Source organism: Xiphophorus hellerii, chromosome 14, assembly GCF_003331165.1.
Source record: "Xiphophorus hellerii strain 12219 chromosome 14, Xiphophorus_hellerii-4.1, whole genome shotgun sequence".
In the NCBI taxonomy this organism is placed as follows: Eukaryota; Metazoa; Chordata; class Actinopteri; order Cyprinodontiformes; family Poeciliidae; genus Xiphophorus; species Xiphophorus hellerii.
In genome coordinates, this window is record NC_045685.1 from 19469781 (window position 1) to 19720552 (window position 250772).

The following is a 250772-nucleotide window of genomic DNA, read 5'->3' on the forward strand; positions in this document are numbered from 1 at the left end:
GTAGCAAACACACTTGTTTTCATTTTCTAATCAAAACAATGAAAATGAATTGTCAGTGAGACAATGAGTGTAAAAAATATGTAAACTCCAAAATCTGTTGTTCTATTTGGACATTTATTGTTTCAAATGTGAAAAAGACCCAGCGGTTGTTGCGGCTCAGCGAACACCAGCTCATCGCTCCTTCCAGTAAATATTGGAAAAGCATTTGAAGGCAGGATTTTGGTGCTTCTCCATGACGTCACAATCACGCTTGTTGGTAACGCTGTTCATCTTTTTGGATGTGGGCTCTTTGTTAATTACCCACCTTTTAAAACCAGGTCAACTGGTTGCATTCCAGCTGCAGTCCTGCTGCAGTTTTTATAAATTTTCCTTGAGAACCAACTTTTTTTTTTTTTTTTTTTAGAAGCCTTGACTGTTTGTTGCTTGATACGTTTCAATGTGGAATTTTCTAATGCCTGGCGGGGTTGAGATCTTCAGTTTCGATCGTTCCGGTCTTGAATTTAAGATGTTTATGGTTTGTAGTCCGAGTCTCCAGCAGTATAACACTCTGACCAACAGGTGGTAATCCCTTGTTAAGCTACAGCCGATGACGGACGTAATCCATTCTATAGGTGGTGTTGCTTTCAAAAGGTATTTGCTTTTCTCTTATTGCAAAGGTTCTATTTCTGAGTGAATTTATTAACCTCTGGTCAAAGGTTGAGTTCGTTTTAAACCTTTCCGGCGCCTCTTGCCTCCAATCTCGGTAATCCCCTGTTGGACATAAGTGTGATACTAATTAAGTTGGAATAATTAGCTGTATTGCATGTGTGAGAATGAGCATTAACCAGTTGCTTACTTTTATACACACTTGTGTAATCCCCCACAGACCAACCCCGAGGCTCTGGGCTGCTTGCAAACGTCCGTACAGTGATAATGTTTTTTGATGAGACAGGCACCCTTTGTATCTTTGGTTGAGTGCTTTTTTGTGGTATGGCTACAAACTTGCTCCTGGAAGACAAATCACAGAACTCAAGAGTTTTAATTTTGTTACAGGGTCACAGACAGAGTGACAGTGTTTAATATGATTCATCAACAGTGAGAGAAATAAACTTCAACCACGTTTGAGGGTTTTTAAGCATAAACATTCTGTTTACAATCTTAACATGTTGACAAAATTGAAATATTGTAAATGTTCTGTGCCAAACATGGGAGCTTGGATTTGTACTCCGAGTTTGCTTGATTGTGCAACGTTACTAGTGATCTTATTAGTTGGGGGCTTATCATCTTTTCATTATCCCAAAACCCATGAGGGTACAGACTAAAAGATCTTGAACATCAACACCAACCCGTATCACATTCCCAACATGCATTTTGATGATGGTCTTTCATTTTGTCCTAGCTGTCCTTTGACAGTTTTTTGGTCCAGGGGGTGGCGAGGTTACGATAGAAACAATTGATGTTGCAGACAGGTGTTATTTTATACTTGAGTTGAGATGTTTAAGCAATCGACTGATCTTCACGCTGCATAAACACGCAACCAATCTGTGGAAGCTAAAACTGTGACTTGTCTGGGGCCAAACATATTTCTACCAATTGAGTTTCTGCTCATCTCTGACTATTAGAATAAATATAGACCTCATCAGTAAGGCTGAGTTTAAGACATTCCAACACATATAACATGTTTGAAACTTTGATAAGAAGTCTATACCTGACCGTAGCTACGTCGTAGGGTGTGCCCTTTAGTTGATGGTAGGGGTTCTTCTCTTTTGAAGTGAAGCACATGGCGGTGTACCTTCTGGGATCAACGAAGGTGGTCTGGTACACCGTTTTTGGAGGGGCCCCAATATTGCCTCTATAAAAACTGCACATCAAGGCACAACACAAAGCAACAACTTGGAATTATTTTTGGAGATATCAAGAGATTATTTTAAACACAATAAAATTATATATTTGGTAGATTTCTTTTACATTTTTTTTTTTTTGGGGGGTGGGGACTATTTTCTGGGGGGAAGAAAAGGGCAAGTCGGGAGAATTATGCACATAAACAGCTAGATTTTCAATGTCCTAGATAAAATTTTATATCTTTTTCATGTAAGAAAAAAAAAACAGACGCATGAACTCACCTCATCTTTAGCTGACAGATTCAGGACGGTTCCGGTCCTTTCTCTTCAGCTGTGAAAATGATCTGCAAACATGAATTATTGCAGATTGGGGGGTATGTGGGCTGAACGACGGTAGAAGATGAGCTTCTAAAAATAAACACCGTTGGATCCTGCGTGATGCGGCGGGCCGCTGCCCGTGGTGATGCGCTTTTTAGACTCTCTAAGAAGATTCCAAACTCCCGCTGTAGGTTCGATGTAGCAACTTTTGAAATAAATAACCAAATAAGCTCGGGCATTGACGTCACTCTCGATTTGGGTCGTGCACCGGACGACGTGACTGTTCCACCAGGACTCCATCTGTCACTTTTAACTCAGGAGAAAATCCTTTCCCACACATCTTTTTAGAGTAAAACTATTTGCTCAGCCTAAAATAATGTTTTCAAAGTTGAATAAAAGCCACTTTATTCAGGTAGGTAGAACGCTTAATATCGTTACTGTTGATGATGAAAGCGATTCTTTCTTTAGTCCACTAGATGGCGACAAAACACAGGAGAGAAAAAAACAGTATCAAAACTGAGCATGGTTGCAACATTGATCATTTCAAAGTTCGTCAATCAGTAAATTACAAATCATTTCAGTGGACTAAAATTTCATTTACTTTTAGAAAGTGAAAATCCTATACATTAAATGGTATATAATTTGTATACCTGCAAGAAAAACTTTGGCAAAAGGCATCATAAGGAAGAAGCAACCCATCATACAAAAGAGAAGTGAGGAAAAACAAAAAGTGAACACCATAAAAAAAAGCGAATACGGTGCAGTATTCTTGGACAATTGTTTGTGAAGAAGTTTTAAAAGTGGAGAAAATGAACTGAGCTTTGGGGTCTGTTGAGGATAACCTCAGTGACATCCAGCTGAAAATTACCTGTTTGTTTCTATTAATTTTGTTGATTAGAGCAGAAAACGTAAAACAAAGGATACCGGTTCTCACAATATTGAGATTATTACATAACAATAACTCCATCACTTTTTATATTAGGATTAAGCCCAGCTTTTTAATTACATAAATTCCAGCCGTCTGAAAAGCACATCCAGGCAGAGTGCGAACTTCTTGTTTGGGATTTTAGATTTTCTGTCAAAATACGTATTTTCTAAAGATGTGACGGTCGTAACAAAGGCGGGTTGTTAAGTCAAGAGCTTTGCTTATTGACTCAGCTCTTAACAGTTGAAGACAAGTGTCATTCCTGCATTACTGCAGACAAGGTCCCCCAATCCATCTCTCATAAAAAAGTAACTAAGACAGAGAAAACAGGCCACCAGAGTAGGAGGAGCTGATGCTCAATCACGCATAGCTGCACAACACTCCTCTAAATGATAAAGGTGATGCCTTCATGACACAAAACATCATCTGCAAAGACCAAAAAATGAGACCCCGAGGTTCCACACCAGATATCCTCTTAACCCTGATTGTTACTTTTATGAAATAGACTATTTTTGTCTATTGACACCACAAACTTGATCCAGATCCACATACATGTGGATAGGATAAACTCCCACAAGCCCTTCAGCAATCAGTGAGGGCACCGAGACCCAGAAGAGAAAAACCTTAGAATACCTAAAAAAAAAAACCCCAAAAACCTTTACAATTAAAGTGTAACTAACCCTGTCAATGGCAAAGTGTAAGAAATTCAACCATGGTTTTGTATCGGTAGATTTCACTGGTCGTCGATGTCCACACTCGTGTTCCGGTAGATGGCAGTAAATGCACTTTAAGTTGGTTTGCCAACAAAACCTTAAAGAAGAAGAAGAGACAGCGCCAAGAGGCGATAAGCAGGATTGCGATCAAAAAAGTAGATATTATAACCAGGATAAGATTTGGACATAAGGGATTAAAAAGTACTCCTAAATTAATTAATAAACATAATACAGGTTGTAATTATTGTGAACAGATAGAAACAGTACCACATATATATTTTTTAGAATTTTTAGTATGTTCATGAATAGAGGTGTTAATTAGAAATTTAAATAGGAATAAAGGTATATTAGATATAAGGGAATTGTTTCAGAAATCATTGGGGATGTAGTTTTTAACAGTATTTTTAGTTTTTTTTTTCTTTTTTTTTTTAAAGAAAAAAAAATGTTTTGGGGAGATTGTAGTAGTAAAAGCATCTCATTTATACTCCAACCTGGAAAGTGGTGGCAATGCACCTAAAAGTTGTTTGCCAACCGACTTTAAAACAGAGAAGAAGAGGAAGAATGGGTAGAATATAAAGTTATATATAAGTATGTATGCGTGTGTGTATGAGTATAGACAGGTATAAATATTTATATGTATAGGTAGGATATATTTATTTATTATTATTATTAGTAGTAGTAGTAATAGTAATAGGAGTTTATATATATATAAATAGATAGACCATTACGAACCACACTCCATACCAGTAAGTGGCGGTATACCGTCCCCCAGTAGTCGGAGCAGAGGAGTCCCATTCCACTTTATGTCCACATTACAAACGATCCACACAGTTTGCAAACTGAGCAGAGCTGTCTGGCAATGCTCGCTGCGGTCGCTGGTCCAACTGACTCGCCACCGGGCGGGGTTTTGTGTCTGAGCAAGATGGGTTTGTACACGAACCGGGATGGGAAGAAGTTGCACCAAGCTGTAGCAACCAGGAAGATTCAACTGCAACTTTCAACTGAAGGAGACAGTTTAGGTAAAGTATTGCCGAAATGAACAAATTTGCTCAAAAATGTTAAAATTCGTACAGAAACGTAAAAATTCACCCCTAAATAACCGAGACAGTTCATCAGCAAACAAGTTGATTTGGAATTTAGTTACACTTCAAAGGTTATTTATTTGTATATTGTGAGTTAAATATTGTATCATAAAGCTGTACACACAATGTATTGAAGTCTGAAATACAAATATTTTTTTCTTAACTGACTGGCTTTGTTATCATTGCCTTGAAACAACACAGAAATTAGACAGAGCAAGAAAATACATGTGAATGTTACTGAAAAGTGTATTGATTACAATGTTTCAGTTAAATAAGCAAAACAATATAGATGACACACAGACTGATGTGTTGAAGCCGGTTCCCACATCTGTGCATTACTGTTCTCTTACAGTATCAAACCTTCTTAGCAGAATAGTTTATTTCTACTTTTGACACTTTTCAATCACCTACAAAAGCAAAAAATGTGATTGATTGTTATGTACCCAAACATAGAGAAATGGAGCCAAGCAAGATGCGGATGATCAAAAACCAGAGACGTTACAGAATGGTTAATTATACAACCGCCAACTAACTGCAAGATATTACGCAGTGTCCATGGACACAGAGCAATGAAGAGTTTTCAGTGTAAAACACAAGCATTTAATAAAAATAAAGAAAATGGAAGTCTTTTAGTACCAAGGACATCAAGACAGTTGTGTAAAGGCACCGGAACAGCTTTTTTCCCACAGCTGTCACGCTTTTGAATGCCTCCTGACATAAAACATAAACTATAAGGACTGTACTCCCCTATCCTCTCATACAGCAATAACCCATGGACTATCCTCACACACACACACATCACAGACTGTTTTCTTCACACACACATACAACCTGTAAATTTTATCTGCCATTATTTATCTATAATCCATTCCCTAACATTCTTGTATATTCTGTATAATCTGTATAATCTGTGCATATACTGTAGCTCCCATATTTATATTTATACACAATATCTATATCTCTTGCTATAACCCCTTATAGTCCATACATACATAGTCTTGTAGATCTGTAAATAAATATTTATATATCGTAGAGCACTTCTGGATAGATGCAAACTACATCTCGTTGCTTGTACTTGTGACAGTGCAATGACAATAAAGTTGAATTCTAATCTATTCTATTCTATTCTAAATGGACAGAGTGCAGTGCTTTGCAAAACAGTTTTAGATGTTATTGCATAATATCAATTTTTGTTGTGTCGTTTATATATTTATTTTTGACAAACACAACATACCTCTGTTTCTTTTCTCCTCAGATAATGCACACGGTGTCATCTCCAACTCATTTAGTTAGAACCAGAATACCTCTTACCCTCACAGAATGAAGACCTTGGGCTGTTCCGAGCAGAAAGCCAAAGATTTTCTGTGCTTATGAGAAATTTAGAGGGTTTAAATTTGTGGTTGTAGCTTTCATTATTCGTAATGATTGAGTCACATATTTTAATGAACGCTGTTCTTTAATTATATGGACATGTTCATTGAATGCTTTTGAATTGCTGTTCTTGACCCTAGGTTCTTTGTACTTCTCTGGCTTTGTGTGTTCTCTTCTATTTAAAGAAAAACTGGACTGGTTGCAGTTCAGACACATTCTCTCCTACTTAACATTTCCTGCTGTTGCTGATTGGATTGGTGCTTTTTAAACCCTTTTTCTTTTCTCAGCTATTATTCTGACACTCTGTCCCGGCTAGATCCAAACACATCCATGCATCAGAGTCTATGTCAGATTGTCTTATTGTTTCTCTCTCCTTCCTCAGCGTGACCCAAGCCTAGTTCTAATGGCTCCTTCAACAGACAGAGGTAGAAAGAGTTTTATGCTGAGTTATTACTTAAAAGCGAGTAAGGAGTGAGTGACAGACGTCTCCAGTCGACCCAGGTGGCAGAAAACTCATCTCATGGGCTGCTGCGAAAGTGAACAAATTCAGTCAGTATGAAGAATGACCTGAATCCCCTTTTTCAAAGAGTTTCATTCCTCCTTTAAGATTGACAGAAATGAAATGAAAGTAACTTTCTCACAGCATGGTTTCTGAGAGCCTGTTGAGCTCCAATAAACAGAATTAAATTGTTAAATGCTTAATGTGTATTTTGGGCATTTATCCTTCGGTTCTAATCAGCAAAGGCAGTTCGTCATTTGTTTGGTGGCAGGGAGTGAGAGGTCCACTTTTTACCAAGGCAATCACCCTGTTACATGTCCTAGTCAAAGTCAAAAACCAATTCATAATCTTTGGTAAAGCTTGAAAGTTGATGTTCACCACCATTCTCAATTCAATACAAAAGACTAAGCATTTTTGGCAAAGTGAAAAAGGGCAAAAATGTTCTTTATAGATGTGAAAAACTGGAAGCAAAAGACTTGCAGTTGTGATTACACAGAGAAGTATTGCCTCTGGGAAGTTAAAAACAACCATATGCCACATATTTAGATGTATTCGTTTAAACTTTCTGAAAGTGTTTCTTCCCTTCTACTTTCCTAATGTGCATCACTGAGACTTTTCAGATACAATTCATTTTGATCAAATACAATGACGTTTGTGGTTGTAATGTGACAAAATGTGAAAAAGCACAAGAGTGAAGTGTTGCGTATTTTTTTTTCCCAGGGTATATAAGTCATATGAGGCATGCAGCCTTCATTATGTGAGCTAGATTCACTAGCTCATTTCACAAGTGAGATAGAACTCGTATTGGCCGAGTGGTGGCGCCAAAGAGCAGTAGGTCTGTAACTGTCAGACATGGTGTTCAGAAGTAAGATAAAGTCAGTGGATGGGAAAACTGCAAGAGTTTAGAGTAGATTCTAATTTGATCACTGTTATGATAATAATTAGCATTGTGCATATAGCAGATGTGGGTAATGTGTTAATTTATTTGTGGACTATAAGATGATGAAGTCTTGAAACTTTAATTTAATCCCAATTTACAAAATCAGTAGATAAACGAAACAAAAACCAGACACATAGTGCAGTTAATTTACAGTTTTCTGTGTTAAATCAAAACAGTTCTTTTTATACCATAGTTTCCATCCCATCTAATCCCCCCTAAATATGTCATTTGATATTATTTTGCGCTTTTACGCAAAGATACTGCAGCTTCCATTTTTCTCTCTCAAAACAAGTAGTTATTTTTAGAGTCCTTATTGTGAATCATATTTTGCAGGAAGCAGCTTTTTAATCCCTTAAAAGCATTCTTACGCAGCGCTCTAAACCGCTCCACAAGTGGTGGATCTGACAGGGAAAACAAGCAGCATAACTGCGCTTCCCATCAAGTAATGGCAACTGTGACCGCCCCATCCCAGATTGGAGCACCCAAAAAAAAGGGGGTTGGGGGGATTCAATAAATTATGCTAATCAGTCATGGCAGATTGGAGGCGGGTTATTGCCTTAATGAGAGTGGGAGCTGTCGCCACAACATGCGCACTGCCTCCCATTACCCTCTTCCCCCCCCTCAGCTCGTGTCTCCTTCTACGTTTCCGTGCGTAACAGCAGCTTCCTTCTGCAGCAGGCTACTGTGCAACAAGTTTGCAGGAGCACTACTCATCTATCCGTGACTGTCACCATAAAGTACGCGAACGCATCGTTGCAGTCTCTCTCTCTCAGACGCGCGCGCGCACACACACACACACACACACACCACCACACACACACACCCACACTCGGAGCAGCAGGAGCAGCAGCAGCGTGCCATCCCTTTCGTGACTCCGCACCAGATGCGGTTTACTCCCGGCGGCGCGCAGTTGAATGCGGGGGATCGAGAAAACAAGAGGAGCGTTTAGTGTGTGGAAAGACATTTAAAGAGAGTGGCGAAATGGAGAAAGAAGTGAAGCGACACTATCGCACGGCAGCGCTGAACATCATCTCGTCTTTATGTTCAGTGGCGTCCATCGCGTTCTGCGTCCATCTGAGCATCAGCGCGGCAGACATCAGGAGCCGAGTTGTGGGTTTGGAGAGCGGGACGTCGGAGCGCACCTTCATCCAGGTCCGCGGATACTCCATGGAGGATTTCAATTCTCTGGTGCAGCAGAGAGTGGACGAGTTGCTTTCCCAGGTAAACCATGACTTCCACTTTTTGTTTTTTTTTAGCTGCCTTCTTATGATCCAGTCTCACTTTTCCGTGCAGATGAATTAAAGTGACGTTAATTTGCAATTTTCAGCGCTCTTATGAGAATTTCGCCAAGATCAGGACGGCAAGACAAGCCTCAGCTGACTGTAACTGCCCCCCAGGTAAGGGCAAATGCACTTTTACTAGTCCTAGATACACACTAACTTTATGGCTGATTAGGGCCCCAAGAGAACTTGGTTGCGCACATACAGGTGCAACTTAATAGATTGTTGAAAAGTTCACTCCGCTTCCTCAGTTTCAATAGTGATACTTCACAGACTAATCTCTTCCATGTGTTTATTTCTGTTCATTTTGATAATTATGACTTACAGCTAATGAAAACCCTTTCTTCAGTTTCTCAATTAAAAATCGATTCTATATACAGAAATGTTATAGCCAACACAATCATGAAGAAGACCGACTTGACAGTTGTCTAGCAGACAGTGACACCTTACCTGACACACCTGGCTGTTGAGATTGCATAATCTTATATGAAAGTAGAGTGGAAGGAAAATGTTTGGCAGAAGAAATAAATCCACAAGCAACAGCCATAAAATAATTAATAAGCAAAGCCCATTCGAGAGTTTAAAACACAGGACATGGACTGCAGCTGGAGCCAGGGCTCCAAGAGAAACCACACAGACTTATCCGCTGCTGCCTCATTCTGAGTGTTAAGCCTCTCTTCAACCAGAGACATGAATGCCTCTTATCTGTTCTTGAGAATAATGGAATGGACTGTGTCTCGGTGGTACAAAGTGTTCTGTACAGGAGAAAGTACATTTTGAACTTCATTTGGAAATGAAGTTTCCAAATGAAGATTTTTGGACTGACCAGCAAACACACCTGACCTCAACCTCACAGAGGATATACGGCAGGAGTGCTCAAGTCCAGCAGTGGAGAGCTACTAGTCTGCAGCTTTTGTTATGCAACTCTATCTTCTCCAACACACTTGAATCAAATGCCTGACTTACCTCATCAACAACCCATCCGTCTGAATCGGGTGCGCCTCCTTGTCATGCTGCATTGATGCAGTGATTTACGCAGGAATCCTGACCAAGTATTGCGTGCATTAGAGTTGGGCAATATAATTTTAAAATATTATAATTTTATCACAATATTCTGTGGTGCTTTTGTGATAACAGTGATGATAAGAACCATTTGTTAGATGTTTTTAGTTAACTGTATGACTGTGACTGGGTGTCACAGCAATTATAGCCACGCAAAAACAAATAATGCTTTTGAAAAACATTCCCATTTGTAATGTGTTTCTTTAGGAAAGAAGTGTGATTTGTATCACTAAATTGCACACGGTAACTTTATTTTAAAAATAAAAGATAGTACAACTAACAATACCAACAGTAAGAAAATTTTTTTTTAACTTTAAATGGAATTTATTGCGATAACAACAAATCAACATTCTTAAGTGCCCACCTCTGGGGGCACTCATCGTCTCAGCAAGCTTATTTTCCTGTAATAAAAACGTAAAAATTTATCTGTCTTAAATATTCCCTGAGAAACATAATTTTGGGTTTTCATTGTAGCTGTAAGCAATAACAGTCACAATCAGAAAAGAAACTTTGAGTGTAAAATTGCTACACTCTGTGTGTAAGTAAGCTATACGAGTTTAATTTTTTAAAATTAAATGGTAAAATGAAGTTTTTAATTATGTTTTCTTTTATTGAGATTCAACTTTAAAACTATGAAACTTGCGTAGTTTTAAAGCTATATTAAGAGTCATACCTTGAAGATAATTAACTGAGAACTGTACATTGACTGTTGTTCCTTTAGTAATAAATGTGAAGTGACTGCTGTAATGGTCAAACATACTGCATCATGTCGTCATGTTGACTCACTTGTGTTACTGCAAATACCAAAACTGACCCAGCTTTGAAAGCACCAAAAGGAAAAGTCAGGGGTGTTGTAGTGGCTGGTGGGCCAATTTGATGGCGGGCCCCTCAAATGCCAGCCGTGGGCCCCATGCAGGCTTGGGCCGGCCCTGTTTATCTAAGGGAGGGTGGAGCAGTTAAACGTGGAGGAATGAGTAGGAATCTGTCAACACAGGACGGTTTGGGGGGTCTGATTGTGTAACAGCTGAGCGGAAAAGCCCAAAGGCGAAGCGCTCGGTGCTGAGCTGTGGCTCTGAGTGACTGTTTGACTTATGATGCTGCATGCTTTTGTCCATTTGACACAATAGGCAACAAACACAACTTGAAATTCACATTATCCACCAGTAGATGGAAACATTTATTCCTGCAGTGCTGGCCAGGTTTCTAGCAATTTTAGGAGGATGCAGTGAAGGTCTTGTGAGGGTTTAGCAGTGCTCCTCACTTTGTAGTTGTTGCATGTTTGTGCAACCACCCAGAGAAAATGGCTCCTTCTTTTAATGAAGTTAAATATCTAACAGCGCTAAATGTAGTCTTAAATAATGTGGCATTTCAGCTAAATTAAATTGCTGTAGTTCTTCCTTTGATAGCTAAAGCGTTTAGCACTTCAATAAGATGATTTTGAGGACTTTTGAGGACTATTTTCATGACCGATCAGCCCAGAAACAACGCTTTGCTAATCGCTGTAATTTCAGTAATGAACCAGAGAATTATATGTGATGTGAAAGCAATTAAATTCACCTTGTTTGAACCCAACTAATGGTATAAAAAAGTGGAAAGCACTGCTGCATGCAGCCAGCATTTTGAATGTCTTTGGCGCTTACATGGGAGCAAAACAGAATAGAAATAGCCTTTATGGTCCCGCAGAGGGGATATTAAGCATGTTACTTCTGAAGAAAAAGCATAGACTTGCACAGTTTTTGCAGGCACAATAAAACATTTGTCTTTAAAAGATACTTTGTTTCATTAGATTCGAATGAAAAAGGTCGAGGTGGTCAGAAAAAAAGTGTCCACCAAGCCTTTGTAAAGCTGTGTCCACTCCACAGAGCTGTGCTGATGTGCTTTCCAGGAACTTTATGCTCTTTCCTGGCAGTCTGCTGAACTACTTAGTGGCTGTTTACTAGACTTGATGCCTCAGGTAGTTTTCAAAGTTTCACAACTTTTTAAAATTTTGATCATGGGCCATCAGTCTCTGCGTCATAAACTCAGGGGGTGTTACCCTGAAAGCATTCACACCCCTAGATCTCTTTGACATTTTGTCAGAGTGCAAAACTAAACGGCCCAACACAAAGCAGTGGATAAATCTAAAATCGATAAAAAGGAGGAGATGGCTCCCCTCTCTTTTTTTTTCTACAAATACAAATCTGAAAAATAGTGTGTTATGCCTTTCTAGTCAGTCCCTTTTACTCTGAAAATACTCCATCTCAACAAACACATTGTGGAATTTGTATAATTTAATCTTAGTACATACTTTGAAGATCTTAAAGGCTTGTTAGGTAAACAAAGGACATCGTGAAAACTTTGGAGGAGCTGCAGAGCTCCACAACCCAGGTGGGAAAATCTGTTGACAGTTCAACTGTTAACCATGCACTCTATAAATCTGGCTATTATGGAAAAGTTTTAGGAAGAAAGCCAAACAAAAGTGTGGATAAAAGTCACTGTGGTCAGATGAGATCAAAATGTAACTTTTTGACACACTTAAACATTCAGAGCTATGATAGAAGGGTTTATGTCAACACACACATGTTACCGTGGCTCAGTCCCAAACCAAAATCATACCAGACTTAACATCGAAAGGTTTTAAAACTTTTTCTAAGAACAATACTTATGGGTTGGTAATGAGATACAGAGTTGATTGGATTTTGTTCCTATAGCTCAGCAGCTGCCATCAGTGCTACAAGACTTTGTCCTCCAATTAGAAGTTGGACTCACACACAGTCTGTCCTCTATTTTTGGAATAAGCTCAAACATTCATCCTATCAGACATATTTGTTGTATTCAGTCTTGGCTAAGTTAAAAAAACATAACTCGACAAGGCGATAATCCTGAATGAATGCGTTCCCCTTCTTCACCCCGTGTTTTTATCGACTGCGAATGAGTCATCTGCTGAGTGGGCATGCCTGAATTAACGAACCAAAATTACTGTAAGGATTAACATTAATGAGACCCATCACAGTCACGCAACTCTCTGCACTTCATCATACATCTGGTCTTTATTTTCCTCCACTCACATCTCTGCATAGGGCAGAAATTAAACCATGAAAGCCAATCAGATTCAAATGAAGTGTGACAGGGATAAACCAGGGGCAGTCAACAGCTGATGACATGCCACGCATCATTCTGCAACCTCTACCAGGTAGTTTCCTGGAGCTATCATACAGAAATTTATAGTGGGAAACAGCCCTGGTAGGCATCTATTACACAAGTTTGTCTAAATCTTCCGGATGGAAATTTGTAAAAGCTGACTGAATAACCAGTTTTAAACTCCTTTATGGTCTTTACTTTGAATTCATTTGAACTGTACTAGGTTTAAGATATGATCAGAAGTTATAGCTTTTGATCCCAGTCAGAGATCCTATCCATCTCTCCTTTGCCAAAAATGTGACTGAATGCAGATGTGTGGAATCTGGGGTGACTTTACATAAGCTATGCAAGATAATCACTGTGATGGAATCATCAGTCATAGTTTTAGTCCTGAAAATCACATTTTTTAACCTTTGCAGGGGGATCATTTTCTTTTCTCTTCAAACTTTGCCTAATATCTATCACAGAGACAGCTTTTCATTAAGTTTAGGCCATTTTTAATAATGTCAAAGAATGCAACTGTTACATAAGAGTTAATGGGAGATTAAAGGTTCAGGGTAACATTTTGGAAACATACCTTTATTCAAGTTTTTGTTTATGCATATTTTTTGGTTAGCTTTTAGACTCTCCTGCTGTGATTGTTTTGTACCTTGAAACATACTCTTTGCAAGCTGAGAGCTTTATATATATATATATATATATATATATATATATATATATATATATATATATATATATATATATATATATATATATATATATATATATACCTGTATATATATATATATGGTTTTTTTTTGTGTTTTTTTTCAAGCAAATAACTTTACACTCTATGACTTCTGAATAGGTTCACTCAGTATCCATCTTCTCCCCTGTCTAAGAGACAGCCTATGGCTCAGATGTGGCTCTTTTTCTCAGTTTGAGGACAATAATGTGCTTTTCACAGTCCTCACTTTATTACTGTCATTGAAGATGGAGTGCTTGTATAGGCAGTGCAATGGGCCATAGCTTGGGGGTATTTTGTGCTTCTGAATAAGAGGAAATTTCAATAGTTTTTTTTTTTCTCAGAAAATCAGTCTTGAACTTTAGCTCATTTTCCTACACGTTGACATGATTCTATGTAAAAATCTAAAAAGTAGCTTTTATCTTGCTGTCATTTCATCTGTAGCAGTGACAAGCACTGTTTAGTTTTCAGCTTCAAAGTGACTAAAAGCATTTTTGCATTTCAGTTTGCAGATGCGAATGCTGCGTGCTGTTCTCATCCTGAGTGCTTTTACCTCTACCTGCACAGCCTATTACACTTTTTTGGGTCCGGCCTTTCTTTCATGTTTTATAGCTACATGGAAAATTACAGCTCCCAAATGCAGCACAAAGGGGAATTATTTTCATCCTAAGCGAATACTGCTCATGAGGTCTTACTTAAAGTCAAGTCTACATCAAATCTACATCAATTCCCACCTAGTGATGGTTTTAAGGTCAAATAAATTAAATAATTAACATGTCTTTTTGGCAAACTGGATTATTGTACAGCCCCCCAACCTTTCAAATTGGTTTAATGTTAGAAAATGTTAACAGATGGATTAATTTGACTAATATCTAGCTTTTAGAGAAATTTTGAGGGTCTTGCTTTTGAAACATGTACAGACCAATAATTTTCTTTCTTTGATTTAAATTACAGAGAATTTGTTGAAAAGAAGACACTGCCTTATGTCTAAACAACTTATAGTCAATGTTGGAAAGTGAAAGTTGAAACATGTCAACATAAATACCTCTATCATGTGTAAACCTGTTTAGCTCCCTGCCTGTGGTGGCGCTGCACCAAGAACCAATGGAGAAAATGACACAATAACCTCAGAGGAAGACATGGGCTCGACTTCCTTCTTCACAAAATGTAAACAAATACAGGGTGGCATTAGATTTAACATTTGTAGGATTTTTCTTAAGAGATCACAAGCCATTTCTCCTGCTAGCATAAGACAGATTGGTTTTGGGTGTATTTACTCAAAATGAAACCCTGGTAGTTTGGGTTGATCAAATGGGCTCACCAAATCTAACTCAGTTGAAATAATGTTTCTTTTTTAATATAAACAACATGTAGAAAATAATGTTTCCTTTCAAGTAAGTTTTTACATTTCAGTACTTTCTTTGCCTTTTTTAAACACCCCAATGATACTGAAAATAGTTTTCTTTGACTCTTCCCTCAGTAATAACTTCCATACCAATGAGCATTGTTCTTATAGAAACCTAACAGTGCTAAGGTATGGTGCATTCACTGACTAGAATAATATTGGATTTTTATGATGTAAGACTTTGTGGCGTATCTAAAAACTTTTCAGACCTGAAAAATAAACAATGCCTGCCACAACCTTTGCCACTGCTGTGAAATTGTGTGGAAAAACTTTGAAATAAGTAATTATGGAAACTTGCTGACCTCAGCAATGCCGATTTGTACTGCAGTTCTCAAATGGTGCGAATTGTTTATGAATTTCTTGTCGCGGTCCTCAGTCGGTGTGGTGGTCATTGTCCTGCCTACATATCATAGTACTGGTTGTGATAAACTAGGCAGGACAGTTCCATGTTTGAATAATTGCTCTAGTAACTTTTTAAACTTTTCGGATGGAAATATGCTACTGCAATAAAAAAACCTAATTTATTTTAGGGCTTTTTTACATAATTGTGGAAGATGGTATGGTTTTAAAAGTATTTCTTGGCATTAGCAGGCTGTTTGCTTTTTCATATTTTATTTACGCTGTCCTTTTTCCTGGCTCTGCTTTCAGTGCAGAACTTGATGTTTAATGGGACCATCATAAAATGTGGAGTCAGCAAATGTAGGTCCTTATATGCTTAAATCTCAACCCCCTTCTCAGGCACCAACCTTTCCCTCCAATCTCCCTTGAAGCATTTGTAGAAGTTAACGCTTCAAAGGTCTTGGCAGCTAAACATCGGTCAAAATCCTCTTGAGAATACTGCAACGTACAGCTTGCAGTTTGCAGGAATTTGTTTTTTCCTTACTACACACACAGAAAACTGGCTGTCAAGTGCAACAGACGGGGGCAGCGAGGGCTTAGATCAGCTGGATGTTGTGACCTCATCGTACAAAATATAATTGTAAGCAGACGCAGCAGCGTTTAGGGTAGCTTGTCAACTCTAAACCAAATTTGACATCCAAAAGTAAAGCTGCACACACAAATGCACGCGCTGGGATCACAGGCCTTTAGGGTGAAGAACTTTTTTTTTAAGCTTCTTGTAGACAAACCTGTTTACAGTTCTCCTTTCCACTACACAAAACAATGTAGTCCACGTGGGGTTATACAGTTACAGTTCAGCAAAGCCACCTCTGATATCTTCACCTTAGTAACCTGTAATTAATCACTGACAGCTTCTGAATTAAGCCCTCTGTGCGGTTTGGAGCCAGGAGGTGCGCTAATAGTTGTGTAATTACCAAGTGCTAGGTAAAGCAGAGCAGACTTCCAGGTAGCTGCCGAGGCCAGCTGCTTCTGGTTAGGTGAGTCAGGTTTGGCTCTCTTTGTTACTAACTGAGGCCGGAGATGATGGCAAAGGAGCGTGGGAGGCTTCACCTGCGTCCAGCGCTGAAGAGCCAATTATGAGTGTGTTGCTTCCTGCTCAAAAGCTTCTAACTTTAGCTACTTACAAACCTGGAGCTAATTGCACTTCACATTTACAGTCTAGCAAGGGTTCTCCTACTATTCAACCACAACCTTAAGTGTGTTTTATTAAAAGGCTTTTATGTGATAAGCCAACATGGCGTTGAAGAAAATCCCAGTGAAATAGCTTGTGGCTCCAACATGGCAGAATGTGGAGAAATTTAAAGTGAATAGTTTTGCGAATCTTTATAGAAAAACTTGTTGCAATGAGCTCAGATTTGACATCAGTCTAAAGAAAGGAGAATAAATGTTACATTTGCCCTGACTTCAAGGCTGATTATTAGGAGAAGAATGTTGCATAAAGCACAGATGGCCTCTTTCTACTCTTGACAGCTGTTTTTATGAGGTATGGCAAAGAACGCCAGCTGACAAAAGATGGAAATGAGCTTAAAGCCGGGCAGAGTGGCACACTTTTCCCTTTTTTACTCAACGTTAACCTGAGGGCGGCATGTTGAATGGAGAGCAGATTACATGATTTTATATGACGGAGGTCAGCACAGCTCTTTGCTGCAGATTTCAGCACCGCAGGCTTTGAGGACGAGGGCCAAAAACAGAATGGAGGAGAGTCAGAACGCCCCAGCTCTAATGGTTGTCTCGTGTGTCCTTGAACATTTCCTGGCGGTGATTCGCAGTCGTCATTTTTACTCCTTTTTTTTTTTTGTGCGGAATAAAGCAGGAAGCTCAGAGATCCTGTCTTGGCTTCTCACAAGCTTACTTCTTGGAGGTAAATGAAAAGGTTTCCATCATTGCGACTTAGCGACACACCCAAAATATGGGTAAAACATATTTATTTTTTGTATTATTCCTTTTAAAGCTGTGCTTCTGCTACATCTGAACTTGATATTGCCATATTTCAACAGTCATCATGTCTGTACCTTTCTTTACCTTTTGACCTCTAGTGTAAAATCACCGCTGTAGGTCCACTACATCCAGCAGAAAGCCTTCAGAGAACAGTGACTCATTGCAGTAAAAGATGACTTACAAACGTGCTCATAACGCCGGGTGCAAAGTTTCAGTCACAGGAGTCTCCTTTGTGATTGCTTAGTTTCCCTTCCCATTTACTCATCCCTGCACCACAACTTTCCAATTAATTTAAATTAACTTCTTATGTGTGACACCCTCCCTGAACAGCATGTCTTCTGTTTAAGGAATTGTTCATTCTGTGTGACAACGCAGTACTTTTGACGTTGCTTTACCCTCTTAGAGAAACTTACAACATACCCCAGGATACATAGAAAACTTTTATTTACAGTGAAAATGACTTTTCAGAATTATCATAGTCATAGTCTATGATAATAGTCCTCAATCCCTTTACAGCTGAACAGAGTAATTTGTGAAGAAGCAGTTGTACTTTGGTCCTTTCGTACACAATGAAGTCGTCTTGCCAACCTTGCATCAATTTGTGGCCACCAGAAGCTGGCGGCTTCATCTCTCTACAAGAGGGATGACCATCACGCTGCTAGTATTTAAACACATAATGTCACCTTATACCATATTGCATGCCGATATGGGAGTTTTACTGACCTTGTTAAACTCCTCGAATAGTGTTTCTATTCACTAGACTTATCTGCAGCCGTTCGCTTTTTTCTTTTTTCTGCCTTGTAAGCCGACACTTTTGCCTTTTAGACTACAGAGAATCACAATAGCTCTTTTGCAGATTTTGGGTTTGGACACATTGATCACAATTAAAATGGTGGTTTTACAAGCAGCTGTAAAAATGTCTGTTGAAAACAGAAAACCTCTGGCTATTTGCGACGCAATCCTGCTCAAACAATCGTAGGCCTAGTGTGTGGCAAGTTTTCTGTATCTTATAACCTTCACTCACTGTTTTGACTAAAAAAAAAGGACTGCTCAACTTGTCATGTCATCACTTGTGGTCTCTGGAGGCTGTTGTATTTGTATCACCTCTTTTGAGTTTGAATTGGTTAAATCCCCATCGCTCAATCACGTGTGCACCACATTAAATTGAACTGCTTGTTCTGGGTGCTTATTGTTGCCTGGGAGTGTAGTTTCAGAACATAGCATATTAGTCCTAAAATGTCCAAACATTTAGGAGAAGTAAAAAAAAAAATCACCTAGAGAAACAGCTGAGTAGAATGGGAATTTAATTGTTTAAGTTGAAACCAAGACAAGTTGGTGTTCACCCAATGTAGCACTGGCAGTAATCCTTTTGAGAACCATTTATTTACAATTGATGCAAACATTTATGAGAGCTTTTCAAGTTTTGAACCAACTCGGCAGAGCAAAAACAAGCAGCTTGTCCTCAGGCCATTGGAAGACAGCAGGGATTCAAACTGTTTTTCACAGTGGAAAAAGTGATGGAGAAAAGCAGGATTTGCCCAGCAGCTTGCCAGATGATGTATGCTCCCAGAGTCCCTGAGGGCGCCACCAAGAGTTTAAACTCAAAAGAAAGTCATACTGTCCAAACGGAGCTCCTATTGGTGTTCGGTGTCCAGTGGACCGTGAACTGGATGTCCAGGGTGTTTGTCAATGAAAGGAACTCTGCTTGAGATCTTGTTGGCATGTTCGCCGCCCCCCTCCTCACCGCCGCTCACCGGGGGAGAACTTGCACTTTGCCAGGCGGCTCTTCCCTCTCAAAGCTTTGCTAAATGTGACATGAAATGTGATTCCGGCTGTGGATCCAAAAGGGCAATAAACACACAGTGCAAATATTTGAACCCATGTGCACCAGCTAACATAGTGATGCACACCTGTGGACTAAGTTGGATGCATGGATATACATGTATAGACCGCAGTACCACAAAAGCATGCAGCAGTTTGAGTTGCCCTTCAATGAAGAGCAACAAGGTTTTCAAGTCATTGCGGCTTGTTAATTTAATTTTCCGAATTGGGACAGGCAGAAGGAAAGACATAGTTTGAAGGAATTTGTTCCTTCTTCTCTTAATCTGTGATGTTGAGATGTGTTGCTTCAGTATTTACTGATGCTTTTTGATTTGCATGCAATCAATTTGAAATGTGCAAAAGTTTCTTCAAACACTCCAGTGCCTTGAATGACAACTTGGCAAATCTAAAATACATGGAAAAGCTCATTAAGCGTCGTCAGTGAAAATGAATTTATATTGAGCAAGAGGGTTTGGTCACAGCTCAGTAAGCTTTGCTTTCACAGACTCTTCTTGTAGATGGTGTCAGCTCTTTGAGATGCAGCTCAAGGAAAGCTCAAGGAAAATCAGAAAAACGAGATACGCTTCAGTCAGAGTTAAAAACTATTCATTTGTGTTAACATAAAAAAATTGCACAAGAATCATAGGAAGCAGTGCCGGACACAGTGGTTGACTTCATATCACAACCTGCTACAATTATAAATGAAATCATTTAAACCTGTGTTTGAGAATGAGGTGAACTGAAAATCTTAATCATTCAGTTTCTTTGTTTTTTACTTTTACGCTTTGTAGATTTCTAATGCCTCAACCCCACTGGGTTGAAATGTTATTTTCCTTGTGAATTAGAGGATCTTATGGAGAGCTTATGCAGCTGATATGTAGACATTAAAACACTATTTCAGAGCCAGTGGATATTCCACACACAAAAATATTAATTTATCAGCCTTTTATGTCCTTTTCAAAATATAAAATACAAATAATTTATGGATTTAGAGCAGATATTTATTTCCGTTGAGTATTATGGAAAACTTGCCTACATTTTGGACTGATTTCGGCCGAGAAACAATGTGTGGTTAAGCTGCCGTCTCTCTCTGGTGCTCAAATGTCCCGCAGGAGCAAATGCACCACCATGGAAAGGTGCATGCGGCCTTGATTACGCTGATTAGTTTCACCTGTCGGTGTGGTGTAAAACAAGGACAGAAAATTGAGAAAACCACAGAAAGGATACACAGCTGTGAGTTTTTGCAAGAAAACATCTCGCAGCCAGGAAAAAAAAAAAAGCAACTTTAAACAAAACTGGGCTGAAAACCTTTCACTGGGCCGTCTGCCCAGTAAGGGACTGGATGGAGCTGGTCGGGCCACCAGATGAGAAGCTGCTTTCGGAGGGCTTAGTAAAATGGAGGTCCAGGTGAGCAAACCATTCCATTGTTCTCTCATGCCTGTCACTTCCAGGCATTTTCCCACACAGAACTTAATTGTATTGTTCAAGTTTTTTGGCATCACTCTGCTTTCCAGTAGTCCATAACAATGCTTCCACTGTGGAAATGAGAAAACCCTACAGACAGATGGAAAGAAAGCATTATTGCTTCAGATTAAAGGCTGATGGAAAAAGACAAACAAGGAAGGACACACGAAAGAAGACAGGATGCAAGGAGACAAAAGCAGAGGAACACAAGTAATAAGTTAATTAAGGAAGGAAGGACACTGGAAAAGGAGGATTGGAAGAAAGACGAGAAGGAACAAAGAGAGTAAAGAAAGTTAAAGAAGAGGGACATATGGAATTGCGACAAGTCAATTGTAACCAGTGCACAGGAAATAAAAGAACAAGAGATGGAAATAAAGGACGCAGTCTTAACTTTTCAGAGTTTTAAAATAAAACAAACTTAAGTTTATGAATGAAGGATGGAAAGATGTTGAGGAAGAAGGTCAGAAAAGTGTAGTCGAATTGGAAGTAGGTGAAAAAGAGAAACGAGAACAAGGATGAAGGTCAGAAAGGAGAAAAAAAGACCAGAAAGAAGGAAGCAGGTAAGGATGCAAAAAAGGAAGGAAACAAGCATAGAAGGCTGGAAGGATGGACCTTTAGACACATTTGTCCTCACTTTCTTTCTCATACTTTTCTAGAGATGTAAAAATGCAAATATATAATTCACATGTGTCTAGACTGCATAAAAACGCCTCGCTATAGATTTTAACGAGACACAACCACTTCTAAAAATAACATCGGGTTAGACATTATATTCCTTTATGTCGACCCCTCTTTCTTTTACCAATCAACATGGCGCCCTGCGTAGCTTTGTTGGAATCCAGGTTAATGAGCCACTTCCCCCGAGTCCTGCTGCTATCTCAAGCAGCTTCCTGTCTCATGAGGTCCTGGTTCTGCAATCCAAACTCGACTCCTCAGTCGGAGTCCTGATATGCATGTTGGCTAGAACTGAAGTGCCATTTGAAACACATTTACCTCCTGCTGTTGCATATGCAGGGTGACTCAGGTAAAACATTCAAAAGAGAAGGAAATTCTGAGCATATATGCTATAAATAGAGCTGAAGTGTTCAATGTTGTATTTAAAAACATGCTGCCTGCTAAGGAGGGACATCTTGTGACTTGCCTAATTGGTACCATTTCTGCTCACTAATTTTAATAGCATGCTTTCAATCTTTATTGTCTTGCAAGTACACCCATGTGTTTGCAATGTTTTCTCAAACTTTAGTTTTATGACTTAAAATGCTTATTATAATTTAACGGCAGAGCAGCACAAGACGGTCAAATCAAGCATAATTAATAGACGAGCTCAAATCAAATCCCAACAGGGTTATAACTCAGCTAAGCAAAGTGTGTGGTCAAGGTTACAGCAACAATACAAGCATCTTTTTTTCCTTCAACAATATACTGGGTGTCAGGCTGACTGATTTGATGTGCTTACAATCTTTCTCAGTGCAGAAAGACTTGAGAAATTACCTTCCTCTTGCTGTCCTTCTCTACTTGGGCTGCCGCAGTTGAGCATTAATGGTCTGATAGCCAGTTGACAGATTAGAGAGGAGGAACTGGACCTGGCGCTCCCGAATGAAAGCGACATGGCTTCCCAGTAAGTTTTGGCGTATTTGTTACCCAGAATGCGAAGGTAACCAGATTAGTTTATCCTTTCCGTCTGGTGCAAAATGCATGTGTAAAATCAATTTCAAGAAACGGAGAGCGTTTCATAAACGTGCTGACGCCCAAATTGACTATTGTATTTCATTTTCAGCATGCGTTTGCTGTCAGCTGCAGCAGACCCCCTCTTTCACTTTCATGTAACATAATAAACGATGGGGAAAGTCTTACACATGTGTGGCTTCCAAGTCAGAAACCCCTGAGTAACACGACTAGATTATGAACTTGTAGTTCTGAAAAGCGGTTATTCATTACGATTCATTACCGTTGGCTTTCCCTCCTCGGAGCTGGTAGTTACTTTTTTTTTTTTTTTTTTTTTTTTTAAAGATGGAGGTCAGTTGCAGGAGCAGACAAAGTATCTGCGTTTCTGCAAATGTCATGGCCCAATAACATGAGAGTGTAAGTTTCGTCTGAGACATGGGTGGGGGGGTAGCACAACATAACAGAGTGGAATTCAGGATTTAAACCAAAGAAACATTGAGTCTCGAAGGAGTTCAGGCACGCTTGCCTGTGAATGTCATAGCCATAAATCTACATTTTGCCAGGCCCAGATTCAGTTGCAGTTTGAGAAAACGTTGCTGAGTTGAAAGACGTTGGTCAGAGTTTAAGCTACCCTCTGGTGATGTGTGTAATTACAATTACTCTTCGGCTGCATCTTCTTAGCTTTTTCGGTTTTTATTAGAGAGAACTTACAAAAGGATGAGCATGAACTGATCTAAAGCCTGGAGGTTCTGCAGTGCCTTGCAAAAGTATTTATACCCTTTGAACTTTTGAACCTCTTCACGTATTGCAAATTGCAACTCCAAACTTCTATTTATTTTGGGAGGATTTTATGTGATATGTAACGAGAAAGGTACGAACTAGAATTTTTTTTGTTACAAATGAAATCTCAAAGTGTTGCATGGATTTTTATGAAGTTTCCTTTTTCTTATACCCCCAACATAAAATACAGTGTTTGCCTTGGAAAGGCACCTAACCAGTACAGTCCACCTGCGTGTAACTTAATCTGCCCTATAAATGTCGTTGTCATGACTAACCTGACCAGTAGTTAGAGTCCACATATAAATGTCGTTGTCCAGTGAAGGTATCCGAGGTTTGTTAAAGAACATTAGTGAATAAACAGCATCACGAACATTTGGAAACACAGTAGACGGGTAAGTGAGAGACTTGTGGAAACCTTTCATGTGTAGTTGCGTTCCTGTTGAAGGTTTTTGACTGTGTGGCATCGGCCATTTTCTATGGCATAATATGTTGGAGCAGCAGCTTATCAACAGCTGAGAGGAAGTGGTTAGATAAACTAATCAGGAAGTGTGTGCTAGTATGCCCCCTGAACTCAGTGTGGGTGGTGGGAGACAGAAGAACTCTGGCTAAAATAACAACACTGTTGGAAAATGTCTTTTACCCCAAGGAGCAATCTGTTGCTGAACAGGAGAGCTTCTTGGGGGGGACAGACTACTGCATCTTTGGTGCTCAAAGCAGCGTTATTGTAGTTCCTTCCTTCCTTCCTTCCTTCCTTCCACCAGCTACTCTGTAACCATTAATGCTCTCAACAAACTCAATAAGCGTTTACATTCCTGCTGTTTTTTGTAGTTTTTCTCACTACTTGTAAATAATCAGTTGTTTTAACCCTATATAGATGTGCATTTTCTACATTTTTAAATTATCCTACTCTGCACATTTGTTTCAGTCATATGCTATTTTAATATGTGCACAGTGTTTTGTAAATAAACTGTACAGTAGGTTATACTTATTTTTTTTTTTAAAACATAGTTTTGCCTTTTGTAAATCTACTTGCTTGTCACTTTGCTTCTGGCACACCTGAATTGTACCACTGAGACATTAAAAGGTATTTATATTCTAGGTAATAAAACATTTGCACTATTTGATCAGTCATCAAAAACAGCAAAGACTATGACATCTAAAAACATTGCTATCCACCTAAAGTGGGAGCATTGATCAGAAAGATAGCCAAGATGCTCCATAAATCGAGTCTCTTTGGAAAAGTGGCAATAACAAAATTGTAGAAGGAGAAAAGAGCTAATGTTTAAAGTTTACCAGTCATGTAGGGGACGCAGCAGTCATGTGGAAAACTATGGTCAGATTAGACCAAACCTGAACTTTTTAGCCTGCATGAAAGCACCTCACATCTAGAGAAATTAACACTTCACATATCCTTGTGAAAGCAATCCCCACTGTGAAGCATGTTGATTGCAGCATCATGGTAAAAGATGGCCAAAGTTTATGGAAATGGATGGAGCTAAATGTTGGAGAATATTGGCTGAAAACCTGAAAGAGGCTGTAGAAGAATTGAAACTGAGGCAGACATTCACCATCCTGCATCAATCAGTGTGTTGGAATGGACCAGACACAAATCAAAATGAGGATCTGTGGCAAAGCTTAAAAATCGTCATACAGTTCAGTAGAGCTTGAGTGGTGTTGCAAAGAACAGGCAAAAAATTGAATTATTTAGATGTGCATCTCTGGGAGAGACGTACATGAAGAGTTTCAGATGTAATTGCAGCAAACGGTGGCTCTGTAAAATTTGGACTCCGAGGCTGAATGAGAATGTGGCATTGGCCATTTTCTATGGCGTAATATGTTGGAGCATATTACATTCCAACATATTATGCCATAGAAATATGTTGAAAACTTTTCAAAGTTTTCAGATTTAAAACTTTGAAAACTGCGACGCATTTTTCCCTTCTCTTCTCAATTATACACTACTTTGTTCTAGACCACAATATATTGAAGTCGGGGGATGGGATGTGACCAAATGTAAAAGCTAAAGCGGTATCTGTACTTTTATATAGCACTTTCTATAGAAATAAGGTATTGAGATTGCTATAGGCTGTGTTTATGTGAAGGTGGCTAAGCAAAGCAAATCATAATGCAGGATGAAGCCTTTTTAAGAGGTCTGGCTTGGTGAATATGCATTTTTGAAGGTCAACATTTTAGTCTGCAAATTTCTTTACTGCAGTGGGGATAATATTATGGTAGCTGGCTGTGCTGAATAAATAAGTTCTGATGAACTCTGCACAACCTGAGCCACTGGGTAAATTTTATATACAGTGAATAAAGTTATCATTTGTGGTTGTACGCTGGCTTGTAAGAACAGCATACCGAGTGAAGAGCATGGGGTAAGAGGCTAAGATGTTTTCTGAGCTCAAGGGGGTAACGCTGAGAATTTGCAGGAAAGGAAAAAAAACTCATGTCATACCGTTCTCTCAGTTTTCTGACACTCTATCCCAGGTAAACTGGTCCCCTCTGGCTGGTTCTCAGATTAGTGACCGCTAGCCAAAATCAACAAGACTGGCAGAGGCGAAACGGCTTCTCTCATTTGCACCAAAGTTGCTAATGTCTCACAAGACCCACAGACTGGCAGCTCGTTTTTGCAAATAAAAGGTATGTTCAAACAAATGTCAGTTTGAAAAATATGACCTAAGATGTATTAATTTCTTTGTGGGAGATCGACTGGCAAAAGTCCATCATGACCTTTTGGATTCGTGTAGCAAGGGTTGCTTTAAAAGAAACTATTTTCTCTCCATACTGTGAATGTTTTTTTTGGTATTTTGATGCAGTATATGAAATATGTATTTTTCAGGCATATAGTGCCATTTTACAGCAAAAACAAGTAACTTCTACTTTCAGTTGTTATAAAAGTGTGATGTGTATCAAAAACAACTTAAAAGAATTTGACTTTGCATTATTTCCAACACTTTCGTCTCAACAATGCTTCCTCCTTATGCCATTTACAATCGTTCTTAGGAGCATTATACAGAGAGGTAGTTTGTAGGATAAGCTCACAAGACTTGCAGTTTTGTTTGCTAATTGCTCCTGCCGCTAGTCTGGAGGAGTTGAGTGGCTCATTGTATGAGCAGGCATTTCGACAAGAATGAATGGCTGCAATGGGAGATTTGAGGGTTTCTCAGAAATAAATTGAAGTAAAGCTCCTTGAATGTTTTTAATGAAGGAATAACATTATAAAATAATATAAAACAACAACAAAAGAATTTGGCATAATACTTCCACCAAAAAATTTACTTTTAGGTGAACTTTTGAACTTACAACTCATAACCTGTAGGCTTTTTCAAGCTAACTGCTGATAAGGAAGTCAGGAGTAGCCAACTGAAGGTCGGCATGTTTTATAAGTGTCCTTGCTTCACCACACCTGAGCCAAATTATTAAATTGTATCTCAGCTTGCCGTAGCAGCATGCCGATTATGTATTATGTAGTTATTCAAATTGGGTGTTTGCAATTGAAATTATAACTGTTTCAGCTTATCATGCAGCTACTGTATAGCATTAGATATGAAATGCTCACATATCTGTTCTTAGGCTAAAAGCTCATTTATAGTTGAGATACTACTTTTCAAGGAATATTTAGGTATCAATAGAGATGTATGTTTATATCTGAGCCTGCATGTGTAATTTTGTCCCTATGTGAATTGGAAAACATACACAATAAATTAAAACTGTAACCTGGTGATCTCACATGAAGTCACATGAAGCCTCTTTCCAATCCACAAATGTTTAATTTCCTATCCCAAAAGAATTACCCGTGAGCACCCGAACCAGTCGAGTCTGGTGTGCAGTGGTGCCATAGAACAACATAAACCTTCATGACAGCTTTTATCTAATTTATTTCCCCCTCTGTGCAACTGTCAACAATTTAAATAAACGGCTGATCTAATTAATCCAGTGGCAAAACTGAGCTGTTTTTTTCTTTATCCTGAGTCAACAACTGTTGACTCAGGATAGACAATTTTTCCCACAAGGAGCATCTTTTCTTTTATTCCCCTGTGTCTCAGCAGTTTTTAATGATGGAAGCAAACGGTTGTAAACATTTCATTGGATTTATTGAGTGCAGAAAAACACACAAACAGGAAGTTGGTGGACAAAATGCATGCCTTATTTTGACTCTGAGCAGTCTGTGTGTGCACTGCTGATACGGTTCCCTCATGAGAAGCTTTACGTCACAAAATCCATCCTCAAACAAGCTGCAGAATAAGGATTTATTGTTTTTAACCTCAAAGTTTGAGAGGAAATAACGGAGAACTAACAGAGCTTTTCTGCATTCTCCTTCTAAAGAAAAAAAGAGTGCTTCTGTGATGTTTCAAAATGATAAATTGTATAAATATCTCCAGGGGATGCATTAAACGGTTCATAGAAACAACAAACCCTTCGAGTGACAACTTGGCCTTCTCTATATGGCACGCTTTCATGTTGGTAATTATTACTCTTTGACGAAATGTCGGAGGCCTCGTACTGTTTTGATTCAGATATAAACTCTCCAGTGATTATAACGGTTCACAACGGTGTGGCTTCTAAGTCAGTGGAGACATTGGTATTATCACAGCTAGATGGGATTTTACTGGCTCTCAATAATTTTGTTAAAATCCTAAAACATGTTTCATAAGGTCAGGTTTCCCCCGTTATGGATGTTTTCAAATATCTAATATGTCACTTGGGTCTTGTCCTGTTTAACTGTTTCATGTGTAAGTAAATACATGCTTAGCAAGTCAGGCTCATGTTAGGCAGACTTTAAGAATGGACACCCTGTCAGACTCCCCAAAAAATGTCAGACTGGAGATGAAACATGGAGGAATGTGGACTGGTGTGTATGTCTGTGTATTTGCATCTCTGGCTTTACTGTGGCCCCATATGGGCATTTCCAACTGGCTCTGGTGTAAATAAAGTCTTCAGCCACGGCAGGTGTGGGGAGCAGGGCCAGGAGCAGGGGAGGTCTGAGTTTCTTCAGTCCCGTGGGCTGCAGTGAAACCGTCCTGGAGAAATCAATATTTACCATGTGTATCAAAGCAGGTTCTGTTTTAGTATCAAAAACCAGGCTGTTTAGGGCACAACTTGTCCACAGTCGAGCAGCGGTAGCACCTTGACTGCTGCTGCAATGCTTCCCATTGTTAGTGGAATAAGTTTGCATTTTCCGTGGATTTAAGTTTTTTTTTCTTTTCTTTGAATCGATGGGAACAAGCTTATGCATCATATTTCTGTTAATTATGGGTTGAAACAATATTAAAAGTACAACTAGAACAGACTTTGAAGTTTTAATTGTATCAAAATGCAAAGCTGATCTATTTTTTTTCTAATTAAAAGATTGTGCGACTCTCAAGGTCACACAATATGTTGACCTTTGAGAAAAAATACATACAAATTAGGTATTTGGACAAAAATACACTGTATGACATGATTGCTTTCTAAACAAAGGCAAAAACTATTCAATTAAACTTTTACAATATATGATGGATGGATGCAACATTTAGACCGCTGGACAGGGAATGAACTCTGGAAATGTGAATGTTTTCCTCCCTCTTGTTTTTCATGCTTATCCAGATCTGGAAAATACTTGGATCAAATTCCAAACTTTTCCAAACTGCTTAAAAGCCCTGGACACATTTATTTTTCTTCCAGTAAGACAAACATTTTTCTTTTTACAGTTGGCATACACACACCCTCCATTTTAATTCCAATTTTTAGATATTTATGGAGATCTTAATTCGAAAAATCTCATGAGGGACCAGACTGGGTCTTTGTCTCAGTCTGTCCCTTCCTGTCTGTTGAAAGCGTGTGGAAAAACACTTACATGTCTTCGCTTTGATTTGCAGTGTGTACAGAGGGGTTTCCGTTGGAGACTCTCATGTGGTCCTGGGTTCTCGGCTCCTGTCTGCACACTGAAACTGTCTCACCATGGGGCTTCATGACAAGACAGTGCCTTGAGTTTATCAAAGGGATTTCTTTCCCCCAAGGTTGCACACCCAAATGTTCCAGTGAGGGGAAAGTCTGTTAATGTAGTAAAAGAGGTACAAATTGACTCGTAATGCACCTTTATCAAAGAGCCACTGTTAGGGAAGCATTACGCACCAATCAGGGAAAATACTACTGTTGGAAAGCAAAACAGCACGTAGACAAAGTAGTGTGAGTAAACAGACTCTAAAAGCTAATTATGCAATTGTATGCAAGATTAGATGAGTCATGAAAAGGCAAGTAATTTTTAGCACATGTTGGGATGGCGTTTACCTCATTTTACCAGACCCTACAGAAGTATTCATACCCTTGAACTTTTCTGCTTTTGTCACATTGCAACCACCAACATTTAGTGTCCTTTTAAAAATTTTTATGTGATAGACACAAAGTGGTGCAGAACTGTGAAGTGGAAGACAAGTAATTCCTGTTTTTCAACCTTTTCTGAAAGTGAGATTTGTATTGGCCCCGTTTCCCCAACTTATTAACTTTAAAGACCACCTTTGGCTGCCTTTAGAGCTGCATTTACCTTGGGGTATGCCTCTATCAGCTCTGCCAGTATAGCAACTGAATTTTTTTACTTTTTGCAAAACACCCCAAATTTTGGGGTATTTTTACCATCCACTTGAAAAGGTTCATTTTCAAGTCTCAGCACAGATCCTTAAAAAGATTTGGGTCTAGACTTTGACTGGGACATTCTAACACACAAATATTCCAAAAGATCGAGTATTTTATTGGCATACCAGGTGTGCACCAGCCGTACCAATGCCTGTCTGTATGCAGCGTCATCTTCGGTCCTTGATCAGACCCATAAAACAGTGGCATCGTCTGCAAACCTCATGAGTTTCACAGACAGGTCCACTCAGGTGCAGTTATTTGTCTAGAGAGAGAAGGAGGAGTTGAAAGAAAAGCCACCTTTGGGATGAATTGGTGCTCCTTGAAATATAGTAGAAAAACAATTCTTCCATTTTAAATAATTCTTTGCTGTATAGACTTTTTTTATACCTGATATTATTATGATAAAGCCACAATATATTATGCAGTTGTGGATTGCAGTTCTGCCCAGCTCTTTCTGTTTTTAAATTATTAATTTGTTGGAACATGGTCATATTTTTAAATATATTGTTTTCCAGCTTAATCACGCTTTAAACGTCTCAACAACTTCATGATGCTGTTTGTTCTTTAATAAACCTCTGGGGCTTTCTCAGGACAGCTGGAATTATACTTAGATGAAATTAGACCATTTGCACATTAGGTAACTTATGAAGGCAATTAGCTGTATTTACTTTATAGGACTAAATACAAATACGCAACACACTTCAGATGCATGGTTTGACAAAGAAAAGTGGAAACTTTGCATAATTTCCCTTCCAATTAGCAATTATTCTTCATTAATCTTTTAGGCAAACTGACAATAAAATGCATGAAAGGTTGAAAAGTAAGTAAGTGAACGTGTTAAAACGGCATTAATATTTCTTTTAAGGAAACTACATTTCAAACATTCTCTGGTACAAGACGCAAATAAAACCGTGATTAGTGTTCGGTAATGGCAGGACCCAAACAAAGCAATTCTTCCGTCTCCTGAAGTATCTTTTTATAGCCGCTTTCCTTCCTCCCCACACTCTCGTCTTCCGAGAGGCCTTGCTGTCACGCCGGGGAGTGAGGAAGTCGGCGTGCTTCATTAAGTGAATGTGGCACACCATACAATGTCACTGAAAATAACAGAGCCTCTGTTTAGGAGCGAAATGACACTTGGAAATAATAGTGAGCCAGAAGCAGGCCCTTTAGGCACTACTGATGGATACAAGACCTCCTGCTGTGGTCATTAGATTTTTTTGATTTTTTTACAAGTGAGCTGGATGTGTTGGAGTAGGTGAGAATTTTTCATTACACCACTTTGGTAACTGCAACTTTAAAGCATCGCTTTACCTCCTTGGCTGTAATATATCTGTAGTTTCGTAATCTTACCGTGACACGAAGCATATTTATTCTTTATTTATTCAGTGCTCCAACCCAAGTTTTCTAATGGCTGTTGAATATATAATTTCCTGAATTAGGTTGTCAGACACTCAAATTTGATTACCTAATAGGCATTTAGTTAATTTATGTGGAGTCTCATTTAAAGACGGTGTCTTAGGTTAAGCATGGGCTAATATTTAAACAAGGATTTGAGAGCTCCCAGAGGAAAAAGTCAAACTAGTGTATAACATGTCTAGTACGGCTGCCAAAATGGGGGAATTTGCGCCTTTCTGTTAAATTATTTGCTGGTACAGATGGATTTCCAGTGTCAATGAGCCAGACTCTGTATATGGGTAAGAATATCCTCATCCTTTGTGTAATGAAAACAAACCACATGGATAAAAATTTCAAGAGATTTATCAAATATGTTATTATTGCAAATTAAATCTTTTAGGGTTTTAAAATATTGATGGAGTGAATCTTGGACTTTAAAGATGTGAGGTTCCTTTTTTGTTGCCCAAGATTTACAGTGCACTCACTTTTATGTGTTTGAACATTTACTGAAAAATTACAAGGTATGGAAGGGATGATAATGAGATTCTCATGGCATGGTAACCTTACCTAAAAATAGTAACACTAAATTTAAAAGCTTAAATATGTAACATGATCTAAAACCCTTTAATGTAAAACAGAAAAATATTCCTACTGCTACTAATATAAGATTATATTTATTATTAAAGTTAGATTATATCCAATAATACCGTTAGTAATTCTCCATACTATATAAACCTGGCTATTGGGAAGAATATGAACACCCATTTTCTGTGCTGCTCTTCATAAAGTAACACAAGTGTGTAAATTAGTTGGACCATCTGTCAGCATGCAGCCAGCTGCTTAACAGATACGCTGCTTGTAGCTTATTGTCCAACATTGTTACTTTAACGATTTGAATAAGTGGCCCTGCTTTAATATCCATACGAATATTTCAAGTCTTGTTATCAAAGACTTGAAGTATTTCCAAACACTCAGATCCATCCGTCTTCTAAGGCAGGTGAAGTGTCGGTGGTTTATTTCAGCCAGCTGACCAGCAGCAATGAAAGGAAGCCAGCTTTTCTTTAAAAAACTATACAATTAAAAAGATATAAAACAGCATTAAAAATATAATTTTAAAATATTATTATAACCCTCCTGCTGAGAGTGGCCATTTATTTATTTATTTTTTAGAACTACGTTGAAGTTACACTGTAAAATGAAGCCTAGGCGTAAATTCAATCTGGAAGACTCTTTTAGCCCCACCTGCATCATCCAACCGGATCTTCTGGCTCATCACCGTTGATTGATCAATGCTGGTCCAAGACTCGTCACGTCCAATCACCGTCCAAGCCCCAGCTGATAAGGACCACCATCCATGGCGTCTTGCGCTTTCCAGCAGAGCTCAACCCACCTCCACCCCTCCACCCCTTCACCTCCACTCGCTCGGCTATCCGGCCGCATCCTTTATCACCTCCACCACCAGTGCCGGGTCCCGGGGAATGACGTTCCTAACAGCATATGGAATGCTCATCCGAGCCCATCGCAAAGTTTGCGATAATCAATGTCCTCAGCCGGGGCCCGAGCACCAAAGATTTAATTCATTAAACTTTTCTAATTATTTCCCGTTTCTCCGTCTAAGTCTCTCCAGATTGAAATGGTGTTTTACTATTTAAAAAGGACAAAGCAATAGAGAATTTTTTTTCAAAAGGCTGAATCCAGAACAACCAATTGAGTTTGAAAGTTCAAAATAATAAAACAGAGCACTTCTCTTTTACACGGTTTATATAAACTACAGAGCTGTATCTCCACATTGTGAAAAAAACAAAAAAACTTTTTAAAATAGCTTATTTCTTCTCCATGCTTTCTCACTGAAACACTTCACCAACATTCAAAATTGCTAACCTTGGGGCCCCCCTTCCGCAAGTCATATTCTCCACATGTTCTGTTACATAAACCTGGTAGAGCTCAAACATTTTTTCAGATCAAAAAAAAAAGATTGGATTTGTGAGTTTTCAGAAGGTCATCGGTCAGTCCTGCTTGAGCTGAATTTCACCGGATTCCTCAGTCATCAGCAGATTTTTCCTGTGTAGCTTTAGGAAGGACTCGAAACCGTGGGAATGTAATGTTCTTACAGATAAAGAAATCTTAACTGGTGAAAAGCTAAGCGTGCCTTTATACCACAGAGAAACAAGTCACATTCATACTGGCCAGAATTACTATATCTGTCTTGTGAAACTACTATGTCAGCAGGACTGTTTATGCTCAGTGATCTTTGCGGATACACATTTTGGGGTCTGGTGTAACATGCGGATAAGTCTTTATGAATCCCTACAGACAGGTGGATGTCTACTGCACCTCCGGGTTGCTGTGGTAGGGGGGTGGATTATAGAAGGTGATAGTGGTGGGAGCAGTGCCACAAGGCCAGTCCCGGCTGCTGCTGTGCAGCCAAGCCAGCGCCTGAGAAACAGAAAACAGATGACAGAAGGAGGGGAGCCAGGGAGGCTGAACGGCCGACTCGTGCTCTCCTTCTGTTCTGCGTCTGTGTTTACCCTTGAGGAGTGTCAATAGGATATGGCTACCATATTGCACATGATATAAGCCATACTGCAGCGTGGCATGGTGCCTCTATTTGCCCCGTTTTTGCTGGTCTTTGTATCTTTGGTGTACATGCTGTAAAATCCAATAATGACTCATCCCTCTGTTGGTGTCAGAACTCCCTTTGCAGCTCCAGGCTGCCCAAATCGACATTAAATTTGTGGTGGTCATATTAGTTTGGTTCTTTATTTTTTCCTATCAGCTGCTCAGAAACGACACAGAAAAGCTTGTAAAATTCTCCAAAAGCAATTTTTTTTGCCTGTCTTGTGTCAAAAATGAGACTGTTCTCTAATTTAACAATAATTACTGTGTTTTGCTCAGTCACTTTTAACGTTGCATATGTAAAGAGCTTCAGGACGCATGTTTGTTGTACACAAGAATCATCATTACTCATATGAACTGGTGATCCACTTAGAAACGGTGAACCTTTATGTTTCTAATCCGGTCTTCTTAAACCTCTCAATTTTTAAGCACAAATCAAGTTACTCTAATGTGGCTGAATCATATAATGCTCTCTGTGTTTTCTGAAAGTTTTGTCATTTTTGTGGCTTGAACGTCTACCCCCTTAGCTCCACATCCTTCAAGGTTCTACCCCACTGGCTACAAGAACCATGCAGGGATGTATTTCTTTCACCAACTTGAAACAGCATGAGGATATTAATGCCCAGGTTTCTAAATTTTTTTTGAGATCTTTGGCTGCTGGTGTGGGGTCTGAAACGAAGAAGGTACTGCTCCGTTACGTATGCTGGATGTTCTACCTTGCAGTGTGTAATCCACTGTTAATCATACAAAACCTTATTAATAATATGGGCATTTACTTGGAAATATGTTGAAGATCACAATGTGTGAGTTCTTGCATGGTATGCAAATTGAATGGATTTTTTTAAGCAATGCAAGAGATTCAAGACTGAAGGATCTGTGGTCTTATGGCTTAGCCTTGGGTGCAGCTGACCTTTAAGTCATCATGCTCTTGTGGGTAACGCTGTGACATAGCAGCAGTCTCTCAGTGCTGTGTGCAATGTGCCACATCCTGGACATTGCAGGCGGGGTGACTGGGCAGACAGACCGACTCTACTGTCTGGCACAGACGGGACTCTGAGAGGGGCAGCTGAGTCCGTGTTTGATGTCTCCCTGAGCTCATCTATCAATCGGCACCTTTCTGGGCGTTCAAGGCTGCTTGGAGATGCCACAGATACCACACTCTGACGTCAGCATTGGCAAACAGAAAGAGGGGAGGAAAATGGGAAATGGGTACTTGCTTGTTTATGGTCTACTGCCTTCAGAGTGGACACGGCTTCTGACCTGAGAGAGCTTTCATCAGAGCGGTGAAGGCAGGCAGGGGAACAACAACTTGAGACCGAAATAGTCGGTGGAGAGAAACCTGAGATTTCCAGCCATCTGTTGTGATGTTTAAATCCCAAAGATATGGCGCTGAAAGAACTCTTAACAATACTATTTTGAGTATCTGCATTGTAATTCACATGAAAGACGATGCGTCTGGTGTAATTAATCAGCCCATTGAGCTTGGATCCTTCAGTCACTAGCAGCGAATGATGAATAAATAGAGAATGAGCTCTGCACGCTGGGTGATTTCTATAAACACCCGTGTCAAATTTGTACCTCTACAACTCTGCTGATTGACCCGACTGTTCTGGTACACACACATATAATTTCTCCAAACGACTTTCAATAAACAAACTTGTACAAAATGTCTAGGTTATGACCTGCCAAGAGACAGAATTGTCGGTGCATATTTAGAAGATGAAGTATTATTTAAACCTTTTTGCCCAAAACCAAAATAAAGTGTTCCTCTTCTTTGAGCATATTTTTCTTTTGTGTATGTGGTAAAGCTCTGGCCAACAGCTCATTTTGTAAATCTTGCGGCACCAGTTCATGCATTGAGCTTCGGAGCTGACACAGATTCTCTTCCTTGTCAACAGTCCAGCATTTTTTCCTTTCCTTGCTCTTCAGTTACCAGTGCCATCAGGCCAAGACCCGCTCTTCCACTGCACCATGGGGACTGATGGGTGCCAGTGGCTATCCGTTCTTCTGGGAAACATTTTCTTGAATGAAGGCTTGTGGTGAAATGTTTACAATGTGGGAACTATTAGCAGCCTTCAAGGAGAAACAGCCCAATGCGGTGTAATCAATTCTCCTTTTGTTTGTTGAACCCACACTCCTAAACCCCAGGATCTTTGGTGTCCCGGCTGAATGGCTCGTGGTGTATTTCTTAGACGGGCAGCTGCGTTTTGAATCTATGTGAGGTGTAATGGTTGAGATTTTAGGAACATGTAAATGTGTTTTCTGATGAGGCCTTGCTTAGCAGTGTAGACATGATTCACTGGAATGCACAAATCAGGTTCTTGTTACTAGCACTAACTCTGACGTCCAACACGAAAGACATATTGAAACATGTCAGGTGTTTCCATTTTGATTTCTGCTCCAAATAATCAAACAAAAATCCCATTAATGGCAAAATGCAGATTTTTATGAAAGTCCATATTCCACTTCCAATATGACTTGAGATTTAGAAAATTCAGATGGAGAACTCTCACGTTTAATGCATTTCCTCTGAAAATTAGATGTTGTCTAACAATAGATGGGTTTCCCTTGAGAAATATAAGAGTTTTTTGTTTTTTTTAAATCTATGCATTGTTTGTAACAAAAGAACATTAACACAGAGACTCTATTGGGCATGCAGGATCTGGTCTGCCTGTAGTCTCTTTATTATGTAACTTAATCTAATGAATCCAGGGTTTCTGTGGCAAACCCACAGGTCTTTATTTAAAAGACTTGACATCTTTTAAATAAAGGTTAAAATGGATCTGTTCTTAGTTTAATTTGTGAACTTTTCTGTGGAATCTAATTCCAAATTATTCCATATTTTCTGCAGAGCATATCTGAAATATTCAAAAGAAAATGAGGTTGGGGAAGCTGAAGTATCAAGGCTCTATGATACTTGCTAAGGTTTGCAAAAGCAGCCAATCCAGGAGTTCCATTTATTTTGCTTGGCGCTGATTGGCTGCACCTCCGAGAGTGGCGATAAGGAAGACTGTAGATTTTAGTTTCTGTTGTAGTGCTTTGATGTTTGAACTGTTAAAATAGGCATCTATAAGCATTTTTAGAAGGGACCTTAAGTCTTTGGCAATTTGAGCTATTTGTGTGTGACAGTGGTCCCTAAACTTCGCAAACACTTGGGGCCCACTGTAAAATAATCGCCTTTCTAAAAAGATAACTGGATTGACCTATGAAGGATTTGACAGCAAAATACATTTAATGCCTGGATGTGTGATTTCAGAAATCTATTTTACACAACTATTATTCACCCTGTAGTTTGTCATATCACGAACCATGACAGAGATACTGCTAAGTGCTAAGTAGAATAAAACTGCACAACTAGTTTTTTCTGAAAAAGGTGGAGACAAATCAGAGGTGTTCTTATAGTTACTGCAGCTACCAGTCTGTCTGAAGAATCCACTGTAGAATAAATGTATTGGAATTTGGTGACTATTTGACTAACAAACAAATCTTTGCATTACTATTTATGATGAAAGAATATTGATAGAGATGACTGTATTGGTCGCTACAGTTTCCAACCTGTCTGACATAGAAATCTACAATTAAAATTTAAAACATAGATGTAATGAGACAAATTCTGAGTTTTTTTCAGCCCATTCATCAACATTCACAATGAAGGTTTCCAGTGTGATAGCTGAAGAAATCAATCAGAAAAAGGTTGTGTGAGTTGTGTCTGCTTTGTTACCCTATATAAAGCATTGGTATTTCTGTAGCTATCCCTCTACACAACAGCTGTACCTGTTTACAACATGCTCATTTCCGTGCTGAGACGTATGCATGCAAGTCATGTAACGAAGATCCACAAAAACCCCAAGATGCAATCAGGGAACAGGCTGATTCTGCAGCACCTGCTTTTGGAATCTGAGGATCAACACTAACCGGAGCAGCTGATTCCTCTTTTTTCTCCTTCTCAAATCCCAAAAGAGCTGAGATGATTGACGAGTTGGACAAATGCATCGTAGCTGGTTATGTCAGACACCCTCTCACACTTCCTTCAGAATCAGTCTCCTTAGTACCTTTGTTGTATTTCGTCTGAAGCTTGCTGTCATCCACAGTAAAATTTGGCATGCACCTGTTCCTGCTTTGGCTTACTACAAAATCCACACCGCTCACGCTTAATAATGCAATTTTTTTTATTGCTGAACTGAGATTAGTAGGCACCATATGTATAGTTGGAACATTATAGCCCACAACATAGTTTTATCTTTTTTTTTTTATCGATGTTTCTGTGGCAGGATCAAATTCCACTTTTATGCGGCACTATATTTCAGCTTCTTAAATGGACAAAACAGACTGTTTTGCAAGCTGCTGCTAAGTTTCCTCCTTAAGGCACCTGGGAATGCGGTGAGATCTCAGGGAAGGAGGGGGTAGTTGTATGTTGAAGTCTGGCAAGTAGGCACACATCAACATGCAACGGTATGTAAACTGAAGGAATGTTTAATATGCATATTTGCTTACATAGCACAGGCTTCTCTTGCTTATTGGTCAAAATCTTAACTGGATTAAGCCAAGGAAGCCGATATACTTGCAGCCCTAGCAAAGTAATGTGCAATTAACTCCTTTTCATGGTTTGGCATTTGCGGATTCACCCACAAGAAAAATGTAACTAATAAAACCATTTTATTAGATCTATACCTAACATACCACTTTTAATTAGCAGCACTTTTAGTTAAGCTTTTATGTCCTTGGAATTGAAATATGATAGACCACATTGTTCTTTTTCTCTGTAAACCATGCCATCGGAGTAAAGCAGATTGGTTTTTATTTTCAACCATATCTATAGTCAAAGTATTTGCTGAAAAGGCTAAAACTAGAACGGTGTTACCAAAACAGCAGATTCCTGCTTCACTTGCTACCATAAACATCGAGTAGGATAGTAGGAAAGGCAAAAGTGTCTCTAAAGAGGGTCACCAGGCTAATTTTTATCTAATCCCTTTTTCCACGAAATTGTATAATTCACTTGTTTTATTTTACTCAATAGTGCTGCTCTTTCTCTGCAATGGTTTGTGTATTTATGTGCATCACTGATAATAGGTCGCACAGCAGCCGTCCTGCTCTCTGTCATTTTATTTTTTGCCTGGTTGGCTTGCAGGTTTAGGAACTGTGACTTAACAGAGTATTGCATATCAAAAGGTAGCATTCTCTATACATATAATACCAAAACACACAAGAAATCGTGTTTGGTGAACCACCAAAAATACATCCTTAATGATGTCCATTTCAAATGTTGCTGTGAAATCCTTGCACTGCACATTTTAGTGTTGTTCAAATGTTTATATTGCTGTAATGGATTTAAAGATTTATCCTAAATAGATGCTTAGAAAATTGTCAACACAGATGAATTAGGCAAGTTAGATATCAACACATTTGTTATTATGGCATAAGATGGACGCCAGGAGTCTAAATCAGTCCTGTCTGTAAAAATCGCTGGGCTGAGTCTGGATGAAGCTACATTTTGACTCCTTCACCAACTCAGTGTTGTGCTTGGATATGAAGGTATATACAAAAGGCAACTGTTGGTACACTGATGACCACCTCCACCCATCCCAAGAACACTACCTCATACTGTACAGGGCTGCCAACTAGGGCTGGTCCTCTGCTGTACATGCAGCCTTCTGGTTTCTTTATCTGCCCAAAATGCTGACATACAAATTGCAAATTCCTTTTTAGACATTTTCCCATGAAACATAAAGCTACAGCTGGGAATTGGTTACCATGCCTTGAAAAAAATTATAATAAAAAAACCCCGACCTCAGTAGAAACATGTTTATTTGTCAGTAATAAATGTTTTTCTCGTAAGGCATCTGGAATCTCAATTCAGATCACAAGACTAATTGAATTGCCAGGCTTCAAACTAAATAAGTACTGTTTTTTATTTGTATTGCACATTTTAAAAGCAAAGTTGTGAAATGGCTTATAGAAAATGAAAGAACCTAAAGATACACACAAGCAACTATACAAAAAATACTAAAAAGAAACGATAAAGAATAGCTGTTCAGTGAGGTTCCTGAAGCAGGTGAGTCAAACAAAAAACATTTTGAAAAGAGGGAGGTCTTCCGCTGTGATTCAAAGCACTCAAGAGAGCTTTCCATCCTGACTTTGAAAGGAAGACTGCTCCACAATCTGGGATCCTACACAGCAATTTTGCAGACCCTTAAGTTTTTTTTTTTGTTTTTTGTCTTTAGTCCACAGCAAGGAGGAGAGGGATGTGAAGGGAGTTAAAGGTTTACTGATGTAGGAGTTTTATTGTTCATATTTTTAGAATTTTTTTTTGTTGGAATCCTTAATGTCATGGGAAGAAGGTGTAGGAACATTAAAACTCTGCTGAAATTTAAGTAAAACTGGGCTTCTGGTTGGCAGTCTTGCAGCAGGAGTTTATATCGAGTGAAGACTAAGAAAATTAGCATGCTACAAGCAAAACACTGCAAAAACAAAAAAAAATAACATTTCTAACTGCTGGTAAGATAAAAGGAATACTTGAATAATACTTGAGCATCTTGGATCAGGTGCACTGATCCAAGATTTTGAAAACCTCTTGCCAGATTTTTTTTTCTCCCTGAGAACTATAAATAAAAATACTTCCTTTATAGTTTCTGAATAAAACAAAATGGAACTGTCTTAAAGCAATGTTTACTATAAAATAAAACAAGGCTTTTCAAAAACAGCCACAAGTTACAGCTAAGAGATTCCTTTCTCAACATCCCAGAAAATCTACAGAATAAAGAAATAACTTGGTTACTTAACAGAGGTTTCTAAACCCCTCCTAAAAATACAACTTCCACACGGAGGAGTGTTGTTGCCCCAACTTGGTGGTTATTGGCATGGTGTGATCAGAAAAAAAAAAATTGGATTGTTTTTATTTTAAACTGGCCAATCAACTGTAAGGGCCTGTTTAAAAGTCAATTTCACCAGCTGTTTTGTCTGTGAATCTCCATTTTTTCAAGACAAAAATCTGCACTCAACTATCTGCTAAAATCTTCTTCAAGCCAAACAGCTATTGGAGACTTGTTTTGGGGCAAATATTAAAAGATTGGATATATTTACATTAAGTTGGTAAAAAAATTTGAAGATTTTGAGTTAAATGTTACACCAGTAGCTGTAATGAACATACTGTATATATTTACGAGATCACCTGTTTCTGGGAATGATCTTACGGCTCAATACCTAAAACTTAAATCATGATGGATAAGTAGATGTAACAACAGCCAGCAAAGAGCTCCATAAATGAATGGGTGGATCTCCATAGGGGAATGTATTGTGCTGAAATGGTTTCTGATATATTGCTGAACAGTATGACAAAAGATTTCGCAGTCAAAAGGACGGACTTTTAAAATCTCCCTCTGGATGAAAAATCCTCCTTTGGAGAAGCTCATATTACGGTATTTATTGTTGGTGATGATCCAGTGCCAATAATTCAGAAACTGTTGGCAGACTTGTAACAGATGTCAGCTTACAATATTATTTTTATGCTTCTTAAAGAAAAAGGCCAGAAATGTATCAGACAATTCTTAGAGTGTCAAAAAAATAATAAGAATTGAGAAATGCATCCACGTTGTAGTTATTTTTATGTATGTTCAGAAGAAAGGGCTATAATACCAAAAAAAAATTACAAAGAACATAATTAGAAGGGTTGTTTTATAAGTAAGAAAAGCCTTCATAGTATAATTGCAAACATGTTTCATACCTTCCCTCATCCAGCGCTGCCTCTAAAATGTCTCTATTTGGAGGAACACACAGCACCACCTTTTCACACTTCTGAAGCATCTCACAAAACATTAAGAGGAAACCACCGCCCACCTGATGTGAACATGCAAATAAGGCAACAGAGTGAGGGGAGGGCAGAGTTATGATTTGGTCTAAAATATTCATTAGGGAAAAAAGCAACAAAATCAGAAACTGTCTTATGTTTTATTTCAGAAACTGAATCACAACGTTACTTGTGTGTTTTCTGCACCTGAAAGGGAATGAATGAAAAGTCTGGTAATGACTAAAACACTAGCTGGAACAGCTATGGCCCAGCACTCACCAAGCCTCAATAGAAAATCCAGCATAAGTAGGCAAAGTTACATCACATGAGATTGATGGTGAGAGTAACATGTCTGTCTTAATAAAACATCTTAAGTATTTGCAAGCCTGTTGTGGGGAGACAAAGCTAATGCTGCGGAGAAATGTCAGGGACACACTTGACTTAACCCGATGTCACGATGAGTGTCTGCTTTAGCAACTCTGTAGGATTTAATTTCTTAACTTGTAAGTGTTTTGGCATGTTTGAACACCAAAAACGAGGATGTAATTATTATTATTTTTTTTTTACAACTTTGCTTTATAGTTTTGTGTGGCGGTTAAAGACAGCCAGGGTGCAGCCGGGCACAAGGCTGTAGGGGTAGAAAAAGTACTCCAGGGACAGCACCGAGTTAGAACTTGGCGATGAGCTGATGGAGCTCAGGTTACTACCAGCTGCCCACCCAGATTCGCTGGCAGGTTAAAGTGTCCAAAACCCAATCCCTGCCAACAGTGAGCTCAAACTCCAGGCCCTGCGGAGAGTACTGTGTCTTTGGCACAGCCCGATGTTCAGTCGCAGCAAGAGCCATGTGGAGAGGAGCTGAACACCGATACTTAGGAAAACCGCTAATCAAAGGTGCTCCACCCGCACGGAAAGGGATGCTCCATAAATGCTGGAAAATATATGTATCCAAAGTTAATGTGAACCATGAATTACTTGGATACATCACTGAAGACAGGCAGTAAATGTTGGTAACATCTGAGAGTCTTCGCTTCTTGCTTTACAGTCTCGTGCAAAAATATTCAGACTGGTTAAACTTTTTCACATTTGTCATGTTATAACAGCAAATATAAATCAATTTTATTCTCAACTTTTATTAATGGCTTACTCAGGTTTAAGACCACCTGTGAGGCTCTCTGCAGTAATTTATTAAAATGTTGGAGCTGTCTCACTCAAATATATTGACACTTTTTTTAAATTATGCTTTTATTTTAGCCTATTTATCATATTTTCTTTGTGTTTGGCTCCACGGATTGATTAACTTTTAACAACCAGAACAAAGTTGACCAAATTATAAAGCAATCCACTCCCTAATGGGAGAGTTGCTGACACGTACGGCAAATAGCCAGCCACAAAAATAAACTATTGCAAGAAGCATTTTATCCCATCTGCAACTGTCTATTAAAATGAACCCAAAACTTTCAACATAACTGCTGACATTTTAAAATATTTCTAGAGAGGTTAGAAATTTTCTAGCCAGGTGTAGGTAGTTTGTCTTTTTGTTTTTGACTTCGGTCACTTGCATCTGTAAACCAAGACAACCTCATGAACTTATAGGGTTTTCCAAATGGGTTAAGTATTTCTAATTTGGTCTCATCTGACCAGAGTGCCTTCTCCTACTTGAGCTGTTGCACTCTGCAGCTCCTCTAGAGTAGTCATGGGCTGGCCTCTTAGCTGATTCTCAGATTATTTCTGGTCTTACCTGTTAGTTCAGGTGTGTTTGGGTGTGTTTGCAGTTTTAGTAAGTAAAAGACTTCAAAAGCAAATTGGTTGCACTGGATTTTATCACGGAGTATCAGAGTAAAGAGGGTTAAATACAAATGCATGCCACACCTTAGAGGTTTTTAATTTTAAAACCATTCAAAGGTCATGCATCATTTTTGTTCCACTTCACACTTATGCATTACCGTTTGTTTTCACATGAAGCCCATTAAAGTAGCAAAGTGACACAATCTGAAAAGTTCAGTGGGGTGTGAGTACTTTGCTAGACACTGCAGATGGTGATGTATTGGTCCTCTTGTGCAGCGTCTTCACCAAACATGTGTAGCAGTAGCGCAACGGGCTGAAAGCTTTATTGTTCATGGAGAGTAATGGAGTTTCACAGCAAACACTGTGATGTGTTAACCTTGCCTTCATGAAAACTAATAACCTACTGGAAAATAAGGTTGATGGACCAAGACATAAACCTTTTGTGGTTCTGGAACTGCTGTTTGTGTCTTCTATTATCCTGTAGTTAATAGAGCTTGAAATTAAACAGCAAAACTTCCAGCAAATTCTTTCAATGATTTTTTTTTTTTTTTTAAAGATTTTTTCTTGAAGCAGAGATAACCATTTACCTCCAATCTCCAAACCTAATCAGATCTAATCAAGCAAGTTTGTACATTGTTTCGAAAGCTGCTGATCTTTTGATGGCACTGTCCATCGCTCAGTTTGTTTATTTTTAGTCATGGGAATGCATTGAGGCTCGGGGTCCGGCGGGGGCTCTGCAGTGGGTGGACTTTTGAAGAACCCCATGCCCGTCCCGTGAATGGCCAACATTGTCAGCATCCCAAAGATCCCCTTTGTTTGTGGATGTGTTTGATGGGGTCCTTGTCATCTTCATGAGACAGCATGTTTGACTCACGATAGGAGGCCTTTCAATACAAACGGCTCTTTGCTCCGATGCCAGCTCTTCTTCCCTCCATGTCATCCTACTGAAACCACATTTTCAGATACTGTTGGCAGAAAAGATTAAAATATTTGTTCAGCTCCAAATAAATACCAGAAATTGCTCATTAGATTCCTGCAAGATGTGCTCTTGCTTGTCTCCAAACCTTTATTTTACTATTTCCTTTTTGCTTTGTGGCTCCTTTGCATTATGGCATTTTTTTCCCGGTTGTTGCTACACAACCCAATTATTCAGATTTTTAAAACAAAGCAGCCTGTGCAAACTTTCAATTGTCACATCACATCAACACTTCAGCACAACCGGTGGCACAAGGCCAATTGTTAACTGGGCAGCAGAGGTCCATCATGAACAACAAGGGGTTCAGCAGCTGAAAAACACAAAGTATCATGTGGCACTACAGGTCCTTTTATAGATGGGAGAATGTGTGGAGATTAATTGAAGGGTTTTTTAAAGAAGACAGTGGGTGACCTTGCAACCAGATACAACAGATGTATATTTTTACCCAGCTTATGGGACTTATCAAAGGGTAGACATAATTCTCTGGTTCTGAAATGCTTCCGGTAATTTATAAAGGAAACAGCAAAGCCTTTTGAGATCTAATACATCCATACCCACTTGAGTTAGATGTACAGTATATGGCATTCAGATGGTGTTTATTTTGGTAACACATTTGAATTTAGTTTTAGCTTAACTGCTTTGCCTAAAATGTGATTTGCTCTCTTGATGATATACAAGCAATAAACCCAAATGTGGTTCCAGGTAATCTTGCATGGCCACGATTACCTGAACATCATAATGTATAACATCTACCATCTAAGCTATGCAGTTTTGTCCACAGCGACTGCTTCGTATATTTGTGCACAGCATGCATTGAGACGAAGCTGGAAAAGCAAAGTATTCTCTTAAATTGCCCTATTACGCAAAATTCAAATTTTGCTGGTTTCCATTTGGGTCTCAACTGCTTCTAAAAAAACAAGTGCTTAAATAAACCACCCAGGTGTTTTTTGGCAACAAGTTAATGTTTTTGGTGTCTGTAAGATAAGCTAGTTCAAAAACCTCCCGATTGTGAAGTCGCATTTGATGGGCAATGCACTGGTACATAGCAACCCCAGCCAAGACTCAGCCCCATTAATTGGTTGCTAGGTAAAAGACAGTGTGATGATGGAAAAGACTAGTATTGCTGACTAGCCATTCAGAAACCACTTGCTGCATCCTTGTTGGTTGTGCAGGAGACTCTATTTCTGCTTTTCAAAAATGAATGGTTGCATAATTGTGGATTTGTTTGCAGCCACTTTCATGTGCAAATGTAAATATTGAGTTGGGGGTTGTTGCCAGCAGAAGCTTATTTAGATTTACTGTGACAAGAAGCCATAAAACGGCTCATTCTGAAAGGAACTCAAAAAACCGACCAGACCAAAATCTCATTATCTAAGAATGATTAGGCAAAATAAATGTTTTGTATACCCCATAGGCCTATCCTAATCTGTTCAAGGAAGCATAATACAATGCTGTTCACCTTCAATGTGAACAGCATTATAAAACACTTTCACTGCAAAGAGAACCTAGATTTGTTTAGTTGACAAATTAATGTACACAGTCTGGAATGCAATTTTGTAAACATTGCGCGGAAAATATACCATAATTTCTAGTTCTAAGGAGGCAGTGTTCTGTGTTTTAGATGTGTCCATGATTTAATACAGCTGAATCAAATGGTTGAATTCGCCAAGGCTGTTAATGAGCCATTAACTTAAATGATCTGTGCTGGAGCTGTAACACATCTAATACAACCTGGACCCCGGCTTTTGAGGACTTGATTTGAAGTCATCCAGTATGTAACATCTGGGCTTCTCGAAGACATAAGTCATTTAAATACTTAATCAAAAATATCAAACAAATTGCTTTACAACTGTTGTAGCTTAGTACTTTGTCCTGTTTATCTACAGTTAAACAAAATCAAGATGCAATGACATCCAGATAAGGCTAAATTTAAATCACAAATTACTGGCTATGATGACATATTGTCAGACTGTAAGGGGATTTAAAGCTTTACAACCTTTATAGGGACATTATAGTCTGAAAACCTGTCATCTGGAGCTGCTGTGAGCTAACAAGTGGCCACTGTGGAAGAAAGGGTCCGCAGGAATCCCTTTAAAACTTTCAGAGAGTTATTTGTGTCTGTCCTGATCCACTTCATTTGTAGAGGATCGAGTGTTGTGTGTGTAAGGGGTGGATTTAATAGGGAAGCTGAGATTTGGTGCATGTCTCTGCTGAGGGAGTTACTGCTGAAGTATGAGAGCAGCTGGTAACTCCATGCTCTGTTTGAAATGTCTGGCTCTTAAACCTCGAGTCCAGAGTCCAGCCATTCATTTCCAGGGAGAGCGAACTGGGCCAGATCTGGCTGTGCCATCGTGGCCACTACACTCTTCTAGATCACTGCTTATTAGGGAGGGAGGTTCAGGATGTCTGACTTGGCAGTGCAGCATTCTGTGTTGAGCCCAAGTCTGCTCAGGGAATGACTTGTGGGCCAAAATTGGCCCACAACTTGAGTTTTTATTGGCACACAAAAAAGTTTTTTAAAAGAATGATCTTTGTATGGTCTACTTAAATGTAATTTAGCAATATCTGAGGTGTGTTTTGATTTTCACTGACACATTAACAAGCATTCTTGTAGCACAAGAAATACATTATTACTAACTTTTACATTTCGTGATGATCAGTGAGTGGCTAATTTCTAGAAATTGTAGGGGTTGTATATAGTACTTAGCAAAAGTATTCATACCCCTTCAAGTTCTTAATATTCAATAACATCACAACTGTTTGTAACATCAATGGTACATGTGTCGATTAGAAACAATAGCATAGATTTTATTTAGAGGTGCACTGATTGCAGTTTTCTGGCTCTTCATGGATCTGATCTGACAATTCCAATTTTGTCCTATGCCATTTTTTTAAAAACACAACTGACATTGTCAGATGTTATTAGGTCACAATACACCTTCAATTTTCCAATCGTATTTTATTAAAAAATATCGAGCACTACCAGTGAAACAATGCAAACTTGTTTTGGTTGCAGATGGGGTAGTGTTCTCAAATATAAATGAAGAGTTTAGAGTGTTGCTGTGAAAGCTACTAAACTATGTAAACTGAAAAAAATAACTTCTTAATTTTTTTTGCATTTTAAAGACAACCAAAACTTGCACAACAGACTAGACACACTGCAGATGTAGTTTGAGCTTCTTACAAAAATAAAGGGCAGGGCAGTATTTTGTAAAATCACAGTTTGTAGTCAGTTGAGAAGAAATTAACGTTCGGGTGTTGTTGCCGAATCTCTACCTCTAGTCTCTAACAGAAAAAAAGTCACTAAAAGTCGGTAGAGATCAGAAAAGTCACAAAAAATAGTAACAAAGTTGCTAATTTGGCAACAGTGGGGTAACTATTGTCAACGTGCAGATGTGATTGTTGCACCCTAATTTTGATGGTGCATGCTTTTTAAAAAATTCTGCAAATAAAAATCTGAAACGTTTGATGCACATTAGTCCTACTGAGCTAATATGTAAAGCCAGCTTTGAACATCTAGTGACAGATTTTATGTCTTATTGGCTTTGTAAAATAGTTCTGAGTCAGAATAATAGTTGAGCATCATTTTTAAAGTTCTACCACCCTTCTCAATTGGACTTAGGTCTGGACATTTGCTGGCACTACTGAAGAAAGCATTGTCACATCATGTTGCTACAGTAATATAGATAGAGAATGTGTAGTCAAGGTGATAAGCACTGTTAACTTTCAGAAGCATACAACATCTGGTCTAAACCTTAGACATAAAGTTTGATTTTAAAGTACGTTTAGATATAAAGCTGTTGGAGAATGAGTATTTTTATAGTTCAGCTTGAAATGCATCTGCAGAACTCTTGGGATACATAGGCAGTCACGCAAATGTTCATGATCTGTAGGAATCTTCCCATCTGTCTGTGCTGAGCTCCTATGTGACTGAGCCCTCAAAAAACAAATTCACGGCTGCAAAGAAGGCTTTGAACTGTGTCGCACTGTAAATGTGGCAACATATTTGAAATCTACCGAAACGGAACTGTTTTTCTTTGCTGTACTTTTCTCAACACTCTCTTTGACACAGACTGTGCAGATCATTAGCTGAGGTGATGTTCAGTACAGTGTTTGAACATGTGGAGCTACTCCTCTTGATGAATTTTTTTTTTTTTTTTTTTACGACGCTCATTGTTGAAAGATCTGGTCAGGGCACTCCTAGTGCCACAGGTCAGTGCTCAGGTTTGACATTTAAATTATTTTCTCAATTTACATAGCTCCCCAACAGAGATTGAAATGAAGTTCACTATAGTGAACTTCTTTTCTTTAGTGACACAATGCTCAGTACTGGGAAACTTCAGTGATGCATGAGTTTCTCTAACCTAAACAACTTATTGGTCCACTTACAACCACACAGCCTTCTCCAGGGAAGAGTTGTGGGCAAGCTTAACACAATGTTATGCAAAATAAACACAAGTATATATATGACCAACCAGCAGAGGCGTTTTTGCATGTGCGATCTGTTAGCATTCTGTATGTTAGGAAACTGCTCTGAATGCAGACTGGTAGGACTTCTTTATGAGAACTGGACCTCTGTCTGAGGGTAGAAGCCCGTGACATAACTGTTCGTTGAGAAGAATACGAACGATACATGCTTCAGTTTCAAAGTCTCCGTTCACTCCAGACAAAGTCACTGAATGGGTCTGAAGTCACTAAAAACAGTTCCGAAGTTGCAATGGTGACGAGACTGTGTTCAAAGAATTTCTACAGAGTTAAGCTGCTATGTGCTTTACCATTGTAATGGGGCGAACTTTCAAAAGAAGAGAAACAAAGGAGTACGAGTCCTATTTTGCACAAAAGTGTTTTTTGGAATTCTTTTTCTACTTCTTTAACTTCAGATTTTGTTGGCTTCCATATATCATCCACAGAGCAAGATGCTGTCATCTGATACTGAAGTCTGTCAAAGTGAAACGCCAAAGGCTCCTCATATGTCCGTATGAGTACAAGACTTTGGAGTGAGTCGTTTTATGTTGTAAAACGGCCTTCCGACAGGCAAAGAAAACCCTGACATCCTTTGTTCAGCGAGTGTATTCAGGGGAAAATGGGTAATTTTGAAAAGAAAATACACCAACAAGACTTCCACCACTTCCCGTCATCGCCCCCTGGGCCAAGCAGGAGGCTGACTGACAAGGTTTTCAGTTTCAAACCCCTCAAAGCTGTCAACGTTAGACCTCAACTGCCAGTTGCTTACCACATTTTCTGACCCCCTTTTGTTGCCCAAACCACTCCTCATATGGGTCTCAGGGGGGCTCAGCCCACAATGCGCTTAGTTTGACACAGTGGAAGAAGTTTTAGAGGATCCAGGCAAATGTACCGAAAACACAAACAAGAGCCATCTTCCTCTGCATATGTAGCAGTTACGGAAAATGTGCAGGACAGGACCGTAGTGCACAAAAGTCACAACCAGGCCCGGGCCACAAATGTGTCAAGTGAACACGACATTCAGTCCGGCATCAGGACACCAGAGCTCCTGAAGTTTTTCATCACTGCCACTGCTGACACTAACGACTGCATGTCCTCAGAAGAACACCGTGTTTGATTTATGAAGGAGTGATTGTGTTACATAGACTATGTTTGCAGCATGTATTTACTCTTCAAGTGCTGTTGCTGGAGCTACATCAGAGGGTACAGCATGGGAATAGATAGGGGAGGATGCTTCAGAGGCTGAGTCAGCCAGTATTTACACCTGTTATTTAGTGCCATGTTAGATTCTTGTTCCTGTGGACCAGCACTGAAAAACATACTGAAGTAAATCTGTAAATAGTTTGCCGGTCCTCTTGCCTGAAGGACACGTACAGCTTTGAAATAAAAAAAAAAAGCTACATACAGATTGTATGTGATTTTTTTTTTTTTTTTACAAAAATCCAGCCATGCCTTTTCAGATTAAATCTTTAATCTTCAGGCGCAAATATATTTCCGTTTTGAAACAAAAGTGTGTGGACGGAAGGTGTGCAGTGACATGTAGAAGACAAATGGTGATGGTGGTCAAGGCTCTGATGTCAGTGAGAGACAAGAGGATGCCGTATATTTTCTTTTTATAGTATCTCTCATGTTGGAAACAACAGCTGACCAAGCCCTCTTGTTTTCATGAAGGGGGTGAGCGTAATGTCTGCTGCGTACAGAATACCTGGTAAAAGTACTCAATAGTATGAATGCTTTTTGTATTGGATCAGTCTTATTAGAATACACTTGGTTTCATTTTCTGTCTGTGATGATCAGTTTTCACTGATGCAACCTTTTGTTTTTTGATAGTTTTTGGTGGATTACTCTCTCACCTAACTACATGCGAAAATAATTTGAGACCTGAAAATTTTGAATTTAAAAATATCCAATTCAGAAATGAATTGGATATTGGTCTCTACAGACAGGAAGCATTTCCAGAACAGCCCAGCATGACCTGATGTTTCTGTTTTTGCATCTCAGATGTGTTTAATTTATTTATTCCTTTTGAAAACTAATTTGGCAATGCCGAGTCCAAAGATGCCGCGTGTTCCTTTGCACCTAAGGAGCGTAAATAACTCATTAGGTCTGTGACGATTTCCTCTTCAATTGCATTTATTCCTTGCCCACTGCCTGCCATCCGCGCAGCTTAACAACGATGAAGTCGATTTCAGCGGATGTTGCCCTTTATAGAGTGCATAATGTACCTGGCTTTATTACTCTTCCTCCTGAATTCCTGCTTATTTCCAGTGTCTTGGCAGAATGTTACAGCATGTCTCTTTTCCACTGTTTTAAAGCAATGTTTTATGCGATGCTCTTTATTCATTTAAAGTCAAAGAAAATAGTCTGAAGTCAGAGTCTGCAGAGTGTGTCCTTGAATGCCCCATTCTCACAGTTTTCCACAAGCCTAGGTTGCAGCTTGCCTCCTCTCATTAACGATGATGATTTGACGTTACCAGCTAACCGTCCAAGTGAAATAAAATGGATGCTCTTATTAAGGTTCATGGAAGAGAGGGGATAATCTATAAATACTGTAAAGGCATATTTGTATTTTGCCGCATTTGAGGGAGCTAATGTGAAAGAGAAGGACAGTTTCAACGCTATTGTATACAGAAGTTTTTTTTTTCCAGATATTAGATGTATCAGATCATCAAACAAATGGTAATTTCAGACAACATTAACTGGAGTAAATACAAAAAGTAGGATTTCATATCTGACACTTTTACTGACCCATATTTAAAACATGAATTGTGCAACAACTTGCATTGCATAATTTGTGTTGCTTTAGATCTAAAAATACAGATAGATTAGATTACTGGGTATGACCGTCGAAGTATACACACCGATAAACAGACTCATAAAAAAAAAAATCAGTAAAATGAAATAGTTATCTGAAAAAAAAGTCATTACCTGACCACCTGTCCATCCATTATGAAATGATCTTTTATTTAAAAAAAAACAAAACACAGATGGTAAATAATTTACATTTTACATTCAAAATGATGAATGAGCCTCCTGGAGACTGATCTGGATGTCCATGTCAACATTTCCAAAACATAAACATTTTGAACACTCAACAGAAGATATGCTTCTAAAATGCCACAAAATTGCGGAGGGGAAATGTGAATAAAATGTAATTCTTACTGAAACAGACGTCATTCATTTGAAACACATTCACTTTTTTAACGAGAGCTAATTTGTGAGCTAATAGGTAGAAGTGAAAGACTTCCTTGCTTGCAACAAGGTTTAAAACATCATTCTGCAGCGTTCTATTCTGAAGATTACAGTTCCATCATATCAAGGTTATATTTCAGGCATTTGTTCAGATTGACAAAATCAGAAGGCACTAAGGCTTTTAGCAGCGGATTCAGAAGCATTTTAAAGTGGAAAAATACGTCACTTTGTTTTGAAAAGTTGCAAAACTCTTTGTTGTGCAAGAGTCATTAATGGATCCATTTTCAACATTTGCTGTGTGAAAAAAAACATTTCAAAGGCAGCAAGGGAAATTTATTTCTCTTAAATTCGCACACCTCCCATCATTTGTTCCAATTATCTGTCACATTGTGTCTTGGCAAAAGAGTATTTCTGTTTTGTGCTTTAGCTTGGCAACAAGTCCGGAGGACAGGATGTGCTATGATTCATCCTCAAAGACAAAATATATATCGTATGGCTTTTCTTCTTCTCTTTAAATTCATAATACCAGCCAGAAATTAGATGGGCTCGGTTTCCTGGGGACGAATGTGGTTTTTTGTGTGAAATACAGAACGAAAGCACAGTGAAATGAGTCGTGTGACATGGGGTGAAAGGCCAATCAAAGAAGAGGAGGCCATTATTCAGAAGGCACCATAAGAAGCCAGATTCCAGTTTGTAAATGCATACAAGGAAACTGACCTTAAATTTGAGAGTCATCAAGCCACAAAAATGATGTGTTTGGAAATAATGACTGTTTTTACAGTTGCAGGACAAAGGGAAAAGCTTGTAAACCTGAGCTGCCACTCCCAGCTGTGAAGTATGGGAGTGGCAGCACCATGTTGTCTTGGTGTTTGCTACAGGAAGAATTGGTGGACTTCACAAAATAAATAACATCATGAGGAAAGCACATAATGTGGGAATATTAAAGCATTTTAAGACAGGAAGTAAAAACCTGGACTCAAATTGGTCTTTCAAATGACAAAGAAGACAAGTGTTGAAGGTAAAAGGAAGAAAAAAATCCTAAAGTTCCCAAAAGTGATGCTTCTTGAACTAATTTTCTATCATATTTTCCAGAATGTCCTGACCCGACTCACATTGATTGGTTCAGTCCAAGTCGTTTCTCTACTGATCTTTAGTCTCCTCTCTATGCACACAGTTTGAGTTGTAAAATATGTTTATGCCTATTCTCTGTGCACTCATTACATCTCCTGTACGCACTTCCTGGGGTTTCTTGCTCATCAGAGATGCATGGGGCCTTTGTGCGCGCCATGCAGATGAAAGGTCTGCGGTAAAGTAGCGAACCTCACAGAAACAAAGGAATTCTTTCTCCTGCATGCACTCGCACATTGGAGCAATCTCAAAGACAGCTGTTCTGCTCCCGGGTGTCCCAAAGCCTCTGACTTGATCTTTATCCCTCCTTCTATCCAATCCATCTTTCTTGGTATCGATTCATGAAAATATCAAAAGGGTAAACGACAGGGGCCCACCGGCGTGGTACAGAGAGTCGAAGACATGTTTGACACTGCCCATTATCCTGTTTATGCTGCCCTTAAATACTCAAATACTCGTCTGTCACAAGTTCCACGACTGATTAAGCAAGATGACTTTTCAGTGGCCGCAAAACGTAGAGAGGGTCTGTCCATAATTAAGGGATGTAAATGTAAAGCTCTGTAGCGGCAGCTTTCAGTTTGTGCTTAAAAGCAGAAGGTTTTCCAATCATCTGCTTAGTCACTAAAGCACAATGAAACTCCTGGCAAGCAGAGCCAGTTAATCAACGATGGGACTCATGCCATTTAAATCTCGTTTTATAATATGTTCAAGAAGAGGACTGGTACTGGGAGAGTTAAATATAGATTTTTATGTAGATCTTTCTTTTCTTTTTTTAAATTTATTTCCACCTCAGGAGGCCTGCGGATAAAAACACTGCTGACAGCCATGATCAAATCCAACTCAGACCCAACTGGCACTCATCAAATCAGACTTAGGTTGTTTGTGCTCATCACCTCCTTACAAACATGGAAAAATTGCTCGTTCATGTATATTGAGGTCCCTTTTAAGTGATGCCCTCAAATTAAATCCAGACCATCCTCCAGAAGTCAGTAATAAATTTAGTTTACCTCTGTATAATTCCATCCTAGTACAGTGAACTGCTGCCAGATTTAACTATTTATGTATCTTTGTGTCTGTGGAATGCAACTCCGAGTTATTTGTGGAAAACCCACCTACTTGTAGAATCTTTTTAAGGAGGATGTCTCAAATATTTTAAGAAAATGAGGCTTGAAAAGCTGAAATACTTGACATGCTACGAAAGCCGATTGGCTGTAGCTGTAAGAGCAGTGAAAGGAAAGTCTGTAGATGTTAGGTCCCCCCGTGTGTATAAATGCATTTTAAGGTATATTTGGTGTTTGAACTATTAAACTAGGCAGTTATAAGCATTTTTAGAGGGGCTCTCAAGTATTTGCAAACTTAAGCTATTCACAGGTGATTGTGGTTCCTAAACTCAGCAAATATCTGAGAGTCCACTGTATAAATCCAGCTATTCTGCGAAGGTCGTAGGATTTTTAGAGAACAGGAGGGAAAGGGCTAAGCATTTTGAATTGCTTATCTTGACCAGTCAGAAAAGGTGAACTTTAACCAGAGAATAAGTCACGAGTACCACGCTAACATGAAGAGCTGCATGCGTTAATGGGAAATCCTTGCTGAAGACTCTCCATCCTAGCACAGGTTGGTTGCTCCTAGCAGTACACCTCGATCAGGAGATTGTAAGCAGCAGTGTAGTGGCAGTGGATCGTGCAAACCCCTCACAGAAGGTAAAGGAATGTTTCTTTTTTTTTTTTTCTGGTCGTTCAGCTGATTTCTGATCCTCCTTTTCAAAACAGTCTCAAAACTACAAACATCTGGGTTTCCAAAACACTGGCACAACATCAGCACCACAGTAGCTGCTGAGTTAACTATGAGAGAAATGAGATGGGGAGGGTCATCTGGAAAATTTGAAAGGTGCTTCAAATGCAAATTGAACAGACCCTTAATCGGTTTAAAGAGTTGCAAATGGCCGTTTTTGTAAGGTTAGAAGTCTGATAATAAGAGGTTAGAACCACAGAAAAGAGCTGCGCTTGGAGCTAAACTGGCTGAACTGGGAAACACTGGGCTCCCTCAACATTTATGCCTGGCACTCATCAAATCAGATTGTTGGGTTGTTTGTAAATGGTCAATATCCCATGTATTTACATGTGCTGTCAGCAGCACAGCCGCAAGGGTTTTGCCAGCAAGTGAGAAAAAAAAAAGTGTCAACAAATCCATCTGGATAGTTTTTTCCGTCAGGTAATATATCCTGAATTTGACACCCTCTCCGCATTCTCCTCATCTCCCCGGACTGTTTGCATATGTAAACAGCCGCCATGATTGGACCAGATATTTAACTTGGATGACCCGGGGCCTTCATGTGTTATGACAGCGTTTAGAAAATGTCAGAGATGTGATAAACTGAAGGAAAACAAAGAAACAAGAGCACACAATTGGTCAAAGATGAGGCCATGTTTTTCTCATTAGCGTTGGAAATGCATCTGAGGCCATGCAGCTCCAGCATCTTTAGACCAGCCTTCAGATATCATTCAGTGGGAGACCAATGAGTTCCGGCTGAAATATTGTGTATGTGTGCAGATAATGATTAGAAGGGGGGGTTGCATTAAATGGATATCAGAGTTGCTTTACCATAAAATAAAAGTGTGTACAGGCTTGTGAAAAGTGCTAACACGGCTCTTTTTTTCTCCCTTTTTCTCTCCCTATCTGTGCTGGAAAATCCACTGCTTGCTCGGATTGCCATCAATAACTTCAGGTATGTCCAATCACTTTGTTATCTCCCTCCTTTCATCAACATTTTTACAAGAAATCAGTAACATACACATAACTGTGCTGAAGTTCTGGTCTTCATTAGGAAGAATGGCATCTTACCACAAGTAATATAAGCAACCAGAAAGCAGGGTGACTCTGGCAGTTCATACATACAGATTGCAAAAAAGAGTAAGCTTTTGTCACAGTCATTTAATCTAACACTGAAAAAGATGTTGAACACTCCAGCCTTTAGTTTCTGTACATTTAAAAGTGAGGGGAAAAAATCCAAGATGAAGAAAAAAATTGTTTTTCAGGGAACGGTATCATTTTGTAGGGCTCTTCTTTACTCTTATCCGTTCTCCCTGCAGTTTCAAGAAATTTACCGCAGAAAAAGACACTGTGGTGGTGCAATCCTCATTTGTTATTGTTACCCCTTTCAACAAAGTTTAGAGAGACTTTATACAAGTTAAAAAACATAATTGCTTTGCCATCAGTTATTAGTGAAAATCAATATTTTTTATTTTCACAAAGTCCCAAAAAAAAAAAAAAACATTAGATGCACACATGCCAACTGATTGTTTTGAGCCTTTTTTTTTGCTATCAGAAATGTAAACATGTAGAGTTTGTTCATCTCTAACGAGAATTTCACTAGAACCACATGCGGCGGCCACATTAGACTAAGATTAAGCCTTTCAACAACGAATACGCCAGTTGTGGGAATTGTTGAAAAGTGCCTCACGTCCACTTTTGTACAAGTATGATGGAGGATCTAGGTTGCTGTGGGGCTATTCCTCTTCCAAAGGTCCTGGGAACCTCGATATGTTGCACATGACTGCCTTGAAATACCAAAACACAAAATTTCAACTTTGTGGATTCTACCAGTAAACAGAAAATGTGTTTTCATTAGATTTTTTTCCACAAGATAATGACCTAATTCTTCTTTAAAGTGGAATATTTCCCCAGCAAATAAATGTGCTCAAATTAAGACATTTGACAGTGTGATATAAAGCTTCTGCAATAAAAGGTCTCTATTATGCAAATTTTCTGTGACACAAATGAAAGTGATCAGTCAGATCAAAGGTCACCAAACCCTGAATGAGGACATTAAATGAGCCTTTGAAGTGCTCCGAGTGCCACACAGACCTTTGATGTTTTCCCTCACATCGGTGTAAAATACCCCATACTCTTTCAGCCATCGTGTTTTCACTGCACTGTTTTCTCGTGTTCTTCTGCTTTCTCCATATTGTGTAACCAGGCAATTTGCACCCCACTTTTACGGGCCAAGAACAAATGAGCGGCGCAAGTTTGCAACCACGGGCTCTTTGTGCACAACTCATCCCCAGCAGTGCAGGAATGTTTTTAGTTTTATATAAGGGATCAGATTTATGCAACAATTTTGGGATGTCATGCGGAGACGGCCTCGGTTGGATTGCATTCCCCCCTAAAATTTAAGTGTATTTTGCTTTAATAATTTCACTTTGGGAGGTGATAAGTACCTGTTTTCGCAGTTTAGCAATACCAGGCAGTAAAAAGAAAAATGTTGGCTTCAAAGTCATACTGAGAAACACCAAAGCGGATGATATAATGAAAGGTTTTAGCTTTAGTGATGACAGAAGAGATGAAGGGATCAGTTTAAATGAGTTTTAATCCAGTGAACCCAACCACTCCACTCTGAGGCTGAAGCCTGGAGCAACAAGGCCAATAAAAGTTTAATCCCTTATATCTGCCTGATATGGTCATTACACTGTGGATCAGAGTAAAGAGTATTATCCCTGCTTAATGTAGGATATCTGTTTGACACTGTTTGTATACTTGACTGATAAACATTTCAATAATAGGAAAATAATAATTGAAAAAAAATAGTTTATAGTTTTATCCAAAAACAGTGTTGATTCTCAATTGGATTTGACTAGGCCATTTTACTAAACGAATATTCTTACACAGGACATTGCTCTGTAAGATGCTTAAAGTTTGGGATATTGTTTTATAGCTTTAAATTGATTTCCAAGATGTTATCCTTGACTTGTCTGCTTTCTTCATCGGTTTTCATGATGTTTGTTCACTAATGAGAGGCCTTCACAGAAAAACTGAATCCATACTGAGATTAAATTGCAAACAGCTGAACTATTTCATAGTTGGGCAGCTTCTGATGGAGTTGGTTGCATTGTACCAGTTGGAATATTCTATTAAAATACATTAATGTTTGGAGCTGTAATGTGATAAAGTTAAAAAGGGGTGTGAATGTCTATGTGAGGCACTGTACATTTTCAAATTTCCCTGCATTTTTCATCTAATGTTCCATCTTAAATCATGTTTTTCACTTCCTGTCATGTTTCCTGCCAGGATATTTGTTTATTTCCCGGTTCCCATCTTCCCTTCTTTACTCCTGGACCTCTTCCTCATTTGTCTACAGCTTCACTATAAATAATGCCACCTGTTGGTCTGTGGCCTTCATTACACTCACAAAGCTGTAAATTAGCAAGAAAGGCCAATGAGGGTGCCTGGCACAGGGTAAGCCAGTCATACCACTGGCACAGAGAGTTATGTCTGGCACTCACTGACTAATGCATTTGCTTGTGAGGCCAGAAGGGAGAAAACATGGGAGCAATGAGGCCAAGGTTAAAAGGACCTCTAATTCTGTGCGAAGCAGCAATTCAAGGAATAAATTGAATGATTTATGATGATGGTGACAATCAAATGAAGCTAGATTTTAAAAGTATAGCAAAAGTGCCATAAAACAGCTTTTATCCGAAATTGTGTCTTTGGGGGGAAAAAAGTGTTATCCAGATGATGAACCGGGTAATCAATACATGTTTTGCTCTTTAAACCCAAGGAGTTAGAGGTGTTGAGGACTTGAAAGCATGCACAGCGGGACGTGATCAGGGTGTGGGTGATAGGGTCAGGGGTCAACTCTCAAATAGCCCCGGTGAGTACAACCATCCATCGGCTCTTTTGGCTTTGAAATGGGAAGCCGTCCTGGCTGCTCTCGAATGCTGGAGCAGCTTTCGACATACCACGGCCTGCCATCAGACACAGTTGTCGTGTCAGGTGCCTTCATGGGATTGGTTATTTTTAAGATGATGAAGCAAGGTTTGAGTGGTGCATTTGATAACACGCTGTTTTTGAAGTGTAATCAACTAATTATTGATCCATTAAAGGATATCAATACACCAGAGCTTACATTTATTGATATTTTTATTCAAACTCTGACAAGAATGCCACAATCACGCATACAGTATAAAGGTTGTACTATTTTTCCAAAAGAATAACATTTCTTTTTTTAACTCAAATATTCTGAATTTCTGGATAAATCTTTGCTTTTATTGTTCAGATGAAAATTCTTCTTTATCTAACAGCAGTTGTGTCTATAAGGGTCTCTTTTAAGACGTTAAGAATGATTTATTAAGCCTAGAAGCTGTATGAGCTTTAACTTGATTTTGACTCAAATCAAATCGCCATGGGAACTAGACCACATGAGACTCTGATCTTAAACCATCATGTTTGGAACTGGCAATTTGGGAAAGTCTTTTGGTTCTCTTGGACCCGAATACTGCCTTTGATTGTTGTAAATGTCTCATAGCATCATCTTTCACAGTTCAAAATGAACATTTGGTGTTCAGAAACTTCTTCGGTAGTTCTGTTTCATAGGCAAGTGGTTCTAAGTCCCAGTAGACAGGTAAGCACTTACTCAAAGGTAAGCAGAACTTACCTTTGAGGTTCCTCAAGGCTCCATTCGTGGTTCAGCACTGTTTTCATTGAATAGATTGCCCCAGGGTTCCATTTTAAGAGTTCTAACATTTTATTTCACTGCCACTACATAATAAAAAGAGAATCCGGTTGCATGAATCTCTAAGTTCTAAAGTTACTCTGTGGTGTAGTATTTTGAGGAATGACAGAAATCCCTAACATCTCTTCTGATGTGAGGCCAGAAGGGAGAAAACATGGAAGCATGTTTTCTGTGTGCGACTGTCTAGATTAGACTATTGTGTTTCGCAGCACACTAGTGCTGGTGATTTGTTATTTTCTTTTTATAGAACATGGCTTCTTTACTTCTTCTTTATTCAAACTACATTAAGATCCTGATTACTGAATTAGAATTTCAGATGTATGGATAAATTCATACATGTTTATGAACCTCCTTTTCATTCATTTGTTAGCTTGTTAACAAACGGTTTGAGGGTTTCCTGACTTTTTGGGGATTCACAAATCTGTTGCGGTGGTTTACTCTTCTTGACCCTGCAGATGTTAAGTCTATCTATTCTTGCTGCTATTCTCTAATAAACTTTGTGGAGCTAAAGTTAGCAATCCATAGCAATGGACATGACATAAATGTGACAGAAAAGCTGAAACTGAGGGTTGATGTGCAGAAAATGAATATAGCTATATATTGTGAAAATCATTTATTTATTTATTTTTTTCACAGATCTCTTACAGTCCAGTAATGTCCAGTCATTCAGTTTTTGGTGATTATAGGGGGCACTATTAATCTGGCATGGAAGGAGGCTGACTTTATAATGGAGGCTGTTAACTTTTTTAATTTGATAAATACAGTCATGACTTTTAGATAATTTTAAGGATAGTTTGAAATGCAAGTTCTTGCTTGTATTTTTGTATTTCAACTAGATTTTTTTTTTATTAATTGTGATAATATGCATAGATTATACTTGTTTTTTTTAAAATCACAAACGTGGTATAACAAACTGCCTCTTGACTTTTAACAGCATGTTAAGGGTGAGCATGTAACGACTGCTTATCCCACTCCACGGGCTTCCAATCTGTTTCCGGATTTAATTTAAAATTTTATGGTTGGCTTAGAAGGCCCAGTCTTGTCCCATCTTATCTGCAGGATCTATTTGTATTAAAATAAATCAGGCACGATACCGAGTTGCGACTCTCAATTTGGAAAATAATTCATCTTTCCATTTAGAAAAAGCTAGGAGATTAGATGGCTTCAATATACTGGTAAAGATGCCCATCCTTTCATTAGCATTAGTTTTGTGTGCACTTAGATTATGTGATTTCATTCATTGTGTTTCACAGAATGACTTTTTGAATTTCGTTTTGCTTTGTTAGATTTTCCTGCGTAGCATGCTGTGTGTGTGTGGTTTATTTTTTTAACAATGACTTTAGAAAGAAAATTAAATGCATTAATTTAGACAAAAAATGTTGGTAAGCACAAATATGACTTTGCTGTAGTGTTAATTATTTGTATTAAAATCTTGGAGGAAAATATGGCAGCTGGTAAATTAGATTCTGCTACCTATTCATAAAGGAAAAGATAAATAAAGGAAAAGTATCCCTTTTCTGCAGTTAATTACTGTTACATCCACAAGAAACAAAGCAATTTTCTTTTTTTTGCACTCGAAGCAGAACAACTTCTCAGCCTGTTCTGCATTCTGAATCAATTAGTCATCAAAAGTCCCTTACAGCAGAACATTTAACCTTTATATCCATCAATGTTTCGTGTGCTTTTACCCCTCAGCTTGCTTCACGTTTTCTTCCTGCTGAACAGAGGGCAAAGCCCTGTGGTGGTTATTGTAAATTAAAAAAAAGGCAAAAGCTGGATCTTAATCTATCTGGTCAGCAAATGTGTCGTTTCATAATATAAAAGGACTTTAATGATTTTAAAGCTAAATGCTATCTAGAAATAAAGACTGCAGGGATTCTATATGATCCATTGTCCCTGTACCCCACCGTAAAAGAATAAAGGTATGCTGCTTTTGGTCTTTCTCCTGAAAAAAGTACTTTGGAAACAAACATTTGGATATCTGAATCTTGTCTATTTGTGTAAAATCAAACCAGGGATTTTGAAAGTATAAATGCCTTTTTTTAACCAGAACAATCAGACATAGCAGCTTCTAATGTTTCATATTTACTTGACTCATATCGACTAAGCAGGGTTTTTGTTAGGCACTTTTGCCTTTAAAGAATTTATTGTGCAAATTCACATTTTATCTCTTCCCATTTGAGGCTTGGTGGTCTGCAGTAATACTGTTTGACAAGCAAATAATAAAATGGGTGTAACAGAAAGTGCTTTGCCTGGGTTAAGAGCCTGTCATTGACAAGCAAAGTACCAAAAAGCCCAAATAAGACACTAAAAATGATTTGACAAATGAATAAAATTACAACTGAAGTACTTAGTAAAGTGTTTTATTCCAGTTCAAGTGGTGGGAATTTGATGATCATTTGTTCAAATCGTAAACAATTATTTAAATAGCAGTTCGAGATACAAGAAATCATGATTCTTTCTGTGATAATCCCAAAATATTTTCAGCATTTTCGGCATCAAGACAACTTTAAATTAAGAAAAACACAAAACCCCACCATTTGTAAATATGTCAAAGTTGAACTGAAGTATTTTGCAATAAGTACGGCTTCTTCAAGACTTGATTTTCATGCAAGAGCCGCCGCCGTCCCTGACAAACTTCTATCGCATACAACAAGGTTGAATTTGTGCCCACAAAAAACCTTTGGGATCATAGTAATACTGCTTTGTATAAACCCAGTGGGGCTGTTTTTTGTTGTTGTTTTTTTTCCCCCTCACTCTGTAATCTTGTAATTGGATTCCCGGGGAGGGAGACTGCCTGGAGGAAACTCACGCTGGTCATATTTCCTCCCACAACTTGTGGGGACCAATCCACAAAGTCTCACCGGCTGTTACGCCTCTGTCTCACTCTCTTAGAAAAGCGCTGACAACAGGCGCGAGCGACAGGCGCAGGAGGAAGAGAGAGGAGTAGCTGCCCTCCTTCATCCAGCCTCTCTGTCTGGCACACACCTGAAGACACAGAGGTGGCAGCCAGACACACCAGGCTTTGCCTCAGTTTATCTCATCACATCACGCGTTTCTCATCGGGGTCCCTTGGAGTCTAAAAGTGACTATGGCTGACATATGACAGAATAATGTGGGGGAAGCTGGAGTCATTAATTCTGTCACTGTCAGCACCTCTGCAACAAGCTGAGCCCGGTGCAAGCTGTGGAAAAGTGTTATCAACGAGGCATAAAAAAATCTGCCACCAGAAATTGCTCATTCCTGCCTTAAAAGCAACTCCCAACATTAAAAACCACCGAGAGGATTTGCTTTCACAGGTATTATAATTTGAAGACGTAAAACATGCAAAAGTATTAATTAGCATGTTATATTTCAATCGATCTAAAAATTAGATCAGTGGATTTATAGTCTAATTTAACAACTTCCTGCTACCTGAGTTATAAACCATATCAACGCCACGATTTCTTTAGTTGATCGGCGTCTTAATTAGCTATTAACCCTGCATCCTGGTTGCCATAGAAACAAAAAATGGTTTTAGCGTGTGAAGCTGAGTGCGCAGTATGTTATGTCTCAAATAAAATGCTTCAGTGAAGCTGAGGTGTTCTGCTGATGTGGAGGAAACGTTTTTCCACAAATACACTGAAACTTACAGCAACACTCAGAACATTTAGGATTCCCAGTGAGAAACGTTGTTCCATTCAAAATCTCAGAGGAAAAGGTCAAAGGATGGTGACCTGAAATGAACTTAGTCTTTTTCTCGGTGCCTTTGAGATATTGCGGTCAGTAAAGAGGTTTGAGTGATTTGACTATACCCTCGTTCACATGGCAGGATTTTTTTTACCCCAGTTTTCCCCTTGTAACAATCTTAGAACGCTCCTGAAAGTTCAAATATGAACCAGTGTAGCCTATTTTGCACTAAAGCAAGAGTTTCTTATGTTTAAATAAAATAAATATGTTGGAAAGTGACCTTATAAATGCTTTAATGATTTGTCTTTACTTATTTCTACACCCGTTCCTCATGGCATAGTTTGCTTTTTGTAGCGCCCTTCACATTTATTGACTTCAATTCATTTATTCAGTAAGTAGACCACCACTTATTTTTCTACTGTAACATTTCACAAGGTTGAACAATGCAGAAAGAGATTTTATTTAATTTTTTTTTTACAAATTCTCTTCCTGAGTTCTCTCCTATTTTGCGTCTGTGGAACCAGTTCTGTGTTGATTTGGCCACATGTTTTGGGTCATGAGCAGATCGCTCAACAAGTTAAAGACTCGTTTTCATTTTCCTTGACCACCAGAGAGTTCACGTTGCACTTTACCAAGGTTTCCAGGGCGTCTGGAAAAGAAACAGGCCCAAACCGTCACAGATCCTCCACTCTCCTTGACAGAGAGCATGAGGCGCACAATTATCGATACCCCTGACATTTCCTTAGTTTATACATCGAGTTAAGTAGTAATCCATGATAGCATAAAGTCATGGAGTATGAATGTGCCCTGACAGAGAAGCCACCATCTCTGACAGTCTTAGGAATGGGAAAGACAACAGTACATCCCACTTAATGAATGTTCTGTTTCATAATTCAACAAATGGTTACAGGAAAATGGATAACCAGCTAAACACACTGCAAAAACATAAAATCTTATTTTTTAGTAAAGTTTCCAGTTCAAAAATCTTAATATATTTAAAATGAGGCAAAACTACCTTACAAGGAACGCCAGAAAAATGTAGAAGGTCTGTTTTAAGACAGTAATTCTTGTATTGATAAAAAGTATTTCTTCCACTGGCAGATTTTTTTACTCATAAAATGGGAAAATGTCTCGTGTGGAAAAAAACCTGCCAGTGGAACTAGTACTAGAACTAGTTCTCTTACAAATCACCTGTAGTATGTTTTTCAGTGGAATTTGATCCGTCTGACAGAAAATCATTTGGTAACACTTTATTTGATGGGTTGTGAATAAGACTGTCATGACACTGTCATAAACATGACATAACACCTGTCATGAACTGATTAAACTTTAAAAATTATGTAGCTTTATGTTATTAAAGCTAAAGTTTAATCAGTAATACTTTTATAACAAATTTATGTCAGATCACGATTTCTTGGTTAACGTCAAGTTAATGTCATAAAGACATTTTGAATAATGTCAACTTTGTATTAAAAGTGTCATGATTTACCGAATGACACTTTATGACAACAATCATAAATATTCATGAAGACTTACTCATGTTCATGACAGTTGTTATGTCATGTTTATGACAGTCTTATTCACAACCTGTCAAATAAAGTGTTACCAATAATTTATTTTAAAGCTTTTTAATCATCTTTAGCACGTGACCAATAATCCAGAGTTGTGTTTGTGTTTATGTATTTACCTTATTTGTTAGGAATTTGCTTTTTGCATATAAAAATGCCTTTTATATGCTTTTCAAAACAGCCTGAGCTGCATAATTGGAAGTTGTGTTTACGTTACAGCACACAGAAGTTCAAATAAAACATGTTAGGTTTTTTTTGCCATTTGAACACATCTGTTTTGCTTTCAACTCACAAATTACCCTGACCACCCCCTCTACTCCTTTTACTTTAACAACCTTTGGTGCAGGTGCATGTTGTATTTTGAAAACCTCGGATTTCATTTGATCTTAATTTTCGGTCCAGCTCGGACTCATTAGCAGCCACACAATTTGCCAAACGTAGGCAGTCATGCGAACGGGCAAGGGTTCAAACTGATTGGGCTTTGTCGGCTCAAATTAATCCAGGCGAGGCTGATCAGAAAGAATCTGTTGCGGTGAAATTCCCAATGACTGGAATGCTCGCCCTGATGTTGGAAGCCTGCTTGCTTCCTCTTTGATGCATCCGAATTGTCTTCAAAGAGAGAAAAAAAAAACTGTTACGCATTAATAACATGCTGATGGCATAACGTGGAGGGCGGAGGAGTGGGGGGTGGGGGGGCAGTGAAGCACAACTGTAGGCATGGACTTGACAAGATTAATGAATTGGATCCCACAGTGAGTAGACAGTTTGACACAACAATGATTGCACGCTGAATCATTTGTCTGAATTGTTGGTTCTCACTGTCTACAAAAAAATCTTCTTGTATGCAAATGATGTCAGAGATCCGGTTGTCAGGTTATTAGATAATTGCGATCAGTGTTTTTTTTAAATTTATTTTCATGCCACACACAGGTATTCATCTGTTAGACTTCTGAAGTGTTTTTTCTTTGCTGTCATTAAGGAAGCACATTTTGTTCCCGTTTGCCCCTGCCATCGCAGATTTCAAGCCCCTTCAAATAAAAAGTAAATATCTGTGTTGTTCTGGAAGAGCAGATGTCTCATTTCTCACTGTCAGCAAACTGGCCACTTTCAGAGCAGAACCCCATCAATTTTTAATGTCATTTTATTCATGTGAGCTGCTACAGAAAGCAAAGGCTTCATCTGGAGGATTATTTCTTTTTCTTGGCCTTTTTGCAAATCGTTCGCAGTTTTTCTTTGGGAACAAATCCCAAAAAGTCTAAAGCTTTTAAACGTGTTTTATAGATAGAGGGCACGGTTGAGTGATTTGTTTTATTAAATAGAAGTTGTTGTCACCTCTTGTGCACAGTTAATTGCATTTTGAATAAACTGCTCATTATGAGGAGTTGTCACGGTTCCGTTGGTAGTGGGATGCTTTGATATTAATTGTCTCCTCTGTATGTGGTTTCTGTCAAACACTTCTTCCTAACAGACTTGTCGGTGTTTTTAATGGTGCAGTGAAGCACAACATTTTCATCTTGTGGTAGGTGATTTATGGTGTGTGTTCTTGGCACTGAGCAAATAGGTAATGCAGGGCTACGGTGGCCTTTAAGAGGTATCCCTTCCTTTTGAACTTTTTCACATTTTGTCACATTACAAACACAAACATTTCTGTGTTTTGTTTGGATTTAATGTAGTAGGGCAATAACCTGTGCATAATTGTGAAAGGGTTACCAGGTTATAAATTGGTTTCATTTTCTACAAATAATAGTGTAGAGTGACACTAATTTGTGTTAGGAATATTTTTTGCTTTTTGTAATTTCTTTCGACATTACATTTCATATATAGTGCCCAGAAATGCTATTCACCTCCATAGAGGTTTTTCCCTTCTGTTACTCTGAAAAATCAGTCATGATCAACTTTTTTTGGCGAAAAGATTATTTAATGTCAAAGTTAAAACTGATTTCAACAAAAACAATTAAATAAATTATTTAAGTAGAAGAAGGTGATTGCATAATTATTCACCCTCTTAATGTTAGTATTGATAGATTCACCTTTGACTGCAATCACAGCATTGAGTCATCACAGTCTAATGCTAAGCTGCTCGAGCTCTGTCAGGTTGCGTGGGGTTTAGCTGTTCAAGCCTTACCAAAAATTATTTTAGATTGAGGTCTGGGATTTGACTGGGCCACTCCTGAACATCCATCTTTTTATCTTTCAACCATTTCTGTGTAGCTTTACTTGGACGTAGGGCTGTTGTGAAACAATATTTTAGTAATTGAGTACTCTATAGAATATTTTTACAAATAATCGACGAATTCTCTCTCTCTCTCTCTGCGCCATTCCTACTGTTTGCACACGACGCGGTTCCGACAGCAGAAAAGTTGTCGTACTCCAACCATCGCGCCGCAACATTCACCAATCTTTATTTCTCCCCCAAACCCTGACAAAGCGCTGCACAAGTCAACACCATGCTTCACAACAACTCATAGGCAGAAGTAATAGCGCTGCCCACCATAAATAATGATCTGGCCGGAACACGGTGCGCTACATAATAAAACCTAATTTAACGAAGCTTTGAGGCAGATACATTTTTCAGCCCTACTTGGACGCTTCGGGTCGTTATCTCGGTAGAAATGAAATGTTCTTCGAAGCCAAAGGTGTTTTTGGAAACAAATTGTCCTCCAGTATTTTTCTGTGTTTTGCTGCATCTATTGTTGCCTTCTGCCTTTACAAGTCTGACATTGCCTGCTGTGAAGAACCATTCCCACAGCATGATGCTGCCAATTGGGAATGACTGAATGATTTATATGACTGAAAGAAAAGGACCTTGACCGTCTAACACACATAAGAGATGGAGCATTTCTCCTGCTGTATTCTTTAGCTCCATGTATATTTTACTACTGATTTCAGTCCGATCATTTAGAGCCCCATCCCATATTGCTGACCTTTTTGACCCCCACGCCTCTTCTTGCATTCTCAGATCTTCTGGTAAAAGGATACTTTTTGTCCTACAGACAAGGGGAGATAAATCCGTGGCGATCCCCATGATGTGGAATGTGTTGACTCCGTCTTTATGCTGTCCTGATTTTTTTACAAAACAACCGCAGACTAATATATTTATCAGACTTTTATTTAGATTTTAGCTCCATTATATGAGTTCTTGTGGGGGTTTTTTTGTTCTCTGATGTCATATCTTTACTTTTGCTTCTTTCTGTTTTATCTATGTGTTTATTTAAATGGTTTCACTGTTGACTTGGAACATTTTGTTCACAGACGGTCTCCATCCAGTCTGTAGATTTACTACTACGGATTACAAGCTACTTTATTAATATAACTAATTGTGGAAAAGTTTAATATGTATGGATAGATTTGCCAGTATGTTTATTCATATCAGAGTTTGAGAGAAGATAACTGGATAGACAGAGGTTGTTCAGTGGTTATGGGAAGAATTGGGAAGAACTGACAGCCTCTCATTTGGGGTTTATGACTGCAGTGTGGTGTATGATCAGCGGTGGGGAGCCACTTCTGTGGGGTGCCATCAAGGGCTCATCTGCTCTTTTTTTGAAACCAACCCAAAGGGATTCACTGGATGATACTTGTGTGACCTAACAAAGTTTTAGCGAAGGAAGCCAAAACCGCAGGCATTCCCACCACCCCCCGTCCTCTCGAGACATGAGAAAGTCATCTTGCTGGTGACACGCTTTGCTGGTTTTCCTTAATTTACTTTCTTTCTGTGTGCTGAAACTGTGTGACAATACATTGCGAAATGATGCCACATCCCAAAAATGCACAATACTGAGCAAAGAAGTTTCAAACCAGCCCAAATTTCTTTATATGCTGCTTTCTAAGCGTTTACACTTTAATCATGTAAACAAGTCTCAGTGTATGTTCAGGCTTTCTGAAGACATTTACAAAATGTTCCTCTTTTTTTTTTAACAAATATTCCTCACTTTTTCAGAGTGATGCCTGTAGAATCTAACAAGGAATGAAACAATGACCTGCCGGATGCATCATCTTTCAGCTGAAAATCCACTCTATGTAAAACTTTCATCTAATAGCTCTGTCAGAATATCTTGCTTGTGCTAAAACACAATTTAACATCTGTCGAATTGTGTTATCTCATTTTAATGGATTCCACATTGTTTATGCCTTAATGGCATAAGTCACAGTAAAGAACATTTAGTAAGCAAACTGTCTCAAAATAAATTGACGCTGGGTTGATGAGCTTGTTTAATAATTAGTACCTACGTGTTTGTCATTTTTTTTCCATTTCAAACCATTTAACACCCATTGACCTAACTATTGTGTGTCACTTCTTTTGATATTTTGATAAACTCTGAAGATAAACTGTCATAAAAGCTCAAACCTCATGTGAGTTTTTGTTTAATTAAAATAATTTTGTCCTCATTTCCACTAAATGTGGTTTAGATTCTCTTTGAACCGTTCTACTCTTATGACTGATTGTGACCTTTAATGAAACCAAAATAACCTCCTGCTGGTAGATATTTATTGGAGCCACAGAACCACATTTCCTTACAGCAGTCCATGAAGAAATTATAGAAACTTGCTTTTGATGATAAGCTGTCAAAGTGAGGATGAAACGCTGCAATGGCAGCTACAGACTGATGGTTCATTTCTAAAAAATGTTCCATGTCAGAAGAAGAAACCAGGTAAAAACGGTAACGGTAACAAAACGGTAATATGTGAAATTACCCTCTGCAAATAAAAACCTTCAGTCAGTGAAAAAACGTCCAAGAACTGACAGAAAATGTTGAATGACTATTAATCAAAACTACTTGGCCTTGTTTTCTTTATTTAACAAAGAAAAAAACTAATTGTGACTTAAAATCTTTTTTGTAAAAGTATCCAGGCCAAGTTATATCTAACAAAGCAAATAACTCGTCATGCGGATGACCTTGTCCCTATATCGTACCAGTGCCTGAGCTCATACCAGTAAGTCATGTGTGAGTCTCCACGATAATCAGCATTCTGAACATGTGCGCTTTGAAATTATGTGTGCATATAAATTACTTCACCATAATGCGATACAGACATGCCAAACATAGCAGCAACAAGGATTTTTTCATGTCTCAATAGAGAAACCAAAAAAATATATACATATATATCAAAACCAGCTTTAAGTCTTTCACCAACATCTCAGGATAGCACCTAAGAGACAAAAAAGTCATCAAGAAGAAAGCTCAGATATTTGTACTAATACCCTTTCTGTGAACCCTGCACCCTGACTGATAGCACAGTAAATTAGACTTAGAACCTTAGTCTAAACTTTTTGAGTTTTGAGTTCAAAACAAAGTTTAGGACATTCCAATTTATTTGCATGTTTTTTTAATAGTCAACTGCGGTTGAGTAACAACGAGGTTGGGTGTGAATGCTTAACTATACATTCTAACATCATCAGCATAAAAATAAATATTTTGCAGTTGCCAAGTAGCTGTCAAAGATAACTACATGGAGAATGAATAGAACATCTGTGAAATTGTGTTATCTCATTTTAATGGATTCCACAGACCCCTAGGACAGATCCCTGAGGGACACCATTAGCTGAATTATCATGGTGACTAGCATTGTGGCCAGAAAGGCGCGTGATGGTGCGGTTTTGTTTCATTGATAAAACTTGCTGTGCAGAGCCGCTTGTTATTTAGCCCATTTAAGGCTAAAGAGAGACAAAAAACTATTAGTATAAAGAATTTCTTAAAGTTGGAAATAGGATGTTATTTAGAGCAACAGAGTCTTCTTCTGCAATGCAAAATACGAAGAAATGAGCAGTGACAAAAGATTTTAGACAAGTCTTTTGAAAAGCCACAGATTCCTTTTCGTGTTGCTAATAAGCTTGTGTAAGTTATCCTTTAGCTCCTTTCTCAGGGATCAGTTTGTGTTTTTCTTCTTCCCCCAGAAGAAAACTCCTATTAAAAATCCCACCAGCCTAGTAGCAACGCCGCTACCAGTCCCAGACTCTAATCTGGTCGTAACCCAATCCCTGCCCGGTGCCTTTTGTGTCCAAACGAGCCCTCAGTCACTTCGGGCCTGGAGCTTGTGGTCTGCATTCCTCCTGTTGCAGACACAAGCTGTCTAAATAAATGCTCGCTGTTGCCTCTTTTTCTCTGGTGGCAGCCTGCGCTCAGGGGGCCTCTTGGTGCTTTTAAGCCAACATCCATGCTTCACACATGGCCGTGAACATCCGCAGACCAAACCATTGGCATGCTAGCACATACAGCACGCTGCAGACGCCAGCTGGGGACCTGTTAACAGCCAAATAACATGGGTTTGTTGGAGAACAGCCTGACGCCGAGGCTGCCTGTTCATTCTTGAGCTGAGATCGCACCGCCTGCACGTTTTGGCACTCATGATTGGCATCACATGTGCTCGGTGTCAGATACATACTCTGCTGCATTCTGCTTGGCCTTAAGCAATTAGCCTGAAAGGACCTGCCTATTAGCTTTCCAGCATCTGCTTGATCCCAGAAAATCTAAAGCCGTTGATGAGGAATGCCATTATTTTAGATCTGTGAAGGCTTGGATACTGCAGGCCCTTTCTGGTTACTTCGTTCCCGGCAAATCAGTCCTTTTGTTCCCGTTATTCGCACTTTCCGGTGAGATTTGTGGGTATCTTTGCGGAGATTTTGCCCGTTTTGCCAAAAGCCAAAACATGTCAGAGATGTAAGAGGCATGTGAACGGAAAGCGTTTCATTTTCATCAGCTGTAATTACAGCGTCTTCAGGAGGATGAGAGTCCTTCATCCCTTCCATAATGGAATAATGATGGGAAAAGAAATGAACAAAGTGAGCTATCCAAACTCTGATTTCCAACAGATGTTCAGGTTTTAACGTAGAGTGCAAGATAATTTTCTCCAAATGCATTTGAGAGAATAAAGGAAACTCTTTGAAATTAGTGGTTTGTTGAGAAACATGTAACGTAAAATCAGATTTTTGTTAAGAGCAGAGTTAAATCCCTTATAAAATAGACTTTTCTCAACCGATAGTCATCCTTGAGCATGTCTGAGTGATTAATCCTTTTCCACGTATTTTTACATTTTTCTTGAAATTTGCCAAAATTAAAGAATTTCTCGGGTTTGGCAACAACTTTGACTCGATGCAAGACTGTTGGTGGATGTTAAACTCTAATGACTGTGGTGTATCTGTGACATTTTGAGTTCAATCTCCTAAGGTTAAAAGTTGATATTGAATCTCTCTGACTTAACATAAATATATGTTATGGAAGAAGGGCCTTTATGTGGAAAATTAAATCCATGGTTCTTAAGGAACCCCAGAAAGTTTGTTAACTGATTTGTCCCCATTTCTGTTCCTGTGTGCGACCGCAGAAAGAGCCAAAGCTCTGCAGAAACAAATTGACTGTTTTCCAACTCCTGTCATTAAGTCTCATTAAAGGCTTGGGTTTTTCTGGCCGCAAAGCATCTGGGTTTAAAAATAGGGACACCAGTTTGGATCTTTGTATTCTTGTTTGGTTTGTTTATTTATGTGATGCTGGCTGTTTATCGGTCCTTCTTGCCGTTGCAGTTGTTTGCAAACTGAAGCAAATGCTTTGATGAAACTAGCCCAGATGTTGACCTGGACAAAAGAATGCTTTGGATATGAAGGAGTATTTACAACACCCTCCACAGTCATTTCCTCCACCCGCTGTTAATACTTTGCATGACTCTTTCGTAAAAATGACAGCACTTCTTATATAATGTTCCACAAACTTGCAGCACACCGGGACTGACATCTTTGACTATTGTTCTTGGCACAATCTTTCTCGATCTTCCAGAGTCCTGGGACCTCTCATATGTGCCTTGAGAAGGTTTTATGTCTGCTGAACCGCTTCTGTCTTAACTTTGCCATATGTTTTGGGTCGAACTGCCTAAAGATGACCCTTGATTAGTTTTCTGGCGACACCTAGTAGATCTTTAATTAAAAGATCCTCAATTGATCATGCATTGCACTGTAACATGCTTCCCATAGACTTTGGAAGACAAACAGATCCACAGAATCATGGATCTTCCACCCTACTTAACATTGAGCATGAAGGTTTTCCCAGATTTCGTTCTCAGTTTTACTCCAAGTACGTGGAAAGCTAAAAATTTGTCTTATATGAGAAAAGCACAAAGTTCCCGTGACGTTGGGCAACCGCCACACATCTACATTTGTGATGGTAGGGCAGGAAAAAGCTTCTTCCCAGAATGCCTCCCCTTCTTGAATTGTTTAAAATCACATAGTTACTGCTCTTACTGTTGATATTGGAACATTAGAAACAAGTGACTGCTTTCTTGCAGCTTCACCTAACTTATAAAGACCAATACGCATTTTCATAACTTGAATGCCAGGTTTTCTGTCTTACCAATTTGTAAAAGAAAATTACCTTAAGAAATGAGTGTCCATGTCACATTTATACCCCTGGCTAACTGGAAGTCATTAATAAATAGAAGTTCATACAAGCTTGGATCAACTTACAGTAAGGTAGAAATAATGAGTCATTTAGGTTTAATTTATCGGAATCGTAAGGGATGTCAATCGTTGTTGGACTGTATTTTCTTTTGGTTTAAAGCAATTATGCCTTGACATGGATGTGTTTTTTCAGATTTTTTTCAGTTTGAGTTTATTCCACCGTTGCACAAGATGGCTGTATTTCAAGGCCTCCAACATGTTTTCACCAGGGGTGCCAGTTGAGGTGGAGGCCCTGTGCTGTGAACTTTAGGCACGTCACCAAAACCGTCTTTCTCAAGCCACTGTCAACAGTCATAAAGCTAACTATATAGCAATTATACATCTCAAAATTAATTTGGTTACAAAACTTGACAGAGAAAATAAAGCAGCAATAGTGCCGACTTTTTACAGATGCTTCTAATGATTTGCACCAGCCGCAGTTTCAAAAAACTGTCCTGACATTTCAGCAGCAGCTTCAGAGGTGCCAATTAAAATTCAGTAGATTTTTTTTAAAAGACAATTATTAATGTGAAGTTGCAGTGAGATCCAGAAAGCTTCGGCGGTGCTGTCGTGTTAGCGACGGAAACTTGGAACTGCTTCTTTCTTCTTCTCACAAAAAGCTAATATGTTTGGCTCGTACACAACTCAGCGGGTAACAAGGCTGACGTGCAACGGTTTGATAGTAATGAATACTTTGTTCTTTTTTTTTCTTTTGGTCATAAGTTGCCTGTAGTAAAAAGGCTTGTCTGTATTAGTAAGGTTGTTCTTTTGAATACATCTACCTACATATTTGGAGTCTCCTTTCCTGGTGGTTTTTGTCTTGCTTTCATCAATCACTTTATTTTCAGCAGTGCATCATAAAGTCTAAAAGTCTTTTCAGCTTTCAGGAATTAAATGTGACTTTTTATCCATTGGGGGAATATTGGTTCACTTAGTACCGATGAAGTTGCATGCAAATCATTTCTAAGCCGTCACATGAGACAGGAGCCAGTTTTGCAAACCGTACGGTAGGAGTCCAGAGTTATAAATCGCCAATGTGCTGCCACCTCTCAGTGGATATCTTTTCATGCATCAGCAGCCTGCTTTAAAAAGGGTCGGAGTGTACTTGCCTCCTGTGTCGAACACATTTTACCAACCCCGCTTCGCTAGCCGATCTCTTCTGCATTTTATTCAGCTCAGCGTCTCCTCCTCCTCTGGCTGTTTTTATTAATGTTCGACTGTGCATTTAGCAGTTGGACATTAATGCAAGATGGACATAATTCATGCAGCCTGGTTCCTAACATTCAGCGTCATGGATGGATCCTATAAAAGCAGGCGCCATCAGGCGCTTTGAAGCACTGTTTGCATTTCTCTCCAGTTTGGTTGTTGTATAAATGGTTGAATGCTGGACTTTCTGTTGCAGCCTGTCTAAAGGGTCACCACAGAGTTATCTGAAGGTTACATACCTGCTTTGACTCCCTGCTGTTTGTGTCAATCAAGTAAACAATGACCCTCTTATTGGTTAAATGTAGACAGTGACAAGTTTAGAAAGGTCAACTCCTCTCTGTGGCCGCTCGCTACTGCATCTGATTAGCAGATTAGCAGGGAAAAAAAGGTGTGAAGGTTTTAAAGTCATTGTCTTTCATCTACTGAAATAGTAAATACAAAACAAATACAAAATTATTGTAGAATTGACACTTTAAGCTACCTTTAACATTTAATACTAGTAATAGTGGATGGTGGCAGAGTTAACATGACTGAAAGTTCATCATACAACTGTGATAATTCTCTCTCTGGTTTTGTTTGGATCATACATTTGTCTCAGTCTGTTGTTCACCCACACAGTTATGCAAATTCACTTTACTGATTTACTTCTGAAAATTGCTTTTCTCAGGGTTTGTCTTTCAGTACTAGTGTCAGGGCCGGCCCAAGGCATAGCAAACTAAGCAGCCGCTTAGGGCCCCAGGGCTATTAAGGGACCCCCCTCAGTGGAGCTGATTTTTTTTTTTTTTTGTAATAATTTCTGTCATTATAATATCAAAAACACACAATTTCACCATGAAGATGAAGTTAAATAAGCAAAACAATGTCTCAAAAAAGAACTTATCCTTCAGCGAGGGAGAAAAGAAAGAGGAAGAATAGAAAAAAGGCAAGATAAAGTTTGTTTTAATGTGTTTTGGTAATGTAATGTAAAAGATTTGTAAAGCTGCTAATAGAAAATTAGCTTGAATGGTCCAGTTCAACAGCCAAACATTTATGCTAGGGTCTTTGTATTTGTGTGAAACTCAGTTTAAACTTTAAATGAGTTGATTCTCATGGTTGGCTCTGTATATTTCTGAGGTATTTTGGCTTCAAAACGCCGTGTTTGATAATAATTAAAACTTCTCAATGTCTGACATTGTCTAGCAAAACGTTTTTACGTCAGGCTACATAGCTGCTACATCGATGAGCTGCTCCATTTTGTAGTGGGGGATTTGTTGTTTGCTGCTGAGCATAATCATTTTGTGGCTAAAACAAACATTATTTTTACATCAACTTCTAAGTTATGTGAAACTTCTGTTAATATCATTTGAAGGTACAGAATCAGTCCAGTACCGGTACACATTCTCAGGAGAGAAAGACTCACCTGGTATAAATTAAAGTTTTAGCTATTGGAGTAACGCTTAAGAGAAATTTAATCAAAGAATGTCATGAATATGTGTGTAGGGCTGCACCGATTGCAGTTTGCTGGCCAATCCCTGGTTACCGATCTTTAAAAAGCCTGACCTGCCAATTTTGATTTTGGTTGATATGAATTTTTTTTTGTCTGAACTGTCGCTAAATATAGCAAGAAAGTCACTGAGTTGGTAACAGTGGGGTGAATATTGTTAACTGTAAATGTTCAGACCTGACCTGGTGTGCCGGTCTGTCAGTCAAACCTCTCACTGTAGAGCAGAAGAGGACAGAGAATGATTTTTAAACCTTTGCTGACGAAGATAAGATCAGGGGATAAGATGGGCTTCACATGTAAGTATCAGCCATTCAGGATCCCCCAACATTAAGGAAATCGGCGCCCAGAAATCAACTGGTCTATAAATCAGTTGGCCAATAAATACAGTATATCCTATATTATACATGTATATAATGTAAACAGCACTGCCAGAGATGCAATAAGTTTATAGCAGGTGTGTGAATGATCTAATGATCAGACTGCTGATTGCAGCCAGTCAACAATGTTAGCAGAACTAGAGGGCCCCAAAACCAAATTTTGCTTAGGGCCCCATGGAGGCTTGGACCGGCCCTGACTAGTGTCACAGTTGTTTTAGTGTGTCAACACTTGCTTTCATTTTTTGATGGTTTTTTAACAGTCTCTCACAAAGATAAAGCCAGTAGTTGATGAGCCAAAAGAAGCACCTATCAGGTCCAGGATGGATTTCTAAACCACAAAGTGAGAAAAAGCTGAAAATTTGTGACGAAATTCTTTGACTCCCTTCACAGAGGCAGAGGCTGTAGTTGCTCCTCAGAACTACTTTGAAAGTCAGTCTTGTCAGGGGACAAAAATATGAAGTAACTCAGTATATTCAATACCTTATTAATGTGACTTAAGCCTTTCAATTAATTTTAAATAAAATCAAATCTTTAATATATTTTTCCTTTGAAATCACTGCCTTCCAAAAACAAAGCAATCTACTTTATTAAAGCTATCTGGATTGTTCCCCTGCTACTGGTATTTGTGTTTTCATATGCACATCTGCGCTGATTGGCCTCAATACTTAATATTTAAACATTTTTTTAGCAGTGCTTGAACATTTAGGTATATTCCCGTTTCCTCCCCGCTCTCAGGATGATTAATGGTTGCTCAACCACTGCCCTAATTATGTGCAAACTACTCTGAATTTAAAGTAGACGCCCGTGTTAGTCCCTGGGCCAGCAGCTGGGTGCTTGAGGGCAGACTGCACTCCAGCAGACCTGTCTGTCGATAATTTCCCCAACCTCCTTCTCACTTTGCAGAGTAAACACACGTCTGTTCTCCAATTAACCACTACACTTCCTTTGAGCGTTATTGGTGTGTGATTGGGTGAGTGAGGGAGCGGGGCCTATGATTATTCAGTTCTGTCTCCTGTCTGATCACAGCCTTGCAGTCCAATAACATTTTTCTTTGCTGTAATTATCACATAAGAGCAGCGGGGCAAATTTTGACCCTTTTTAAACATTTTTTAGACGTTTAACAAGGCTTTGGTTGAATTATATGCTTCCAAATGTATTTATGTTTTGCTTTGTCACCGGTTGTCTTTTATTGACTCTGTGAAACAGCTCATAATAAAATTTTTCTATTTAGCACTGTAACACTGTTTGTCAAAGCTGCGGTGTGTTTTTCTGTGCTTTCTGCAAAGCAGATGCAGCAGCAATAAAGGGGGATTTAAATGGAAGACACTGAAAAAGCACTCCAGGAAAAGGAAAATCAGTAAGCAGCACGAGGTTGTAATTAACAAATTAGTTAACATTTCATAAGGAAGCGGTCATTAATCCGGTGCTCTATCAGAACTACTTCCTCTACAGTTTGCTCAAGACAGATTTATGACCTTGCTGTTTGTTTTTTTCCCCCCTTGCAGACAAGAGCACAAAAGTAAGCTGCATTACTGTGCTACTTGCACTATCACCATGGTGCAGTTGGTCAGCTTGTTCTTAGAAATCATTAAAATAATAGAAAATAAAGTCTTTGGACACTGCTTTAAATATGTTTTTGGATTCCATGGGAGTTTTTTAATGCACTTTTTCTGCCCCCTTCAGTCAAGTATTTGTATCTTTTCAGCATCTTTTATTGGGAATTTATTTGCTACACCAACACAAAGTGGGTAGTAAAGTGAGTCCACCTGCTACTTCAAGGCCTCTGAGGTTTGTTAGAAAACATCTGTACAAAAAACAGAAAGTATCATAAAAATCAAGGAACGCAGCAGACAGCTCAGGGTAAAGATCTGGAGGAGTTTAGGTCAGGGTTGGAGAGAAGCTGGTCAAAGGAAACTAAATACATGGCAATTCTGCAAGTAAACCAGAAAGAGGCTGCAAAAGAGTTAAGATTTGAGGCAACAGAAAAACAATTCTGCAAACAGCTAGAGGTACGATGGGTTATATCAAAACAAATTCATGTGTTAGAATGGTAACTTGATTGATAAAAACAGATTAGATGGAGAGAGGTGCTCTCCGTGCGCGGGGGGCGCAGTGCTCCGATATTGTTTTGTTACTCATTCTGCTGCAAATTGGCTCAATTTTGACGCGCAAGACGTAACCGGTAGAATCCGGTTTAGGATTTTCAAAATAAAAGATCCGGAAGTAGTTCATTATTGCTTGCGCGGCCGGGTACCGGTCCGCGGCCCGGTGGTTGGGGACCACTGGAATAGAGGATATACGCCAGTTTCCCACTTTACAAAATATGTGCTGTTACCTGGCACTTAAAATTTGATCAAAATACAAAACGGTCCGTGGTTGTGAAGTGACAAAATGTGAAAAAGTTCCACAGGTATGAAAACTTTTGCGAGGCCCTGTGTCCCTTTGAGTCGATCAGCATCTCTGCTCTGCTCTAACCTTCCTGTTTACAACTCCAACCCTTTTTAGAGGCTGACGCGGGGTGGTAATGATTTTTTTTTCTCCTTCCTTACCAGACTTCCACATATAAATCCCAAGTGTCCTATTTGTTATGGGTGACAGACTCAGAGAGTGCAGAGGCTCTTCTATTGTGTAAACAAACAAACAGTTACTGCACCAAAGAGGATTTGTTTAACAGTTTGTGGGATTACATCACATTCGGCATGTTCCATCCTCTTTTTTTTTTCATTATTATTATTGTTTGTTTGAAGCATGTGCTTTATGATGCAAAAATCTTCTACAAACAACATATTTTATTATCCAGAAATAACAGTTGAAGCTTGAAAAATATTAGTGGTAATTCAAAACATATGCACGGCCACGGACAAAGACTAGCCTGTTCTCTTCAGCGGCAATGACTTCCCAATCATCACTGCTAAGGGGCACTCCGGTCTTGATGAAAGGCAGGAGCTGCTCCTCCAAATGTGAGAAAACGTCTTTGGTGGTTTTCCCTGTTTTAGAAATTGATTCGCATTCCTGGATTTAATCAAGCCTGCAATATTGGTGTTAAAGCAGTAACTCTAACTGGTTTCCTGTCAAAAAGGCACAGTCATAATCTTTACTGGCAATCAGTTTTATTGAAGTCATTCCTGATATACAGTTTCACTTAAGATCAACTAACAACCCTGTCAGACTGATTTCCTTCCTTACTTTATTTTTAAGCTCATTCAAGACAATCTGGTTGTTGTTTTATTGCCTGGAGTGAAAAAGTTCAGCTATCATATTGTTTCTTTTATATTAATTGATAAGCTCAGTCATAGTTGATTTTGATGATGCATACATGAAATAAATCGTTTTTGTTCTTTCTGTTCTTGGTAATGAGTCCTTTTCTCCAAGGTATTGCTATCCTGCTAATCAGTCTTTGACATTTCTAAAGCTGGCTGCTCTGCAAACTATTTACAACCATACTGACCCTCATTTGCCCTTTTAGGATAATTTCCTCCATTCCAACCCCTCGGTTGTTTCTTTTTAGAGAGAACTGGAGGAAAATGGAGACACTATGTTCAGGAAATTGTTTTGGCTGCTGTTCTTTTAATTCTTGAGCCACTATTAGCCGTTTTTAAAAGCTGTTTAAGACTAGCGGTTTGTTTCTTATTTCGTGCATTTGAGAAATATCTCATGAAATGAAACCACATCTCTTAAGCGACAGTGTAAAAAAAGAAAAAGTAAAAATAAAAATAAAAAACATTAGCAAGATAAATCAGCGGCATAATTGTTTCATGCAGGTCAGCTCTAAGCTAATGCTAAGCTAATTAGTCTGCTGTTTAGCTTTCATCTCCAAGTACACTTTATTGTGCGTTTTCCTGCTTGATGAGCTGCTTCTTCACTAGTTGGCCATGCATATTCTCCTCCTCATCGACCCATCTATTAATTTCCATCCGTACCATTATTGAAAATGGTAAAAAAAAAAAAAAAAGAATTCTAACACACTGAGTCAAACTAAAAATACACAACCAGTTCTTCCTGGAACAAGAGATGTTGGTGGAATTCTGAAACTTCACCTTCTGTTTCTTGATTGTGAGCAACTATTCTTAGACTGTGGCTTTTTTGTGGTGACACTGCAAAATCCTCCAAAATATAGACAAATGGGCAATTTTTTGGCAGTGCAACCAAATGGCACCAAAAGTATGGAATCACTGCAAGATGTTGAGTTTGATGATATTTAATGACTGAACATTTTGTTGTTGAGCTCTGAAATATACATAATTAGTGTAAAAAATCAGGTTATTATTAGTGAAACAATTAAGAAATTAAGAAACCGTCACAGTTTGTACATTGTTTCACCTCCCATGGGTTTGCGCTGCAGATTGAAAGTCTTTGAACTTCTTCAATGAAAAGCAATATTCTTCATAAAACAGTTACACCGTGCTTATGCACAGTTAAGAGATTATTTTTTCAGGATTAAGCCTTGTCATGGACCCTTCTTTTTTCCGTTTTTGGGATAAATTATCTTTTGGATGGAGATCTAGACTAGTGTTTGCTGGCTAATTCATCAAGTTTATCTCTTTCTTGTCTTAAGAAATGTTTGAACAAATCTTACTAAATAGCCTGAATAGTAACTTTATCATCTGTAAACTTAGAGAAGAGAGTTGAATACTTCTGTAAACACTGGTCATCTCTCCTGCTGCTTTACCTGACCTGCAGCTCCACATCAATAATGACTGTGGAAGTTGCCTCCAGACAGTCGTCTATGAATGTTTCATTGAAATTGCCTCAAAAACACAATTCAAGCATCATCTTTCTGGCCAAATGTGCTTTGGGATTTGCCACTCAATACAACTTTTATCCAATCACCCACAGCATCCATGACTGCTTCTCTTTAGCCTATTGAATCCTGCTTCCTTTTCTTTAAGAAACAACCTGCTGTATGTGAACAATGTCCCTCTGCTGATTTCATACAAACTGGTCATGGACATTAAATCCTCCCACACCCTTTTATTTTATTTTAATGTTTTAAGAGTTAATACTTTGTTGTCTGGTGTAATGGTGGGCCAGTGGTTGTTTTCCTTGTTCTATCTGTGTTTGATTCTTTTTTACCTCCTCCAAAGTTTAGACAAGGCTGACTTGAAACAATCACCTGTCCCTGTTCTAGAGAGTTTCATAATCTGTTCCATCATTTCATCTGAAAACTCTCCTGTTGGTGCCATGTTCCCTGTTAGATAAACAGTAGCTTGTTGCAGAGCTGCAGACTTATTTGCATAATTATGCTTGTACAGGTATTTGTTTCAGAAATCCACATCACTGATTTGCTCCATACATTTTTTTCTCAACATTCAATGAGTCTTTAATTTCTTCCTATACTTTATGCCCAAACTATCAAACATGATCTAAGACAACATAAGTCATTATTTGTGCTTTAAGGATGACCTCTATGCATCCTCGTCTTCAAAAAATATGTTTAAGTTTATCTGCCCAAGCTGAACATCTGATCTTTTGTGTGAATAAAATGTTCTTCTTGGAGTTCTGGAGAGTGTTTTTAAAGTGCCTTCACTATATTAATGATGGTTACAATAAAACCTTGGTGTAATATGATTTTACCTTTTGTCCTGGTTATTAGATAGGATTGGACAGGACAGATGAAACGGTATGTTCTTAGCACTATCTGCCAGGAAGTATCATGACTTATCTCTGCAAAAGCAGGAGACAAAATGCAGTAATTACCATGAAGGATTGAAACGTCAGGACAGGTTTGGTGTTTTCAGCAACGGAAATGGGATTTCAGTCATACTTACTAACAAATGTGGATATGGTATGGAACTGAAGTCTGTTTTCCCCAGGATGTGTGTAGGATGTGACTGTCTCTGCAAGTTTGGAAATTGCTCATTCCAGACGAATTATAGGTCTTTCTATAGTCGATGTGAAGTTATATTTCCCACAGCTTATTTGACTTACTGCAGTTTGTGATTTGTGTGTTCTAAATGGGCAATATCCCTTATCAATCATACGTGGCCTGCAGTTAGAGGAGAGAAAGAGGGCCAGATGAATAGAGTTTAATTAATTTGTAAGGGATTTTGCTCCAGAGCACTTTTCCAACTATTATTACCGTATTAAGAGAGAGAAATAATTTAATTTTGTTCGTGCTTCAGGAACTATGAGAACAAAAGCTAAAACAGTCAAAAGCAGACCTATTGTTTATAAGTTTATACTCAAAATGAACACATTGGTTTTAAAGTTCTCTCTGTGTCCTTAAAATGCCTTTGACTTTTGGGAATATCCACAACAGCTTATTTTTTCACACAATCATCTCTGAACCTAGAAGTATTATGCTCAAAATATTCTTCTCTGAATGCCTGCCAATATATGTCAGAGACTGATATCTGAAAGATTGTATTTTGGCTATTTAAAAATCCAATAAGCTATTAGTCCTAACTAGTCCTAACTATTCATTTGTCCTAACTTTAAGTAGTTAAGGTTAGGACAAATGAAATAGGGATTCATTTGTTATACTCTGAATGTAAACTTGTGTTGATGACAAAAAGTAGCTTACCTGTGGAGCATTGAATTTTGTGTTAGACTTTAATCAGCTTTGAATGTTTAGCTTTGTTTTCTTTGATCAGTTATCAGCTTTAACCTTGTGTTATTGCTGTTCTGTCGCTAGCTAGTTTTGCTCCACTCACAGCTGCATTTTTCTGTGGATGAGACTCACCCGGTCCTGGTTCCACCATCTTTTTCTGTTATCATGTCTGCTTCCCTGTCCTGTTATTTTGTCTCTTGCCAACCATATCTCCTTTCTTCTTGGTCATCCACGGTTCCCTTTGTTGTTTTACTCCGCCTTCAATATGCCAAACTCCTGTTTGCATGTCTTCTCTTACGTTCGACTCCGTCACGACATATTATATAGTTTGTTTATATTTTTACTCTCTAACTCTAAAGAAAGTAACAGCATTACACAACCATGGTGTTTTCCCTGGTGCACTTCTGATAGGTTAAATAAGAACTTGTGACGTCTCCTTCACCATTTGCTCCAGCTCCCATGTAAAGTCTGCCTGCCATGACTTCCTCTGAATCCATGCTTTTAAATGAAACAAACTGATGACTATTCCCATACCAAACTCACTGACCACTGAGTGCTGGAGACCCAGTATGTCATGCCATGATACAAATCCCAGTTACCATGGTGTCAAGGCAGAACCTACAGATCTGTGCAGACAAGGCAGACTTGTTCTACAATTTAAAGTGTGGTTTGATAAACAATCACACATGCATGACTGGGCCCTTAAAACCCCTTTCTCTAAACTTATTAGAGATCTTTCAACCTTAGGATACTTTAATTTATTCTTAAAATATGCCCTTTTTGCTATAGTAGTAGTTTGTAAGGGACTTATTGTTAGTACATAGAATTTTAATCTGTTTGTTTGCCCCCATTTTTAGAAATTAAATTATTAGCAAGTAGACCTTGATTACACTTCGACATTTGAGAATTTGTGTGAAGTAGTTGAATTAAAAACAAACAAAAATGCAGTTTTAGAATGCACAACTAGTCTTTATTCATGATTTACCAGTTGAAGAGTCAAAACCAAACAGAAACCCCCCTTACACAAGCAGCTGTCGCCACCTGCCAAAGCATTCAGAAAAGTCGAGTGGTGAAGTCAAAACAGCTTGTGACCTCGTCTGGCGCATCTAACCCCTCCCGAGTCTCTAGTGTCCTGTTTTTTTTTTCTCTTTAACATGGGAAGCACCTGTCTATTTGGCTTCCTCTAAATGCACTCAGGATGTCACCCATCACTGCTCTCTTACCCTTAAAAGAAGTCTTTAAAGCATACCAAAAGCTGAGAACTTGTAGAGAAAGGAACAAGTGGATCTTCAAGGGCAAACATGAAGATGATTAATAAAACTATATCTGGCAATGTCAGATGTCTTAATACAGTTTCAGAAATTATTGGCTTGATGTGCTTTAAAGTTGAACCAGAGGAACGCTGGATTAACATCATATTTGTGGAGTAAAAGCAGTGTTGATGTTAAATACCCTACTGATTTAATTTGCCTGTTTTCTATAAATAAGAAGTCAAGCATTTCATTGCTTGTTTAAATTAGCAGAAATATTAAACAAGGTTGAAAATGTACACTTGAACAATGGTGTTAAGATGTAACGTGGATCTCCGGCAATTCATGGTTCAGTAACAAAATAGACAGTTCTAGGTGTTTTTAGAGGGGGTCCCATGAATTCACAGTTTTTAACTATGCACTTTTAACCACCAATAATGCTGCCAGTTCCAATGTAGTAAAACATGCAGTGATATCTAAGCAATCAGTAATGAGTTTAAATGTTAGCATAAGTATGTTAGCATAAGTGTTAGCTAGCGAACTGGTGTCATACCATGGGATCTCCAAATAATATTGGTTGTAAATCTTACATCCAAGCAAACCTTTCATTTGCTATGATGCACACAATGAAGTTGGATTGACAATTGAAATTAAACTTACTTTGTGGTATAGTCCTGTACCACAAAGTATAACAAAAAATTTGTATGGCAATAAAGGTGACCTTTAAGTCGAATGTGGACTCTTCACAGCTTTCACACAATTACTAGGTAGAAAATAAGGCATTCCTAATTCCTGTTTTAAAGTAAACCATCCAGCTGTGGAATAAATCTATTAGTAGAATTAAGTTGGAAGTCTTAAAAAATGTCCTACTATAAAAGAGGAATTTCCCCAGAGGTTGCCACTGTGCAGTGATTAAAGACAGATCCACTTCCATCCCCTTCCATCTCTCTGAGCCTCTGTCTGTGTCACCGGGGTGAACGTTGAGTAAAGACAGGTTGCTGAGGTTCGAAGCTCCTGTGCAGCTTCAAATTCCCACACCCATCTTCTGGCCGCACCTCTTTTTCCTTTGCATCATCTGGCTAGCAGCTTAACAAATTTAGCATGGCCGGTGATGTAACTCCAGCTACCCACCAGACAAATCGCACAAAACAATAGTCAAAAGCGGGTTTCATGTGTGGGGATTTGGGGGACCGTTGCCCTCTGTGGTAATGTTTCACATGCGTAATGTCTTCTGGCTCGGTCACTCTTATGTCCTTCATCTTATTGTCTGACAGGGCAAAAACTGAGCTGTTTACGGATTGTACAGAAGCTGAACAATTGGCCTTTTGTCCATGCTTTGAGGCAGCAATTTACAGTTCCACAGAGTAACAGACTAGCTAGGTTCTAGGTTTTCTGCTGTGCTGCTGTCTGTATTATCCATCAGGCTTACTGGAAGTAAGCCAGTGATTCAAAGAGGAAATTCTTAGAGATTAAACGTTCTGGGAAAATACACTCACACTAGTATTTCCTTGCTGATAGTTAGATAAAATACTGAAACTTTGTATATAAAAATAAGTCTGTAGCTCATTGCTTATAATCCAGTTCTAGTGAATACAATCCCAAGACAAATTATAAATTTAGGTGAGTCTTACAATAGATGATAAATTGAGGAACAGTCATAAAGTAAATGCAAGTGAATGTAAAACCATAAACTTGCACCTTTCAAAGATACTCACACCATTTTTGAACTATTATCTTCTTGTGTTACAGTTAAAATTTATATGTATTTTATTAGATTTTATTTTATGAATTCCACCTGTTTGCAATTCAATCTTAGTAGAAATCCAGATGTTATACCAGTGGTTCCCAAAGATTTTCTGGGCTCCCCTATGGATTACAATAAAATCCCCCCCAAAAAAGAAAAAAAAAATCAACTGGGCACACACATTCAGCCAGACATAAACCTAGACACATATTCTGTTTTCAAACTCCACTGAAGTTTATTTCACAGTTCAGGTTGCAACAAAGCAAACTACAAACCATCTTTACAGTGAAACACGTTTGTGTAACAGTTTTTTTTTCATTCATCCATACTGCTTCCCGCCCCCCCTGCAATGGCACGGTGCCCCCCCTTGGGGGGGATGCCCCACACTTTGGGAACCACTGTGTTATACGAAGACCTCAGACGTTTTTTTTTGTTGTTTTTTTTAAACATTAGTGAAACAAATACTTTTTCATATTTTTTTAATGTTATGCTCTTTCTATCTGTGTTATGCACTATCTTGTGATCTATTCCATTAAATCCCCAATTAAATACATTAACATTTATAGCTATACAAATGGTCTATGAAAAAAAAATCCACAAACAGGTAAATTTTCCGCAAATAATTTGGATGTTTGTTCCACAGAAAAATACACAAATAGGTGAATCTGCAAGTACAGGAGCCCCAGTAGGCAGGGGTCTGTTGTACATTTATAGGTCATGGTCTATGAATTTTGTTTTTGGGAGTTTGTTACTAAGCGGGTTTTTTTTCACATTACTTTTTTCTTTTATGCTCCTCTTTCTTCACAACTGGCTGCAATCTGTCAGTTTTCCTACTGTGCTTAAGCCAAGCTAAGTGTTACTACCTTAATGTTTTTCACACATAAATGATCACAATAAACCAAGTAAGCCTAATTAAAATTGGTCAGATTTACAATGTTCTCAAATTTAATGGACACAGTCCTATTGAGCTTTGGGTTAATGTTCCTAAATGAAGCAAAAGTCACTTACCTTAGTTTTGCATGGTCAGTAAAAAAGTTATGTGGAAACCATTGTTGTGGGTTTCTTGTAGAGTGGCTGCAAATGCAGTTTAAAATTCATTATTACATTGGCCACCTGGAAACAAAAAGAATGTTTTGCCATGTTTTAAATGGTGTATATTTGGAAAGAGAATGTATTCTTCCACTGTGTACATGCTGGTGAGCAATTTAGCTTTGGGTTGAGGCCACAGCAACACAGTTTTTTAAGCTTTATTATAAATGGTACTAGTGTTGATTGTGGAAAGAAGTGAAACTGGCCATTACAAAACTTAGTGAGGCATTGAGCACAGTGCTGGTGGTGAGATGTCGAATCCAGTTTTCCAACATAACAGTGAAGCACCATTTTTCTGCTATGTTAAACTGGATTACTTTATCGGCTGTGGGAGGCAGGAGTTTCAATTACAACACAGCAAAACAAATTTAGCTTATTAAATTCTAACTCTGCTTAGAAGCAGTGTTCCTACTCGTTATGAAAAAGCTTAAAGCATAAAAATAGAAAATGTGAATTTAATGTTTATCCCAAAGTGGAAAAGTCATGAATAAAGAAAAATAATAGGCTATTGGAAATGTATATTTGCAATACCATACTTTATTCCTTTATTAATGTCAAAACACTGTTACAACTTTACTTTGTCTCTTTTCCTTCTTTCCTCTCCCTTGGTCTTTCCTTCCACCTTTTCCTATGCCCATTAATTAATTTTTTTTTACTTCCTTTCGTTCCACATCTCTTGTGATCTTTCTTTCTTGCTTTCCATCCTTGTTCATTTTTGACATAGATTTTTAGTTAACTGTGGTATGTTATTTATTTGAAACGAAGGTGAAGGTCTGGGGACTCCGGAAAGTTGAGTCTGGAAAATTCTTACAAGAAAAATCTGTAGGCAACTTGGAAATGTTTATTAATGATTTCTGACACACTCGCTGCATTGAGGAGCAGGACGATACTCCCTCATGTTTACTGCAGGTGAAAATGAAAATTAGGTTCTCTGAAGGACTTTTATCTGAATATGTTTCTCAAACTTTTCAAACTCTGTGTGAGGACCTCAGGGTCTTACTTCGCACTTGGGTTTTTTTAACGCCTTGTATTAATTAGTTGTCCAAGATTTTGATTAAATGTGGAGTCACAGCCAAGTGTTTCTGTTGAGATAATTATACAAAAACGAACAAAAGCATTGACAAACCTTTAGTGACTAAGAGCCTGGAAATCCATTTTAAATCTTTATTTTCAAATAAGTTGTATTGTTTATGTACAAGTAAAGATCTATAACAATGGCTAACAAATCACCAGTCCAAATTAAAAAGAAAACAACATTCCAAAACATAATGTGGAACTTCTGTCTAAACGTAAATAAAGGAAACCGTATATAGCAGATGTTGTTTTTTACTGTCACCTATGTGTAGATTTTAAATCACGAAAATAAAAACTCTTGGGATGGTAATTTATGGGTGTAGGATTTTCCTGTGAAAAAAAATACCAACCTATTTGATCATAAAAGAAATGCTACGAACTGTTACTCAAACACTGCAATCTGTACTATCATCCAAATTCTGTGAATTTTCGGACAAGGTCGTCCATACCTCAAACCACCAGAAGGGGAAACAAGATTCACAACTGAGTCAAAGGGAGCCTTTACTGGAGATGTTACTGGAGTTTAATGGAATAAGTTTTAGCCCGTATGTGTTTTTTGTTTGTTTGTTTGTTTTGTTTTATATTTACATCTGTCCATTTCAAGTAGTCTCTACAGCCGTCATGATTATAACAATTGCTATGACATTTGACCTCGGCTAACTTAAGTCAGCATAGAGGTAGAGTCTACACAAAATAGGGGATTTCTCTAGATGGATTTCTTTTTAAATAATGGAATATTTTCTTAACCTTTCCATGTTTTCTTTTATTTACACCAACTTTTCCAGCCTTTACGACTGTCACAATTGCAACAATTAGTGTGGATGATGGTTAAAGTTCTAGAAGGCGTAGCCAATAAAGAGGAACAGTCAACCAAGCCTGAAAAAACATCACTGTTAGTGAGAGAAGAAAAGTGCCAGAGTGTCCCAAGAAAAGTTGAGGGGGAGAATGAAGCTTCTCATCCAGACTGGGTTTATTGACTAAAATTTCTATGCCCACCCGTGAGTAGAATGTAGAGGTAATGACTTATATTCCTGCTGGTCTGCTACCTGATATAAAATCCTATGTCATCAGCATCTGTGGAAATGTACTTATCGTTTCCAGGCTCATCTCTGTATATTTTTATTGGACCTGCACTACACAGAAGTTCCAACTTCATCCCTTTGGCTGAGTATTACATTCAAGCATTGACAGTCGTCTGCTGTCCATGCTTCTCGTAGGCCTGCTGGAAATGTCTTTTTATGTCTACCGGTTTACCTTTTTACCTTTAACATTGCTGTTTGCAAATTCAAACTAGAAGTGATCGCATTTTATTATGCAATCACTTCAATTGCATTTTATTATGCAATCGCTTCAATTGCATTTTATTATTCATTCACTTATAGTTTGCTTACCAACACTGATCATTGTTTCTACCCATTTGTTTTAACTACTTTCCATTTTCTTCTCCCTTTTTGTAGTTTTTTTCTTTCTCACATAAATTACCTTCTGGGTAGAGTTTAATAATCCTTTTAATTCTTTTCATTTGATAACTTCTTTATTTGAACCATGTTTCCTCTCAGTCAACTGCAGCCAAAACCTTCGAATGCACAACCACTTTCTAACTGCTGAATAATTTGCATAATTAGACCTGCGCACTTTAGAAACGCAAATATCAAAGAGATTTTTTTTTTTAAATTCCTCTTTCAAAACGTCTTGTACATTTTGTCTTCCTGTGATTTCATTTTTAAATACCTTGCTGTTATTTAAAATGACTAACAATGAATCTGTTTCCATCTTTCACAGCTTCCTCACTGAAAAGTGTTCAATCATGTTTATTTTTATAGCACATTTCAGCAACAAGGCAGCTCAAAGTGCTTTACATCATGAAAAATATAACAATTTATACATCAGTCAACACACATCAAATATGTTGGTCAATGTTACATTCATAATGGTTCAAATGCAACTCTAAACAGGTGGGCTTGTGGTATTGTTAGTGTTGTAGTTAGCGGAACCTGGTAGAGTCATGATATCTGGTTGTTTGAATTTCCTGGGTTTGTCTTTGTGTTTTCACTTTTGATTGTTTCATTGTTTATGCTTTATTTCATGCTTATTAAAGTCCTCATACTTAGCGGAGTTATTCTTGTTCTTCCTTGAGATTAGTTTCCCCCCCCCTGCCCCTTGGTTGTTGTGTGTTTCCCCTTCCGCTCATTTCTGGTTCTATAATCTCCTTCACTCAGCCAGCCTGCCTGGTCTCCACTCACAGCTGCACTGTCTTTGTCAAATTGTCTTTGTGAACAGCTGCTAACGAAATGCCTAAAGATCCAGTTTAGAATAGATTCTTTGCCAAATTGTCTGATATCTGTAGATAGATACACAGAGGCATTTTTTGGCCTGAATGCCTTAAAGGTCAGAGAAATGTTGTCAGGGAAAATGTTTGGCTTTGAATTCCACACAATTCAGGGCACCATTCCCAACAAATAATAGATTTATTTCATAACAATCTCATCATCCAACTAGTAGTAAAAAAAACCCCCCAAAACAAGCATCTTGTCATTATGTCACAATTGAGTTAAAAACTTACTCAAATGAGATTTGATAAGTACATTTTATTCCATAATTAAATGAGATTAATAAATGATACTGTATGGCAGAAAAGCTTTTGAAGATTAAAATCTCCGTGGCCTGCTTTCAATAACACACATCTGTAAATGCTCAGTGTTTACGTAAATCACAACCACTTTAGCATGCATCTTTTAAAATGCAGCTCAGGGCCTCTGCTCTGACTTTTTTCCCCTCTGTAATGATTGATAAAGTGGAGCCTGTGGAAAAACACAGGCTGCCAGAGTAGGTGTTACACGTACAACATCACACAGAGTTAACCAAGCAGCACATGCGGACGACAACACGCTGCACGCCAGAGCGACACAGCCTCACGTGGTTTCAGAGGTTTGATATATTTCGCAGAAAATTGTCAGAGATGGCTCTCCGCTGAATTTGCAACAGAGCGTCTTCACACGCAGGCTTCAAATGCAAGTAATTGCGCTCCTCTTTAGGAGTACGGTAATTCGCCGGAATTCCTTTCATCGGCGTCCAAAAAGCACAAGTTCTCATGGAATATAGGCAGCAATAAATGGCGCAACATGAAGATTGTAATGTGAACAGCATGCTGCCACTCATACGAATAATTGACTTCAGCAGAGTTACAATCAGTGTCCTGTCGGAGAGGCTGAGCCCACTCCATTCCCAGAACGGAGTCCAATTGAGGGAGGACGATTGGATTGTCTGAAGACATGAAATCTCCATAAAGGTGGCGCAGTTTGCTTTCAGTCAAACTTTGATATATTTCTAGATGGATAATTAAACCAGTCAAACTGTGGAACAGTGGAAATTTTTACTTAATTAGTAGCACTGTCTATTATCATCTCTGACAATAACCCACCACAAATGGGCTTTTACTTTCAGTGAGAGGAAAGTGTCCCGAGTGCGGCCTGGCTAAAGCTCCAGCGGTCTCCAACTGTAAATAAAGAACAATTCATATGCCATAAAATGTCTAATCCTATTTTCATTAGCATTTGTAAAGTGAAAGAGCAGGAGGCTCAAAGCGACACTAGTTACAGTATTTGGTCAGAGGAGCGAATATGATCTCCATCCCAAAAAAAAATAGGAGTTTCCTCAGTTCAGCCCAGTTCTGTCTTTTTTCTTTTTAATGAAGTGACCAAACGCTTTGTAGTTTGTAGATTAAACGAGAGCTTTCTGACAAGCGACAGCAACAAACGTCCAGTGGTTTGGAGACATGAAAGACTCATTTTAGAGAAAAAAAATGAAATGGCACACTAATTCTGTATGTGCAACTTTTTTCTTTTTCTGTTTTGTATAAATGTGCAATAGTTGGGGGCATTTGTTTGAATCACTTTAGTCATCCAGAAAGTCACCTGTCACGTTGCATCAAATTACCTTTCACCGGACAAAGTGGTGGCCTGGAAATAGCATGCTGGTTTCTTGTAAACTGTTTAATTAAAAGAGCCGGTTCTGCACTGCTGGTCCTGTTTATCCAAAGCCAATCTTGACCCTATTCTTTGTTAGACATGGCTATTAGTTTGCTTGCCTTCTTGAATGTCTTTTGTAAATAATTGTCATTATGCGCTGGAGGTTTCCCCATTTGGTGTGCAATTTCCGTGCTACAGAGGCTAGAGGAGCAGGACTAATTGAATCTTGCGTGTGTTCTTATGATTATGGGAGAGACTGAATGGATTCAGAGGCTTGATCTCCTGTAATCTCACTCATTGCATTACAAGCTACGTAAGAGTGGATTATTGTCCAGCTTCATTAAAAACATCTGTAAATTTCTCATAACCTTCTTTTGTTGGCTCTAAATTTTCAAACAGCGCAATTTCCATTGCCAAAAAAAAGGTGCTTACACCCTGAACTTTATTTCTGCTTCATTCACAAGCTTATTAAAACTGCGGATTGGGGGGAAAAAAGAAGTAACTCAAGAATATTCACTTTTTTCCATTATTCTGAAGCTTAGCACTGCTTTAGAATATTTCTAAACTACCCGCTGGCTTGTTTCTGTGACCTTTACCTCACGGTGTAAGATCTGTTTTGCTGCTCAAACACATGAACACAAAGAAAACTGTTTGATTGTAGCATAAGATTTATTGCACAGTTGTGATAGATGGTTTTGGCCAAGACAAACAGTGTTTTTTACAACCACTAATGGGATTGATAAGGAAAATTAGGTGAGAGCAGCTCTGTGTTTTTGTGTGGCCAAAATCGGAACAGGCTTTTTAAGTATAGATAATCTGCAATTGTTTGGCTAGGGAAAGAAGTTAGACCATTTGGAAACTTTTAGGAGTCCTGCTGGTCCATCTGAGCTACATCTTGAAGGAGTGATTAGAAACAAAGGGGGTGAGGGAGCAGTTGGTAGGAGGTTAGATGTGTCTCTGCTGACAGTTGTTAATCTCACTAATTTGAATTGAATAAAAACGAGCCATGGGACAGGTAGTGTTCTCCCACAGAGTATATAAATGTACCAGAAACCAAGAGGATGCAAAGGTATTAAGGTATTTTGGTAGTCATTATAGGAAACAAAGAGGTGTGAGATAAGTTCAGGAAGTCTCTAAGAGAATGCTAGATATGTAGGTTCGATTATTGCAACTATGCTGGACAATCTGGCAGTGCTGATAAGTTCTACTGGTCCTTTAGTGATGTGGTCTGATGAAACAGGTATGTGAGTAACTCTGCCTGAGGAGAATGAGCAGACTGAGAGGGAGGGAGGAAAGAAGAGATGGCAGCACAGGAAAAACACACAACTCTGAATCAGTTTCTCTGTTTACCAACTTTAGCCCAACTTTCCTGCTAATGTTATATTCTGTTTAAACATCCTGTATAAGTGGAAATGTGTTGGTATCGAAGTTCAACAATTGTTAATGTCATTTTGCGTCCTCTTCAATGCTTTCTTTACCTCTCAAACACAGAAGCCCTCGGAGTCCGTAGATGCTTGTAACACATCTGTATTCTTAGTAGCCTTGTGTTTTTGGAAATGTGACTTACTTTTCTCGCCAAGACTTAGGCGAGAAGATTGACAGCTCCCCCATCTGTGCTGTAAAAAAAAACGCCACCATCCAGTTTTGTAAGCTTTGCTATAATATTTTAAAAGAGTAGTTTGCCATTCTGGGGCTTATTCATCTGAGGTATTTGCTGAGGTATTTGAGGCACAAATGGCACTTGAATCTTGACATAGCTTAAGAACTACACTTTGAAGGTACAGCGGACACCACTTTAGTCGGTTGCATAGGTTCGGAAAGGAAAATCATCCCTGACTTGCTGTTAGCAGCTGCCTGCTTTGTAGTCTCACCCGCAAGCTGCCCCAGGAAACCGCAGCACTTTATTCGGCTGCTTGGATGCTACAGCGGCGCAGTTGGGGGTTAAGTTGGTCGCTCAAGGGAACTTTGAAATTAAAGTGGAGAAAAGGGGATAGGGTAATGGTTTGATGCATTTAACTTTCTCAGCACAGGGTTTATTTTCACAGACTATCAGGGGATTTAAACTCTCAGCCTTCTGGTCATGATATCGAATTTTATCGCTTTTCTGCAAATGTTTGGGAATGCTCATAAGGATATTGATAAAGTCTGGTTGTTAAATTCTCCATTTAAAATACATGTTACATTAATACAAGTTACAGTAAAAGAGAAATGTAACTTTGTCCAAAAACCTTTGGAAATTTAGGATTAAATGTCTAGAAACCATGTGCTCTAATGAACATCTGGGGCCCCTCTACCAGCTTTACTGTGGCCCTCTGACCACCTGAAACTACAGGTCAGGATTACAATTCTTCCCCAGAGGATGAGCTTCCCTTCATCTCCTCCTACAACCTTTGACTTGGTCAGTTTGACTGACACATACGAAGGAAATATGATGCGGAGGGAAAAGTCGACTTCACACTTTCAAAATGCTTTGATTGCTTTTTCTGTGAAACTTCAAGAGAAAAGAAAATCTGTTATTTATCCTGTGGCATTTTGTTCAGGATGTCTAGCGTTTCTACTTTGGTTGTAGAAAACTCCTCCTGCATGCCCGCAGACATAGCATGTTTTACTTTTATCCACCAGAAAAAAATGAGCTAGTCACTTTGATAACTAAAAGTCCTATTGGGTACAAAGTGCTTTCATATTTGTGCTGTTCATCTTTGCACTTAAAGTTCTTTGCTCCTCCAGTGATGAAAGATTCACCATTGGGAAGGAGTAAAAAGCTTACTTTGTAGTTTTCCTGAAACGTATTCAGAGTTTGAGTGTAAAATAAATAATAATGATTTTTATCAGAGTTCCTGATGAGGGCGCTGGGTGGCTCAGTTGCGCACCATGTGCAGAAGCTGTAGTTATCGACATGGTTCTCCTATGTTCGATTCCCGGTTTCGGGCCATTTGCTGCAAACCTTCCCCTCCTCTGTCCTCCAAATATACTGTTCAATAAAGGCCTCTAGAGCCAAGATAAAATCTTTAAAAAAGAAGAAAGCAAAGGATTCCCTGGCTAAACTCAACTCCTGAAACATGTTGTTGGGAGAGTGTCTGTAATTTTAATCAGCTCTGTAAATGGTGTGAGTCAGCATGAGCACAGCTTAGAAGACTGTATTCTACAGTGTGTTATTTTTTTGTTCTAGTTTGTTGATTACTCTTTACAATCTAAGTGTTTTTTCTTGTAGTGACAATAGTGAAAGAGAGACTGTATTGACAGCTACAGCTTCCTGTTTGTGTGTGATGTCACTCCCTCTGCCTTTGATCGGAGGAAGTAGCTCTACAGTTTCCCCATCCCTGTTAAAATGTGATGTAACAAAAAATAAAGACCATTTGAAAGGTAGAGCAATAGCTATCAGTAGGACTCATTCCTTCCTTTAATACTTTTATTAAAAACAACAAAAAATAAATTGTAAATTATCTTTATAATAAGATTTCATGAAAGTAACTGGACTGAATGAACTGAAACGCTGTGTCCAGTACTGCCAATCAACTGAGCTTTAAAGCTGATGGTTGACAGCTGTTACTAAACTCCAAAATAAATTCTTGCTTGAAACTTTGGCTTATTTTTGAAAATATTGACATAAGTTAGTAAAAATTTCAGCCTTTTGCATCCACTGTTCATAGTTAACTTTTCTAGAATCGCTTTTCCAAGTTAGATTTATACCTCAGCTGCCTGCCTGGAGTTCTAGATATATTATTGAACCAAGCACTGATTTTAGTATAAATCTGAAAGCGTTGCTGAATTTATGCCTGAAATGAACCGTTTTATTGATTCAAGATTGTCTCCTGAAGAATTGCAGCTCATCACTATGCGTATGGAAGGGAATTCCTGGGCTTATGAAAATAAACAGAGCTGGCTGACACTTTGGTCGACGTCTTGATGACGATGCTTTATTTTTGTTTCCACTGAAGACCCACTGAGGCTTCTCAGACTGAGACACTTAAAGCTTTCAGCATCCTCTCAAAACTTGACTCTGCTTTTTGTCTTCTTCATAGTGGTTATGACAGCTTTGATGTTGTGTAATTTGATTGTTTTCAATAGTCTCCACAAGCTATTTCCGACTTAATGATTTAAAGGTTTGAAGTTCCCCATTTATAGAGCTTCAAAATAGTATTACCACTAGAGCCCTTTCCACAGTTTTGGGGTATTATATTTAGATTTTATTGGTGAAAGTTGGACAAAATAGTGAAAAAATTGTGAAATGTAGGGAGAAGATGTATGTGAAATATTGTTTTATAACTTCAGTACAACTTTAACCCTGGCCTGTCTGGTAATTTTCATGGTTTTCATGTTCTCTGACAATAATCTGAGGCCTCCAGAGATCAACTGTATTTGTACTGAGCTTGCATTACATCTGCAATTTTCCTTCCACTTCACGACTATTTGGCAGTTTGGGTTGCTTTATCACATTAACTCCCAACGTAATACGCTAAAGTTTGTGTTTTTAATGTGAGAACATGTGAACAAGGGAATGCAGGTTACAGTTGTGGTTAAAATGTTTGATGTTTAAATGTTGCTACTTTTAGCATCACAGTTCCAGCAGAACAAGTGAGTCTTTTGAGAGATTAAACACTGCTGAAAGGACATACTGTGCTATGATTTTATGATTCAGTGAATATCTGAATGGGGAAAAAAATGGATTGAGTTTTTCTGCTGCCAGAAACCAGCAGAGAGCTAAATTGACTCTCATCTTTAGTGAGGGCATTTTCTGAGCACTCAGTGGAGCTTTTTAAGTCGAGATGAAATCCAAGTTTTCCAGACTGCTGTAAGTCTTAGTAAATCTTTGCCTCAAACAATATGCTATAAAGTTTAGACTCCAGATTTTACTGTTGCCTTGCAGCAAGAAGGTCCGTGGTTCAAATCCTTGCCTAAGGAGTTTGCACCATTTACCTTTGTGTGGCTTCCCTCCGGGTTCTCTGACTACCTCCCACTGTCCCAAAAAATATGACTGTTAGGTTATTTGAAAGCTCTCTTGTCTTTATGTGAGTGTGTATGTGCATGGGTTTTATGTCTTGTGCCTCTGGGATGAATTGGAGACCTGTCCAAACCGTACCCCACCTCTCACCCTATGGCCACTGGGGATAGGCGTCTCTGTGACCCTGCAAGGATAACCAGGTATAGAACATAGTTGGATGGATTTGCAGTCATATTTGACCATATTATCAGCCATATATTTTTCTTTTCTTTTGACAAGCCTGGGTGTCTTTGACATAAGCTGTCATCTCTAGATGTTCAAACTGTGGAAAAAATAATCCATCATTGATCAGTCAAAACACAAGTAAAGCTCATTTACAGCGGCGGGCATAAATTTGATTTTCAGTTTGAGCTTTTAATGATGCACTTGAATCTTTCAGTTTCTGGTTTAACAGGTTAAAAACGACACAACTAATGAAAGTGAAAAATAAGAAATTGGGTGCACCTGTTTGACTTTTTCATTGATTTTCATTAATTCACTGAAAACATGTACAGTGTCAAATATGTACAATACCCCTGACATTTGGTTAAATATTATTTACAAAGTTGCACCTGTTGCTATAAATAATCTTCTAAAATAATTCTAATTGGATATTTTATGACTTTTATAGATATTTTTTTTTAATTGCTTGGTTACCTGACATGGACCTGGCTTTTAAACATAGTCACTATTTCTCATTAGGGTTGAGGTTCAGGGAGGCCATTCCAGACATGTGACATTTTCCTACCTGTCATAACATAAACATGACTGAAACTAGCAGCTCCCCACATAGACAAGCCAAATCACTTCTGGAAATAGTTTCATTTTCAGACAAGGCAAAGTCTCAGTAATTTGACTACAATGACTGCAAACCTGAGAACACTCTACCATCTGTCTAGTATGGTGGTGGTAGCATCAAGGTGAGGGTTTGTTTTGCTGTCAGATGTTCTGATGAATTGCAAGTGACGGAATTAATGAAAGATGAGAAAAACCTCCTTGTTAAAACCACCATCTAAACTTACAGCTCAGTGGTTGAGCTTTAGAGAAAATTTGGTTTCAGGACAGAAAAAAATGTTTTTGGAATCAAAAACTATTGCTTTAAATGACAAAAAACATAGCTTTTTGGAATAATTGGCTTTACTTGTATTTTGATTGATTGTTGTTTTTTGGTATAGCTATACCAAAACGAGATTGAACGATTCCAGTCTCATTTTGTTTGAAAAATTGTAGGTTTCACTTAGAAACCAGGTCTGTGTGAGGAAAAAAAAAAACCAATTAACAGTAACAAAATCAATTCCACTGGGGAATTTCAGAAATTACAAATTTTGTTGATGCCTGCTAAAGTTGCAACTTGCTAAGGCAGCATTTAACCAAAACAAATACTGAGCTTGTATGTACAGTTTTGATTTCATATATGTAATTTGCACCCAAAAACTTCTGAAAGGCACTGCTGAAGCCATCACGATTGACTAAGTAAAGCATAGTTAACGATACGGACAACCCTGATCTGATAAACTGCAAATTAACAGATTAGTGTGGGAAATAACTTATTAACTAAATAGCATGGACCTGGGACTTGGTGCAGTGTATCAGGACACACAGACATACTATGGTAGTTATTCCAGCTGCAGGATTGGATGCAGGATGAATCAAGCTGTCAGAGAAAATGCTCTGACATTACTCTTACTGATGGGAAGGAGCAGATGAGCAGGAGCTAGCAGGCTGTGGCTTCATGGTTTCCTCAGGGCAGGACAGGGGTTAAGAGAGTATTTGGCTTGTTCAGATGCTGTACCCCTCACAGTTACCACTTCCAGGTCTGTCGCAGGCTGTGGGGATAATTTGACTGGCTTTTAGGAAAAGAGTGTTGTGGTTGTTGGAAACACCTGACCTCATGAAATATAAAAACACCATTTCTTACCCCCAAGAAGTAAGAAGTGGCAGTTTTGTTTAATTTCACTAACCTTAATGTGTTTAAAGTGTGTGGTTGTTTAAACTGAAAATATCATATGGACATCCAGTAATATAGTTTTGAATTCTAATAACATGTTTCACTTGACTGCAGTTATTATTTTTTTGTAGTGATTTCATCTGTGTTGAACTGTGATGATTGTCCTTCAGCAGTTTGAGGCCTTGCGGTCCATACTAAGCAGCTCTGCTTCTTTAAATCTGCCGCCTCTCGCACCGCAGACACACATGCATGTTTTGCCTACTCACTCACACATTCCTGGTGTTGATAAGGTCAGCCAGCAGTCATGTCAGCAGGTATAGGACTGTGTCTGAACCCACTTCATAGTGCCTTGCAAAAGTATTTAGCCGCCTTGCAATTTCAAACATTTTGCAACCACAAGCTTGTATTTGATTGGAATGTAATGCGATAAATTCGCAACGTTAAGAAACTGTATTCAATGGGGGGTTTTTTCAAACAAATGCGTGCATTTGCGTTCACCTTCCTTTAGACTAATTACCACCAGAATACAGCTAATTAATAAATAAAGTTTGTCTGTGCATAATTTAATCTCAGTATAATCTCTTTCAAAGTTCATACACAGTCCATCTTTAAACTTTGTAAGGTGCCAGAAACAAACCAGCCAAGTGGAGATGCTGGTAGAAAGGCAGGAGACTCTTAAGTGAATCACTGGCTTGTAACAATGTGATAAGAGTAACTTTAGCTCATTATTTGGGACAGTTTAATATTACATCTGGGGTACTAAAAGGTCCAAACATGTGTAAATGCATCACAAATGTGGTCAGTTATATATTGTGGTAAGAACTATCACTAAGCAGTGAGTTCATTAACCGGGTCAGGAACACACAGAGGGGAAGAAGTGGCATAAAGCTGGTTATTTGGCAATATTTTTCCTCATTATTTTAATAAATTAAATGATGAATGGTTCATAGATATTTCACCCTTTATGCTTATCTTAGCTTAATCAACAGCAGCCAGCAGTCTAAGATGGTAAAGGAGCATAGGATAGAAGAGCACGGCCAAATCACATAACTCAGCAATTTCAGCCAAATTCAAAGGGAATAGCAGTTCAAAACCTTCCAAGCAAATCTCTACATTTTCAAGAGAAACCGTTTAAAGAATTCCCTTAGACTCACTGCTGCCACAGTGCCTATATTTAAAAGCATCTCGGTTGCAGCTTTATATGCAATTTGAACTTCATATTGTTTTTATAGGGTAGATATCATTGCACCGTTCAAGCTGTTCAAGTCCCTAAACAACAAGCCCAACATACAATCAGAGGTTCAATGGAAAAGTTTAGATCAAACTATATTCATGTGCTGTTGTGAACCAATCAGAATGCAGATCTAAATCCAATTGAGAATCTGTGACAGACACTCTCATTATAATCTGACTGAGTTAGAGTTATTTTACTAAGGATAATGCACAAAAACATATTAGACATGAAAAGCTCTAAAAAGGCTGAAGGTGTAATGGCAGCTAAAGATGGTTCAGTTTTAAGTGCAGGTGAGTTGAATTTTTAATGCATGCCACACTTTTCAGGTCAGACATTTGTAAAAAAAAAAATAAAATAAAATAAAAAACAAACAAAAATAAATAAATAAAAACAACAATTATGCACTGTTTTGCATAAAATATAGATACAATAAACTTCCAACGCATTGTACGTACAATTGAAGATATCCCTTTGCAGCTATACAAAATAACACAAAGTATTGTAATTTTTAAAATGCCATTTAAAAGACAAACGAGGTTTGATGTTTCAGCCTTCTCGCTTAGCAGCCATTACATCTATGAGCATTTTATAGTCGAGTGAGGAAAGGAGATTAGTTTCAACAGTACTAAATCAGAGGTCTTAACCATTGATTAAATGCGGGAATTCAATGCTCCTGAGGGAAAACTATAAGGTTTGCTGTTTGCTCAAAGAGAATATTTCACTTGATGAATTACATTAATTTTAAGAGCATTTTGTATTGGTTGTACAAATCACAAAATCAGATTTAAGATCTTTGGACTTTAGGTTGGTTGATTGCTATGATTTTATGACTCTGGTAATTGTTAGAAAGGCACAGGTAGAAGATGATAGTTTTGTTAGATATCAGACTTTAGATTACTTCTAAGTCATGGCAAGTGTTTTAACTTTTGTTCGTTTAGTGGGTTCTTAAGAGGCGCTGGAATCCATTGTGAAGGAATGCCAAGATATAACTGGGTTAACACTCAAAAGAAACCATTAATTTCCATTGTGGATTACACCTTAGCCGGGCCAAGCCAAGCCAAGCCCGTCTCATCTCTTTCATTTTCAGAACAGTGCATTTTGAAATTTAACAGCTAATAATTTTAAGCCTCCCCAAAAGTCACACCCCATCTCATGCAACTGTATTTTGAGCTGCTGGATTTGTTAAGGACATGGCGGAGGTTTCTGACAGAGCTGTTGGGATAGCCGCCCGTGCCAGTTTAGCTCCCAGAATAAAGCAACGCGACTTGGCTGATCGATCGGCTTATTACCGACCTCGCCTCATCAGGGAGTGTGTTCTGCCTCCATCACGACCGCAGTCAGCGCTGCGGGAAGAATAATTGCAGTGTGCAGCTAACAGGGTGGGTTTCAAGTATCCTCGCGCTCAGCCTCTTGCCAGAGGAAAACACATTGATCTCTGAAGGTGATGAAAAGGCTCCCTTAAAGGATACCGGGTCCTCCCGGAGTCTTCCAGCCTGAACACTGAACCGGAGCAAAAACGGAGATGATCCATGCATCCCTTCCAGGCATGCTCGAATTCGAGTCATTTCTCTTCTCTGAGAAAGAATTTTGTTTCGGGAAGGAACTGCTTGCTTGAGTCCCTAAATGTTAAGAAAAAAAAACAAAAGTCTAATCCAGAGCGGGAAAACAGTTTGACGGTAATTACTCTGTAAGGATAATCTAAGTGTTGAGGCTGGCTATTTCATGTAGTGCAGCAGAAGAAAGATGCGTTTTTAATGCTAACTTCAATCAGAGTCTGCCGCACCAGACAATTCCTCACATCTTAATGGATAGACTCGCTGGTTAATGAACTCATAACTGGCATCTGGACAAACATGGGCAGAATCCAACCAACACACACTCCACCAGGCACAAAATTGTTATATTCCTCAAGGATGAATTGAGAAATGAATTCAATTCAAGCTATCTGATCACTCCTAAGCATTCATGCAGATATACTCACAGGGGGAAACAAAAGCATCATTAAGTTAAAACAGAAACCAGCTTCTGTTTCCTCCAATTGCAGTGATCGTTGCCTCATGTGATCCCTTTCATATTCCTGTTGGGAGACATCTTAACAGTTCCTAACATGAACACAAACTGTTGCTTCAGAGATTTAATTTTAATGTTGGCGACATGATGACATTTCTGTCACGTTGCCGCGTTTAAATTGTCAAGAAAGTGGTAGAATCGAGCAAAGCAGGCATTCATTACACCCTCTAAGTGTTTATTATATCCAAATTACAAAGTAATCAGCGAGATTTCTTGCTTTACTGTAAATTCCCCCAAACTAATCCTTCTTTCTAAGCTATATAAACACAACTCCTGCAGCTCATAATAGAAGGTTTATAACTGAGAATAAATTTGATTGGACAGGAAGTAGTGGTTTGTCAGCATTATATTGATTTAAGCGAAATATATGTGTGTCTGTGTGAACCGTAAAGAATTTATGTTAGCGCACAAAAAAAGGGAAAATGAGTAAATGTAAAAATCAGACACAATGGTCTCTTTTTCTGGGGAAGGAATTAAATATAATTGCAAATACGTATTTAGGAAATGGATGTAATCATTATATTTACTCAGGAAATTGTTGCATCGGAGTTAAGTATAGTTGAAAATAGGGATAATGAAGACCTATGCCGCAGAATCGGAGAGTGATGTTAAATATCCTTCAGGACATTGTTTTTCTAGGTCAGGTTGGGATTCAAATGTGGGTCTTGGGGAAAATTAAAGTAGAGATCCAAATTCTTCCTGAAATGTCTGTTTATATTACTTTGCCAAACAGATCTTTACAGTCTGTTACAGCAAAGGATAAAGGAGTTTCCATACTTAGTATTAGCCTAGCACTACATAAAACTCGTACCTGTTTGAATTTCTGGCCATTTTTGCCATAGCAGCTCTACCATTAAAACAAGGGGTTTCCTCTTTTAAAAGACATTATGCAATGCCTTTCAAAAGTATCCACACATTTTGTCACATTACAACACAAACCTCTGTACATTTTATTTAAAATTTTATTAGGATTTTATATAACAGATAAAAACTCAGTAACACACAATTGTGAAGTGAAAGGTAAAGGAACAATGTTTTTCATCGTTCCTTTTGTGCGATATTGTGCACTGCTGGACACTATCTCCCTACCCATATATGAACCTTTAAATTGAAATTAAAAAAAGAGTTATGTTAACTTTTACTTAGCCCCTTTTTTGGAGAACTGTTTTTCTTTTGGTTAAACCAATGAGCTGATGGTTCCTCGGGCACGAACTCACCAGTCAGGAAACCGACTTGGAGATGGTAAATTTCTCCTAAACAATAAACTAGACTGGAGTCACAGCACTGATGCTCTTTACAAGAAAGGTCAGAGCAGACTAACTGCCAAGGAGACAGAGAGCTTTTGAAGTGCAGTGGAGGCTCCTGAAGACTAGCAGCAGCTAATTTGCAGCTGAGAGGAATTTGTTAAATAAGCTCATCAGGAAAGCTAGCTATATGCTAAGATGCTAGTGGTGAGAAATATAAGAACTTTAACTAGAATAGCATCGCTGCTGGACAGTATCTCCCTGCCCTACCACTTACTGTATCTTAGGTGCACAAAGGTCCTTCCTCTGAGTAGCCATAAGAGTTTACAACCATCACTGTTTCCAAAAAACTCAAACTGAATAGGTGTTTATGTCACAGTTATTTGTACCGTTTTTAGAATTTCAAATATCATCCTTGGAGAAATTTGTACAGTCTTTTTTTGCCAGGCCTTGCAATGACATAGCTTTGTATCTACTATAAGGCTACAGTAATATGAAGTCTTGTTTTCCAGAAGCTGAACTCAAATGTCTTAAGCAAGCGTAACTGTTCTTATAAAATGTAGTTTTTTTTATTATTATTATTCTCTTTGTGTGGAAACTCGTTGTGCCTTTGGCTTGTCGTCTCTCCTAAAGTGGTTGAGGAAGTTGAGGGATTAGCACAAGAAGTTCAGGTCAGTGAGAGTACAAGTGCTCTTCTTCCGGATCCAGTTCAGTAGGTCGCAAGACTAATGGGACTTTTAACGTTTCCTTCGACAATACCAATGACTGATGACCACATGGACGATCTGGAAGTGATGGAGACACAGTCCAGGTTTTCATATGGTTGGACTGACTTCCGTTAGAAAGAACTGGATGTTCGTGTCAAAAAGTGATGGATATGTTCAGACAGGATCCTGGGTCTGTATAACCTCACGGACAAATACATTGTCACCACTCTTGTCTGTCGGGTTCTTGTATTGAACTTGCTTATAATGCTGTGCGCAGGTGCTTTAATCGTCCTTTTTCCAGAAAGTGCACTTATTACATAATTAATCTGCTTGTTAGGCATTCTTTGCTTGTTTTTGGAGTCTGCAGTTTCTATTCATGACAACAGCTCACATTTGTCAGTAGAGAATGAGAAAAGCAGTGACCTTCACAGACCAGACTTATTTTAAAATATTGTTAAATTTCCATAGTTTCCCTCTGACACTGGACTCGGCGGCCCATGAATTAGCATTTCATGTATTGATTTATTCGTTGTCATGCAAAGAATAATGATCCTGGATTGAAGGGGTGCCTTTTTGCCAGACATTTCCACAAAAATGTACTTGTAAAGTAACAAATGATTGTACTATGCAGAAGAAAGCCAGCTTTTGTGCAGTTTTAGTTTCGTTGACCTGGATACCCAAATGTTGTGAGGTTTAATAAACTCATCCATCCTTGTTGCGGTATTAAATGGGGTATATTAAAGTCTGTTTTGACTACTTCTTCATAAGTCCCAGGAATGCTTCAAAAGACATTGATCAGCAGAGGTTTTTCTTCTTACATGTTCTCAACATTTCAAGGAAATGCTGAGATTCAAGTTCTGAGGGTGGCTGGAGCCATCTTGAGACCATCAGAGCTAAACATATCATGATTTAGTTCAACTAAGCCAAATGATGCAAAGCAGCTTTATGCTTGTTCAAAGCCATTGTTTTTAAAAGTATATTAACCAAGTGATATTATGCCAAATATTTGTACAGAATGTTGCATTAAGCATTGTATTAAAGCGGAATCCCATTTCCTACGTTTACATACCTCCTGCCACTGGGGTTTAAATGTCCTTTTGGACCTTAGTCATAAGGAGTAGTGGTTAAAATATTCCACCACAAATTTGGACGGCCGTTCAAGAATTCCCAGTTAAATAAATGGAACAATGATAAATGGACTGTAAATATCATGCAAAAAGATAAATTAAATCTACTGTGAAAAACACTTTTCATTTGTTATGCTTAAATATATACGTATATATAAATGCATTCTTACAAATCACAATCTCACACAGTATATTTGGCTTTCATGAACTGTTGAGGATAATCACATTTCCTCTCCAGTTACTTAGCTTGCAAGAAACATATGGCTGCAAAACATGTTTGTTTTATGGGGTTTTTTTTACCCCTCCAGGGGGTCTTTTGTGGGCTCTAGTGTCCCTTATATGACAGTAGGCTGACAGGAAACGGGGAAGGAAAGCGGGGAAGACATGCGGCAAATATCGTCGGGTCCGGGAGTCGAACCCGCGACGGCCGCGTCGAGGACTCAAGGCCTCCAAATATGGGTCGCGCTAACCCCTACGCCACCACAGCACGCCCCATTTGTTTTATGTTTGAGAATTTGCCATGACACTAAAAATAAAACATTAGAAACCATCAAACTGCCTGCATACTATATTTAGAGATCCACTGATGTGGGCGCAGATTGGGTCATAGATCAAGATGTCTAAATTAGATTTAGCTTTGACCTGCCAATGCCAAATTTTAGCTGATTCAAATTTCTCTTAAAGATTTATAATACAAGAAAATATAAGAAGAAAAAAAAATCTGTTTTTAGTATTCCTGATTTGTAATTGGGAATCATTTGTATTTGGAAGGAAGGATCCATGAAAAAGCACTAGCTGTAAAAATACGTTTACTGATTGATTCGGCCATTAGACTGGTGAAATGTCCAGTGTGTACTGTACTTCTCGCTCATTGACTGTGGGAACAGGCTCTAACCCTTCCTGAACTTTTAACAGCATTAAGTGGGTGCAAAACGTTAAATTCTTCTGCACTTCATTTGACTTGGACCTCTGAAATATCCAAATTTGAATTGCAAGACACTCTTAATCATATAACCAAATGTTGAAACTCCTACACCATGGCACAAAGATCCCAGTTGTAGAAAGGGCAAAAAGGCAAATGTCAATAAAGACTTTCTAAAATCTGTCTGAACATATTCCAAATCTGTCCTTCATGTCAATATGTTTATTTGTATCGCAAAAACTGTAGCAAAACCTTTTTCCTTTAAAGAAGTGAGATTTAGATTTGGTTTTGCTTCATTGGAAAATCATGACATGTTTTAGAAAACTGATTTTTTTTTTCTTTAGATTGCATTGATCATTAACCCATCTTGTGGCACAGTTAAGTAATAAATTTTAGGGTTCATGTATGATGACTAAAACATTGTGTAATAAAAACTGAAACAGATTATATACTGCAGAGAAGTGGATCTGTGCTCACAGAGAGATCTGAAGCCAATTCTCCTTAAACCTGATTTGCTTGGAGGTTAGAACTGGTACACTGTTTGCTGTTTTTGGCAAAAGTTTGACTTTCATTCTGAAGAATGGCTCCGTTACATCGTGAGAGAGGGGTTTTAAGCAGTCTGATTATGTATGTTGCGCTCTGAGACATGGCTGGTAGTGTAAATTGCTCCACCCAGTGCTGGCTTGCTTCAGACTGATTGATTTGGAGGAAAAGGAGAAGCGAAAAGAGGGCCACTGCTCAGGGCCAATCAATACTTCATGGATGATGGGCAATGCTAAAAGCCAGTTGTGTCTCAGTTGCATGAAGTATAAACAGGACGTTTATCATGTCAAACAATCCATAACTTTAAAATAATGTTGTGATGTACAATATTTGCAGAAAATCTTAAAACAATGGATTAAAGCTGCATGTTTTGTAGCGCTTCCAAATGCTTTGTGTGAAATGGTTTTCAAACTACTTCTAGTAGAGTTTAGGAAAGAGTGGGCGATTTAAAACTTTAATGCTGTCTGATTCTTGAAAGGGACAAAGAGGTTGTATTATGCACTTCTTTTTGTCCTCAGGGTTTGATGCTTCTCCCTGAGAAGCTTTGACATAAAAGAGTCATATTGTCACAATTGTGTGAAAAGGAGACTGTGCATTATCTAAGTCAGGGGTCTCAAACTCCAGTCCTCAAGGGCCGGTGTCCTGCAACTTTTAGATGTGCCTCTGCTGCACCACACCTGAATAGAATAATTAGGTCATTAGCCGGACTCTGGAGAACTTCTCTACACAAGGAGGAGGTAATTAAGCCATTTCATTCCAGTGTTTTGTACCTGTGGCACATCTAAAAACTGCAGGACAGCTGCCCTTGTGGACTGGAGTTTGACACCTGTGATCTAAGCAGTTTGTTGAGTTTATGCAGTGATTTAGCATAATAGACGAAGATGCAGTCATGGTTAAAAAAGAGAGTAGAATTACATTTTACTCTAGCATCTTTCAATACAACATGCATTAATTAAACTGTTTTGAAGCAGTGTTTAGTTTTCATTGTCATTATTTAAGGAATGATGTCACTGAAATCTTTGGTGTTGCATTCACATTCTGTGGCATAACTTGCTAGTACCAATTTGGACCAACCTTGTTTTTACAGCCTTTGTATTTCTTAGTGGCATAGATACAAGGTGTACAAGATTTTTTTTTTTTTTTAAATAGCATCATTCTGTTGCTTTTCGATTCTCTGTGTTTCCAATGGCCATTTAGGCTTTTATCATCTCAAACTTGTCTCCATATGTTCTTGTTATTTCTACATTCATCACCTCAACCCTTTCCATACAGTGGAAAGAAAAGACCACCTGTAAATTGGACAACACTTTAAGCCGTCTATTATTAAGGACATTTATTAACATGCTCCATCTCAATGGGAATCTGAATATTGACTTGCTTTGTTCTCTGCAACATGTTAGCATGCTAACATGAAGTAAGCATCACTTGGAACTGGGAAAACTTGCAGAGCTAGCTGAAAAGTTTTTGACCGGCATGAAGAAATAATCCTCTCTGGTTAAATTAAAAGCTTAGGCATCAGCAGATATGATTAATCCCGTGATAGAAACGAACACCATTTGTTCTTACGGTATTTTGCTTAAACAGGAAACTGTCAACCCCAAGACGTTGCCACAGAAAATGTTGGACCACCACTTAAACCATTAAACTGTCAAGCAACCTCGACTGTCTGAAGACAATTCCTGGACAGTTCATTTGATAGTTGTAGAGAGATTTTAACCTGGCACAAAGCAGACTGATTGACAGGGCTTTCCAGTCCACCACCCTGCTAGCATAGCTAAACACGAAGCCAAACCATCATACCTCTACTGACACTTTCCTCTTTCTGGTTCGGCATGAGAGAAAATATTATCTGCTGCATCACTTTCTAAAATGCAAACGCCACCAAATGTGGAACACAATGTGAAACACACAAAACCACAGCATCCATTTTGGTATGTCTGACCATACATCTGAAAGAATATTAAATTTACTTTGATTTATTTCAGTGACAGGCGAATGAAAAAAAAAAAAGTGCTGAAAAGGTTTTAACAGATTGTTCATAGTTGCTGACCCTCATCGTAAAATTCCCAGCCGCACTTTATTTATTTTTTTCTCCAAAAACCATTGTTCCATGACAGCATTTGGGAATCTGTGAGAAAACTAAAGCCAAAATGCTTTTTCACCAAGTCTTATTTCATTTACAGCCAGAGCCCTTGATCAGTTTTTTAAATATATCCGAAAACCTGTTTTGACTACTTTTGCTAACATACAGTAAATCTTTTTTCTTTCTGAAGTCGGAATATTATTGTTGGCACACACAAGTCTCAGCGAAGGTTTTTTATCTTTATATCTCTGCAATTTTAACTGGCTTTCCTTAAAGTCTAAAATTAGAATGAAAAATAAAGTGAGGAATAATATAAACCACGGTGATATTTGCAAATAACGTAAGGTGTTTTGCCTGGAACAGCAGGCACCATATGGCAAATGTTTTCTTAGCAGCTGTCATACCACAGAAATCAGAAGGATGTCATAATGTCGTACGAAATATTCCTTTCAGAGGTGTCAGGTGTCATTACAAAGTGAGTTAAAATGAAGTGAGTGCCAAGTGCAGTAAACCGCCTTCTGTTTCTTACAAAACCTCAAAAAACAAACCTGTGGAAGCAAACGGGGCTCATGTTGTAAAGTGGGAGTCAAACTCCACCTGTGGTTGCATTGAACTGAGCCCTGACTCTTCACTGGCAGCGCCTGACATTATCTTGGAGGCCGCTCAAAAGGAGCAGAGCTTGAGGTCGAAGCTGAGCCAAACAGTGGGATCAGATTCAGGGCTTAGTATCGCACAAGGAGGTTTCAATACAGTCCCGCATTTTGCACCCAAGTAATACTTGTAGACTGCAAGTCAGGGAAAAAGTGAGCCACATTCTTCATCTCATTTTATTTGGTCTTTTTTTCTTTTTTTTTTTTTTGCTGTTATATAAACTTGTTTTGTAAACACAGAAACAAGTTTACATGGAAAGTGATATGAACACAATATTTATCTATGAGCATATCTTGAACAATCTAGTTGATGTAGAGCTGTGAAGTCAAACATTATTATATGATCGAACATGGGAACCCAAAGTGTACATTGGAGTGGATGATTACCAATGGTTTGAGGAACTATGTGTTTACGATCAATAACTGGATAAAAGCTGACAAAAAAAACCAAACAGAAACGCGATTCATGTACAAAATTTGAAAAACAATGGCATCCCTCTTGAAAATAAATCGTAGTGATGACCTTGAAGTTTGCTGCCCTTTTGTATGATCCATCAGTATAAATATCTAAATGTGGCTGTTAAAGTGAATTTGATGTCCAAATTCTAGCGGTGCCTTCTCATGCTCACAGAGAGCAATTTGACTATGAGAAAAGTTTAAGAATATCAAACTCATACATATTTAAGGCAATCAAGTCTTAGACCTAAATGTATTTTGTTTCTTTTTGTTCCAGGACCTCCTGGAAAGAGAGGAAGGAGAGGCCGCGACGGAGAACCTGGTATGTACATTTATAATTTGGATCAGAGATCAGAATTGTCTTGTTCTGTGAATTTAGAAAAGAAATAATTCATTTGGACACCAGTAGATTTTACTATAGTCTTTTAGAAGTACAATGTATTTTTTTAGAGGCTAAAATGTGTAAGAGAGGTTAGTTCAGGGCAATTTGGGATTGATTCCTTTACTGCAGAAGTGCTACATTTTAAACTAAAGAGAGGAGATGATGTAGTTTAAAAAGAAAATAATGCCACATCTTAAGGCTGTTATCTCTTGTATGAATCCATAACACTTTGCATGGATATAATGACACATTTTTGTTTGGATTTTTGTCATTATATACTCTCTTGGAGAAAATAAGAAAAACCCTGCTTCAATTCTAGTTTTATGTCTATCATGACAAAGTAGAAAAATATTATTTAAATTTATTTATAAACCAGCAATTCTAATGTTTTTTTGTTTGTTGTGCTGAACTTTATAAAAACGAATTTATAAATGCATGGTCAACATGGACAGATTGGCATACATTTACATACATTCCAGTCTAGTCCTAGTTAAAGGACACTGTGTTTGAGTTTAGTTTATTAGGCTAATTGAACAAATGTTTTTCTTGCTGAGAAAACCCACCCAATTGCATCATGGCATTAACTTTGCAGCAATCCCTCATACTGTAAAAGCATGTGGCGACAGTGGGGAGGGGAACTTAACTCTGACCCAGCCAGTTAAAATTCTGGAAGCTTTCTGAGATTATATCTGGGATACAATGCAGTGAAGTACCACACAAATCACATGCTATAGTCACTTTATTGTCAGCAGCGAACAGAGAATGCCTTCTCAAAACATGGTGGCAGCAGCTCCTCATTGAGTGCACATGCACAAAAGCAATAGGAAACTACTTGTAGTTAAGTTACAGGGAAGAAAATTTCTGGGTATCATTATGGAAATCCACCTTTACATTCTTTGTCGACCAATTTATTGAGAAGAGTCAACATTAGACCATTTATAAGAGAAGCTTGGTACAAACCGGATGCTAAAGGAAGAGGTGACAGCCAAAAGCATCAGCGTGTTGGAATAGCCTTATCAAAACCTCAAAGAAATGCTGTAAACCGCACTAAACTTAAACCCCTAAAAAAGACTGGATTTGTTTTGTTTTGTTTTGTTTTACCGAAACACTGTTAAAGACAGATTAGATCATTGTAACCTCCTGCGTTACTTCTCCGACTTACTTCTGGTTAAGGTAACTGTACTTGTAATTGAATGCCCTGATACATCAAACCTTAGGAAGGAAAAATTGGGTGCATTCCTGTAATTAATATGTCCAATCTTACCCTTTCATTCGCTCGTATACACACTCACTCCTGATCGGAATCGAGGACCCTGGGCCAGCTGAGCCCTCGAATACCAGGGGGAATGAGATTTTGTACAGTGACACCTCCACAGCCAAAGAGTGTTGGCACAAATTGAATTTGCAGCAAGAACATGCACTTGGCAGAGAGCTGCATCCACACTCCCTTTACCTGATAGAAAAGTGATAATGGGCTCTGGAGTGTGCTGGCTTTCTACACTTGAGTACACTGCAACAGAGCACAGCGAAAAGGCTTGGAAACCAAACTATTGCCCTTGTAAAAAAAGGAATTATACAGGCAGGGTAAAGCAAAGGGAGCATGTCTGGATTCACAGGCTGGGAATCCAACAGTCTTTGAGGGAACATGTAAATAATAAAAAGCTGCTTAAAGTCGAGAGAAATGAAATCTAATCAACTGAGGTTTGCTGTTTGAGTAATAAAGATCGAATTAATTCCTTTACTTTGATTTTTCTCTAACAAAGTTATGATCCTTTTCAAGGTCACTTTATACATCTTGTAAATTAGTGTGGCGAGGCTCGGTTTTCCCAATTCTTCTATTCATGCAATGCAAAAAGTGTTCCAGAGCACCACGTCAGAGCCACGAGATGAAAACTGGGAAATGAAATGACAGAAAAAACGTCAACTCTACAGCTAGCTGTGAATCTCAAACACCTTTGTTTATTCTCAACCTAACTTCCAAATAAACATCAATTTCTAAAGGCACCATTGTATAGAGACATTTTTTCCCCTTGTAAACCAGAGGACTTGGAAAATGTGAATAGTTTCCTCTTGACAAGTCAATTGGAAATAAGGAAATAAGCAATCACTGTGTTTTGGACACAGTGATCGGTAGACAATAGGAACAAGAAGCTTCAATAGACTGTGTAAAATCTAAATTGCATTTAAATTTTGGATGATGTATGTTGACAAAATATTGAGGTTTAGTAGATGCCATCTAGGAACATGAAGTTTGTCCAGTTTGACCACAAATTTCTGCGTAAATTAGTCGGATTTTAATGACCGGACCAACCAAAAGTAACAAATACTGTTATGGTGCGATGGATGGAAAAAGTTCAATGGTTTGCAAACTTCTTATAAATAAACTTCTTAAACGAGTAACATTCATTTTAAGTCCTTTTTGCAGACATTGACAAGTTTTCTGCCAGGATTGCCCTGTTATTCTCTTCATTCATCTTCCCATTAACTGAACAGCTTCCTGCTCTCTGCTAAAAACAAAAACAAAAAAGAACATGCCCTTATGATGATGCTGCCACCACCATGTTTCTCTGAGGCGTCGATGTGCAGTGTTAGATTTCTGGAGTTGTCCTGTCAGGTGATTCTGGAGTTCTGCAGGTTCTCTGTTTTACTGCCTCATTGGCAGCTTGTTCAGGAACGTTTTCAAAAAACTCAGTCGTTTCCCAGGGTTGTGTTTCCATTCACATAAAGATGTCACAAAACGGACCTCCTTAGTACCTCATTTTCTGATCCTTTATTAGCAGGTTTGCAGTTGTACCATATTTTATATTAAAATTTTAATTTAAACTTATTCACAGTGTTTTCGCTGACCAGTCTGCCGTGTTCCTTGATCTAATTGAAACAGTTTATTCACTCTTACTCACCGTAATTACCCCATTTATGCAGAAATTATATCAGACACAGAAAGATTATAGACTTGATTGAATAAAAACATGATTTCAGAAGTTGTACTGGGTTATTTGTTTTAGTATCACAATAAAGGGAACAGATGTTTCTGATTTTTATTTGTAACATATCTTTAAACAGTTCATGCTTTTCCTTCTACTTCACAGTACTATACTTTGTGTCATGTAAAATCATGTAAAATCCCAATAAAATACATACATTTGAATCTGGAAATTTTCAAGTTGTATTAATATTTCACAGGACACTACAGCTCAATTGTAGTTTCAGATTGCTGTTGTGTAAAAGTTAATATTTCCTTCTGGTCAAATTTTCCTTGGTTAAAAATTGCAGTACTTGCGCTTTGAATCCCTCAAAACAGAAGCTAAATGTAACAATTTGAACCGTGATTTTCAATATCAGATCAGTTTTCTTGTATTTCAAAATGGACTAAAGGCACAAAGTTTTTGTTTCTCTGATAATAAAAAAGTTACTGATGGACACATGTAACAAATTCTTCACTATAAGCCATTTGCTAATATCCCAGAAGTTCTCATAGCTCTGTTTTTACACTAAAGCGAGTCATATGTTTTTCATGATTCACTCTAACTAGAAGTATTCTTTCTAAAGGCAGAAGGAAGCTTTCAGGCCTTCCTGGAAGTGACAGGAAGAAAAATTGGAAAACGGACATAGCGATATTTTCCAGTGTTAAATATGAATGAAATACTTCATTAGGATTTCTGTGCTGCTTACTGCAGACATATGGAAAAGAAAAAAAAAAGAAAAGTGAGATGAATAAGGTTTTTGCCCAAGGAAATGCCATGGTGTCAAAATGTTCTAACAGGTAGTCATTGCTGGAAAGGTTTGGTTAAATATTTTCCTTCCCTCTGAACAATCAAGACTTGTTAGTTTGGTACCGGCACCAATGAAAAGAGCAACTGATCCTAGAACTGACAAGTTTCAGCACGCGAGTCTGACAGTGGAACAAACGGGTCAAGAATGGACTGTTAATGTCACCAAAAGGATATTAAAAAGTCATGTGCAGCACAATACTTGATCCTTTGAGATTTATACAAAAAAGAAATTATGTGACTGAAACACAGGTGACATCTGTCATGCCATCATACTTCTAAAAGCAGCATTGTGTAGACTTTTTTTTTCATTTTGCTTTTTAACCAGAGCAAATGTGGAGAAAGTGAATAGTTTCCTCTTGACAAAAGCAATTGGAAATAAGCAAACCCACTAATTGAGTTTAGCACACTGTGGTTTGTTAGACAATAGGAACAAAAACCTTCAACATTCTCTATAAAATCACAAATTATATTTAAATTTTGAATTACTTATGTTGACAACCATGACTAAAACACTGGTGTCAATGTGCATTCATTAAAATATAGCTGCAAAATGTATTAAAATATCAGTTTTCTTTTAAACAAATAGAATTCACGCTGCGAAAAACACCAATACTTTCTAATTTGGTGTTTAAACTTCAGTCTCCTTCCTTCCTTGCAAGAGTACAAAAAGCCTTTGAACTATGGTGGATTTCAAAATAAGTGGAAGTTAAATTTTTTATGGATTGAAACCTAAAATGTTTGGTTTAAATATATTTTCAGTCCCATTTTACTTTGATTCCCCATCCCGCCACAAATCAGTTTCAGTCCATTACCTTCTGAAATCATTTGTTTTCTAAACAGAGCCCACCTGTGTGTAGTTTAATCTCACTGTAAATCCAGCTGTTCTGTGAAGGCCTCACGTGTTTTGTTAGCGAACATTAGTGAACAAACAGCATTATGAAGACTGAGGAACACAGCAGACAGAGCAGAGAAAAAGCCGTGGAGAAGTTTGAAACAGCATCCCAAGCGTTCGACATTTCACTGAGCTCCATTACATTTTTTGGTTCTAACTGGTCGGATTTAAACAGTTGACCTCCAGCAGGATGACGACTGTAAACATCCAGCCACAGCTACAAAGGAAAGGCTCAAAAGTGTATTCATGGGTTAGAGTGACCCAGTCAGAGTCCAGAATTGTTTATTATTGCAAATTTTAGGCTAGCGAAATAAAATAAAAAAATATGCCTTTCATAACTGGTTTTATGAAACCATTTGTACCATTATGTACCATTTGCTAGATTTGTGTTATTTTGAAAAGATGTGCAAACCTGATAGATCGGGAACATAAACATGTCATACTTTTCAGATGTTTGTTTTAAAATAATTAAATAAAACTACAAATGATTTTATTTTTATTTCATAATTACTTTGATTTAATCTATTTCGTAAAATCCCACTGAAATATAGTGATTTTATAGTTTAATGTACTTTTGCAAGATAGTATTCATGCGTACTTTTCTACTTACTTTCCTTTTGATACCTTTTTACTTTCAAACCTTTTCTTCCTTTCTCCCTACAAGCCTTCACTCTGACCTAAATTTCTCTCTTCCTGTTTTTCTTTCTTACTTCCTTTCTTCCTACATTTTTCTTTTATTCTTCCCACTTGCCTTTACTCCTACCTAATTTTCCTCTGTCCTGCCTGCTTCTCTTACTTACTTCTGTTCTACCCATCTTTCCTTTATACCTATTTTCAATATTTCTTTCCATTCTTCTTCCTTCCTTTCCTCTGTGCTATCCTGAACTTTGATAACCTTTGCCTCAATGTAGGCAAATCTACGGTCCATAAAATCTATTTTTCCAATAACGTTGGCCAACAAGTGAGACTGACTGGTGTCAGTGGAAGAATGCGAAGCTGTTGATTACAAATACAGCTTTGAGTACAATGCTGTGTGTTTATAATGAATTATTCGAACCTGTTTTAAATTAGATCCTCAAGATTTAATCATTGTAACTTCCCAAACAACAGATTTGTTATTGCGTTGAACCAAATCATGCCCATTTATCACATTTTCTCATTGGTTTTGTTAGTTTATTCCAGACCTCTTGGTGAAAAACCATTTGATCACAGCCAAATGTGTCAGAAAACACACATTGAAGCAGATGTATTAAAACCAAAGTGGTCCCCTTTAATTCAATCGTCCATTAAACAGCGCCGTAGAAGCTCGGCCCACTGAGCCTCAATCTCATGACTCCTTATGGGCCCCAGCTGTCAGAGCGATTTGGGCAAGTCATGAAGAAGAGCGGGTTGGTGGGACGTAGAGATTGTAAAGAAATAAAATCCCTTTTCTCAGGGCTGAAGCAGCTGGGAACCTTTTTAATAAAAGCCCAATATTTGCTTGGTTCTGGGGAGTGCAGCATTTTTCCTCTCACAGAGTCCTTTGAGCTCCAGTAATTGGGGAAAAAGTGTCACCTCACAAAAATCGTTGGAGATTTTTAACAAGCACACAACCCCTTGTATAATAAAATCAGAGCCACTTACAAATTTAAAATGTGATTGCCAGGCCTGGTGGCATTTTTCCCCAACTTAATGGAAAACAAAGTTTTAGTTCCATACTTGGAAGCATTTTTTGGTGAAATAATTTCTCTTCAAGTTACTATTCTCTTCTTTGACATAGTGAAGGAAGAGTTTAATGTCTAATGTTTTGGTGATTGTTTTATTCTGTTTGAAATAACACTAACTGTTGTTTTGTCTCCTTTAGGACCTCCTGTAAGTATTCCTGCTTTGTTTCTCCACTTGAGAGATCGATGTGAAGGTAAAAACCCAGAAAATATTGATAAATGCATACCACTTGAAAACAAAGACCCCAGAAGAGAAAAGGGTCCATGTCTATGATCCAGTGACTCCTCGCTGTGAAGGGGAGAAACAGCAAAACTCTTCAAGGTCTCTTGCTTGGTTGTGAAGAGGATGGATGAGCACACGCCTGTTTTTGTGCTTAATTCACCTTGAGTTCATTTGTTTTCCTTGTGAAGTTGCCGGGCAACATGTCGACGAGCCAAAAATGTACAAAACAGTCCAGCATAAATGCTATGCAGAATATTCCTAAGAGACAGAATATATGCCTAAGCAATGCTCAGATCAGTCTGTCCGTCCATCTGTCTGTCTGTGACAGAAGCCATTTTACAGAAGAAGAAACATTGAAATTATATTTGGGGATGTCCAGATGTGTTTTAAAAAGTAACTACTTTCATTAGGAATGTCATATCAGAATTATTTTTTTGTTCGTTTTTTTTATTTTGGCACCAGCACTGATTCATTTACTGTGTAACAGTCCAATTAAACATTTAAGTTCTTAATATCAATGCCATGTTGAAGCTAAGAGAAATCAGTAAAACACTTTTCCAACCAGTGGTAGAAGTGTTGTGATTTTGCCCTGCTCAACTAACTCACCGCTGACAGCATTTTTAATGACAGGACAGATACAAAATGTATTAAGTCAGATTTCAGAGCAGTTAAAGTGAAACAGGCTGGAGCAGGTAAGAGTTTAAAGGACTTGGATTTTTGGAAAGACCTCATTAGGTCCTCAAAAATATGCACGACCTACAATTTTGCAAGCTGCAGTTTAAAAAATGGACAGGCAAAATGTAACTGCACAACTTGCAGATGTTGCAGCTAACCTAGTTAGACAGTAGACTAACAGGAGGCTTCAGGATTGTAGCTTACGCTAAACGTTTGATGAAGATTGTTCAAGTATTGGCTCAGGACAATTCTGGTGTTCTTTTTTTTTTTTCTATGAGAATTTGGTTTGTTGTGCCCCTTTTGTTGCCTGTTTAACTTTAACATTGTTGACATGTTTCCTTACATCCACTTACATAACCTCTTAGCACCTTTCTTCCACACACAGGCTAATATTTTGAGTCAGCGGCATCCTAGAGAATACTACTGATTAAGTAATTTATCAAGTCAATGGTCCTTGTTGTTTTCTATCTTCTCCTTGTTATTCGGTGTAGAGGTTTCTTTAAACAATACGTTTTGGGAAATGATGGGAAATGTGCTTTTGTGAAAAGTCTGTAGAATCACAAAAATCTAGGCTTTGCCTGGTTGTATGGAGCAGAAGTTGAAGAAACCTCATTGATTAGTTAATCTGGTAAAATTTTGATAACTGTTTTTTTTATTTTGTTTTTTTGAACAGTCAAGGGGACACAGGTTTAAGCTCAGGTCTGTTGCATTATGAACCAAATCACAGAGAAGATTATCCAACTAATGAAGTCATATTTACGTTCTCATAAGTCCCATCAAAATAAATGTTGTAGAAAACATGTAAGCAATAGTAATAGATGTTGCTTTTCTGTTGGAGACCAAATCTGTTAGATTATGCTGCATTTTTTTAATTTTATTTAAAAGTTTTAACTCTAACTCTGTACCTTACTGGTGATGAGCCATATGTAGTAGAGGGGCAAACACAAAATCCAGTTTTTTTTTGTAGCAACGCAAATACATGTGATGGCCAGCTGGCAGGAGTAAGTAATCATAGTACATAATCAAATTTACTTCTTCATCACTGCCTTCCTCTAATAGGGACCCTTGTTGCTGTCATCTGGGCAGTCTGTTTTATAACATTCCTGCTACCATCATCCATCCCTGGCAGCTCCCAGAACCTGCAGAGATTATCTCACCTCATTACGCAGGCTGCGGATCACAGATTCACTCCTCAGAACAGATGGAAAACTTCAGAGTTTCCCCTAAAGATGAAGAAAAACACATACATGCACACATAAGCAGTAGGGTTGTGACAGCTTGCTTTATAACCAGGTCAAGCGGGCACCGCGTGTGTACATATGTGTGCGTGCCGCTGCTTTCTTTTTTTTTTTTTGTACATAGCCCAGAGGCAAGTGTGGCTGAATAGGTATAATAGCGTGTGCCGACTGAGCTGTAAAAGTTGTAAGTTAATCCTCTGAGCCTTCTCAGACACTCGCTCGTGGGGCTCTGGGATATAAGTAAGTGCAGGTGGTCTTGCTTTTCAGCTTCTCTCGCCAGGCCTTATGGCTGACAAATGAAATCATTCTGTGAGATGTCTCGAAGTAGGACAGAAGTCCCAAAATGGTCTGAACCATGCGATTCAAGTAGTTTACCGCCATGCATAGAGGATGATTTATTAAAACAAATAGAATGTGTTCATAGTGTGAGATTATACATTTAAACCACTTGAGTACCTTGCAGGATTATGTTGTGAACAGCTGGTTGCTCTCTGATATTTTCAATGAAGAGCAAAAAATAGCAATAAATATATAAAGTTGAGAATATCATTGAATTGAATAATATTGACAACCAATGTTATTAGCTAATATATATTAAATAGATCTAATGACATAAAGTTCAAGTTAGATATTCGTAGCAACCCAAGTAATCCACATGCATCGTAAAATTATGTCAAAGTATTCTTTATATTCAAAGTATAATGGTTATTGAGTGATCTTACTGAAACTGATTACATTTTTAGTTGGAAAAGTGGTTTTTGCTAATAAGTTCAAGTTGTTTTTGTTATGGAAAGACGTTGCTAAAGTGTGATCTTTAAGGCTCTGGCGGCCTCTTCCACGCAATCTTCAGTTTGTGCTACAGATTTTCAATTCAAGAAGATTCAAGTCAAGTGATTTACTAGGTCATTCTGGCAGCTATATCACTTTTGCCTAAACAGCAGCTGGGAGTTTTCTTGGCTGTCGGTTTGGGATCACTGTGTAGCTGAAAAATCCTTTAAATACATACTCAGATTCTTTTCCACGAATGTCCCAGTACTGTTAATCATTCATCCCCTTTGGAGTTACCTGAAGATTCATAGCACCATTTGTTTGAAAGATAGACCAACACGATGATGGATCTTCAGTATTCCCAGAGCTCAGGAACCAACGTGCTAAAATCCACAAGTACTTGAGGCCCCCTCTGAAAGAGCTTGTAACTGTCTATTTTAAGAGTTCAAACACCAAATATAACTTAATATGCATTTCAATGCATGGTGGGAACCATTTTGGGTCTACTGCAGAAGGAAGCATCTAGTTTTCCTTTTTTCTGCTCCGGGGGGCACAGCCAATCAGTGCCAAGGAAAATAAATGACACTCCTAGATTGGCTTGTTTTCAGACATCATCTAATAACATGTCAACTAACATTGCTCTCAGTGTTTCCAGCTTCCCAAGCTGAATTTTCTATTGAATATAGTAGATATGTTCTTCAAAAAACACTGAGAATTAGTGGATGTTTTGCAGATAAATAGGTGTTTTGTTCCACAGAAAAGTCTGTGAATACTGAACAGACAGGATCTACACTAAATTTTTGGGTTGATGCACCATCCCATTCCTCCTCAAAATACAATATTATGTCAGAAACCATTAAAAAGCACCTGGAGCACAAAAGAACATGCTGTATATGTCCGAAGGCATCAGCATGTTATGATACAATAAGGTCATAATGTTCTGGAGCTCTTGGCTCATTGTGTATTGCTTCTTATTCAATATCAGTAACAAGAAATATTCTTATAGGCCATCAATGCTACTATTAATTGGAACTCATAGCCATCAGGTTTGCTTTCTAAATAGTGACACATTCAAGATATTATCTTATTATATTATCTTCTATGCTTTGTTGTTGCTTTGTTGTCACTGATGCAATAAGACAAAATGCTTATTCTGTCTAATTCCATAAAACTCAATTTATGGATCAGTTTGTTTTGATGTATTTGCATTATGTTGATTACTTGGGCGCCTTCTGACACTTAGAATGATTTTTTTTTAATTATTTGCTACGAAAAACATTGACGTGTTCAATTCTTACTTTCCTGTGATAGTCCACTAAGCTAAATTTAGCCTGTACAGAAAAAATCACCAGGGTGTCATGGTTATGTATTTTTAGAGGCGGTTTTCAAGTAAGCCTGAACTCTGGCAGTGGCTTACCCAGCGCTAACCAAATCTAAGCGACAGCATTGTGCGTGATCGCATGTGGTTTCTCATTTCGCATGCCCACCCGGGGATTGCAGGGGACACATTGCTATAAATATTCAACAGCTCCAACTTTGACTCAGGAGCACTACGAAAATTGTACACAGTCCTCTGGTCCCTCCAAACAAACCAGCCGCTGTGGAAGACGTCATCACGGATCTGCATGACCTAATTGTTGTTCTTTGAAACTGATAAATGGACAAGAATGCACGGTTGTTAACTTCAGTAGGACTGAACCTCTTTAGAAGCTTAAGTTTCCAGTTACACATGGAGAAGTAATTTGCTTTTGTTTTGATTTCCATTTTATTCCCACAGTTTGAGCACTTCTGTCAGTTTTGCAGCATAGGTTAGTTGTTGGCTGATGCTTTGCTTCATAACTGTTCAATTTCTCTGGTTCGAAGACAATCAGATATTGGTTAAAAATACAGTCATCTTTTGTCTACTACTAAAACAATTTTGCTGATTAATTTTTCAAATAGAAGTACAGTCTAAAGTATTTAAGAACAAATAAACAAAGGACAAATAAAAAGTGAAACAAATGTTTTGGGTTTTAAATAGTACTGCTAATAGGAGACATTTGGAATTTATATAAAGTCAAAAACAAGAAATAAAAGTTTTCAAAACCATATACAAAAAACCACTTTAAAATTAATTGATCAATACCAGATAATATAAATTTTAAATACTCAGCAAATACTTTAGCAAGTTTTAGAGTTATTTTTTAATCTTATAAATGTGGAAGAAGCGAGTGTCCTGCACCCAGGAAACATTCAAGAGGAGAGGAACTGAAAAACTTTCCTTTTCTGAAAAGCTTACCAAAAACAACTCTTGGAAAAATGTTCTTTTGGGTCGATAGGAAAAATAAGCAATTTTAAATTTTGCGAGGCTAGGTCAGTGAGGGCTTTGTGTGTTATTATAGGAATCTGAAATGTATTTTAAAATTAACAAGGAGCCTGTGCAGAGATGTCAAAACTTGAGAAATGTGATCTTTGTTGGCAGAACTTGCTAGAGCTGCGGCTGCAGGGTTCTCAATCAACTGTAGGATGTCAAAGGTCAGCTAGGAGAAAGCCTTGGGAGGAAACGCGAGCTAACAGCAACTCGAGACTCTGATAAGAAGCAGAATCAAGAGCTAATTTCTCTTACCTAAAATGACCCCAACTATTGTCGCTCTTTGAATCAGTTTCACACAGGATGAGAAAATAATTTGCTGCTACTCTCTTACAACCTGACAAACAGGTGCTCCTCTGCTTTTTTCCTTTGTCTTTTGCTCTCTTGCTCCTTCATCGTGCTATTTAGGTTCACAGCACATTCTCTTTTCAACCCTTTACTATGAAACCTTTGCACATTAGCATGCTGTTACCACCACAGGTTTTATTCCTGCTCTACAGATTCAAATCCTAGATAACCGAGCAACAACTAATGGACCCTAAAACAGCACAGTACTTCAAGTTGGAATATGCTATTGGTTTGACTGGAAAATGTACTTGAAAATAGTTTCTACAGATAACTTGTATTGTCTCTATGTGAGGCACCCATAGTGCAACACTCAAGAGCCAACCTTCCCAATTGGAATTCCGACTTAAGGGAGCATTGTTCTTATTTTTCCAACTAGAAACTTGGAAAGTCTGAGTTTACAGAGAAAGTACAATAAAATATTGCTGTACTAGTTAAACTTGAGCCTTTGTAAGGCCAGATGCTTCTGATCTTAGTGAAAGTGTTCACATAATTAAGTATAAACAATGACATATTTGAGGTGCAGTTATCAGGGTCCTTTTCTCATCTTTCTGGGAATATGAGAATGGTTCATGTGAAAAAATAAACCTCACCGCTGAATGTGCACACCATTTAGCACCAATCAGGCATAAAACACTGCCCGAGAGACTGCACTCAACTACTCGCTTACACTGACATGTTTTCTCTTCTTTTTTCTTTTTTTTTTTCCCAAGCACAGACTGAAATGTCACATCAAATGAACATTGAACCGAGAAACTAATATACCTTGAAATCTGATTAAAATGGAGAGACTTTTGAAATTGCGACGATGCCGGAATGGAAAAAAAAAAAAAAATACTCGTGCCATTTACACCGGCTTCTCAGTTACAATGCAACACAAGCCATCTCTAAAGTTCAGTCATGTTCGCAGTCAGGTAAATAAAGCTGGATATTTCTGCATCTGTATTTGACAAGTAGTTTCCACCTCCCTGCTTCATCAGCTGAGATTCCTGGGATGCAGTTAGAGGATGATCTGTCACGACACATGAATTATGCATCTGCAATACAGCGATTAGAGGAAGTGTGGCAGTGAAGCAGAGGAGCCCAGGCACCCTCAACCCTTCATTCCTCATCTGATATTCACCGCAGCTCCATACCTGTTAATAAAACATCTTTCCAGCAGGACTTTGATCAGTTCTGCTCATCTGCCACTATACTAAACCTAGCTAAAGTCAAGAGAGCATCTGCAAACTCAGAAGTTTTGTTGATTTTAGTTTTTTGCCGCATTAACAACTTGAAACAGAAAGAGCATGTGTAGATGCAGTTCCCTGAAAAACTATTTTTTCCCTCTTGAACTTTTTCACTTGTCTTTTTTTTTTGGACTTTTTTTTCACAAGCATAATTTGGGAAACTGAGTTGGAAAAGGATTCATGGTTTTCAAAATGATTTATTATTTTTTTATCTATAAACAACGATCATTTTTTAAACCAGGTCCCAGAGTAAAAAACTTTCAAAACTTTTCAAAATGATGACATCAAACCTCCATCTCTCTCTGTAACTCCCAAGCACCTTCCACTCACTAACGACAAACATGGCGGTGTTCGGTGTTGTGTTTATGGTTCGACCAATTCTGGCTTTGCTGTGGCTGTTGTTGCTGGACCTACTACTCCTCTTCAAGTCTAAGCTCCAACTTCTTAAGGAGAAACACATGTTCACAATTTGCCATTTACTTCACGAGTTCTTTACACACTCCGGATGTTTTGTGTTCTGCGGCATTGTTATACTGCCACCAATTTGCCCGGCATACCTACTATGGTGTTTTCTGTGGTGTTGCATGCACGTTTTTCTTAATTATTTACAAAGATTTCCGGTGTTCAAATCCATGTAGACTTAGCCTGAGTTACACACACGGTGGCTGTTTGCTAATTAACTCACTTTTTCTTAGGCAATACGTATCACTTCGCACTTGTGCATCTTTTAAAATTGCAATAAAATCCATGGCTTTGCAAGCCATTGTACATAACATTAAATAAAGAAGACCAGAAAGACACAGAGGAGACCCTGCTCAAAGCTGAGAGTGAATCTATCTGACGTGACAGCATGTATCTGGGCTTGTAAGGGCAGCGGTGCCCGAGGAAGCTGGCTTGCACTCAGTGTGACCACATTAATAGCTTGACCTTTTTAGCTATGACTTGCCTGCTCAGTCAGTGCCCATCAGCTGTAGCTGTTTTCAGCAAATGATGCTCAGGGTAGTGGTTCACTCACTGGGATGTGAGGCAATCAGCAGGATACTTTTGCTGAGCAGGCTAAATACTCACAGGAGAACTTACACAGTTTAAATTTTATGCTCGTAAAAAAAAAAAAAAAAAAAGTTTCACATTCTTTGAATTTACATAAACTTTCCTCCAGCTCACTACATCTAATGATGAGAAATGTAGAGCACTGAGTGTGGTGTTTTAATAGAATGAACAGAGGACCCGGGCAGGAGTAAAGCACTTTTCCACCTGGAACATTGTACATTCTTCTGAATTTCATTTCCACAACAAGAGCTTTCTGGGTCAGACATTCGCTCGCGTATGACACGGGAACAATTTGAACTTTTTCTGTTTATAGCGTGTTTAAATGCCTCCCCTTTTGAGGGGAGAAGTGACACTTCCCAACAGAAAAACCACGCAGGCTTGATTTACGTTCTGACATTCACTCACACTAGACACGCACACGTATAATCGGTTGCGCTATCGGTTTCATTTTGCTTAGTTCACATTGTCCCCTCTCCCACAGGGACATCCAACACATAACAACAAACAGACACACAGACATGCTCACCAACACACACACACATTAAAGATATTTTATGCCGGCTAATTGTGATACACTGTGAATATGGGAACCAGATGCCATTCCCAAGACAGTTTTCCAGTGTGGCTTTCTTATCCCTGCCTAACCTCTGCGTCCAGATTCCCGCGACGAGCACCAGCCACTTGTGGTCGTCCCCTCCTGCCCATTCTGCTCTGATTACTCACATCCCTGTCCTCCATTAGTTTCCTGCCTTGAAGAGAAAAGTTCCCCCAGGGCCCACACTAATATGACCGAGAGTTCCCATGCAGAACTAACAGATGGAGGTCTACTTAAAGATATGAGGATATCTTTCAGTCTGTTGCAAGTTTACGTGTCTTTGCTTAGATGTGTGTGTTGGAATGACTTTTCCCAGCTCATATGTTGAAGTAATCATGGAGCTTAAAGAAATGTGCCAAGGTTTCGCACTGTGTGTGTTGAAATTATGCAACCATTCAGGTGCAAAAACAGAGGAGGATCCTGGCATCAGGTTAAACAACAGAGGAGGTTCAGAGCAACACAATCAGTGGTGAACTCGTACAGCGGGTCACGAGGTTGCGTACTTTTCTTTGAATTCTTTGGATCATTCGCGTGTCAAGTAGAGATGCACAAGTTGTTTGGGAGGTTTCCAGAACTGGCTGATTTTATAGCTTAACTTATGATTGACAGATCTGGTTTTCTGATTTTAGCTTTAGTCTGTAATGCACCAAAGCTAAGGGCTGCATCTTCTGTTCTTTTCTTTCTTGTGTGGGTGTACCTTCTGTTGTCGGTATGGGGATGAAGTTTGTGACTTTCACCTCAATGCCTCTAGATTGTTACATAACTTGCCAAGGTAAATTAAATTAAAGTTGAGGGATTGACACCTGGCTATGAAAACACTTTTTCTTATCTTACAACAGTTGAAGATCAGTCTCACCCTGAACTGGATTATTCTTCACTATTAGCTTTGTAGATTTTTTACATTGTTAAAAAAAATAAAAAACCGGCAATAATTTGCACGTTGATCACTTTCGATTTTATGAAACATGGAAGCTGCAAAAAGACTGGATTGGGTAATTCTACACTGGACAGAAAGATCATGGAAAAATAATACACTCATTTTGTACATACATGGCAGGAAAGGAGCCAGTGTAGCTTAAAACAGCAGCTTTTTTTCTTTAAAAAAGCTGCTGTTTTAAACTTAAGCTGAGAGACTTACTGTGCCCCTCCACATTATTCACCGCCTGAAGTTAAATACATTTCTATGCCATGTGACAGCACTGGCCTACTCCCTTAGATATGGCCATTTTGTGTGAATATTGCCTTTCTGCTTGATGAGGAAAACAATTGAGCTTTCAGCTGTGAATCTAAAACTACAATAACAATATAAGGCATTCCATAGTTTGTAGGCTTCTTTCAGAAAAGATGTAACAGCATATTTATGAAAACACTGCCAAGTTAAGTAATTCTCCAGACTCTTGTAAAATCTAAGCCCATCTTTTCAATTCACTGTATGACAAAAACAATGTACCTCTCAACTGCATAAATTATCTCAATCATAGCTCACCTCTTCCAGATCTTTGCTTTGTCCCTCCTTCCTCTTAAGGATGATCTGCACTCCTCACCTACCCTCTCTCCATTTATTTGTTTCTTGTCAACACTCAGTGCGTGAAAGATTACTCAGCTTAACTTCCAGTGTACGGGTATATTTATTGATATTGTGTAGCCGTGTGGGAGAGAGCTGTAAAGGTTCTAAAAGCGGTAGTTTTTTTTGGATGGAGCCTTTAGAGATGCCAGTGCCTCAGGGTGAGATGATTGGATCCATGTGGCCAGCAGTTTGGGCTTCAGCAACGGCAGCCTGCCCAGTTGGCCCAGCTTCTACACAGAGGATGTGAGCCCGGTTTGATGGACTGCTGTTCTGGACCCCGAAATGTTTAACTGGTCACTATGATGAAAACTAAGACGACTGCACCCAGACAGAGGTTACATGCTGATCCCCTTGTTACTGACATTTTGTATCTTGTTGTATATTATGTGGATTGCCTCACAAAAAAATGTACAAGCAGCTCTCAGCCAAACCCGAGAGAAATTACTTTGCTCATGTCAACAACAGCTACAGATGTGGATAAGAGCCAGCCCCTCGCCTCCTGTTGAGCTTTCATCCATTATGTTTGCAGTACATTACAGTAGGAGAGGAATGTGAGACAATTTTGATTTGCACTGACTGAAATGGGTTGTTTTGTAACTTGTAATTTGGTATGAGTGGTTTCTGAAATTACACTCCAACAACACCGATGTTGCTAAATACAAATATGTTGGAAATGAGAAATACGAGAAACGGAGCAAATAAAAAAAAAAACTTATTGGAGAAACAGAAATTTCATGACATTTTCCATCATTGCTTTAAATACCTTTAAACAGCCACTCAATGACTTTGTGGTTGCTATTTTGGAGAACTAAGCATCTGACAGTAAAAGCTATGGGTGGGTTTTGGTTTGACTCTAATCAACGTTCTCTCCAAAAAAACATCAGAAATAATTAGCAGCGCTCACTCGCCTGAACAAAATTTGGCATTTTAAATTTCTTACCATTACAAAAGAGGGCTTTCAAATATTTCTACAACAAAAGTTCCACTTCAGCTCTACAGCAGTAGAAAACAGAATTTTATTTCCTGCGGATGCAAGTATTGATGCGCAGGGAAAACATGGCTTAATGGAAAAACCTTCAATGAAAAGCGGTACACTGCAGCATTTTCTGTAGCTCTTCACCACATATGCACCTATTTGTGATTTTGATTTGTTCTTCTGCACAGAAACTTATCCTCTAGATTTCTTGGCTGCCCTTGAGCAACCAGAAGCTTCTGCTCCCTCCAACTGGTTTATCTAAAGGATTACAATGTAGACACAGGCTAAGCCAGTGATTCTTTATTACTCTGCTCCTTTGTTATCTTGGCAGGTTGTCTGATTTTTGATCGTGGATGATGATCCAGAAGCCATCTTCTGTGTTCTGGTTTAGGTCAAAGTTTTCTTGTCCAGGGTTTTACTGTACATGGTGGTCTGTTTGATGGGAGATCAGTTCACCCTTTGCTTCTGCGTACACCTTGTACCTTAATAGAAAACCAGTCTAAAAGCATAGTGCTCCCTCTCCATGTTTAGCTGTTGATGTTCTTTGGGTGATATTTTCCTTTCCAGCATTTTGGGTTGATCAAAGAGAACTTAATTTTGATCTTATCTGAGAACAATACTGTCCCTAAACCTGTTTTGAATCACATTTAGTTCAGGGGTCTGAAACTCTAGTCCAGTGTTCAATTTTTAATTGTGTTCCTGGACAATCTCAACTGACTGAAAGGACAGAATTTCATCCTTGTCATGCATTAAGATGTTCTCTGGCAAACCTGAGATGGGTTGTTACTTTACATTTCATGCTTCCTATTCTTATTATCACCCTCAACCTTATTGGGCAATATCTTGCAAGAGGCTCCAGATGGAGCACCGTTGTCACTAAGTTTCTTGCTGATGGTCTCGGAGCCCATTCTAACTTGGTGCAGATCTACAATCCTGTTCTATATACTGTATGTCCTCTCATATATTTGTGCTCTTGTCCATCGTTGCTGAAAGGTTGGAACAGAAGAAATGTGTGTATCATACACTAACAATCTGGAATCACGAGTGTGATAATTGATTAACTGATTTGACTACATAAGACACAGACACAATCATTCTGTGGGAACCAAAATCGTTGCATGTTGGTTTATTATCAAATACTTTCACCCCATGAGACATTTTTTTAAATTTTATTTTCCTTTGTGATTCATTCCCTAGATTTTTGGGGAGAATATCTGTCATTGTTACAATGAAGCTAAAATTGTGTTGTTTGTAGGTTGACAAGCATGCCTGACTAGAGATTTCTTCTGCTTATAGAAGCTGTTCATCAGCTTTGTAAAACAGGCTTTGAGGCTGGATATTGTGTGAAAATTAAAAATGCAGGGGCACTAACAGAAAAAAAATGATAAGTAATTTAACTGCAAAGTAATATTAAAAGGGGTTATTGTACAAACCTTTTTGCTTTATATCATGCTGTGCTGTTATTCTCTCATCAAAAACATACTTGGAGGGTTTCTTTGACTCTTTCATGAATGTTTGAAGAATTCTTAAGATCTTTCAAACATCTTAAGGATGTTAAGATGCTTGACATGTTGACATCAAACATCTTATGACGATATAATGCGTCCCTATTAACCCAAAGATCCGGCTTTCAGTGTCAGTCCCCATATATCACCCCACCTCTGAAAAAGACAAATATTTCTAAAGCTAGTACTAATACCAAAATCATATCATGACATCATAAACCATCATACTAAGAATGAAAGACTACAATTACAAATTAGGTCTTCCCTTGAGTTCAGTATTGAAAGGAATTAGTAACCTGTTGATCAAACTTGACTGGTGAAGTAAGTCTGTGAAGGTCAATAATTTAAATAACATACAATGTCGTTTCTGCAGACTTGTGAAAATGACTAAAACACCTGTTATTTTTATTGATGAATGGTAACACCATGGGAAAATACGATAAAAATAATTTTAGAAAATCACAGTAGTGCACTTTAAAGCAGCAGTGAATTCTGGTGCTGAATAGCAGAACATTACTGTTATTCTACAATAACTGTATTGTAAGTGTAACAAGCTTTTCAAAAGGTACATCAGAAAGAGATCTTCATGCCAGAGTCCATTCACCGAACATCATTTACTCTTGATTTTAATATAAAGTGATGTAAGTGACTTTGTCAGATTTGTAGGACAATGTTCTCTGCATTATTTGAGGTTTTGGCCGATGTTCCCTTTGCCTTTCCCATGGTTTTCCCACAGACCCTTCCACATTTCTCCCCCACTCAGTTTAAAAGGGTGGCAGAGGTTTCCTTCTGTTTTTCATACCAAGAGCCAATTCAAGATTTCCACAGGAGACGGTGGTCATGGTTTGGCTTCAAAGGAGAAGCTACCCAGGTGTCTACAAAAAGAAAAAATATATATTCTTAGTCAACTCCAGTGGTCCACAAAAAATCAATCTCACCATTAATCAGCTTGTTGAATATCAGTAAGTGACATAGAGCTGTACCTTTGCACCCAATAGCCTCTTGATTATAGGAACATAAAAACAAAGATAGTCTTCAACCAGTTTCAAGTTTAAAGCTTCTCAGGAAAATGCCCTAAACTTTAATATTGATTTTTAAATAGTTTACATCAAGTTGGAAGATAGCCTTAGGCCTAAGCCTAAGTGGAAGATAATGTGTAGCTGTTTCCTACAAAGTAAAACTTTGAAGAAAAAACTGTAATGATTAGCTAAGGTTTTTGTGCCAAATGTCTAGAAATGCCCATACCTGGACAATTTATGTAAGGGATGTAAGTTTACTTACTATGCAAATTAAGAGTAAAACTCTTTTGATGAAGTACTGTAAGTTTCAAATGCAAAACAAGCAAATTTGATCAAACAGAAAAAGCAGTTTGAGCTTTGGAGGATCTGCTAGCAGGATTCTTATGAAGAGGAGTCAGAGTTGAATCTCTAATAAGTTGTGAAGAGCATACACAGGTGCTGATTAGCAACCCTTTGGGGAGTTGGACTAAAACCAAGAAGCGAAAGCGATGGTTTGACAAGTAGAAATTCCTCTGAAGTACAGTTGGTTCCTTTGAAATAATCTCCCAGGAGAGTTATTTAATACGCTCAATAAAAGGCTTTGATTGCACCTGCGTAAAGCTTTTGGAAAAGCTCCCGTGGGTGTTGTCTCCAAACAATGTGCAAATGATGTGTTGTATAATGATCGGGGGGCACACTGTATCGAAAGAAGCATTTGATCATAAAGCAGGATGAGCCAAATGAACTTCTTCCAGTGATTGTCAGTGCTTTGATGGCTGATTAAGATGTTCTGGTTGCAATTATGAAAATAAGTATCCAGACAGTAACAGATCTTAAAAGCCACATCTACTCTCAGTCAATCTGTACAGTTCCTATCAATAACGTTTACAATTTTGGACAGTAGCAGGAAAATTTTGAGGCTGGTTGTGAGGCTAGAAGTTAATATTAAAGTTAAATTAGACTGATGGTGACCATAAAACCCATAGTCAGAAAGATTAGCATTTAATCTACATTTGTTTTCAACCAATTTGTCAGAAAATTACTCTCAGGTTTGAAATGCCTTCATATTTTCCTACTACAATTCATAAACAATACAAAGAAGAAGAAATCTGGAGGATTTTCAGTAAAACCCAAGCTTGGCACCTGTACTATCCACTTCCTCCCATGGCTCTGCATCAAAAAACACCATCTATCAAATGTAACAAGAGTTACATCCACAAATGCAGTTAAACACAGTACTGGCCAAAATACAAGGTTCATGTTCATCAGGCAGAGGAGACTTCTCAGGACTGCGAGGCGTCTGCGATGGACCATTGAGAAGAGGAAACATGCACTGTCTGGGAGAAATGAATACCTTGTGCTACAGACCAAAACAGAAAAGGAACATCCAGGCTGTCATCAGCCAACTGTCCGAAATCCAGGGTCTGTAAAATCAAGCTGTCAAGTTTGAACATGAGTCTTGGGTTCCTGCTGCTTTAAGTGAAGCAGAAGTCAAAGTGAACAGGATTGCTTTTTTTTTCTCTACACTTTTATTACACCTATTTGTACTTTTTTGCCCAATCTTGTTTTTTTTTTTAGTTCAAAATCCAAACGTTATTACATAGTAAATTCACCAGAAAAATAACATTCAGTTTGCTCATATTGTGCTAAAAGCCATCAAAAGAATTATTTTCTTTAAGTCAACACAGAAATAGAAGTTTCTTGTCTCATATTTAAAGGCAACTTGATCATGCAGTTGGGAAGTTGGTCATCTGATCTTGGCATCTCTGAGGAAACATGAAGGAAAGACAGAGATTTGGGGAACTAAGCCATTTAGAAATTTGAAAGTCAGCAAATCTGTTCTCTGGCATCTTGATGAGGTTTGTACTCTAGTAAGAAGATGGACACCTGTATTTTGCACAAGTTGAAGACTGAGTCAAGTGTGACTGAGTCAAACAAAATGACTGACAAAATTTGTGCTAACTGTTATTCTTTTCTCTTTTTTTTTGAGTCTATGTATGAAACTTCAAACAAACATGTTGTGAGCTGGTATTTAGAAACGTATTTTAGTATTTTTGGAAATAACCTTCCTAAGGGAGGGCCAGTACATGTGAGGTTTCAGTGTGCTGCATTGAAATTGGTGGTGTTGGAAAATGCTAAGAGTTTTTTTTTTTTGCTTGTCAAACAACATACCCTGACTAAGTAAGTAGGTATTTCCTTATTTTCTTATGACAGGGGTCTCCAAAGCACGGCCTGCAAGCTATTTGTGGCCCTCTGAATAATTGTGTACAAGAATGGTTCAAGGACCAGTTTTCTTTTTAAACATTTTTTAGGGCGAGATTGTTAAATACAACACAAAGTGTGTCTTTTTTAATAACCATGTTTCTGCTTTCATTTTAATTAGAAGGCCAAACATCTCCTTAACACAACACCCAATGCTTAAATACAGCAAGCGTTACCAATGTCCCATTCTTGTTGCTAAATATAGATTGTGGTGTATTAAAAAAAATGTAGCCCAAAATCAAAATCATTGGACCCACACAATTTTGAAAATCAGTCTTGGATCAGAAAAAATGTGCCTGCTTTGTTTGTTCCATTAAAATTGTGCATGTTGAGCAGAAAAAGATTATCACAAAATTATTTTTTATGTAAAAAAAAAAAAAGAAAAATTGTTTTTTTTGTGGCCCACAAGTGTTCTGAACTTGACAATTTGGACACCACTTTCTTACAAAGATCAATGAACATCTGAAATACCTGCATATCGGTATTTAGGCTACTTATTTAGTGTGTGTGCAGGGGTGTGCATTTGTGTGTATGTGTACTTCTTTGCAGCAGAAATCCACAGGTTTGCAGTAACAGTCGGTTTACTGTCTTACTGTTTCATAGCCAGTTTCCATGCACAAAAGCTTACTCTTCATTCCATGTTGAGGAAAAAACACTGGAAACTCTTTTGGCTTTATTTTTTATTTTTTGGAATGCCCCGACATCAGAATAAATGTAAATTGTTCAATATACTTCAACATGTTGGCTGTGTTAATCCAGCCCAGGGAAACCGCGATCGGAAATGTTGTTTTTTTACAATAACACATTTCATCTTTACAAGGGTTGCTGCTGCTCTTTTATATAGCTAGTCAAGTACGAAGGAGCAGGACCACCTCATGGAAAGCACTTGTGTTTAAGCTGCATTTAAAATCCGCTTGTTTAAACGTGAACACTTTCATTTATGCACTGATGCACCACTGAGTTGTGCTGCAGGTTCATAATCTCACGTTGAAGAGGGTGGAAGATCCCAGGCAGATTGTGTTGATATTGCATGCACTGCTATATATAAGCAGAAAGCTAGAGATAGTTAGCTAAGCATAAAAATAAGTTGCAGTGGCAGAGAACAGGCAGAAACCTGGCTATGAATGTGTTCTCCCCTGAGCAGTGTGTTGGAAACAGGCGGAGAGAAACTTCTAACTTACCTCTTCATTTCACTTTTAAACTTTGTAAATGTGTGCCAGGGCATTTCAAGCCTGTCTGTATCTATAAACCTGCAATTCTGGGTCACTGGTCTGTTGATTCTAAGGAGCATCATCCAATGAAATAAATTATACTAATACCAATTAAAAATGATTTTGGTTGGTAAATGATTTTCAGTCTAAAGTCTCAGATATTATTGATTCCATTGCCCCAATTAAAATGAAGGTTGTGTCTGGTAAAAAGAAATCTCCATGGAGAAATGCACAAACAGTTAGATCTGCAAGACAACTCTGCCGTAGGGCAGAACGAAAATGGCGTAAAACTCAACTCCACGTTCATTGTGACATCTATAAAGAAAGACTACGTAACTATCATTTAACACTAAAACATGCAAGAGAGGCTTTCTTTGCAGATGTCATAAACAAAAACATTAACAATGCTCGGGCTTTATTTGCAACAGTTGACAGAATCACAAACCCTCCTGTGACATTACCGCCTGAATTCCAATGTATTGCCGCCTGCAACCAGTTTTCCAGCTTCTTTTCAGAGAAAATTCAAAAAATCAGAGGATTAATCTGTACATCCACTATAAAGTCAGTACCAATGCTGTGCCCAAACAAAACAAATACAGGAAAAATGACCCAATTTCAACTACTTAATTATAAAACCCTACAGGAAATTATAAGTCAACTAAGCTCCAGTTCCTGCTGTCTGGATGTCTTACCCACACATTTCTTTAAGAAAGTCCTGCCTGTTATTGCTGCTGATCTGATCCAAATAGTAAACTCATCGCTCTCATCAGGCGTTTTCCCCCAGGCTCTGAAAACAGCAGTAATCAAACCACTTATTAAAAAAGAACAATCTGGACAAATCACTAATGCAGAATTACAGGCCGATCTCCAACCTCCCATTCATCAGCAAAGTTATTGAAAAAGCTGTGTGTAAACAATTAACTAGCTTCCTAACTATAACCAACCTCTTTGACTCCTTCCAGTCTGGTTTTCGTGCTCACCACAGCACAGAGACCGCCCTGGTAAAAGTGTTCAATGACATCCATATAAATACGGACTGTGGCAGAACCACAGTGCTGGTTCTGTTGGATCTCAGTGCAGCTTTTGACACTGTTGACCATGACATATTACTGAATCGACTGGAGAGTTGGGTCGGACTCTCCGGTCCAGTGCTTAACTGGTTTGAATCCTACATAAAGAACAGGGATTTCTTTGTTTCAATTGAAAACTTTTCATCAAAGAGGTCAAAGGTCACATGTGGGGTACCCCAAGGTTCAGTCCTAGGACCCCTTTTATTCAATATTTATATGCTCCCACTAGCTCAGGTTATAACAGGAAATAATATTAGCTACCATAACTATGCAGATGACACACAGCTCTACATTACGATGTCACCAGGTGACTCAGAGCCCATCCAATCACTGAACAGATGCTTAGAACAGATAAATGTGTGGATGTGCCAAAACTTTCTCCAGCTGAACAGAAACAAAACTGAAGTTATTATTTTTGGACCTAAAGAGGAACGATCTAGAGTCAATGCACAGCTTCAGTTATTACAACTGAAAACTAGCGATCAGGCCCGAAACCTGGGAGTAGTGATGGACTCTGACCTGAACCTCCAGAGCCACATAAAGACAGTTACAAAGTCGGCCTTCTATCACCTGAAGAACATTTCCAGGATTAAAGGACTAATGTCTCAGCCAGATCTAGAGAAACTCATCCATGCGTTCATCTTCAGTCGTATTGATTATTGCAACAGCGTCTTCACAGGTCTGTCCAACAAATTAATCAAACAGCTGCAGCTGATCCAGAATGCTGCTGCTCGCGTTCTCACTAAAACCAGGAAGATAGAGCACATAACACCAGTTCTAAAGTCCCTCCACTGGCTCCCTGTAGCTCAAAGAATAGACTTTAAAATACTGTTGTTAGTTTATAAATCACTGAACGGCTCAGCACCACAATACATTAAAGATATGCTTTTATTGTATCAACCTTCCAGACCTCTCAGGTCTTCCGGTTCTGGTCTGCTCTGCATCCCCAGAACCAGAACCAAACGAGGAGAAGCAGCTTTCAGCATCTATGCACCACGAATTTGGAACAAACTTCCAGAAAACTGTAAAACAGCTGAAACACTGACTTCTTTTAAATCTCAACTGAAAACCCACCTGTTTAGAATTGTATTTGAAATGTAATCAATTACAAATTTCTATATTGCATTGTGATTCTGTGTTTGTTATGATGTAAAGCACTTTGAAATGCCTTGCTGCTCAAATGTGCTATACAAATAAAATTTGATTGATTGATTGATTGACCAATGTATGGAATACTGTTAGCTAGATTAGTGTTTATGTAGGAAAAGTACATAACTGGAAAAGTACATCTGTGTTAATCCCACTTTTTATATCTTTTATTTCTTTACCTATTCAAATAAAGATGGATGGAACAGTAACTTTTCATTGCTGAGTGGTTGGTTGAGAGGTTTCTGGTACATCGCTGTCTAAAAAAATGAGAAGAGAAAAGTCAAAGTCAGCATTTTTCTCCCCCCAAACGTCCAACCTCAGAGCGAGGAAAGAGCCCATGCGGGCTTCACCTTTCCGCTTGACTGCTAAAGTTACTGTTTTTAAGCACACATCCATATGGATGCCCCGCTCATTGTCAAATTGTATCTTTCGACCCTGAGTGTTTGCAGAGGCCACCCTGGAGCTGCTGTCGTCTGACTGACAAGCTGGATGCAAAGCTGCTTCCTACAAGAAAAAATAGAACTAAAAAAAAAAAAAAAGCTTTGTGCAAAAAGGAGGCTGTATTCGTCCTGTACATGCTGCATTTTAATTCGTGCTTGCCAGTATTTCGTTAGTGATTGTTGGATTTAATCCTCTAAGTAAACATTGACTTGATTTGGGTCTGTTTTATGTTTTAATTGTATGTTTTTACAAGTCCTGCTGTCTACAGAACGCAAGGTACTGCTTGCCAGTCGGTGACACAGGATTTTAATCAAATCCTTAAAAACGATGTCTGAAAGTACACATGGCTGATTTCAGCTAAACTCTGTCTCTGTTTATCATTAAAAAGACATGGAGACCCCATTGCTCTGGCCTTTAGAGATAATGCGTTACAGCGCCTTACTGGAGTATTCCAACCTTTTCAACTTTTTTTTTACATTTTATGACCACAAACATTGAAGTATTTTATTGTGATTATATGTGATAGAACAACATGGAGTGGTGTGTAATTATGAAGTGTAAATGATACATGGTTTTTCTCTCTTTTTTTCCCCCCTTTTTGACAAATAAAAGTTAAAGGTTATGTGTAGCAGTTATCAACCAGCTTTGTCCAACTAAATAATTCAATTTTGACTCATTCTTCTTTTGCAAAATGGCTCAGTTTAAGTGAGACTGGAAAAAGACTCCCTGGATGTCATATTTCAAGTCTTGCCACAGACTCCTATTTAGATTTAAGTCTGGACTTTGACCGGCCATTCTAACCAATGACTATGCTTTGATCTAAACCATCCCATTGTAGTCCGGCTGTAAGATTAGGGTTGTTGTCCTGCTGGAAGGCGAACCAGTTGCCCATTCTTAATTATTTTGCAGTTCTCTTCCTGGATTGTTCTGAACTTTACTCTATTCCTCTTCCCATTAACTCTGACCAGCATCCCTGTTCCTGCTGAAAAGAAACATTTCTACATTATGAGTTTGCTAGCACAATGTTTTACGGTGCAGATGGTGTGCTCAGATTAATATGCAACTAATCTGCTTCACATAGCATTTTGTAAATAAGCCGAAAAGTTTAATTTGGATCTCATCTGGCCAGAGTACATTTTCCCACATGTTTACTGGGTCTCCTACGTGGATTAAGGAACACAACAATGAACAACCAGGGATTCTTATTATTTGTGTTCAACAACACTTTATTTTCACTCCTCTATTAGGGCCATATTTATGGAGTTCAACTAATAGTTGTTTAGACTCTTCAACATGAGCCACAGATTTCTGCAGAACTACAGTGGTCCACTTCTCTACTTCCCTGATTAATTCTCTCCATGGCTATTACTTTAGGTCAGGAGTCTCAAACTCCAGTCTTCGAGGGCCGCAGTCCTGCAGCTTTTAGATGTGCCTCTGCTGCACCACACCTGAACAGAATAATTAGGTCATTAAGGCTCTGGAAAACTGATCTACTCAAGGAGGAGGTCATTAAGCCATTTCATTCCAGTGGCACATCTAAAAACTGCAGGACTGCGGCCCTCGAGGCCTGGAGTTTGAGACCCCTGCTTTAGGTGGTCAGTCTTGTCTTGATAGGCCATGCTCTTTACTTCTTCAGATGATGTTTTAATGAGAGCTTATGGGATGTTCAAAGCTTCAAATATTGTTTTAAAGCTCAACCCTGCATTGAGCTTATCCACATTTTTATTCCTGGCCTGCATACCGTGTTCTCTGGTCTTCATGATGCTGTTTGTTCTTTAATGTTCTTTAACAAACATCTGACGCCTTCATAGAGCAGCTGCATTTACACAGATTAAATTACGCACAGATGGACCCTATTTGTACTGATTAGATGGTTTCTGATAGCAATTATTTGCGTTAGGTTTTATTCACAGCTATCAGAATTAAAGGGTTCTGAATTTAAATGCCCACTTTTCTTTTTAGTTCTTTCCTGTCTATAAAACACTTTGAAAACCATTTTTCATTTTGGATTCATTAATGAAATTCATTGGCTTGTGTGGATGTAACATGACAAATTGAAACGTTTTTTTTTTATAACTTTGGCATAAGATTAGATTTCTCACATTTTGCTACATTCCAAGGCTTCTAAGTTATGATGTTTTTGGAATAATAAAAGTAAAACTTGTAATGAGCGCTCTTTGCTTTCTAATTTGGTAAAATAACTTAAATAGTTATTTTCTGTCTCCTTTTAGGGTCCTCCAGGTCCACAGGGAGAAAAGGTGAGTAATCATACATGCTTCTGTTGATATGTTAACTATTTATTTTATGTAGGATGCAGTTTGATTATTCTAAGAATCCATGGTTTTACTCATAATAGAGTGGTTTGTCAATACTTGTTCTGTTGCTGAAAACATGTGACTTCCTCTAAATAGAAACTATCATCAGTGTTAGTGCTTTAAGATCGACACCCTGATTTTGTCTGAGACTCTTATTTTGAAGTATTAAAGAAAGCTGTCCTCTCGTTTTGATGTGGTTTCTTATTGAAGATTTTGTGAGGTTCGCTTATAAAACTCAGTTACATTAGCATTGCTGAAGTTACTATTTTTAAATTGCTTATCTGACAGAAAGAATTAAATCAGTGACAAAAAATTTATGATCTGTAAACCTTGAAAACAGGTTTACAGATCCTGGCTAACAATGGCTAACCCAGTGGTTCCAAAGTGTGGGGCGCATCCCCTAGGAGGGGGGCGCAGTGCTATTGCAGGGGGGCTGCGGGAAGCAGTATGGATGAAAAAAAAGTTACACAAAAGTGTTTCAATGTAAAGATGGTTTGTAGTGTGTTTTGTTGCAACTTGAAGTGTGAAATAAACTTCAGTGGAGTTTGAAAACAAAATATGTGTATAGGTTTATGTCTACTTGAACGATGTGTGTCCATAGAAGGGCCCAGAAAATCTTTGGGAACCACTGGGCTAACCATTAGCAACAAGTAATGCAAAACTTGGCATCTACTTCCTATCAGAACTAAACCAAAAGGCTATTTTGCTGCTTTTCAATCAGTCTGAACAGTATTTCAGAATATCTAGTAAAAAATTCAACATATTTTGACCGAGAACATTCAAGCGGGGTATTTTTGAAAGAATTCTTTTGAGGTTTATAAAACATTTATTCCACCCACAAAAACCCGAAAACAGCTCCCTGCTGCTGTGACATTAGAACCACCTTAGATTTAAGGCAGATTAAAGAGTGTCTTAATGGCCATATAATAGAACCGTTTAGTAAAAAAATATCATCTTTCTCTGACCTTTCTTTGTTGATCTGCAAGCTGCTTGTAGCTGCAAGTTCATATACATTCACGCTGCTGCCTTTTCCGTAATCTACTTGTTTTTCTTAGACTCAACAGTCTTAATGCAACAGTCAAAGCATGGCTTTTATTTTTTTCAAGATCTGTTCATTGCCAATCAAACCAACAAAACTGTATGTATCCAAGCAAAGTTTTATTGAATAGACATAGGTTTTCATGATACTTTTTCTTTTTAAACTGCATAAATTTGATTTACAAGCTTTTTCTTTTCAATGTGGAAAGTGACCTGACCTGAAATAGCCATAACAAACATGTGTAAGGACCTCCAGTATTTAGAGGTTGCAGTTCATTTGGCCACAGAGAGTGTAATTTGGTATCTGCTCGCATTTTATGTGAATTTAAGTCAACCTGACCTTATGTTTCAATTCTAACATTCCTTTCTCAGGCTCACACATCCACTGCACAGAGTGTTAAAAGCCACAGTCCCATGCAGGCTGAAACCCTAAAATGCCTCACTGTGCAATGCTCCATAAAACAACAATGAAGCGTGCAAAATAACCACACAGCTTCTTCACAACTCTGAAGTTCTGTGGACAACGAGCATGCCTGTGGAATAACACCAAAATTGATCAAATCCCTGAATTTGTTCATTATATCCACTGGGTTTGTGTTTGAATTTAAAGTGAAAACACTCTTGAAGACATCAGTACTGAAACTTAGCAGTATTGAAACTTCGAATTAAAGTGTTTAAAAGTAATTTAATGATAATTTAGTAGTTATAGTTTCTTATAAAATGATTCATATGCTCTGAACTTTTTCACATTTCCTGTTGCTACAAACTTCAGTGTATTTAGGTGGGGACTAAGGAATAAACAGAAACAGGAAGACCAAGAAACACAGCAGTCAGGCAAAGGGTAAAGTTGTGGTAAAGTTTTCCAAAAGTCAGGTCTTCCATCTGTAGATATGCAACGAGATAAATCCTCAAAATACTTGTAGTGAAACTAAAGCCACATTTTTCAGATTTTGATTTCTCCTTTTCTTTCATTCACCCAATTACTTATTGCTTTGTACTTGTCTATTGCATCAAATCCTAATAAAATACATAGAAGTTTGTCACATAACAAAATGTGCATAAGTCCAAGGGGCATTGATACTTTTGCAAGAATTGTGCATTATTGAAATAGTTACTCCGATTTTGGGTAACGTTTATTGATGATAAACATAAACACTATTTCTTAATGTGTGAAACAACAGGAAATAGCTTGCATAAAGTCAAACGCATTGAGAGCGATAACAGTCGTCATCTCAGCCAATCTGCACTCATTTGGAAACAGATATTTGTTGCGTGTTGTTTCCACTGACCAGCATCATAAATCCACACAGTAATTTCTTTTTTCTTCTTTTTATTAGCACAATGTCCTGATTCTCACTACCAGATTTACACGACTGTCGAACATTTGTTTTGAAAGCCGTGAAGTGCAGGGTCCTGTTGAATAAACTGGTGTCCACTCTTCTCGTATAAACCACTTCATCTGCAGTTTAATGAAATCCAAAACAACTTTGCTCTCCCTTTCCCACCCAGGATGAACAAAGGGTTTGTTGGCGTGGCCGTTCGCAACTGTTTTCCCACTTAATTTGGTTCTGGCAAAACGGCTCGATGAAAAATGACAAAAATTCCAAGAACTGCTATTATTTAAAATTACACATCGACGCTTGTTTTGATGAAGCTTCCCGTCCATGCTTGATAAGTTGCTCGGGTTATTACACTACTGCAGATCAAAACTCAATAAACAAGACGGTTTGAATATTCTCATTTATCCGATTTTAGACCCGTTATGGTTATAATTCACCTTCCAACATTTACTCTCCCTTTGCTTATTTTAAACAACAGTGTGCTTTTGTTTGGGGTTAACTCTAATGTGATAAAGCCACAGTCTTTGGCATGCGGACTGACTGGAAACCAAATGTTTTAACCTTCAGAGTCGGCCTCCATCCACAGACATACACCCCCAGAAAAGGCAGACGGCCAGAAGATCTCTGGGGCAAATAAATCTGGCATAAATGCGGTTCCCACCCGCCCCCTCTCCAAAACCTCACACCACCACTCTCCTCCTTCTCTCCTTCTCACATACCCAATTCATGTCATTCCATGTTATCATAAGTGATTTTACTTTCAACCACAATGAATAGTTGAGGGTTCCTGTATTATTTCACGTTATCAATATGTTCTGCATTACGCCTGAGTGATTTTGCTGTGAGCCTCGGCTTATTGCTGCATTACTGTATTTATGCATGTGTTCCTCTATATTTTGCCCTCAGATCCTGAGACAAGTTTTCTTTTTTTTTCCTTCTCTTTTGTAGGGAGATCAAGGTGACCAGGGACCACGGGTAAGCGGTTTCCTTTGACTTCTTTGTGATTAGTAGATGAATGTGACTGTGTGTGTCTCCCTCCCCTCGTCCCCCAGTAGAATTGTGGGCAAAAGGTTTGAAATGCATGAAATTCCTGGGATAGAGTTCTTCCTATGTGGCCAAATACAACAAGCATCCCAGTGCTGCTTGTTTCCACATCGGCAGCGGGTAGGCGGACTTGTGAGAAACTTTGGGAGATTTGCACTAGAGTCCCCCTGCAGCAGTTGAAAAATGCACATTTTTACTTCGTCATTGGATTTAATTTGCAGTTTGTTCCCACCAGCAGAAGAGCTCTGCTCAGTCTCAACAACAACAACCAAAGACCAGTTCTGTCTTCACACTAAGTCGACTCGTGATTAACCTCAGTTCTACATGTGATGTGGCATATTCACCGCTTTAATCATTTCCAGCTCTATAAGTCTGACATTTCTATAAAAGTGCAGCATCTAAATGATGCTAATGTAAGTGCTTTTCCATGCTTGACGCTCTCCGAAACGAATTAGTCTATCTCCGCTTAGCAGTCAGTGCAGCTTTTCCTTTCCCCCCCCCCCAATAATGGCTAAAAAATGAGCCGTCCTTCTGAGAAACAGGCTGCACAGGTTTGTTTAAAGTAGACTGCATTAAGAGGGGTCACATGTGCTCATGCATGCGCACACTTTCACTTCCTCTGTCTCTGCTGTTGTTCATCAAGGGCGGATTGTATGCTAGTCAGAGTCACTTTGAACGCCTGTAATTGATTTATAATGGGCCAGAGAGCACACAGAGGTTGGCACAACACGAAAAGAGAATTCAGCAGCACATTTCGTCTTGTCAGGAGAACTCCAGCCGTCTCTCAGGCAGATCTGATCCCAATTCAGAGCTGGCGCCCACCCAGACGTCAGTAGTTTGCCGAGGAACTTTTGTCGGCTCTCCTCAGGGCGAGTTTCACCCGGTTTTCTTTAAGATTTGAGAGTCAATACAAATGACCCTTTCTGTGAAATTCAATTAGCGGTCTCCAAGTGACACATCTAATGTTTCTCATAAGCATCCACCCAATTGTAGCCAACTTTAGGACTAGTTTTCCCAGAGTGAATTCCCACCGCTACAATACCTACAACTAAAAGTGTTGTTAGAGCTGCACTGATTAAGGAAGCAATGGTAGAAATAGTTTTAATTTAATGTATCATTTTTACTCTTTTATTTTGGATAATTTTTGACCAGCATTTAAGGGTATGCTTGGCATTTCGGGCCATCAATATTGCGTAACTTCACAGTTTTGGTTGATTCATCCAACACAGGGGCGCCCAAAGTCGGTCCTTGATGCCCAGCATCCTGCATGTTTTAGTTCTCTACCTGCTGGTAGTAACAACCTTTTCAGCATGTCAGTGTTCTTCTTAGGCCTTCTAACAAGCCGTCATTTGATCCAGGTGCATTAAACCCGGGAGGGAACTAAAACATGCAGGATGCCGGCTCTCAAGGACCCACTTTGGGCACCACTGATCCAACTTTAGACAGGTCACCTGGTCATCACATGGAAACATAGGGACACACACACCTACAGGCCATTTACATTGACCAATTAACCTAACAATTACGTTTTTTGATTTGTGGGAGGAAGCCGGAGTACCAGGAGAGAACCCACCTATGTACATGGGCCTTTTTGCTGCAAGGCAGCAGTGCTACCAACAGTGCCACTGCTGCCTGTGTATTGTGAATATTTACACAATACACCACCACAAAGTAGAAAATTTACAAAAAGTATGTAAATATTTTTCATACATATTTTAAGTTTTGCCAATTGTATATACACAAGTTTTGCCCATTTAGAGATGGAAATTTGCTCTTATTCAAGTTGGATGGGGAGTATCTGTGAGAACCTTTTTCTAGTCACTTTTTGTTTACATTTTGACTAAATAAAATTATCTAAACTATTTCATTGTAGTTCTCACTTTTTGTTGTTGCCTTAATGGAAGGTGACACTCTAACCATCCACCACTATTTAATCTGGTATCATTGCCAGATTAAATCACTTGCAATAAATGATTTATTGTAAGTGAAAAGGCATTATTGAGGACAAATGTTTGTAGAGCTAGCAAAGTGCACTTTGTCTTCTAGAATAAATAAACAGAGCATTTATTTTTAAGATACCATTTAAGTCTCTTTCTGTTACTGCAGTGTTGTCCCTTTAATAGGTACAAATTAATGTACAGTCGCATTCAAAGCATTACAGGGCGGAAAGCCGAGTAGGTCATTCCCCAAAAATATATTATTTACTTTCTCAAAGCAGCATATTGACTTTTTATATTAGATTAGTGAGTAAATGTAGTGGAACAGCGTTTGAAAGATCTTTCTTAATAAATGAAGGCATAGCTGGACAAGAGCTGGCTGACCTTCGTTCTGTCTATCCGGGTGGAAATGAGCCTCATTTCATGGCTCATATTGAGCCAGTGCACAGAGTTGATTAGACCCATATGAAAGAAGATATAAACAACAGAGCATGTCAAGATAATGTCCTCTACGTGTAGCACAGATTACGCTCCTGCCAGGTTGCATCTAAATCAGCCGTCCCTCAGAATACAACAAAAGACAGACTCCTACTTTTACATCCGAAGAGAGTGTGAGAACTGTCCCACGGCACACTTCCTCTGCTTTCTGCCCACATGTCAGGGTCAGCCATTTGTCTGTCCAGAAAGGTCACAGGTCATATCCAAATGTGAGAGGTTAACCAAGCAGCAAATAATGAATTGACCAGTTTTGACAAACAAATACCTCTGCAGCCGCACTTGTGGATGTAATTATCGTGAGTTGCTGGCTGTGTGCATCACACTGTAAGGTGTGTGGTCCTTTTTGATCGTTAGCAGTAACTGCAGCTGTCACGCAAAGGTTGGAGAATTCATGGATTACTTTGGACAAATCTTTCAAAAGCTTACTTTCAAAAATGTAGCTTTCTTGTCCAGGAATTGTAGGCTTTGTGAAATATTTTAAAAGAAAGATCCCAACATTGTAAAAAGTATTGAACACATTAATTTTTATGCCAGGAAATATATTTATAATGACATGTCATTTACACCATGTCTTGGTGACAACCCAAACAATCCGTGATTACAAAGAAATCAAAACAAATCCGTGAATGAAAGTCTTTGTAAGAAAGACAAATGCAATTCAGAAAGATTGGAAACTTCTGTTGCATTTTTTACAAATAAAATAGTAAGCTGCAGCAGTCTCTAGGCACAGTCACTACACAAGACTCCACTGCTGAAGAAAACACATGCTGGTATGAGTCTGTGCTTCGTTATGTGGTACTGATAGAAATTTACTAAGACGTCCTAGATAAGAAACTGTGGCCAAGACGATTTCAGATATTTCTACAATAAAAAAATAACCCATTAACTTGTTTCAGAGAAAGAAAATAAAGCAGCTAGAATCATCTGACTTGTATCCAGTTGAAAATCTTTTGGAAAAATCAGATGTCATTGAATAGACCAGAAGCACACCTAAGCAAAACATCAGACTGGTTTCAGTATACAGCTTAATATACTTTATTAAGCTTGCTGAAATCTTATTCCCATGTCATTTCACTTCTTTATACAATACTGATTTCAGAACTAATTTGATAATTTGGTTGTCTGGGTTACTTGATGTAAAAAGAAAACTTGATGTATTTAAGATTTATTTTGTTCCCTGTAATTTCCAGTATTTACAATATTTTTTTAACAGTACACCCTTGAGTATTTAAACCATTTAAGCACAATATTGCAAAGCTAATTCATATGTAAATATTTAGAAAATGCAACTGCCTGGTATTGCTAGGGTTTTTTGGTGACCATGTCTACTTTCAGGAGATTCTGGCCTGGTCTGGCCTCGTATCTTAGTTTTTGTTTGCTACAGATCAATTCCCTTTGCCACAGGCACATATGCAGCAACAGAGCTCCCCACCTAATAACTAACATCCGTTTTGGGAGTAAAGCAAACAAAAGCAGACTGTAAATGGTTAGGTTTTTCTGTCAGCCACTATGTTATTATCATTCTTACACATGGACATCAGCATTGAAACAGTATGGAGACGGAGCTGAATATTATTTTTTTTTCCACATTTCTAACACACACCGGTCAGCGAGGTGGTCAACATCGTGTTGACCTGCCCGCATCTTTCCACCAAAATGTTCTGCATGCATATGGCTCAGAATGATTGAAAAAGGACAATGTGTATCAGCTTGCATATGCCCCGTACTGGATCTCATGCCTGGAGTAAGTGTATTGTCTGTTCCCCCTGACCATAATCCACTGCTTGTTTTTCCCCTTCTTTGTCTTCAAAATGTTTGAGGTCGTAAATAACTTGAGAAATACTTGTGTTTCGATTCCAGTCGCACACAGCAAGGCTATTGTATCCCCTACTCATTTATGCTGCAGGCATGAATCAAAACAGCTTGCCTTGAAAGCCATATTCCTAATGAGCCATGCTTTTTGAATTATCTTTGGAAAACCAGAGGGATGGCACAAAAGCCATGTTTGGATAAGCCAGATTTTTATCTCGAGCTTGACTACAGATGAAGATTGATCCTTCACAGGACATGTTTATGATTATCTGCCAGTCTTTTAAGAAATACTTTCTTCTGTTTAGTGATGGTGAGTATTTGTGGTGAAGCACAACCTGCAGCATAAAGATCACCAACAGAATATGTAATCATTGCAGAACCAGCATGGCGCACTCTTTGCCGTGCAACTAGAACTTGGCTAAAAGTGTGCTTCAACTTTTGTTGTTCAAATTCAATCAATCATTATTCCTCAGAAAAGGCAGTTGTGTTTTTAAAAAACAATACAGTGCAAAAGTTTTGGGTCATCCATCATTTCTTTTTCTATTTTACTTTCAAAGAGCCAGACATGCATGTAATGTAAATTGACTTGAGCAGTATGTTTTTTCATGTTTTCTTAAGGTTTTTCAAAAATGTTCCTTACTTTGACTGCTTTTCCACTCATTTTCAATCTAATAATGGATCATTTCCAAAGAGGAGTAGGTTTTTTGTTTGTAAGTCATTTTAGACATAAAAAACTCCTAAACCTTACAAATTAATTTATCAAAAATGAAGGTGATCTACATATATAGTCTTATGCCTCTTTGTTAAGAAAGAACAAATCCTTAGCTCTTTGGTGCCAACTAAAATATCCAGATTCTTCAATTTTGCATATTTAACTTACCACAATAAATTAAAATATCTTCACACCATCAGAAAGACATCCCAAGTCCCCTAAAAAGAAAATCATGTAATTGCTTTTGAAACAAATCCGAGAGCTTGTTACCACGACAGCAAATAAAACGTACTAACAATCTCCAGCACAGTATAAGCTTGATGGGCGTTTGGTAAAAACATAAGGAAGGGAACAAAAGGAATACTGTTTGGTTGATGTTAGTTAGCATGACTTTGTGTTTTGCCCCAGAGATGAGGGGCAATCTAACACACTATGGAGCATTTATTTCACTGAGATTTAAATGTTTGGTGGACTAAAAATCACAGAGTCTGGATCCAGATCAAAGTTAATATGCAGCTGTAAATCATTGCTTCCTTCCAACACAGAGAAGTCCCAATGTTTTTTCATTTTATTCACTTTTCATGGCTAGATTACATCTGTCATGAAGTTTGTGGAAAACAAAAGAGAACCATTTTACTGAATTCCCAATAAACATCTCAATTTCTTATTTTCTGAAGCACAATAGGGAACAACACATGTGCTTATCAGTATATAGAAATTTAGACATTTTATAATAAAATATTGACATATTCTTTGTCTCTGACTTCAAGTAACAAAGTACTATTTTTGACATTTTTTTCCATGTGTTAAAAGTCTGAGTACTTCTTATTTTAAAAAGTTAATTTATATTTCAAAAAGAACCACCCAGCCTTCATGAGTGTGTGGCACCCATATGTGTTTTGTTCAGGCTGGATGGGAAATTGCTTTGGATCCTGTTTAGTTGACGACATACAAACCATAGCAGTAAAGCTGAACCTGTTATGCTGAGTCTTAAGTGGATACTTAGAAAATCAGTTCAAACTGAGCAACAAAACATTTCCTCACACTTTTATTGGACACTTAGAATGTGTTTTTCTTTGTAAAAAAAAATATATATATAAAGGCTCCTGTCCTGCTACCAGACCCAACAGCCTAGGCATATCAGGAACAAAGCAGATTGTTGCTACATTAGAAACCCACAACTACCAGAAAACTCCTCCAGCTCTGTTGCAGTTGCTTCATGGCTTTTCATTGATTTTAAAAAGACACCCAGTACTTTGTATTGTCTTCACTGCACCACATTTTCTCTCTTTGATGATCACTGTGTTCCACGTAATGCCTCGGAAACGTTCTAAAATATCGTCCTGACTGAGTCTTTTTGATGCTTGGAAGCCCCTAGCATACCTTGACTGGTTTGCCGTGAAATGCAAAAAAATGAAATGTCAGAAAAAGAACAAGAACATCAAGTTCATTTGGGTTTCATCAAAGGCACTTTAAACGAAGAACTCTTATGAGTTTGAATGTGGTGTTTAATTGTGAACACAACCACACCCCTAATTTTAAGTGGGTTGTGGCTTTAATACATTATTTTGTCTTTCCTCCTCAAAGATTTCAGTTTGCTTTTCAAGTGAAGTTCAAATATGGTTTTAGGTCATATCAAATATTAATATTATTTAATATTTTATTATAGTTCCACCATGGCACTTTACCATTGTTGTGAAGACTTTTTACGCCTATAATAGTTAGGTAACATAACCCACACACTACCCACATGGGCCCATATGTAAATCAACTCACTCATCATGATATTTGCACATTACTGTGAGAGTTTTCCCCACATTTCACAGTTTGTGGTAGAAGTGTAAGAATACAAGCTGGATTGTTGTCTTTTTCCGCCTTTTACTGTTTTTGTTCATCCAGTGTTTGAGTGTCATGTGTGTGTTGTGCCATGTTCTGCTGTTTGTCCCTTTAGGGATTGCCTGGTCTCCCTACGCTGGCTGCTTTGCACAGCAATCAGATCCTGACTGTCAAGGTTTGTCTGTGGTGGTGCTGCCCAGCTGCTGGGTCCGACCCCCTCTGAAGCACACACTGGCCGCTTTCCTTAAAGCGTGATGATTGAGTATTTACCGGAAAACCCCTGTCAATTGTTTCCTCTCTGTCCTACTGTTGCTAGCAGGCTCTCACTTAACAGATTTCTGCTCCATTTTACATCCCAGATCCTCCACTGAGAGCAAAGGTGGCCTTTTTACAACCTTGTAATATGTAGTTAACTGGAACAGACTCTGTATCCTGAAACCAAGACATGGTTTGGCTCATGTCCATTGACACTGAAATGAATGGAAGGAGCTCCAGAGGGAATACTCAATTATGACCAAAAGTGGCAAAATGTTTTTTTTATAGCTCATGCTCATGGTTCACCACACAGCCTCCTAACAACCAATTTGGCCTTTATAATTGTTTCATCGATGGCAACGCCAATGGGCGCGAGCAGAATAATGCAAGCATTGACAGACGGAAGGTATGAAATCAACCTCAACCCAGAAGGTTGACCCATGCTGGTTTCAGTGTGTGTAGCTCACAGGGTTTGACTTGGCAGCAGGCACGATAATGATGGCGGTGCTTTCACAGACAAGGAGCGATTCCCATTTTTCCACGGGGCGGGGCGACTGTGAACCCACTTCACACTCCAGAGGTGGTAATTAGGGGCTCCAGCTCCAAAAGGCAACCCCAGACTTCCGAAGCAAGTCACCTCAGTGTTGGAAAAGTGTGGATTCACCTCCATCTGTGAAGGCGCTGTTTGGGGGGGTTTCATGAACATGGGACTCCCTAACAAAATCTGTTTCTCTTTGCATTTGGCTTCTCATCCTCCTCCTCCTCCTCCTCCTGCTGCTTCTTCTTCTGGGACCTTCTCCTTCTTCAACCTTCTCTCACCTCTGAACTCCGACTTCTTGACCTCACACACCTGCTCAGATGGTCTTCCCAAAGATCAATCATGGCTTTCTTTCCGCTGACCAGCAGCTCATAAAGCGTCGGCTGATTAAGGTAGTGGGTGTGTCCTCTCTCTTGTGTCTTTGTCCACTGTGCCAAGTGTCACCAATTCACTTCTCTCTGTCTAGAGCATGCCAGCCTGTAGATTCTGTCATATCCACCCTCATGCTCCCTTCTGTTATTGCAAAAGTTAATAAGAAAATGTCCTAATAGATGCTTGGTAAAGTAAAACGAATTACTGTCTTGGCATTAATAAAAGGAATTTCCCCGCAAGTTAAATTGCTGGAGATTTTCTCAGAATTTCTCCTAATTGAGTAAAATTATGGACCACACATTTTCAGTATTTCTCTCTTGATTATTAAAACCCTTCGCTGACAAATGTGACCTTTTTCAGACTGTGCTTAATGCATAGTCCACTTAAGATTGCATGCATCTCAAGTAAGTTATGCAAATTTTAAACCATTACATTAAATTTCCTCATTGTTGTTTTATGCTAGCTCCAAAATGAAATCTTTCCTCCTAATTACGAATGGAGGTAGGCCATAGCCACCCACGAGATCATTACACCATTTCCTTTGTCATCATTTAACTGCAGTTACTTCTGTCTTGGTTGATCCAACAATATCACATAGAACTGATGTGGAAATGTATTATTTTTGTCATACAGGGAGATCAAGGCCAGGCAGGACCACCCGGGCCTCCAGGCCCACCTGGCCCTCCAGGACCAAGGGGCCCTCCAGGGGACACTGGAAAGGATGGACCCAGAGGTTTGCCAGGTCTAGCAGTGAGTATTGGGTTTTGATAAGAAGAGAAGCTTGACAAACTTGAACTAAATGCAGTTTTGCAACCCTAACTGACCCATTGTTTAATTATTTATGTTGGAGGACAAGACTTTCCAAAGACCTTTTTGATGTAAAGGGTGGAGAAATAATGGCAAGACTTTTTTAAGGATCAACTTGTAATTTGAGGACTATAGAAGACTTTCCCCATTAAAGTACTTTTACAAATACAAAATCCACTGTAAACTGTAGTAATATTTACTCCAACTTATCACTTTTGGTGTCTATTAATTATCCATGTTGATATCATTGATAAATCATCTCAATAAGTTAAACATTTACAACTGTCATAATGGCAAAAATGCAAAAACCTTTGGAATGTCTGGTATGATAACTGTTTCCATGACAAATGTGAAAAAAAAAATGGCACTGCATCCTTACATACAAGAAATGAGTTATGGGTCTTCTTAAAGGAACTGCTAGAATTTGGCCACTGGTCTCTGAGCGTCTACATGGCTCTGTTATTACTGGAATTACATTATGTTACTTCAGCACCATCCATTCTGAATTTCAACACCTGTTAACAATGTATGAAAAGCTTTAAAATACACGTCTTTTTTATTGCAATATCACAATCTCAGAGTGAAAATATTGAAGAAAAAAACCCCTAAATATACCTATTTAGTGTGAGAAGAAAACAGATGTTAATAAACATTCACTATCTGCTCTTGTCCCTTTCTAGTCTGGGGACTGAGATGGCCTTGAAAACATCGATTTTGTGTCTGGTGAACCATTTTTGTGTTGATTTGGCCAGATGTTTGTTGTTATTATCCAGTTGTTTTGTGTTTTCTGGCAAAGGTCTCCCAGTATTTTAAAGAGAACAAAGTTCCCAGGACCGTTGGAGCAACCCACAGCATCACATTTTCTCCACCTTATTTAAGAGTGGGCAAGAGAAGCTTTATCACCATTTCGTCCCTTTGGTTCTCGCCAGACCCACATGGAGTGTCTGTTAGAAGAAAGGACAATCTTAGGCCCAGTTTACACAGAACTGATTTTTATTGAAGCCGAAACATTTTTGTTGTGATACAACTGCTCATTTACATGTCACCAGTGATTGGAGTCTCTGACACTGGCACTTTTGCTCAGACAGATATCAGTAAAAACAAAGTATGCTACCTATATACAGTATATATATGTTTTAGTTGAGCACTAAAATCTCAGCGCCACATTGTGTCCTAGCATGACGACTACAGTGGACTCAAGGTGTCCCGGTACTCTCATCTAAGCGGTGATGCAGTGCCGTCTAAACATGTAACTTTTCCCCAATCAACAGCCGAAAATACTAGCAGTTTCCAGACAGTGGTCTCGTATAAAAGCCGTCATCAAAGCCGTAATCTCATCTAATCATAGGACTTGGTTCCAATTAAAACTCCAGCAGAGATTAGCAAATTACACATGTTTAAGTATTTATGGAAACTCTCTTGTGGAATGCTTTTGACACGAGTGACTGTCATTAAGATAACATCTAAATGAATGGCATCTGACCTCGTCAATATCACTCTTTGCTGCAGCTTTATAACAGTGAGCGTTTGAGATTTTCTTTTTTACATCTGTCTGTGCATGTTGGCAAAATAAGTTTGGGACCTCGTCTAACCTTATTGGTCAAAGTTCAGTCCATTCATCTTTCTCTACATGCTTATCCTTGCAGGGTCAAGGGGGTGCTTGTGCCTGTTTTCGGAGGTCATTGGGCGAGGGCCTAGACACACCCTGGACAGGTCACAAGTCCATCACAGGGCAATATAGAGACACACAGTACAAGCAACCATCGCACACACATAAGGACAACTTAGAGAGATCAGTTAACCTAACAGTCATGGTTTTAGATTGTGGGAGAAGCCAGAGCAACCACAGGGGACCCGCGAACAATCTCCATGCAGAAAGACCCAAGGGTACCAGAGTGCAACCCCCGATCAATATTGTAGTTTAAACTGTTCCAGTTTGATTATTGCTCTGACTGTAGATATGGGCAAGTTGAGGCAAGCAGCTGTAGCTGTTTCCTGACCTATCGAGATGAACACACATCTGCCTTACCTCAATGGAATGTTCTCTTTTCTTTCCCATTTGGAAGAGCGACTATGAGAAATCAGCCTTTCTCTCATTTCATATTTATAACCTCTTTCTAGTGAAATAGAATGCCATGGGTAAGAATTTTCTAGAAATTTAGTTCATGTTAAAAGAAGTAATGTATAAAAAAAAGGCTTTAAATGCTTCTGCTATATTTATTTTATGGCAAATGTTAGGCTTGTCAATTAGTCATGTACCAATAATTCGTAAGCAATTATGTCATAATAATTCATATTAAATAAAGGTATTAAAATTCAGGGTTGGATTGTTCTAAAATGTTCAGTGTGAGATTATGTTGCTGCACTACATGATGAATTTACTCATTATTGAGGCTTCTTGCACATCTTTTTTAAAGCATGGAAGGTAATGTATATTATTTTGCAACAGCTTCCAAACTACCAAATTTTTTATGCTTCTTTAAAGTGAATGATGGTCCTGGATAATTGAATCATCCTTATATTTGTACCTGAACACACACCTTAGTGTCAGAGTGGGAATAGATTAATTGGCAAAGGCAACGGCCAAAACGGGGTTTCACAGTCACTAAAATGTCTTCGGGTCTACAAAATTTTGTCAACTTTTCTTTGAAAATGCAACACTTTTTCCTCTTGTAGTCGCATCTAATTTGACTTGACCTAGTATTCAGAGGGAAAAATGCCAGTGGAAACCATTTTAACGAAGAGTGGAAGAACTGTTTGGCCTTTTTTTTCCCCCCTCAAATATTTATAGATAAAAATAAATCCCCCTGGGGTAATATTTTATTATTAAAAGGATTTATGTTGGCTCAAATTTTTCTGTTTGCAACATAACATTTTTCATTTCTTCATGCCCACCACTGGCTTTTTGCTAATTTATGTGAACCGGGAGAGAAAAAAGAAACAGAAAAAACCTTGTCAGTTATTTTCAGCCATAAAACCTTCTGCAGGCTCCAGCTGATCTTTATTGTGTTGGCAGGAATCTCAGTAGAAGCTCAAATATATTAAGAATTGTTTATGAGGTTATTTCCAACTTTTTTATGGTGATTGTTTTCAGTTCTTCCTGTAGAAGTTGCTAAACTTGTTAAAGTTTTTTTTTTCCAAGAAGCTACACTTCTTCTAGGTGTCTGTACTTTTCTTTACTTTTGGCTGTTGTGAATAACTTAGAAGAAAGGCAAGTACTCTGTATATAAAATTGAAATGACATGTTTCTTAGTGATGTACTGAAATCTGAATGAGGTTTGGACCAAAAGCAAAACCCAGAATGAGGTTGTCGGATAGAGACATGGACATAGAACGGGGCAGGTGGTAGAGCAAAACAAAATCCTCCCAGGCAACGTAAATTCTGTTTTGTATAATTCTATTCTGCATATTTAGAATCAGCAGATTGGGTCCATTTGCATTCACAACCCTGTTCAAATGAAATAAAAACTTAATTGATGTGTTTCTATCTTTTTAAACAAGTCCACACTCTTATATTGACTGCCTTTATTTATTTATTTTTTTTCTAGGGTGATCCAGGCCAGCCAGGAGAAATTGGACTCATGGTGAGAAATTATTTTACCTTCTAAATTGACATTTTTTTCATACGATTGGTGCAGCACTCTATCTTGGTTAACTTAGGAAAGGAGCATCAGCAATTGGTTTGAAATGTTGTATCTACTGTGGCAGTGTTATAATTGGCCATTCCAGCTCATCCAGGAAGGACTCATGATGAAGAAGCTCTTCAGCTTTAAGTTCATAATGCAACAATCCCATCGATTGTTGCATTAACTTTACCAGTGAGGATGAGGAAGCCACGTATTTATTTCAATATCATATCAAGAGCTGCACAAGATTTTCATCATGGCGTATTTCAATGGATACGCCATGACGACCGATTTGAGGACATGTTAAGGTTTAGGTATTATAATACAGCAACATTTGATGTGTTGAATACTCATATGTTCTGAAAAATATGATTTTAACATGAGGATGACACTCAACATCTTTGCTTGTAATTCAACCACGGAGTGTATTTTTGGTATTTAATAGTTTTCATAGTGGCATCACATGGGTTTGATGTCGATTTTGTTTGCAATTTTTTTATGCAGGGACTTACTGTTAAGGATACATTTTATGATAACTGATAAAACACTTTTTCTCACAAACCCAAACATATTGGACAGGCCACTAGCCGGCGGACAGCAGGTGGACGCAGCTTGCAGCTAATAAAGCTTTTGATTAAAGTCTCCTCTTAAAAGCTACACTGAAAAGGTCAAAGCAAGCTCTGGAAAAAAAAAAAAATCAAAGGAGACCAATTGACTAAAATCACATGCTGCTGTCGGATTTTTACAGAAGCAGAAACGGGAAACGATCAAGGAAAAAGAGCCTTTTTATCTAGAAACCCATTACCAATGACCTTTCGGTACACTCGACAATGACTCTTCAATGTTTTTTTGTTCCCAAATGTTTTGTTCCCATCGCCGTTCATACAGTAGCTGTGAAGGTAGCTAAGTTTTTGTGACTCATGAGAGTAAAACGGCAAAGTGGAGGGTCCCAGGTGTTCTTCCATAAGCCTGAAGTGCTTTTACAGCTGTTTATGACAGCAACAGCTGGAGTTCCTCTCCAAAATGTCCTCTCGTAGAGCTCTACGTAGAAGTAATCACTTCTCACTGTGACTCTTTAAATACAGTACAATACAGTTTCATGAGTAAATACGCTGCATGACACTGATATACTTTTAACAAGAGATAAAGTCATCATCTGGAAACAAGCCCCCTTGATCTAAATCAGCAGGAGATCAGCACAAACCAGCTGTTGTTGGGGGTGGGGGAAATAGATGCGACAATACATTTACGATGTCAGAAGGTCTGTTTTTTGTTGTTGTTTTTTTTAAGCCAAATGCTGATTGCTTGCTACTATGTTAGGTCTATTAGTAAAGATGGGATTTTGGATTGGTAGAGATATTCCTGTTGTAGGTTGTGTGTGTTTTGACTCAAGAGAGAACAAATTGAGAACAAGAGAGTTAACTTGTCAGTCAGGAACAAACCTTGCATCCATCCTTAAATCTGAGGAATTATATGTTCTCAAGCATTTGGAGCTGAGGATTAAAAAGACCCTCTCCCATTCCTCTCAAGGTTCAAGATTCCATAAACATTTTGCCCCCCCCCCCGCAGCGTTCCAGGAGCAAGACACTTAATTTGACATGGCAAACCATTTTTAATGTAGATGCCCTTGTTAAAGAGGCAAAAGTAGAATCCAGAGTTTTCCAGCAGCCTTTTACGACATGTGGTGCTGGTTAGGGGGATTAAACTCTTGTGGTGCAACAAGGAGAAGGAGAAAGTGGAGAAGGATGAAGAGGAGGAGGGGAGGTGGCAAGACGACAAAGGAGAAAAAGAAATATTTTTAGAACTCAAAGGTTGGAATTGATCAGTGCCACAAACTTTTTCTGGAGTAAATTAAAAAAGGTGTTCTGCTGTCTGTGAAGGTGGCTTTCAGTCTTTGCACAAAGTATTTATTTGGATCGTGACTTTGCTTGGAAAAGATTAAATGAGACTGTAGAGACTCCATCCATAACTGGAAAAAAGCCCCCCCAAATTCATTGTGGTGTTATTTCCAGTTTAATTCCCCTTTTCATCCTGTATCTTTCCAAAGTCTACCCACATTGCTCAAAGTAACTTTTCCGATATGCCTTTTTTTAAGTAAGAACACACTCATTATTTGTTCATGTCTTTAACTACTTTTTTATTTAATGTTCATCCACAGCAAGAGCAGAGATGTTTTGGAATTGCTTGGAAACAAACCAGTGCATCTGGCAAATATTCAGTCAACCACTTTCGGATGTTTGCACAGCGCAGCCATGTTTAAACTATTCATCTGTGTTTTTATTAACTTGAACCTACAAAAGCACAATATTAGTTTTTGAAGCAGATTGCTCTGCGTTTATTGAAACTACAACAACGTATTTAAAAAAGCATTAAAGTAGCTGATTTTATTGTAAGTTATTCCCATGTTTAAAAACAAAACAAAGTAATTTGCATGTCTTTTAAATTTAAACCTGTGGCTTGAAAGTTACACACATACATATCATCAGGTCATAATTAGTTACAAATGCAAAATTTGTTGAAATAAACTTCCGCTGGGTGTAATTTACCACAGTCACTACCAAAATGTGTCTTGAGATGGAAGTGTGAGTTATGGACTATTGAATATCCTGAAATGATGTCTAAAAAATGAGTTGAAATGGCCATTTCACGCTTGTTAGAATTTTAAATGGCCTATTAGCACCGTTTGTTTTTTTCCACCCATTCGGACCACAACTTCCTGTCCGTGTTATTTTATTAATTTGAAGCTGAAAACTTTAGGAACCACCAATTTAACATCTTGGACTAACCAAAATATACAGAGTGACCGGCCTTGCAGCCCTTGGAGAAATCGCAGTCTACTGCGTTAACATAACATTGTACCCAGGACTGTCATCGCATCATCATCAAGCTCTGCAACCTGGAGTCTAATGAAACTTCAAATTTCAAATCTTTACCGCAGATTAGGTTGTTTTTTCTTAAAACAGCAATCTATTACACAATCAGGTCATTACTTAAACTTTCAGTGTAGGTTCACCAAATAGACTATATGATTATTTTAGTCGTACCAGTATGACGAGTGTTACTGAAAAGCCTGAGAAAATAAACGCCTTGCAGACAGTAGAAGTAATAAAAAACACAGGTTTTAAGTTTCTGTTTTAATATGTCACAGTAGTATATAATCTCAAATTCATGACCATTTTCTTAGTTACACTCATTGTGATTGATTAAGGCAGAAGACAGCTTTCTCAAGTACAAACAAAGCATCAAAATTGGTAGGAAATGGGATTTAAGTAGCATAAAATATGGCATGCTTGTTGGTGCTAAGCAGGTTAGCATAAGTATTTTACAAACTGCTGATCTGCTTTGCATTTGTACTCACATCAACTGTCTAGTTTACTTAGAATGAACAGGGAAAGATAATATATCCAGTGTTCAATGAATGAATGAAAATGTCCAACAATCATATAAGAACAAACAGACCAGACAGGTTTGGGATGACAAACATCCAAACTGCCTTTTAAAACCAACATATGCAGAACACCAAATCTGAACTCACACTAACCTTGAAGCAGATGAGATACAGCAGCAGAATATCATACCTGGTGTCATTCCCTTCTGCTAGGAAGGATCAAATTCACACAGTCTCACCAATGTTGGTCAACGACAGATTGTAAAAAATATTGCCTGGTCTAGCCTGTCTCAATTTTAGGTGGTAGAATCAGAATTTGGCAGTAACAACTTAAAAGCATCAGTCCTGCCTTTTCTCAGTCAATTAAGTAGTTTTTGTTGGTGGAGTAGTTTGGTGGAGGTTTTCTTGGCAGACTTTAGGATTTGTGGAATTGAGCCCATTTGTACCAACTGAACACTATTTAAACCACAATTTAACTGAGTACTATGGCTAACCCTCATGCCCATCTTTTGATGGCTATTTCTAGCAGGATAACTCACCATTTTATTTCACTTAAATAATCTCAAACCGCTGTCTTGGACATGTTAATGAGTTTACTGTACCCACTCTCACCAGATCTCAATTCAGTAAAGCACCTGGGAATGTGGTTGAACATTTTTACATTAAAGATGTGTAGCCAAAAAATCTGATGCAGCTCCAGGAAGATGATGTCACAGTTGACCAAAATCTTGAAGAAATGTTTCAGACACCTTGCTGAATCTAACCTACAAAAAATTAAAATACAAAAAACAGGTCCAATTTAGTACTAACAAGGTGTAAAAAAATCTAAGTTAATCTCAAAAGCACATTAAGACTGACTGAGTCATCCATGCTTTCAATAGGACCTTTGAGGTGCCCGTATAAGATCAGCCCAAATTTGTTTTCTAGTGCTGCTGGAGTTGAGTGCGGGAAATGACCTGGGGACTTCCTTATTGTTGGTCAATTCCAAACCCATGAATGGACATTCAGTGATTTGTATGTGTGCTCAGATACTCAACTACAATAACCATCCTGTTGTATGTTTTCTGATTGTCCAACGCTGACGCTAAGGTGTAAAATGTGGGGTATACACAATGGTAAAGTATTCTGTCATACAAAGTTTCATTTACCTTAGATTACTGCCACTACTTATCAATGTTTGAGCTTTAGTTTGATTTGAAAAGAGTCCGGACTTCCTTGAGGGCACTTGACTTTCTGAAAAAAGTCTTTCCTGCTTCTAATTTTTGAGTGCTCTCAGATGTTGCCAAGTTAATTAGCTCTGAGGCAAGTGGCACATGCTCTCACATTCCTATTGGGTCATAAAGATGTTTACCAAACCCTTCTGAGGTTAGCAAACAAAGGCATTTAAAAGCAAGTATGAGGAAAACCTTTTTTTTTTCTTGGCTGATAGAGTAGTGAAAGTTCTTTACTGAGGTTTTTGTTATAGGTGTAGATGGAATGCACAATAAAAGACCTGCCACTGAGCAGCCCTTGCTTGTGTATGTGAGAACTTGCTGCTAGCAAGACTTTAAAGGGCAAATGTTGAGGAAAATGAAAATGGGATACCTTGAGCTATGTGATGAACGCTTTGCTTCATCAACAAAAACTTAACAAGAAGTGATCCAACAAGCAGCTCCTTCCCAGAAAGCCAATCATTATTAAGTCATATCTTGGCTCCAACGAAACCATGCTTGATTTGCACAGACATTTGCACTGACAGACAAACTTTTCAACTTTAATATGACCTCATTGGGAACTTTTACTTGTAATGCAGGCACACCAAAGTTTTAAACTCAACAGGGGACCATATCTTTTTGACATTTATATAGCATCAATGCAAACAAGAGCTGAAAAGTTGCTGCCGTGAAGGGCTCTTAGGGCAGAGGGTCTGTCTGACCCCAAACAAAGCGCCAAATGGCAGCAGTTTCTCAAGCCCAAAGCAAGAAGAAAACTGGCTTATAAGGCGTGCCATAGCAGCCAGAACTAAAAGGTGTTAATGAACTGCTTAGATACGGCAAGAATCCAGTCTTCTTTTCACAACATTTTGTCCATGGAGCCAAAAAGAAGGCTGACGATCTAACATGGTTTCCAGTTTAATTGCAATGAAAGGCACTATTCCAGATTCATCCATCACCGCTTTGCATCTCAGAAACGAGGCGCCGTTTCTTTTTTGCGCTTTCTAACTTTTTATCTTTGTAAGGCTTTCCAAATATTGGCCCATTTAGGTAATGAATTTGTCTTGGAGTGCGCTGGGAGCGTGGGGTGGCCAAGACGTTTTTCTTGTTGCTAAAATGAATAAAGATGGAGATTGTCATAAAAGATAAAACCCTAAGAGTCTTAGTTATCCGTTGTCTCATTTGGGATTCACATTTAGGGTGCAGTTCCATGACAAGAAAGGCTCAGAGTGAGGCGATTTTCAGTTCTTGCCGGAGAAATTAAACAAGGGGCTGATTGTGATTCAGTTCTGCCTGAAGGGCGTATGCGCACTGCATGAAATCCTCCCATGAGTTTGCCAGGCTCACTGCTGGCTTCAAGGATTGCATTATTTCATCTGACCAGGACTCGTTTTCTTTTTTCTTTGCTGTATTTTTCTTCCACTCAATCTCTCTCTGTCTCTCTCATCTTTTACAGGGACTTGAGGGGCCTCAGGGGCCAAAGGTGAGTTATAGAAAATCACTAGCTTTTATTTTAATGCCCACTGGAATTTTAGTTGCGCCATGTCAGCTGTTTGGGATTCCCCAATGTCATTGCGCTTTCCGATTGGCTACCTGTCACATTCAACAGTCCCTAGTTGGAGGACACCACATATGCTGTGATATCAGGCCAAGAAAATCCAACATGGTGAATACCCCTGAATTTATATCGGCGCGGTCCCGGCATTCTACCGACTGGACCCGATCAGCCTTAACACAACACATGGCAGGATGATCTGTTACGATTATTGTAAGCGATAGTCTTATAATGCCGAACGTTGTGAACTAGGCTTTAGGAAACCCGAATTCTGACGTAAACCAAAAGATACTGTCTTCTGGCCTAAGAATGTTTTTTCTTTGATAGTAACTAGATATAAGTCACATAAGTGACAGTAAAATATGTAGGGTGTTTAACATATTTACCTGGAGATTAGAGACACGAGAGCCACAGTCAGGTCAAGTAAACAGAAGGAGAAGAGGGCAAGAGAAGCAAATGAGAGATGGAGAACAGAGAACCTGGAGTTAAGTGCTGCGATACAGACTGATGTGGGAAACAGATGGAGGCCGAATCCAGCCATCAGGTAGCTGCCAGTGTTTGTTCAGTGTAACCCAATCAGACATTTCCTGTCTGCGCCGTCATCTGTTGACGAGGCGGTAGTGTGTACGTGAAGGGGTCAAAGATGATCCACTGCCGCGTTAATGACTCATAATCCAGCCCCGAGGCTGCTCAATTAGATCTTCTGCTGTTTGGCAAAGAGGCCACATGGAGACCCCGATCAAGTTTCATCACCTCAGTGGCTGTTTGGTTGCCATTAAATGATAAAACACCCGGCATGAGTCATGTTTACTCAGTATTTTTGAGGGGAACAAAAGGGGAGAAAAATTCAAAGACTCCGTTTTATTGTTCCTGCTCTCCAAAATCTACAACTAGAATAACAATAAGGCATTTTTAGCAGAAAATTGCTAACATAAAACCAAGTTAGGTGGGGAAGGGACTTCATAAAGAAATAAATAACATTTTAGTAAGTAAAAGCCCAGATGTACTGACTTTCTTCACAGCCAGAACTGCAGACAAGATCGATCTAACAAAGCTAATAACCCACAAACATTTGTACTTTTCATGTCTTTATTAAAACAAATTGAGTAATCACTCAAACAGACAGCAGGCTGGAAAACGTATTTGACTTTATTGGAAACTCCCTCAGACGTTTCCTGTTACAGCTGATGAGACTTTCTCAGTTAGGAGGAGAAATTTTGGAGGATTCCTCCTGACAAAGCTGTTTGAGTTCATTCATTTTTCAAAAGGGTATCGATTTGAAAGAATCCTCTGACACTAGGCCGCACCATCTAAATTAGGAAGTCTGACTTGGCAGCTTTATATCATTGTTTGAAGTTTTACTGTGTAGGAGTGAAATGAATCTAAGGGTATGTTTTATTTGTGACCTGCAGGGCCATTAGTTGAATTTAGTTTGAACCTTTCTTGCAAGACATCACTAAATCTTCTGTATTGCAATTTATTGTGCTAAAGATTTCTCCTCAAGTATTCTAAAAAAACCAAATTCGAAGCATCCTCAAACTGAAGCGTGTTTGGAGAATCCCAAATTTTATTAAGCCTCTTGCTTTTGGAAAACAAAACATTTTAGAAAAGATTTAGGTTTAGCAGTAATGTGTTGCTTTGATATCGGAGCCTCTACAGATGCAAAGCTTGCAGAATCCCTCCTCTTTCCGCTTTTGCCGTCATCATGAAGTAGTAATGAACTCATAAAAACCAATCTATCTGGGGATGAGCATCTCAACATCAAGCACTTAACACCTGAGTACAAGCAGCTGTTGAAGATGTCCGCTTAAAGGTTCTGTTATTATTCTGGCAATGCCTGTAGAAGATTTTTTAAAAAAAGGAAAATACAACATGGACAGAATTTCTAGGCGCAGCCAAGGTGTTGAGGGGATCCGATTTGGTGGCCTTAGGATCTCGTCTCTGCTTTTTGCAGACGATGTGGTCCTACTGGCCTCATCAGGTCATGATCTGCAGCTCTCGCTGGAGCGATTCGCAGCCGAGTGTGAAGCGGCCGGGATGGGGATCAGTGCCTCCAAATCCGAGGCCATGGTCTTGAGCCGGAAAAGGGTAGAGTGCCTTCTCCGGGTCAAGGGGGGTGTCCTGCCCCAGGTGGAGGAGTTCAAGTATCTCGGGATCTTGTTCACGAATGAGGGAAGAAGGGAGCGGGAGATCGACAGGCGGATTGGCGCAGCGTCTGCTGTCAAGCGGGCGCTGTACCGGTCCGTCGTGGTGAAGAGAGAGCTGAGCCAAAAAGCGAAGCTCTCGATTTACCGGTCGATCTACGTTCCCACCCTCATCTATGGTCATGAGCTTTGGGTCATGACCGAAAGAACGAGATCGCGGATGCAAGCGGCCGAAATGGGTTTTCTCCGTAGGGTGGCTGGGCTCTCCCTTAGAGATAGGGTGAGAAGCTCAGTCATCCGGGAGGGACTCAGAGTAGAGCCGCTGCTCCTTCACATCGAGAGGAGCCAGTTGAGGTGGCTCGGGCATCTGGTCAGGATGCCTCCTGGACGCCTCCCTGGTGAGGTGTTCCGGGCACGTCCCACCGGGAGGAGGCCCCGGGGAAGACCCAGGACACGCTGGAGGGACTATGTCTCTCAGCGGGCCTGGGAACGCCTCGGGATTCCCCCGGAGGAGCTAGAAGAAGTGGCTGAGGAGAGGGAAGTCTGGGCCTCCCTTCTGAAGCTGCTACCCCCGCGACCCGACTTCGGATAAGCGGAAGAAGATGGATGGATGGATGGAAAATACAACTGACTGTACATTATTGGGTTTATTTTTGACTAAAACAAACCTGATTGGTATCAGAAGAATGCGAAGACCTTTAAAGAAATTGAATTTATTGATTACAAATATGCCTATATATACCAACAAGCATTTGTTTTTATTTGCCAGGGTTCACTGGGGTCTCCGGGTATCCCTGGAACAGATGGACTGAAGGTGAGCGCTCTAATTTAAAGAAACAGTACACCGTCTGATGATCTAAAGTATTTTTTCTTGTTTTTATTTCTATATTCTTATTACACTATTGCTTATCTGCCTTACGGTTTAGAAAAGTGCACAATACTAAGTTCTGTTATAAGCTTTCTGCACTTTCTAAATGGGTCACAACTTACACAAATGTTCTTATTGTGTACGTGTTCCGTGTCCAATAGCAAATAGTTTTTAGTGCAAAGACAAATAAAGATACTTTGTTCATGTCCATTATTTCTTTCTGTGAGAGAAACAAGATTTTTTTTCTTGTTGCATAACTAAGGAGAATTTTAAAATGCTGTCAACAAAAAAAGGATCTCAGATTTTGGGGGCTTTATCTTTTGAATCTTTAGCTATGGGGTTCTTCACTCATGCTGATAATCTTCAGTTGAAATTCAGCTTCCTGGCACAAAATAAATATATCAGTTTTTGGTTGAATTCATAGTCTTTATAAACAAATCTTTTCAAAAAATTAAGAAATATTGAGTAGGCATAGCTCAGGCTTAATGGGTTACAGAAATGCATGCGCTCTACTGCAATAAAACTTTTTCTAAAAATGCGTTGGAAGAGACGATAATAAAAATAACGCAAAGCATCTAACAATTTTTCAACCACTTTTGGGCTGTCATAGACTTTGTTCAGTGCTTCAAACTCTGAGCTGAAGATGGTCAGATACGAATTAAGTATAAAAAACCAAACAAGACAATTACATCACTTCAGAAGTAACATTGTGCCGCATATATGTAAATAATAAGGGTGAATTTTAACAACACTCAGATGTTTTACAAAGTGCAATGTAAAATCTTACAGGGTAAGAGAAGATCTAGTGTACCTTCTTATTTACTATGAATCCTGCAGTCATGTTCTGCTTTGGTTAATATCTCTTTAAAATTACTGTACTACTTTTATTTTCATAATGTATAAACATTATTGGATCCTACTTTTTATTGTTTTAAGTTATTTTTCAAGTGTGCAAATCAAACCTAGCAAGTAAGATCATAAGTACACTGCACACTAGGTTATGGAGGCCAAGGTCATAATTTGTTCCTCAACTCTATGGGTTTGGTTTTTCTTTTCTACTTTATTTGAAAACAGAAAATGTGGCAACATTAAATTTTTCAAGGTATGTTAAAACAGCTCAGCTGTTAAATTGAATAATCTTATTACATTTATTCTTTTTTTACAACTGACTGAAAATCTTTTTAAAAACTGCCGTATACTTAGCCAAATGGAGCTCTACTCATTTTAGATCGGCTCTGACATGCATTTTGACAATTTCAAACCATTATTCTATTTAGGAGAATACCCCTGGGCTACATCTACAGATCCTGACCACAGAGTAGGGTTTTGGAAGCATGTGTATCTGTTCACACACTGAGCTAATTTCTGAAATTCACTTTCAAGTAAAGGAGACACAGTGCAGGTGTTCTGGAAATCGGAGCGAAATGTAAAAATAAGAAAGGCCGATTGTTTTATTTTTAATTTTTTCACTCCAAAATAATCACTTAATGAATGACGTGACTTTCGCCATCTTTTTTAATTTCAAGCACACGTTGGTAAAGAGCAGAGGCCTGTGTGGCTATAATAGGAACCAGAGTAAAGAAGCTTCATTTCAGTGTGAAAGCCATGCAAACCCTGGAAACGGCTAAAGCTGGAGGCTTAATTCCACACTTGTGAAATGAGTTGGGTTTGCCAGCAGCCATGAAATAGAACTCCAGAGCTGAGCAATCCATCTATAAAACAGTCTGTTATGGTATGTAAGTCTCATTCATGCAGAAAGTTGAACTCGGAGGCAGTCAAAGCCTGATCCTTCTGCAGTGGCAGGTTGACTGTCAGACATTGTATTGATCTGACAGCAATACTCACCAAGAAGGGTGGACAACTGGTAAGGCAAACCTTATCAGCATTAGTTTTTAATCAAACTCCATCATAGTCGTGGTTGTACAGCATCGTCATTATGTCAATGACTCCCATATGTGGTCTGATGAATGATGCAGAGTCCCAGCGCTCATGAAGTATCATCACCGCTGTGGTGGTGGTGGGGCAAAGGGGGAGTTCACACATGGATCATACACACTGATCTTTACCGCAAGGCGTCATTAAATCAAGGCATTGGGTTAAAAATGAAAACAAGGATGAGAAACAGAGGAATAACATCAACGGTCATTTTATTTATGGTGATGAAATAAAATAGCTTCCTGCTACATATATATTTTCTTGCAGTTTGATTAATTCTGAGCTACTTACTGACTGTAGTTTTAGTCAAAACATTGAAGTCTTGTACTTTCCATCACTAAGCGAATTCGTCTGGTTAGAGCTGCCCATCAGTAGTTACTTCTTTAGAAAAGGTAACAATGTGGTGGGTTTTTCAAAGGTCAGGATGTTAATTATTTTTGGCAACAAATGCATTGAGGTCGGTTTCACTGCTTTGAACTGCAGAGAGATTAGGCTTTAGACCAGATGGACTTGGTTTTCCTCTTTTACTGCTATCTAAGAAACAAAACAATAAGTATTTAGTTTTTGGTCAGCTCTGTTAATGTTTATTCTTTCATTTTTGAGTAATTTTTTCTTCTACCAAACAGATTCAGTATATTTAGGGTTTCACTGGTTAAGCACCATATGCAAACATACATGCTCTTCTCTTTAGTCAAAGAGAAGAGCGGATGAGAATATTGAGCCCCATGGTAGCTTCATGGTTATTGTTTTAAAAGTCTCAAACCGAACGTAAGAGTTCTTCTCGATTATCTGATGACAAACCGATTAGCTAAGTTTGACTGATTTAAAGTTATTTTATCTCTAAACAGTGAGTCTGGCTCATTATTATAGTATAAACAAGCCAAGAACAGCTGCTGTACTTATAAAACCTAATGCAGAGCACTGAAAGATCAAGATGGCCGTAGAAAAATAAAAGATCAGAACTATGCTACCGTCCAAGAAATGCAGAATTTCTCATTTTCTTTTGGGTCTTCCTATACAGTACACAAATAGATTTTATAAATCTACACGTATATGTGTGTTCGCATGGGGGGGATGCACGTGCACAATAGTGCAGATGAGCTCAAAGGCTGGGAGCGCTCTCTTCTTTTTTGTGGCTCTTATGAGAGAAAGTTGGACACTAGCTCTAGAGTACAGCTGTGGAGAAAAGGATGCTATAAATTACTGACTTTAATTGACTAGAGCTAGATGGCTTAGTGAGTTGTCAAGGTGATAAGGAGGATGAGCAGGAGAAAGAGAGGTCGTAAAAGAGAATGGGAAGCAAAGCTGTTAAGTTAGAAATGTTAAGGACAAACTTTTGTTTCTTTATGCAGAAAAAATGTACAAAATTCCTTTTCGAAGGCAAGATCTTAGTGACGGAGTGTGTGTGTGAAAAGATATGATTGTTGTCTTTATGGACACATATTTTTATCTTTGTGAAGATTAACTTTGAATAATATGTATGCCTTTCAATGAACTTGGTCCTATTGATTAAAACAGACTATGTTGAGTTGTTTCTGCAGCCTGGTTCTGTTTTTATAGCCAGGGATCCTGCTGCAGGCAGGGTGTGAGACCAGAGTGGTGAGCAGCCTCAAGCGAATAAAGAAATAAACCTGCACTTTAATGCATGATGTCAATTCCAACTGTTGTCTCCAACCATCTTACAAGTAGCCAAAGCTAAAGTACAAATCTTGTCTCTTTTTTTCCAACAGTTTTGTAAATTTAAATTTCAAAATATTTCCAAAATTACTTCCAAATATTCCATATACAGGATTTTTTTCTAGCTTTTTATTTACTTCTTGTCTTTTGACTCCAACTCTGTTTTAGTCTTGTCCTTTAGTGCAACCCTTTGAATGAAGGTGTTGTTCAAAAGTGTTCATTCTCAGCCAACACAGAGCCTTGGTAACACAATGTGACCCAGAGCCAAGAGTGCTAGTAGACTCTTGGAAGCATGCAACAGTTAGTAGTAGACTCTATTACGTCTTCAGACTTTATTTCGATTGTAAGGATGGAGGAAGTAGAACGCATAGTGCATATATGCAATTTTGTATGTCTAGATCTGGAATTGGAGTTCAAACTTTGATAGTACGCACACTGAATACAGCTGCTGTGTGTTGTGCTGTCAATAGGGAGATGTTGGCATCCCAGGACAGGACGGAATCCCAGGGGCCAAGGTCTGGTGCACACATTTTCTGTGTGCTCTTATTCTTTTAATGTTGCCTTTTCTTTCTGCTTGAAGCATTGCTTTACTTTTTGCTCATTGTCTGTGGCTTTTGTGTTGTGCTACCATTTGTTTAGTCAAATATCCATTTATTATGATTATTTTTCCATCTTTAAGCGTGAAGACATCAATGTGGCCCATGTTAATTGTAAATATTTCTACGTATTTTTGAGTTTTTGGAGCTGCAGTTTGCTAAGTTTCACACATGAAAGGTTTTCTTAAAGAACATTTATAAAAAATTGGCACTTACATGTGTGACTAGGGAACAAGAAACTGTTCTATTTCTGTAATCTAGCACAAATTTAACCCCAGACACAATCCACACTTGCATAAGTGCAGTCCAGTCCAACTCCCCCATCCACCATCCAACCTGTCCTGCGTCTAATTCACTTTTTTCTTTTCCAACAGGGTGAAAAGGGAGAACAGGGTGAAAAGGTAAAGTAATAACTCAGATCCCCACACATCCTTCTAAGTATCCCACCATGTGTTTGAATAGCCTTTGTGGTAAAATGACGGCAGCTCTGCTATTATGCCTCACAACTCCAGCTTGTATTTTCAAAGGTGACTCCCATCGAAGATCTGGCCATCAGTTAGCCAGTGATTAAATGAGTCATAAAACTGCACCCAGTTTCTTCAGTTCTGGGCAATGGCCTTTACAGGTTCCAAAAAACAGCCTCCCAGAGGAAAAACCGCTTTACTTTCTCCATTCCATGATTCTAATGGTGCCATAACTTGGTCTTGTTGGAGTGGGAGGTGTAAACACTGACCAAGTCAACAGCGATCAGGAAGGAACTGATGATTCAGGATACTTTATCGACCACAAAATCGGCCCTTGGGCTCTTGTTGTTAGTTGAATCAGACTTGTTCTCCGCCGCCAACATACCTGGTTCACTGTAATAATGAGGCTTTGTGGAAACAATCTCGTAGCAACCGCTGCTCTCGCGCATTACGGGTGTCCTGTGGAGAATTAACTGGATGCAAATAACAGCTCAATGTGCAGTTGCTGAAACTGCACCCAGCAGATTCTAATGATGCAGGATCACGTCAATTCGAAAAGTCATAAGCATAAATCAGTGGTGTGAGAAGGTAGATTGGTTTCCAATGTTTCAGTTTAAAATGGTATAAAACCAACTTCCAGGCCTCCCCACACACAATACGCCGCTCTTAAAATATTCACTTCATACCAGGAGTTTCCACACCTTTTTATGAGAAGGCTTCGTCTTCTCAAGATAACTTTACTTCCATAGATTCGACTAGTTTTAGAAAAGACTGGTACTTTAGTCCTAATAGCTGTTTTTTATGAACACAAAAGCAAAAAAGAAAACATTCTTACAAGTGAAGTCTTATAAATTAATGTATTTGTTCAGCAGAATGTAATTTTAGTTAATTTCCAGAGCTGTCTGACCTCTTAGAGGGTCTGAACCTCCAGACTGAGAATTGCCTTTCTGAAGTGAAGCCAGTATTGTCAATATAAATTGTAGTCTTTGGCTTTGTTCTCCCGTTCAGGAGCCAGCAAGCAAACTTGGGAAACTAAATTGTTATGATACTGACTCCGTGCTCGTAGTCATTTTACTTTCCAACATATAGATTTCTTGATGGAAAAACACACATGTCAAGGAGACAAGCTGCGAGAGTAAGCTTTTTTCTTTAGGTTATCCCTCAATAATTTACACAAGGAAACAAGCTTTGATGTCATACCCACAGACCTCCTAAGTCAGTGCATGATTTGTAGTCTAGTGGATTTATGGAAAGTGAAATGACCAGTTCACTGCCAGACAAAAAGCTTGGAGCAAATACCAGAGCCTTTCTTGTTTTAGAGGAACCTAATATGTCAACATAAACTGTTGTTTTAGGGTTTTGACTGTAAACCAATTAACCAGCAGATAAAATGTTCAACACTGTCAACATTCACTTGTGATTTATTGATTCTGTGTTGCAATACTTTAGTCCTATTTTCTGTCAGCCACTTTTGAAATATTTTAGCTAAAACCTCCTTTGTATTAGTACAATTCATTGTGCCGTTAGACAGGATTAGCTGTTCAAAATGTCCTTTCAAAACTTCAAGTTTTAGCATATTAGCTAAATAACATATCATTCTAGCATTAGCTGACTAGCATAGGATTTTAGCTGACATGTGAGCGAGCTAAAATGCTAAATAGAATGCTTGGTAAGCTTTTATGTTGGGCTAAAACAATCTCTAGGAGGGGAAAATCCTGAGTAGCAAGCTCTCAGATCAGTGTTAAGAAATTGCCAGTTGTTTCTGGCATTTGGCTTTAAACATCTTGGTTCTGTGAATATTTTCAGAATATTTGCTTTAGGAATGACATTTTAACCATAAACTTTATACAATTATGTTTTTTTGTTACGTTGTTGGCAGGCAGAACTTGGATTTTTGCGCATACTTTCGCTATTGATATGTAAATCATGCAGTAAAGCTCCAGGCTATCGAACACATTGGTTCATTAATTTTATTTTTGAGTGAATATTGCAAAACAAAAAGGATAATTTATTAATATAATTTTGAAAAGAGATACTAAATCTAATGCTCACAGTAAACATGTTTGCTAAGGTGATATTCACTGAAAAGCAGGAAACACAATGCCAACATGGCAGCAGAGTCCATTAATGGATGAAACGCACTCACCTCAGAAAATTTCTCCTACTGCTGGAAGTTGAGTAGTTGGGGCTGTTTTCTGCAATAAACAAACACATCTACAAAATTCTGACTAATCACACAATAGTTCTGCCTGCAAAAGGAGGCGAAAGGTTCAGCAGAGAGGGTTTGACAAGAAGGGGTGGACAACATGGGACTGAGAACAAAATTACGCTAAATTTGTCACGCAGCTACGACAATGGGAACTGATTTCGGCACATCAGCCCTAACATCCAGGCCCATAAATTGGCTTAATTGAGAAGCTTGGACAACTGAACAGTGATTTATTACGTAGGCGCTGAGACTGCAGTATGACACCACCAATCTGGGTTGTTATAGTTGAAATTATTACATCGTTCTGTCATGCATGGTGGTCTACTAATGGGTTTTGACCATAAGTCAGGTATACAGTTGCCTACTGCATGGAAGAGTACTTAATTCTCCTTTCAGACTCGGATGACACGTCAGCCTTTTTCATACAGTCACAACTCTTTACTAAGATATCAGCCTTTTGGCAGCTCTCATAGAGGTCTATTCATAAGATGTGAATCTAATGTTTGTGTTTTAGTCCAATGGGCAGATGAAAATAAGAGAAAAAATTAAACACCATTGCTAGTTATTTAGCTATGCATCAGGCATGGATAGAAAACAGCACTGGCACTCAGAGCCAAGTTTGTGAATTTAGTTATCCGTGGCGCAGTTGTCAATGCCAAGAGTTTCGGACCCCCACAACTACTCTTACGTCACCTGAAATCAGCCATACTTGAAACACATGTGATGACTCAGTGACCAAAGTGAAGATAAAGGACCATTACCATGCATTTGTATGGTAATGATACTTAATTTTGGCTCCAGTGTTCTTGGCCTTTTCCTCAAGCGTCCATTATACTGTTTAACATGGCAGCCAGTCACAGATAGAGGATCGGTCCTACTGTGTGCCTGTTGAAGCAGGCGTGTTTAAACATCCAGCTTTTCATTCCCGATTCATTCCCGCGTCGTAAAAATGGCTGAATATGATTTCATGTGATCTCATCGCAGGGCGATATGGGTGAAGACGGACCGAAAGGTGACATGGGCGAGAAGGTATGTAAATTATTTAATTTCTTCTCTTTGTTTATATTTTGGAACCTGCTCAGAGAAACAGTAGATGGTTTGGCTTTGGCCAAAAAACATTACTCAAAGTTAATGTTAGCCATCTGAGATGAGATATATGGAAACCGCCAGAGGCAGCTGAGGTCATGTGCCATCACTAAAACAGTTGTGATGGCTGAATAAAAGCAATCATCTAAGCATTTGATTTGTCATTGTACTATATGTGAACTTAATTTCAACAATTCACTGATGCTATTTTTCTTTCTTTTTTTTTTTTCTTTTTTCTGGAGGGACCATTTATCATAAAGACAGCTTGTCAAACTGAGATCCATTTTGAACAATAGGCAGTACTGAGCTTCGCTGAAAAGATGGATGTTTTTGTCCAAAAAACTTTTGTTTTCTGTAAAGGCTCGTCTTATATGGGTACTGACATCATGTTCAGAGTTATTATTCTTTCTATCTAAAATTCTCCATGTCGCCTTTGCTTTTTTTTATCATGTTAAAACAGAATTCATGGAAACAGACTGCAGCCTTATTTCAATTTTATGAGCTCACAACAGAAGTTGGACCCCTTTTCTATGCAAACCTGTTTTAGAGCATTTCAGAAAGCCATTATCAATTTGAATAAACCATTACATAAAAATGTTGATTCAGCTCCTCACATTTCTCGGAAAGAATAAAGATTCTTCAAAGATTGCCAAAAAAGTGGTAACACAATTGCTGCTCCAAGACAGCCAGCCCTAAACACTTTGATGTATTATGCACCGGAGTTGCTTCCTTTTTTTGCTCTGAATACTGCTAGGTATGAAAACAAAGTGTAACTCATAGACCGGCAGTCGTGTGGAAGCAGTGTACTCAAAACGTCACTGCCAATTTATTGCTGTTCAGCGGAGAACAACTTTGATAACCTCTCGCTTTATGGGGGCTGCGGTTTTTAAAAGGCTGCCGAACTCGGCAGCCGAGAAGGATACAATTCGGGGGAACAGATGAAAGATATCATCTGTGGAAAATGAATGAACAAAACGGAAAGGTAGGCGTAGGGTGATAAAACTTTGTAGCTCATGCGACTCTTTGATCCAGTATACCTTAGAGCAAAACAAGGGGAAAAAGTGATTGGTTTTTTTTTCCTGGAGGAGTTGAAGTTACCACTCATCTTTCAAGTGCATACTCCAGGGAGAGTTATTGTAAAGACTTAGAAATATAGTGGACATAAAAAGTATACAGGCAGCTGTAAAATATGTGGCTATAGTGAAGTAAAAAACTGTGCATTATCCACCTATATAGTGACATAGACCCTGAGTAATTCACCAGAAAAGCAAGTTTGTTGTGAGGGAAAAAATAATAAATAATATAAGGAAGGAACAATAACTTGGTCACATAAATCTGCATGTTAATCTGTTATTGAAGCGCCATCTTTCTTAATCTCAGAAGTGAGATTTTTTTGTTTAAATATATATTAGCATGCTACAGCTACACTTGTTAATTTAAGCCCACTCTACCGTGCCAAAGTTCTCTAAATCTACAGGCTTTTGAGGACCTCTCTTGTCACAGATTTTCTATTGTATTTTCTTCTGGATTCTAGTTTGACTTTAACCTTAATTTTAACTATTTGAAGCCATTTTTGATGATTTGAATGTGTATTTGAACTCAAACTGACTTGAATTTGAAATTTGAACTTCAGAAAACCCACAGATCTACTTGTAGAAAAGTATTCATATTCATGAAGCTGCTACCACCGTGTATCTCTTCAGGTATGGTGTTGTTTTGATGATGCACAGTAATGTTTTATGCTAAGTAGACATTTGGGAATCCCCCCTAAATGTTACATTTTGGTTCTCATGAATCTAGCTAAAGGAGACTAATCAGCTCATTTTAGAAAAATCCTTCAAGACCAGATAAAACTTTTTTTCAGCGTAGACAGATTTACGATAAATTATGTCAAGTATAAATTCAAGAAGACTAAATCCTAAAGCTAAATCTAATCTGAAGGCACTTCAAGAAAATATTATTTAAAGTCATATAACCAGATTGTTTTACCTTTTTTAATTTTTTGTATTTTCTCTGATTTCAGTTGAATTTTTACAGTGCACAGATCGCATTAAAGTGTTAAGATATTTTAAACTAAGCTTATGTTTTTACACCACAAAACTCTGAATTTTTTTACAAACCTTTTAGGACCACTGTAGTAGAGTGTTTAGGTTAAGATGGATAAGATTACCTCATCTCAATCTGTCAACATCAGGTTAGATGTTTTATTTAACGTAGCGCACAACATATGGAAAGAATAGCCTCAATCAAGATACTTTCAGATGAGTTTAACATATGTCAGATTGAAATTCAGCTCAGGAGAAGAAAATGTATGCTCAAGCAGGGCCCCTGTCATCAGAGGTTTTTGTCTGATCAATTGCTCCTCCACCATGGTATTGTTGTAGCACCGCTGGTTGGAGAAACCAGAGAATAGAGAGACATGAGAGGGGCGGAGGGCATCCTCAGTCCTCTAGACTAAGCATGCCAAAGTTAACAATACACAGCACGCAGTGCAGGAAAAAATGTGGAAACACTAAGTGAGAGGTGAGACAGCATACGCTTTGTTATGTTGAGCTTAGAGACCTCAGGGAGCAGAGAGCGGTGAGGAAAACGACAGCGTAAGCAGTCAGGCCACAGTTTTCCTCAGACAAGGGGAGACCGGTTAGATGGTGGGGGGTCTGTTGTATTTGCAGCGCTCTAAATGACAGGAGAGGTCAGCTACATCTAAGTTAGATTTTGGAGACAAAACTTAATATATTAAATATGTCATTTTGTATGAAAAAAGTTTAGAAAACAGCAGCAATAAACTAGATGATGATCAGTGAACACAAACTAAGCATTGACTTATAGAGATTTATATTAGCTGCTAAGCAGCTCTTAATTATTCCTTCTTAGCAAAGTTAAAATGCAAAGATATGTATACACTTTGAATTTTTCTCACTTCACTACAACAAAATCAAATCAACACTCCTTACTGCCTCATTATACGCTGGAAAGAAAATGTATTTTTATTTTCTTTTTTGCATGTAAAATACATGTGGTTCACATTTGTATTCAGCCCACTGAGTCAATGTTTTGTCACAGATTTAACTTCAATTTTCAATTAAAGTTTCTTCTGGACTTTGACTTGTCGGAGGAGAACCTCCTTTTGGTCTATCCATCTTCCCATCAACTTTGACCAGGTTTTCTGTCAGAGTTGATGAAAAAAGCAGCCGCACAGCATGATGCATCCACTATCGTGTTTCACAATGGCTTGATGTGTTCAGGGTTACAGACGTCTTCAAATCCCCAGATATGTCCACTTTTCAGTGGATTTTCTTTGATTAATGAAAATGTCCAGGTTCTAAAATAACTAGGGACTCACTGATCACTATTGCTATCCTATATTAATACTGCTTTTATTGCAGTACTTACCAGTATCATATCACATATATAAAAGTTATACCACCTACATTGCTTCTCAGCCTTAGTTAAAAACCTCATAATTTGGTGCTGTATCACTGACCACATATCCAACTCCGTCTCCTTTGTGAAACCTATACACAAACTTCAACAAGTTGGAAATGAACATTGGCTGTTCATATCAGCCTAGTTTTACTTAACAGACCAATACTGATATGTTAAAAAAAGACAAACATCGCCCCATACCAATATCAGTACGATATATCATCAGTATATCGTACATCGATACATTCCTTGAATTCTTTTTTAAATTATTATTTAAATATTCTTTCTAACCACATAGAGAAGTCACACTTTCAATATGTTCATATCAAAAGTAAAACGTATTTTGAAGTAAACAGAGTACGATTGATGGTTTTCAGGACAGAATCTAAAAATGGCCACCATAACATAGCAGGCCAAAAAAGTTATATGTTGGTCTCCAATGAGCAGAGCACCATCTTCTACATGTTTGCTGTGTCACCTCATGGCTTGTGGTAAACTTAAAACAAGTTTAGTCAAGTTTATTTGTGTAGCACCTCGAAAAGTAACAAGGCTGAACAAAGTTCTTCTAATAGTTTTCTTCCAAGTCGACAGACAAATAATCCAAATAAAAGATATCTAAGTTGATTTGTGTAACGTGCCAAAATGTAAAGTAGTTCAAAATGTAGAAATGCCTTTTCAAGAAACATTATTGTTGGGGGGATTGTTGTTGTTTTCCACTACTGTTAGTCTTCTGCGTAGGCACAGGACAATATGTGCTGTGTTGCCATCATCAGTGGAGAAAATAGCTGTTTCCAACTGTGTCTGTGTGTTTTCTCTGGCTTCATTTAAAACAAATCATTACCCCAGTTAAAAGCTTTAGTTCTGAGCCATTTACTGTCTAAGTATTTAACTAGGTGTGAAATTAACTGTGGCTCATCTTGTTTGAAAAGTTGCAGATAAAAAAAAAAAACATTTAGGGTTTTTAGAACTAAATGAACCCTGTCGAAGTGTTGCCTGTTTTTTTTTTTGTTTGTTTGTTTGTTTTTTGGGGGGGTTTGGGGGACGAGTTTCAGGCTCTGAGCAGTGTGGCAAAATAATTTTTGCATCCTAAATGTCTTGAGAACTGGCCCACATCTAACGTTTTGGCAGGCTCCTTCTGCCCTCCTAAACCTCACATATATTCTTGTTCAGTGACTGAGGCTGATATTTAGCTGAGGCCAGTGGATTTGGTCATCTCCTCTAATGGCCATAACGTTGAATAAGAGCCATGTGTGAGGGTTGCAGTGGCATGACTTGCGTCGCAACTCAGTTCTGGCTTCACTGCTCCCAAATTAATTCCCTCCATCTCATTTGCGCATCTTGCCATCCAAGCAAACAGCTGCTAAACGGCCTGATTTACCAAGCGTGCATTATGAGACCTTTGGGCTATTATCTATAAATGCCAGTATGCGGCGACAGGTCTGGGTGCCCATAATGAAGGAGTTGCGGTGACAGCTCTCCGTCTCACTCAGCCCTGTGGTTAAATCGCAGTTCTGCAGCCTCCACTTGGTAATTGGCCCAGATGGGACATTTCAGCACTCTCTCTCCGCCACACCTCAGCTCACCTCCCAGCTCCACCACTTTTTCCATCCCATACGGCGGACATTTGGAAGGGATTAAAGTACGGTCATAACTCTCGCCTGGGTCTCGAGCTCGGTGTTGCCCGTATTAGATGTGTCGTGACAGAAGCGGCAGGGGGAGCAAAGTGTTAATCGCCTGCGTAGAATCCTCTGGTACCACCACAAGAGAAATGCTGGCTTCTTATGTAAAAAGTGCCCTTTATATTCATTCCCCTACAATAGTGTGGGCCTGCTGTGATAAATTGTGGGAAAAGCATTGTTTGTACTGCGAACATGTTTTGCTTATGAACTTTACGAGTTAAGGTCTTTCCTTGTTTCTCCGTTGTGCGAGATGTCACAATGGAATACAGATGTGAATATTTCTGCCAACTAATAACAGGTGAAAACCAACACTGATACGTACGTTTGTTTTACATTTGATAACGCCTTTCCATAAAGTTTACAAGTTTTATTAGTTTTTGGTCAACCACAGCATGAAATCCACCCCTCAAGCATAGGTGGGGGGGAGCATTTCAGCTTGATAGAGTATGAATTCCTTTTTTTCACGCATAGGATCACAGTGAACTGGGTTTTGCTGCAAAATGCAAAAGTGCATTCACTTAAGATTTGCTTACACGCCCGAATGCAATGTAAAATAAAGGCTCATAGGTTGGAATAGCATGTTTTGAGATGATCACAGAGGCATCCCGGAGTGTGCAAAAAGGAAGCACTGCTGCAAATACTGTAGTAGCACAGTTTGTTGTGAAGAGGGGGCAAGGAAAATGAGCTTCAATTAAACACTGACTTGTGTGCTGTGCATCATAATGATTCCCATAAAAAGCTGAGGGCGAGATGCATTCCTGCTGTGACTTCTGAGCGTGAGGCGTATGTGTAGTGAAACCGCAGAGTCCGCACCAGAGCTGAAGGCACCAAGTCTCCTCCTCCCTGCTCCGTTTTCCCACCAACCGCCCATAATTACACTTATTGGCCCCTTGTTTTATGTCTGCTTTAACTGTACACTGCAGCAGTAACGCGATGCGTAGCAGAGGGCCTCGCTTCTGGATGTCTGGACGACGTTGTTGGAAGGAAAAAAAAAAACGCAACATAAGTAGCTCTGTCTCCATCCAGTTCAATGCATTACCTGGAGAAATGTACATTTTGAATGGTTACAGTACATCTATCAAGCCTCTAACCTCCTTTACTGTGGATTTTTCTATTATAGTGTTAGATTTCACCTCTCATGTCACGATTGCGAAGCAGCTGCGCTCTGACATTTTAAACACTGAAATGATTTCCAGCTCTGAAGCCTCTTTAAATGCTGTATCAGAGGTCTGTGGGAAGGTAAATGCTGCTTTCATTGTTTAAAACAGCAAACAGCCTTCTTTCTAATTGGATTTCCTTGCAGTTTTCACCACAAAAATGCAGCCGTTTTGTACTTTTATTCAGCATTGTTCAGAGAATTCGCCTTTTTGAAATCACTTTTAGAACCATTTCGCTGATACAAACATTCCTCTGTTTTAACTTTACAGAAAGTGATGCATAAAATAAAATCTTACATCTGGGTTTCTGTGTCATCTCTTCATATATTCTTTTGTATTTTTTACCTTAGGGTGATGCAGGCTCCTCTGCAGCAGGCATCAAGGTAAGTCCTAAACAATTTCTTTTTATGTTTTGTTTTTAGTGTGGCTCCTATTAGTGATTCTCAGTTGGACTAGTTGCATTTTAAGAACACTTCACTTCAGACTAAGACTGCTGCACAACATAAAAACGTAATCACAAAGTGAAAGATAACTCTGTGGATTGTTACATCATCATCAGTGTGTGATGGAGCATTAGAGATCCATGACCGGAAACTACACTTGTAAAACTCACCTGCAGAGGTTGCTGTACTTCATTATGGCTATGGTGGCATATCTGTGTCATGGGTGCCTCGTCGCAGAAGTCGTACTTAATTCACACACCTTCACAGTTTGGTCATAGGATAATTTGAAGGAAGAGTGTCCTTACTGCAACACTTTGAGATATATTGTAATCCTATTGGCTCCATGGCTGCTACACTATGGCAACCAATCAGGCAACAATAAAGATCCCACCAAGCAGCCATTGGTCCAGTCAGATACATACAGTGTCATGATCAGACTCTTTGTACACTGAAAAATGTGACAATGTGCTGCCAGACTTGGAAGAAGCACACACGCCTCCAAAAAGCACATAAACATGTTGCCGGGAGACAAAAAAGGAAGTCATTAGTTTTTCTGGCTGGAATTCAAAGGTGCAATATATTTGTCAGGAAATATGTGAGACCAGAGGCGGTACTATAACAGTCTACTAGCTTCATTTTTGCCTTGCGACTAAAACGAGATTTTCCTAACTTTTCTCATTCCAGCAATGTTCGATGAGTCAAAGAGACCCTGGAGAAATTTATGTAAAATTTGAAACTACATGTGAAGTGTTACGACTGGCTCAAGGTCATAACAATAACGGGAGACCATGCAGGGATTAAAGTGCATAAAAAGGAATGTTTATTAACACAAACAACAATGGATTGAGGATGTCAGTATCAGTGGTGTAATGCAAATGCTTGGATGTGGTGTATGAGTGCATATGGAGTTGTTGAAGTGCAAAAACAAAGACAAACTCAAATGTGCAAAAGGAGGGGAGCTGAGGCCTGGCAACAAAACACCGCAAGCATCGAGGCAGAGTGGACGCTGATGGCGACCCAGAAGGTGGAGACGGCCAGGTTTAAATGCTCTGTGCTCCAAATGAATAAAATCAGCAACACCTGTAAAGGGGAGGAGCACAAAGACAGACAACAAGACACCTGCAACCCAGCCATTAAGGCCCAGGGCCGTAACACCCCCACCCTTAAGAAAAGGGCCCCAAAGGGGAACCTTTAAAAACTCAAAACAAACATGAATTTAAAAATGTTTGGGCTGGTAGTACGTTACCAAAATTCAGTGTCCAGGATGACAGCCGCCACATCGTCAGCCGCCACGTCCCACAGCCATAAGTTGCTGTGCCCATCATGCCTGGTCACTGGTTAGGAAGACTGGCAAAGAACGGTACAGCAGCTGAAACAGGACATGTCCTTACTGCTTCAATACCCTCAAGATACCAAGAAGAGAAAACCACTTATGAACACAGACCTGACACACAAGTGACCTACCACAGGTTCACAGCCAAATCAAAAATGGATTCACCCAGTTACCACTCCACAAAGCAATAACCAGCAATCCAACCAGATCTGAACTGGTGTTACCCAACACAAAAGGTCACAGCAACAAGTGGTCCACTACCACAAAACGTTGCTACACAAGTCAGGTAAGCAAACGTGACCGAAAATATGGAGATCAATACCCACAACATGATCACTCTTAGCATGGTCCAGGACCATACTCAAAGTTACTGCTGTCTCACAGCCAGCAACACCAAAAGAGTGTCAAACCAAAAGTGAGCCGATATCTCCACAACACCAAAAGGTCACATCACCGCTTAACCAAGTGTTCAGGATTCTCCTCATCAAATAAACAAAACATGGAGCCACACCCACAACAACCCCAGCATGGTCCACTACCACACTCTTAAGGGATTCAAACAAAATGTGGGCCAACTCCTCCACCAGAACGGTCATTTCACAACCAGGCTCAAAGCACACTTTTTCCTTCCACTGAACCTGAAACTCGAACAAGTTAGTTTGCTGCTCACCAGACAAACCAGCGACAGTCGCCATTAAAAATGGAGACGAGTTTAGACAAGGCTCTAACACACCAACCTCAAACAAATTTTAAATTTCTAAAAGTGCCGATCACATTTTCACGTGACACTCCAGGCAAGATCACAACTGCTCTGCCATCATTATAATTGCTCTTAACACATCTACAAAACATTTAACCATTAAAAGCCTCAACCTGATCCATAGTTTATAACGACGGACAAGTGACAATTCAATGCACAATAAAAACTCAAAATGACCACCCGCAGTGTGTCCCCGCTAACTGCCTAGCGAAGAAGCTTACAAACTCATCCCTAGTCTTCGGGAGGCGTAGCGATGGGTTTTTATGCATTTAAAAACCAGTGGCACGATAAAGGTGACAAGCAGGCTGTCACCCCCACGAAACCATGGAATGCTCCCGAGCCGATGAAGGGAAAGGGGATAGGGAAGCTCTACCCGCCGTACCTCCACACTAGGAAATAATGCGGTGAAACCCCTGTTGGGAAACGCCGCTAAAACCTGCAAGGGGACACCTGCTCAAAAACGCTTTACTAGTGCACATTAAAAACTTGACACTTACCTACATCGTTAAAATCAAAGCTATGGAACAAGCATCCCGCTCCAAAACCACAAAATACACAGCACGTTATCCAAACCACCTGCATATCCCCCAAGAGCGCACAAGTCCAAATAAGGACAATTACGTCACGGGATTCCCCCGTCACCAATTAAACGCACAGAAATGGCGTCTCAGCGTAACGCTAACGAGCCAGAAATCCAACGCGAAACAAGCGCTCAAACAACGTAAATCAGACCAAAGGTAAGACAAAAAGTCAAACTTACCGAACCAAACAGAACTCACAAAACCGTTTGAACGAGCCCCCAATTGTTACGACTGGCTCAAGGTCATAACAATAACGGGAGACCATGCAGGGATTAAAGTGCATAAAAAGGAATGTTTATTAACACAAACAACAATGGATTGAGGATGTCAGTATCAGTGGTGTAATGCAAATGCTTGGATGTGGTGTATGAGTGCATATGGAGTTGTTGAAGTGCAAAAACAAAGACAAACTCAAATGTGCAAAAGGAAGGGAGCTGAGGCCTGGCAACAAAACACCGCAAGCATCGAGGCAGAGTGGACGCTGATGGCGACCCAGAAGGTGGAGACAGCCAGGTTTAAATGCTCTGTGCTCCAAATGAATAAAATCAGCAACACCTGTAAAGGGGAGGAGCACAAAGACAGACAACAAGACACCTGCAACCCAGCCATTAAGGCCCAGGGCCGTAACAGAAGAGAAATGTGCAGAAATGAAATTGCTCAAAATAAGCTGTTCTTGGCATTATATCTTAGTCGATAAACAAGCTACTTAGTCAAGTATTTTGTTTTATTGTGACAAAAGCTAAACGTTAATTTAAAAGACTGGATTTTGTTCAACCAAATTAGAAACGGTGAATGCTTAGATTAACTTAGGTGACTGTTTAAAATATTACGAAATGGCTTGCAATCTCTAATTTATTCAGCAGACATGAAAGCATACATGTAAAGGCGAAATGAAACCACTTTGAAACAGCCTTTCTACATGTTTAGCAAAGTTTTTGTCTGAAATTGATCTGCCTTTCACTCATTTTCAGTTCAGATATTCCTTTAAAGAACCTGAATATGCTTTAAATTTTAGTGTGAAAAGGATACAAACTTCACTGTCATATTCTTATGACAATTCCAACAACCCCTCTAACAAACCCTGCCCTGGGTGAAAAGCCTTATAGTCCACATTAAAACCATTGATTTATCTCTTGGGTTTAGGAGACTTTTATGTCTGAATGACTCATAATTTGGTGTGTTAGTTGAAAGGTTGTCAGTTCAAATCTAGCTCTTCACGTTTCTCTTGGACAAAACTCTCAAGAGGCCCTGATCTGTGGATCTGCGAGTAATTGTTTATATGAATATGGTCTTTTGTCTAAATCCACTTTTATTGGTCAGAAACACTAGAAACGTTCTGGATAAATGCCTTGCAGTTCTGGTTAAGATGGTGTATAAATGAAGCAGCTGAGAAGAACACAGTTTTATGTTTTACAGGGCGAACCGGGAGAACCTGGACGGAGTGGACAGAAGGTAATCATTATTATTTCTTTTAAATTAAATATTTTCACAAATGAACGGAAACTTGCAACAGACAAGTTCTGTCTGTGCATACTGATATGTCTGTTCGCAGTGTCAATGCCCATACCTAGACGTACTCAATAGAAGGGGAAGCTTTTATTCCAAGATATTTCAAATAAAGGTTGGTTATCTCAAAGCCTAGTGGAGTCTGTTGTGCAAAATATGTTTTCTACATTAGAAAGGCTCGGTTAAATCTGACACTTAAAGATGATTGACTATTGTAGAGCTGTGATTCAGTTTTCAGGCATTACAACCTCTCAGAAACCATACTAACATTTGTGGGTATGTTTCCCTTTTTGTTTAGGATTTATTTAGGTTTGTCTAACTTTACCAGATTCTTGCATTAAATAGCTTTGCTTCAGTGCAACTGAAAAGCATTGGCAACTTGTCTACATGTTTATTGCCTTGAGAGGCAACAAACTAAGGTGCTTTGCAAAACTTTGGCTAATCGCATCACCCCAAGCCTTAATGTATTTTATTGTCATTTTATTTGCACCCTTAAACTTTTCCACGATATGTGAAAAAAGAAAATTGTATTTTGGTGTGTTTCATAGACCAGCACAAAGTTTTGCATGACTGTGATGTCAAAAGTACAGAAATCCAGGACAACCAATTATCTGGAGGGTGCACATCTTTAGTGGCCATTGGGTGAGAAGTGAGCTTCATCCTGTACAGGTAACCAGTCCATTAAAGGGTGACATAGAGACAAACAGGACAAACACGCCTGCACATACACTGAATGCTAAGGGCACAGGAGTAATTAGCATGCCTATTTTTGGAAGCTGGAGTACCCAGAAAGAGCCCCTTTATGCACAGAAAGAATGTGTTTACTACATTTTAAACCCATGCCAGGATTTAAATCTGGGAACTTCTTCCTGCAAGACAACTGAAACAACTACCCCACTGTGCAGTAATTCAATATCAATATGAATACAACTGTTAAGGCCTCAAACATTTGTTAGAGAACATTATTGAACGATCAACCCTCCTTGGACAAGTACTAATCAAAGACATATCCCAAGCTTTCAACATCTCATAAAGCATTGTTTGTTGCATTATCTGAAAATAGAACAAGTGTGGTTCTGTAAACCTACCAAGACGTGGTCATCCATTTAAATCCAAAGATCCATAGCCGAGGTAGGAGAGTCTGTTACCAGATTACTTCACAAATCTGGCCTTTATTAAAAAGCAGCAAGAGGAATACCAAAAGGAATAATTTTGATGTTTGCCCAAGACCAGGTCAGTGGTTCCCAACCCTTGTCCTGCAGGTTTTAGATGGGTCTCTATTCAAGCAAACCTCATTCATATGATTGCATTTGAAGTGCCAGAGAAGCCTGTTAATCACCCATTCATTTAGACGCCTTTTTGCACTAAAGGGTCCATCTAGGGCTTGTCTGACCCTATTCTGTTGGCTGGCCCTATTGTCCCAGCCCAGTTTGTGTTTGCATTGAGCAGAGTATCAGTGCAGACTACTCATGCTTTTCCTCAGCAGGTAAGCTGGTCAGAACTGATGGCAAGATAGATGGAGCTAATTACAGGGCAATCCTTGAGGAACACCTGAAAAGAATTGAAACTGGGGTGGAAGGAAGTTCACCTTCCAGGATGACAACAACCCTAAACATACAAACAGAGCTAAAATGGAGAATAATGTGATGTGATATGAAGACTAATGTTCAGATGCTATTTGTCCAATCTGACTGAGCTAGAGGTCATTGTCAGATAATGGGCAAAAATATCAGTCTGTACATGTGAAACGCTGGAGGAGGAGAAAGTCACACTCAAAGGCGATAAATACAAATATGTTCCACACAATGTTTCTGTTTACTTAAAAATGCTCCACTACTTTGAAGTGGAGCATTCGAGGTAGTGGAAAATGCTCCACTACTTTGTGTTGGTCTATCACATGAAATCCCAATTAAGTGCATCCAAGTTTGCGGTTGTAATGTAACAAATTGTTGAATGGGTTTAGTTGAAGGGCAAAGCACTGTACGAATATCTCTGCTAGGCATTTTAAGTCAGTGTGATTAAAACTATGGAAAAGCAGAAAGACCTGACTGCAACTGAAATTCTGTCACTTTTTAAATCCTGTGTGTTGCACTTATATCATTTGTTATATTTTTCCTTTTTCTTGCAAACCAGTTTGATATTTGATGCTGCAGATGAGACGCAAACTGTCTTATTTTCTCGAATATTTCATACTCAACCTGTTTTTGCAGAAACATCAAAAACTATCTCCAATCATCTTTAGAAATCCAGGGATAAAGAAATTTCCCATTGGCTGATTGCCAATAACTGCTGGTAAAGTGTTTGTCCACAAGAAAGACTTTTATACACTAATTTACAGTCCCTTTCATAAGCCACAAAGTAACTTTACAGCCTTCTCTCTGATCCCTCAAGTGTCGTTAAAGTTGATCATTCTCGTGCAGCACTAATCATTTCTTTTTCAGAAGCCATAAATACAAGGGGCCTAATTGAGCATTAAATTATTCCCAGTCCAAATTTTTATCTTTGAAGTCTCACAGATGCCTCAGAAAGGACATGACCTCTGAATTTTTGGGGGTCTTTTTTTTTATTACCTAAAGTTGGATCTCATACTGGGTTCGTTGCTCAAACTTCTGGAGTTTTTGACTTTTTTTGTAACAGAAAAGTTGGGTAAAATGGGACCTTCCCACGCTGCCAGACTCTAATGATCTACAAGTCATTGCAGCTCTCCCAAACAGCTTCTGCAACCGTAACCCAACATATCTGACAGTTTTTCCTTTTTAGAAACCAGGACTTTTCACACCTGTCCGAACCAATAAAATCTTCAAACTGAAACTCTGCTGCTCCTTGTGAAGGGTTGAGTGTTATAACAAGCACTAATCAGACTGTCAAGCTACAGCTGCATGAGCTAGTATTTAAAAAAAGATGCATGTGCCTTCTGTTCTGCTAATGCTCCCATCCCCATTCAAGCAAATGACAGTCAACTCAAGCCAGGAGACTGCTTTCCAGAGCTGCGGCAACTCGATAGCCAGCGAAAATAAAAACAGGAAATAACGTGTAGAGCTAATAAAAACCCCAATGAGCCTACAAATGAGGCTTGACTCAGCTTAGCTTGGCTTGGCTGTAACATGTCGCACTCTTCCTGTGTAGGGAGAGCCAGGACTTCCAGGGCTGCCTGGACTCCCAGGGATAAAGGTAATTGCTTCGCTGTTTTCATCCCCCTCTCAGTCATGTCCACCCGGTGTTGTCCGTGTCCATCCGCTTCTGCCCGTCTGAGAGAGCTCAGAGCAACTCAGCTCACCCATTGTCATGGCACTGAGGTCTGGCGATCTTGCTTTTTCCATCCTTTGAGGGATTTGCCCGCAGACGTGAGTGCTCCATCTGCAGGAGCTGCGGAACTACCTTCAAGTGCAGTAAAACCTTTGGATTTCAGGGCTAAATTTGTGCAGGATAATTGTGTCATTACGAATTTGTGAATAACATCCGTTTTTAAGAGCTTTAGCCCACTTCCTGAAAATGTGGAGAGTCTGGAAATTCTGCTGTTGGCGAGTTTGTTCAGATTCTTTCAATTTGAGATCTAAGGATAGGTTTTACGCAGTTAGCAACTTACCTAGAGTGGATAACTCTCAGAATGTCTTCAGCAGGGGTGAAAATTTAGTCATTAAAATAAATTTCACAAACAGATGTTTGTTTCAAACAAACTTTTGTGCCATATTAGTTATAGTTTCTAAAGATGTTTTTTTCCCCCTAAAAATTTATTTGATTATTTATTTATATTTATGTGAAAACACAATGTGTGTACCACACAAAATGGTGATGGTTTGAGTGTGCTGTCCTACAGTTGACACTTATGTACTTTACCATGACATATCTGCTTATTTTCTAGGTAACTGAGCATTTTCAAAAGCAAAACGACACTAAATTACCTTCTGCTGACAGACATTTATTGAAGTCACGTGACATTTTCTTACAGCATACGTTATCGGCTTCAGAAAATGTATTGAAATTACAAAAAAAGACAGAAAACTGTAAGAGTATGGTATGGCGAATGATCAGCCAGCACTGCCAACATTATGAGCGAGACATCGACTGGTCTCATTAAAAATCAGACACTAAAATAACTCTGGTGAGTCACTTTCCTGTTCTTTTCCATTCCTCCGTTAAATTGTAAGATCACCAGCTCTTGAGAAAGTTTGTTGGTTTCTGTTCACCGATTTACATCAGCAATGTCTTGGTGCCAGCTACACCTGGCTGCTCAGGTGGAGCTGTTCCCCCTAAAGGCCAGTTGTAGAAACTGAACATTGTTCTCTGGCAATAAAAGAAAACTGCTTTGTTTCCTACTTCAATTTCTCACTCATTTTCAAGAAGGTTTTCACTTTGAAAAGACTTAATGCGATGGCGTGCCATGAGATCTCGTTACACTCTTAGTCATCAGTGTAAATGTCCATGTAAGGCAAATATGGCAGCAGTTTAAAGGTCTATAAAATAGAGGGTTCTCGTTCACAGCTGTGAAATATTTGAGATTTGAATAATTTGAAATTGTTTCCAGATCCTAGAAATCCACTTTGGTTTTGAACCCCTCCCCCATCCATTCAGCTTCCTCCTTTGAGGAACACTGCTTAATTAAATTTAGATCTTCAGAAAGTTATCTGGATTTTGAGACATTAGGTTCTCATAAACTGTCCACAGAACCCCAGTTTAATCCTTGTCGTTTAGGGGAGGAAGTTTAGTCACATCTTTAGAATTTTTTTTCTTTTTGATTTGGAAAGCAATAGCACAGAAGCTAAACATGCAACCAGCACTTAATAACCTTCTCATGTTAGTGTAGTCACATTAACGTATCTCAGGACCATTGGCTTGAAAAATAACGTGTTTAAATTGTGAATGCTGACACAGGCATGATGCTGAGGCTTGTTCCTGTTTTTGGTTTGTGTTTCTCTCTCTCCTTTTTCTTTATGTGCCTGCAACGTGTTCGGCTTGTTAAAAAAAAACCCTAAAAACTTTCGTTTTACATTTCGTACACTCCTGTTTTTACTTAGCAGGCCTGCATGTTTGATGTGATTCTAAAAAGTTCTGCTAACATGGCACTTTAACAGGTTCTGAGCTGGCCTTGCCCTTTATTCTTCCTCCGCATACTTTGCTGTTTGGTTTAACACTTAGAGAACTACATGCCCATCACTTCATCGAGGGCTTCCTGAGCACCTGAAGCACTCTAGAAGGGATTTTGGTTGCTGCTTTAGAACCAAATGCGGTACAAATCAGGTGCAGCATCACACCTCATACTGGAAGCTGGGTAAAAACGTGAAGTGCATTTTTTTTTTTGCGCACTCTACCTCATTTCTTAGGGTCTTGATGAGTTTCTGCTAAGGCCCGTCATATCATATGTTCAGGCTCATGAGAAAGAAAAATGTTAGTATATGTGAAACTTAAGGAGCAATTAACAAATTGCCTGTCGTTGTGATTAATGCATGCGATCCTCAGTCTGCTTGTGTGCACGTGGGGGTGTGCGAGCAGCAGTAAGTGCATGCCTGTCCTTATGAATGTATTTGGTCACTCATCTTGCGTGTGCTGTTTAGCTCTCATTAGAAACACCCAGTGGAAAAGTGAGTAATAGCTATTTTCTTTGTTGTTGTTGTTTTCTTTTCTTCTTTTGGGTGTTTTTCAGGGTGAGCCAGGATTCCTCGGCCCCCAGGGAGAACCAGGACTTCCAGGACTCCCAGGAACTAAAGTGAGTGACATCAGTTTCCCTGACTGATCCTCTTCGTGCTGTGACAGTGATCGACGACGAATCAGATGCGACTTGTTTGACAGATTTTAATAACACTGTGCTAACAGAACAGTGGATAGCGTATTGTCATGTCACCGATGTTATTAAAACTCTGTCTCCACTAAATGTCAGACTGAAGCGGTCAGAATGAGCTAATCCTCTACTGCTTCCTTTGAGTCATGACATTATCCTACTGTGGGGCCAGGGGTGATGATCCAAACATCAGGCAGCTTGCAGTGCTTTGATAATCAGAATGTATTCTCTTTGCATCACCCTCTACTGCTTTGAGCAACATTTTGTTAGTTTTATGGAGAACTAAAGGCAGAACTGCACTGGGACACTCATAACTCGGTTTTATTACAATTAAATTACATATAAATAAGGGCTTTGCGAGTTCTGTTCTGTAGCTGCTGATTTTACTCTCTTGGAAGATGATCTGGTGCAGAGAGGTTTCCCCTTTTTTGCCAACAACAACTGTGCCACAAGGTTTTACTTTATACTGTGTGCTGGACGGCTAGTGCAATGTTTCAGTATGACCAAAAAAAAACTTTGCAGAACTTATGTATTCTCATCAACTTAAACTGGGGTTGTTACCTCATTTTTAAGGGTGCAACTGTTTTCCAAAAATATCTACGATGTAAAAGTCATGAGTCATCCTTTACTTCCCTTTAGTTTGATCCTTCCTTCTAACAATTTACGCAGGTTTTGTAAAGTTGTAGAAAGTTTCAGTTCCACAGCTACCTTTTTGGCTGCTGAAAAAACATAATTATTTACAAGACTTTAGCTCCATATGCGAGGATTCTGGGGGGTTTTTTTCTCCTTTTCTGTGAACTTGAGGATTCAATGATGTGTGGATGATAATAGTCCGTTTGTTTTGGAGGGGATATGCTCCCAACTTCTGAGGATGCACGGAACGCGGTGCGCTTGGGAACAAAATGGATAACACATGGATTTGACCTACAGTAACCTGTACATGCCGCTGTAGCTGGCATCAGTTTCACATGCACCACCAATGGGTGGGTGTGCTAAACCTATGTCCTGACGCTGCATATCTAAGTTAAAACTGTAGGTGGAGACTTACACCAGAAGAGGAAGTTCCCGCTATGGAGACTGAACACTTATAGACTACTACACATCTATTATTATACAAATATAACAAATATGCTGGCAACACTGGAGGCTGTATTTTTAGTCTCAAAACAAGAAGACCACAGAAGTCACCATTTCTATGTAGTCAATTTGTTTTGTCCAGTGTCAAGAACTTCCACAGCAGAAGTGCAGTGAGGTTATTTTGTAGCTGCCACTGTGATGAAAAACTACCATAATTATCAGTTTCTCTTGAAGTCGCATGGCTCATAAAGGAGAGCTACCAGACCAATTTTGGTTTCCAGAAAAAACTTACAAAAGTATAAAACACAATATAAACATTTGTGACATCTTCTGGCAACGGCGAAGTTGGTTATTGAGGTCAGTAGTCACGGACGATAGCTGGTTTTTAACAGACCCAATAGGTGATGATTACCAGGTAATGTCGATGGCTGTATGATAGATGCAGGGCTGGTGGTGGTTGATTCTTGAAGGTGTTTCACTTTTCCTTTAAAAAACGTTGTTTAGTGAGTTCTAAGCTGAATTCTGAGGAACCTCTGAAGAGCTGAAGCCTTTTGGATGAGACATAAAATACCTTTAAAAATCAGTTCAGCTGCCTTCTAATGAAGCACCAAGAAGACAATACCTTCAAATTGTTAATTTGAAAAATTAGCTGCTAGCAGTCTGTGTATGCAAAGACAGAATTTTGTATTTCTTAAGTTAAATCTATTGAAAATCCTAGAGATAAAATGAACAGAGAATAGTACCTTACCACTAATGTGGTTTAAATAGAGCTGTTAGCTGGAGCAAGATCAACTGGAGGATCATGTATCCTGCATCATATCTTTACTGGATTTTTTTCCTGTGGCTGAGAAACATAAAATCCAGACATTAATTGGCTGTAGATGCCCTTTTAACCAATTTGTAGTTTGTCCTGCATTTATTTTTTCACATACTAGACAGTATGCCCTCCTGATCAAATATATATGCAAGAACTGAACTAAATAACAGTAAAAAGCAAAAATAGCCAAAATTCAAAGAATATTAAAAGGCCTTCAGAAAGTCTGGAGAACAAGAGACAATCAAGACCATTTTAAAAGATTTCAGGAAAGACTGGCTGCTTGGAAAGAAAGTGTAAAAAAAAAAGCAAAAGTTTGTGTGGTTGTACATGAATGTACAATCAAACAAAACAACGTATTATTGCTGCATAATGATCCTCGAATGCCAGGACTCTCCATGTTTCTGGTGTTTCTCTGACTCAACAAAACTAAATCAAGTGAACAGTTTCTGAGCGCGCCACTGCTGACCTACATCTTGTAGGTCAGCAGTGGCAATTTATAATTTATCCATTTGATTCAGTTGTGTTGGAGCACATCTGAGACATGCAGATGTGCTCCAACAGTCCCATGAGGACTGTTGGATTCCCCTCTTCTAAAGCTGTTCTCCCACCTATAAAAACACCCATAAGTTTTGTTCAATCGCTCTTTGTTGTCCTGCCAGTGAACGTCTTATGAACAGCATGTGTTTTGGTCATAACAGGGCGAGAAAGGTGACCACGGACCAGCAGGAAAGGGTGATCGAGGAGAAATCGGACCTGCTGGGCCAAAGGTGAGGATATGAAGCACACATGCACGATCCCCTCCATCTGACCGATGGCAGGATGATCCAGGCTCATATTTGTGACTTTGCTGCCATCTAGAGTATTCCTTCTGAAAACAGCAGTTATCCTGTTTCAAATCCTGAAAAGTCGAACTTATTATTTATTAACACACTAAGAAATTAACTTTTTTTTCCCAAAGAAGAAATCTGTTTTAACAATCATTACCATTACTTACTAGGATCCTAAGGTGTTGGAGTTACGTAAACCGACTCTAAATGAGTTCCCCATTTTGTTTATGTCTGCCACTGACCCTGCTGGTGGCGTAAGCTGCAGTCTAAACTTAGAGGACTCAGATGACTCTGGTACATATCCTGTTAGAAGCCCCAAGTTAAACCCAGGATTAGTTAGGGAGAGTGTTCAAATAAACACATCCTCTGTTGCTCAGCAGTAACAAGATAAGATGTTTGTTTTTAAGCTTTGTTTTTAACCTAGGTGTTAGTTCCTCAGGAGGAGTCTGGGAGGTGGATGATCAGATGTCCGCTTCAAGTAATTTAATACTTGAGATGTATAGGTTAATTTATTTTACTATCCTTGGCAGGGTTCACAAGGAGAATCTGGTATGCCTGGACCTAAAGGGTCAAAGGTGAGTACGGCTCAGATGCTTTCTTTGATTTCATGAATAGCAGACATTCACAGCACCTTTTGGTACCCCTGGTAACAATGTGGAACGAGGTTGAATATTATCAAGTGCTGACAATTTTAAAGGCCAAGCTCTTAAAAATATATAAATATATATATATATAAATAAAAGTTTTAGAAAGAAATGTCAAAGATAAATGTATGTATAAATGCAAAAATCATCACATTTTCACTTTTGTGGTGTTGCTTTTTAATTCCACTCTTGTGATCATTTGTAAACCTATATTATGATTCATTCCTTCTCATAAAAAGTTCTCATAAGGCTTTTGATTTATTTATTTTCCCTAATAAGACTTGTACACATGTAAATTTGTGTTTGTTGTTTCATGTAAGGGGGATATTGGAGATAAAGGAGATTTGGGATCTATTGGCCCAAGAGTAAGCACTTATTTCAATTCCTTAAATTGTTCACTTAGTAATTGTGCATGCTTTGACTCAAACTGTATGATGCTGCTTCCTAAGAACTGCTCACCACTAGGGGGCAGAAATTACCTCTCAGTCAGAGTAAGAGGCTGAAATTAGGACGTGTCCTTTATGTTGATATGTGGTTCTTGGTGTGTTGCAGGGTCCTCCCGGGCAGAAAGGAGACAGAGGAGCCACTGAAATCATCGACTACAATGGAAACATCGAAGAAGCTCTGCAGGTCAGACAGGTTATTGCCTAACTGGTGCATTTTTATCCCCTCTCATGTCTACCAGAGGAGAGAGCACAATGAAAGATAACTTTTTGTTTGCCTTGGCCTCTCACTGAAGTATACCTAATGCTCCATCATGCCATGCTGACACCAATATTTTCCTGTAAAGATAACCTCCGGTTTCTGTCACTTGGCCTTTGCTTATGTGTCAGATAAATAGAAAAAGTATCTTAAGCTCAACTGAAGAAACATGTTGTCCCAACAGTTTCAAGTGACCTGTGTAATCTTATCTCTTACCTGCTTTCCATTCCCACTCTTTCGGCCCACTGCAGAGGATTACCACTATTACAGTCACGGTAAATAGGCTGTGTGTATATTCTGTGTATTGTGTCATCATCACGTTTGATCCATCTTTGTCCCAGCATGGAGCCGACGCCACACCAGCACTGGATTGCACGGCCCTGTGTGTGTGTGTGTGTGTGTGGGTGTGCGTGTGTGTGTGTGTGTGTTCATACGTCCAGCAGTGTGTTTGCTTTACAGTGAATGAAGCAGTGTCCTGTGTCACTGTTGTGTTTCTGTGTAACGGTCTGTAAACTAAGTGTCTGAAAAATGTATTTTAAAATAATAATTAGGTTTTTTTTATTTAGTTGCAAGAAATTAGAAATAAAATACATTCAGGCAAATACATCTTAGTACGTGAAGAAAAAATATAACTTTTGCTTTTCTGATTACTTGACAAATTTTGCAATGAAGTTTCTTTTAAACTTTTGCTTCTGCAAACAGGCCAATTTCAAGAACATGTCAAACTTATTTTAGATATTTACAAATTAAAAAACCATACTGGATGGGTTTAAAAATGTTTTCTTTTGTTTTAAGTGGCAGAATATGGGCGATTTATAACATAAATAAAACAGCATCTACATTCTAACATCCAAATGTGATTTTTGTGGTTGTAATTCACTCTTTGCATGTGTCTCTCACTTCAGCACTCACGGTGTGAGACTGACTTCTAATATAGTTCTACTGAAACTAAATCATCGTTCTCAAAGTGTTTTTTCCTTTTAAAAACTGTTATGATGGTAGAAATATCTTGTGAAGATAACAGAGATTATTCTCAGAGCCGAATGGAGTCACCATTGGTTTCTGTCACTGTTTTTGTACAGGGTCCTCCTGGGCCACCCGGACCAATAGGACCACCAGGCTTTAAGGTGGCATTTTTACCCTCATGTCTAAATCTTAATTCAGGTGTCACGTGCTGTGGCGTAAAGCGTATTGTGCAAGATCTAAACATTTAATTGTAGTGTGTGCTATTTTTGCAACAATGCTGTCTATTTGTGTGGTTGTAGGGAGATCGCGGTCTGCCTGGTCTTCCTGGACTCGATGGGGAGAGAGTGAGTAGATCGCTTTACTCAGACAGAAGCTCCAAATGTGGTTTTGCACACATTTTGCGCATGAAATAGCATTGTGAATTACAAACCAAATGTTACATTCTGTGCAAGAAGTCCACTTATGTAAATAAATAGAACTGGTTAGATGTAAAGATTTTGCGGGTTGCGTTAAGGTCTCTGTTGCACAACTTGCTCTGGAACTTGAATAAGTGAAGTTTGTAATAAGTATCATGAATTAAAACTGAATCATCTGGGCGTGTGTGCGCGTGTGTGACCTCTCTCAGGGTTATAAAGGTTCCAAGGGAGACATGGGAATGCCCGGAGCGTCAGGGGAGAAAGGAAGCACTGGTTTAACTGGCTTACCTGTAAGAATCACACACACACTATTGGAGTAACAAAGGTTTCTTAAAACGTATCTATATTCAACATGTTCAAACAATTCACCTCATAATGCTTGTTCATAACAGGGCGTTAACGGAGCAAAAGGAGACAAAGGAGATCCAGGACTTCCAGGTCCACAAGGTCCATCTGTGAGTAACGTATCGATAATAAAAATGCATTAAATAGAGTTGGAGCTTTTTATAGCCAAACATGCAGGGAACTATTGTTATCATGAAATAGAGTGAAAGTAAGGTTTTCATTTGAGGATTTATTTTTGTAATTTCTTTACATTTTCAGATAACTGGCCCTCCAGGGCCACCGGGACCCCACGGGCCCTCGGGACCCATGGTGAGTTTGGGGGTTTTGTAATATTCTCTTTTTCCCTGAACCAAATATATAAGGCAAACCCTGTTTGTTTCTGGTTTGCTTATTTCTTCAAGAGAAAATCTTCTGATGCTCCTAAATCAACAAATGACTTCATTATTCACGTACCACGTAGTTACCTTTTGACCTAAAGTGTCCCTTTCGAATGTTTTTCAGGGACCCCATGGCTTCCCGGGGCCTAAGGTAAATGTTGTTTAAAATACATTAAGAGATACAGTGAAAATGTTCATACCCCTGGCAAATTTCTACATTGATATTAGTTTCTTTCAGCCAGAAACCTGTGCTGAAATGCAGCAGGCATCTCTCTGTACTTTTTAATGTACAGTGGCATGTGGAAAATTGTTTGTACCTCTTTCAATAATAAACCGTTCCTCTGCATTACAACTGTAAAACCCTTCTTATTGTTGCCGAGCAGCTTTCTCCAAGTTTTCACTGGTATTTTGAGAATTTACCTCCCAAGTCTTTAAGGTTGGAAGGTCTCAAACCCAACTCTACTCTTTACCTCCCTGAATGATTTTTTTCGTCAGATTCCTGTCAATACTCTACCTTGGCCACTTCAAAACATTACTTCAATTACTTCAATTAGTAATTAAATAGGGGTATCTATACTAACAAGGGTATAGATAATTTTGCACTTATCTGTCCATCTGAAGAAAAATCTTGCTTACAAGAAAATACATAATTACTCACTACAGATTAATTAGCTCTTCTGGTCTTATTGTTGTTGATGTCTTTCTCATTTGATGTTTTCAAGCCTTTCAACTGACTAGATTAATGTATGGTTGAGCGTGAGTTTAGAAATGCCTTATTGTGGTAGATCTTCTTTAATATTTTAAAAGTCTAAAGCGGATACAGGACTGTTCTTCAGTCTTCTGCAGATGAGCTGCAACACAGTCCTCTACCCAAAATCTTTCCGTCCCACAGCTACAACCATCTATAACAACTCTTGTCTGCTTCTCTGTGAAATTCTCTCTTTGCACAGCCTGTCAGGTTATGTGTTGCTTATCTTGGTATGTCGGGAGGTCTGCAGTTGTGTCGTGCATTTCCATTCTCGCATTAAACTATTGTTTTTTGGGTTGTCTGAGTAACGAAGACCGAATATTTAGGTTTTTATTTTCCAACATCCTTCCATTTTACATCTGTGCACCGCTTTGTTTTAGTCTAAAATCACATCAAAATGAATTGCAATTTTGGATTTTTAGGCGACATAAAGTTCAACGTTTTAAGCAGCAGGAAGGTGTTAAACGTCAGCTTTGCGTAATCATCTTCTACTTCGACTCTCTGTAGGGAGAACCTGGTTTGCACGGACTAAAGGGCATGAGAGGGGAACCGGGACACAAAGGAGATCGTGGACATATGGGTCTCCCTGTGAGTTGAGCAGTAGTACAAAAAATCTTTTAAGAAAATTCACTTCTATTTTAGAATATTCATTTTATTTTATCAAGGTACTAGTTGCACATATATGTTTGTTTACGTGAGTTTGTGTGTATATGCGTGTGTCCAAAGTGCCTTGTCCACGTTCTGTCTTCATTTTCATTTGCCTGGACTGAGCACCTTAGCCAAAGCTCCCTGTGATTTAGTTTGTTGTGAACCCTGCCATCAACCTGTCCTAATAACAGTGTTCATCTGGTACTAATCCCGCCTTGTTCATGTCACTCATACCTCCATAACCTCACAGGGAGCCTCCGGCTTGGACGGCAAGCCCGGAATTAGGGTGAGTGTCATGTGATCAAGGGGCTTCACCACTCAACATCTTTCTTTCTCTCTCCCTCCATGAAGTTCAATTTTTCCCTTCAGTTTTTTTTTCTTGTCACCATATTATTTGCACATTGTTCCAAAATGCAAATAATGTAAGCTTTCTTTTTTTCTTAAAGTATACTTTTCATGTTATCGATCCTCTAAGCTAAATGAAGGCACAGAAAGCTGCTTCACAAAACATTTTGAGATTCCTGTTTTGTCCTGTGTCGCATTAACACACACTCATACATTAACTGTGTCAGCGGTGTCGTAAGCGTCCTTTGTGGCCAATGCACGTGTACGAGCTGTGTGTGCTGGTTGTAGCTCAGGTCCTATATGAATACCGTACAACTACATCACTTTTTATTTTAATCTACGAACTTATGAAAATAGAGCGGCTATTATTCTAAAAGTGTTAACTCACCCTGGCAACAATACTCTCTGCAGGGCACAGACGGGCCTCCGGGTCCAGCTGGTCCGGCCGGGCCAAAGGGTGACATTGTAAGGCTGAAATTGCATTGTTTTCATAGATCTGACAGATGATGCAGCTCATGTTGACCCACAATTTTGAGAAATTTTTAGAAGTATAAAAGAAAGCATTAACCTAGATTTATTTGTCACAGGGTGAGAAAGGTGCATCAGGTGAGCCGGGACCTCGAGGACCTTATGGACTACCTGTAAGTTTTACAACATTATCATCCAATTCATAGATATGAGGCGGCAAACAGGCGTTAAAATCACAGGCACGTATAATGAATTAACAGGCTGTGCTGTCATTTGTAGTGAAATGGAAAAACAAAAATAGTGACACTATGTAAAAGGAAGAAACAAAGTTTGATTTGTTTTATTACCAGCATTGGTATCACATTGTAATATTATTCATATTTGAAGACGTTAAAAACAGTTTTTTTTCTTTTTGCTCACTGATGTCTCACTCAATTCTGTTGTTAGAAAACAAATATATCGTAAGATGCAAAGTTTTAGATTCTATCCATTAATATTAAGTAATTCAACTGTTAGGTGTTTTTAGCGAGTTTATTTATGTATATGCTTCTTGCTGTGGTTTTACACCGTATTACTAACATCGAGAGAGTGCGCTGTTTTGTAGTGAAGATATCAAGCGTTGCAAAAGTCAAGTTTTTGGCAGTAATTACATTTTTTTTTCTCTCCAGGGAGCCGCCGGAACGCCAGGTTTGGATGTAAGTTGGTTTGACTCTTGTGTCTTACGAGTTAATTTATGAGTAGAAACAGCTAAACTTTACAGGGAAAATGTAAAAGTAAAAATCACTGGGGTTTTTTTGTTTACAGAAGTAAAATAATGATTTATGATTTTATGTACAAATTCATCTTAGTGGTGGACCATAGCTTGCTACTACAGGACGTTAGAGAAGTAATGTTTTAAAACAAAACTTTTAATATAAAAGGAAGGTCTTTGGGATTATGTTGTTGATTTTTTTTAAACAATTTTTATAATTCATTGTTTTTTTAACATGCCACCTCAAGCTGCTAGCTACCATTTTCCCCATAATTTTCCTAGTGATAGGAAGGATCCTAATTGCATGCTTTCTCCTGGTTTTTGTATTGAGAAGCTTTTTATGTTAAAGCTTAATTTATGCTTGACATATTTATATTCTGCTCAGAAATGAGAGGCACTGAATCAGGCCAATAGAGCTTTTGCAGCATTTATACTCTGTGTTGCTGGTACCCTCGGTAGTCAGTATTCTCCTACACTCTAGGTGGCAGTGTAGGAGAACTACAGCAAGTGTCCAACACTACACAACATGTTAGAAGTGAAAAACACAATTGTTATTGGCCACATGGTTATACAATGAGCTTAAAAAAAGAGGAAGAACTTTTATTCTTTAAGTTTATTTTTTTATTCTCACATAGAAAAATTTCTAGGTGCACTGTGCGGAAAATGTGGGTTGTGTAGAGGGAGGCGGTTGCTGAAATGGCGTAATTTGGCCATGAGGATTTTGTAAATGCGTCAAGCATAAACCCAACCTAAGCTGTAAAATAATATGCTTCAAACATCGTTTTTATTTTTGAAGGTTCAATTTTAGTATTTATTGCATGTGTTGGTAGCATTAAAACTGATTGCAATTTGGTAAATTATACTCATGATTGGATTTTCAAGATTCAAAGTCCTCCAGGATATCACTTTCAATTTCACAAAGTTTGGTGGACATTAAAGACATTATCAGTTCTGTTTGCAACTGATTATGATAAATTGTTGGATAAAGGAAGCAAATGTAGCTTTACTTAACTAAAACTATTACAGTCCATTTTTTTCAGATGTTGATGTAAAATATTCTGCAAAGTTTATTCTTATACAACTTCAAATCTAAAGTTCAAATCTCCCTTGCTATTTTTTGTTCACAATTTTTTCTGCGATATTTAAATTAATATTACGGATAAAAACCTTCAGATTCTGTTTGATCCTGATCTGGTTAGCTTTGTGTGGATGAGAAAAATCTGACCTCTCATCTAAAACACAGTAATTAAGTAAAGTTGTACATTTTCAGGGATTACCTGGATTAAAAGGAGATAAAGGCGACGATGGGGGGAGAGGAGAAAAGGTAGATGTAGATATGGTTTTGTAGCTTATTAATATCTCTAACGTCAGAGGACTGATGTCAATGGACAGTGTAGAAACTTTTGATTTCATTTGTATTTGAAGTGTTTTTTTCATCCCCTGGTTTGAGGTAAACTTTTTCCCTCTAAAGTAGACTGTAATCGAAAAGGAATTGTCCTAATTTACATCAATTGCTTTTATAATCCTAATGAATTTTCTTTATTTTTGCAGAAATATAAACTATCACCCCCCACTCCTCTCGAGTCAGATTTTTGTTCTCCCCTCCTCAACAGTTCCACCATCTCATTGTTTCAATTCTAACTTCATTTTCAGGCATCAAAAAGAGAGACCAACATATAAATCCAAACATGTCCATTGACAACAGGCTCTTCAGTATCATACATGTGTTGTTTTCCATGTTTCCATGCATGAACATAAAGTAACATATTTCACTTCCCTCATTTCTTGAGCCTGTTGGTAACCCTTCCTTTCCTTGTTTTTGCACTCATTGTTTGTCTCTGTAATATATATATATGTATTCCTCAGACACTGTATACCATTAAGAAGCTATATCTTGTTTCTCTTTCATGCATTAAGTTGGGTTTTGCTCCCCGCTCTAACGCAGAACAGATCTTAACATTTCATCTCTTTCAGGTCCTTAAGATCAGTAATAAGATATTGACATACACTCATCATAGACATTAAGGATGTAGGAATAAACTGATTTGTACAGGTCTCTGTAATCATTTGTGCATTGATTCAGTCAGTGCCCTGCTTTCTTAAAGGGGCAGGATCATAAAACATTGACTTTTTTGAGCTTTACATTATGTCGTAATGTAACATGCCTGGAGTGTATGCTGGTAAAAATATTAAGAGATTAATAGAGGAGCAGACTGTTGGAAAAAGTAGGAGTTCCTTAAAGAGACAGAAACCCAATTTGAAGGCAATAAATTACAAAGTCAAATTTTTCTTAAGTCATATTTGATATATGTAATTTTTATAACTGAAGGTAACATAGTAAATTGATCGTGATGTAAAGTGATACTATGTGGCTGACAAACATGTAAAAAGGAGTTTGCAGTGGAACTCATCAGATACATAGGAATGATTCTTAAAATTTCCGACCGGCATCTCATTCTTTTAATTGTTCGTAATCTAGAAAGTACGGTACATGTTGCTTCACTGTGCAGTGTTGCTAAGGTACCTCCTTAAATTGACTGTGTCCAGTCTGTCTTTGGAACACACAGTTCCTCTCCTTAATCTGTGGTCAACTGGGTCCAACACTGTAGAGGAAACATTCTCTGGAAGGCAGAGAGGTGTGATCTTTCCATAGTTGGAACACATTCGCTTGGCATCTTTGTTAAGTATTTGGGCCGCCATCCCACTCCGCCACTTGGCAGGTATTGTATTAGTCCTTCTTGCAAAATTGAAGCCACAACAGCCCTACAATGTCCTGACACTTTGGAGTTTGGGAACAACTTTTGTACACTTCTGGCACCCTGATGCCCGTGAGCATTTCAATGACTACGCTTTAACTGATTCCTTGTACACTGCCTCTTCCAGGTTTACAGTCCCTCCTCAAAACACAAGCTTCTCTGACCCATCATATAATTAAATTTTTTTCTTGAAGTCAAGAAAAGTTTAGTTTTCATAGCCTTTTTACAAATTTCTCACACACCAAAGGTTTTTCCACTTAAAACTTAGAAGCTAATGTTCTTCGGGACACCCAGTACCTGTTGGCCAGTTTCAGGAGTCCCCACACACAGCCAAACCCTGAAGGCCTTCTTATTGAACCTAATAGCTTCCATTGCTGCTGTTGTCTATCAACGTGTTAAAACTTCATTATGCTCCAATATCTTTTAGGCTATAACTCCTGGAAGTCACATTTGCAGTAGAAGCCCTGGACATTGTCCAGTCCAATTCCATGTTCCCTGGTCTGGCTTATGGCTTTCCCTGCTATGAGATCCAACTCTCCACCAAGTGGTGTTGTGATGATAGAACACAACTTGGTGATAGCTCTGACCTTTTGCTAACTTCCCAAGACACACAAGACACTCCAAGAAGGTCGATTAATCTGAGCTGCTGTTGGACATATAGGAACAGTCAGAACCTTCATTCTTTCTACTCAAAATCACAAAGAGAGACCCTCCCCCTGACAAGGTGCTCAGCTCGGGGCTCAGTTTTTCAAAATTTATGATGTTCTTTCATTGTGACTCAGATGAAACCCAATTTGACCAATTTAAATACGTCAATGACGAGTGTGTGTCAATTCATTCCTAAAATGATGTTTTAAAGTAGTACTTTGATATTTTACTCATGCTAACATGATATGACTCTTTAAAATGTTTGCATGGATGTTGATTTTTAAAGTGTATTTATGACTTTGAAGAAATCTTGTGACATTTAATTCTGTATTGATGCAGTTTGGACTTCCTTGCTTTCTCTGGTGGTTTTCTCCCTGCTAGTCTTTCTCATCCTTTGTGCCCTTGACACCACTTTGACAAAGTGTTTCCCACTCTACCTTGTTCCCTGCTTTTTGTGCCCCTCGTTTAAAGAATATCCAATTCTGCCTTGTATACCCTCCTATCTAACTTATCTGACCATGTGTCTTCACTCCTTTTTGGGTTATAGACTTCCCTTCTTTAATCTCTCCTCATAGCAGTAGTAATTGTTGACAAAAATGAATTTAACCTGACCGAACCCTTGTATCCACAGGGGGAGAAGGGAAAGAAGGGCAAAAAAGGGCCTAAGGGCGAGAAAGGAGAACAGGGTGCCCCAGGATTAGATGCACCCTGCCCATTGGTATGTCCCAACTGTGAGCTGGAGTTTGCCTGCCAGCTTCGTGGAGCGGTTGCTCTGAACAAGGAGGAAGCTCCCCTTGGGTCCTCTGACTCCCAGCTTCTTGCTTTTACAGTCAATAAATCACCAACAACATTGGGAGTTGTGCTCATTTTAAGTTGGACATAAAAGCTTGCAGTTAAATCCCAAAAGCTTGTGACTGGGCCTGATTGTGGAGTCAGAAACCTCAGAGGGCAGCTCCTCCTTCACACTCCCTACGAGTCTGTCGAAACGGACCGATGCAGGGGGTGAAGGGTCGTCCACCTCTCTCCCAGTAACACTCCTAGGTCATCTTTGCAAACAGGGTTTCCGGGGATTTAAGGGTGAAAAGGGGGAACCAGGGCAGCCAGGTCTGGACGGGCTGGATGCCCCGTGCCAATTGGTACAGTATTTCTCTTTTTCCTAAACCTCCTACCTGTGCATGCCACTCACTTTTAGCCCATTAATAACAAATAAACACACTCATGCATGAAGTGAGAGCTTGACAAGCATGGTCACTTTACTTAATCATAGCTTCATTTTCCATTTTTAGTGACAAACACTAACCCTAACATCTTCACTGCAAGCAGCCTCTTTTAGATAAAACATGTGAAATATACAGAATTAATAAATGTTTCACTAGGTCTATCCTTTTAACTGATTCCTGTCTTCCCTTCAAATAAAACTGGAATAAAAGGCTAAAACTCACGTGTCCCCCCTGCTGAGCCCGCATTGGACCAGTTACCTTTTAACCTGATGCTAACAAAGAACTCCTTATACTGATGAGTTAGCCATGCTACAAGCGCATGGATCCCTCTCTCAATCCGTTAACTCTCCTATCCCCTCCTGTTCTTGTACCAATTGGGCCAGACCATTACAAGAAAATAAAATAAAACATCAAGTTGGTTGCCACTGTGGACCTGGAATATTTTCGTGATTACTTGTTTTATTTTATTGATTCTCATGCAGCAGAAGCGATGCTGTCTGATGCATGAAGATTCTGGTACAATGGGTTGAACTAAATTTGGGAAAATGCATATATTGTGCTTTGCCTTTAACATTTTTCCATTCATATTTTGTCAGTTTAGAACAACAAACCGGAGTGTATTTTATTAAGATTTTATATAACATGTCCAGCACAGTTATGAGGAAAGCAACTGATACATGGTTTTCAAACTTTTAACAAATAAAAATCTGTTTTTTATTTGTTGAAATAAAATGTATGTAGCCCCATTTAATTGGATACTCTAAAATTAAGCTCAGCATAAACGATACCTTTTGAAGTTACCTTATTAGCAGAGTCACCTGTACATAATTTAGTGTAAATATCTCTCAAGTCTTAACATCTCAAAGAACAATGTTAAACCTGAACTGGCAGAGTATCGTGCAATTGTACATCTAGCAAGACATAGCCATTCAATAAAACAGGCTGCAGATATAGAGTGTCATTCAGAGCAGCAGAGAGCCACACTTCACCTGGGAGAATAAAAGCTCTGCATAAGAAAGCCATAAGAATGATTAAAGATTGTTATAAACCATGTTGGGGGACAGTAATCATTTGCTCTGGTCAGATGAGACTTTCTGGCCTACATGCAAATATGTGTGGAGGACAAGCGACACGATTTATTACGCTGAAGATGCCATCGCCACTGTCAAACATGGCGATGGCATCATGATGCTGCGGGAATCCAAAGACGCATGTCTAACTTTTAGATTTTTATTTGCTTGAAAGACGTGAGAAACTATTTGCCTCCACTTAGGCACCACTTTATGTTGGTCCATTTTATAAAATCCCAATAAAATACACTGAGATCTGCAGCTGCACTTAGACAAAATGTGGAAAGGGGCATGAATATTTTAGCAAGACGCTGCATTGTATGTTCTCACACATTCAATGAGCCATAGTAGATAAGAAAACATTCAGAGGTTATATTTATATTTTTATTTAATTAAACTTGGGTTATTTTTATTTCAAGACAACTTGAGTTTTGTATTTCCAGTTGCTGTTTTTTTTTCAGCTTTCTGCTGTTATTAAACTCAACTATGATAAAAATCCAACAGCAGAATCATCATGGTGTGCATGAGCAACATATTTCTATGTATTTTGTGCATGTACAGTTTCATTTTTTTTTTTGGCTAGAATGAAATGAAATGTGTGCATTCAGACTAACAGACAGAAACCAACTAAAAAGCTTAATATGAAAGAATATTTTGAACATTTTATTTAATGTTTGAAACACCCTTTATGTACACATGCCATTAAAAAGTCTAAATTTTTTATGATGAGTTCAGCTGCTACATTATGTAAGGCGTCTTCTTTATTACTTGTTTTTATAGAAACATTTGAGTTAAAGTTGGATGAAAGCTTGTGCGTGAGTGTGTAGGATACTAGTCAAGTGAACTGATTTTGCCCTCCTGTTTTTACTTTCACTGTGGCTTTACATCTTCAGATATAATTATGCCCACAATGAATGAAAAAACACAAAAGCTACGTGTCATTTCTTTAGATTTCACTTCCAAACACTCTGACTTCCCTAAAGTGTTTTTATAAGTGTTTTCAAGCTCTCTGAAAGTTTCCTTGCATTTTTCTTTTGACTTTGGCTGCTTTATCTCTTGTCCCAAGGCTGGAACGTTATCATTTTGAAAGATAATAAAATGAAGAGGGAAAATTGGCAACATCAGAAAAACCACTTTATTCATCATTTTATGACTTTATCATTTTAACATCTAGTACTCCTCAATGTCATAATAAAATCTCCAATATTTAGCATATACGTCCAAAGAGTAAAGGACAGAAGAAATACAAAAGAACAATCAACAATAAGAACTTGATTCCACATTTCCTGTTGATGTAAAGTATGTTACTCCAACAAAAAATATCTCTCAAAATACTGTAAATCTTAAGTGGTTAGTTAGTAGAATTCCACGTTCATTGTGACATCTATAAAGAAAGACTACGTAACTATCATTTAACACTAAAACATGCAAGAGAGGCTTTCTTTGCAGATGTCATAAACAAAAACATTAACAATGCTCGGGCTTTATTTGCAACAGTTGACAGAATCACAAACCCTCCTGTGACGTTACCGCCTGAATTCCAATGTATTGCCGCCTGCAACCAGTTTTCCAGCTTCTTTTCAGAGAAAATTCAAAAAATCAGAGGATTAATCTGTACATCCACTATAAAGTCAGTACCAATGCTGTGCCCAAACAAAACAAATACAGGAAAAATGACCCAATTTCAACTACTTAATTATAAAACCCTACAGGAAATTATAAGTCAACTAAGCTCCAGTTCCTGCTGTCTGGATGTTTTACCCACACATTTCTTTAAGAAAGTCCTGCCTGTTATTGCTGCTGATCTGATCCAAATAGTAAACTCATCGCTCTCGTCAGGCGTTTTCCCCCAGGCTCTGAAAACAGCAGTAATCAAACCACTTATAAAAAAGAACAATCTGGACAAATCACTAATGCAGAATTACAGGCCGATCTCCAACCTCCCATTCATCAGCAAAGTTATTGAAAAAGCTGTGTGTAAACAATTAACTAGCTTCCTAACTATAACCAACCTCTTTGACTCCTTCCAGTCTGGTTTTCGTGCTCATCACAGCACAGAGACCGCCCTGGTAAAAGTGTTCAATGACATCCATATAAATACGGACTGTGGCAGAACCACAGTGCTGGTTCTGTTGGATCTCAGTGCAGCTTTTGACACTGTTGACCAGGACATATTACTGAATCGACTGGAGAGTTGGGTCGGACTCTCCGGTCCAGTGCTTAACTGGTTTGAATCTTACATAAAGAACAGGGATTTCTTTGTTTCAATTGAAAACTTTTCATCAAAGAGGTCAAAGGTCACATGTGGGGTACCCCAAGGTTCAATCCTAGGACCCCTTTTATTCAATATTTATATGCTCCCACTAGCTCAGGTTATAACAGGAAATAATATTAGCTACCATAACTATGCAGATGACACACAGCTCTACATTACGATGTCACCAGGTGACTCAGAGCCCATCCAATCACTGAACAGATGCTTAGAACAGATAAATGTGTGGATGTGCCAAAACTTTCTCCAGCTGAACAGAAACAAAACTGAAGTTATTATTTTTGGACCTAAAGAGGAACGATCTAGAGTCAATGCACAGCTTCAGTTATTACAACTGAAAACTAGCGATCAGCCCGAAACCTGGGAGTAGTGATGGACTCTGACCTGAACCTCCAGAGCCACATAAAGACAGTTACAAAGTCGGCCTTCTATCACCTGAAGAACATTTCCAGGATTAAAGGACTAATGTCTCAGCCAGATCTAGAGAAACTCGTCCATGCGTTCATCTTCAGTCGTATTGATTATTGCAACAGCGTCTTCACAGGTCTGTCCAACAAATCAATCAAACAGCTGCAGCTGATCCAGAATGCTGCTGCTCGCGTTCTCACTAAAACCAGGAAGATAGAGCACATAACACCAGTTCTAAAGTCCCTCCACTGGCTCCCTGTAGCTCAAAGAATAGACTTTAAAATACTGTTGTTAGTTTATAAATCACTGAACGGCTCAGCACCACAATACATTAAAGATCTGCTTTTATTGTATCAACCTTCCAGACCTCTCAGGTCTTCCGGTTCTGGTCTGCTCTGCATCCCCAGAACCAGAACCAAACGAGGAGAAGCAGCTTTCAGCATCTATGCACCACGAATTTGGAACAAACTTCCAGAAAACTGTAAAACAGCTGAAACACTGACTTCTTTTAAATCTCAACTGAAAACCCACCTGTTTAGAATTGTATTTGAAATGTAATCAATTACAAATTTATTGATGTAACTTGACTTAATGATTGATTCTATATTGCATTGTGATTCTGTGTTTGTTATGATGTAAAGCACTTTGAAATGCCTTGCTGCTGAAATGTGCTATACAAATAAAATTTGATTTGATTTTGATTTTTTAGAATCAGCTAATAAAAATTGTAACAGAGAGCACTATAAACTAAAATGGAATAAAATGCCAAATTTATGCATTTATTGTTCTCAAGTACCAATAAAACTACTTGACTAAAAATAAGGGGAAAAAAGCATCCAAAGTCCAAAGAAAATGTTCAAATATGTCCAGTGTAAAGAGCCACTAAATTAAAGAATCTTATCAGGTATCCATAAAGTCTCAAACACAGAATAGAAGTTAGGGGTAGTTTGTAACTTCTTTTCTTTCTCAAAGTCAGGTGAGAGTCTTAATAAAATACGTTTGTGCCCGCTAATTAAAATGCTTAAATTCTAGACAATACAGCCGGGATCAAGATGTTGCTTTCATCTGATTAAAGCCGCATGTCTTTTCAAGAGAAGTTAACTGTATTGATTTGTGGTTAATGAGTGGATTTTCTTGAGAATCAATCTAACTTCTGACATATGTGAAGTGTTATATAAAGTATAAGCCTACTAATCGCATTTATGTGACAGTCTTACACAGGTTAGCAGTAAGTTATTGTTTCAGTTCTAACTGTTTCTCTTCTGTTAACAGGGTCCGGATGGATTACCAATGCCTGGTTGCTGGCAGAAGGTGAGATAATCTTCTGTCAATCAGCAATATTATGGTTTGCACTGGAAATTGAGAGTATATTTAATAGCAAAACAGAATTTAGCATTAAAATACTTCAATAGCCATTGCAATTCAGCTTTTTTGTGAGTTAAGGCTTGAAGCATGAAAATTTTTGATTTCCATTTCCAAAGTTGAGAAATATGTAGCAAAAAGTGTATAAAAAAGATACCTAGAAGAAGACAGCAAAGCTAGTTGTCAACATTTATTGAAAAGTGATGAACATGGAACACCATGTTTGGGTATCGATACATAACAGAATTGCCTCCCAAGAAGAGAATTTGTCATAACAAAGTGACGATTTATGTGCCAATTTGTCAAGAGAGGAGCAGCAAATCAAGATAAATGTTTTACTAATTTGGACAATTACCTGCCCCACAGATGTAAATGCCTGCTAAAATTCATAAAACTTGTCATTTTTGCTCCAATTCTGACCAGCATTTTTTATTCCAATGCAATGGTATAAGATATAATGATTTCTTTCATTTTGTTGACTCGATGACGGCTTTTCTCACGTGTGTTTCAGCGTCTTTATGTTTGCATGCGTTCTCTGATAAACTGGAAGAAACGATATGTGAATGCTGTGTAAAACATCTCATTGTGTCAAACTGAAAGACCTACTCAAAGTGACGAAACAACTTGTTTTTGTATGCTTTCTTTGCAGTGATCACTCTAACCTGAAACGCATGGAGTTTGTAAATAATGCTTCTTTTATGGTATTTATAGTTTTTTAATGGAAAAAAAAAGGAGTCAAAAAGAAATAAGTCTATGTGTGCAACAATACAAAAGAAAAAAAAAGATAACCGTCTGTAAGCTGCTTCTACTCACATCGCTGTGTGGAAACAAAAACACGTGTGTGCGTCCCGCTGTCTCACATCTGCTTCGTGATGGAGTTCAGATCCTCGGCTGCCGGCAGAACTCGTGTCTTTAGGTTTTTGCATGGCTCGGACTGGAGCGTGGCAGCCCCGCCAGATCCTAAGGGTTGGAAGGAGTGAGACGAGAAGAAGTGGAGTTGGGAAGTGGAGGAAATGGGATCTGGATTGGCTTCTTAACACAAAACGCTAAGTGTCGTGTGCTGTTTTGTCTCCATGAGCTCACCAACTATTCATGCGGCACCATTTGCTCAAAGACTAAAAAAACATTCGAAAAGGGAAAAAAAGACTGCACTGAGCTGACTGAACATTGCTTTTCCCCCTCAACCCCCCATCCCTTGAAAAAGCATGAGTAGTGTACTATATTTAAATGTAATGTACATACATGTCACTGTTATGTGATTGTTTCATAATTTGTGTGGGAAAAAAAAAATCTGAAAAATCAGAAGGCCCAAAGCTCTGAAATGGTAACTTTTTCTTCCCTTTTAATCTTCTTAAGGGAGTCACACCGTGGCTTGTAGCCTGAGTACCCTCCTTCCCCTTCTGAGAGTAAAGGTGTCAGTACATATATATATTTTTTGCTTTATTTGTGGCGAGGCCTGCCGAGCGAACAGTCTCGTAAGGCTTTTGCTGTTGCACTCAAGGGGCTCGACATCGTCAGTGCGGCGCTTCCTCAGGGTCGCGTATCTCTGGACAAGAGTCTCTGCACTGGCAAGAAAACCAATCAGTCTCACGCAGTTTGGATTGGAGCCTGGACAGGAGTGCTTGGTGAGCACGGGAATGGAAGTGGATTCTGCAGGAGAGTCGCTCATCGTTCTCCCTGTGAGATGAAACAGGAGACGCTTCGAGATCTTCTGAGAACGTTGATAGAATGCAGTTGTGATGTTTTTCTTTATTCATTTTTTATTATTTTTTTCTTCTTTTTTTTTACACATCATTTGTATTTTCTGTAATATAGCCTTTGGTGCCTCAAGCTTTTATTCATTCCTTTATCAAAAGAGTTTATACTTTATTTTAAACCATTTGGTTGGTGTTTATTTCAAAATGAAGGAGACATTTTGTTTGGGAAGGACTGAAAAGACGTTGCGCACTGTTTTTGTTTTGATATGTTTTGTCTTCACCAAGAATAACTCCGTCTGGTTATCAGTAAGTTGGCATTGATTTCAACCATATGTCCACTAAAGCTGCTTAGTGTTTGCATAAAACATTGTGGCAGTGAATGGAAGTAGCTGAAAGTGTTACTTTTAGCTACTTCCCTGGAATAACTCACAAACGTTGTTCCAGGGACATCTCCTCTCACACAACTCAAATTCTCCAAGTTTATAAGTTACTCTTGGTATTGAAAACTCGCTTGCAAATATGCTGAAGTTGTGAGAGATCTCGTGTACAGTGTGGTCAAGTTTTCTGCATGAACACCGTTTAGAAAATGTAGATTTAAAAAGAAAACTGTAATTTTTGATGGAGTGTATCCAAAGGCTATTTAAATCCATTTAAGGTCTAAAGTAGAAAAGGTTATTGTCAACATAATAGTCTATAGCAAACTTCTTTACACCTATAAATCTTCTATATTGTCTTACATACTGTATATGGTGACAATATATATATTGAAGTACAGGACATTAATCATCTTCCACCAACACCAGTCTGGCCAGTTATGTCACATTCCTCACCACATGGAGCAAACATTGTCAGAATTTAGGATTTATATTTATTTTATCACACAAGTCCATTTACCTTTTCATATTTCCAGCATTAAAATGACTTATTTTGACAATGTAGGTGCTATGCAAGGCAATAGTTTTTTTCTTCTTCGTGTATAGTGCATTTCACAAGTATTAAAAGCCCTTCTCGTATTATTACATTTTGAGTTGTAACAACTAAAATCTTTAATAAATTTCATTGGGGTTTGTTGTAATTGATCAGAGTGAAGTAGTGCATAATTGTGAAGTGGAAGGTAAATGGTTTTCATTGGGGGAGGGGGGCTTGTGGAAAAAAAGGAGATAAAAGTTTGAAAAGTGTGGTTTGCACATGTATTTGGGATCCTAATTGAATTTTTTGTTGAGCAACCCTTCTTCTAACATAGTGACATCTAGAATAGAGCTGCACAATATGAAAAAATCTAGCATATCATTTGTGTGTAGTGTGAACATCCGCTCTTGTATGGCTCTGTCCAACTAGCTAAATAGTTGGCAAGTAAAACACAACTTTGTAACTTCCTTTGGAACATATTAGCCAACAATTACTGCACTCTAGACAGTCCTTTCCAATATGAGTATTACACACACTGATCTGGTGATGACAATATGTTTGTGATGTATTGTGCAGCCTTAAGCGATACCCTGATTGTTCTTTTCAGAATAGCATAGAGATTAAATTAACAGATTACGTATCGTAGCAAAACTAGCTAAATACATGCGCACGGCACACTTCAAAGTATTGATTTGGAAAAAGCAAATGTAGAATACTATGTGGCATGTATCCACTCAAAAGTTAGGCACTGCTTTGTGTTGATTTATCACAAAATATGTTTCATCCCAAAAATATTGACATTTGTAATTGTAACATGACAAGATGTGAAAGAGTTCCAGGGGTGTATAAACATTTGCAAGGCACTGTACAGTCAGATCTTAACCATTTACTGTAGGAGCAGATGTGGTAACAGCACGTCGATCTGTGAGAATGTTTCTGTTTAACTGTTCATCTCATCATGACAAAGAGTGGATGCACATCTGTACAAACCATTTCTTTTCAATCATACCAGCAGCTACAGCTAAAAAAAAAAGAAGCAGATTTCTTTACAGCTGTTGGGGGTTTATGTTTGTCTAAAATAGGAGGGTTTTTTTAACATTTATTTGTGTATTTGTTTCAGTATTCTAAGTGGTGCATTATTTATTTTTCTACAGTTTTCTTTTTGTAAATGAAGGCATTTTTGTTGGGTTCTGAGCAGCATTCCTTTTTAGTTTCTGATGCCAGTTTTTGTGTTGATATGACAGAACTTTAAGCTCATAATGAGGCATCATAAAACAAATCTGCAAATGTAACATTGGTAGAAATTGAGAGGGCATTTGCATGTTATTGTAATGTGTACTTAATGTGCATTTACGTCAATTTATAGGCCTTACATCACACGAGTACATCTGCTTCGTCGAACTTTGTGTGTCAACTATGACGACACACCAATTATAAATTCATGACGGCCTTGTCTCGCTTTTTTTTTTTCCTTCTTTGTCTCTTTACATTGAATGTAGTTTGATATATATGTATAGTGGAATATTAATGTACTGTTGAGATGTGCTCATTTGATATAAAGTGCAATTTATACTTTGGTTCATGCGTGTAGCATCAAATGCTGCTTAACTATCACACTACAGTGGTTTTCTTTAGCTTCATTTGTTCAACCCTGTATACCACTACCTGGAGACATGGAGGGATATGTAAACACAGACTTTTAATTAAATCTTAATTTACAGGATTTTTTGTTTCAATCTCTTTTTTCAATCGATAGTTGTGTCAACATTTAATAGTTTGTTTTGGTAATTATTTTTTGTTTTGTTTTGATTACCAGCCTTTGCTTTAGTACAGCTTTTGTTCTCATAAGGTGCTGTAACTTTAGAATGTGCAGCTATTTTTTTTTTTTTTATTTTATTAAACATGGTTTGCTTGAGTTTGGTGTTAAAAGTTTCACATTTAGTTTACTAAGCTAGACATAAGTGCCAAAATATATTAACTATTGACTTTCTATTGAGCTGCACAATTGGTACTAATAGGATGCTGTGCTGCACAAAAGCCTCTTGCTTAAGGTTCCTCTGAGGCAGACTTTTTCAACTCTGGTCCTCAGGTACACTATTCTGCATGTTTTAGATGTTTCCTTGCTTTAATAAAAATAACAGACAATGGTAGTTCTTTAAAAAAAAAAAAAGTTAATCAGCCATCAATTGAAATCACGTGCGTCAAAGCAGGGAAACGTCTGCAACTTGCAGGGCAGTGTACCTTGATAGCCAGTGTTGGAGAAGCACTGTACTAAAAGTTAGGACAGTGTTTCTAACTCTGAATGGCATGTGAACTGATCAAAAATTTGTCCTTTTGATACTTTTTTTTTGTTTTAGTACCAAAAAACCTTTTTTATTTTATTTTCTAGTTTGGAGCAGATTTATTTCCTAAGTTTTCCAAGGTGTCTTTTTTTTCTTAGTTTGGCCCCTAGAAACAGTCAAAAAGATAGATAAGTGACGTTGGGTATATTTACCACATTTGGACTTTATTAAATTTACTTTATCTTGGTTGTGGAGGAAAACTTTCAGCTGGATGGTTGTCATTCACACTACAGCGCCTCTTGTGGCAAAAAGAATTATAACATGCAGAAAAGTTGATGTGAATAAAATCCCACATTCACTGAAAAGACTTATTTTTGTTTTCTAAAACTAAATTAAAATAAATAATTTATAAAGTTTTAAACACAATAAGAAAATCAGAAGTGATCACATTTGATACTCCTTAAATCTGTTTGCATGTGGCTTTTAAGGGCAACTGAAAGATGAACTAAAATAGTTAAAACATTTTGTCTGCCAGTATGTCTTTGGTATATTGAAAAAAAATACTGATTAGACTAGAGGACACAGGGAAGTGCAAACATTATTTTCCACTGATCCAAACTTTCCAAGAGAAAAAGCAGACACAAGACAAAAGAGTTGCATCCACAATGTTGTTGCTGCTGCATTAATGTTTAAGCACAGGGATTTTCTTGGATCAACAAAAATTCTTAAGCCAAATTGAAAGAGCAAATTTGTCATGTATCTTAATTCTGGTTTTGTTTGCATAACTCAAACAAAAAGTTTGAGTTATTGGACATGTTTTTTATATGTTTTTCTTTCAGCCTTGTTTCTTTTATTGATGCAATACCAACTTTATCTACATTTCTTGATCTCACATTCTGTATTTTAAGCTGATATTTCATGTGACTGTGCTGTTGGAGGAAAATAAACCGTCTTTTAAGTATTCCAAAAAGAATGTTTGCCTTTATTTCCAGTTTTACTTTGAGGTATGTAATATTCCTTTTTATGTTTAAATTCTTAAAATTATTTAATAAAAACATAACTGTTCACATATAGTTGGAGAGTTATTTGTAAAAATGTTTTGGCACTACTGGTCTTTATTCAACAGTAGCTGAATGGATAGGAGAGAAGGATAACTGCGCTGAGCCGCTGAGGCATGTGGCGCCCCATATTTGAACAGTTGTAAGTTTATAATAATATAAAAGAATTGAAATATTTTTGTGTTGTTACAGCACCATCAATAATCTGAAATAAATGTGTGTTAGTGCGAGAAATAGCTATTTATTTATTTTTATCTTTTGAGGTGTTTAGAATGTAAACAACTAAAATTCACAGAAACTGGGGAACTACTGAACAACGTCACATTTTCTGATGGGATTAACTGAATATAAAAATAAAAAATTTGAGATAAGCTTGACTACAATTACATGGTTACATTAGACTTAAAAAGAAAATACATGTTGGTAAAAAAAAAAAAAAAAGCTGATTTAATGTTTTTTGTTCCTTACAATTGTGTTTGCAATTTATTAGCCATTTTTTCCTGTGTATTTTGTTGTATTAAATATCCTAATGCACACATTGTCAGGAGCCAGTGTGTGTTTTAGGACATTTACTAACAAAAGCACAAAAGTGCCTCTTTCTATCGATTTATTCGTTCTATCTTTATGATCCGCTTTTGTTTATTCTGTTATTTTTTAACCAAAATTTTAAAAATCGCTATTGCCCTACCAGATATTTTAGTTGAGGCTATGTATCTTGTAACTATAATGCATTTTTAGGATATGTTAAAGCTGCCAGAAATCACCTACAAATCCACAAACATTTTAGACCACATCTAAAACCACTTATAACAACTGTTTTAACAGTTCAAATACATTCATATGCATGAATATTTACATGGAAACTATCTCAGCACTACTGCAGAGGGTAATTATTTTACATTCTTCCTTATTTCCAGTCAGCCCTAGGGAAAATGAATGAGCTGAGTGAAGCTGACACCCCACCCACGTCCAGCAGCTCACACCTGCAACTCACACCTGTAAGGAGTTTTTAACGCGCGCGCACACGGGGAAGGCACGGGACCCGCCGCTCGCGCTGTTATCAAAGTCTGACAAAGGTATGGAAAGCCAGAAAGGCCACGTAGACAAAAATAGAGGGAAAATTAAGAAGATTTTTTTTTTAAACGGGGAAATTAAATTACCTCTTCACATTTTCTTACAAATTGCGTACAATCTATTTCTCTAGTGATATCTAGTGAACGCCTAGTTATGGGTCAGTGTTCTTTGATTAACCTATCCACAGATTAGAATAGAACATGACTTAAAATTATAAATGGCATATTCTTTTGTAAAGGTTATCTAAAATATTAAAAAGAAAACACAGCTTTGGAAACTTAAATGTCTTGGTGCAATGCTACTCGACACACTATCTGAAAACACCATTCGTTTCTCAAATGACAAAAGACAGGTAGATTCTGGGTCCAAGTGATGCTTTTATGGGCTATTTGTTATTGTAAATGATGATGTCATTAGCTGACATAAACAAGATGAGGCTGCTGAAGGTTTGTTGCACCTTCTGTGTTTTTTTTAATCTTGTTTTTGTTCCCAGTTCTTTTCTCATTTCATTTTCAAATTAGAACAGGAAAATCCTCACTTCTATAAGTGAGCCCGGTGCTGGAAATTTGACACGATTCACTTTTAAATATGCGAATCGTACTCAGAAGCATCAACTCAGCTTCTGAGTTGATGCTGGAAGAACTGAAAAACTCCCAACAAGTTTTAAAAGTGTAAATATATAGCCCCAAGTGGAGCAGAAACACATTAATCTGATTGATTTAAAAACACAGTGTTTTATCTGTCTGGTGTCTAATGCAGCACTCTGTGTCAACATGACAAAGTTCTGGTCTGGACAAACGAGTTCAGGGAATCCTGGAGGTTTCTGGAGAAATTCTTCATCTTCTCAGAGAGTCTGGCGTTTCCCAGTGAAACATGAATGCGCCACCAGCAGACATGGAGGGTGAGGTTTCCAGTGGGAGCGTGTCGGCTGGTTTGAGTCAAGTCCAGGTTCTGTTTCAGATCTGAACTCGCTGCAGTTTGGGTTCTGATGGAGCTTCAACGGTTTCTCCAGACACGAAAAGTTTCTGAAGAACACAAAACATTTCAGAACAGAAGTGAGATTCAACAAACTCTGAGTTTCTTCAGGAAGTCAGGGTTCAGTAATGTGAACCGAACACTTTACTTCACTGTATTATAACATTTCTGTGAGCAGGTCAGTGTGTATGTGTGTGTCTCCTACAGGTCAGTTAATGTTAAAACCAACAGATTTTAAAAGGTGTTTAGCTAGACCTTGGTTGTACAGAAGCGGTCTGCAGTCATCAGCGTTTTTATGATTTGATTTGTTTAGAACGTATGTAAAGAAAACCACAAGTATTATAGACATTTAGTTATTATTATTGGTTACTTTCTGAAAGATGTGAAACAGAATATAGAAACAATAAGTTGTGTATTGAATAATGTTTAAAATTTGTGCTGAAATTTGGCTTTTTCATCCATGATTCTTCTCATTGTTGTTTGGACGCCGAACGTCATCTTAGCATTTGCTTGCTAGATGGATCATTATCAGCTGCGACCACAAGAGGGCGGTAGAGGAACAAAAAGAAAATCATCTTTGTTTATTACAGTGGGCTCTTTGCACCTGCCGCGCTGACTTCACAACCGCATGCGCAAATGCGGCTCTTTTTTTCCGCTTTGAGTTACCATGACAGCTAGAAAAGACAAAGTGTTGTTTCAGACAAAAATAAAACCACACGATGAACATTGCTTTCTTCCTAATATAATGGGCTTTTAAGTTTTCATGGATTACCAAGGGATCCTGAATTAAGAAGACGGTCGCTTGTAAATATTCGTCGCTACCAGTTAAAGCTAACGCCGCACAGCAAAGTTTACAGCCTTCACTTAACTCCGGATCAACTTCTTCAGCCTAATGAAGAAGGTAAAGGAGCCTCCTGAGTTTCGGTCAAAAACAAATAATCCTACAGTATTTATTGTTTTCAAAGGCGTGTGGTCTAATGTTTATAAAAGTTTCATTAATTTCTTGATTAAAAATGAAAAGAATTATGTTACCCTGCAACCTCGGATGGCTGAGGGTAATGTAATTGATGATCTTCCCCTCAAGTATGAGAAAGACGAGACACACACGTTGAGCTCTTTTTAACTTCAACCGGAAGATTTATTCTTCTTCTGTGTTATAAACACACTTCATAGACAACATATTTCAGGTATCACATACTTCAGCAGAGAATCATTAGCTTCATTACATCAGAAATGGATGTAATATTCCTTTAAACCAAACAATCATTATTTTTAACATGCTCCATTTAGCATTATGAATTCCATAAAATGACCAAATTAATTCACAAATGGCTTTTACTTCTCTAAACCATATTAACTTTGTAGTTAGTGCTTTAAACGTGTTTGTCCAACATGTTTCAGCTCTTAAACTCAGGGTTTCCCACCAACGCTGACAACACAATCAGTCCCGTTTACGTTCATAGATTCGTTTCTGTTCTTTCTTTCAACAGAATAAAGACGAATAAAAAAGTCTGAAGTGCTTCACAGATCAATATGTCAGCAGTGACGAAATGTGTTTGATATTTCACACTCAGAAAATGTTTCATTTGTTTACAGTTTATAATGAAACTGTCTCTGAAATGATAAGATTTCAACACTGGAGAATCACGAAGGTTCAGAGGCAGAAAAAGTTTCTACGGTTTGCTCCGAGCAGAGCTTCACTCCGGCGGCGTGGGAGGAGTTAAACACGTGACTCCGCCCACAGCTCAAATCACACCAGCAGTTTTACTAAATATAAACTGGAAGGTCAAGTTCCTGAAATAATTCATTTTACCCCTTCAACAGTAATAATTCACTGAATGGTGATGAATGTATGTTGAGACATTAAATGAAGGTTTTCTCATCAGCAACTGTGTTTATATATTATTTTTATTCCACTGTAGAAATAAACAAGAGCACAAAAAATTATAATTTTGTTAAAAAGTTCAACACTTAATTCAGAAAGTAAAACTAGCATATATTATATAGACTCACATATTCTAAACCTTTTTTTTTCTTGTAACTTTGATTTTGGCTTATAGATAATAAACTCAACCTCCAGTGTCTCTGAAAAATTACAAATATTCTAGAATATACTGTAAAATATTGATTCAAAGTTTTCTGGACTCATTGATCTGTTCTGATGTTTGGTCTTAAAGCTGTTTAATTGATGCTCTTTGTTACTGAGCATAAAGTTTTTTATCTGCTCCAGTTGGTCTGGTCATAATGTTCTCATGTTATTAATAAATCCATATTTATGCAGACTTTCTGTCAGGATGGTTGTTCACTGTTGAGATGTTTGTTTCCAGAACTGAGATCAGCTCTATTTGAGCTTTTTACTAAACGTTGCTTCTCCCTCTAGTGCTGAAAAGTCGCCACTACAACAATCTAATAAATTGTCTCCAAATAATCGAAGCAAATAGAAAAAAAAAACTCTTGAAACGATTGAAAATGTGAAATCTGAATTCTCTGTTTCATTGTGGCTTCAAAGAACAAAACCAATCAATCAATCAATCAATCAATCAATCAATCAATCATCTAAACCCACTCAGAGGATGAATCAGACTCCATGTGTTCAGACTGAAGACGGTTTCGTCTCTGGAAGATGCCGACTCAGCGTCTGATGATTTCAGCCGAAGGTAAAATATTGACAGGATTTTCTGTGAAATGATTCCTGCTGCAGTTTGAACCATAAGAACTGATGTTGTTGTTTAACTGCAACATGAATAGCAGCTGGACTGAGAAAATGATTCAGGTGGGATTTTAATCCTCATGTTTCTGCCAACATTAAGAACCAAAACATGAAGAGGAGAAATTAAAAGTCCAGATCAGGATGAGCAAAAACAGCCTGGAAAACATTTGAGTTTCTAAAAACAGTGTTTGAATAATAATGAGTAAATATGCACTGAGATATTTGATAATATTTTTGTGATTCTGGACATTTTAAAGAAGAAGCAGACTGAAATTACTGCCAGCTGCAGCTGGACGGGTCAGCAGCAACAGAACCAGGATTTATGGAAACACTAAATATTTCCCTCATTGGAGCTGTAAGTCATCCTCTATTGATCTTCATCATTTTCTTCAGGATTTTACATCAGAAAAAAGCAAAACGCTGCAGGAATAGAAACTTTAAATATAAATGATTAAAAATGACAAATATTTTACTGAACCTACCAGAGATGCTGAGTCGACACCTTGCAGAGTGGAAGCCATCTTGGATCTGATGGAGGACTGGTTCTCTGTGATCATTTCTTTATTCAATCATTTAACAAGAACATTATCGTACAGAAACGTGAAGAAACATTCAAACATCTGGGAAACGTCCTGACTCACCTCGTTTAGTTTAGAAAAGTTATCAGGAAAACTTCACATGAAGTCAAATAATTTTACAGTAAATTCATAAATATTCATGAATAAACATTGTAGGAAGAGCAGATGATAATGACAATGAGCATCAAAACATTAAAACATGACAGTACAGGACTTTGAATCTTTTAAAAAGATTTGGAAACAAGAATTTAATTATCTTTAAATACAGTAATGAATAAAAATAGTTGTATTTGTGTTTTCCGTATAATTCCTCACCAAACAGTCTAACTTTATTTAATTGGGTTTTAATTATGTCTCTCAGCTACAAGGTTTCCAGCATAGGGCCAGCATAGACTCTTACTTTTAATTTGGCAATTTTCATACAATAAAATAAACTGACTATCTTTGTCCATAGGAACTTGTGAATTCAATAAACTGTATTTCATTTGCAAAAGTTCCTCTGGTAATTTTTACAAACTTATCTGTGAGATCTGGTAAAAAGAAGATTTAAGGTTCTCCGCTATTAACAGAAACTGTACCCAAGGTCACATTACATTACCTAATACAGTAAGGTAAGGCAGCGTCATGAAACTTATTTCAAATAAAATAAAAAACACCTTTATCACCATGTGATGAAAGAATGTTAAATTAGTTTAAACTGGAATAATGAGACAACTCAGTCTTTATCAGATTTTCTACTATTAATACATTTTGTTTTCAGATAAAATAACTAATTTTCTAAAATGTTTTCATATTCCACTGTTAAAATGAGCTTAAATAACTTTAATAAATTATTTTTCATCTTCAGAAAGTCGCTCACATAAAGACCATAGTGCTTCTATCACAACACAGTGAATGTCGTACATTTTATCTTCCTGCAGCAGAACAATGACACAGACAGGCTCTTATTTTATTGCACTAAATTAATCTTCTTTAAATCACATTAATTATATTTATTAAACTTCAGCTTCTGCACTTCACAATACTTAATTTTCCCAAAAGATAAACTCGGTTCAGCAGTTCACAGCAACACAATCACACATATTACATGATATAAAACCAGAAACATTCACAGATTCACAAAAATACATTTGATCAAAATATGATATTATGAGACACTTTGAGTTGAAACATTAAGTTAAAAGAAAAAACTTTGAACCCATTGAAAATGTAACAATGTTGTAATGAAATGGCAACATTCATATTTATAACATTTCAATAAAGAAACAATAAACTAACACTGAGTAAAGATTTATGTTAAAGAAAAGTATAAACACTTTTATGTCATAATGTTGTGTTGATTTCTAAAATAAATGTAATGTATAAAAATCATCACTTTAAAGTTAATCCTTTGATTTAACCTAAAAATAGGAAAAAATATATTTTTATAACAAAATCGTCAAAATCTTTAGATGTTTTGTTTCACAACATATTTATAAAAGTGTTTGTTAAAAATATTTCTGTGAAAATAACAGATTTTAAATCTTCATAACTCAACAATAAAACATTATTTAAAAAACATGAATGTAAATGTAACAAATTCATCACTTTGGTCACAGTGATGGTGTGAACAACCACAAAATGACTGATGGTCAATAAACCAATGTCTGATCAATGATTCAGTCTGATAACTGAATCATTGATCAGTTATCAGACACAATAATTGATCAATACTTCTGACTGAGTCCAGAAACCTTTAAAAATTATTTAAAATTTCTAAATCAACAACAATAAATGACTCAATGTTGTTAGTATAACAAAACATTCATTCATGATGATCTAACATGTTAATCAGAATAGATGGAAACAAATCTGATATTTTTCTGTTGAGGCAAAATTAGTTTTAAACTAAACTATAGCGAACAAACCCGTTATATGTGTTGGTTATATAGTTCATCTACACTTGATTCAAAATGATTCTTTCTTTTCATCCTAAAACAAATAATCAACATTATTATTATTATTATTATTATTATTATTAATAGAACCAGTAGAGCTGCTATCAGTCCCAGAGTGATGAAGAGGATACTCCATCCTCCTATCTTTGGTTCTGGAGTCAAAGTTTTTCTCTGAGTTTGGATCTGATCAGCAGCTGCTGGGAGAGAAATCAGAAATATTTATTAATATTTGATGAAAACTGAGATCCAGGAGGATTCATGTAGAAGATGAAGAAATTCAACAACTCAGGTCTCAGGATTTTATCTGAGTAAAATATTTCTTCTCACCAGTAACGCTGAGTCGACATCTTCCAGAGTTGAAACCATCTTCAGTTTTCACGTCACACAGATACAGACCAGAGTCTTCAGTCCTCAGTCTGGACACATGGAGTCTGATTCGTCCTTCTCTGAGGACGTCTTTGTCACTCTGGACTCGTCCTGAAAACTGTTCATCCTGAGAATCTGGAATCTCATCGCCTTCATGGACCTGATAGAGAACCACTCCACTAGGGGGAGCTAGAAATTCACAGAGGATAAACATGGAGGACAGAGAGGAGTTGGGTCTGGTGGTGAAGGTCCACTCCAGAGTGATGCTGTGGTTCTCCTCTGCCTGATAGCTGCTCTGTGTCACATTCACTACAAATGTTGCTGCTGAGGAGACAGAGAGGGAAAGAGAGGAGCAGACACACTGAGAACTGGAACATGGGAGTCTTTCAGCTCCATCTAGAGAGCTTTCTGTCACAAAGACAAGATGGAGACTGACCACAGAGACATGAGCTGAGGATGAGGAGCAGCAGGATCCTGGAGATCATCTTCATCTGGAGAGAGGAAGAGGAGATACAACATCATTCACAATAAAAGAAACATCTACAGTTTGACATTTAGATTCATCAAGTAGAGTCCAGTGTTACTGAAACTGTGAGGAAAGGAATGTTTATCGATGCCAATAGTGAGACATTTAAAGAATAAGCAACATTGCAGCTCAAATTATTGCACTTTGCAGGATATTATTTATTTCATTAAAGTAGAATAGATTACAGGGAAATTAAATTTCAAAATTGACTGTTTTGTTTGGATATTATGAAAACAACCTCACAGAAAATGCAGCAACAAATAAAAACCAGAGAAGTTTCTCTCAGCAGCTCAGTAAAGCAGGAACAAACCCAGAACATTTGTTCTTATAGTGACTCGAATAAAAAAACTTTCTACTCTGAGTTGGAAGATGACAGTGAAATGTTGTTGTCAGATGTTTTTAATTTCCCACCTGCAGTTTTTCCAGGAGCCGTCAGACCTTTTGATTTCTGTTTGTTAACTGCAGCCAGGATCCAAGAGCTCGATAAAACGTGAACCAAAGCGGAAAAACAGGTTAGACTCTGAAATGACACCAGAACCTTCATCAATCTCAAATTTTACTAGACCTCAAGGCAGCAGATCATCAGGAACAAAGTCACTACATTAAACTTAAACTGATTTTATGAGTAAAATAAACATCCTAATTAAATTCTTCTCACCTTAAACCTTCATTCATTTTTTCTGTCCTCCTCTTGATTGTTAGTTGTATTTTACAAAAAGTGCTGCAGATTAAAAAACAATAAAAAGATTCATGTTAGACAGCTACAAAACTAAACCAGACATTTATATATTACAGTTATCTTTATCAGTGACATGTTATATTTGAGGATTGAGAATATTTATCCTTCCAAAATAAAAGCTGTTACAAACATGAATGTAAATGGAAGAATCTGAGTGACACTTTGGGTGAAGCGTCACTGAGATGCAGTTAGAAACAGATCGTCCACATTCTGATGTGGTTTAGTTAATACAGCATCTGATCCTCCAAATTATTCTGATTATCAGACTTCAGTGACAGAAATACACTGTGTGCACAATAATTGGGCAAGTTTTAGTTTTGATCATTAAGTTATTAATCAGAAACTACAGACTTTCATTTAATCTTAAATATTATTTAATCTCAAACATGAATGTTCAAGATTGAATGTTTAGAGTCATGATTTGAGGAATATCTATATGTTCAAAATGATTCTCCTCTTCAGGCCACAGCCACACATCACCTGCTATTAAGATTCAGCTTGGAGTTAGAAAATATGCCTAAAATAATGTTATGGTCAAAAATACTCACTTGCCTGATAATTATGAAAAAATATTTCTGTCACAAGTCTCATTTATCATCACGAACTAAAGTCTCTACGACGGGAATAAAAGTTTAACCGACCGCAGTGAAGTTAGTTTCAAGTTGGATATTCGATATTCGAGCTCCGCGGAGTAAGCGGCGTTTAGCTCAAGGTTGATCCGATTTATGAACGCTACTGTCGGCCAGCGGTTCTCCACCGCTCCCGGCCGCAGCGCCCGAAAATTCACTTAGGGACTATCAACAAATTACCGAACCAAACATTCCTGTCAAAGAAATGTTAATAAATGCCTTGAATTGTAACCAACTAACTAATTGTCAGTGCTAATTCATGCTTTTACATGAGCCAAAATAGCATCTATAAAATTTTAAAGTCATATACAATATTTTCAATAATTTTAATATTAAATAATATAATGTTTTCTTCAATAGCTTCCAGGTCATTTGACCTATTGACTCAAAATCACTTTGAAATAATTATACTAGTCTCTTTAGATGAGGCACAGTCATTTGTTTTCCATTTTAAATCATTTTCAATTTTTAAAGAATTTATTTCATCAAAATTGAGAGTTTTTCTTCAATAGCTTCCAGGTCATGTGACCTATTGACTCAAAATCACTTTGAAATAATTATACTAGTCTCTTTAGATGAGGCACAGTCATTTGTTTTCCATTTTAAATCATTTTCAATTTTTAATTAATTTATTTCATCAAAATTGAGAGTTTTTCTTCAATAGCTTCCAGGTCATGTGACCTATTGACTCAAAATCACTTTGGAATAATTATACTAGTCCCTATAGATGAGGCACAGACATTTATTTATGTTTTATGTTTTTATTTTATAATTTTTAGGAATCTTTTCCTTAAAGTTTAAGATTGTTGCTCAATAGCTTTCAGATAACGTCATAAAATTACTTATCAATTTGAAATGATTCCAGTACACTTTATACATCACACATAGCATCAATGCCACACAAACATATTACATTTTCATTTTCCACAGATATTTTCAAAACGTATTTCGAACAATAATGAACACAGTTTCTAGTTTTCAGATTAACTACACAATACACATTTCCAACTGCCTGTTTATTTCTTTTGAAATTCTGTGCTCTTCATATTTATGCACAGGGCATGGTACCATCGGTCACAGTTGTCACACTGGATCTGTTCACAAATACAAGAAAATATACATGTTTAGCAGTATTGAACTTACTCATCTCCTGTCACACAGTTTGGTGTTTAATTGCTTGTTATTTATTATATAAAACATTTCATGGCTCCCAAGAGTCATTTCCTGTGTCTAATTCTGAATTTTACATTGACAACTCTTGATTTCTCACCCAGTCTGTCATTCCAGGGCCAGACCCCGGGGCTTTGTATGCAGCGCACATCGCACACCAACAGTGGTCATCAAATACTGTAATCAAGAAGAATATACAGCATATTCAAACAAGATAGATTGATAGATCGATATATATATATATATATATAACAAAATAGCTAATTATTTCAGAAAATTAATTTAAAATTATTAATACTTGGAGATTATATAAAATACATTTGTAAACTAAAGTAAATTTTCTAAATTATCAATGTTGCATATCGTTTAGATATCTTTGTCTGTTTGGATTGGCACTGTTGGTGGTTTATATTTTGTGAAATGGAATTTGCATTTTGTAATTTTTTTTTTTTTTTATTGATGTAATGAAGGTCTTCATTACTGGTCAGGATAACACTTTAATTATGTGTAAATGATAATGAGACGGGTACAAATAGATTGAAGTATTTTATTGGGTGTTTTATGCAGGGCATCTCAGTGGGTATTGAGGGTGTCCTGGGGGGGGAATAATATAAATGAAGTAAATATGGTAATTATGAAATGTATTACAAATGTTTGTAGATTATGGCTTACCTCTGTCTGTTCCTCTGTAGGGTGTTCAGGCGAAAAGAGTCCCCGGGGGCCTGAACACCTGATAAAGATTCTGGAAGAGACCAAGTGCAGATGGAAGAGGGGGAACAAAGCCTGAGGCATTTTAGAAGTGATGAATAAATTAATATTTATAGGAGGGTAGTTTTAGATAGTAAATGAGTATGTAACCATGAAGAATGTGTGTTATTTATGTGTTGAAGATTGGTTGTTTTGTTAAGTTGTTTGGTGTATATGTGGTTTGTTCTACCCTGTCTTTTGGGAAGTGTGTTAATTGGTGCCGCCCAGGATTACAAAGCCTGCATGTTGGCCACATGATAGGAGTAATAGGTGCGGGTGCTGCGACACCTCCTGACCATGTAAGCAGGAATGTCATCTTTGTTAAATGTTGGAGATTAAAACACCTGGTTGGTTGCACTACCCCTGCCTCCAGACTCCTATTTCAGCCTCCCGCTAAGGGCCATCCTAACAATTGACCTCACGGGCTGCAGGAGCTAATGAGGGCAGACTCTATATAAGTTGAAAGAGTCATTGAAACAGTGAATTAATTGAACTGTCAAGATGTGCTTGTCACAAAGAAATCAAAACTTAGTGTTCCCCAGCGAAAGCAGCGAGGTCTGTTTAGTTTTGTTATCTTTATTGGTTAAGTTCATGTTTTGTATTACAATGTTTGTATATGTTTTAGTTTTCACATTTATTGAGGTTATTGTGGTGACTTTGATGATGGTGGTTGATCTTAATCAAATAAAATAAAAAACCTTAAATTCACCAGTCAAGACTGGTTCAGTAATGTAAGAGCTGGGGAGATTCTGCAATATATATGTGTGTATGTTTATGTATTGTAAGTCGAAATGCACATGGTATACCTGATGCATCAAGCATTTGAAGAGCGAGAGTTCTTCTTTCACTTTTCATTGCCTTTTTTGTTGTGTCAAAATCTACATCTGGCATCAGAGGGAAGGCTTCCATCAGTGCTTTTGCCATCTAAAGAAAAAAAAAGTTTTTAAAGACTTTTTTTATGGCATTATAATGCATCAGACTTAAAACATTCATGTGGACATATATAGTGTACCCACATATACTAAAACAGGTATGTTTGTTAGTACAGATACCTGTAGTGAAACATCTAAATGTTTCAACATTTAGAAGATGATGAAAGAACTGTAATTACAAATACTGTGTGGCATGTTGCACTGACCCCAGTTATGGGCTACTGTTGGGGGAGTCTGTATTCCTCCAAGTGAATACACACTCTTTCCACAATTCCGAAAGCCCATTTTAACTAACCAGAGAGACTGTATTTGATGATAGACAACTTTTCTCTTTTGGAAAACAAATGACTGTGCCTCATCTATACAGACTGGTAGAACAAGTTCAAAGTGATTTTGACTCAATAGGTCACATGACCTGGAAACTATTGAAGAAAAACCCTCAATTTTGAAGAAAAAAATTCCTAAAAAATGGAAAATGATGTAAAATGGAAAACAAATGACTGTGCCTCATCTAAAGAGACTATTACAATTATTTCAAAGTGATTTTGAGTCAATAGGTCAAATGACCTGGAAGCTATTGAATAAAAACCCTCAATTTTGAAGAAAAAAATTCCTAAAAAATGGAAAATGATTTAAAATGGAAAACAAATGTCTGTGCCTCAATTAAAGGGACTATTAGAATTATTTCAAAGTGATTTTGAGTCAATAGGTCACATGACCTGGAAGCTATTGAAGAAAAACACTCAATTTTGATGAAATAAATTAATTAAAAATTGAAAATGATTTAAAATGGAAAACAAATGACTGTGCCTCATCTATACAGACTGGTAGAACAATTTCAAAGTGATTTTGACTCAATAGGTCACATGACCTGGAAGCTATTGAAGAAAAACACTCAATTTTGAAGAAAAAAATTCCTAAAAAATGGAAAATGGCTAAAAATGGAAAACAAATGACTGTGCCTCATCTATACAGACTGGTAGAACAAGTTCAAAGTGATTTTGAGTCAATAGGTCACATGACCTGGAAGCTATTGAAGAAAAACACTCAATTTTGATGAAATAAATTAATTAAAAATTGAAAATGATTTAAAATGGAAAACAAATGACTGTGCCTCATCTAAAGAGACTATTAGAATTATTCCAAAGTGATTTTGAGTCAATAGGTCACATGACCTGGAAGCCATTGAAGAAAAACACTCAATTTTGATGAAATAAATTAATTAAAAATTGAAAATGATTTAAAATGGAAAACAAATGACTGTGCCTCATCTATACAGACTGGTAGAACAATTTCAAAGTGATTTTGACTCAATAGGTCACATGACCTGGAAGCTATTGAAGAAAAACACTCAATTTTGAAGAAAAAAATTCCTAAAAAATGGAAAATGGCTAAAAATGGAAAACAAATGACTGTGCCTCATCTAAACAGACTGGTAGAACAAGTTCAAAGTGATTTTGAGTCAATAGGTCAAATGACCTGGAAGCTATTGAAGAAAAACCCTCAATTTTGAAGAAAAAAATTCCTAAAAAATGGAAAATGATGTAAAATGGAAAACAAATGTCTGTGCCTCAATTAAAGGGACTATTAGAATTATTTCAAAGTGATTTTGAGTCAATAGGTCACATGACCTGGAAGCTATTGAAGAAAAACACTCAATTTTGATGAAATACATTAATTAAAAATTGAAAATGATTTAAAATGGAAAACAAATGACTGTGCCTCATCTAAAGAGACTAGTATAATTATTCCAAAGTGATTTTGAGTCAATAGGTCACATGACCTGGAAGCTATTGAAGAAAACATTATATTTCTTTGACAGGAATGTTAGGTTCAGTAATTTGTTGATAGTCCCTAAGTGAACCTTCGGGCGCTGCGGCCGGGAGCGGTGGAGAACCGCTGGCCGAGAGTAGCGTTCCGAAATCGGATCAACTTTCAGCTAAACGTCGGTTACTCCGCGGAGCTCGGGCCGGGAGCGGTGGAGAACCGCTGGCCGACAGTAGCGTTCATAAATCGGATCAACCTTGAGCTAAACGCCGCTTACTCCGCGGAGCTCGAATATCGAATATCCAACTTGAAACTAACTTCACTGCGGTGCCCTGAAGCTCCTTCCCTCCTGCCTCACCCGGAGAGCCAGGCCGCCGCTGCTGGGTCCTCCGTCCGTGGAGCTCCGGCTCCTTCGTCCAATGGATTTAACTATTATCGGATGTTTGGTTTGACAAACAGTCGCCGCTACAATGACGATGATGATCTGAACGCATTTAACTTATCTGACGACGTTCCTGTGTTTATTTACTAGGTTGTTATTCTAACTCCTGGTCCTTAAAGTTTCTGTCCTGTTATGTAGCAGACAGTGTTGGGTAGTAACGGATTACATGTAACGACGTTACGTAATTTAATTACAAAAAATGAGTAACTGTAATTCGTTACAGTTACAATGAGAAAATATGTAATTCAGTTACAGTTACTTCCGAAAATATTAAGAATTACAAATTTAGTTACATTTAAAAAAAAATATGAACAAAAACCTTTGCGAAATATGTAATGATATTTTTATTGCTTTGCGCCCTATATCGCCGTTTCCCGCTACGGCTCCTTGTCTCTATCATATTTGCCAGCCGCAATGCCACTCTGATGTTCCGTCCTGTGCTGGCGGAGCCTCCTGGAGGAACAGCAAGCGAGCGGACGGTTCCATTTCAGCTCAAGCAGCGCATCAAAAATGACAGCCTTCCAGCACTGGAAATATAAGGAGCATTTCATTTACATATGTGAAAATGGCTCAAATTTAACCGTGCAGTGCAAGAAGTGTTTGCCGGCTATCAAGAACTTGTCCACGTCGAAGCAATCTATGTCAAACCTGAGGAAACATTTAGAGGTAAGTGCAACTCACTGATAGACGAAGCGTATTGTTTTACGAATATTTGACTGTTTGGTGTTGATGCCTGACAAACGTTGGAATCTATTCTTTCCCATGAGACATTGTATGCAATGTGCCAGTGTTATGGTTTTCATGATGAACATAAAGTAAACTAGAAAATTCCTGAAGAAATTTAACTGGGGCCTGCCAAAGTGTGCCCGTCGGTTTGGACCCAGCGTTCTGATGCTAAAAATTAGCATAAATGCTAAGCTAAGTGGAATTTTATAACTTGCTTCGCAAGTCAGTCACTACTCTCCTTATGCATTGCTATGGGCAGGCCCCAATTAATGCTACTTTGAACATATAATTATTAATTATAGTATATTTTTCTTCTATCTTTTTTTCTCTCTCTCTTTTCAGAGGAAGCATCCAGGCGTTCTTCTGAAAGGCACGTTTAGTCCATCTGATACTCGGGAAGTATCCACAGTGTCCACAGTTGTTTTGCTTGTCTAACACAGTGATTGTGTGATTTTGGAAAACTATTGTTTTTCCCGTTTTGATTTTGAATGATATGTTGCAAACACTTCTATTTTTGTCAACATTCCATTGACTGTTAAATGTTCAATGACTAACTTGACTACCCATCGTCCATCTTAATTCTTGATGCACTGTATTATGCCGTGTTTAATTTTACAAGCAAGGGTGTGCAAAGAAAAAATCAAGAAAAATAAAATGTGATGTAAAAGTCTTACTTTGCTTATTTATTACTAAACTAGAGCACTTCATTGTCATTGCACATGTATGAAGTAATGAAATGCAGTTTGGCATCTAATCAAGTGCAACGTGTGCAGATTGTACAGCATGCAGTATTTAGAGATAAAATGCAGTTATTCACAGCTAGGGTAAGGAAAGATGGTTGATAGATATGTGCAGCAGAATAAATAAATTACCCCTAGGGAAATGCATGTATGTGCAGAGCCACTGTAGATAGGGCTATACAGGTGCGAATTGAAGAGGAACACTGTACAAATGTTGGGATGGTACAGTAAGGTATGGATAGAGGGGAAGGAAAGACTGGTCTTTGGGAAGAGTTCAATAAGGTGACCGCTGTAGGAAAGAAGTGGTTTCTGAACCTGCTTGTGTTAGTCTGCAAACTGCGTAAATGGTAGAGCCTGGGGGAGGAGCAGAAAAGAGTATGGCCCGATGAGAGGAGTCTGAGAAAATCTTTAATGCCTGGTGCTGGCATCTCTTCTTGTGGACCTCCTGTGATTGCCTGTCAGCAATTCCCTCTCAGCTTAGTGCTCTTTTAAGGTTCCCACTCAGTTCTCAAAAATTAAATGTTGAACATGGGTCAATACTCATTAAAACCTCAAAGTAATCAAAAGTAATTAGTTACATTACTTTTTAAAAGTAATCGAAAAAGTTACACTACAATTACATTTTAAACAAGGTAACTTGTAACTGTAACGGATTACATTTTTAAAGTAACTTACCCAACACTGGTAGCAGATTGTCTCAATAAATGACCGAAAATTAAATAAAACAGGTTTATGCTGCTCACATGATCGGATGTGGACGCACCGTCTGCTAAACACTGATGTCGACTGGCAAAAACAGGGAACTAAATTTCCGGGTTCCTTCTCTTTCTGAGAAAGAGAAGGAACCCGGTCCGCCTCTTCACGGTCCGCCTCTTCTCAAAGAGAAGGCAAACCGTGTCCGCCTCTTAGAGGCGGATTCCCGGGTTCCCTCCTGCAACCCGTCTAGAGACAAGACCGTGTCGACACGGTAGAGATACGGACAAGACCGTATCTCTACCGTGTCCGCCTCTTAGAGGCGGATTCCCGGAGGGAACCCGGGAATCCGCCTCCATGGTCCGCCTCTAAGAGGCGGACACGGTCTTGTCTCTAGACGGGTTGCAGGAGGGAACCTTATATACTGTAGACGGGTTGCAACACGCAGTTGTTTCAGTTTATTTGCAGTTGTTGCAACCCGTCTACAGTATATAAGGTTTTTGACGGTCGCTGTTCTGAGACAGTGTGAGCGGAGCAGCAGCGGACCTCAGTGCAGGCGGTGCATTCACAGCCGATCAGGTCAACATCATAATGTTTACAGTTAATATCTTGTAAAATAAAAGTATAGATCTTCAGCAGTGCAGAAAAACGAATAGAAACTAAGTAAAGCAAAAAATATATATACACTGTTAGACCTTTTATTGTAATTTTACCATTCTGTAATTACCATTCTACAGTACCCTTAACTGTTATGATATTTCACAGTTAATTTTTACTGTGAGTGTGCTTTACAGTTATAACTGCATTACTGTAAATGTAGTTTAAAGTATAATACTGTAATTGTATTTTATAGTAAAGCTGGTCTACTGTAAACTTGTTTCACAACATAATGTCAGGTTTACTGTAAATTAAAGTTTACATTTTTTTTAATATAAGAATATTTTACCATAAACCGAAAAATTTCATAAAAGAAATTTTAGTCCAACTACTGTGAATAACAGGTATTTATTTTCAGCAGATTTGTAGAAATAAAATCCATTTACATATTCGCAATGTCACAATACAATATCATGTGCTGTAAAACAACAAAACCATAGAACACATTTCCTACATCAGAAGAACTTTTATTCCATTTGTCAAACAAAATCAGTGGGATGCATCTTGTGGAAGCTGAACTGTAAAGAATAAGACAGACAATGTGGGAGGTCATGAGATGGTCAGGAAGTTATCTACATTTTCAAATCAACAGGAAGGTTGACAAATTAAGCTGAAGTGACAATGTTCAAATGCATAAAATCTTTGTCATAAAGCAGCATTAAGTTGATAATTTGTTTAAAAAAATCAATTGGACTGAAGTGATAATAGAAGCTGCATAAAGAATGAGCAGGACTGGCTTCACTTCAGGTTTTTGGATTGTTTATGGCAAAAGCAGTCAGTCAGTCTTCAGTAATTCAAAAGATTGCGTACTACAAATGTCCCCAAGGGGACGATGAAGTACAACAATCTTTTTAGTCGTTTTGTTGGTGCTGACGGATTACTGCAAAGGTGTGCCTAATAAACTGAAAACTGCATAGTATAAAAATACACCACACTTAAACGACTACACACTTATACATTTCTGTGATTTATTAAGAGATGCAGCGACATCCACTTTTTACCACGGACACAGAAAAGATGCAGGCTACTCTAAAGGGCTATTGTGTAGGAATCACATGCCATTTATAAATAATCATTAAAATCATATTAAAAAGGCTAAAGTAAAGTCAGAGCATGCAAGATAGGAGGAAAAGACAACAAAATAATAAACATTTGGTAAAATACTAACCTAGTTGGAAGTCCTCCATTCAAATTCAGCGAGTCGTTGGAAGAAGGTGGTGATCTGGGAGTTGACACTGACTACTTTCCTCTTGACAAGACTTCCCGTCTTGCGGCTTGTACCGACTTTGGCTGTGCATTTGGTACCAACATCTGGATTGATCCTCAAAGAATCTTTTAACAGAAATAAAATATATTAATTGTATTTTTTAAAATGAAGACGTACAATACAGCAATCAGCTATGGTTCTTCATCATCAGTCAAACTGTCATTAAATTTAATTTATAAATGGCTTGGTGTAGAGTACTTGCCGTTGTATCATCTCCAGCGTGGTGGATGCTGACTCCTCATACTCCAGATTGAAGACATAATATGACCCAGAAAAGACAGCAAGGATGCTGGCAAAGTCATGTAGTTGCTCAGGCTCGAAAAATACCTTCTCCTCCATACTGACCATCCACCGGGTTGCAGACATCAAGCTATTTCCTAAAATAGACAAACCCTTGTCAGGCTAACGCTAGTGAGTAAAAGTACAGACTACCATAACAATTACATACATTGCTACAAAAAAATTATAGTGATAGAAAATATTCCTCTTACCAAGCATGATTACCCTTGGTGTAGTGGGTAAGGTCATTTCCATTTCAACAGACATCTTGGTGGAAGATACCTTTAAAACATAAAAGGAAAACTTACTGGTAGTAATTTATATTTAAAGGGCCAGTTCACCCAGATTACAACAGGTTTTTGAGAACCTCATCCCGGAGACTAGACTAGATTTTACCCCTACATCCTGCTACCACTCTGAAACAGCGGATGTGAATGACAGTTTGTGGGGCTAAATGCATTTTTTAAAGCATTACATTCCACAAATACAGTTCCACAAGTGTTCAGTCTGACTTCTGCAATGGCGGTGACTCCTGTGCATGTGGGACCTGAATGCAGAAAATGCAGGACATTGCTCTATTCCACATGCAAACCGATAATTAGCTGTGTGTTGATGTTTCTTCACATGACTACAAAATTCTGTAAATTCTGAAGTACAAATGCTGCAGAATTTACACCTGTACATAGTTGCACCTGTTAGTACTGACTTAACTTTAAATTTGCAGGAGCATGGTTTAAACATGTGAACAGTCCTTGTATGTAACCAGGGTTGGAAATTAACTTTTTTGTCCACCTGCCACTGTGGCTGAACAAACTCAAAAAATAACAGAAACTACTTTAATGTTTTTCACCTTTGTCCTCATTTACAGACTCTTATACACTATGTTGGAGATGTAATGGTACTTTAGCAGGCTAACCAGCTGTAGCAAGCTCAAAGTTATAGATTAGGTTAGCTGCTCCTCTACATTTCCAGACTATTTTGTGGCTTCAAATATGTTTGAAGAGCTGTCTTTTTACCTGTTGTCTTGTCTTTTGAAGAGATGAAGCTATGTTAGCAGTCAGCAGGACAGAACTGCACAGCCACTTGGAGGGAAAAAGCTTGGGAGTGAAAAAAAAAGGTCATCTGAAGAAAAGAAAAAAAAGAACAAAGTTAGAAATTCATCTTTACTGACCTACGTAGCTAATCTGCACTTTTAACGTTTGCAAGATCATGGTTTAAACAAATGAACAGTCATTAGATGTAAAAAAAAAAAAAGAAAAGGGGGGGAGGATCAATTATCAGTTAAGGTTATATTGTTTGACAAAGGATGTAACAACAATGCTAACAGACACTCAGCACTGAGCTCATCTCAACCCAAAGCCGCCTGAGGAAGATTAAGCGGCAAAAGTCAAGCTAAAACCTTCAACGGTAAAATTAGCACCGTAGCTAACGTTAACTCCAAACCAGCTCAAAAAATAACACCACCATATTTTCCTATCTTTCACCTCATTTACAGACACGTAACTTATAAGGTTGCAATATGCCAGTCATATAAAACACCAGAGTTAGTAACGTAAAGGTAACGTTATTTTACCAGGCTAACCAGAACAAACGAGCTCATGCTATAATGCTAAGTTATAGCATTATAGCATGATGCTATAAGCTACGTTAACTCCATCTAAAATGTACATTTCCAGACTAGGTTTTGGCTTCAAACAGTTTTCTAAGAAGTGTTTTTTTTCCTGTCTTGAAGAGCTGAAGCAGTGTGAGCCCACAGCACGGAGACAGAGCTGCACTTGCACTTGGAGAGAAAAAGCTGGTTGGAAGCGAAGCCACGCTTGATGACGTAGCTAGATAAACTGCATATTAATGTTAGCTAGGATGTGAAAAAAACAAAAGTACATGCTCTCTTTCTGCCTTAAAAATATGTTAACCACTAAAGGAGTAAAAATACAGAAACAGGGAACCACGATGAAGCAGCTATGATGACCGTTGGAAATCAAATATAATTCTTATATTATAAGTACAGAACCACTACTGTAATGTGTAAACAGTAAATTACTGCAAATTCAAAACATACAGTAAGTTACTGTAATACTATGTACTATACCCATAATGCAATGCAAATTACAGCGTGTGACGTAATCCCTGAGCCGCGTCAGATAGCGTGGCTGTCAGTACGCCAACAACATGCCAAAGTGCAAATGTATGTTTACTGACGATTTACAAAAGAGTTTCCCCGCTTTTAGACCACCCCCGCCCCGCTCCAAGGTGTCCTGGTTTTCCCAACTGAAAATATGGTCACCCTATCTTATGGTAGTTTTACTGGGCATTTTGTGGTATTTAACTGTAAAAAATACAGCAAAGGCTAACAGTGTATGATGACCGTTGGAAATCAAATAGAATTCTTACTGTATATTATAAGTACAGTACCACTACTGTAATGTGTAAACAGTAAATTACTGCAAATTCAAAACATACAGTAAGTTACTGTAATACTATGTACTATAACCATGATGCAATGCAAATTACAGTAACTACTTGTAAAGATGTCTTATGGTAGTTTTACTGGGCATTTTGTGGTATTTAACTGTAGAAAATACAGCAAAGGATAACAGTGTACCTTTCTCGACAATAATTGAATTGGGTGATGGGAAATCCCCATGGAGATTGAATAAAAATCCTGTGGTCTTCCACACAAGAAGAGACCCTGGCATGGTGTTAAATTTTTATATGAAACCCTACCTTGTTGTATTTGTACAAGTTCAATCACGTAAGAAATTGGTTGCTTGTTTGGAACTGTGGTTTCTGTCTATGCTTTCAAAAACATTGACCCTGGATTCAAGTCCAAGCCAAACCTACGTAGTGGTATTTGTAGAAGTTTGAATGCATTAGTTGTCAGTTGCTTGGTTGGCACAATGGATAGTGTCTGTGCTTTAGACACATGCATCCTGGGTTCGAGTCCAGCTTATGACCTGGTATCAATTTTTTAAGCCAAACCTATGTAGTGGTATTTGTAGAAGTTTGAATGCATTAGTTGTCAGTTGCTTGGTTGGCACAATGGATAGTGTCTGTGCTTTGGACACATGCATCCTGGGTTCGAGTCCAGCTTATGACCTGGTATCAATTTTTTAAGCCAAACCTATGTAGTGGTATTTGTAGAAGTTTGAATGCATTAGTTGTCAGTTGCTTGGTTGGCACAATGGATAGTGTCTGTGCTTTGGACACATGCATCCTGGGTTCGAGTCCAGCTTATGACCTGGTATCATAATTTTTTAAGCCAAACCTATGTAGTGGTATTTGTAGAAGTTTGAATGCATTAGTTGTCAGTTGCTTGGTTGGCACAATGGATAGTGTCTGTGCTTTGGACACATGCATCCTGGGTTCGAGTCCAGCTTATGACCTGGTATCATAATTTTTTAAGCCAAACCTATGTAGTGGTATTTGTAGAAGTTTGAATGCATTAGTTGTCAGTTGCTTGGTTGGCACAATGGATAGTGTCTGTGCTTTGGACACATGCATCCTGGGTTCAAGTCCAGGTCATTGCATGGTTTTTAGAGGTTATATCAAGTAGCATAGTATCTCTAGATGTTCGAGTGATGCATGTGCATATTGCCCAGTTAACATGGGTTCAAGACCTGTGGGGGGGGGGTGGTAGAGAGAGAGAGAGAGAGAGAGAGAGAGAGAGAGAGAGAGAGAGAGAGAGAGAGAGAGAGAGAGAGAGAGATATTTTGTTTTAAGGAGGCCCGGGGGTCTCTCTCCTCTGGGGAGTGACCCAGGGCCTCCCCCCTCTGCTTAGGCAGAGGGGAGATGGCCCGGGGGTCTCTCTCCTCTGGGGAGTGACCCAGGGCCTCCCCCCTCTGCTTAGGCAGAGGGGAGATGGCCCGGGGGTCTCTCTCCTCTGGGGAGTGACCCAGGGCCTCCCCCCTCTGCTTAGGCAGAGGGGAGATGGCCCGGGGGTCTCTCTCCTCTGGGGAGTGACCCAGGGCCTCCCCCCTCTGCTTAGGCAGAGGGGAGATGGCCCGGGGGTCTCTCTCCTCTGGGGAGTGACCCAGGGCCTCCCCCCTCTGCTTAGGCAGAGGGGAGATGGCCCGGGGGTCTCTCTCCTCTGGGGAGTGACCCAGGGCCTCCCCCCTCTGCTTAGGCAGAGGGGAGATGGCCCGGGGGTCTCTCTCCTCTGGGGAGTGACCCAGGGCCTCCCCCCTCTGCTTAGGCAGAGGGGAGATGGCCCGGGGGTCTCTCTCCTCTGGGGAGTGACCCAGGGCCTCCCCCCTCTGCTTAGGCAGAGGGGAGATGGCCCGGGGGTCTCTCTCCTCTGGGGAGTGACCCAGGGCCTCCCCCCTCTGCTTAGGCAGAGGGGAGATGGCCCGGGGGTCTCTCTCCTCTGGGGAGTGACCCAGGGCCTCCCCCCTCTGCTTAGGCAGAGGGGAGATGGCCCGGGGGTCTCTCTCCTCTGGGGAGTGACCCAGGGCCTCCCCCCTCTGCTTAGGCAGAGGGGAGATGGCCCGGGGGTCTCTCTCCTCTGGGGAGTGACCCAGGGCCTCCCCCCTCTGCTTAGGCAGAGGGGAGATGGCCCGGGGGTCTCTCTCCTCTGGGGAGTGACCCAGGGCCTCCCCCCTCTGCTTAGGCAGAGGGGAGATGGCCCGGGGGTCTCTCTCCTCTGGGGAGTGACCCAGGGCCTCCCCCCTCTGCTTAGGCAGAGGGGAGATGGCCCGGGGGTCTCTCTCCTCTGGGGAGTGACCCAGGGCCTCCCCCCTCTGCTTAGGCAGAGGGGAGATGGCCCGGGGGTCTCTCTCCTCTGGGGAGTGACCCAGGGCCTCCCCCCTCTGCTTAGGCAGAGGGGAGATGGCCCGGGGGTCTCTCTCCTCTGGGGAGTGACCCAGGGCCTCCCCCCTCTGCTTAGGCAGAGGGGAGATGGCCCGGGGGTCTCTCTCCTCTGGGGAGTGACCCAGGGCCTCCCCCCTCTGCTTAGGCAGAGGGGAGATGGCCCGGGGGTCTCTCTCCTCTGGGGAGTGACCCAGGGCCTCCCCCCTCTGCTTAGGCAGAGGGGAGATGGCCCGGGGGTCTCTCTCCTCTGGGGAGTGACCCAGGGCCTCCCCCCTCTGCTTAGGCAGAGGGGAGATGGCCCGGGGGTCTCTCTCCTCTGGGGAGTGACCCAGGGCCTCCCCCCTCTGCTTAGGCAGAGGGGAGATGGCCCGGGGGTCTCTCTCCTCTGGGGAGTGACCCAGGGCCTCCCCCCTCTGCTTAGGCAGAGGGGAGATGGCCCGGGGGTCTCTCTCCTCTGGCGAGTGACCCAGGGCCTCCCCCCTCTGCTTAGGCAGAGGGGAGATGGCCCGGGGGTCTCTCTCCTCTGGGGAGTGACCCAGGGCCTCCCCCCTCTGCTTAGGCAGAGGGGAGATGGCCCGGGGGTCTCTCTCCTCTGGTCGAGTGACCCAGGGCCTCCCCCCTCTGCTTAGGCAGAGGGGAGATGGCCCGGGGGTCTCTCTCCTCTGGGGAGTGACCCAGGGCCTCCCCCCTCTGCTTAGGCAGAGGGGAGATGGCCCGGGGGTCTCTCTCCTCTGTCGAGTGACCCAGGGCCTCCCCCCTCTGCTTAGGCAGAGGGGAGATGGCCCGGGGGTCTCTCTCCTCTGGGGAGTGACCCAGGGCCTCCCCCCTCTGCTTAGGCAGAGGGGAGATGGCCCGGGGGTCTCTCTCCTCTGGCGAGTGACCCAGGGCCTCCCCCCTCTGCTTAGGCAGAGGGGAGATGGCCCGGGGGTCTCTCTCCTCTGGGGAGTGACCCAGGGCCTCCCCCCTCTGCTTAGGCAGAGGGGAGATGGCCCGGGGGTCTCTCTCCTCTGTCGAGTGACCCAGGGCCTCCCCCCTCTGCTTAGGCAGAGGGGAGATGGCCCGGGGGTCTCTCTCCTCTGGGGAGTGACCCAGGGCCTCCCCCCTCTGCTTAGGCAGAGGGGAGATGGCCCGGGGGTCTCTCTCCTCTGGGGAGTGACCCAGGGCCTCCCCCCTCTGCTTAGGCAGAGGGGAGATGGCCCGGGGGTCTCTCTCCTCTGGCGAGTGACCCAGGGCCTCCCCCCTCTGCTTAGGCAGAGGGGAGATGGCCCGGGGGTCTCTCTCCTCTGGGGAGTGACCCAGGGCCTCCCCCCTCTGCTTAGGCAGAGGGGAGATGGCCCGGGGGTCTCTCTCCTCTGTCGAGTGACCCAGGGCCTCCCCCCTCTGCTTAGGCAGAGGGGAGATGGCCCGGGGGTCTCTCTCCTCTGGGGAGTGACCCAGGGCCTCCCCCCTCTGCTAGGCAGAGGGGAGATGGCCCGGGGGTCTCTCTCCTCTGTCGAGTGACCCAGGGCCTCCCCCCTCTGCTTAGGCAGAGGGGAGATGGCCCGGGGGTCTCTCTCCTCTGTCGAGTGACCCAGGGCCTCCCCCCTCTGCTAGGCAGAGGGGAGATGGCCCGGGGGTCTCTCTCCTCTGTCGAGTGACCCAGGGCCTCCCCCCTCTGCTTAGGCAGAGGGGAGATGGCCCGGGGGTCTCTCTCCTCTGTCGAGTGACCCAGGGCCTCCCCCCTCTGCTTAGGCAGAGGGGAGATGGCCCGGGGGTCTCTCTCCTCTGTCGAGTGACCCAGGGCCTCCCCCCTCTGCTTAGGCAGAGGGGAAGATGGCCCGGGGGTCTCTCTCCTCTGTCGAGTGACCCAGGGCCTCCCCCCTCTGCTTAGGCAGAGGGGAGATGGCCCGGGGGTCTCTCTCCTCTGTCGAGTGACCCAGGGCCTCCCCCCCTCTGCTTAGGCAGAGGGGAGATGGCCCGGGGGTCTCTCTCCTCTGTCGAGTGACCCAGGGCCTCCCCCCTCTGCTTAGGCAGAGGGGAGATGGCCCGGGGGTCTCTCTCCTCTGTCGAGTGACCCAGGGCCTCCCCCTCTGCTTAGGCAGAGGGGAGATGGCCCGGGGGTCTCTCTCCTCTGGGGAGTGACCCAGGGCCTCCCCCCTCTGCTTAGGCAGAGGGGAGATGGCCCGGGGGTCTCTCTCCTCTGGGGAGTGGACCCAGGGCCTCCCCCTCTGCTTAGGCAGAGGGGGAGATGGCCCGGGGGTCTCTCTCCTCTGGGGAGTGACCCAGGGCCTCCCCCCTCTGCTTAGGCAGAGGGGAGATGGCCCGGGGGTCTCTCTCCTCTGGGGAGTGACCCAGGGCCTCCCCCCTCTGCTTAGGCAGAGGGGAGATGGCCCGGGGGTCTCTCTCCTCTGGGGAGTGACCCAGGGCCTCCCCCCTCTGCTTAGGCAGAGGGGAGATGGCCCGGGGGTCTCTCTCCTCTGGGGAGTGACCCAGGGCCTCCCCCCTCTGCTTAGGCAGAGGGGAGATGGCCCGGGGGTCTCTCTCCTCTGGGGAGTGACCCAGGGCCTCCCCCCTCTGCTTAGGCAGAGGGGAGATGGCCCGGGGGTCTCTCTCCTCTGGGGAGTGACCCAGGGCCTCCCCCCTCTGCTTAGGCAGAGGGGAGATGGCCCGGGGGTCTCTCTCCTCTGGGGAGTGACCCAGGGCCTCCCCCCTCTGCTTAGGCAGAGGGGAGATGGCCCGGGGGTCTCTCTCCTCTGGGGAGTGACCCAGGGCCTCCCCCCTCTGCTTAGGCAGAGGGGAGATGGCCCGGGGGTCTCTCTCCTCTGGGGAGTGACCCAGGGCCTCCCCCCTCTGCTTAGGCAGAGGGGAGATGGCCCGGGGGTCTCTCTCCTCTGGGGAGTGACCCAGGGCCTCCCCCCTCTGCTTAGGCAGAGGGGAGATGGCCCGGGGGTCTCTCTCCTCTGGGGAGTGACCCAGGGCCTCCCCCCTCTGCTTAGGCAGAGGGGAGATGGCCCGGGGGTCTCTCTCCTCTGGGGAGTGACCCAGGGCCTCCCCCCTCTGCTTAGGCAGAGGGGGAGATGGCCCGGGGGTCTCTCTCCTCTGGGGAGTGACCCAGGGCCTCCCCCCTCTGCTTAGGCAGAGGGGAGATGGCCCGGGGGTCTCTCTCCTCTGGGGAGTGACCCAGGGCCTCCCCCCTCTGCTTAGGCAGAGGGGAGATGGCCCGGGGGTCTCTCTCCTCTGGGGAGTGACCCAGGGCCTCCCCCCTCCGCTTAGGCAGAGGGGAGATGGCCCGGGGGTCTCTGCCACAGTAGCATCGTGCGGCTGTAGCATCTTGCAGCATCGTGCGGCATTAGCATCGTGCCGCAGTAGCATCGTGCGGCTGTAGCAACGTGCCGCAGTAGCATCGTGGGGCATTAGCAACGTGCCACAGTAGCATCGTGAGGCTGTAGCACCGTGCGGCTGTAGCATCGTGCGGCATTAGCAATGTGCCACAGTAGCATTATGAAAAAAAAAAGTAAAAATGAGAAACTGGGAAAGCTAACTTAACTTTTTTTAGTTCAAGACTATTGTAATTGTGCAGCCTCTGCTAGAATGTCAATGTTTTGTGGCTTCTTCGAAATTATGTAGACCATAATTATTATTTTGAGCAATGCTAATCAAAGCCTTTTTAATTTTTTAACTAGATGCCTCGACAGCCAGCAGTGGACAGAGAGTCTCTTTTCGCAGTTCTCTGCAAGTCAAAAGAGGCTATCCTAGAAAACGGCAATATAGCCACTCCAACTGCCGCTGTCTGGACAGAGTTAAGTCAGCAGTTGGGAAATAAAATGTCTGCAAAAGCCCTGTACACATTTGTAAAGCTAAACAGACAAAACGTATGGGCAAGCTTGGAAATAAATGATCAAGAAAGTGATCCTGAAAGCCCCGTGGACACAGAGTTTGACTCAGACACAACTTCTACTGGACAATTTACAGATTTTTCAGCTTGAAGTTCCATTTGAAGAATTGATTAAATTTATACCAGAAAGAGTTGAATACAATGACAAGTTTTCATCATCTGGCAAAAGGGAATACACAATTTTAAAACCTGGCACTTGGAGTCGCATAATTAATGATCTGCTTTGGAAAAAGTTGAAAAGCACATGTACATTTGTATTGCAAAGAACAAAAGTTTATCCAACTGTCACTAGTAAGTACATTGATATCAAAGGCTTCTGTAAAGAGTGTCAAGGCCATGTTAAAATGACATGTGACAGAGAGCCAACGGTCAACAGCCCAATGGTGCTCCAGTGCTCCATCCAAGGTGCCGACATCTCCCTGCACACTGGCCAGTCCAAAAGATTCATGTCAGGAACCCTTCGTGCACAGGTTTCAAAAGAGTTGTGTGATGGTAGGATGGAACCAGCTGTATGCAGGTCAGCAAAGGCATCAGAGTTGATGGATATTGGAGATCCCGAGCCAAGTCACCTTCCAAATCTGGCAACCTTACGAAAAGCCAAGCAGGAGAGAAAAGATTTGGAATTAGGCGACAAAGACCCCATTCTGTCTTTGCAGTTATTAAAGTATAGCACACCTAACAGTGGCAGTATAATACATATTGGTCTGGATAAATTCTTCTGTCACTATTGGAGTCAAATGTTTATAAGGCACTGACCAAAAAATGTCCCTCAGTAGTTTGCTTTGATGCAACTGGTTCAGTTGTCAGAAAACTGGCACGACCAAATGGTACATCTGGCCACATCTTATATCAAGGGTGTTTCTGAGGGGAGACAACTGCTCAGTCCCCAGTGGTACAAATGCTATCAGAAAGCCATGTCATTAATGCAATTGTGACATGGCTGACAGAATGGCTTCGTGCAGGCGCAGCTGTACCAAGGGAAGCTGTGAGTGACTTTTCCCTGGCTATTCTTGGTGCTCTGGTGAAGGCCTTCACTCCTCTTTCTAACCTGAAGTCATACATTGATGAATGCTTCCGTGTGCTACTTGGGAACTAGTCTGCAAAACTTCCTCCCTGTTACATCAGGGTTGATGTTGCCCACTGCATAAAGATGGTCTGCCAGTGGGACTGCATGAAAAACAAGTCACACACCGTGTCAAAGACTTCTTTGTCAGGGGAATAGCAAAGCTTCTTCAAGCACAAAACTTGGACCATGCAAAGCAGTTAATACATGCCATCACTGTTGTGGCTCTCAGTGAGGCAGAAGGTGATGATAGTTCTGGAACCCCTCTTGAATCAGAGAGGTGCAAAAAATACCTGAAAGCCCAGATTGAAAGAAAATTCCATCCTCATTCCAGATGAAGACACAAAGGAAGTGCATCAAGTGGATCCATGTGATGACATCCAGACTGACCTACGAGACTGGGTGTCAAACATTTGTGAGGAAGCATGGACACACGCTGCAGCTAATGGGGATAGGGATAACATCCATTCCTCCCTGAGATTGTGCCACACATTATAAGACTTGCAAGTTACTTACCACTGTGGACAGGAATAATGGTTCCACTCTTCAAAAGCACCAGCCTCACGGCAAGCTCAGCCAATGTTGAAGCTGAATTCAAAAATGTAAAACATGGCCTGTCAAACATGAGAACTTACCCATGGCGAGTCGATCGCTTCATTTCTCGGCATCTTTCCTTCATCGAAGGAAATATGCGGATTTGCTCTGCAAAAGCAAAAAAGAGGAGGAACAAGTTGCATCAGCAGAAGATGCAGAAGTTAATCCTGCATCCATAATTACCCACAATGCTGAAGGTAACAGAGAAATGGATTCTAGCGATTTAATGGAATCTGATGCCACCAGAAAGTTTTCCACAGCAGATGAAAACATGGTTGAAAATTGGAGAGGACAAATTCTTCCACCCAAAAAGAGGAAGAGGACTTCATACCTGAGTTCCTGCACTGAATGGCTCCATGCAGATTCATCATCTGGGGCCAAAAGAGTGAAAGTGGGATTATTAAAAAATGGAAACATGCATCAGCCTGTTAAAATTGGGAATTGTCTCTCTCTGTGTTAAACACCTGTTCCTTTGATGCCCTTTGTCAGTGCTTATGCTGTACTTTCTATGACAGCTCTGCATTTCAAAATGTTGTCATGAATGACAGTGATAACACACTCTTGCAGCTGGTGAAATCCATAACTACAGATGGTGTGGACCCCAAAGACATACTTGCAGAGGGCAGATCTACTTAGTTCAATGTTTGCAAAAACAAAGTTGAGGTCTGGTACCCACCAAATCGATGCCCAGTGCAATATTGCCACTGTTATTGGGAAGACAATGAGAAATGTATCAAGCGTTACCTATCAAACACTGCTCTTCACAATACTGCTGCCTAAACAAAGGAATGACCCAGGGAAGTACCATTTGTTTCACCTGACATTTCTGTCCTGAAGAATTCTGCATGGCTCAGCTTGGCACTTCAGTAGAAAAAAGGACTCTTCCTTCCACAGTCTCCCTGCCTCCGACCACTGCAGAATGAATCACAATGTCCATCTGAATTCAAAAACAGGAGCAGTACCTCAGGGAAATGTTCTCTGCACAGGAACCGTTACTCACAGCTACAGCATTGGAGAAATAACATGGATTGACAGTGACCTTCCAAATCCAACTGAATTCGCCTTGAGTGAATTTCCCTCCATTATGGTTCTCCAGGAAAAACACTTACTTTGAGAGCAGTCATTGCTTTCAGGGGAAGCTTGACCAAAAGATGGCCTGGGACATTATACTGCATACTGCCAGAGAACTCCATCTGTGTGGGAGCTTTATGATTACCTGGCAAATGTCTTGAAGACACTGTCTGAAAAGAAGAAAATACTACCACACATGCAGTGCTATACACAGCAGATCTGTGAGGGAAAAAAAATTGGGGTAGAAAGTTTGAAGACCAGACCAAAGGCAAATAGCTTCATGCCATGTTTCTGAAAGGAGTTCACATGTTCACATGAAAGGAGTTGTCTATTCAAGACAGGAGAAATTAATTTCCAATTATCAAGACACTGTTTGTTTTTGTTGTTGTTGTTTGAATTGTTCAAATCAACACAGTTTCTTATTTTACTGTCAAATTATATTGGATTTTCAAAACAGTCACTTTCATGGTTCATTAGTTCTCAAGTAGGATAGAAACCCTTCGCCTCACAGTACAGGTATTTGGGTGTGTCAATAGCAAACCATAAGGTATTCAAGTTTATACATCACCAAAAAAAAAATAAAAGAAATATTGTCTTACTATAACTGTATTGATTATGCCATGAATTCTTGCAAATAGTCCCCTTTCTACAAAAATACAGCAACCTCAAATACATAAAAACGACACTGAAACCAAGACTTACCTGACAGGAATGTGCTGGAAGAGAACCGGAAGTAAAACAGGAAGTACAGCCTGCAGCAGGTGAAATTAATTGTCCCCTAATTGGGTGAATGTCATCGCGTGAATGTTAAACTCTGAAAGCACCAAATAAAGTAAAATCAGATTTAGTTGGTATATTTAGAAAAAAGTAAAAATAATAATAATATCGTTATCTGAAATTATCATTTGTATAATATAATCTTGGGTAACATTGTGGCCCAGGCTACATAGTGGCGGCGACAGCAAAAATGTTGATGTTTGGAGCAATATGGGGGATGGTGAACTCTGATGACCTAAAAAATAACTTTTAATATTTCAGAAACCAAAGCTGCACAAACGACCGTTTTAACGGCACAAACCTGCACTAACGAGCACTACCGAAGTAGCCCAGTTTGGTTTGTTTTGGAGCAACATGGGGGGGATGGTGACGTCATCGGCCAAAATTATAACTTTTAATATCTCGAAAATGAAAGCTGCACAAACTAAAATTAACTGCACAAACGGAGCACTAACGAAGTAGCCCAGTTTGTTGGTTTGTTTTGGAGCAACATGGGGGGATGGTGAACTCTGGATGACCTAAAAAATAATTTTTAATATCTCAGAAACCAAAGATGCACAAACGAAAATTTTAACCTGCACTAACGGAGCACTAACCACTCAGACTATTTGCCGAATTTTTTGACGTGGGTGGGGTGTCAGCTTAATCGCGCTAATTCTCGGCAGGCATGCTTTTCTCCACTGATACTCGACAAACGTCACTATTCTGCATCTTGATACGCGCAAGAGGAATAAAAACATTATCTGGCTGCTCCCTAATCACTTTCTTCTCTCTAACAAGATAAAGGAAGTTTCTTTTAAACTCATTCACCGAATCTACCCCGTTAAAGTCTATTTAAAGAGATTCAATTCCAACGTTGATGTGAACTGTTCCTTCTGTGTCGTTTGCCCAGAATCAGTCACTCATTTGTTCTGGTTGTGCCCTCATTCTAAAATATTTTGGCAACATTTTTGTAACTTTGTTGATTCCAAAATTTCAGCAGGCTTTCAGTTATATTGGGAAAATGTCTTATTTGGATTTCAACAAAATGGAGGAATGAATGTAAAGAGTCTCCTTATCAATTTACTAATTATTAAGGCTAAATTTCACCTACATAAATGCAAATTTTTGAAGAAAAACCAAATTTTTTAGTTTTTTTGATCGAACTTAAACATTATTTATCAACAATTCAGTCCTCCACTAATCAAAAAGCAGAATCAACAATACGGGCTTGTAATCAACTTGGAATTTTGGATTATCTTTTATGTTAATGCACTGTGACATCTGGCACACGTATCACAATTTGTGCTATTTCCTTTATACATATTTATATTGATTGTCGTTTTCTTATCTTCTTGCTTTATTTTATGCTCCCCCTGGTAAATTATTGTTATTATCTTCCTGAGATTTGTTCAGAGTACAATTGTATTGTTGTTTGTTATAATAAATAAAGTTAAAAAAAAAAAAAGAGGAATAAAAACAACAATCATGGAGGACAGTAGTGATGATTAAGCTGTTAAAGTGCTGCTCTGGTCGGACAGCATCTTCAAAATCGCAAGCTCTGCTCCACCGTTAACGTCCACGTTTACTTCCGCAAACACTGACCACTATTCCTTCATGGTGGTTTGCAAAACACTGAGCACGCTCTCTGTGTGTGACGTCATTGCGCCCTTTACTGAACATGCGGGACACTTTCAGGTCGTTTGCAGTTTACGCTTGAGATCACATACAAGTCAGCCTAATAGCATAATTGCCTAAATTATTAGGCTGAGGATTGGAAGTGTGAACGACCACCAACAAAATATCCGATCAGAGACCTCAAGGCTCACCGCGCTGCATGTTTAGGTATTTCCTTGCTTCAGTCCAGCTGATTTCAATTGATGACTGATTAACAGGCGTTTGTTGAACTGCACTCAGTTGAATCAGGCACATTAAAGCAGGGAAACCTCTAAAACATGTAGGACAGTGTTGGGAAACAGTGTTGGGAAACACAGGATTAGACAAAACACCGGAATTGGGTCATTCGGGCTGCAGTGTGAACAAGCCTAAAAGTCACTCAAATTAACCATCCTGAAATGGCAACGTTATGGATTTAAGGAAAAACATCGGTAACATTTTTATTTGAATGCATAAGACTGACATGACGCTGGTATAAACATGAAGGAGTCTGAATGACTGTCATTCAGAAAATAACGACACTTTTAGCGCAAAATTGACACTTTTAGCGCAAAATTGACACTTTTAATGGCTTTTTAATGCAACTTTTAGTACGGCTTTGAATTAAAAGTGCCATTACCGAACAGTCATAAACATGTTCATAACAGATGTTTTGTCATGTCAGACTTATGCACACTCTTTCAAATAAAGTGCTACCAAAACATCCATCTTTTCCTTATTATTCGGATATTCCGCAATTATAAATAATTTTGGGTAATCTAACAGTTTTACATCGACCTGTTTACAGTATACAAGTCAAAGTATCGATGTCAATAATAATAATAATAAAAAAATCCTGTATAAAGATATAAAAAAGTTATGATGAAGTAAGTATGAGTGGAGAAATTTTGCTTTAATTAAGTTTCTGACACAGAGATGAAACACGAAGCGTCGCTCCAACGACGGAAGAGAAGCGATGATAAAGACGAGGCTGAAAACAGAAACCTGCTCTGTTCACGTTAAAATGTTAACACGTTTAATAATTTTCTGTCAGCATGCAGGTTGTTGGTCATTCTCTGATTCTTACAGGATGTGGTAATAATACCACATCCTGTTTTCCTGTTTTCTTTCTCTTTTTAAGGCTAGAGAAAACAAAGTCTGCTATAAAACCTTTGTCTGGAATTGGCCATCAGCGCGTCGACAAAAACATACAGAAAATATTGCACCACTAGTAAATTTACATTTATTATTATTAATATATTATCCATCCATCCATATTAAATTATATATCAAATTATTATATAGTATAATAATAATAATAATACATTCATAATTTTATTATTATTATCATCATTATTATTACTTTTGAAAATAAAGAGGACAATGCATATTAACCAACATGAATTGCGTAAATATGCCAGATTTAGCCAGAGAGACTGATTAATCTGTATTATTCCCATAATAATCATTGGTATTAGTGGGAATCACTGCGTTTGAGCTGGGACCAGTAGGGCGCTGGTTTCATGTCTGAAGCCAACTCCCTTTTTCAAAGTAATGGGTTTCTTGAAAAGGGAGTGACATGCAAATTAGGATATTGTACAGACAACCTGCTCCTACTGTGGAGCTTTATGCGCCGTGGCGTTTAACATGTGAAGCGTTTTGGATTAACAAAAGAAACCTACAGGTAGGCAAAAGAAGAAAAAAAACATTTTAAAATGTTGTGTAGGACTAAATCTTTAAGGATTGTTTTTTTATGAGCCTAATCGGTCTGTCCATCATCTGCCTAAACCTTAGCGCAAAATTAAGTTATTAATCAGAAAAATCGATCAATAGAAAACAAACTTGGCGGGACATACTTTTAATTATTTCCCTATGTGTGTTAGGAAAAGTTTCAGTCTCACGTCAAAACGCGTAAAAACAAAGCGTGCAGCATCTGCATCGCAAAATACCCGACTGATTTTTCTTAATTTACAATTTCGTCAAACTTTGATGTTGTTTATTGGGGTTTTTACGAAACAAAATGGTGCATATGTGATATGTAGTTTAAAATACATTTCACGGGAATCTGACAATTTTTGTATACTGAATAAATTATTAAGATTTATTAAGAATATGAGTCGAAATCGGCATTTTGACATTTTGAAAAATGGAGCAGCCTTGAGCAATCGCTCTGAAGTTTTATTGTCAGATTCCTAATTTGTCTGAACATGACTTGTTCTGACATGTAAATATGCTTTAGTCCAGATTGCATCACAGACAGGTTTAATGTTCGTTTATTACTTCCTGCCCAACAAAGATACAGTCACACTTACGATAGACTGGTTGAGATTAAGATAATAAAAAATATACTGCAAAATAGCAAGAAAGACGCAAAATAGAAAAACCAATGACATATTTAAAGAAAAAAAACTGTTTTGAAAGTGACTGATGTTTTTTCTCCGGTTGAGTAGCTTTTGAACATCCTCATAAAAAAGAAATATAAATAGATTAACAACAATACCTTGTGCTACTAGGATTTTGCAGAAAAGTATGGCAAGTTATTTTAATTCTGCACACAAAATTTAAATATGCTGCTTTTATTTTGGAAATGTTGGTTTGTCCAGCATTTTGAATGTCTTATTTTGCACTTTATAACATTTAAAGCTGCTTTTATAAACTGACTGTCTGCTATGCAAATGTGTGCCATGAGAAACTTTCAAAGACCAAAAATACTCAAAGTCTGCAGAACATCTTCACATTAAGTTGCGTATTACTTTAGATTTCTGCACAGAGTAAATCCTTGTTGAAGCAGGACAAATGCAACAGGCTACATGCATTGATTCCTCACGTCTTTGCATCTTTTGTTATTATTTCTCATGATTTTCATTTGAACCTGAATTTTTAAGGCAGCTTGGTGCTTTTGAGTGCCAGACTGTTTCACACCGACATCAAACCTGTTTTACTGTTCCACTTTTCACAATCAAATCCAAAACGAGCTGTGGCCTCATCATGACTAAAAGCGGTGCTGTAAAGTCGTTTGTGTTTTTGTGGAAACCTGACACACTTTCAGATCAGACATGAACTTGACTCTTCGCTCAGACTGGTGCTGTTTTAAAACGGCAACTTCATCTACAGGCAACTCTATAGGGGAAGTTGTGGAAAATGAACCATTTCGTTTTTCATCTTGTTTCATTTTCATTTTTCATCCTGCTCATAAAAATAGATATCACAAATTAAATACAATCAAATATTTGAAACTTTTTTTTAGGTCAAATCAACAATTCTTCCTATTGACACAACAGGCCTGAAGGGACGTTTAGTATCGAATTAGTCTATATATTGAATTTGGACTGTTTACCTCACTAGAAAAACTGAAGGCTATTTTTAGAAGAAAGCCCCCATTTCTTTTGCCACATGATTTGTGGATGGATGAGTAAGTTATAGCTTATGGTGGTGTCAGCATCATCCAGCGGGATGAAATCAGAACTAAATCCAGCTGGGACAAACAAAACTTGAAAACTGGTGTTCATTGAGGCTCTTCATAAAACAAAACCTTCATGGTTTGTATTAACGTCTCATCCTGTTGGTTTTAGACGTTTCCTTGAATTATTAAACAGACTTATTGGCCTTAATTCCCCTAATATTTACACTTGTCCCCACCCTGGGGTTGCATCATCCTAATATCAAACTCTCTGTATTCTTAGAATAAACTTATTTCCAATAAGAAATTAATCTTCTCCATTAATGTTAAAATGATTATGTTCTACATTGATCTGTACAGAAAAAAAAACTTTCTGACTATTCACTGAGTAGGATAAGTAAATAGTATTTAATTTTAAAACATGATGTTTCCTCTTTGAGCTCTCACACACCTCAAAAGCCCAAACCCCGTCACCATGGAGACTCACTGCGCTGAGGCTCATGAAGTTCCCCTTTTTGTGACTGCTGCTCATTTTCACACACAACAAAACATATTTATTCCTTCACAATGAGACATTATCTTACTGTTAATTCTTCTAATTTAGGGGTTTGGGGAGTTCTGTCCAGTCTCAGGTATTTTGACATTTTATCTAGAGACGTTATAGGAGAGTTTCTTACCATTTCAGTCTGTGATGCAAATGTGATGCATAAATTATGTTATCTTTATAAACTAAAGAGGACCTAGAAAAAAAAAACTATTTGCATCAGGTTATTTGCATCTACTGTAAAACATTTGAGCCGCATTTAGTTTTGTCTACTGTCTTCTACTATTTAAGTCAAATAAATGTAGCGAGTTTTAGATTTTGAACGTAAATGTGAGTTTGTGAAAGATAAACTTACAGTAGTAAGATGTGTTAAGGTTTTAATAATTTTGTCAAACCTCCAAGAGTTTGATAAACTAGAGTTTTTATGTTAGCACTTAAGAAAACTGAAAGAAGAAAAAGACAGGAGTGGAAACTATTTCCCAGAATGCTTAGGGCTAGGTAAACTCAATTAAAGATTAATGAACTTAAAAACATTTAGAAAACTTGTCTCTTGTTGTTAAATCAACTTCTTGAACTTTAATTTCTGAGTTAAAATCAAAACATTTTTCTTGTTGACTTAAATTACATTTTCAAGGCAGCAGGTGGACTTTCATTTTCAAGTTAAACCACCTTCAAATGTTTTACAGTGTATAAGTTCTGCACTATTCATTTCAATGAGCATTTTGTCTTTCAATGTCGGGTTGCGTAGAGAAGAACCAGAAGTAAAACATTTAGTAAAAACTACAA

The 250772-nt window shown here is 38.8% G+C and overlaps 1 protein-coding gene and 5 long non-coding RNA genes across 24 annotated transcripts; 2 read left to right on the forward strand and 4 right to left on the reverse strand.

Annotated features, from left to right (window-relative positions):
* Positions 1–8270: 8270 nt before the first annotated feature.
* On the forward strand, positions 8271–213171 carry col25a1 (collagen type XXV alpha 1 chain). 14 transcript variants are annotated; one of them, XM_032583099.1, is made up of 38 exons: positions 8271–8889; positions 8996–9065; positions 110425–110469; positions 117038–117045; positions 138781–138807; positions 142191–142217; positions 149197–149256; positions 150880–150996; positions 154602–154637; positions 160717–160743; positions 163729–163773; positions 167910–167954; positions 168410–168436; positions 171693–171737; positions 178407–178439; positions 182590–182625; positions 185806–185850; positions 188321–188383; positions 191048–191116; positions 191707–191751; positions 192141–192185; positions 192373–192450; positions 192774–192797; positions 193605–193649; positions 193788–193832; positions 194114–194194; positions 194297–194359; positions 194508–194558; positions 194751–194777; positions 195882–195962; positions 196273–196308; positions 196779–196832; positions 196955–197008; positions 197504–197530; positions 198857–198910; positions 201622–201708; positions 207233–207271; positions 208679–213171. In XM_032583099.1, the coding sequence occupies exons 1-38, from the start codon at positions 8650–8652 to the stop codon at positions 208703–208705; spliced, it is 2028 nt and encodes a 675-aa protein (XP_032438990.1). In that variant the 5' UTR covers positions 8271–8649; the 3' UTR covers positions 208706–213171. The 14 variants fall into 14 exon arrangements, with proteins under 14 accessions (XP_032438990.1, XP_032438992.1, XP_032438995.1 ...); XM_032583097.1 differs by lacking the exon at positions 149197–149256 and adding an exon at positions 150195–150266 and having other exon boundaries at positions 8272–8889; XM_032583098.1 differs by lacking the exons at positions 149197–149256; positions 201622–201708 and adding exons at positions 150195–150266; positions 202049–202126 and having other exon boundaries at positions 8272–8889.
* A 6309-nt stretch (positions 213172–219480) lies between these two features.
* Positions 219481–235015, reverse strand: LOC116733411 (uncharacterized). Of its 3 annotated transcripts, none has more exons than XR_004342016.1 (5): positions 235002–235015; positions 232336–232345; positions 221345–221399; positions 220870–221232; positions 219481–220736 (listed from the first exon to the last, which is right to left on the reverse strand). It is a non-coding gene; the product is annotated as an uncharacterized LOC116733411 (long non-coding RNA). The 3 variants fall into 3 exon arrangements; XR_004342017.1 differs by having other exon boundaries at positions 219481–220739; XR_004342018.1 differs by lacking the exons at positions 232336–232345; positions 235002–235015 and adding exons at positions 221846–221954; positions 222093–222171.
* LOC116733413 (uncharacterized) lies at positions 223657–230299 on the reverse strand. 4 transcript variants are annotated; one of them, XR_004342022.1, is made up of 4 exons: positions 230002–230299; positions 225526–225643; positions 224073–224755; positions 223657–223896 (listed from the first exon to the last, which is right to left on the reverse strand). It is a non-coding gene; the product is annotated as an uncharacterized LOC116733413 (long non-coding RNA). The 4 variants fall into 4 exon arrangements; XR_004342023.1 differs by lacking the exon at positions 230002–230299 and having other exon boundaries at positions 224073–224714; positions 225526–225989; XR_004342021.1 differs by lacking the exon at positions 230002–230299 and having other exon boundaries at positions 225526–225989.
* Positions 228008–229259, forward strand: LOC116733412 (uncharacterized). Its single transcript, XR_004342019.1, has 2 exons — positions 228008–228526; positions 228929–229259. It is a non-coding gene; the product is annotated as an uncharacterized LOC116733412 (long non-coding RNA).
* Positions 235016–242605: 7590 nt separating the features above from the next.
* On the reverse strand, positions 242606–243067 carry LOC116733445 (uncharacterized). Its single transcript, XR_004342029.1, has 3 exons — positions 243024–243067; positions 242891–242930; positions 242606–242667 (listed from the first exon to the last, which is right to left on the reverse strand). It is a non-coding gene; the product is annotated as an uncharacterized LOC116733445 (long non-coding RNA).
* Positions 243068–244606: 1539 nt separating this feature from the next.
* Positions 244607–245052, reverse strand: LOC116732176 (uncharacterized). Its single transcript, XR_004341725.1, has 2 exons — positions 244983–245052; positions 244607–244708 (listed from the first exon to the last, which is right to left on the reverse strand). It is a non-coding gene; the product is annotated as an uncharacterized LOC116732176 (long non-coding RNA).
* Positions 245053–250772: the final 5720 nt, after the last annotated feature.

What these genes read in the sequence shown, in the direction of transcription:
- col25a1 (XM_032583097.1), top strand. Translation starts at nt 8,650, where the DNA reads ATGGAGAAAGAAGTGAAGCGACACTATCGCACGGCAGCGCTGAACATC. An exon ending in CCGGAACGCCAGGTTTGGAT is followed by an intron (nt 197,531 to 198,856) that starts GTAAGTTGGTTT and finishes GTACATTTTCAG; the next exon opens with GGATTACCTGGATTAAAAGG. An exon ending in ATGGGGGGAGAGGAGAAAAG is followed by an intron (nt 198,911 to 201,621) that starts GTAGATGTAGAT and finishes TTGTATCCACAG; the next exon opens with GGGGAGAAGGGAAAGAAGGG.